The sequence below is a fragment of the Calypte anna genome, chromosome 3 (assembly GCF_003957555.1).
Source record: "Calypte anna isolate BGI_N300 chromosome 3, bCalAnn1_v1.p, whole genome shotgun sequence".
Taxonomy (NCBI): Eukaryota; Metazoa; Chordata; class Aves; order Apodiformes; family Trochilidae; genus Calypte; species Calypte anna.
In genome coordinates, this window is record NC_044246.1 from 8,545,971 (window position 1) to 8,834,328 (window position 288,358).

Below are 288,358 nucleotides of genomic sequence, written 5' to 3' on the forward strand. Positions count from 1 at the left end.
GAATATCAAAACCCACAGTGAATTCTCACATCCATAGCTGAAGAGGTTTTACTGCTCATCTTAAAACAAAAAAACCCCATAATAAAGGTAAGTTTTGTAAGCCTCTGTTTAAAATACCTTTCCTAAATCCTTTTAACTAGAAAAAAAATAATAAATTGAAAAATTAAATGACATTTTTTTCTCATCTAGGCTGTACTTCCTGCACTCATGATACATATATCTAGATGCAATCACATAATTCCAGGAATCTAATAAAGAATAATTATAAATATTTGTATCAATTATAATAAAATTTGAGTAATTGCACATATAGGGATGATGAGACCTTCTGTAAAAGCAGAATGTAAACCAAATATTTCCTTCGTTTTCTTTTATGTGTGTTTTTTGGTTTTTTCATTTTGGTTTTAGGCATTCTATCTACATGCAGCACTGTGATGTGAGTAAGAAGAAATTTACTGTTGTCTTTCCAGATACAGGGGAATTTCCACAATATCCCTAAACAAAACAAACAAAAAAGGAATACCAAGGACAGAAGCTGTTGACACATCTCTCAAAAAACCAGAAAGCTTCAGAAACACAGAGGAACAGAAATTAAAAAGAAAAGAAGAAAGCTTTGTGGTTTTAAGGTAAAGAAATCCCCATTAACTGTGAAACCAACTGAAAATGAGACAAATATAGCTGCAGAAGAGAAAGACTCCTGGATTCTCAGAAGCAGCAACTCCCTACTGTGAAGGCTCTGAATTGCCTGATGCAGTGATAGGGCTCATTGCCAGTCTTCAGTTTTGCTCTCTAGACTCTGATGTGCCATTTAAAGACTTCTTAACTAGCTATCATTGCCAGATAAATCCCACCGAAAGCACAAAAAAAAAAAAAAAAAAAAAAAAAAAAAAAAAAGGCAGCAAACTAAATTTACTTTACAAATCTAACTTATGTGAGGCTGTTGCAGACAATCTCCTGAGTTCAGACTCAAGGTGGCTCACAGTGGAGCCCATCTATGGGCTGCATAGAGCTACAAAACTTCCTCCAGCCCACAGCTTTGGGGACAAACTCTGGCCATCTCAGTAAGGCTGGTGTGGGCTGGGAATAGTAGGAGGCAGTGGGGATTACTTACCATTAGTTAGAGCGCAGGTGCCATGCTGGAGGAGCACCTGTCAGCTGCTGTTCCAACTCCCAACTGTGAAGAACTTTCCAGAAGCAGGGGCCAGGAGTGCTGGCACCAACAGCTGCTGGGCACCATGGAATCAGAACAGTCACTCCAGAACCAGGTTCTCTTGGGCCAGCTGCTGCCCACGGGCACCTGGACTGTACCCTGCATGTCTGCTCTGCTCACCCACCCTTCTTCCCTTCTGTGTCCACCACCTCTGCACGCCCTGGGGCACGGCCTTTAGTGCCATCTGTACCACAGTGCAAATGCTTGTGCCATGGCACCTGGGCTGTACCCTGGGCCGCAGTAGAGGGGTCCCCACTGCCTGGGGCTGGCAGCTTTATCTGTGTCTTCCCAGCCTGGCACACCATGTCCCTGCCCTGCCTGTGGGAGAAGGGGTCCCCTCACCCCCCCCAGCACCCTCCTCCACCTCCCTGCACAGACAGGCTGCGCTTCCCCTCAGGTCCAGGGCTGCCCCCTCAGGACCTCATTCTCCAGCCAAGCCCTGAGCAGATGTGAGCAGACATTACCTGGCCCACACCTCCTTTTCTCAGTGCTGTTTTCTCTCTCGCTGACAGGTGTTTGGCAGGCAGAGGAGAAGCAAGCCCAGCCCTCTGCAGCAGAGCTAAGCACTGAGGCCTGCAGCTGGTCCCTCCATCAAGGCCATGCCAGGGGAGACAGAGGGACAGTCAGCAGCCCACTGCCCTCCCAGCCCCCGCCAACCCTCCCTGCAGCGGGGAAGTGCTCATTGCCACGGTCACTGCTCGCCTCAGATGCTAAGCTCTGGGAGAAGCATCCCTCCCACAGAGGGGACTCAACACACGACAGCCGTGCTGATGAACGCCTTGCCTGAGGGCCCACTGGGCACCACCATAGGGAAACTCCCCCAAGCCACTGCCAAGAGGGACCTGTGGGTGCTCTCTGCTGCTCCACCATGCTGTGAACAGTTCCAGAAAGTGAGTAAGCAGCTGATTTAAACTGAAATACTTTAAAACACGTATTCACAGACTCACAGAATCATTTCGGTTGGTAGAGGCCTCTTGCCGTCATCTCATCCCACCCTGGTACAGCACAGGAGTTTATGAAATGAGTTTTGGCCTGGTCCACCCCCATCACAATGGGGTTTGAAATGGTTTCAGAAAGTGCTGTAAATAAGCAAGCTGCTGTATTGTTCCCATCCTGTTAGCAGCTCGCCTTAGTCAGACATTTTATTTTGTTCTAATGAGTGCAATAAGGATAAGAGAGATATGAAACAGAGATTCAAAGTGGCTAGTGAGATGCACCATGGAGACAGCCAGGTAGTGCTCCAAGTTTGAAAGTGTTACCACCTTGACTCAATTTCTCCAGCAGATATTAGATTTAATTCAACCAGAAACATGAGCTTCCTGGGACTATTCACTGTCAGATGTCTCCTGCAAAGAATTTTTATACTCAGCCATTGGACATGTTTCATACCTGTCCTGTGAGGTGAACACTTGCTGCCTCTGGCTGCCCATAGCTGCAAGGTTGCCAGTGTTCAGAATTTGCACTTTCTTAGTGTCTAAGGATGCCTGAGAAATCAAGGCCACTTCTTCCCAGTCAAACAATAAAAAGATAGTCCTTGCCCCAGAAAGCTTGTGAATCAGAAACTTCAGAAAGATAGTAAGGACTTTTTCCCTCTTCTTGCTGACCTACAGAGTTTTGCTGGAATGGTCTCCTGCTGTGATACAGGCAGGAGGAAGGAACATAAAGTGACATACGTGGATGTAGCACAGATAACTACTTTATTGTGGGCAACCTCAGGAATGACCCTGACCTTCATCACTGCTTCTGAGTGTGGCAGGACATTCAACATTAGCCAGCAGATGAGGGTGAGAAACAGAAGGAGGTAGGAAAGCATAGGCTGAAAGGCAAGGTAGAGAACAAAGTGAATTTCTGACAATTTTGGTCTTCCCTCTCATCTCATCTTTGCCACCATCTTTTTTTTGCATGAGCTGAGAAACACTGAAAGAAAAGGAGGAGAAGCACTCTGGCTGACTGTGATCTGCCCACCTACAGTTTTCAAAGGGTAAGTATTTTAGAGAAGATGGGTGCTGTGGAGAAAAGGATGTTAAATGGGGACCAAAAAGACTGTGGGTGTTCAGACTATGTACATGTATGTGTGTAGGAGGAAGAAATGCAATTTGGGGCAAAATTACCACCACATACTTTATTCTTTAAAGAAAGAATTTCCCTCCACTTTGTCCCTCCACTGTACCAGAACTTCTGCTGCCTCTCAGCTGGTGCATATCCCTCCAGTTTAAGTGGAAACATAGTGCCCTTCCTCTGACATTACCTTTTTTTTACATTTCTCAAAGCTGAATTTTGTCTCTTGGTGCTACTCAGTGCAGACAGTCACAAATCAGAAAGGGAGATGTAGCAAGAGATTGTATGGACATTTTTGAAAATCATTTTGCTATGATGTTTGGAAACTGTTACTTAGTGCAATCCTGGCTCATCATCATAGTTTAACCCCAGCCAGCAACTAAGCACCACACAGCCTCTCACTCAATCCTCCTCACCCTCTTGGGATGGGGGAGAGAATCAGAGGGGTAAAAGTGAGAAAACTCATAGGTTGAGGTAAAGACAGTCTAATAGGTAAAACAAAAGCCACATATGCAAGCCAAGCAAAACAAAGAATTAATTCCTTGAATGCTACTTCCCATTGGCAGTCAGGTGTTCAGCCATCTCCAGGAAAGCAGGGAAAATTCATGATAATGGTTACTTTGCAAAACAAACCCAATCATTCTGCATGTCCTCCCCTCCCCCCCTTCCTTCTTCCTGCAATTTCACAGTGCTGAGCACAATGTCATCTGGTATGGGATGTCCCTTTGTTCTGTTTGGTTTAGCTGTCCCAGATGTGTTCCCTCCCAACCTCTTGTGCACCCTCAGCTCTGTCTGCTCTTGGGCACCTGTAATTTGCGATGCTTGCCAGGAGGTGGCATAAAAGACTTAATGGTTCTGCCCCTGCCTAGCATAAAATGGACTTCTTTCTTAAAATGTCTGGCTAGCTCCTGCTGATGGTAATGCTGCTTTACACACATGCGAACAGGTTTAAATATCAGATTGCTTCTGGGTAGTAAAAGGTGGAAAGAAAAATGAATTGAAATGCCAGCTCTTTGAGAGGAATACAGTGATGGAGGAATTCCTCCTCATGTCTGAAAGAGTAATTACCAGAAATCAGGATTACATGCACAGAAAAGCAATTAAATAGGGAACAATTACTAGCATATTGAATAAGGGCTCTTAAGCATATAAATGTATTAATACAGCTGTGCATACAGTCTAGCAGGGTACCATGCAAAGCAAATGCTGAAGAAGCTCTGTCTGGTGAACCAAAATTAACCTGATCTCATTGTTTCTATACATCTTCCACGGTTAAATGGATTGATTACAATCAAGTATCTTCCATTTTAAGTGGTTCTGCTTATTCTATTTCTTCACTGATGCCTCATCCTTATTGATTTTATCTGGCTACAGTCACTGGGGAGCTGGATGCTTCATGGTCAGCAGCTCTGTAATAAAACTGAGGAAATTACTTCTCACACTGGCAGACCCTTGGGTCTATGTACAGCCCTGAGCTGCTGGATCACAGGAGTTATCAGCAGCTTTTCATAGCAGTAAATCCAGCTTCTTGTGCTTGGGTACAACAGTACAGCATGACTCAGTAGTGTACAAGAGCTAAGGACTGCTGCTGTAACCTCTCCCATAGCCTGGGACACAGCAGGACTTTGTTCCACCTTCATAATATGATTTCTTATCTCAGGAACAAAGCCAGTCATGCAGAAGATCTGAAGACAAAGGAGTGCTGTAGCAGCAGGAGACTGTGGAAAGGGAGGGAAGGGCAGCTGAGAATGGACTGGCTACTAGTGCTAGCAGTTGTGACAGTTCTGTGGCACCTACATCCCCAGCTGTCATTATTTAACAGGTCTGGAAACTTGAAGGGTCTGGGTCTTCTATTCTGGATTATTTCTCACTGAGCTGCAACCAACTGATTTCACATATCTATGCTTAAACCTTTTATGTCTCACTGGCATCTGAATTTCAGCACTGAATTTACTCTTGTCTTTGTGTCTGGCTCCTAGAAAAGACAGACTACCAGCATACCAGGAGAGACAACAGTTATTATCAGTCTGCTGTATACAGTGCCAGTGCTGACAACAAGATTACTCTGGTCTTGGGGAGCACAGAGGTGTAAGGGATTTTGAAACAGAGCTACAAGAATGACAATAAAAGTCACATAAAGCTCTTTCTGGCTTTCTTCCTCCATGCTTCGCCCCAGCTGAAATGTAATGACTGCATGCTAGGCTCAGAAAAAAAAACACAGCAGCAAGATGGTGGCAAGATTATGCCCAAGCAAAAAGCCCGAGACTCCCCTCTGAACTTTTAGAGCTGAGGGGAAGGCAACTGGCACCAGGGTAATGTTTCTTTGTAACATAATGCCATCTGCTGGGACTTGCTATCAGCAGTGAGGTAGTCCAAATGAACTTGGGATAAATGAGTCCAGCAGGGCTAGAAAACACATGCTGCCTCCCAGCTGCCTTAGCACAGACTGAATGCAATCACATTTTCAGTGAGCCACAATGTTTTTATGGTTTAATAGAAGCCATTTTTAGATGGGTCTTTTTGATTGGTTTTTTTGTTATTTTGTTTGTTTATTCCTTACTGCCTAATGCATTGCCATGAATTTTATATAATATATAGAGTGTATATACACAATATATACAGTGTATATATGATTTATGATTTATGTTATATTCAGACTGGCTATTATTGGTCTAAATTTTTCCCTCTGGAGTGAAAAACCAAAGCTATTGAGTCCTGACAGGGCAAATGAAACTTGTGTGTTGATGGCCTTGAAGCACTACAGGTTTCCTAACAACATGCAACCCCCCAAGGACTAACAGAAGAAAAAACAGCACAGCACCTGCTTTCATGATAGTTTCTTGAATACAAAGGCTGTCTGTCATATAGGGACATGAATGGCACATGACTTTGCCATTGCTGGTGCCATCCCAGGATGGGGACAGTGACATATTGCTTTGGTTCCTCCACGATCCTGCTGATGTTGGAAGAGCAGCACAGGCTCTTCAGAGCTGGTAGAAAATTCTTGGGTCTCAGTTATGTCTCATGGGTTGCAAGTGGCACTTGCCCAGTCATTTATTGTGCTGACACTTCCTGCATTTGGCACCTGACTAAGCATATTCAAAGTACTGAAGAAAAGGAATATAAAATGCAAACTGTGAATGTGGCTTCTTTGTAAACAGGGAGCTGTAAGACTACAGAGACCTCAAGTTACATTTGAGTCAGATGTTGGGTTCACTCTGTGTCATTTGCAAGGCAAGGACATGTTGAACAGAGAATTTGTCATTCATGTGTCATCCTATGGAATGGGTGTGGTGAGGATAGATTTGCCCATGAAACTGATGCTCTGACAATCAGGTAGGATTTCCTCACTGATTCACGCAGATCCTGGAGCCAGGTTTGTTTGTGATCCGAATTTGATGGTTTAGTTGAGATCACTTGTATGTTTGGGAGTACAAAATGCTGCTGTCAGTCTTGTCTGGATTTAAATCCTATCCTAACATGGAACTGCAATAAATTGTGGGGACATGTGTGGAGATGGCATTTTCCCTGAGCTGTTCCTGTGACAGGTTTTTCCATTTAGATTGTGTCTGATGACAACAAACTGGGAAGAAACCACCCTGAATGTAGGTGTTGTGGTCTTTTTCGATTTTTAATTCTATCAGTCCTTGGGAAGGCATGGTTTTAGACAGTCTGGATGTTCAGTGTTTTGGGTTGTTTTTTTTTTTTTTTTTATATGTCCAACTAATTCACACTGACTGAGTGGTTTATAGGCTTCTGGTTAAGGCTTTTTTTGCTCTCCATTTCTCATGTGTGGTACTTACACAGTGATGTATGAGCTGAAAATCTGTGCAATAGGCACATTATGCTGGATCTTGTTTGATAACAGCCCTTGGGGAAGGTGAGACTTAAATGTGTCACTAGCCTCTTTTTAATTCCTTTTTATTTGTGCAGATTTCTGTTTCATATGTCTAGGTAAGAGGCACCTTTGCAAACACACATTTGATTCCTACTTTTTTTGGTATCTTCTGTAGTGAGGAATACAAATCTGGCTTGAAACTGTGACAGACATGCTGAGATACATGGGTTTTGACAATGGTCCTTGAAGAAGCAATTGTCTAGCTCTGAATACCTGTGTGATATTTTTCCTATTTTGGTATATCTTTTGACATTGGTGTGACCCTCAAAGGTAGGGCTTTAAATTCTATTCCTGCCATGTACTGTTCACCATCAGGAGATACATATAACACAGGCAGGATTTGTTAGAAAAAAAATTGTTTCACTCCTGCAATGGATGTGCTAACAGTTGATGACTGTTCTTTAAAAAGAAATTTAGATGACTTTGTTTTCAAATTTCTTTGTACCCTGTAAATCCCATGAGAAACATATGCTTTAGTGACTTGTCACACTGAATGCTTCACATTGATGAGATTTGTTGCTTCAGGATGGCTAACAGGTTTATTGATAACAGCCTCATCGAGGTTGAAATCAGTAAGAAAATACTCCTACAGTATCTTATCTGGACCATCTGGATTTCTGTGGCATGGTTACAGTGTTCCTACAGGTGTGCTTTTGAATTCCTCTATCCACACAAATGTTAAATACAGAGATTTGCTAAATTTACTTATGGAGATCTGATGCTGAACTTATCCAAAAAACTAACATGCAACAGCATTCAGTGTAAGAATGTTAGAGGCATGACTACAACAGGGTCATGAGTGAAGGCAATGTAGTTCAGTGAAATGAACAGAGATGTTTCCTCCAAAGCATTTATTCCCCCAGAATGCTGATATCCACCACACATTTTGCCCCTGCCTAGACAAATATTTTTTGAGTATGCTGAGACAAAGAGCAGTGTATTTATTTGGAATACTACTTACTTTTTAGTCAAGGTGCATGGCAGATTAATACCTTGCTTACTTTTCTTTTTTAGCCATGCAGGGACAAAGCAATAAATGACATTTACTTGGACTAAAAGCTAACAGTCAATATTAACATATGACAGTGTGTGAGGCTGCATTGATTAGAGTGCTAATGCGTTTAAGATTTCCAAGCTTCAGCTAAGATTTCTGAGTCACAGCAAAGAATCTCAATTTTTCTTTAAACAATGATGGTTTAGTACTTCTGTCAAGTATGGTGGTTCCACTCCAACACATTTCTCTGGTACCAGAGATCATTATTAAATTCCTTATGTCCTTATGAAAGACACCTCTTCCCAATTTCATCTAGTGGCCATGGGAAATGTGGAAATTATGGGCAGCACGTTGTATGTAGTTTAGGGACTGTCACTCTATGGATTCCAGCCATGGTGACTATATTGGGTCTGAAACAGCACCTGGCACCTCAGTTGTACTGGGCCTGCCTCTGCTGGGAATTCTTCACAAGATCTTTTGGAGTCTTTACTGTGATGCATTTGCTACCTTCTTAGTAATTTCCCCAAAAATATCAGCTTTTGATTGTGTGGTACTTTAGGTATGCTCTGCAAATTGCTCAGATAAAGGGCAGGTGGTTAGCCTTATTTAACTGCAGTATCTGTCACTCTTGGCATTTATTTCCTGCAGTTAACTGTTAAACAACAGCTGTCCCACTCTAATGAGTTTTTTAAAAAAAAAAAGTACAAAAGATCATTATTTCTGTCTCTCCTAACAGGCCCATTTGAAAGGTCCTCACTTAACAGCTCTTGTGATTCATGCCAAATGGAACTCATTTCTATGACTATTAGGATTATTTGTAGAGTGTTACACACAACACAGCACAGGTTTGCAGTGAACCCCCTCAGAAAGCTCATTTTTTGTGGTGGTGATGGTTTGTATCACAGCAGCACTGTGACCATCTGTGGATCTCCCTGCATTTGTGTGAACAGCAGCTCTGTATAAAACCCAAAAGGTTAAATGGAAAGATCTACTGCCAAGAGAAACTTCCTACTTCTTGTGAGCAGCTTTTTTCTTTTTGATGTGTTAACTCCAACTCAAAACTGAATAATGGTAGGAACCTCTGTTTTACCCAATAGAAAACCCACTTCAGATTCTTGAGGACGATGAAATATGAGTCTGCTGGGTGAGTCAGAGAGCATTTTACTCTGAAACTTAAAAATGGCAAAATCTCAACACTATTTCTCCAAATAGCTTAACACATAGTTAGGACTTTTGGGCTTCCCTCTTAGGAAAGCAAAGAAGGCATTCAGCTCAGTGCAGACTCCTCCACATGCCAGAGCTGCCATCAATACTCCTAATCTGTTCCCATACAGCTGGGGTGAATGTGGCAAAGGTTGTATCTAGTCAGTAGTGATGCATGAGGATTCAGAAATTTTGCAGCCCTCATTCCATTGTTTAAGGTATGCATTGTACTGACTGACTTCTCCTAGAGGCAAGGTACTCTGCATTTAAATAAGAAAATCCTCGATTGCAGGTCAACAGAGAGAACAATAAGGAGGTGATGAGCATCATCAATGGGGTTTCCAAACTCAGGCTGAGCTTTCTTCATTACTTAATGAATTGAACTGATCCATTAATTTCACATTTCCACAGTCAAGACTTTGAGGGGTATGAATAGACAGGAATATGTTTGGTTATTTTTGTAGTAAAAGAAGGGTTGGTGAGCTCTAGCCCCACACATGTGAATTAGAAGGACTTACTTTCAACCATTTCTCCTAAGGGAGAAAAGGAAAGTTCTAGATAACCTGTTGAGTGTCCTTCCAAGCTTCTTCTGATATTATCCCCTCTGGTGTCAGGATTGAATACAGGCCACAGACATGGTGGTTTCTTGGCCAACAAAAGATTTTTCCCTTCAGTGTTTTCCCTGTGCTTTTTTTTGCCTTTCACTATATCTCTCCAGAGCCTTTTGCTTGTTTTAAGAGCAATACCAGCTTCTACCAATACCAGCTTTTACACTCTTTCCCATACTCTGTTGCCCAGAGCAATAGGCTGAACAAGTCTGGGAACTAAAAAGAGATCTAAAAATCAAATCCCTGCAGAGACACTGCTTTTGTTCTTTCCCAGAGAAATGAAATACGAGTACAGCCTTACCAGAAACAAAGAAATCTGCCCTGTAGAGAAATGACATTGCAGCTGTCCCTCATCAAGGGGATGACAAGGGAACCAAACTCTGCTGCAAACTGCCAAAGATCCTGGTGTGAAAAGCAAAGTGACTGTGCCTTGCTTGCTGCTTCCTCTGGGGACCCTGGCAGGAGCACAACAGCCGAGTGGCCATCATCCTTATCCTTAAGGTATCAAGCAGAAGGCACGGCTGCCATTTCAAGGTTCGTTTATTTACATTTCTGCTTTCTTTACATTTTATAACTCAGAACAAAAGCTTTTCCAAAGCCTATATTTCTTTACCATAACAATGCTGTGGTGGACTGCACAGACCAGTCTTGCACATAGCAGATAATTGTGATGTGAGAAAAGATATTTATTTTCCACACAACACTTCTGTTAGAAAAGCCATTTTTCAGTAGTTTGGCGGGGGGGGGAGGAAAAGACCAACACAAGGGTGAAACCAGCACATTTTTTCTCATGGCTTGAGAGCTACTTCTACCTGCACTTTTTGACAGAAAATAACCAATAAGCCAAAAGAAGCAATGCTCCCTCCCAGACCTCTGTAACCAGGACTGAAAACACCCAAGTACAGCAAGGTCACAGCCCCCAGACTCACCTTCTGCCATCACATCCATCTGCAGCGGGATGGAGGAGGGGGATGCAGAGTTGGTCTCTTGGCCCTACTCACAGGATCTGGGGTACTGATCTCCTCCCTGGGCTGGCAAAGGGAGCAGAGTTGGAAGGTGCCTGTCTCTTGTTAATGGGTTTCCTCTGGGCTGCCTGGCAGGGGGAGGGGGCAGGAGCAGACACCTTGGGCAGGGCCCTGCCTCTTCTCAGCAGTGCTGCATGTGGAGGAGGGGCAATGATGGGGCTGGAAGTTTTGACTGGGGTGTTGGGTGTTTGTGCTGGTTTTGCACAGGTGCTGGTAATCGAGTGTACCCTAGGAGAGAGGTTGCTTGCCTCCTGAATCTGTGGGTTTAACATTCTCAGTGTGTTTGTTGTGGTAGAGCTGGTGCACTGAAAGCAGATGATACTTTCATGAGCATTGCAGGCTTTTACAAGTCTAATTTGAACTAATCTGAGCAAAAAAATGAGCACTGCTTTAATTAATAATAGTGAACCCCTTGAACTGGACTGTGAAGGTTTCTACTACGAGGGTCCTGTGCTGATTTAACTTGTAATGCTTCTTTGCTTCAATTTACCAGCTCAATGGCTTTCAGCTGAGGAGAACCAATTTAGCAACTCTGTTGTACAGGCAAGGAGCTGGAGTGGTCTTTGTTTTTAAACCTATAACTGACAAGAATATGCTTACGGCTTTGTTTCCAAATTTCAGTTTGGGATTTGTGGTTATTTCTTTGGTCACATTTTTTAGGGACTGTGTGGAAGCAGCAGTACTGTAAAATGTGCACATCTGAGAGGCTTCTTCAGGTAAGGACTCGTGCAGCTCTCTGGGATCCAGGGGTTTGGTTACTGCTAAAACTGTAGGTTTTGGTCATTGTCCAGGAGCAATTTTCACTTTGTCTTTTGCCCTTCTGGTTGTTTCAGAAGAACTGGGAATGTATTGCTGATGTCCAGGAAGCAGTGCATTTAAAATGAAAATACAGTTGTGTGCCTGTGTAGTTTCCCAATCGACCCCCAAGATTTACACAATATTTGACAAGGTAAATTCTGTAGGAGAATCAGGTGTGCCTATGAATCTACAGTGAGTAAACAGTTGTGAATATTGATTATGTTTTCTGCAAAGATAGCAATGAGGTTGCTTTTTAATAGCCCTTTCTTGATGATTACCTTCCTGGAAGTTCAGCTTGTGGTACTAATGTGGCTGCCATGTAGTGGAGATGTTGTCATGTGGTCAGAAATTGAAAATTCCCATTTTTTTCTTATTTGGCTTTATTGCATTATTTCTGGAGTCTCTGATTCTAGATGAAGGGCAGGGAATCATCTTCTCAGTGTCAACTGAAAAGTACTGTTCAGTAGATATTTTACTTTTTACTTTTACTTTGCTTAAGCTTGGACATCATGTAAGACAAAGAACTATGAAAATACATGATGCCATATTTAGGTGTAGTACCATCCTTCTCTAATTGGGGATTGTAATCCAATTTACAGATTCCTTATGTGAGCTTTTGTGAGCTTTTGCTCCTCTAAGCTATGACAGTACTGATCTTTGGCAATCTCTCAAGTGTTATTCTTCAGAGCAAACAATTCCTAATCTAGGGGAATGACTGGGGCTTGGAGTTACCCAACATATTGTTTATATCATTTGGGCAACTGGGACTTGTTTTTGATGGACTGACACTCTAAAGATCTTTGACTTGACTCTAGAGCTGAGCTAAAATGTTACAGAGGTTATTTTTTGTAATAAATTCCTAGTTATCCTGCCAAGTGAAAATTTGCTGGTCCTTGCACAGTCTTTCTTTTGTTTCTGGTAAACATCTATGGGTCCCATGAAAACTCAAATTATTGTCAGGCCTAATCTTAGCACTTCCTCAGGTCTTGGCTTTGTTAGAGCATCTGCTTTATTCTTAAATGGACTTCTGTGTACACAAACAAGCACACACTATGAAGTGGGGAAAAGACCAAGAGGGATCAGTTGGGCAGTATCTTTGTATTAATGCATCTCACTTCCAGATAGGAGCTTCTGGTTCTCTCACCAATTTATTTTCTATTTATATAATTCCTTTTCAATTCCTGTACACATTCCAGCAGTCATAATGATAGCAAACCCCTCTTCCACATAATTTACCTAATCAAATGCAAAACAGGCTAACAAAACTTGGAACTGCAAAAAAGCACCTTTATAGAGTATATAAATAAATAGTTGTGAGAACTGACTTTCAGTCTCTCTCTAATAAAAATGGTAATGGAAGAAGTTCCATATTGTTTGAACTTCTAGTCCTGGCATTTATTATTAACGTGATATGTCTGGCCACAATGTGCCAAATGCAGCAGCGTGCATTCCTGACAAAGTGCTGAAGATTTTATAATTTCTTTCCTTATTATATATTATTTATAGATTATTCTAACACATTTTTTACCCTAGTTTACAGAAAAACCAGACCATTTGCAAATATTTTCCAGTAAAGCATATGTTTTAGTGGTTGTTCTGTTCCTTTCATTTGACTACTTAGAGGTAAATAAGCCAGTGTCTCCTAGTGTTCCATCCATATTAAAATTTTAAGTCTCTACTTCATCTTTTGTTATACAGCAGAAATGCCTATTGTAAAAATAGAAAAGTAATTGCCTTTTGTAGCTTCTTTCTTGGTTTACACCATCAAATGTTTAATTAAAGAGCTTTTAAGAAACTGGGTGAAGTATTGGGGCTCGAAGCACTTTGGGACTTAGACCTAAGGGTGTAGCAAATACCTACTAGTGTTTGCTGAAGTTTGCCAAAGCTACACCACCAGGGCTGGAGTTGCTGCTGTCAGTTCCTTAGGAAAAATATAACTGCTTCTGTTCTGTCACTGTGGGGTCTCATCTTGCAGTGTTTAGTCCTGTGCTTCTATTTCTGCTGTCAGAGTCCCAGTACAGCAATTCATCAAGTAAAGGATTTGAAGAAATCTTTGTCCTTCTAAAGTGTGCCAGGAGACCAGGCAGGCTAGGGCTAGGAATTTTAATGCTGCAGCTTTTCTCTCTGGACTCATTATTTTTTCCACTCTCCCATTTATGCTAGCCTGCCATACCCTTGTCCTCATGGTGCAGCTTGGGATTCAGCTTATTTTCTTGGACTGCTGTCTAAATAAAGTGTAATATATTTGTTGCCCTATAACATACAGGCTTTCATTTAGCCTGTGCAAGTGACTTTCATGAAGTCATCACAAAGATGGATGCATGTCAAATTACCCCTCTACAATATATATATATAAAAAACATTGTGGAGACATGAATTCTGATGAGACTTTGTAACAGTAAAAAATATATGATGGGGAGAAAAATTTTGGCCTTCATTTGTGAAAACTGATTCTGCTGTAGAGACTTAGGTCAGAGTACAGATCAGTGATGGAATTCAGGCTTTTATTCTTTTTGCACCATTACCTTGCAGGCACTGAGATGTAGATCGAAAGAGGTCAGGTAGCAGCATCGAGCAGTTTTGGAGGTTCTACAGCATGGCTGAATAAATTAATTTTATTGATGTAAAACAAACTTTTTCTCCAAGTCAGGTGACTGAGAAAACGATTTTTAAAAATATGATTCTCCTGCCAGCTTGGAGACTTAAAAAAAAATAACTGTGCATGCAACCAAATCAGCATTCCAAGTTGTGGCTACCATAACACCCTGTAAAATATGCTCCTTAGCATTGTTTTTAAGCTAGTCCTACAGCCTTATCCATCTGGGTTTTCTGTGTTTGTAGATCAAATGGCATTTCTGTAAAACTGAAGGAGTTCAGGAGTGTACTCTTGGACTGAAAATCACTAGGTGTAGACTTTGCAGCTTTCCTTGTCTGCATAGTATTTACTCTGCTGCTAATATAAGCACTGTCCTTTCTAAAGGGGCCGTCCCTAAAAGTTTTGAGTGTTTTCAACTCTAAATACTGTACCAAGATGAATGGAAATGAATGTCCTATTTTTCTGGTGTTCCCTCAACTTATCCCATTGAATTAAACATTACTTTTGGTTAGAAATGAATTTTTATGGCCAGTTCTGTAACTTTTAAAAGGTTTTCCTTTTTTCTTTTCCGAGAACCCTGCAGAGGTTCTTGGACTATACTGTTATGATAATTCTGTGTGAGGTATGATTCTTGAAGTATTTGTAAGTCCTTAAAATGAGTTAATTTAGCTGGTTCTGCTACAGGAGACATGACCCTTTTGGTAACTCATAACCCCCTTGGAGATGTGTTAGCATTCTGTTGGCAGGCTGAACATAGTCTTTGGGAATATTATATTTCACCAGCAGTAAAATCCATGTAAGGACTTACTGCCATGCTGGTTTGATACTGGCTACAACCATAAAAAAAAAAAAATCACAATTGCACTGTTCAAGCTTGTGCCATGCCCCTGTTTTCCCTGCTGATATAGTCAGCAAGACATCTTTGTAGCCTGAGACCCTCCTTAATGTGAAGACTCAGGATGGATCCAACCTGAGGGATGTAGAGGCTGATATGGGATTTAAGTGTAGTGGTTCTGAAACTGAAGACAGAGCTGCAGAAGAACTGTGTTCTGATGGCTGTGAAGTCAGCTGGATCCTCACATTCACTCGGTGCCAGTGCTGCTCAGACTAAGCAGAGCCTTTAGCTGGAGCCCCCAGGAGGTCTGTGTTGTCAGCTATGCCTTCCATATGGATATGTAGTGAAGACTGGAAGCTATCCTCATAGAAACAAACATTGGCAGACCAGAAAGAGTAAGGAAAACATGAAATATTGAAACAAGATTATTTTATTTTGGTGCAGTACAAAGAAATAGGAATTACTTTGCTTTGAATGAATGTACTGAAACTAAAAAATTAAAGTGTATGACATACACTTGTGTAATAGTAGGAATCCTTGGATATCAAAGCAGTGAAAACTGATAGCTACAATGCTACAGCATTAAATAAATAGCTGTAAACTAAAGTATTACTGATTTAGTGTTATACCATTGGTAACTTTTTTTCCAGCTGTATAATTGTTTAACACTGACAATGCTGTCATAGCCATCAGTTTTTCAGCCAGTGATTTCCTTATGTTTAATATGCACTGATACCAAGTCACCTCTCCAAAACCTCAGCAAAACCAAAGTCAGCCTTTTTCCTTTTTATTTCCAAAAATATGAATCTGCTTGATTCTGATAATTACATTAAACATTGGTTACATGTAGTAACACTGTAAACAGTGGGCCCAGTTCACAATCAAATAACATGAACTCATTCCATTAAGTCAGAAGAAAGCATTAATAAAAAAAAAAAAATTAAAAAGATTGCTACATTGTCATCCTGCAGCACCAAACACAACAGCTGCTCAGTTTTGAAATCTTTCAATTAGAGAATTATTTTCCAACTTGAATAAGGACCATGTTTTCCTAGCAAATCCAGGTAAGCTACATTTTCAAAGGTATCAAAACATATTGACATAGTGGTTTGCAGCAGACTCAATAGCCCCAGTTACAGACTCAGTGATTTTATTTAAAAAAAAAAAATTAATTACATGGTATTGCTGTGAACCATGCCCATTGTCTAAAGGAAGCACATTTCTTGCCAAATTAATAGTCTTTACTTGGGAACATATTTTTATAGTGGATTTGAAAAGCCACTGTATAAGTTATTAAAGTCATGTGTCTTCCTGCTTGTACTTCGTAGCAATACAAATTATGGATAAACATGCAGTAAAATGTAGCATCATTTAGAAAATAATGTGTAGAAAATCCAAAACATTCAGTATCTCATATTAAAGCATTTACACTGCATAGGCATTCATATAAGGATATAGTATAATAAAACTCATCAAATATACAAGCATGCAGCTGTTGCCTTATAGTCACAGTTCTAGAAATGACCACACATTGATTTCCTCATATATAAATTGGATTATCCAAAATAGATTTTGCAGCCACTCTCATTTCCAGTGGCAAACTATGTTCTGGTGTGCATTGCAGATACTGACCTATATAACAGGCCTAAGCTATGCCACTGTATTGTACACATCTGTGATAAATACTGTGTTTTGAAATAGGTAGGATAATGAGAAGTTATCCATAATTCTCATAGTAGAACTTGGAGACTACGCAATGCTTGAATTGAACAAAAAATATAAGCATATTTATTGTATTCTCCTTAGAGAGTTACACTGCAACCTTGCCACATATCTAGCTACTGCATAAGCTGGCCATGCAGTTTTCAAAATAAGTTTAGACAGATTTTTCTATTTGATATTTTATTCCATTAGAAGAGGTATAGTAGTGACCTTATATAGTACATATCCTTTTTGCTCTGCAAACTTTACAAAGGACTCCTGCTACTTTTAGAATGCGTAGGGAAATACAATGCAGTGCCAAAGACACACCCAGAGGTCTAAAATACGTTTGCAGAGAGGTCTTCCTTCTTCATTTACTGTTTAGAAGATGGTGGTGGTATATCTGATGGTGAGCTTGGACCATCTTAATTGTCACAAGATGACACAACCCAGATCAAATCAGACCTCCTGTGTGACCAAATGCCACCAGGAGGGTAAAGTTGAGGTCTGGTGGCTTGAAGTTGTCTGTGATTATGACTTGCTTGGTGTTACCTAGCTTGGCAGGTTAACCTGGTGTGTGACACCAGGACTACAGTGAACAAAATACCTGGAGGCAAGGCTCATGTTAGTTGCATGAGGTTTGCAAAATTGGGCTCTAAGTCCTGATAGAGGTTTTGGACATGCCAAGGCAAAATTGGGTTGAGGAGTGTGCCTCAAAACCCCATCCAGGTATTTTTCATGTACTGCCTGTGTTCTGCTTTTGCCCTGACTCCCCTTGTCTTCATGTAGAGTAATTTGTGTGTCTTTAAACAACATGTGCATGTACTTCCTTTTTCTGAGCACCTCAGGTAAAGCTAGTGGAAGTAACCTTGTAGATGTTACAGCACCAACGATGCAAGTTGCAGCGGTTCATCCCTCTGTATAAATCAGCAAGGGACTCAGAAACAGCATGTAGAAAATAGCTTGAAAAGGAAAAAGGCAAGAGGCATAGGGGGAGACAACAGAAACATTTGCCTATGAAAAAGGGGAGTAAGAAAAGGGAAGAGAGAGAATTGGGGGCAGTGACTGCAGTTCTCTCTGTTTAAAAAACAAAAAAAACCCCTTACAATTACCATCTGGAAAGTTTAGTTCAGAGAGAAACGTTGCCCTTTGTTGTTTAAAAAGTGAGCTTTGGCACAGGTGTGGGAATGAAAAGGTGAGTAGATGGCTTTGGTATGTGGTATCAGAATCTGTTACATTAATGCACTCTGCTGTGGCCAGGAGATTACTTTTGTAGTTCATTATTCTGATTATCTTTATATGTGCATATTCCTATTTTCTAGTATGGGAGATGTGGCCCTTTCCAGAAAGAGCTGTACTGCTTCCTGTCAGTCTTATTTAACAGTAGGACAGTGGTGGAACAAGTCATTGTACCAGAGATAGCCCAAGCTCCTCTTGCACAGATAGTACTTTTTTTGTCTCCAAGGATGTGTATGTGTGTGGGGAGGCCTCAGCTCTGCAACTGGAATCTGATACAAGGACATTTGGAATCAGATATAAGGGCATCTGAGTGCTTTTGCTGTATCAGCTGGTGCTTGGAAAATGGGCTTGAAGTTTATTTTAGTTGGCTTGCTTGCTGCCACAGATGCTGCTTTTCTGCCTTTCTCCAGATTTGTTCACTAAGACCTCTATATTGACAACACAAACATTGGGAGAAGTGACTTTTTTAATGGGTATTTGCCAGTGGGGTCTGTATAAATATAAACAAAACCCCATTTTTTTTGCCTACCTCTTAAGCAGTATACACCCATAGATGGACATCTATGAATGGTGAAACTCTTGTTCAACATATTAAGGCTGATGGTTCACAGATTCTTCACTGCATCTCTAAAATAAAGAGCAGAAGTTTAGGTGTGGGGATTATCCACAAATATAACAGCATTTTGGCTTATAAATTTCAACTTCATTAATCTGAGGTACTAACTAAGCTTCTCATTCTCCTTCCAGTTCTCATTTATTTCATTAAGTGCTTGCAAAAGTGAGAATGCCTTCTGGTTTTGATCCTGATTTTTCATGCATTTTAATTGTACGAGGATCTTTGGGTTCCTTACTGAACTGACATTCAGGAAAAGTCTTATAATCTATTTTTGAAATCTATTTGAAGAATCTGGAAACTGTTAAAAGCAGATGTCCCAGCTATTATGAATATAGTGAGAAGGAGGCAAACAAGCTCTCCTGAGAAGCCCGATAGTTTGCCACTGAGCTTTGAGCCCCAAGTTGCCACAGGTATGCACCACCTTTTGAGAATTAATAGGAGTTGGATGTGTAAGATCTTTGCTCTATTTCTACAAGCATCCTGAGCTATTCCTTAAAAAGAGGAGGCTATTAATTTTCCATTTTTACCTGTCTCTTCCACCCCTCTTTCAAAGTGAAGAAATTAATTCAGTTCCTGAAGCAAAGGGGTGTTTGACCACTCACCTTTTTATGCCAGAATTAGCTGCACATTTCAGTTCTTACAAATCTGGTTGTATGTTAAACGATGGTTAACACTAAAATAAAATGAGGCCTCCAGAGAGGTATTTTGAATCACTAGAGGAACCTCTACCTTGTTTAAACTTTACCAAACATTCTTCCTGCCCCTACCCTACAATTTCTTCTTCTTTCAGATTTTGCATATGTGTCTCTCCAGGTGAAGAATTACGTGTGACACCTGGAATTATAGGTTTCATCTTTATTACGCTTTCTCTAGTCTCAAATTGGGTGAAGGATCTCTTAAAGACAAAAACGTATTGAGCAGCCAGCAGTTTTCATAAGAAGCAGGAAACTGAAAATGTTTGGGATTTTTTGCAGCTTAGGCAAATGACAAGTGAAAAACCTGGACTGGGTTGCTGAAGAAGCAAGGGGCAAGGAGAGGATAGGTGAGATCAGGAGAACTGCCCTCTGACCTTTAGAAAGAAAGAGCTGTTACTTGCAGAAGCATCCTGCTTTTCTGTCAAATTACATGAAAATCATTAATACAGTTACAGTGTCATCTGAAGACATAGAAATGAGGAATATGGAGTGATTGAATACTGAGCTAATCCACTTGGAAACATTTGTTGCCAAGTCAATTAATAAAATGTTCCACACACTTCCCTTTGAGGAGCTTATAATTTTCTGTGTTAAATGCTGTCTTGCTTAGACAATGCTACATAAAATGGTGCATGCCTTTAATCTCTAACATAAAGATTACTTCCCATTAAAATCCCTGTTAAGTCCCTCAAAAATACATTTGAAAATAATTTTAGCTGCTAAGTCATTTAAGAACTTTATATAGTTTGGCAGGCTTTTTTAATTTTTTCATACGAGTGTGATTGATTTGTCAGATTTGATGGCATGATACTTGTGCTCAGTTTTCATCAGTTACTTTGGAGTTCAAAATGGCAACTTTTTGACTTGCCTGTATTTGTATATTGAGTGAACATACACAAATGCTGGATATGATGGGAAATTTGCAGTTGTGTGCTGTGTTGTCAGTCCTTACATATATAGGAACTTCTGAAGTACAAGAGCCCTATTTCAAATATTGCTTCACTTCTTGATACCCACTACACAGAAATTGATGGGCTTTTATTTATGATGGTTTCTTTCTGTTAAGCATGACTTTGTGATTGCTAAAGGTTCCTCCTCATTCTGAAAACAATCATGGGAGTTGACTTGCATAGGGAAGAGCAAAGTGGATGCATAAGAAATAGAGGATTTTGCAGGGAAATGAGAGCATAGCCCAGAGTTTTTAGGCCAGCACCCAATTTATTAACTCAATCTGACTCAAGTTGGTTTGCCTCTATAGCTACTGCACCCTTTACTTTCTACCCTTATTACATTTTAGGGTGTTGCAGGAGGGACAAATATTACAGTGAGGTGCAATGCCTATTATGAGCTCATGCAAGGCCATCATGATACATACAGTTTGTATTATTCATTTTTGGGGCCAAGCAACATAAAGGAGCACAAAATAATCCCCTTAAAATGCTACAGTTGTGGCCTTTTTATTATGCTCCATTCTATTCTATAGCTTGAATCAGCCATCAACTTGATTTCTTAAAGGGAAACCAATTGTGTTCATTTTAAAGGATTAAAAAAATTTATTGAGTCTTACTGTAAAATTGCACTGTAGACTTTATGGTGAACAAAATAGAGCTGACTCCATTGACTGTCACAGAATAATTTGTAGCCAGAATTGAACTGCACTCTTTAAACCCAATTTTCACAAGTTTTTCAGAAATAGGCCACCATAGCTTGAATTTTGTCTGATGTGTATTTTGAATTTAGGAAAAATATAACCTTGGTGTGCTAATGCAGTTGTAGCATATGGATTTGGAATAGAAATGTGTTTACATTAAAACCCAATTTAAATTGCTGTGTGGCTGGATTCTACATTCAGCTGCTCTATGAATTCCTGATCTAAATAGAATTCAAACACACAGTTCTCACAGACTTTTTTCTTCAAAGCCAATTCAGGGCTAATCCAAACAGGAGGTGCAACGGAAAGCTCCACTCTTACACGACTGGAGTTTTTTTCTACTGAATTCAGCATCCACAGTGTGTAAACCACAAGAGTTCTTCTTTTGTTGTCTAAACCATTTTGAAAAAGGTCTCTTTTACATGCTAGTCTGGCAAGCTTCTAAGGCATCCGTGCAAAGTGATGATGCAAGAGCAACCTGATTCAACACTGAGAAATTCATAAATACCATCCAGCAGTCATTAAAGTGAAAAACTGCAGCTAAGGAAAGCAATCACTCTACAGTATCAGTTGAGCTACCACAGTCTGCAGCATTGAGTGGAAAATGTTTACTGATGCATTCAACTCAGGAGGTATCATTGAGAATTTGAAATATACCAAGGATTCGTTCTGGTTTGTACATAGATCGGATTGGATTAACAGTGATTAAATAAAAACATTAATATATACATATAGAAAGGAGTGGAGGAAAAACACAGTGCCAGAAATTACCGTCTGGAAATATACTGTACACGGAGTCAGTATTTTTGTATTAAAACAAAGGGTTGGTTTTAAGTCTAGAATGGTTTTAAGATAACAGCACTCTCTACAAGATCATTCTCAGGAGGCAAGTGCATGATACTCAGGATGGGAATTTTTATAAAAGACTTAATTTTGAAGAACTGGAATAGCCAGCTGAAGTCTTTACCAGCTTAATGAGAAAGTCAGCGCTATTTTCAGGAAGTACACACTAAAGTCACAAAAAATTTCTATAAATATTTTGTCTGGATTTCTCCTTAGACTGGGTTAAATGGCAGGTAACATTCACACAGAGATTAGTTGCCTGGTTTTTATGTATGTAAAACTCAACAGCAGAACTTAAGTAGCTAGTAAAACAGCAAATAATGGGTAGGTCTAAAAAGTAGCATTCTGAGACTTTTTTCTTCATCTGTTTTCTCTGAACCACCTGCAGAGCCTGGATTTACTGGAAGGAACACTTGGAACACCTCTATAGTGTAAAAATTATTACAACACTGCCCCAAATTCAGTGCAACGATGCATTTTTTTTAATTTTAGTTAATTTTATTTATTTATTTTAGAAAAAGTTGAGCAAAAAAATTGGACAAAAACTTAAATCTGTTCTTGTCAAGGTACAGCTATGGCCATGGTTCTGTATCATGTTTTTCTGCTTGCTAAGAAGATGGTGAGATTAATCTGTGTCAGGCAGAAAAAAAGCAGTAGCTGGCCCAAAGCAATCTGAGAGTTAATGTGGAAGATTTGTAAAGTAGCCACTGTGTGATTCTTAGGACTTCACCCAGTTCATAAAGGAATTTCTGTGGTTATGCTCTTGAGATGAGCCAGGTGTTGGGGGATTTTAGATTGTATTTCTACACCTTGGCAAGAGAGATAATTCAGCTATATTGTGGATTATTTGATAATGAAGACAGAACTAATTTGAGAAATTCAGTTTTAGAACTGGGTTTGAATAAAAATGTTCAGCTTTAGGCATGCCTGTGGGTGAGACCAAGATCTCACAGTCTGTGTTTGTCTTTTTGTGACTCTAGTTTTAGGTACTCACCTGTAAACATCATAATATGAAACCTTTGAAAGTCTGCCTCAGGACAAGATACAAGATCTTTAGCAGGATTTCACGTGAGAAACAGTTAAACAAAAACTTTATGAATAAGGCACTAGTAAATGTTTGCAGCAAACAACAATTACAGTCAATATTCTTTAAGAATAAAGCCGTTCTGTTTAGGAAATTGCCTTTGATATGACAGAGTTACCCATGCCAGTTAGAGGGGGTTAGAGAAAGTGCATCTTTTGGATTATGCCTGTGAGGCCTGTGAAAACTACTGAAGGCAAATCCCTGCTAAGTCTGGAAATAGCTTGTGCAATGGAGATACTCAGGAGAGCTAAAGCAAGAGGAAATTGGTCTAGATTCTGATCCCTGCTAAACCAATGTGAAATTGCTGTAATGGATTTGCTCCAGATTTATTTTCATTGATAGAAGGATCTGAACCCAGAATCAGGGCTGCTGTGGAAAATAAAGTAGATTTTTCTAGATAAACAGAGCTAACCCAAAGCAAATAATTGGCTAGAATCTCCTAAAAAAGCTTCAAAAAGAGTCTGATATTTTTAATTTCCTACTTGCTGAAGTCCAAGGATGCACTTCGTCTTTTGGCTAATGTAACAGACCGAAGCCTTCTGTACTACTTTGGAGATGCTGCCATTCTAAACAGTTATTAAAATATCAGTCCCTACTTTCTAACAAATGAAACTTGAGTCTGCCAGTCCATTTGTAGCATGGCTGACCTCTATTTCACATTAAAACTTGTTAAAAAAAACCCAAACTCTTCCATTTATTAAAACAGAACATACTGCCACTTTCAAAATGTACTTTTACATATCAGCACTTTGAGGGGCAGGGGGAGAGTCACTAAAGCACCAGAATTTATTCATCAGAACAGTAACAATTCATTTGTAAACTAATGGATCTGGTTAATATTCTGGATTGTATTTCCAAGGATCTGTCCAATAAAAATACTGTGTCTGAATCATGCATTTGCAACACTAAATGGAAGGTCAATGGTTTACCCTGCAGTCTGATTTCATCCCTAAATCTAGCTTTGGGAACAGACAGCTTAGCTTTATCTGACAAATTTATATTGCATTCAGATCCTCCATTATTTGCTCAATATGTCATTTAAAAACTTGAAACATTTCTAGTAGCCATAATGCAAGAGGGGAAAAATTACATTGATCCATTCCTGTATTTTATTGAAATCGGGTGCTAAAATTAACAACTCTGAACACTGGGGTTTTTTTTTGTTTGCTTGGGGGTTTTTGCATCTTCTGTAAGGACTCTGTATTAAGTATATCTTGAGCTTTAAAGTCACCCATTCATGGGGACCTCAGAAGCTATATAAATATTTCAACCACATTGGTTGAAATATTGGTGGTAGATTTTTTTTTTTCTCTTTGTTTTGGGTTTTTTTTTTTTTTTGCTTTGACTCGTAAGACTAAATTCATTACTGATATATGTTAGTTGAAAATTTCACTAAAAATTATTCTGGATTGATTTTTTTAAGTTTTATTATTTCTTAAACAAACATAAAAGCCTCAACAAGCACTTTAAATTAAGTGCTGGGGATCTCTCTCCCATCCTTGCTGTAAGTATTCTAAATTTATATGCAGCAGGAAAAAATACAGGAATTTCTCTTCACAAAGATCTTTCCTTCATAGCAACTCAGGAAACTTATTTTTAGGTATTTGTTTCTTATATGAAAGTCAGAATTTTTTTTCCTGTCAGTGTGGGAGGAGGCTAGTAAATGGCATATGTTTATCAGAATATTATAATGCTGTTGAGCATTAGAGCTGTACAGGGCTTTTTCTGTCAGAGTTGACATCTTTACATTTTTTTTTTTAAATGTCATTATTTTCAGTAAGATTTTGTACATCTTGGCAATTGCAAAAGAAACAAACATTCTTTGTCAAAAGTGTGCCTTTTGAAGTCATAACTACTTTTATGGTGTGTCTCTAGCTGGCAATTTGAAGTTGTGCATACCTCACCTTATAAGAATTTCTTAAGCTGTGCTTACTTTAAAATAAATTGGAACTTTTTTTGACCTTGTAAATGAAACCTGTGGTTTTGAAAGTCAAGGTGGGTTTTTAACTTGTTCTTATGATATAAAATAGTACACTGGGACGTGGCTGGTTTTCCTTCTCTTTTTCCCCACTGCTTTGAAAGTGTGCCTTCAGTAACATGCAGCCAGGTGAGAAAATTCTGTATTTTGAAAAGTTTTGAGAATATTTAACAAGAAGCAGAACATAGGTTGCTTTCATGGCTGTATTCCTTCAACATAAGAAGAAGGATACTAATGATACATTTCTATTATGAAACTAAGCTATTACAGCTCTCACTGGAGAAAGATCTGTTGTCAAATATTTCTATGTAATTTTTTTAAGAGTAAGTTCACACTTTTACAGAATGGTTGCTTCTTGGTGCAACTGAGTTTTGTTTGTAGAGGCACACTAGTAACACCAGCTCAAACTGTGGCCTAGCCAAAGGCATCACATTTCTGTTTGTGCTGATGTAGTCACCTATATGGATGACATTTTAACAAAAAAAATGTCATTTCACAATTATTTTTTTAAGTAAAAGTTAAGAAAGAAAAAGCTTCCACACATAGCATCAAATGAAATGACTACATAATAATTTAACTACAATTACAGCATGACTTTGCATAACTCTTGACCTTCCTAAAAAAGCAGTATTTGATTTTTATATATGTATTGGTTTGATAATAATTCATCATGCAACTGCTGATTTGCACTTGATAAATATTTAAATTGGGGAAGAAATTTTCTTGAGAGTTAAAAAAAAAATAAAAAATTAGTCTTAGGTCTTTGCTAATTAATCCAGAGATATTAATTGTTAGATGAAACACAGTATAATTGGAAATAACTGTTACGTGGAAAGGAAACCACATTGCTGTGATAAAAAAATACATTTATCTGAGAGGCTTTAGGGATTACAATGAATTCGATGAGGCCAGTCTCTCAAAACCTTCTTGTACTTTTAGGAGATGAATGAATTACCAGTCATGTAACTGTAATGTATTTTAAGGCTAGTTAGAAGACATGAAAGTGATACCCAAGCTAAATGCTCAGTACTAGGAAGTATTTGCATGACTGGGTATTATGTAAAGGGAATGATTTAAATGGGGGAAAGTTTGCTTATTCCTTTATAAGTTTGCTTTATTCCTTCTAATACAGTAAACCTACAGTCTACTTTTATATCAATAATAACTGATCTTAGTATGCCATATCATAGTCTGAATCTTGGTTTTACCTCAAAGTTCTTTCTAGCCAGGATGGCACTTAAGGAAAGTCCTAAAACTGGAACAGAAAAATTGACACATGCAGTTAAATTCAAACACAGAAGTTTAAAATTGACATGGAAGCAGGAATGACATTCAGTGTCAGAAGTAACAAATTTGAAGGTCTTAAATAACTCGGTATAGACAATATAGTTAGACAGTTTTTATATAAGTGTGCTTTTTCCTAAAAACATCCCCCCCCAAACCAAACTTTTTTTTTTGCTTTTTTTGTTTTTTTTTCCTCTTTGTTTTTTAAGTCTTTTGTCTGTAAATAAGAAAGAGGGCTACACCCCACAGTAACTCTTCATTGCCATACTAAGCAGTAGAATCGTCTTTCTAATTCGCATTGCCCATGGCAGTTTTATTTGATGTTGCTTTATTAAGTTTGTGGTTAAAGCAGTTTGGGATTTTTGTTGGTTGTAAACTTTTGGCATAAGGTGAATACCAGTCCCTTTCAAAAACAGCCTTAAGTTGCTTAATGATGCTTGTGCTGTTCCCCACGTCTGCTTGGTTGATAACAAGGCCAGCTCCAGCATTCTGCGTAAAAGCATTTCCTACCCAATCAAAATTACCTACAAGTAAAGGCAGGAATAGACAATGAGTTTCTAACATTAAAAAAAAATACAACAAACAAACACCAATTGATCTCCCTAAAGGCAATTTGACATAATACAATATCATTTTCCCCACTGCTTACCTGGGCAGAGATAGAAATAAGTTTTCTGTACGACTGGGGAGGACAAAACTCCATTATGAACCAGTGTGTAGTGCAGATCATTTCTGGAAGTTTACCAGCTCTAGTCCTTCATAAGTGAAAGCAGGTTCTTATTCAAAACTAACTCACATTTTTTGCATATATTCTATTACTGCTCCATTTACTTTCCTTATCATCCTTTTCAGTGACAAGAATGAGAATAGTTTTTTGCCTTATAAACAATTTAAAGTAGATGGAATGGAGAGTGGTTGCTCCATAACTCTGAGCCAAACCAATAGATCTTTTACAGTTTACTCATTGGTAAATACTGTTTCAGGAAAGAAAAATAGGTTTTACTCCTTTCTGCCACATATTACCACCTTTGTTGAAATCTAAGGTAATGAATGAGCATTTCAGATCCAAGTGAATAAACCACAGAGATAATTTGATTAATGGAAAACAGATAAACCAAGTGTTTTAGTTATTTCTTTTTTATTTCACTAGATCTAGAACTGTTTAAGTTATACATTTATAACACATGAAGTATTTTGGAGAAAAAATGCTGTTGCTAGAGGTCATCTTTTAAACAAGTATCTGAACATACATAAAACATTAAAGTATCTGAGCAACTTATACCCTTTCTTTCAGCATCACTTCAGCTGCTTCAGGAAATGTTAAGAATTCTGAAGTTGTCAAGTATGGTAAATTGAAGCTCCATCTAAAGGGACATTTCTTCCTATGCTTTCAAGTAAGAGATATATCAGATCCTTAACATACATTTGTATTCCATTCACACAGCTTTGAGTATTTCTTTCTTTTATTTATATATATCTAAGGATGTAAAGACAATGGCAAAGAAAAAGCAGCTTGGCTAAGAATCCATTCAGTGCAGACAATCTACCAGTTACTGAAATTTTATCTGGCTGTAGGGAAGAATTTTAATGGAATAAAAAAGAGAACTGGAGAGGGCTAATAAAATATTTTGGAGATATAAGAGGAATAAGCTGCAGTATTTAAAATGAAAAATAAGATTTGGATAGCTTAAGGAAGGTGTATCTGTTTAAAGCCCATCAAGGTGCACTTTTCAGAATAGCTCTTGGTTGCGTCTCTACACTACTTGGAATTCTCCATTCTCTTACGAGCATGGAAATGCTTCTGGGTTGCAGCCTTTGTCCCCCCTCACTGCCTCTGCATCACTGGCTTTAAGCTGTGGCATCTTGGAATTCATGTTTTGTGTCTTGACTTTTTAAAACCTCATGAGTTACTGCTTAATTCAGTAGCAGTATTCTCATCCTGCAGCTCATGCACAGCTCTACTAGTCATATATTTTTAGATGGCAGTTTTTATCCTGCATTCAATGAGCATTTGACTGGTAATGAACTTTTGCTAGGTGCCACACAAAATACCAATTAGATATGTATCTAATGTTAGGAGAGTGTCTGAAGTGTCATTAGAGTACAATTAACAAGACTTCAGAAGATGAGGAAGAATAGAATTTCTATGGTATTTACAAGGACTGACCACAGCTTTAATTATTATATGGGGAGTGGAGAACAGTCCATCTTCATTGGATTGCAGAAACAAGAAAATTTGTTAATAATCCAGTTAATTTCTACTTCATAAAGTGTGTTGTATTTTCAGTCTGGTTTTAGATAGTGAAAGCAGAACATTGTTTTAGAAACTGATTTTTAGGGAAAAGTAGAGGCTTTATATAAGAAGAGTCTCAAAGCTCATTCCTTATCCCAGTTCCCAAAGAAATGACAATTATTTTAACTTAACAAGCACATCAGCTGCAGAGTCCTCATTTGCAAATTTCAGGCTTTTGGCTACAAACTAGAATTTCTTGAGATGTAGTTACTTACCAATGTATGCAGCTCCATCAGTCACCATGTATTTGTTACGATTTAATTTGGGAAGGGAGGTGTTCTTCTGTTCTTTAAGAAAGCATGCACTCTCTTCCTCAAGGTCAAAGAATTTCTGCATAAAATAGAATGGAGTGCAGGTTAACTAGAAACATTCTCTAATGGACAGAACAAAATGGTCTGTTCTCAGCTCTTATTGTCAATAAAGTTAGTGTACAGAACAGCTTGAGTCTTTATAGCCAAACATTAATTTTAATAAAACACTGCACTTTTTATTTCTTTTTAGATTCTTATAGTTTGTGATACTCACTATGCCCTGGCATTCTGAACTATGTGAATTATATCTCTACCTCATACTAAAAGTGATAACACTGCCAGGTAATGAAGGCTATGAAATGAACAAGAAAAAAGCATCCCTATCTTTGTGTTCTGCATAAAAAGAACCAGGAATGTTTCTTGGCTCATTTCCTCATTCATCAAGGGACACTGGGGTTTGAAGTCTGCTTCAAGTTCCAGATGGGCAGGCACTAACAGCTGAATTAATACCTTTATATTACACATTGCATAGTTTCCAACAGGAAACTTGATGATTTCAGAATATTAGAAACCTCTCAGGATTAAATTCAATATAGAGAGATCAGATTTACCAGACACGAGGAAATGCATCTGTTTTACTCTAAATGGTGAAGTCTGAGGGGGTTTTAGTTTTTTTGTTTTTTGCTTTTTTTCCCTTTGGGTTTTGTTTTGTTTTAATTTTGGAACTCTAGGAACTTCTTGTCCACTACTAGACAAAAATGAGATTTCCAGTACAAATCTAGGTACTGTTTAGGGAACCAATACTAAACACAGATTCCAAAAGCTGAAGTAGAGAATCACATGATGAAGGACAAATTAAATATTTACTGCCTGACTCGGAAACTTTGATTCAGGTGATGGTGGATGTCCTCAGAACAAACCTCATTCACAAGATATTACTGATGATAATAACTGTCTATACATTGTACTCACTTAAGACATAAGAAAATGGTGTTAAAAAAACCCAAACACCACAAAGCTCCTTGATCACTCTTTGGAGTGATCGCTTTGTTTTTCATAATGCAAAATTCACCTCTTGAACCAGTGTTCTTTAGATAGATACTTTGAACAATCCTTCTGATCCTGGAACAATCTTTTAAGTTGTGGAGATTTCTTTCAGAATACTCTTAGTACTTTGAAAACCCAACTGCAAAATACTAAATTCATTATTGATCTATTGATCTATGTTGCAGACTACATCATCAGTTTAATAAATCAAACAGCACACAGGCAGTTGTTTTTATAAACCATTCTTTACCCAGTTGATGTTGTAGGTAGGTTTCAAACTGGTTTGCAGTGAAATGTTCAACTATTGCAAAATGTGTTGTTACTGACCACCAGGAATGCCAGCTTCAGATTTTATACCACTGGTTGCTTCAGAACTGCATATAAATCCTAATTTTTAAAATGTTTCCCCTTGGTCATCAGTCTTGATCATTACAGTTCAGTTTTCCTTGAAGAACTTGCCTCCAAGTTTTAATCAGGCTTCCCTGCAATTAGTATTACCAAAGTTAATTAAAATGGTTTAGCTACAGATAAAAGGTAGAGTATCCCAGAGGCTGCAGTTTATCTAACACTTTATGCAGTGGACTCTGTCAGAATCTCTCTCTTCCCCATTTTAAAATATATTGGAGTGAATTTTATGTTGTCAGAGCTTGCACCAAGATTGCTTGGAATAATTTGTGTGTAAAATATCAAGGCCAGTTCAGTTTCCTGCTGATTCCAGCACTGAGGAGCATCTCTGCTCTTGAACTGACACCCCCCCTCCTTCCTGCAGTGATGAAAGTTAATCAGGGCTGAAGCAGATTTTTAGACCATTAAAAATAAATTTTAGTTTTTTCAGCACAATATACTGGATGGTACACTGCTGCTGTTTCATGATCAGTAACTATCACAAAGTAGTTTCCTTCAACAGTCTGAATTCTGTATGTCAACACATTACTTGTGTGCAAATTCTTTTCAATAATTCAAAATGATTTAGTTTGTACCTTGGTAGCTATTCCTTCTCCATGCCTCCACACCACCCACCCACCCCCTTCCAGTTTTGTTTTATTTTAATCCTGGCTAGGAAAGATGACTACAAAGGAAATGCAATTTTAAAAGAACAGTGCTCATCTGACACATTTTGTGAAGTAAAGGAGTGTGGTGATGAAGCCAAAATCAGATATCAGTAAACTCTGAGCCTTGGGCTGTTACTTGTACCGAGACCAATTTAAGGCAGTGATTACACAGCGTGGTGAACGTGTGGTGCAGAGCATAGAGGTAACTGAGGTGCAGTGCACCTTTAGACATACTTAAATATTGGGTTGTGTAAGTTACTTACTGGAAGCTGGATTTGTATTTTCTATCTGCATATATTCCAGGTAGATTGTCTACCCAGAATACAGAGCTTGAATTTTATTTTTTCCTTTTATCATTTAGTTCTTCACAAGGTAAGTTCTGTACTAAGGACTTCACCTGCTTCAAATAGATGGAAATGGATATGACTATGCAGAAAATTAGATGCCACCTAAATAAAAAATAATTCACAGAAACGGAATATTGATAAGTAAGGAACAAACTAAAAGTTACTTGAAACTGAAGTGCTTTTAGGACTGTCAGCAGTATATGGGCTTTTTGACTTAAAAATGCTCTATGCTGCTTCTTATCTAGAAAATATGTAATAAACATGTACAATAAAAATACCTATTTCTAGACTTGCATAGTACTCAGTGTGTATAACATAGGGCTTAGCACTTAGAGCGTATCACAAAATCAATATTTGCTTTTTACAGTTGCTGGTGACTTATAAAAGTGAAAATTATTCATTGGGTTTTTAATTTCAGAAGTCAAAATAATTTAGCAGATCTTTTAGGACAGTCATCTGGCAGAAAAATATTAAAAACTCATCCAAGATTAATTGATGTAAGATAACTGATTTCCAGTGTGCTTCAATTACATAAAAATGAATTGTATGAAACTGTAAGTAGTACATACCATGGACTCTGTTCTGTAATACAAATGTAACATATGGTATTTCTCACTTTCCTTTATTGAATGTCTAATGTGGTCACAGGGTGGTTATCCTGGTCTTCACAATTCTGAATTTGTAGCCTGAATGTAATGTCAAATCTTCATTATTTTTTCTTGTACTTTGTACTTGATTAAAGGAAAAGCAGATGCTTTCACAGCTGAACAGTCAGATTACATGAATCCAGATGAAAACACATTTTTGTGCTGTCAAATTTACTCTTATCAGCAGTACAAACAAGATATATGACTATGGCTCACTCTGTTAGCTTCACTGGAAAGGACCAGATGTAGTGTTTTATACAAGCTGTGCACCACACAGGCTGCCTTTTTGCATAATTCTATTTTTCTGTCTTAAAGTCTCTGTCTTTTACTACTAGAAATAAATTCAGGTCATTATATTACACTTCCTATGTTATTTAATTTATTAATTAAATTTAAAGACTATCATATTAACAGAAAATACTTCCCAGTTGAGAAGATTTCTTGTGGCTTTTTTTTTTTTTTTTTTTTTTTGAGGGGTTGGAAATACCTTAGATTCAAAGCAAAATGGATTATACTTACAACTTTCAAACTACAGCTTGGAACTTCTGTGCAAATTGCTTTCAGAGATGAAACAAAGTTAAAAGTAAGGGGATCTGTATCTCGTGAGAAACTTATGAGAAGTCGTACTTTAATACTTCGTAAAACTAATGCTTCTCTTATCTTCCCGTCTAAATATGGCCAGTACCTGTTGAGAAAGAATACAATGTATTAGGAGAATTTTTTAAAAGTTTTGGATTCCTGTGCAGCTAAGTCTAGACATCAGAGAGAAAATGGAGCACATGTGAAATTGATTTGCTTTCCACTGAAGGAATGTCATTCTTATTTAAAGGCCTTTTCACTAAAAAGATCTGCCAGAATCCTTTCCTTGTCGTTCTGACCTGCAACAGAAATGTCACTGTGGGAACAATGAGGCTGTGGATGGTTGAGCACATCTTCCAGCTGTGTAGGTGCATGGAGAGCTGCCAAAACCCTTGCCCAAAATAAAAGTACCTTGTCCACTCCTAGCTGGGAGAGTAATTCCTGTGCTAATGCCTGGGGTGAGAGCAGAGGAGCTCTTGCAGTACCAGCTACAGCTAGAGGGTGCTGCTTACCCAGCCCAGACAGGGACAAGAAGAATTTCTGTTGGTTACACAAGTAGGAGCAGTGGATTCCCCCCAGCTGCTCTCCTTTCCCCCTCCTGTACTGAGAACGTACAGGGGATGTGAATCCTCTTCTATAATTCCTTGCTTGGGAGGAGAGCTGCAGCTAAGCAGGGTGCCTGCATCCTTCAGTAGCAGATGAAGGTGGGTCATTTAAGGAGGATGTGACCTTTTTCACTGGTAAGATTTACAGAAATTCTACTGTGAATGGGATGATGGCTTCCATAGCACTGTTTTCAGTCACTAGTTAGCTTTGTGTTACTGACCTTTGGTGAGAACAGGTCAGGACAGAGGGAATAAGAGACATAAAATACAAGTTTTCTTTATTCCAGCAGCACCAAGGCATTCAGCCTAATGAAGTCTGAGATTTGTAGTGCCAGAAAATAACTTAGAAGTGAGAACTGGGAGATGACAAGTACGGTAGCTGTGGCAGTGCCTCAAACACAAAGCCATGCTGTAGGAAAAATGTTAATTCACACAGATGGCTTTCCTGAACCTTCCTAATCCAACAGATTTCTGAATACTTCAGGCATGAGAACAAAGGAATACAGGAGATTACATTAACTGCAACACTTTAACAGTTTTACATACTAAAGTACAGTTCCAACATAAAGAACAAACCTGGGGGGATGACTGTTGTGAAACTGAGGTTCCTACAGCACTACCCATGATTCTTTCATTGTCATAGAGGTTGCACAAAATGAATTTATCTGAAAAAACTTCTTGTGGATTTGAAACAGCCTACACTTAGTAACAGTCACATGATAGTTATTTTTGAAAGATTTGAACAAAATATCTTTAATTATGCAAAAGCTATAAAAAAAGCACTCAACCACATGTTTAATTTGGTTTGAGTGTTTTCACGTAAAGTTCATGGACAGAATGGTGAGCTTTGCCACATGCTCACTTCATTGCAAGTGTTATCAAGAGTAGGAGTGACCACTAGCTACTTGCTTTCTGAGTTGGATGTTTTTATTACAATTGTAGGTCCAGTTATGGTCCATGAGTGCTTTTCAATGGTTCTCCAAACTCTGCTTAAAAATTACTTGGCTTTTTTTGGTTTTAGCAACTCTCAGTTAGCCAAACTGTGATATAATTCAAATTTTATCTGTGCTGAATTTGGAATTTTCATGCATATGTATGTTTCAGTAAAATAGTGACATCTCTGACATTGGATAAGAGGACTCACATTATTTCTCACTTCATGCAAGCACATGTCCTCTCACGTTGAATATCTGTATGATACTTGTAAAATGCCAGTAGCTGTGGTATCAAAACAGTGAATACAATAGTGTAAGAAATAGAATTAATGTATAAGCAGGTTCTTGTGTTTCTCGGTCCCAGTCACTTGCAGGTGGTCAGAATGGGCAATTTCTGATCTCCTTTGACAGACAGATCTAAAGCTTAGGACCCAGAACTGGAAATGTCATCTTAGGTCCCAATTCTGCTCCCATTTAAGTCAATGGCAGAACTCTCACTGATTTCAATAAGAGCAGAATTGGGCCCCAAGAAATTGGTCCACAATAGTCTCCTGTGTGTTTTTTTTCCCCAACAGACATCACTGTCACTATGATACTGTGCCAGCCCTGGTCACACCACTCACCGTTTGGCGTTGGTGTCAATGACGATCGGCAAATAATCCGTGACAGCGATGTACACAAACTGTTTGGCATCATCAATAACACTGTATATAGCTTCAATATCCAGGACTCTGTCCTTTGGGCAGAAGAGTTTAGGTGAATTCTGTGAAGAGAAAAGTTGAAATATGGCATTTATAATACCTGATTTCTTTTCTTCCCCTCATCCTTACTGAGATGTCAATAGTATCCTTTATTTCTGTAGAGGATATTAACTGATACCTTCAGCTGTCCAGCTAGAACACTCAAAGGTATCAAGGAGAAACATTTGCTTAATTTCCCCTTGAAAGTCTCATCATTTGGATGTATCTGTGGGCAAAATGCAGAAGGCACAAACTTTAAAACATCCAGTGCCACCAAGGAAGCTCTAGTTGAAGTTACAGTTTAGAAACTTTTGTTCCAATGAGTCCCAGCACTAGTTACTATTAGATGGAGTAACACCTGTGTTCCTACCACATGAGCTACCAGGAATTGAGTCTATCACATCAGTTTTGTTTAAAGTTCCATGCACAGTCACCATTTGCTGCAGTTTTACAGGAAACTTATCTCTATAACCTCGCTGCAGGTACAAATTAACTCTTTACCTGGTATTGAGCTGCTAAGTGGCAAACCCAGATTTCAGCTTTTCAGGCCTGTATCTAGGGCTGGGAAATGTGTCAGCCAGCAAGATCAAGCCAGCTGGAATCATCCATCTGTGGCACAGAGGCCCAGGATTTTCTGCTCTTCTGATTAGTGGTTGCTAAAGGCACTTCACAGAGCTACAGCAGGTGCCACTTGTCCTTTTCTTAACAGCTGGCCCTGCCAGACTGCTCCCTTCCTCCTACTGTATCATCTTGTCACCTTTGTTATTTGCTTGGGTTGCATCTGACATCTTGATTAATATGTTTCTTTAGGGACAGATCTTGGGGTTTTGATTAGTCTTTTTCTTTCAGTGCAGTGCCTGTCACAGGGTTTTCTTAATCACTGAACGGTGTTCTTATGGATTTACAAGCAAGTTCTCAAAATTAATGGCAGGATTTAAAGATCAGTATTCCAGATCCATTCCTGAACACTAAAAGAAACCCAACCAAAACCTCTTGGGTTTTATCAGCCAGTCTGGAAGACAATGTTGTTGCTAAGCAATATTATAACAATGATTACTGAGTATAATAAAAAAACTTCAATGACTGCAAGCTATGCTTGTTGATTTATACAGTACAAACACCAAAAGTGAGTAAAGAAAAAAAACATAAAGTGAATTTGTTAAACTTGATCTATATCTATTATCTGACACTTTTATGAGGCTGTTGCACTGAGGCTTTATTCTTACTCTCTTACAGCTAAAGAGCAAAATTCTTAAGCATTCTTTTTTCAGATGAGTTCTATATAAAGACCAGAATGTGAAAGATATTCAGAAGGTAATTAGAAGAATAACTTTTGTTGAAGTTCTCAGTGTAACACTAATGCTTGGGCATGCCAGTTGTTACCCTGTGGCACAGCTGACTCAGCATTAGCCGTATAGCATTTGCTATATTTTTTGTATATATTTGCTATATTTGAATACCCATTTGATACTTCTCTTCACCTACCAGAGAGGGCTGGCTCCTCACTGGGCAATATCACCATGCCAGGCTCCTGTGCTGGGGGTTGTGCTGACCCAGACCAAAAGGGAGGAGGTGCAGGACTGGGGACGGAGTGGCACAGCACTGGACAAAGGCAGCACCACTGCCTCTCCCTGCAGACAGGGCAGTGATGGCAATGAGTGAACTGCTTGGCTTGTGGAGACCCCCTTCCTGCTACTAGCTCAGGAGCAGACAGAGATGGCTCCACTGAAACAGTACAGTGCAGCTCCCAAGAATGCTTTTCAGAGGGTTATGCTGGCAAACACTGAGAACTGGTTAGTAGGTGAGAAATTTATTGAAAAGCCTGTTCTCATGGAGGAAGGACTAACCCACCTGCCTTTGGCTACAAATGCAGGTAGCTCTTGGAGTTGGAGTTTGCTGATCTGAGCTTCTGGAGTACCAGTGACCCTTCCCTTTTGTCTTGAAGTGGAATTTCAAGAGAAGAGGCCTTTCTTGCCCAGACAAAAGGAAAATACAAATGACATGGAAGAAGGGAAATTTCTGCAAACTTCAGAAGGACAGTTTTTGTAAATCCTCTTTCTACTTTGTCTAGAATCTCACATTCCTTAAAGTTGGCCTTGACCATCTTTCTTTACTGTGTCTCTTCAGATCTGGCTTTCAGCAGAATTTCTTCATTACTCACAGATTGCTTAGAAATTAGTAGGACTTTATTCCACAGCTCCTTAGCTAACTGTCCAAAAGTCAGTCTCTAATTTAGAGTAGTCCTTAAGACTCTCTAGAATCAATGGAAGCTTACATCTCTTTAGGTGGCTATTAATTCTGGCTGCACTTCCAGATTTTCAACCTAAATAGCTCTTTTTCTCTACACTGATTGGAAGATTGAAAAATCCTGGAGAGCTGAGTATTCTGTGGTTCCCAGCAGGTGAAGGTAGACCCTGCCACTCAGCTGCACCAACACCCTGCACCAGTGGCTGTGCAATTTAATAGTGTGCTACAAGCCTCGTGTTGTTTTAGACATACCTGGCTATAAAGCAATCGGGTTTTGCCTCTTACAGAATGGTAAATAACTCTTAGCAACATCATTATATTCCTCATTTTTAAGGCATGGGTTTTATGCATCTAATTACCTCCAAAATGAAAGACACTCTGCATCTTTCCTCATCTCTATTGCTCTGTGTACTTCCAGTTTTGCTACATCACTGCTGAGATCGAGGACTGCTCCATTTCTTCTCATTAAAACAAAACATAACAAAACACAGACAGTGCTTCCATGGGGATTAGTGCCTGAATTTTAGAAGTTTTAAAATGTCATTTAAGAATAAATCTAAAGCAGATAATGTTGAATGTTTCCAATGGATCAGGGTGAAGAGGAGTAATCCTTATAAATTAAACTGATAACAATGCAAGCTCTGGTATCAAGCTTATTCTGTATCATTTTAGATGTCTGATTAACAGTTAATTTACTCCTGAGTTATTCACTTTCTCTCTATTAGTGTATATAAATAACATAATTTGTAGAGACTCCCTATCATGTTTGGAATGGAAGAGGAAAAGCAGTAACATTACAGAACAAGGGAAAAAGAAAAATGCTCAGATGAAATTTTGCAGCATCATTCTGATTACAGATCAGAATTAAAAAAATACATAAATACATTTTAGTTTGTCTCTTCTACATCATAGGAAGAGGCAAGTAAGTTTTTAAAACCCTTTCAATTAAAGACTTCCCCACAATAGTATGCCTATTGGAATAACCATTTTCCCAGAGAACAGAATTATTTAATTTTTGAGCACTGTGACAGTATCAATCAAGTTCTGTCTTGTGTAGGTGACAGCTGTAGTGGCCTTATCTGTAAGTGTCCAGTCTCAAGTTCAGTATCTGCTTTTGGTTAAAGACATAGCAGTAATGTGAATTTTCTTCAGTTAGGGAAACACTTAAGTCTAGGCTTAATTTATACCATCTATGTTCCTGTTAATGGACATTACCGTTCAGAGTAACTTCTTCCTTATAGGTATTGTCAGGGAGAATGAAGCATTGTGATGGATGTATGGCAAGGAACAGTGAACATCTCTGCATCAGTGAAAAGAAATTTGAGATTCTTGTCACAGTTGCCACCAACACCTAACCTGCTCCTACGACTCCACAGCTCATAAAGGAAAATAGAGAGTAAGCACGTTAGATTTCCAGGTCTTCAGAAAATCTGGTGGGTTAAATAAGTTTTTTCTTTTCCCTCCATCTTTGCAACTCATTTCAGAACTTACCGACACGAAAGCTTCTGATTTTGTCTCGTTCAGCTGCAGCGTCAGTTTATTGTGGGTATCATATACTCCATATAGTCTCTTAGACCAACTTGGAGGTATTTTATTCTTGTATCTTAATGAGCTATACAGGGCAAATATCCTTTGTAAATCCAGGACCAAGCAGCTACAGTTGTAAACGATGATGCCAAGTTCTTTCATCTGTGAAATTAAAGTTTGTATCATTAGTGATATTTTGGCTGATGGGTCTGTAGAAGCAAGCAGAAATAATGTACCAGTGTATGAGGGGTATCTTCTGGAAGCAAGCCTTGGGCTCAGTGGTAGTACTCTCAACTGCAAGAATATTCCTAACAATACTCTTTAAAGGCAAGCACACATGTTAAATCTTCAAAGTTAAAAATGTGCAAAAGCTGTAGCAGGGTTTGTACGTTTGGTGTGTGTCACAGCTGCGTGTCCTGACAGAACACAACCCACCTTCTGCATGGACACAATGTAGGATGGATACTCATTTCTCAAAAGCACCATTTTTGTCATCGTGTAGTAAATGAAAACTACTGTAGCCAAGAGTAGTAAATCCTGGGTAATATCTATTTTATTATTTTGTTTACAGGAAAAAGCATCCTTTCTGATGGATGATGTAGGAGCACATACTGTTTCCAGTGACATTTTCTTCTTTCAGAAAGCTTCTTTAATTTGGAAACAATATGGAATTCCTCCATCAGCCTGCACAAGCTGAAATGTGTAGATAGTTGGAAAATACAGACTACTGCAGCCTTTCATTTATGGATAAGCGGTAACTTCATTTTCAGACATTTCATTAATATGAAATATTGCAAGTTATGCCCAATATCTAGTCAGTTTATTTGTATTAACATTTTTGGGTTTTCCCCTGGGTGCTGCTACCTTTGAGGATGCTCCTGTATTCAGTTCTGTGCTGTCCCTGTACTCCATGCACTGTTTGTCTCCAAACATTTTTATCTGTACATTATCACTGTTTTCACTGTGCTGCCAATACTGTTCCCTTAATTGCCAGGCATGCCACTGAAAAGGACTTCCTAATAGTATTCTGTTACATGTATCTGCATAATGTGGTTAACAGGCTTTTCATGCCTGTTAGTTGATTCTCACATAATTATGTGGTTGCAGTTTTCCTTTCATTTATCTGTCCCATTATTACTATTCCACTTTACCCTTTCTGTTAAAAGTAAAGATAAAATAATGTCCTCCCCAGAAGCAGCCAGGATTGCATCTCTATGAGCAGCTCTCCTCGGAGCAGAAGTGCTTGCAGTGTGTCCCCTCCCTGTCTGGGAATTACAGGATTATCCCTCTGCCTAAGTGCTTCTTCATGTATAGAGAGGACACGGGGGGCACTAATGGCCTTTAAGTGCAATTTTTACAGATGGCCACCCAGCCCAACCCCTGAACAGATGTGCACAGGGACCAGCCTGTTTTGCAGAAGAACTTCACCTCCCCCCTGTGGGGGAGAGGGTGCCTGCTGGAGACTGCCCCAGCTGAGACCCTGCCACTCTCAGCCCTGGCACTCAAATTGGGACTGGAACAAAGCCATTTCAAGAGATGTATTTACAGTACAGTAATGAACTCTGCACCTTCCCCCAGCATTGCATCTTCCAGTTGGCTTCCCTGGAGGCAAGCACTGATCAAAGCTTTTCCTGCTTCTGATGCTGTTAGAAGAGCTCTGCCCCATCGAAATCCCCTGGTACACCATACAGACTGGGCTCCTCCTTTTCCTGTCTGGGAACACAGTTATCATCTCTGATAACCAACTCCAGTGCTTATTTTGCAGATGTCATTTTCTTAGAAAACCAGGCTGGATGTCAGCCTGTCACCTCATGACCCTCTTGGTTTATCCACAGCTCCTTGAAATGAAAACAATAGAAAGAGTGCACATGGGCAGCATCCTGTCTGTCTCCTTTCTTCTTGAGCAGCTCCAGTAGGTTCAGATATTAAAAAAACCCTCTGTTTCAGTAGTGTCTTCCACACAGATCTTATTTTTACTCCCATAATCTAAGGTGAGGAGAGGCTGCTCTTTTTCCAATTAATCACCAAGCCTATCCTGCTAGAGGCATTGAAGTGAGTGGGCAGCAAGGATGTGCTAGTGATAGATTTAATATGAAGTGGTTTGTCAGCTAGATAAGGGAAAAGACTTTCTCTTCAATTTGAGGGCCACTGTTATTAGAGACAGGGTTTTCTTTTTTGTTTGGGTTTGTTTTTTTCTATAGTCTCAGATGAGAAGCAGAAAAACCATTTATAATGGAAGAATAAAAATCTAAGTGTTGCTCTGTGACTTGCAGTGACTTAAACTTGCAGCTGGGCTATCTGTTAAGGTAAAGTCCTTCAGGGCAAGAGGTCTTAAGGCAAGGGAAGAATTTCATCATCCTGAGTTTTAAAAGCAAGTCACACAGTAATGAAAACATCACTGAAAAAATAAAGTGAAGAAGATCTCAAGAAATCAGAACCTTAATAAAACTAAGGTGGATAAATCTGAAATAAAAAAGAAGTCACAAATTTGATTGCCTTAAAATGGAACTACCACAAGTGCTTTTCAAAGAATGAAAAAATAGGAGGTGGTTTTCCTTGTTCCCTGTGCCATTTACGTTTGTGCAGAGCACTATTAAAGGCTTCCAAATAATTGTCTTTCTTGCCTATAAGGGCTTTTTTTGGAGCACCAGAGAAGTCCATGGCTAAACAAGACCCAGGAAATGGTGGCTTACACCCACTGTACAATGATGGTCTAGCTACAGATATCAGGTTAGCTACATAAAGTAACAAATACAGTCTCACTAAAAATATACTGATTTTTGTGATAAGAGGAATTCCTTACTAGGCTGGACAAACCACGTGATTTCACAAATTGCATTTTCTGCTTATTCTGCTTATTATCTTCCCTTGTACATTTGTAGCCATCACACATGAAATCAAAAACATGCTGCAAAAAAACCTAAACAATGCAGGTTGTGGACCCATAACACTATAAGTTTCATAAACTAAGAAACAGAGTTAGCAAGACTTTTCAAATAAATTTGGATCATGGGTTAGACAGGGTGTATGACGTGTCCTTATCCTGCATTCTGCAGAACAGACAGTGTGTTTTATATTTACCTCGAGCTACACTCTAAGAGACAACTCCACTGTGTAGGCAAGGTACTATTTGACCTACATAAGAGTGGCACAATCTGGTCCACAGCTTGTAATATCTGAATAGTGGGAAATGTAGAAGGAGGCTTTAGAAAACATTGATTTCTTTTAAAGAAAGTTTTTAATAATCACTCACATTTGAGCCTGATCCAGAAAAAATACACTGCTCTCCTAAGGCTTTCACATCCATTGCCCCAAAACCCCAGCCACCAAATGTTGAGCATCCCTTGTCTGTGCTATAGAAACTGTGGGTCAGCTACAGGTAATCTACTGCACAGTAAATTTCCCAAGTAGATTTTTTTATATTAAGGACAGTGTGTGCATCTGCCATTTGCCCGTGTTTGAAAAGGTATTTAATTATCCTTTCAAGCCTATGCTTTTTTTAATGAGCAATTTCTAAATTAATGACCATGGAAACCCTGAATCTCAACAGGGTAGAGTAATGGAGTAATGAAGAGCATACTATACTGAGAATTCAATTACCATGGCCTAAAAGGACCTAAGATTTTCAAGTGCTTCTGAAGAAAAATAATATACAGTGTATTCAAGCCTTAGAGCAAATGATAGGTATTTACATTGGTAAAATCATTATGTTTTAATAAAACGTGCTTGAAATATTTGGTTTGCTTATATTCCAAACATATGGTTCCTTTTCACTTGGTTATCAGTCTTATCTGACCTCTACTGAAAACTTTCCTTATGCTTTTTCATCTGGTATCATTTAATGCTCAGTGAATCTTAAGGCTGCCTTCTGTGCAGCAGTTCTTTACCTCTCCTCTCTCAGTACCTGCTGAGTAGATCCTTGTGCCAGACCCATGCCAGGCACAGGTCACAGCCAAGCAGAGGCGGTGGCAGTGCTGGAGGGGAAGGGTGTTCTGATGGGAGCAGCCATCACCAACAGAGAGAGACAGAGATTTGAGAAAGGTAAAAACGTTCCTTTGTGCAGCATTGTTCCATGTGAATGTTGTATCATACTTTGCACTTTGATACAAGGAACAAAAACTGTTTCAAAAGAAAACCAGAATCAAATTGGAATTCACATTAATTAATTAACATACTTTTCCTGCAGCAGGAATAGAGGAGTGGTGCTCATCACAAATTCAGTAAAAGACCCCAGTCAGATGAAAGCCATTTTGATGCAAACAGGCAAGCTGATGATGAAGAGGCTGAAAAGGCTGCAGCACTGCCTGGTTCTTCTCTTACAGGTATTAGAGGCCACCAAAACAGGAAAAGCACTTTCCTCAGCTAACGCTTCACTAGAAATTGCACCCTTGTGCATCCCGAGCCAAAAATCTTCCCTCTGGACAGAAACTTCACAGCTTTGTTTTGTTAAAAGTAATTCAGTGAAACCCCAATCCTCCACAGTCCTGCCTGTGCTCTGAGTTCCATTTTCTCCTTCTGCGTGGGTAAGAACATGGGACCTATGTTGCTGTTGGGAAATATTACAGATAAGATAACTGCAGATGGTAAATCACTGCATTCTCAGGACGTTAGTAAAACTGTCTAGTTTAAGATATCTGAGAGTGAATAAATGCAAAATTAACAGCACCTTTGGATGTCAGAAATCACCTAGGGCACAATAAATGTTCTCAACTGAATTGTCTGTTATTTGAAAACTGCAAACTGCTTTTGAAGAACACTTCAAGAATTCAAAGAGATTAAATATTGAGATTAACTGTTATAATGAAAATAAGGTTCCTTTTTTTCTATAGACACTTTTATCGAATAAAAGGTATTTCAGAATTCCTAGATTCAACTCTTAACTCAGCAGATCACTTTGTGTCTATCTCTTATGCCTGGCCTATGACCCACAGCTGAGTGGAAGTTGTATGGATTTTATGTTGCTGTTGTCTAAGGCCAAAGGTTAATTTTCTGTGTTTTTAAGTAATTTGAAAATAATCAGCAGGAAGAATTTCTACTGAACTAGGAAAAGTCCCTTTCATTTAACATGAGAATGCAGTCAGCCTCAGGTGGGAACTTGAAAATGGAAAACTGTCATTCAAGCCACTGTGCTGGAAATAAATCTGAGCACGTTTCCAAGGAGAGGTGATGCACTCAATGGACAGTGCACCCTTCATAGGCACTGGCTGTCAGTATAAAGCCATGATGTGCTCTCATGAAAAGAAAAGAAGGGAAAGGACTAGGTGGACTTAATGTATCCCATTGGAACTGACAAAGTACTTTTCAATTGGCAACCACTAGCAGTCTGCTGGTCTTCAATTCTCACCTTTAGAAAGTAGATTTGACAGATTTTTGTCTGCGGCTCAGGCTGAATAAAAGTCCTAAGGAAGTTTCAGCCTCATACATTACTTTTATTACCTAATTGCAAAAAGCTGCCATAACGAGGTAGTAGAGATAGTGTAGGAGCTGATAATTTTTTTTGTCCTATCCCTTCTTTTGCTGGTCCACAGGTCAAGAACACAAAACTGTACAGCCATGCTTTACTAATATCCACTTGACCTTACATTCAGTAGATAGTCCCACTGTTATTTTGCATAGCACTCTCATCTTAGGAAAGCCATTCTGAAAACACCCTTAGGTTCAGCATTTAATTTCTGCTGAAAGGTACTGCCACTGAGATGGAAAGCGAGCTGGACATCTGGGCAGAGGAGGGGCTTGCTTTAAAACAATGTGTATAAATAGAACTTTATGTGTAAGAGGTAGCAAAATATCTTCAAAGTAGAACAGAAATCCCCTGTGTCTCTGTCACACTACAAAACAACCCCATCATAATTATTCTTTTTTAGCCATCTGCTCCATTTATATGGAAAACTCAAAAAAAATGCAACTGTCTGGAAAACAATACAAATACAACATGTTTAGACATTGTTGCACTGTCGCAATGTTCACATAGAACCTCATGTAGCACCGAGAGTGCAGGTTTGGTCTTTCTTACTGCTGTTGAGGAACTAACAAACTAATCTTGACATATTGCTACTTGTCAGAGCAAGTCCGAAGGCAGAACACTGAATCTGTTACAAATACTTTGCTACATAGTCTACTGAAATAATTAATATCACTTGGCATAATCACAGCATAATGCATCATTTTCTAATGACTCTTCAGTGTAAGGTTTCATTACCCCCTCAAAGTGAGCACAAGTATTTCTTTGGGGGAAAAGCAAACTTGCAACTGCAAGAAATTATTTTCCAGGATAATGTTTGATTTATTTCTTGGTTTACTGCAGGAAATCTAATTAATGTGAATGCTAATTTAATTCTGTTTCCCTTTTGAAATACAATTTTTGGTCCTTATAGCAAAGAAGTTGCAGTCTGGGAAGAAAAACACCACATTATGCTGACCTCCATTTCACTGCATCCCCTTTCAGTCCTGGTGTCATTCATGTGATATTGAACAAAACACTACCTCAGTGGATCCCCGAAAACATTAACAGGCTAAGTGGAAGCAGCTTCTGGAAAGGCCTGGCCTCTCCTTTACCATGTGCACACATGCATCCATCTCACTACCACTCTCCATCTTTCCTGCCTGTCTTGTCAGCCCTTATCTTACATGCTCCTCACGCAGCTGGAAAACACACCACAAGCTCTCAGTATTTGTTCTCAGCCTGTGTCATGCTGAAAGGGCAGCCTCCATACGTCTTCTGCTGTAGAACACAGAGGGGAGAGTTCAAAGGACTGACCTCAGAATAAAGGGAATATTTGTGTCTAAGCATTTCTCTCAAAATGCAGTTTCTTTGGGGCTTTCTGCGCTTCAGGGAATGAAGCAGCACAGAGTTGACTAATTGGATGCATTATTTACAACATTACTGACACACACTGTGGGTTTTCTTTTTGCAGACTGGATAGGGATTGGTGGCAGGCATGCTGTGGATACAAACTGGGACAATGACATTGCACATGAATTATTGCTGTAACTGTTGAGCCTTCCCAGACTACCTGATTAGAATGAGAAACCTCTTCTCTTGATGTAAGCAGAGGGCTAAAGGCTCTAATTAATTTTTGACTGCACCTTGATTAAATTCAGTCTACAGGACCTTGAGGTAAGCTAGGAATCCAGTTGGTTTAGAGAGATAAAGTAATTTTGTGAAATAGTACATGGGCAGCCCCAGGACACTGGTTGGCCTACAGGCAAAGCTGTTTCAGGAATCCATACTTGGATTTCTATCTTTCTGAGGAGCCACCTTAGGTAGCTGCAGGGTTTCTGGCTGCTTCAACATGGAAAAAACATCTCCTGTAGAGATGTGGTCCTGGTTTTCCTAGGAAGAAAACTTGGAATTAAATTAATAAATGATACTCATGCCTCTTGACCCGACCCTCAGTAAAATTGACGACACGGTGATTTATATTCCCTTATTACCTTCCTGCTAAAGTGCTCTGTTGCATTTACAGCTGAAGATCTTTTGGGCCATCTGAAAAGCCTTTTTGTACTTGGTGAAGCAGTGGATTCAGCTGAGATCATCTGGTTGCTATTACATGAACATGAAGGCTATGGCTACATCATCATGAGAAAGATGAATATTAATCTATCTATTGTATGAAATGGGTGCTTTCTCCTATCTCAAATCACAGCAGATTCTGCCTCTGTGGTTTTAAAAAATTGATTATTTCTAAATAATGTATAACACCCTTTGTGCAAACAACAAGTATTGTGTGCCAAAGGTGTCAGAGACTTAATATGATAATAAAAGTCAGCCTAGCTCTTATGTAAGTTAATATTGAGCAGAACAAGGAGGGAAAAAAACAATGCATAAAGCAAATATGAGATGAGGCTTGATGCCATTTCCAACATCAATATTGGGTAATAATCATGTCATAGGGAAAGAAACACCTGAAAAGATAGCTGAAGACATGTTATTCCAATTCAGCATTATCACCGACTCCTAGTCTTAAAATTGGAATATCTCATTTATATCTCACAAATTCAGTTTAAACTGAGTTCTTTGTTACAGCACATACAGAGTTGAAGGTAATTAAATGTAAATCGCAAAAAACAAAACCAAAACCAAACAAACAAACGAAACCCAAACACCTGGCTGACCAAGAGAGGGATTGTCACAACTTCCACAATTTTCTGAAGACAGACCACATTTCTGCACTTACTGCCCACTCAATGCACCTTCCTCAAGCAGTGATTGATAGTTTGCCCCTGAGCAGTTCCATGCAAATGTCAATGATTTCACTGTTTGGAGACTGCTGTTTACTTAGCAAAGTTGAGAAATGTGACTGCAGGATGACTTCCAAGTTAGGCCTTGATGCTCATGATGACAACAGCAAACTCTGAAAAGGTTTAGTGATGCCATAAATTCTGCATGCTCGTATCGAAGGAACCCTCTGCCAGAATCTGTTTTGTTCTTCTTGATGACTTATGGATATAGAAAGATGAGAATTTATACTGAACTGCAGAACCATTATTCTTTTCATAGAATAACTGCAACGATTGTCCTTCCTTGCTCTGACTCATGGAGATTTATGGTACTCTATTTCAGCCTAATTTATTGTGTCTCTTTTTCACATGGCAGCACTAAATCCAGCTTTACATGTAGGGATTCTGCTCCCAAGGTGGGAGGTGACTGGGCTGCTGTTTTTGGGAACCTTTTGGAGTTGAGGCAGTCCTGGAAAAAGATATTTTTATCTAGAAGTGAACTATTGTCTGTGCAATTTCAAAGTGTGTGTGTGTGGGTGGAACCACATATTGGGAATACACATTCATGATTCCTTTACTGTTATTTTAATTGTTTAGATGAACAAGACTGATGTGATGGGGTGTGCTAATAACCAGATCCCTCTGAGAGGAGTCTGCCTCCATTCATTAACATCACTGACCATGATGAGTTGCCAGCAAGTTCTTGTGGGAGATGACAGAATAGACTGTGGTGCATTAGTTCCCACGCAGAGATGTAGCTGAGTTTTAATGAATAAATTCTCTTTCAGCGCAATATAAATCACTTTTTTTTTTATAAAGTGGGGGATTTACTACCTTTCTCATATCCATAGAAGTTTATTGATCATTTCAGACTCTATCACTAGTTTAACCAGATGCTGGAACCTGTGGATCAGACTGGATGGCCTGAATTGTTGTCTTGGACAAAGTGATTATATAGTTGGACTTAGTGATCTTAATTATCTTTACCAGCCTAATTTGTTCTATGATTGTGAAAGGCCTTATACTTGTAAGGGCAATTGAGTGGAGGATCTAAAAATTCAAGCAGCTCTTCTGCTTCACTGCAGACAGGCCTTACAGAGGTGTGCCTGGAAACCCTTTGACAAAACCCTTTAACAAATGCCTGCTTATAAGGTTATTTTTTTGTAAAGGAAGTCTACTGCCTGGTACACTCCTTGTGCTGCAGTTGCTGGGATATCTTCCCAGTTTTTGCAAATATTGGTAGCTTAACTCTTAGGCTACTGATTCATCTCTAGGCCACAGACTCATGCAAGCACATCTCACCAATGCTGTCTCTTCACTTACACTGCCTGCTTGTTGGCTTCGTGTTACCAGTGGGGTTATTTAAAGCTGTCTCTGGCTTTGCACACATTTGTACAGAGGATTTTCTATCCCCTGTATGGTGCTGTGCAATTTGTCTTCTGCTACCAAAATCCTGCATGCTTCCAGTTCTGGAATCCTTCCAAAACTCGAGTCTGACACTCGTAATGCACTGGTATTTTGTCACATATCTGAGGGATCACTCATAAACCAGAACCACATGATCTCTCTTTTTACTGTTTTTTATGGCTCAGTTATTTTAAAATGTAGTGATGGCATGGCATGTATTAAAAAGCAAGCAAATGATTATGAGTTTAGTTTTATTGTTGAAATAACTTTCTCTTTTCCTCTGGATCACAGAGACCCAACTATCTGAATATCCCATGCTGTTTAGGAAAGAGATGAGTGGAAGTGAGTTTATCTGTTCAAAGTGGATATTTCATCGTCTTGCATGGTGGGTTTATTATTTATTGATTTACAACTTATTTTATTGTTTTTTACTATTGATCACTCCAGTGGAAGGAAAACCCTTTCTACAGAACTTTCATGGCAACTGAAAGAAGAAAAACAATGATAAGAAAATAGATCTCTAATTTCAGAGGTCAGAGAGAGTACAGAGCATACTCTTACAACAGAAATAAAATGCAGCAAGCAGCATTTTGCTTTCTCTTGCACTAAATACAAGCACATAATGTGGAAGATGCATCAGAGAATGAAGCATGAGAGGAATAATAAACAGGAATAACTTTCTAGCACCTCAGAGTTGGAAATAGCTTTGCACCCAGAGCCAGCAGCCAAACTGGGCAGGCAGGAGGAATCTTTTTGGCTCCAAGTGCCAGGTGAATGTACAGTCCATTCCAGTTTGCAGTCATTAGACCACAAAACCAGAAGCCTGCAGGTGTGAGGAGGAACCAAGAGCACTACCAGGCAGTAAGAGAAGCACAAGCACAATCCTGACAGCCACATTACCCATGTTTCTTTCAGTCTGGCTGTTAGCAGGGGACAGCAATGTTAGCAAGGGACAAACAGCCCATTTGCTTTGCTGAGATTCATTTGTAAACACTGGATGCTGAGATAATAAATTTCAAGCAGAGCAAGCTTAATGGGCACTACTGATTTACTGGATGTAACAAAGTGTCCTGCTTCAGTTAAAGAACAAAACAAAACATCAGACTTCCTAAAATATGAACTTTTCCCCATGATAAATGCACACTGTGAGTTCTGCACATTTCCAAAAACATTATCTTCCCCTCTGCCACCAAAGAAAGAGGAAAACAAAACCCAAAACCTGATGTCTTGGAGGTGGGAGGCAGTCATCAAACTGCTCTGAATTTTGTCAACGATGGAAACCCAAGCCAAAAGCTCTAAGTGAAAATAAATGTGATTCCAGACTGCCTTTTGAAGGACAAACTGAAAGAGCATCACTGCAAAGTTTTGACAAGCCACCTAGCTTTCTACAATACAAGAAATAAAATACAAATAAGATATTTAATTCTTAATAGAGCTCTACAGTATCTACTCCAACCTGTTATCTTCATATCTTGTCTCATTCACCTATGCTTGAAAATCTGAGTTGCACTTTTATGTTCTCTTTAGAGAATTAGCTAGTTCTGGAAATAATCCCATTGAAAATAATCAGATTAGCAGCTTGAGTATTTTTAAGGTGTGGGTGACATGGATAACAATATGTAGCATTTTTTTTAGGAGCAGATATTCTCTGTCATATAGAAACGTTATTTAACTCAGATGAATTCAGATAGAATATACTGATGTGCTCTGTGTGCTTTCAGTCTAACATTTATTCATCTGAGTTTGATTGAGTCTTGCTGGATGGTGAAGTTGAACAAGCCTCATTTCCAATTATAGGACACTTGAGATGGTGCTCAATTTGCTAATAATGATATAATACTGAACACTGCTGGGACAGAAAGAAAATTAAGGGAATTATTAGAATAGGATGGCAAGGATTGGCAATGGTCTAAAGTGCACATTAGGGACGTAACTGCAGTTCATACTAGAACAACATTACATCAAATGGAAACTCAATATAACTTTGGCTTGAATGAAAAGATGTAATTCCACTGTCAGAAAAAGTATCTTATCTCCAAAGGACCAGATGCGCCATTACATAACTTCAAGAGACTCATTTAGATAAAAGTCATTAAAAAAAAAAAAAAAAAAAAAAGACTAATTATAGTGTGCTTTTTGCTCTCTGCAGTTCTTCAGAGATAGGATGCAACTCTCCTTAACAGCAATTCCAAACGTGAAGATCCTGTATCAGTGATCAGTTTGGAGACTTGCCTCCACTATCATAAATTTTTTGTGGAAACTGGAAATAAATGAGATCATTATGATGTAGTTTGAAGAATACAGAAGTCCAATATTAGTTGCATATTGTTTTTATGAGAGGAAAATCTTTTGATTACATAAAAAAATACAAACTACAGTGTTCAGGGATGTATTTGGAGAAAATAATTGTTCCCCTTTTCTCGAGATAAATACATAAATAAACCACGGGTCACATTTCCTCCTGGCAGCATTCCAGAGCTTCCTGAATTTTGGGAAAACTTTCATTGGGATCTATATACCCAGAAATGGAGACAAAGAGAAGAAGGAATAATCCCAGAGTGAGTTTTGTCCCTCTCTCAGTGAAGCCTTTGAGCAGATGACTCCTCCACATGAGACTCCTCAATATAATTGGGATGAGATTTTTGAGTAAAGTACCACATGGATTGTTTCCAATAGACTTTACACCCCAAAAGGTTGTTCCTCCATTTTTTCCACAATCTTAAATTACCCAAAACTTCCATTTTAGGTGTAGCTCTCAAGCCCTGAGATATTATATTCACCTCCAAATCTTTGTCATCTCAGAATAGGAAGAAAAAAGAGGTTAGATTTTATCAGTCTTTTAGTCACAGAAGACAAGAGAAGAAAGTGGTAGGCAAGAAGAAGGTAGAGAAGAAGGTAGAAGGCAAGAATTCTACTTGCTGCCTTTGTCTTTTTTCCATGTTACAAGGAGGAAAACCTAAACAGCTAAACTGAAACCCCCAGTATCTCTCTATCCAGTTCTGTCCTGTCTGGTGATAACAGGCAAGACATGCAGCCACATTCCCAGTGCCCCTGGAGCCATCCTGCTGCACGCCTTCCTGCAGCTAAGCCCAAAAATCTAATTCATACAAAAACAAATAAAATATTGACTCATCCTTTTTTACTTAAAATTGACACATACAAAAAGTCTATATTTTGGCTGATTGGGATTTTGGGTTGATGCCTCCTCTTTTCCTTTCCCCCCAAATAACTATAAGGTTCTTAATTTCAGAAAATTCAGAATTCCATATACTTTCACTAGATTATCCATATTTATTATAAAAAGAATAACCTTATCTACTGTAGCCTAATGTAATAATTAATACTCATAGCTCTCAACATCTCACATAGCTAATTTGTTGTTTCAACTGAATTATTGGGAGAATAAATGAATTGAGCAACTTATTTTTTATACTTCAAGTGTAATTGATAACTCATAATTGCTATAACTTTAATGTACTGTAGAAGTCAGTTCTAAAGAGGCAAATACATTTTACACAATAATCATCATAATGACAAAGAAGTCCACAGAGAGCTTCTCATTCACACACTGCTCTATGTCTCACCTTCCAAAGTAGTTCAGCCCTCCTGGATATTAATTCAACATCTTAGGTGCATCAAATAAAAACCCAACTCCTCAGATAAATCAGTTCACCATTTCCATCCTGATAAACAGTGTTAAGATAGCTTATCTAATTTGCTAATTACCTTAAATTATGTAGATGCAATCAGCAGTTTCAAACTTCTAACAACAAGAGAGTAAGAGGAGGGTGGAGAGGAAACTGCCAGACAAGGAAATATTGTTTAGTAGTCCTGTCAGAAGACTCCCCAGCAGTGCTCCCAGGCACTGCTCAGAGTCAGCAGGAACAATGCATTGACTCATTGCAACTCAATGATTAGATAAACTTCTGCTATTCAAAACACTGACAAAACTCATTTTATTAAAGAAGCAAGGTCAAAAAATTCTGCTTCTAAGACCAAGCCTAATTTACCTCCTGCCAGGAACTTCATCTTCTATTCAGGTCCCCTTCTTTTTTCCTAGACTGCTTCTTTCTGACACCCCTTACATTTTTGTATGCCAGGACTCACTTTTTCTCAAATCTAAACAGTTTCCATGCACAAGCCCAAGGTGTGAGCAGCCTCCTAACTTGTTCTGTCTCACGTTTCTTCATAAATAGGGAAACTCTGGATATTCCCCTTTCCTTTAGTCCAGCTGCTTACCAGCAGACTTCTTGAGACCTTGAACATTCAAATTTGGAAGCTAAACCCCCCACATACACCTAGTTACCTGCTACTTATTAGAATTCACAATTTAAGCTACTTTTCTGCCAAAAAGAGTATATAATATTAGCCTGGTCCCACTTCCAGTGAAGAGAATTGAATTAACTTTACATGCTTCATGAATTTTCAGTACTAGAATAAGGGCTGATTATTTGTTGCACAGAAATGTATTTTTCAAGTGGTTCAACTAATCCATTACAGTTGTTTGCCCAGTGGATTCAATTATTGATGCATGAAGAAAACTTTTCCTAAAATGGTGATTCCACAACAAGCTCCAGAAGTGTTTCTTGTCCTGTTTAAAGGTTCTGTCTGGACTACAAACCTCACTGTCCTGAACAGTATTAGGGAGCTAAATGTATTTCCAAGCTTTGCTGTAACTGGTAGAGGGAGTAATGGAACAAAAGAAATATATGACATCTTTGGTTTCCTTTTGCTCTGCATTAACATTATGGATTATGCCAATTTTTATATAAGAAATTTATTTAAGTACATTAATAAGCTACCTGGCCAAGGAACTGGAGAACAGAGTACAGCAACATGGCCACCTCAACTGTTGTTCAAACCACAGCCAAAAATTAATCTGTACTTATAGCTAATTTTAGGAATGTTTGAGTGAACCCTTTTTCAGCCAAACATTTTACACAGATGCACATGTTTTACTGAAAAAAAAGATGTCATTATCATAAATAAATACTTAAGTAGGTTGCAGAGCTATGGCCCAAAGGTATTGTTTGGCTTGTTCATTAATTACAAGGATAACAACTTGGTAGTCAGAGCCTGGGAACTGTGGGAAAGTGTTTTATCAATTGCATCCATTACCAAAGGCATGCCCATGAAATAGAAAGCTTAAGTTGTGGAGCTGATCACATAGATCTCATACCTGAAATAAAAAGTTATAAACATGATTTAGAATTCTATCTTGATAATCATCTTCCCCTCTCTCCCTCCTCAGAATCATATTTTTGAAGGCAGAGTGGCACCAGAAAGAACAAGAGACCTTCTCTCCCGAAGACTTTCATCAACCTGGTAAACCTGAGAGACTTATTTATAATTTATGCACTACTTTATCAGTTTACAGAAATGTACAAGAATGAAACTAGATTGGTAGAAAGATTGTTTCACTGATAAAATTTCAGAGAGCTTGAGATATTTAAGACAGTGGTATTTGTCTAAGTGGTAAAACCCCTGACTGTTCATAATCTGGCATTTTCAATAGGCTGTGTATTGGGCAATATATGTCATGTACTGCTTACAATGGAAGATGCATGTGACACAAAATATAGACCTGTCCAAAGAAAAGAGCTAAATAATTCATTATGAAAAAGAAATATATAATTTTTGTAAAATCCTTTTTTTTGGGTAATTGAAGTAGTTTTCATTTACCTGTGAGGTTTGATTTCAGATTGAAGCAAACAGCAAGCAGAGATGACTTCAGCCAAATTATTAGAGCTTTGTAAAACTTTCAATCTACCTGAAACAAAGTTTTACTTGAAAAGTAATGATCAGACAGTCGCAGACTGTTCTGTCAGCCTTGCCCATAATTTCCAATCAGACTCAGGTAAGTATTAAAACTTTGACAATGAAGGCATGGAGATATATGTGACTATAAAGATTAGTTCCAGAGTAATCTGTGCAACATACAAAAATGTCTCGCTGATGTAGAAAATTTAAAGCAAATATTAGTATTGCTTCTCCTCAGTGCTGGCAAATCAATAAATTGGCAATGAAACTCAATAAGCCTCACAGGAGACTGATTTCTAGTGTCCAGCTTATAAATACAGAGAAGAATTCCCCACTGAGATTGTAAAAACAAAGATGACACCTTTGAACATGTAAGTTCTGGTGGTGTTTTCTAAGGAGCTGCTAAAAGTTAAATTACAATTTCAGCTTTAGAGCCATCCCAAGTGCAGGATGATACTGTCCCCTGCAAAGGGACAAAACCAGCTTTGAAATCCAGTTCTATGTATCACAGTAACCTTGCATCTATCTTCTCTAGTATCCTCAGTGACTGTATATTAAATACTCTGTACTGAGGTGTTACTGAAGCATTTCAACATCTTTAGGCCTTGAGCAAGCAAGAGGCAGGAAAGCTCTGAGACTGTAGCTCAGGATGAAACTTGGTAGAGACCTGATGCAGCTCTAGTGCCACTGCCACTCCATCAGAGGAGATGAAGTTTATGTAAAGGTTCAGTGCAAAGGAAGCAATAAACATGCACATAGAAAATACAGGGGAAAGCACATGAAAAGATGAATACAACACACAGTGAAAGTCTTGAGCTTTTCATTGCATTCTAGAAATAATTAGACATGAAACTGGATCTGGTCACATAATTCACACTGAACTGTGCTGCTGAATAATGAGACACTGTTAGCTACAAGGTGACTGACTCATGCTGGATGTTTTGTTTTGAGTGAGAAGACAACTGCTGTGCTTGATAGGCCAAGGTACCATATGTTCTTTTAATAGCAAAAACCTACTTTATCCTGTGATTTATTGTCAAGGTCTAGTAATACCAGCCAAAAGAGTTTGCTGGTTCAGTAACCACGGTTCTGTTACCCTGAAAGTCGGATGAGCTTTGGAGAGACTGCATGTGAGTAATCAGCAGGTCAGTAACCAGCCTTCTCATGGGCCTTTCACTGCAGGTGAAACAGAACTGAAGAGGAAATGTGCAGTGGCATCTGCAGCAACTTCCCTGCCTCTCAGCAGAACTGCAGAATCCCTCCCTGGCTACCTGAGTGCAAGGGCATGGCCATGCCTGGCACTATCTTCCCCACTGTTTCCCACTCAGACTCAGTCCTTATTCATTTAGGTTGTTCTGATAGAGGAGGAAACTGATTCCTCATTTGCAGCTGGGACACTGATAATGGGAATATGTGGGAGATGTGTGTCCTCAGTCAGGGCTCGGCTCACTGGGGGTTTTAAGATTATGTCCTATGCTTATGCAAAGCATTTTCCTCAAGGAAAGTACTCAGAATAAAATGACAAAGTTCTGTGCTTGCTTTGCCTCTTCTGTGAAAACTTCAAGCCAGATAATTATTTGAGGACTGCATCTCAGATCTCTTTGACAGTTGCTCTTATTTATTAACCTGCAACCCTGGGGTAAGGGAACTGGATACTCCTCTCTGATGTCAACAGGAGCCAAGCATCGAACTGCCTTCAGCTCCTCTGGAACAGCAGCCTACATTTCCCAACTAACTGAAAGCAGATTTTCTTTAACTGCTCTGTACAATTGTTCTTCAGAGATTCCTCTTGTCACTACATATAAAAAAAAAAAATACTGCTTTGTATATATGTAAGTTCCCAAAGGCATGCAGAAAAGAAAGTGATAAAACTAACAGTGAGGGATCATATTTGGAACACTGGCACACAAAGAACTTGAAGCTTAACATAGGTATGGTACAAGAGCTAAGATTTAGCATTCCTGATGAAGGCCATAAACACAGTCATTAAAATATACTTCTTTTCTTCACATTTATTATTCACACTGGTACTCAAAACTCCAATGAGAAGAGTCTTCAAAGCTAAAATATAGCATAAGCCATTTATAAACTAAATAGTTCTGTCAGGAGCTATTTTGTTTATGGCATATGAACAGTTTAGCTCATAAGGCACAGACAATGTATATATTTTACATTTCCAAAATGTTCAAAAGCCCCAACTGCACATTCTTTTAGACTGAAAATGCAACACCCTTTTAGCCAAGACTTTCTCTGGTTTGCCAACAGCATCCTCCCTTCTCCATTTTCCAGATTCCTTTGTAAACATTCAAAAAATTTCCAGTTAAATAAATTAATACCCATAGGAACAGTAAAACTGTATTTACTTCACTCTTTCTTTACTAAAATGGTTGATTTGTTTTTATGCAAACCTTCAGCCTCTTGTCTCAAAACCAACTTTAAAAATTTCAACACAGCCAACACTGCCCTTCTTCTTTACAGAATCTTAAGAACCCGTGTTCAAAATAATTCATCTGCCTCTGAGATTCTGCTATATTTAGAATAATAACTACCTAGGATTCCTTCTTTTCCACCCTCTGGTCTGCAATACAATTGCTGAGATCTAAAATCACAGGTTACACTCCTTAAATATGACTTCACTCCCTAGAGGATGACAAACAGCACTCAGTGGTATGGAGCTAAAACAAACATTACAGCCTTCAATAATCCTGAAACTTCTTGAGAAAGGAAGGTGCTACAGATAACTACAAGAAGACAAGCTGCATTACAAATAAATACCTTCTTCAAAATGGTCAGACATTGTAGAGTGTTCAGCACTGGTTGCTGAGTCCTTAATATTAATTCTTAATTAATATTCATATTAAGAGTCCTTAATATTCATTCTTCAACTCTTGTTTAGGAGGAATCATGACCACATGATTCTATGAAAATAGGTAATTCTCTCTACTATGTACAATCTTATGCTATTTGGCTTCCTGTACCCGTAAATCTCTCCCTCCCCAGAGGTGATGGATATTTCAGGATAATACTCATCCATTTGGAGGTATTTCTGCATTTTGCTTTTCCTTATTGAAATGGCAGATGAGGACTATGTCATGCACACAACATTACCAGGAAGCTTCCATTGGGGTTTGCTTTCTAACAGGTCCACTCCCTTTATTTTTTTCAATAAGTAAACCAGAACTTACAATCTTCAAACAACAAAATCATCACAGAAATCAGTAAAGCAAATAATATATAAATATTTTTTAAAAGTAACCCAAAGTATAACTGCTGAGGATAGCTATTCCAATGACAAGAAGTAAAATTTATAGCAATATGTTTTTGCTAACACAGAAGAGTCATCAAAACTGTGGCAACACAGTTTTTTACTGCTGACACTCCTGACAGCAAACTATCATAAAAAGAAAGCTTTCCATCTTCACTTACTGACCGCAAAACATTACATTTTTTTCTTCTCATTAGACTCTCACAGGATATAGGATTACTTTTTCAGTTTAATTACCTGTCCTAATGACCTCCAGTCTAGGCTGGCACTTCCGATGTACACGTGCTGTTTATCAACAATCCAGAAAGATGACTGCAGGCGACCTTCATTATATGCTGACATGTTCATATACAACACTTCAGCACCTGGAGATTTAACAAAAATATAATAAATAGCATTGTTCCAATTAACATAATTTTCCTTATTAAAAAAATAAAAAAGAAACAACTTCACACTTCAGGAGTTCAGCTTCCAAAATTACTGACAGATGAAATTAAACACACCATTAAGGTTTACAACCAGTATTAAACACTGTTATTGTCCTACTGTTTAAGACTTCAATTAACATACGTTTCAGGAAAGCAGATATTGGGAACATTCCCATCTACTATACTGTTTACTTAATTATCTTCCATTTTAGAACAAAGTAATTACTATATTTTTCCCAGCACTGCACATTAAACCCAGTTAATTTTTTTAAGTCCATTCTGTAAATCAAATCTTTCTAATAATGGCATTTAAATTAGGAACCCAACTACAGCTCCACCCAGAAAAGCAGACTCTGTGCAATGGTTTGGCAGGCAGCCTATGGGGCCCTGTTGCATGGACCAGACCCCAAACAAGAGGAACATGGGCAGAGAGTTAAGAAGTGAATCATAGAATCGTAAAGGTTGGGAGAGACCTTCAAGACCATCAGTCCAACCATAATCCAACTACCACAGCCACTAAACCATGTCCTGAAGTGCCACGTCTAAATGCTTCTTCAACACCTCCAGGGATGGTGACTCTACCACCTCCCTGGGCAGCCCATTCCAACGCCTCACCACTCTTTCAGTATAGAAATTTTTCCTAATATCTAACCTAAACCTCCCTGGCACATTTTAAACCCATTGCCCCTCAACCTATCACTAGTTACTTGGGAGAAGAAGTAAGCTAAGGTCTGAAGTATGCTGAAACTGCACTTAATCCTCCTAATCTGTGGCATTCAACCTACCACTTTTGAACTACATGGCTTTAATAAGGATTATAAACCACTGAAGTCAGAGGAGCTACTAAGTGAGTAAAAGCACATTGTCTTCATCACACCAGCAGGAATGTCTGAATTGGACCCATCGATATATATGCAGGACTATATCCAGAGTATACTTATATTAGGTGATTTTAGGAGATTTCTCACATCATTATTGTTCTTCTTAGTGCTCCAGTGTATGTCAGATTAAGTGATTAATCTGAGTTAATCATTGCTGAAGTTAAAGAAACCCACTCATCCTCACATTTTAGTCATGACAGTAACGGGGGAAGAGAAGTGAACAGCAGCTTGGAGGGCAGGAATGGTACCAGCTGCCTTCCTTCAAACATTCATGGGATCTTCAGTACCAGGAATTCCAGTAATAGTTGGATATGATTCACAACTTCAAAAGAAATCCAGGATACCCAGAGAACTAAAATACATTTCTTTTCATCTAGCTTCCTATTTCTGATCTTCTAATAAACATCTGACTTACAATTTTAAGCAACAGCTACCAGTGCTAAGATTTCTTTTTCTGCTTTTGAAAACTGTAATCTCACTTGAATGAATGACATCAAGAAAAGAAAAATAAAAATCCTGTAAGATGACACTTTTCATGAAGCACCAGACATAAAACACAGGATTTTGAGCAAATGACAGAATTTACTTCTCTGTAAAATTTGCTGCAGCCCAGTTACCAGGTACCAAGATTTTCCAGGTACCCACCCACATTCATCTATGCTTAGAAACAAAGGTATTTTCCCAATATTTCTTGGAATATGTTGTTGCTGACTGTGCTAATTAATGAGATAATGTGTGTGAAGTGCAAAACAAATCAAAAAACATTATAACAGGTGTTAAATACTTCTAAATGTTTTCTGATGAACAAGCAAAATTAAAGCAACTTCCTCTAATAGCCAAGGAAAACAATTCTGTAGGTACTTCTAGCTCCTGATAAAAAAACTGTGGTTAAAACAAGTTTAACATAGCAGTTTGCTTTCATCATATTTTCTTTCCATACATGCAGTTTGCAACATTAAATAAAGTCTGAATTTAAACACACCTGCATAAAATAGTTTATAAATGAAACATTAATGCTTTTGTACAAAAACAGTAAAAAAAAGTCAGGGGCAACAACAAGCTTCCTTCTCATAACGGAGAATCTAAAATAAATTGAGTTTAAAATAATATTTTAAATATTCAATGCTGAACAAAAATGCTAACTGCTGAAGTTACAACAGGAGACTATTTAACCAATAATACTAATATTAGAAATAGCAAACATTGTCAGTAACCTGACAAAAAAAAAAATAAATCAAAAGATGTCAGGATTTGTGGGCAGTTTGGACACAGGGATAAGCAGTGGGGTGAGAGTATCACTCTAAAATATAACCCAGGCTTCAAATACCAAAATAGTGAATCTAGCAGTGCAGGAGATACTGCTATCACACATATTATTAACATTAAAACTTGGAACCCAGTTTCTTTTCCTTATAGAAAAAGCCAACTCATAAGGCTGAGGAAACAGTGTTCCAAGTTAATTAAAAGAAAGTCATGTGTTGCAAGTAGCAGCTGCTGTGCAGCCTATTAAAGAGCCCAGAACTGTTGATAAAAGGAAACATGCTACGGTATTGATAATTGCCTCTGTTCTAGATGCCCTAGAGATGTTTTGCTAAAAAAGGTTTATCAGGCCTTCAACACAATCCATCATCCCTAGCGTGGTCCAGGTCCCATGTGAAAGTTAAATTGGACTGATCAATATGTGAAGTCCTAACAGAACTCTTTATCATGCTGCAGTCTCAATTACACAAAGCTCTTGGTCTACTGAGTTCAACCAGAAGGCACAATTTGTAGTCTTGATTGCTAATATAGATGCCAGGCTCTCAGATAATAAATCTGATAATTTAGTTTCACTGAAGATTAAACTGCGGGGTGAGATCTTATAAAATAGTCCTGTTGCTTAAAACTCAAATGGATTTGCCTGTCCCATAAAATTGTGCTTTCTAAAAGTTGGGCCAGATTGCTCTCTTTCTGCACCAAAAACGAGCACTGTAGGGATCAAAGCATGTCTTAGGTAACAGACATTTCTCTAAGTAATTCTTCTTCTAGGTGGGGATGTTTTGTACACTGTAAAAGAGAGATGATTGATGTGGTCTGGGATGCACAGAGAACTTTGCTCTTGAGACCCCAAACTTTTCCCATGTGTTGGAAACACAGCTCCTGAGCTATACCAGGCTGTTGTCTGTCTCATAAGGGAGGAAGTATACAGAAAGCAGTAGCAGTATTGCAAAAAGACTGTTTTCATCCATTTCCCAAAGAAATCCATCTCTTCAAAGCCATTCCATGCAGAAGAATGGCACAAGCAAGAGGCATTGACCATTTCTAGCCTTGCAACTTCATGTTTGGTTCAGCAGCCTGCTCTCAGGCACTCCACTAATGACCTCAAGAAGGCCACAGGGCAAGCTTAACTTCAAGAATGGGAGCTTATGGCTCAGACCTTTACTATATAGTTGAGTCAAAGCACTCTAAGCAGTTAGCAGGGGACTTTACACATGCACTAATACCAAAAGCTGTCATGGAAAAGTGCATCTCAGTGCAGCTGTGTGCAGCATATGCAAGCTGTGGATTCATGGCTGCTCAAGAAAGGTCACCAGACAGCTACACAAACTGGGAGACGACTTCTTGAGAGACTGCAGGAGGCTGGGGCTCTTGGGGCTACTACTTGGCCTCCAGATCCAGGTTTATGTGACAGTCTGCAGAAGGTGCACCAGGAGGCTTTGGATCCAAAGTCTGCAAGCAGTCTGGGATATCACCAGGTTTCCCTGGTACAGAGGCAACACCACTAAGCCCAGTCACCGATCTGAAAGATAGGAGAAAGTTTTTTTCTAAAGAAGACTCAGAAAGAGCAACTGTTTAGGCTGGGATTATCACAGCTGCCTTGAAAGCAAACATGCAAATTCGGCAACAGTTTTCAAAAGCACCAGTTACAGGCTAAACTCCCTCTGAAGTTAGCAAACATAACGCCCAAGAAACAGAAGCTGCATTTGCTTGTACCACGGCTAAAATTGGCCTTCTGTCTTCACAGCTTTCTTACTTTCACTATAGTGTTTCCAAAACCAGAGAGAAAGGAAAATGGGAAAGGGGAAGGACATAAGGATTGAGAGAGCCAGACAGAGGTACATAGAAAGTTGCAGCAACAGTGATGGATAATTCACAACAGACAAAGCAAGGATGATAGAAACACCAAGAACCCTGCCCTCATTAGCCCTGGCAGTGGGAAACAGTGCTGCAGCAGAAGAGAGCCTGGAGAGAAATGAAGATATATAATCTGATGGGATGTGTTGGGACTGTGCATTGTACAGAGCCCTGGGAGAAAGGGTCATGAGGCCAGGGTGGGCTCTGCTACCACTTGCTAGGAATGGGAGAGTTGCAGAAGTGGGGGAGATAATAAGGAGGTTTTGAATCCTTCCCCTTTTGGGGCAAACAGAGCTTGTCAAGGTATAAAATACAGAGGCAAAGCAGGTGGGGGGAAATGTAGAGAATGTTGGGGTGAGGGGAGCAACACAGAGGTGTTGGTAGAATGGGGGAGTGGGGAAGCTGTAGAGGGATTGTGAAGGAGAAGGGATGTCAGGAAGTATTTGTATCATAAGTAAGTTTGGACGGTGTATATAGGCAGTTCAAACCTGACAAATGCTCCTGCATGACATCCAATCCACTGCACATCTTCCAGCCACCATTGCCCAATGTCACCACCAAGCTGGCCACAGTAAGTACAGCTGCCCTCCTCTGCTTATTCCATTCTTGCTGTCCCTTCACTCTCCTTATCATCACATCTGTACCCTTTGCTTACAGTACTGTTTTTTTCCCTTCTCCTAATTCTCTAAATTCCCAACCAAATACTCCAAGTAATGACACCTTTAAAAATGTGAGCTGTGGCCTCTGCTTCGCCCTGCTGCTGACAGTCACTTGGCACACACAGATTCACCTTTCGATCTATAGCTTTTGGAAGGTGGCCTCAAGCCAGAGCCAAGAGCAGACTTCACTAGTCCATACCGTGAGCCCTGGAGCTCACCAGCACATCTGCACCCAAGCACAGCCCCTCAGGGGGGCTACCCCATGTGCCACAGACCTCCTGTATTTCTTTCAGGTAAAATGAGTTTTCAGTTCCATAGAGATGCAGTTAATCAGGTGCTAACTCACAAAGAATAACAAAAGAGCTTTTATTACCCCAAAGCCTAAAGCTTGTTTTTATAAATCCAAATTGCTCACTAGGATATGGATGCACACTCAGATAGTTACAAAAAGGGAATGTCTCCTTCCCCACAGTTTTGTGACAGACACTTTTATTTTATATATGCTTTCACTAACAGGTCTTAGCTAAAGTACACCCATAAATAAAAACATTTTTTCCTATTGAGACAAATAACCAGAGTTTTCCACACTCCCTTCATCAGTGGCAGAGTAGCTGTCTCATACTGGGCAGACACAAGAGGACCAGGTGGAGGATCAGTTCCCTAGGAATTTTCATGCTTTTTTCTCAACTAATTGCAAAAATCTGGAGTTGTTCCAGAAGCCCCATTAGTGTGACCTGCCAGCACTCAGAGGAGAACAAGTACAAAAGCAGAGGAATGTACAACTTGACAACAAAGTTATTTTTACTATGTCTCTGAATGATTAATAGACCAACTAGACCATTTACTATTTTCTGTGCTCTTTATGGAATATTGGATTTGAAATGCAATTTAAAAGTCTACCAGGAGGATTAATGATTGAGACTTGTTTTGAAGAGAGAACACTCAAGGAGTATTAGGGAAATCTCTACCTTAACTTGGAATCAGCTGTTTTGCCTGCTTTGCCCTCTACTCCTCACACCCCTGCTCCCTTCCTCTTTAAGAATTACAAGGGCTGAACCCTGCCATTCCAGGGTTACATCCTTAGACATTAGTCCAAGCATGTAGTAATTGGGAAAAAAAAAAAAAAGTGTACAATAAAAACCTTTGTCCCTTTTCTTTATCAGCTCCATATACATTGCTCATCTCCATTGGCACACTTCCCAGCTGGCTTATGTGTCCCTGCCTGGCTGGAGCTTGGAGGAAAGGCTGCCATGCCCTGAGCAGTCAAAGATCTCCCTGTGGAGCTGGGATTCTGAGGAGAGGTCTCCGTCACTGCTGGCTGAATTCCCAGCCCCCTCTCCAGGCACCCAGCCAGCTTCTCACCTGGTTCCCTTCCCTCCCTTCCCCAGCAGACTGGAACAGGCTCTGTCAGGCTGTCAGGCTCTGTCCTGCATTGTCAGGGAGAAAAAAAATATCCTCTGTGCTCAACGGTGGGGTTTTTGCTTTGTTTTTCACACATTCAGTGGATTAAAATACTTTTTGTTAGCCAGCACATCCTAAGAAACTGCTTTGTCCACACAAGTGAGGAAGCCAAGAGCTGAGTGAGATGACAGGAGAGAGCAGGAAGGAAAAAGTAGTGAGATAGCAGTGAGAGCTATCCTGAAAACAAAGTATTACAGAATTACAACTGGCATGGTGAAAACAGCAAATAAACCCCCAAAACAAACAAAAAAAAACCTATCCAGTAATACTGGCACAAATAGATCTTATTTCCAGCAACTCATCTTCCCTCCAGCACATTCTCAACTATGCCCAAGGAGCTTTTCCAGATGAAAAATAAATATTAAGAAACCCCAACTTATTAAAAAAAAATGCCACATATTTTAAGCAGAGAACAATTCACTAGTCCAGCTCACCACGTGGCTCCAAACAATTTTTCTGGCACAACTGGGCCAGTGTGGGAATGAGTGGCTTGTGTCTGGGATCAATGAGACTCAGATCTGCTCACGCCAATACTGCCATGTAAAGGTACAGCCACGTAATCACAGCCTCTGCTCCCTCAGAATCAGGTGTCTCAGAAATTCTTTGTTTGCCTTTTATCTTACAGAACCATTTGCTGTGTGCAAACAAAGCAGACAGGAGGGCAATGCTGGTGTTTGCTTGGGATGACATTTCCCACATGCTCACACAGGGGTCTGCAGTGCCACAAAAGACTCATCAGAGCCTCCTCCACTGGGCAGAGTTTGCTCAGTGAATGCAGGATGGAAGATTCTTAAGAACAAGGGAAAGGTCAGAATTAATTTCTTTCAATTGCTTGTTTAACTTCAATGACATCCTGGGAGCTAGTTAGTTCCCAAGGTAACATTTACCTACGTATGCCCTTACAGAAGATGGGCATTGAAGATGTCAGTTCTAGGCCTTTGTTGCTTGTCCAAGTAATCAAAATTCCAATTTCTCAGGTAAATACCTGCTGCACAGAGAGTTCAGCATAAGAGCTTTACGACTCTCACCCACATGAATTCATTTCGTGCTGCCTGCAGGGCCTGTTTGATTTGTTCAGCAGAAAAAAATGGACACATAACCAAAACACTTCCCAGCCTATTTCACAGAAAAGAGAGGGCTGACAACAGTTCTTTGGAACACAATCACCCAGCCAAAAATAATTTCTGATTTACAGACAAGAAGCCAAAAGGTCCATTTTAATGTAGAGTGGGCAAACCATGACAAAAATGGTGGCTTAAGAGATAAGAGGGCTCTTCTTTACCCTCAGAATGGATACAGCACAGGCAAGATCTACTCGAGCTTCCCTGGAGCAGGGAGCTCAGCTGGAGAATCACACATGTGTGTTTAATCTGGGCACAGAATTTTAGACTGCAAACAAGGAAGCAACTCAAATGGTTACAGATTTCAGGTCCTTTCAAAGATAAAAATGTGGTTTCCAGAGCAAACTTGTGGCTTTCTCATTTTCACATATGAGACAGAGTAGTTCCAGAAAGCCATACAGCACTGAGATTGTACAAGAAAAACAAAAAATAAAATGTAGAGCAGTCCATGTTAAAACCACCCAGTATTTAGAAACAGGATTTGAAGCCTGATACCCCTTTTTCTAACAAAGAATACATAAAATGTAAAACTAAATTAACCTTGTTAACACATGATATTTTGTTATTCACACTGCAATAGTTCTTTCCCTGTCTTCCTATTTTTTTTAAAACTTATTCTGTGTACTTGATTTTTCATTTCAGATTTCTATCACTGCAGAAATTTACATTCTACATTTTCCAATAGAAAGCAACTATTCTATCCTTAACAAAGACATATCTATGTTATCACGTCCTTGGAAGGCACATGTTGCCACCCAGAAGATATTTAATAAGCAAGAACCCCACAAATGTAATTGGCCAACACTTCTTTATATGGAACAAGCCAGAAAAGCAGTCATGCTTTGACTTTACACTTTCTCACCTGGTTTTGGTCTCTGAAGACAGTGAATTTTGTGCTACAGCTGCTATAGAAAGCCTCACTTTTTGGCACAAAATTTAGGACTCCCATTTTTTACTATCTTTTAAAAAAAATAATTAAATTGAGTTGATGCATAAAAATCTATTGAAACTTAAAATATAACTCTGACATCAGTATTTTTCAATCAAATTTTTTTGTTTTTTTGAACTATTTGAAGTATTTCATACCAAGAGTAGAAGATTATTTTGAATAAAACTTCAAGTAATGAGAGCACTGATGATCACTTCAATGCTTTCCCCTTAGTAGAACTCAGCTTTACTCTAAATAGCTTTTTTTTTTTTTTTAATTATAAATCCATTTTAGGACTCTGATGATTCAGTAGAGTCTAGAAGATAACTAGTGTACGATGAAGTTTGATAGAAAGGCTTTAAAAAAAAATCCTCTATCTTTTTTTGCCCTTCATTATTGGAGAGTAGGTCGCTCATTTACTAGATGAAGCTATAAAAGTGATTGCTTTAGAGATTGGGAGAAGTAATTTTCTTAGTTGATTCAGGCAACAAAGCATATTACCACTTAAAGAAAGACCATAATATTATAAGTAGAATCATTAGTAAAGTTGGATTGTGGCTTTATTTCTTTGCCTAATTATAATTGCATAAGTTCTTACTGTAGAGGAAAGCTATCTTAAATATAATAGTGTGATTAGGAAACTCACACACTGCTCTACCCCACTCCCCTTCAATTTCTTTACTCATATTAGCATTATAAAGCACTAGATTTGTTTATATTCTTCCTAGATGAAACATCCAAGAATTTAGGCACATTTTTCATCTCAACATAAGATGGAATTCTAATCAAAACCTCCTATGAATGTTGAAGGCTAAACCTCTAAAAAAATTTAAAAATGCAGCATTTATCCCTGTCTTTCTTTTTAACTTATCAACATTATTTCATTGTGATATTTATGTATTTTAAAACCACTGATACTGTTAACAGTCACTTCTAAATGTGCTAGCAATAACAGCACTACTGCAATCATTAAAAAAATGTGGTTCTCAGACATCTGTGGGTCTGCTTTGGGTTCTGTGTTTCCTTCCTGTGAAGGATTTAATTCTGCAAAGTGAGAAAATGCAGGGTGAGCAAAGAGGAGATGCCAGAATGTGCACCTTAATAGGGCAGTATTTTTTGGCCCTAAGCTTCTGCTGCTTTTTAGTTTTACAAAACCTTCATAACAGAATTGATTTCTTTTCCTACACTTTCATTAGCTGACTCTGAGCAGCCCTTTGGGTAATGTCTCCAGGCTCCCAAAAGACACGAGCAGAACCTGACCTGGCCATGGCCATGCAAGGAAAGCAGAGGCACAGCCAGAACTGACCAGGCTCTGTCAGTGGCCCAGCTGTTTCCTTTTATTACTTTCTTCTCACTTATCTCTCCCTACCTCTTTCCTTTGATTCTGTCCAATTATACTACCAGATCAGTTTTGACTTTCCTTTTTATTTCAGATAATTCATACCTCCAGCCCAATTAATTTTCTCTCATCTGTGCTGTCACAAGCCCACCAAGAACACACTTCACCCTTAGCCAACATTCCTTTCTGATGTTTTCCTACATTAATTACTCAGTTATCTGTTTTTGCCTTTCTCATTCATCTGATTAATTCCTCCCTTTTATTTCATTCTCCCCACTTCTTGCCACTCACATCATTTTTCCTCCCTCTCTTTCACACTCTCTCACTTAATCCTCAGTTAATCATTCCACTCTGGCCTTTGCCCACTCATTCATTGTTTAATTTATTAGATATACACATGCACTTATTCATTCACACTCCCACTCCCAATTCCTTCAGGAACATATTTTATTCTCTAACTACACAAACAGAATAATATGTTCTCCAACCCTTTCCAAATACATTTGTGGAAAGGAAAAAAATGTTTTTTCTTAGGAGTTTTAGGGCTAAACACAGTCTTGGGGCACTTAATTTGGTCCTACTTTTATTTAACACATGCTAGAACTTCTACAAGTATTAATTAATGATTCACAACCCAAAGGCAGACAAAGATCACTGGTTGCTGTGGCAAACTGGGTCTCTGGCAATTTCTTATTGACTTCTTAGTCCAAACAACTGAAACTGCTTTTTTTTTCTTATCTTAGGTCTAAGGTTCTTAAAACATGGCACTTGGGCAGTCTCTTCTTTTATAAAAGTAGAGTAGACACCACAGCTCTGCTTTGCCACTGTTCAGACCAGCCTGTCAGATGCAGTTTTAAGCTTCATCATTCTGGTTTGGCCACACAGATACTTCATACAGTAAAATGGAGACATTTCAAAGAGACAAACAATCATGCTTCAATGTCAAAAGCAGAAAAAGTCACACAGAGCACTGAGGAAAAATAAAATGCACAAGAGGAAAAAAAATTCTTTGTCTTTGAGGAAATTCATAGGGGATATAAATCAATAGCTTGTCAGTTAGCACCTTTTAAACACAGATTGACTTTCATCTAAACAGCCTATTTGAAATGCAGAAAGGAAAATAAAAGGGAGCCATAACTCTGTGTTACTAGCTGGGTGAAGGACACACATAATGTTTGGTCAATAAAAGTGACAACTCTCTGAAACCATGGAGAATTTTAGTATCCCAGAGGGCCCAGACCACAAGTATCCTCTTATTTCTCCTGTGTAAATATCAGCAACTGTCTGCAAAGGACAGGAGTAGAGCTCTATCACTGCCTTGTGACATCTTGAACTGGTGGACACCCAGGTGTGTAGGACTGCCTTCTCCAAACCTCACAGGACAGACTGAATGATCTTGAGGACAACAAGAGACAGAGACTGACCAGTTAGGGTTATCTGGGATTGCAGTAGAGTATCAGACAGGGGCTGCCTGTGGCACACCTGCACTGCTTGCAGCAGCACACTGGGATACCTATGAAAGTCAGGCCAGAAGGGAGCATGAGCACTTCTACTCCCAACAATCCCGTCATGGACTTGGTGCCAGTGCCTTCAAGGGACTCATTCTGAGCTGCAGGAGAAACTGCTGCCCTGACATCAGAAGCCCATCTGAACTAGCTGGGAACACAAAGAGGGATAAGAGTGTAGGGCAGCAAGAAAAGAGGAAGAAAGGGGAATCAATTATAAATCACTATAAAATGCATGTAAACTGTAAATTATAATGAGTTAATGGTGAACATGGTTGAATACTGACATGAAGTACAGTGAATCCATAGGCAAGCAGGCAACTCCTGTGTGAAAATAATGAAAGATCATACTGAAAGAGTTACTAGATATCAATAGGGTCATCTGAAGCACAGGAGACTGTTCTGCAGAGGTGAGGGAGGATCAGATTCATGGAAGAAAATCTGCTGCTGTAGGACCTCTACCTTGTGTGTTATAAAAGACAAAATGAATGGAATGAATAAGGTAAGGATTCAAGAGAAAAAGGATTGTTACCTATTTTAAGTTGCTAGAAACTAGCCAGAATATTTGGATCTCACAGCTGATGTTCCACAAAACACAGCACGAAAGAGGGCAGGGCAGGGCTGGCATTCATTTCATTTTCTGAGGACTGAGTTTGAGCCCTTGGGGTTTAATTCTGCTCACACCAACACTGAAACATTAAGTACTACACAGTGATAAATACTCTTTATGCCACAAACTGGCATCAAATAAGTGAATGTTTTGGCTCTTACCTGTGTCTTATGTTTTCATCTATAAAAACAGAAGATATTCTTCTGTTTTCTATGAGCATCATGAATGTTTATTCTTGAATATTTATGAAGCACTCATATTCCAATGTTAACAGCACAGGAAGAAAAGGAAGCAAGTTCTTCCCCAGATGAGGTTTTGACCAGTGTTCAATAAGAGAAAGAAGAGACAACACAATGAAAATGATAGTGAAATAAAATATAGTTGCATTTCACTCTAGATGACAAAAACTTAACTAGGTAAGAGACCAAAGACTCACCATCACCAAGAAGGCTGAACCTGCTCACAAACAGTAACAATCAAATATACATTGCTGTGCCTGACCAGGCACCTTTCTAGGACGACAGTCAGGCTTCCAGCAGAAGGGAAAACAAACAGAGAAGACAAAACTCACTGATGGCAAACTGACCTGCGTTCTTTGGACTGCTACCCAGGGCCATTACCCTTCATCTCTTTTCAGAATGAGATAGTGTGAATGCTTTTGTATACAAGAGAAAGCATGTGGTGCCAAGATTCTGCACAGCTATTTCACAAATGTTTTCTGAGCTCAGACAGCCCTAGCAGCTCTTCCAGCTATTGCTGGTGGGAACTTGCATGCTATCCATATGTCACAACTAATTTCTGCTCACTCCATCGTTTATTGGTACTAAAACATATCAATGACTCAAACCAACCACTGCCACACAGGAAGAATCCATTACAGCATGTAAGCTATCAAGCAAGATTTGGAGATGATTCCTGTGGTACAAACCTGCTATGTGGGACCTGAGTAGTTACTAAAATGACAAAAGTAATTTGGCTGTTTACAAGATGGCTGGATCACCAACACATGGCTGAGCTGGAGCTTATGAAATACAGAAGTGTCCATTTCTGCCAAATTCAGGAATATACACACATTAGTAACAGAATTGAGTGCAAGAACTGAAATTATGTACTAAAATACTGATCAATCTACCATAAATTCAGTTACAAATTTCAAAGCAGAAGAGCTATGACGTTGTTTCTACTGAACACCTAGCATCTGCTTCCAAGTGCCTTACAGTACCTCTTGCCTTAATCGATAAAGAAAAATGTAATGTTATTTACCCAAGGATCTTTGAAGCAAAGGCTACAGATAGTGGAAAGCACGTGACTGATATTTTGCAAAGCAAAAGTACACATTACCAGTGGGAGGGTGCTGTCTTTGGGAACACAACCATTCCTCTCATCAAAAGTAATAATTTCTAAGTAAAGCCCACAGTCCCAGATGCCACAGAGCTTAGAACTGGAATTTATCACTTGCTCTGGTGTGTACAGAGATTTTGGCTTAAATGAATCTTTTTCCCTCCCTCTCTTTGCAAAACAAGACAGTACAACCCAAGGCTCTGGTTGCCTTTATATTATAATGAGGTTTTTTTGTGTGTGTGTTTTTCCACGTGTGTCATCTTCCTTCCCATCCTTCCACAAACTAGACAAAGGGAACATGATCGTGAACAAAAGTAAGAAGATCTAATGTCCCATAAGCACCAAAGTTCTAACACTATGCAGCACCATAAGCATCCTATGAGAAGACAAAAGATGGAACCAAACATATTTCACCTGATATATAAATCACATTAACTATTGCTGTCCATCATGCAATGATTTAATTAAAACAAAAGTTTATCAGATTTCATTCCAACAGTGCTATTACCTCCCTTGCCAACCCATTACATGTTTCCTCTCTGTGTTGTACCCAGACATTGCACCTGAGAGATCATACACTGATGCAGAAATCTAGTGCAAATGACAATTAAGCCAGTCCCCCCCACCCCCCCCCAAAAAAAAAAAAAAAAGCAGTCTGTAGCCCACCCTGAACTGTCTTTCCACATGATCACTGATGCAATGAAGAATGCAGGGACAACATATGGTGGGGAGGGCAAAGAGGGGGCTGGGATCATGCAGCTAGCCAGACTTAGACTGATTTAATTTATGGAAAGATAGCTGCTAGTGTTTGCAACCTAGAGAGCCTGAATCAAAGCAAAAAAAGCTTGTAGAGCTCCTATTTCCACTCAGTTCTTTGTCCTGTTACAATAAAATAACTTTTTAATTTCTCTTTAGTTTCTCAGTAAGGGAGAGTATTACACTGGACGAATGTGAATGAACTGAACTGCTCAGTTAATAACAGCTACACGTGTGATCAGATCCTGCCCTAGCACAAGGAATTTCCATTCCCCAGTTTCATTGGTAACTTTCACCAGCTCTTAGTGGAGTTAGCCAATACATTTTTTAAAATCCCACTGTGACATGGACAGACTTCTCTTTTCACATCTCCCTCAGCTATCACTGACTAAAAAATATTCCTTGCAAATATATGAACAATGATTCATGAAAAGGGAGTATTGGGAAAAAAGCAAATAGAAAAGGAATGAAGCAATGCAAAATGAAGAAAAGGAATCCATTGGCATGTCTTAAAAAGCGTTAAAACTGTCAGTTAAAATAACATTCTAATTAGAAAGGGATTTTGATTCTGTACACGTAAGAAATCTTACAACAACCTGCTACCTGGAGACAATACTAGTCAAATATTACTGAGGAACAAAGAAGACTGGTACATAATTATGTGCAAGGAGGGGGAGGATTACAAGAAATGTTTCAATCTAGTAGACTGAACCACAGCTGAGAAAAGGCTAAAGCAATAACCTGGAAAACAAGCATAATAAGCTACTGTCACAGCACAAGGAGGATAGTGAAGGTTTGTTTACACAGTGAGCCAATTTTTGCCTACAGGCAGACCTACCTTTCACAAAAGAATGGTATACGTGTAGGCACAGTATTTGTATACATATGTGAAAGTGAAATGCAGATTTAAAGTTAACTATAGAGACTCAAGACTTCACACCCTAGGACTGCATATTACAAAAAGGCCTACAGGAATAACATCATCATTTGTGGACTGTTTAGGAGTAATTTTGACAACATGAGCTGGCTGAACTTACATGTTGTCGACTTTTTAAAATTACAAATACACATTTTTTAATTACAGCTATAGAATACAAATGCTCAGATCTGGTTTCCAGTGCTTGTGCTGTCATGAATAATTGCTAGCTGTCCCTGAGAGACAGAACCATCAAGAGACCTCATCTACCAGGGGTGTAAAAAGAAATTCATTAATACTGTATTTGCAGAGTACTCAGATACCACAGTGAGAAGCAGCATGGAAAAACCTATGAAATTAATCACTCTGCATTCCGTACAGGACCTGGCAGATGTGCAATAAAGAAAGCCTAGAGACATACATTAAATATGAAGATAAAAAAAGATTTTGGCCATTACCATCAGAAATAATATCCCCTGAATGGACATAATCTGCCTAAGGCATTGAATGTTTGACATATTCTCATTCAATACAAGCGAAAAAAAATCTGATTAATGTGATGAGATTATAGCAAGTACCAGCCAGATATTCTATGCAAAATATAGAATCTAATCATATAATTTAAGTCTATCATAAATATATCTTCTGTGACTAGTATATCCTCATTTCTGTATGCTTAATTTTGCAACTAAACAACACTGCCACAGTGCAGCAATCACTACCAATTGTACATTATCACAGCACCCTGGGGCTCCTGTTGCCCCAGCTCTAGGTGTGTAACACAGTAAATCAATCCATGTTTCTCACTGCAGCTACTAAACTGCTTCTGTAATCAAGCTGCCTTGTTTTACACCCAGCTCAAGAGAGTCAGGATAACAAAGACATGACCAAAGCAGGCTTAGCAGTGGCAACAAACCTACAGGTTCACAACTAGATATCCTTACTAACAATGCAACTGTAAATTACTAATTTTATTTTACTCTACATCAGTTCAGTTCTCCTCTCCTGTCCACACAGTTATGTTTTATCTTACCCCTCAAATATGAAGTCAGATTTCAACTTTCTCCTCTGTTAATCAGTAGGGACGGCTGCTGGAGAGGAATGATGTGTAGGGAGGACTCTAGGATGCATCCCTGGGTTGGAAAAGGTCTATCAAAGCTGCTTTCTACAGTACTTCAGAAATGGGGAGAAGAGGAAGGGGGCTCCATGCATGCCTGTCTAGAAAAATGAAATAGGTGCTAGAATAATCTGGCTGGCAGAAGCAGACTCAACAGCTGCTGAGAAGGAGCAGTTCTATAACATACCATGATTCCTAGTACAAAACCAAACAAAACAGCCAATAAAACAAAATACTGCATGAGATAATACGGATGACCAAGTAGAGTTCTTCAAGCAACCACATATAAACCCATGTGACTGGGGTAAGACATCAACCTGTGCTGCTCAAGGGGGCACACTACCTGAAGATGCAGAGTGAGGTGAATATCATGGGCTAAGCAAATACAGCATCCTTAAAGGTTCTTGGCCAGTAAATCAACAGGTACATCCTGGGGCTGTCATCTGAATTATCCCTCATCCTGACTCCAGGACCCAGGCTGCACAGCCTGAGGACACAGTTCAGGGGTTCTGATCACTGAAAATAAAAGCAAGGCTTGTCTGTCTTCTCTGTGCCACAGCCCCTGCCCTTCACGGGTCGTAGGACAGCCCCACTGCCTGGCCTCTCACATACAATCTGCCTTGGAAAGAAGAGGTGAGATGATGCTCAATTATCAAAGTGAGGGCAGGTCAGAACCACATAAAAATCCCAGATGCCCACAGGCTATGTATGTGCTTTCTTTCCATGCTACTGCCCATGGCTTGGGTTCCAAGCTTCTTTGCTGCTCAGTTTATTATGTGAGCAGAGTAATGCTTGGACTCCTCTGCCTAATTCTCCCAAGAGGGAGTTTGGGTCTGTTCAGCTAAATGTATTCTGGTTCTCCATCTTGAGAAGTTTGGCTAAACTTCTGATTTATTATCAATTTATTTACCACTTTCCTTTCCCTGAGAGGAACTTTTATATTAAAAAAGGGGGGATGGCATACTTTCTGTGACAAAACTGACTAGATGAAGGGAAAAAAACCAATCAGTTATCTACATGAATAGTGTGTCAATATGGCGACACACAGTGATTATTTAGGGATCAATTCTGACTGATTTCTGAAGGTGCAGGTGGCCAGTGCCTCACAAGCAAGGAGATTAATAATTTTAGTAGAGAGATCTTCTAGAATAGCATAACAAGTCTTTATGATATGTTTACTATCCTCTAAGACAAAACCAGTAGGCAGGAGTAATTTTTTTTTCTCCAGCAGATGTGAAAAAGGCTAACATAGATAATTCTTCCTTTTACTATGTTATTAATATTAACCTAATTTTTTTTTTCTTTTTAAGCTAGCCTACCAGTTTGGCACAAGCAGGATATACCATGAATCTGTTATTCATACAAGGCCCATTCATGTAAATATTTAATTAAGAGAAATAAATCTGATGGAATGTTAAACCTAACTTATCTCTTTTTAGGAATGCAGAAGTTTCCCCTGGCTCTACTGGAGATAAAAAACAAACAACAAAACTAAATGCAGATGAAAGATTTGCAACAAAGTTGTCAATGACCACCATCATAACCAATAATATAAAAAAATATCAGAAGTTGTAGAAATAAGCAAATCAAAAAACGGAGTTACCAAAAAACCCAATCATAATGATAAAATCAAGAAGTTACAATATTGATCTTTGAAAAAGGCCAACAATACACAATGGTATCTACAATTATAGGGTTCAAAGATGGTGACAGGAAAACTCAAAAGGATTACACCTTTCTCCAATTCTTTGCAGCTTGGAACATTCAAAGATACTGATCACTTCATTTGAATACTCTAAGATTTTCCTTATGAGAAATCTGAACAAGGCATAAGGGAAACTGAAGCTAGTAGGATGGTAAAGGCCTGTGTTTTGTTTGTTTGTTTGTTCAAAAAGTTCAAAGGTCTAATTAATTCCCACATAAACTGAAGAAAATGTTAATCACAAATGTGACTCCCTTTTTTTAGCTAAAATCTTTGCACACTTTTTTTTGAAAGAGGATATTTTTTGGTGTTGGGTATTCTAAATAAATGATAGGTAAAATATCAGTTGCCAGGTACATAAAAGTATAAACGTACAGGCTCTACCTCTTATCTCCTCTGACTCATGGGAACCTGGGACATTAGAATCCCAAGGAAAAGAAATCACTTTTTCAAAGACAGTTGATATTAAAATACTTATCTCTTTTTCAAGGCATCAGACAATATAAGTCCTTGTATCAGAGACGTCTGAGAGAGCTGATGCATTCTTAGTGGTTATCAAATGTCTGATAGCACTTTTGGTTATGTAACAGAAATAATCAAAGCCCTGGAACAAGCAGTGTTGTGAAATGACAAAAATCTGTATTTATTCCATTTAAATAAGATATCAGTCTTGATCAAAAGATGGTCTCCTTAAGAGACCAGGACTTCCATTAGTAAATATTCTTTTATTTACCAAGTGAGATTACAAGGAATTTAAACAATCTTGTTGATTTCTGTGGGGAAAGGGTGTTTTTATTCTTTACCATAAACATATTTGTTCCGTTAGAGTGATGCTATGCATAGCAACTGCTTTACTTAATTCGTTTTTCAGAATTCCCTTAGTAAATGTCAAAAAATATCACCATCAAAATAAATGGGCTCTATTTGCCCTTTGAAAAATATATCCTACCGTTAAGATTATACTTTTATCAGATTATATAGATGATTATCATATTATTAATATTAAAAATCTCATACATACTTCTGAAAACTCCTAAGAGATTCTAATTTCTTTCAGCATTTCTTCAACTCTGTGTTCTTTTTTTCCATGCAGTTTTACATAAAGCAAGTTTGGTCATGCAGCCCACCAGCGTGTAATCCCTCTTTGGACAAAGCCTCAAAACAATGATTAGGAAAGCAGGTATCTAAGAAATAAATATAGCACAAAAAACTTGCCTCTTGGCTAAATCTGATTGACAGTCTATTTTCCAGTGCTTTAGAATCATCAGTACCATAGACATGATGTTTTAATAATTTATTTTGTTCAAAAAAAGGTAAGTTATCTGTCCTACAAGGTATGACAGTAGTTTGCCAAGACACAATGCCTACAATTAGAATGGCTCCAGTGAGTTCAAACATTTTTAATCACTTTATCACCTTTTTAACCACTTGCAAAAATGAAAATATCAATTTTATTAACAGACTTTCAGACTTTTGGTAGCTGTGGTACCAGTGCTAAACCAATAATATGCAATTTACATAACATCTGAGTCTGCTTTTTAAGTAAAAAGAGCATTATGTAGCAGTCAATGGCATAACAATGTGAAGATGGTGGTCTTACCCTTTGCTTTCAAGTCGTTTAATACCTTGGATTCTACGGGCAGGATATCACTCACTAGTTTTATCTCAATATTTCGGGATGCCAGTTCAAGCAATTTTTCAAAGAGACGCTGGCCCTGGGGAGAACAAGAAAAGAAAGTAAGAGTGGTGAGACAGAATCATGCAAAGCACATATCAACAAATTAAAGATGCCTGTTGAAAAAAAAACACAAACAAAACATTGTACATCCACATAAATATGTTCCTAGATATGGTTAAGTCATTCTAAAGGTAGCAACTCAAAAAACAGCAAGTCAAGGAGTGTCCATCTCCCACATTCACCATGAAGCCAAAATGATCTTCAATTCTAACATCAGTAATGTTGGTTTTTTGGGGTTTTTTGTTTGGTTGTTTTTTGTTTTATTTTGGGTTGGGTTTTTTTGTTGTGTTTGTTTGGTTTGGGTTTTGAGTGTTTGGTTTTGGTTTTGTCTTTTGTTTTGCTTTAAGGAGAAAGGGGCAGATGTTATCAGAGGTAACAATAATGAGAAAATAGCATGGAGAGGAGGGGTGGTGGGTACAGAGTTACACAGCAGCTCTGGCATCATCCTGAGGGAACAGAGGGGCATTCACCAGGACTCCTGGGTCTCCACAATGTGGTCCCTCCTGCAATAGATGTGGACCAGCACTGTTAGGCTCTAATCAAACCTGGGACCTTCAATCACTGTGTCAACCAAGTTCCACTATGCCCTACCCTGTCCCTGGCATTCAAACACTCACCAAAGCTTAGCCTTGACTTTCTATACAACTATGAAAAATTCACAGCTTGTTTTTAAAAATCTGTAAGTACTAGAGTGAACTAAGGTACTAGGAATTCTTCCTTGATTGCTGGAGAACCTGGCCTTCTTCACCATTAATATTAATCTGAAACTCGGTTTCAATCTGACATATTTACTTGCAATTGTATTATTAGGAAAAGGAAGAAATACAGGACAGAAGGTCTGAAGAGTTTTGTCACTGCTGTCAGAACATTTGAAATGCTTCTGGTAAATATAAAACCTTCATGCTGTCATTCAGACCGTATTCCCTTTGCCAGACAATACCAGGCTGCTGTGAGACTACGTGAGAGTGATCAGAATCATTTCTGTACACCTGGCTTGTCAGGACTGAGAAATAGCAGCCAAGTGTTATGAAACTCCAGTATGCTCCTTCATGTCATATCTGTTTTAATAAATAATAGCACTAGAAATCTGCCTGTCCTGATAAAATATTCTCTTACACTTTTTGCTGAGCTGTTTAAAAAACCTACTGAAAATGGCAAAATAGGAAATAGAGAGTATTTGTCACATGAACAAACTGACATTCTCATGGTGTCTTCAAACTACCATCCATCTGAAACATCAGTTCTAATTGCACCTGACACTGACACCCAGTTAAGAAAAAGGGAAGAGGAGGGAAGAGGAGGGAAGAGGAGGGAAGAGGAGGGAAGAGGAGGGAAGAGGAGGGAAGAGGAGGGAAGAGGAGGGAAGAGGAGGGAAGAGGAGGGAAGAGGAGGGAAGAGGAGGGAAGAGGAGGGAAGAGGAGGGAAGAGGAGGGAAGAGGAGGGAAGAGGAGGGAAGAGGAGCGAAAAAAAAAAAAAAAAAAAAAAGAGGAAAAAGGAAAATAAGGAAAAGGAAAGAAAAAGTTATAACTACAAAAAAGGCCCTGAAATTGCCCCCAGAGCAATTTCTTAGCAGTCACTGGGTAGGCAGATTCTAGCCTGGCTGATTTCCCTTTACTACTGTTGTCTTCATCAGCTTGTATTCCTCATAAAAATAATGGAAACACAAACATGAAAATGCTGTATTTATTGAAGTGCTCTAAAACTGAATTATTGTGCTCTTTTGTAACTTAAATTCCTGCAATTTAGACAATGTTTAACTTTTTATTTTCACAAAAATAAAACTGGTTATGTCCAGAATTTTCTTCTGATTTATTCTACATGATTTTAGTAATATTTTCAACAGCTGTCCTATGATAAAACATTTGGATGTATCCATACAATATCATTGAAACTCATAGCATGTAGGCAGAAAGCAATAGAACAGAAAGAACAAACCCAGAACCTTGAATTAAATTTCTGCCATTTAATGCACAGAAATTCATATGTGCTCCTCAAGTTCTTCTAGCAGAATATCTACTGAGAAGGGAAGGACTAAATTTTTTTAATTTCAGTCAGAGTTAAGAAATTCTTTCACTTTAATAACTCCCTTTTTAAAGGTTATTTTCCCTGCCTCAGTTTGTACTAGTAGTAGGAAATGTCACCACCTGAAGCCATGTTCGTGTGAAGATGAGCTCACAGAGAAACAAATACACTCTACAGCTGGTTGTAGCCATTTTTTGTGGTTTAGGTTTGAAGAACTCTTCATTGTAGTTATTCTCATTTTTTAGTAATTGTCAAAAAAGAGTAATTAAGTCCTGGCACTAACATTTGTTCTAACAAAAATAATCACTGTAGAACCTTGGGCAATACTTGCCTGAGACTGGCACAAGACTCACTGTCAGAAATTACATTTACAAAGCTGTTTTTCTCATGCAAGCCAACTGTCAGGTAATGTGGGAGTCAAACCATCAAGCCATGGGGGAACTGAACAACTTCTGTGTGATCATTGTGACACTCAGGGGCAGGTTTACCCTTCAATCATCCAGCCAGCCAGCCAGCGAGAACCGTGCCATAACTTGCAGCAATACCAGTAAACCATGACAGCATTGATTCTTTGCTAAACTTAAAATGAAATTTTTGAAGCAGGACTTGATGGAATCATAAAAGTTGACTCTGAATTGAAGTTTCTAAATGTGAGATGAGCCAGAGGAAGTGAATTCTGAAAACAATGAAATTGGCATGATCTTTTGTTCATCTCTCCACTGCAAATTTAAGATTCATCCTCAAAAATTGTGTTTTCATTTTCCTCTGATACCTCTAACATCAGATTTCCACAGGAGTCATCACAGGTCCACATTCTGCAAAAAACTCTAAACTGCTGTATGAGAACTACCCTGCTGGCTTGCAAAGGCACAGAGGTGACATCACTAAGTTGTTAAACCACAGGGTTTTCTTTTGAATGAGAGGTGTACAAAGTCTAGTATTTTGCCAAATAAATATTTGTCAACTTGACCACCTAAGCTGTGGAAGCACACAGGACATTGTAGCACCCTGTGTTTGCACTTGGGAGGCTCCAATTTAACAGGACTTGTGAGCTCTGAAGTCTGAGCAGAGCAGCTGTGACCTGGACAGCTCAGTCAGCAGTGGCTTTTGATTTAGATTTACAACAGACAAAAATGAAGCAAAATACACTGGGAAATTTTGCAATTTTATATATCCACATGTGTGTGTATATACGTACAATTTACCTTTGGGCATAATGGATAATATGTATACATATGGCTGATACACATATGTATATATGTATGCACATGTATATATAAAAATATGGAATTTCCTGATGTATTTTTATGCAATATGTATCTTGGACATATAGGAGTGTGTATGTAACTACATGAAAACATATATTCAGAGAATGTAGCTAAATCTTGTAACTAATTAAGAAAAATCAATCTAGCCTACTCAGCTTTTTTTTTTCTTTCAAAAATTCACGCCTGTTGAAGAGCAGTGGGATTTGGATCCATATGGAAAATGGTTATGTCCTTAGGTTCTGGTAAAACAACTACTACTTACCAAGCACCACACAACCTGGAATTCTTGCATCTCATCCCCTTACCTTGCATAATGCTTCTGCTATTTTAGGGCAAATTCACCTGAACCCAAATTTAGAAAGGCTTGAGGACATATGACTAATACTTCTGAAAATTACAATTACTGAAGCTGCTCTGAAATGACACTTTCATTTACAAGTTCTCATATAGATATGAATATTCTCTCTTTCACACAACTAAGTTTTGTGTACATTTTTTAAGACAGTGATTTGCAAAGAAACACTAACTCTTAGTAATTTTTTTTGCCATTAGCCTGGTCAATAACAGTGCAGTGGTTTAGGATGAATAAGCTTGACAGAAAGATCTATCAGCTATTCAACCCACACTGCTGCACAAATGAAGAAATTGCTGGAATATTTATTGCCTTTAAACAGAAGTAATTATTCATTTTTGTAAGACTACTAGTAGGCAGAAGTAGATAATTAGGATAGAATATTATGAAAATGTTTGATTTTATCTGTATTTAACAGTGCATTTGAGGATGAAAGAGCAAATCCACTTCTTAAATTTCTCTTCTACCTTTCCCTGCTCTGACATTTGGCAATATCTTACAGTTTTTACTTTGCGTGACAAGGTGAAACAGTGAATTGTTTTGATACCTAACTACTGAAATCCCAATTTCCAGTCTGCTATTTTTGTTCTCTGTTTGGGGTTTTTAGGCTCAGTTGGTTTTGAAGCAAATGGCATGTTGAATTTTTTCAGACAAAGCATTTTTAAAAGATTCATGCACGTACCAATTCATGCACATCCTAAAGACATCTAAGGCACTATGTCCTTAATTCATCTGTTTGAATGACAGTACATGGGCTTGAAGTTTCTCAGGCAATGAATTTAAATAAAATTCAGCTGCATAATTACATTGTGAAAAATAGTATAAATACTGTTGTATTTAATAAATTTATTCACTAATTAGAGTCCAATATTTCTAATCATTCTTAAAGGAAGGGTGTGCTCTACATTTTACATGTGGTTGCTCACCTCAGAGCTTCACTTTAAATGGAAACAGAGAAGTTTTATTCTGAAGAACAGATAATATATGTATAGTTCCACTATGCTACAGCTTGTTTCAAAAGAAGTAGAATCCAGTTCATTACTTGAAAACACAGGCTTCTTGCTTTACTATCTTTAGTTGCTTGGAATACCAGACTTTGCCTATCATCTCCCAAAAGGCGTTTTTTTTACTGCACGGCATCAACAAAACAAGAGGAAATTGAAGAGTTTGTGAGATAGTATCATAGAGCTGATTCCTCACAATTACCCAACTGTCCTATTAACACCCTTTCATGTCAGCTGGGCAGCTTCTGTCAGCAAAGAATCCATTTGGTGGGAAAGAGGTGGGACTGTGCCTTTCAGTTCTTCCAAATCTTAGTTCCTCACGTAAGTGGAAACTTGCCCTTACCGTATTTCTAAGAGGACTGGTCCGAAGAACAAAGTGGGCACAGCATCATCATACTGCATGTTTATCTCATTTGCTATGATTCCTGACTTTTTCCTGTTGATCTCAGTTGTAGACACTACTCCCTCACAAAATTCACTTTGAAAAGGTACAAGAAATCACCTGCTACTACATTGTTCTTTACAAGCGTAATTCTACTCATTTGCTGCAAAATTAATCCATATGCTTGTTCTTTTACTTCACCAGTTGCACCAAGTAAAAAAAAAAAAAAGTGTATAGACTGATCCATATTCAAAAATTATGGATGTGTTACTATAGGTAGAAATCTGCAGATTCCTCAAGATTACCCAGTGACATCCTTTCCTAAGATGGAAGTGATATGAATAGGTGTTGAATGTGTTATCCAGGCCAAGTGTGCCAGAAACTCTCAGAATATTATTGCACTGGCAGGAAAATCCCCACATGAAAATGGTTTTTTCAGACTTCTCAAACAAATAGGTCTGCTAGAGGGAAGAGTTGTGGCTCTAAAAATTAATGGTGAAACAAGAAAAATGTTCAATTCCCACCCTTTTGTTAGGCTAGAACATACCTGGCATGCTGATGGATGACTGTGATTGAGGTCCCACTGGGAAGATACTATGTCAACAGACTTTTCAGCCATATTAAGTAAATTCATCCAGCCTTGGAAAAGAGACAAATGGGATGGTGCACTGTCTGAATAGTTGATCCCTTCAGGAATATTTTCCACAAGAGCAACCCTGAGAATAGATAAGGAAAAAATAACCACTTAACAAAAACACTTTTATTAAAAAGTTCCAAATTGTAAAGACTGTCAGGGAGCCAAAGCATCTGCTCCCAGAGGCTCTCAGCAGCGTGCCACCCCACAACTCACTCTGAAACTGCTGACTGTCATGGTCCACAAAACAATGAAATGCAGAAATGGCCTACTGGAGATGCAGCTAAGCCAATTAAGCTTTAGAAATCTGCCAAATTAGCTTAAACATGAAAAAGCTTACTTCTTTAAACACAGCAAATGTGAATCGGTCCTTAAGTTAAGACAGAAAGAATGAAACAATTTCTTCTTGCTTTGTTACTCTTTGCATTTAATTTCTTCTTGCCTCTAAGCTACATGACAAAATGTATACTCCCTGGCATTCTCTCAAGTCTGCTTTTACAGCTGATATTACATTGCAGTCTCTATATGTGAAGTCTACCTTTCCAGCTGCACCAAGCTACCTCATTTTTCAGCTTTTGTTTACCTTTGTAAGGCTCTAATTGGGATCCAGTGGTTAAGAAAAGAAGAATTATGCCCTTGTAATTTCCTTTTCTTTTTGGAAGACTCCTTGATCTCATTGTCTATATTCAAATACCTGCAAATTACATATATTCACAGGGATCCAAGAAGCTAAATAAATATTGTAATAAACTGATTAAAGAAATATGTTCAAAATATGCTCCTATGGTTCAGGGAAATTATGTGTTCCATTCAGCATATTTCCTCACCACTAGATTTCCTTAAATTGCAGCAAGTTAAGTTCCAATAGGGGAATCTTTAAAATATCATAGAATCATATCATGGAATGGCTTAATTTGGAAGGGACTTCAGAGATCATCTATTTCAACCTCCCTGCCATGGGCAGGGACACCTCTCATCTAAGACCAGGTTGCTCAAAGCCTCATCCACCTTGAACACTCCCAGCGATGGGGCATCCACATCTCTGGGCAATCTGTTCCAGAGTCTCACCCCCTTGTACTGAAGAATTTCTTCCTAATAAACACAGGTCAAACAGGTTTCTGAATTCTGCCTACATATAAACAGCTGAAATTTTCAAGTTATCCAAGTGGCACTTTTATAAGTCTCCCCTACATCTGCCACTTTTGGGGGGAAATCAAACAAAGGTTGTGTGGCAACAACTTGGAGAATACACCTTTTCCAAGTACATCAAGTATTTTTAGACTGTTTCTGTACTTATTAATGGCACTAATTATCAACTATGACAATATGAATATAAATTGTAAACTTTTATTTAAGTAAATTTTTAATACAAGTCTGACAGAAACAAGAATTGTGCACTTTTTGACTGTCAGAGCTAACAGATCAGTGCAGTATCTTCTATTTATTCAGTTCAAACAGAATATCAAACATATTTGTGAAGTTAGCTCTTTAAAAGACAGAAAATTCATACTAGTAGGAGTGTAATGAAAGCACAGCAGGAATTGTGACAAAGCAAACCTGATTAATATGGTTAAGTCTTCAAAGTATATTTTATTCTAAAACATCCTACATACCTTGTTCACTAACTTTTCAAAATAACTACTGCTCTAAAAGCTTAGTGCCCTCACTAGTCTATTAGCAAAGACAAACTTTAAAAAAATAAATTATTTTACTCAAATACTCAAGGCTTTAGACTTATTTCTGCTACCTCTGATCTTATTAAAGAACTTCATAAAAATTTTCTTATATCCCTTGAAAGACTGGATGGTTCTTTTTCAATAATTAACATTAATAATTATACTGAAGCTTTTATGCCCCCACAGTTGTTTTATGGGGAGCTGTAGGATGGGCACATTCACAGAGGAAGGCTGGATGCTGTCCAGTAAGGTTTTGAATATCTCCAACACCCCCAGGTCCAAGAAGTTTAACACATTATATTGCAGATGAAAGCCATGATCCAGCCAACACATACATGCTTATTTCTGATTAATTGACTTGCAGATATTTAGGCTGGCATTGAAAAAAATGCTTTATATGTATTACAAAATCAGATTTCAGATGTCACTGGAAACTACACCTTAAAAGTGTAATGTAGAAAGAGCTGGGGATGTGGGTCATTTCTCTATAGATACATTTGTGTACAGATGCTATCAGAAATATAAAAAAGTTGGGGTCTTCCTCCTGCTCCACAGGTTAAAACCAATTATTTCAAAGAAAGAAGCAAGGCAAATTTGATGGGCAAAAATAAATTGATCTAAGTCTTAAAAGGGCCTCTGTCAGGGACAAGGTGCCTTTTAGTAAGGAAGCTTGTCCTGACTGTTGGGCTGAGCTTGTTCTTCACCAGCAGATCAGCTCCAGCTTTTCAGTCTGCAGAATAATCAGTAGGCTACAGCTCTAGCACTGAATTAGGGATGTGACTATGCAGTTCCTGCCATTTTATAACCTGGGTTTGATAATGTAACAGAAGCCAAATTCTTTCCAGTTAGTGAAACTGCCATTCAGAACAGATATTACCTCTTAATGCATTCCCTAGTCTTTTGTTTAACCAAGTAGTGAGTTCTTTGTATTCTTTAGCAGACAAAGTTAGCTTTCACCTAACTAGGGCACTAGTTAAAATGGTTTCAGAGTTTAGACTTCCCTTTAATAATGATATGTATTTGCCACCCCCCCCAGTATACACCCTTACACACTGAAAAATTCAACACCAAGTTCAGAGGTTAAAAAAAAAAAAACCACACAAAAAAATCAACCAACAAGTTTCTGAACTAAGTGATTTTGCTTTCATAATCTTCCCTCTTCCCTTGGCAGAACAGCAGAGTTCCAGCTTAGTGAAGAAGAGTTTTGTTAAACCTGTGCAAAAGTTTGAGTTTGCCAGCCCCAGTTCCATCAATAAAAGCTAAATTTAGCACTCATTTTTGTTCCAATATGACACACAAAGAGGTTTTTTAAATATGATTTAACAAAAGACTTCCAGGAAAGAAGGTCACTCACAGGCCTTGAGGAAGATCAGACATCATGACATAATGTATTCTGCAAAAATGTGATATTAACTAAGCAAATCAGAACAAATATAACAGAATGATTAAAACAGACTTCCTATGTTCAAGACCACTAGCATATAACCTTACACCTGTTGGATGTGATGTCTTTCCCTTCCCTGATTTCCTGGTGCTCTAAGTATTTCATCTGATTAATGCCAGCATAGACTGGCCTGTTCAGTTATATAGCTAAAGGTTCTCAAAACTGCTTCATACAGACTGAGAAACCTGAAAGTAACTCTATATGACTTCTGTGAAGTTAGAGACGTGGGTCCGTGCTGAGCTTAAAGATCCTCTATACTAAGAGAAATGTGGTAAGCAGTATAATGGTATTTGATGACTACCAGAGAATAGACCTTGACCTCAATAAGACCCTTCTGAGTTCAGCTACATGACTTTCATTTAGCAATTCAAAATGAATTCTGTCCCACACCAAAGAGTCATCATCTTTGACAGTTCTTTGGTCAGTGACTGAGATGGTTTGTTTCTGATCTTACACAATTATTTTCATCTGAGGGAAACAGAGATACTCTTTAAATTAGCATCTGAGTTAATTAGAATAGAAAGAGGAATAGCGAGTGAAAATAGGCAAATAGACATTTGTCTCTGTCTGTTGAAAAGTATAAAAGGAAAATTCTTTTGAATGCTATCGAAACTGTAAGCTGTAGAACATCATTCACTTTAGTTTGTCTTAATTCAGGCACACACCAATCCTTGGCTTCTTCTCTTCCTCAGAGAAGTCATTCAGTGACTCCTCAGTCACACTGATCACCTGAGTCAGCGTGGATGCCACCAGGGCACTCTGACACAAGAAAGGACCACAGCATTTGACATTAAAAATTGAAGATATGCAGAGAGTTGGCTAAGTAACATAGCTAGAGCGGGTTAGAGCCATCCTGCACCTACTACAAAAGTTTGACAGAACTCCTAACCAATGGTCTAAATTCTGTCAAGATTGTCTGTGACTGGTCTCAGAAGACAAATGTCCCTTCAGCCAAGTGAGTGGCCTGGTCCTATTTCACGTGCAGCTACAGGAGGTGGCTGTAGCACCAGAGTTGGAATAAACAGCCCTGCCAGCTTCAGGTGTTCACTGAACTCCAGCCCAAAGCACTTCAGCTACTGCATAAAATTAAAGTTGCCCTTTCCCCTTCTATAGCTGCCCTTTCTTTGCACTTTGTCTCCTTTCAATTTTTCCTACCAGTCCACAGAGGAAATGGAAGTATGCTAACTATATACCAACATATATTTTAACTCCTCAGAACTTAGACATTTTTATACTTTCCATAATCAACTTGGAGATCACTTTGTTATTGCTGTTCCCACATAATTGCTTTTGTGCCCACTCATCACAATGTCTACAAGCCAAGTATAGTGTGCAGAAATGCACAATATATCCATCAAACTTGGAAAATCTTACATGCCAGATTGTTGCCTGGTACAATATAAAAAATAAGAATTTCAGTCAGTGATTATGTCACTGGAACAGTATTATTTCTTACCAGCTGAAGATTAGACTCAGTTCTCTGAGACAATAAAATACAGAACTACAAGCACTCCAGGAATACCTCTTCCCTTTGGACTATTCCATGCACCATTATGTAAAAAAAATATTCCCTCCCTCCCATACCATCATCTTTGGAATCACTAAAATCCCAATGTTTCCACTTCACACAAGTGATGAACAACACAACATTTGTGTTGTGTTACAACATGCCATAGATACAGAAGTTTCAAGAAAAGGACCTGCTATACCAAAACTTAGGACCTTTCATATGCTTGATGCAGGACTGGATATTTTCTTGAATCATGCAAGTCAGTCCAGCTCATTAATAGCCTCCACTTTTACATACCCAGGCTCATACCAAAATAATCCTTATCAACTGCCCCTTGCAGTGCTGAAAAGAAAGTTGTTGATTCCATTGTACAAAACTTGTTAGCATCATTAGGACTCAAAACCAAATCCTTTGTAACAGAAGAAAAAAAAATTAGAATGCAACGGAAGGAGACAGATAAAATATATGTAAATAGCCATCTGGAATAAAAATAATGTAGTTTTGCTCCAGGTGTTTTGATTCAATTGCTAATAGGTAATATCAGCTGAGACCCTGAGATTGTTCTGTGACAGGTACAACGCAGAGTACCAAAGAAACCTTTAATTTTCTAAATTGACTGTTAATTTACTCAAGAGATAGGATGTGGAGCTTGGTCCTCTAGACTTCCAGCTGGCATTTCTCAGCAATTCAGCAAAGATATTTAACAGGTTCTGGACATACAAACCTAATTTTTCATTGGTAAATGTAAACATTGAGTGTAAGCCAAATGCAAACTTTATGAAAACCATTTATAAAGCCCAGCATAATCAAAATTCCAAGTTTCTCCTCTATTTTTACCTTCTGCAACCATTTATATATATTTATAGACCAAACAAATAAAACCCTATGTGTTAAAACTGGTCTGTGTTTTACAGAATAATTATAGGAATTTCTCATGGCTTCTGATTGGTAAAGGAGTTCATTAGCCTGTATGATAGAGGTCTTGTGCTGCTCGTGATTTCATTTTTTGAAAACATTAATTTGGCCCATGAAGAGAAAAGAACCCAACTTAATACCAGAAACTAACAATAGATTAACCACAGATTAAATTAAGTCTGATTTGACCAGAAAACCAATACACTATCCAGGTGAAAATCCAGTGCTTTATGGTACCAGCTCTCTTATCTTCGTCCATGACAGCTGGTACCTTATCCCATATCAAAAGACTTATTTGCCAGGGGGAAAGGCTGCAATAGCAACCCCTATATCTGAGTTTCCAAGAGAGAGTACAAAATTTCATTTTAGGAAACATTCAAGTGTGTTACCTCATCATTTTGCTTCATGTGAAGTCTTACATGATCTGATGAGCACCAGATAATCAGAATCTAAATCCAGCTTGTGTCAGTAGCTCTTGAAGTCCCCCTATCTTGTCTAAACAGGAATCAGAACTGCAGCATATCCTAACTTTCATACTAACCTAAAAGTTCACCACTCAGATAAATATATTTACTATTTAATGGAATGCAAAAATGTGCTTGGATTGTTTGATAAGGCCACTAGGGATGTCAAAAAGACAGTATTTGAACCCCATCAGCACAGCAGTCAGCTCACTCTCCCTGTGTTCTGATGGGAACTGACATTTCAAAATTAATAATCAATAGATAAAAATCATCATAATGATGGTTCCTTTCTGAGTGTACTGTAGCTGAATTCTGTATTCAAGGAGGTACAAGAATACAGAGGTCAAACCTTGCACAGTTCTGCTCATGGTTCTCTTTATTCATGACAAACATAGGCCTTGGGGATATGTGTGAATTTTATTTAATGGACACAGACCAAGAATGGAAATTGCCATCTGTTTCTTGCATATATTTGGGCTTTCTTTAAGACACTTCATTAGGCTATTTGTAGGGTGTGATGAGCCGTGACAAGGAGCTCTAAAATTTGTCTCTGACGTTCTTCTGTCCTCATCACCTCCAAAAAATGTTACAAAAATGTTCAGCACCTTGTCACGTGCCAGAATAACTTCCTTTTATACTTATTTCACAAGAGTGGTTAAAAGCAAAGGAGTTAAAACAACTTACATTATGAGCTTATTAAAAAAATACACTGATGGAGATGGATGCCATTTCAAAGTTTCTGTACAGCTGAAGTTTATTCTGGGTGAAAATGGTGCTTCAGGAACCCACATCTGCTCTGCCAAATATCAGGTACCATAAAAAATTTCCCCCAAAGCTTCTCTATGACAACCACAACTTCATTCTTTATTTCCATTTATTTCTCATCATCTCCCTGTCTGATATACCCAGACATTCTTTCCAACTCACTATGGAGGACTTTGTGACAGGGAGCAAAGAGAATTTCTCTCAGTTACCCTTCATTTGATGATGTTTTATACAGTAGAAGTTAAACTTTGGTGGTAAATGCTCAAAATGCATAATTCTGATTGAACTGTTCATTCAAGGCAGATTTTGCTTTCCTTGCTCTTGAGAAAACAAATGCAACAGAGAAGCCCAAGAACGGAGTCAGCACAGTCCTTCTGTGGGGATCATTAGGTTTTTAAAGACAATATGTTGATTTCTGTAACTTTTTCCTGGGCATCATCTGCATCAGAATACCCTGCTACAACCATGTGCCACATCTTTTTTTTTTTTTCCTCCATCTTTTGCTCTAGTTATTCTCTAATTTGAATTTTTCTATTCCCCTGGCTCCTTTTCTGAGTATTACAGCCTAGATGACCTCCTCTGCTCCTTCCAGTTAGTCTTCTACTCCTTAAATCTCTTCTAAATGAATTCACTGGTAGAAAACACAGTATTGCTGTTAAATCTGCAAGACACAGCTCTGTCCTCTTCCTCCATCAAATTTGATTTGTCTAACTAGACTGAAAGCTCTTCATTAGTAGGAATTGTTAGTATTCTAATAGTAGGGACAAACAGTGGGATCCATCCTCAGTAAATTCCTAGGAATAACCACATTAGGAAGCAGCAGTATGGGCTTCTATAAATCTCCATTATCATTATACAATATTCTGATTTTTAAGCACTGCTTCCCAAACTGTCAACATTCATACTCTACACTGCAGGCATGAGGCAAGTCTAATTGGACTTACTGTTTTGGGTGAGCTTTTTTCTTTTGGGTACTTTGTTAATATAGGGGTTTTTTGTTTGTTTTTCAGGGTGGTTTTTTTTGGTTGTTGTTTGGGGGTTTTTTTGGCTTTTGGCTTTGTTTGTTTGTTTGTTTAAGGGGATTTATAGGCATCCTGGCAGCTTCCCAATAACAACAAGCACAGCAGCAACAATCAACACTTCTAATTAGTATTTCAATAATTATTTGAAAGTCTGGTGCAGCTTACCTTCAGCTGCAGTAAGCAGAAAGATACATTGGTTTAAAATGTGGTTACCCTGCCTAAAAGCAGCTTACATAGTAACAGAGTAATCCATGGACTGTTTATAGGAACCTAGGTAGAAGTTTCAGACTCAAATGGAAAAGGTTTCTTGGGTGATCAAGTCCTTGTCCTTGCTACTTCAGGTTATGTTTCATACACTCTTGAATTATGCAGGTGAGGAAAAGCAGTTTTGACACCACTTGCTTGGAATATTTTTTATCTTGCCTTTTGTAGGCAGAAACCTGCTTCATTTTATATTCTTTTACCAGCTGTATCCTTTATCCTCAGTAACCCAGATGCCACCCTAGAATTTCTCTATCCTTATTTTTATGGATGACAATAATTTCCCTTCCTAGCTTTCACCCTACACAGCCAAGAGCTTTGTGTCTCCCTTATTAAACAGACCCTTCATTCCTAGAACCTCCTCCTACACAGCATGAGTTCAGCTTTTTTGATTATTGGTAGACGGTCACACCTGGTGTTGCCCATTTAAACTTACCAATGCCTTTCAAAATGGCATTTACCCTGCCTGTGCACTTCTGCTTACACCTTGCCTGATGTAAACAGAATTGTTCCTATCTTTAAGCAACTCATTTCTTTTATTACAGTTTCCCTAAGGAGCTTCTTCCCTTAAATTATGCAAATATGGAAAATATAGTTAATTTACAGTTTGACTATTGCTTAAGAGTGACTAAAATCAAAGTGTTAGCTAAAATGCATATTTAAGATCCATTATAACCTTGTAATTTTGATAAAGGGTTTCCTCATTCTCAATCTGAGGCAAGGGCATTTTGTGATCACTTTCTGCTTCAGATCACATATTTCCTCATTCAAATTTAATTCTAATGATGTCTGTGGAAAAGGCTCTACATTAAGCTGTTAATTTATTCACTTATTTACCTCAGAAAACTGTCTAAACCAGACCTCTGTCATTCTCTCCTTCTGCATGACTGCTGTAATTTCTGCAGTTCAAAGAGTGAAAGGAAAAAGGTACCAGGATTAAAGAAACAGAAAAATTAAAAGCCAGACAACTGCAGATATGTGCAACAGTCGAGAGATCTTTTTCCAACCCTTTTCTGAAAGTTCAAGCAAGATGATCCAGCAAAACACCTGACAGTTGAGGAAGCTTTATTTCTCTCAAAGCTGTTTCTGAGCCTGTCTTATTATTTTCAACCAATTCAAGGACAGACCAACCAAAGAACCTGAGAAGTGATGAACTCCATAAAATACAAAACATGAGAAATGTTGTGAAGCAGGGAGAAATAAAAATAGAAAGTGTGCAAAAAGCAACTTTGAGGCATTATCCTAATTCCTGATAAGAAACTGTATCATGATTTCATGTCTGGAATCTGCAGCAAAGAAAACCTTCAGGAATGAAGCCTTGGCAAAGACGATAGATTGTGAGAATCACCTCTAGGGAAGGCAGACACACCCCTCTTGAGAAGTAGGTGTAAAAAGCTTGTATAACTACAAGGGAGAACACAACTGCAGAGGAGAATCAGTAATTCCAATAGTCATTCCAGAAAAAAACAAACAAACAAAAAACTCAGAAGACTCTATCATCAAATTATTCAGATTAGAAGATATCCCTGGACATCCTCTATTCTCCTGTTCCAAACAGGCCCACTTAGATCAGGTTTCTTAGAACATCATCTGAAGTAAAATCATTTGGTAACGCGTTGGATATCTCCAAGGTTGCAGACTACTCTGCTTTCTCCCTTATGGCAATTTCTCATCCACCAAGTGATACTGATATTGATTCTAAGTAGATCCACTGTTTTGTCTGGTAAAGAAGTCAGTAACCTTATCACTGGAAAGATATTAGTCTGATCCAACCTATCTTCCAAAATAAAGGGAAATTTCTATCTTTCTTTACAACATCTCTGTGCTAAAATATTACACTGAAGCTGAATACACTGAATTTATAGGTTAAGATAATTTATTTACTTTTTAATAGTAGAGGATCAACAACAAACCCCATTACTGATGCTCCAAAGACAGAAATGGTGACAAAGCTACAGAAAACAAGAGACTCTAAAAAAGGCTTATATTACTGGTGAAGGTAGAGGGAAAGGCAGAAACAAAATACCAGTTCTCTCTCTCTCCTGTTTGTACATTGGCAAGAAAAGGCTTCTCACAGAATTAATGGGTTTCCTCTTTCCCTCCCCAGGAGCAAGCCAACTGTTTAAGGAAACTGTATCCTTCCATGGAACCCCATGTATCCCTCACCAGAGGAAGCAGATGGTGGATTGTGGTGAAGCAAGGCAAATTAAAAACTGACCTTCCTAAAGTGAAAAACAAAATTCCTCTAAGTTCAGATAGAACAGAACTTAGCTCTAATTTAATCATTCTCTAGTAACTTCCAAAAAAGCCTATACATAAGGGATTCTAGAGCAGTTCACTTCTCAAACCCATTAACTGTTGGTTTGATCTCATTAAGACTCAATGTTAGTTAATTTTGGCCCAGCAATTTTTTGTGCCTCATGAGTTTATGAATATCAAAAAGAATAAGTTATTAGTATGTAAAAGATTCAAAAATGTTTCAATTTGCAAGGCATGAAAATTGCAAATCAACTTTTTTAACAGCCAAGTTTAAATGGTTATTGATGTTCAAAACTACTGCAGAAAAAAAACATTCAGGTCTATTTAATATCTCCTTTAAGAGGCCTGGATCCACAGGGAGTACCCTCATCAGTGGATATACACAGATTTTCAAAAAAGCACATGCTTTCTCTTCACATGGTTGCTCATTTTATGGGCCCTATGAACTATGCATTAATTTAGTTTTCACAGCCAGCACAAAGCACACCACAAAGTAAATACCTGGCCATGTCCCTGATCTGATGATAAAGACTCTTCTGAAATGGAAGATGCAAAGAACAGCCAAAAGAAAAAAAAAGCCCAAAGAAAAGTTCTGCTTTCCAGCTACTGCTCACTCTATGAAAGCAAACACCAACCTCCTGGCATGGTTATAAGCTCAGTTGTGTCACTTATGCTCAGACTGGACCAAGCAGATCTCCTAGATCTGTAATTACCCAGAGGAACATTTTAATTCTAAAACCCAAGTTGGCTGAAGAGATGGCTCCTAATATAAAACAGTAATTTTCAGTATCACCTGAAAATTCATAATACTATTTTACTTTTATGGATTCTGTGTACTCTCCTAGACAGCCTTTCTTCCTTATCTCCATTATTGCTGAATTTAAATTTGGTATTTAATAAGCACACTGCATCCTAATTTTGAGAGCTTTGGTGGAAAATGACACACATTTGCTGTTTCAAATAACTATGTATTTTTCATATGTAATAATTTGGAGGTAAGTTCTAATCAAGTTTCCAGCCCTAGTGTCTGTGAACTGGAATACTGAAATACCTATGAATCACATCATCTGGGTACATTCATCTCTGTTAAAACATGGGAAAATGAAAAATTTACCCCTTCTTATATTCTCTAATTTCAGTTATTGAAAACAAGAAGGAATAGGCACATAACTCATGCTGTAGTTATACATCAGTGAGCTGTAACAATATGATCTCATGAAAAAGAAATTACTACTGCTTCAAAGCATATGAAAGCTGAAAAAATGTATTGCTGTCTTCTGCTCAGCACATAAATAGACTGCTTGATGGGGGTGGGACTGTTGATGAAAATCAATTTCTGTGATTGCAAGCTTTCTGTTATAATTAAGAGACAGAGTTAACTGAAGTTTAGAACAATAAAGTCACTTGCTGTAAAAACCACTAAGGAGCTTTGCTGACATAATAATCTATACTGAACACTCCCTTACTTGCCCACCTCTCAAAACAACAAGCTTTCTACAAAACTAAGGACTGGGGACTGTTTTTCAATCTTTAGTTCTGTAGTTGGTGAGATGTCAAGACAGTATTGGGCTATACTTGGTTCACTGACAGATCCAGATTTTTTCAGTACCTTTACTTACAACCATTCCAGAAAGAAATAATTTATTTTCTTAACTAAACTGTAGTCAGTAGAAGACATCAGCTATTGTATGAAAAACTGTCAAGGCTCTAAGCCCAAAACCCACATACACAAAGCAGCTTCTTGTACAAGCTAAAAGAACTGACTAGTTAAATTATGAACTACTTGAAATTTGGGCTATTGTGCTATAAGAAGCAACAAGAACATGAATTAATCTGCTTCATTAAAGAAAATTACTGTAAGTTTTCAGCAATATATTGCTGAGCATTAGCAAAAATATTTGCTAATTTGTTTCTAGTTTCTAACCATACACAAAATAAGTGACTTTGTAATGAAAATTACTACAAAATTGAAGGCAACATTGGGAAAAGATTTTACCAGCTTGAAAATGCTTTCTGTTGCTTCAAATTAGTTCTTTTTCACTGGGAACAGTTACTGTTTTAAAACCTCAGTGAGTGGTTAAGGCAGTGGGATCTATTGTGTTACTGTCACACTCCTTCAGTGCCATGTCTCAATGCAGACTTCCAAGTTGTCTTCAAATTATTACAAACACTTTTCATACAAACTGCATTTCAGATGAAACCTAACTTTGTTCTTAATGAGACAAATGCTGTTACTAAAAATCTCTTTTTTCACTGTGTATTATTTTAAAAAGCAGTTACTCTATCCTTTCCACTTACATCCAATACCAACATGGGACCAACTTCACACCAAGACAGAGTGGTGCTTTGCCTTAAAAACTGCTCACTTGCAGCTGTTTAAGCTAAAGAAAAAAGCATTTCTGAATTAAAAAAACAAACAAAAAACCTAAACATATAAAAAGAAAGCCTGCTGGAAATACACTTCTCAGAAAATAAGCAAATATCATTTCTTTATCTTTTCTTCTTTCTGATGTAGAGATGGGCAATTTTCATTTACACTACATCTCATGCAATCAGGTATTCTGTATAAAAACTATTAAGGCTGTCCATGTGCAGGCAATGTGATAACCTTCTAGCATGCATTATCTTTCTAGAATGTTGACACTGAACAACAGAACAATATTTACAACATGCAATGTAATAAAAAAAAAAGTGTTGCATAGGGGAGCTAAAAATTTTGCTACTACTTTCGACCTTGAACAAAGACAAACAGAATGTTTCCAGGAGCCTGAGGAACAATAGCCAAAGGTTAGTTGTTTTTCCACTCTTTCTCCAGCTTTCTTTTGCTCTTAACCTGTCACTTACTTCCAGGAGGAGTGTCCCACACATGTCATTATTAATAATAGATCAACTGGCATTCTTGACTTGCTAAATGGTGAGAGGCACGGGGAGTCCATTAAGCCTGAAATACCATGTCAAGCAAATGTCCCTCTTCAATGCCACATTATTAGTTACAGTACCAGTTCAATGAATTCACATCACTTGAAACCTGGAAGAGGGAAAGAAAGTTATGTGCCATCATCATGATGGATTGCTGGAGCTAGAGAGCAAAGGAGAGGAAAAGAGGAGGTGCCACAAAGAATTGATTGTTACAAAGACCCCTTACATTCAGTATGAAGCAAGGTAGCTATAAGCAAAAGTGAGCATTTAGAAAATGGATGTTTAGTCTTTGATTTCTTTCCCCACTGATCAGACATTCCATCTATGAACCTCTCAAAGAAATCAAAATCAAACTTGTTATTATTTGTGGATAAATTTATTAACTGGATCCACAGCTTTTATTAACTCCAGTGGATCTGTCAGCTGATCTTGGTTATAGATAAAAGCAACAAAGTAGAAACTATAAGTCAAGACTCTAGAGATGAGAGTTCCAGTTTATTTCCTGATGAAAGACAGGATAAAAACAACTAAAATACAGGTTTTCAAGTAATGTATCTACAACCACCTTTTTCTTTGAAATGCTACAAATGGATTAGTTATCTAATAGCATACCAAGTTAATTTAATTAGGTCAAGTATAAAAATAATACACATAACTTTAATACAATAATTCACTTAACTAATCTAAAGTAAGCTACACCGATGACCTCTTTATCTTCCTGTATGGTTTCTCAGATACAACTTGAGGATGAATAAATTTGGTTCAGTGACACATTATCTAGCTGATAGGCCTTTGATTACCACAGGATTACAAGACAGCAAAGTCTGTGGTTGCTGGGATCTTAAAATGCAAACCTACTCCTTTCTAATTTGTGCACACCTTCAGGGGACATTTGTGCCAACACCACTGAGCTTCTCAAACAGTGTTAAATGTCCCATTGAAATTGTTTGGCTTCTTTCCCCTGTGGGAGGGTATGATTTCTTCTGCCTTCTTTCCATTTTGCTCCTATTAACGGGGCTTTCACACATTGCATTGAACACTGCAGACAGCTCTGTGTGACCCAGATTTTTCTCAGAATAAGTTGTGAGAATCTTCAAATACATTTGTACGCCCCTTAGGTGGCTGCTCAGACTAAAATCAGACAATATTGAAGTGTATGTATTAATTCTGCATTTGTGGATCACTACAGAAATTTGACTACAAAGAGCTAATGTTTCCTGATACTGCTGAACCAACCAACACTCATGACACACTCACTATGGACTTTACTAGTGTTATGAGAAAGTACCTGAAAAAGATGTTATTTTGGCTTATAATTTATGTGAACTTTCTGAAGATGGTAGTGACAATCCTCAGACAAAGTAATTTGCTGCAAAGGGTTAATTCCACCTGTCCTCATTATGTAGTATCCAATGGAAAACTGAAAGCTGAGATGAAATACAATAACACAAATACAGGAGTTCAATAGAGGTGACTGTACTTTGGAGAATGCTTCATGCACATTATGCCTGAACAGCCCAAAAGGGGCAATGGCAGACTAAAAGGATGGAATTATTGCATTGTTGATATAGGAAGTACATTTCTGAAGCAGGAAAAAGTAGAAATATAATCAGCTTCTCTTTTTTTTTCAGCCTCTTGCTAAGGGGAGAAAATAATACCTTCCAAAACAGAATATCAGCTGTCATGCACTCACTATATTATTTCGGCTGGGAGATACAAGAAAAATGTTTTCTTAATTCTATGATCAAGGGTCACATCCTGTTTCGAATTCCAAACAAAACACTCACCATCTATTCGTCTTGTAGCAGAAAACACTATTATTTACATTAAATGTTCTTGCTGGAAAGAAAAAAAAAAAACTATCTCTGTCTCAATAGTCCACTGTCAGCCAAGAGTGTAGCTCTGTCCATTTCACTTGGCCACAATTCTACAGAGCATCAATGTGCACACAAACTTAAAATATCTGATGAATGAAAGCTGACTCTTCCCTCCTGACCTTTCTATGGAATCCTAAGTATAATATTTAGGCAGGTGAAGACAGTGCCATTTTGAATCCTATGAAGCACTCCTTCCTTTGTGTTCCAACAGAGCAGAACATCATATCTTAGCCCATTAGTCTCTATTAAAAAAAAGAAAAAATACAGAAAGCAAACTGTGCCAAAATTCTATAGTAACTAAAGAACCTAAATACCAGTGATCTTATTGACTGTATAAGCTTCTCTCCCATTGCTTTAAACTGCCTTCCAGCCCTATCAACTCCCTAAAGCCTTATTCAGCAGTGAAATATTTTAAAAAGCATTTCTTGGCATCTTGCCCTTCAGCAGAAGAAAATTTGCATTTTTTCACACTTTTTTGCCTGTCAGCACTAAAACATTCTAGTGGGTTTTGCAGCTGTGTGGGGAGAATTGAGAGCTGGTCAGCGGATTCTGCTGGCAGATTGCTGGGAGCCAAGAGCCTGAGGGTGCTGAGGCAGGAGAAAGCAGCTGACCTGACCAGTCCACAGCAGATGCAAAGAGCAGCTCTCACCTGCAATGACCATGCCTAAAGAAAGCCCTCTGTGATCCAGGGGCTCTGTGAAGGTTGGGAACAGCAGTGTTAGGTGCTGAACTGCACCTAAAGGTGCTTCTTCAAAGGGCCTCACCTAAATGTACAAGGAAGGGGCAGGGGGAGAGGTAGCAGTAATGCCAAGAGCTGGTCAGTGCTTGCATGCAAAAAGGAAGGGCTTAAATGGATTTTCCCCTGTGCTAAAAGCAGAATATAAGTCCTTCTTCATAATGTCTCCTGGTTAAACACTAACCCTTCACATTTCCCCCCAAAAAGACATCCTTTGGACAGCCCAAAAAGAGCCTGTTTTGCTGTTTTAGTGTACCATGTCAAAGCCTACCATTTGCAGTCAGAAGAAAATTAACCCTCACAGGAGTAGAATAGCTGATATATTTTGATAATAAAACTTAGATCACATAGGCATATATACTGGATTAATGATTTTATTAGAAAATCTTCTAATAAATACACCATATTTCTTAACAAATAAGCCAAATTCTTCTCTTCGCTATACTAATACATAAAATTGTGGACTTGTTTGATATTTGCAGCACTGTGACCAAAACAGATTTATCCTTGAGACACTCTGTCTCCAAATATAAACTCGAGATAGTTCATCTAAGCAGGGAACATGCATGTGGGTAGGAGGGAGTCTGAAAATGTTCCAAGAAATGGAGTTCATGCCACTTCCTAAACCACTGGGGGTTACAGAAAGACCACAAAAAGCCTGTGAGGAAAAATCCAAGGGGAGAGCAAGTAAAATATACTGTCAGAACCTCACAAAGCCAAATCAAAATGACAAGGTAAAGAAAGAAAGGAGGAAAACACAGTTACAGATGTCTGTCACGGGGAAGGAAAGGTAAGTTAAAATCATAAAAATAAGGAAGCAATGAGAAAACCTCTTTATATGACAAAATCTTTCCACAGTGTAAGCCAAGAGAAACTAAGTCAGCACCAGCAGCAACACCACCCACTATGTCAGACTTTGTTGGTAAAGTATTAAAAATTTAATATACCAATGTTCATTATTCAAAACGTTCACACTTGCCCTGAAACTTAATTAATGCCCTTCCTACCCAACAAGAACAAAATTACTTTGCCAAACAATGAAGGAAAGCCCAAGGTAAAACTTTTAGTCAGCAATTATTTGAAATCAGCACTGCAAATTCAGCAGATATAGTCAAGGTAGGAATGGTGATAAAAATCCACAGATGAAAACAAAGTACCCAAAGTATGCAATCCCAGAGGACATATCTAGGCCTCAATTTACAGAGGAAAGATTCTATGGAAATGTTGCAGGACACCTTAGCATCACCAAGGTAGGTTTGACTGCTTGACTATTTGTTGCTCTTAGGTATCTATTTGTGTTTCTGGGTGAGGTTTTTGTTGTTTGGATAGGGTTTTGTTTTATTTTGTTTTTTTAAGGTGTTATTATTTAAGTCCACATAGAATCTGTTTAACATTTCATCTGTTAAAATTTGTTGCATCTCTGTTAAAATTCTGTGGGGAAAAAAAAATATAATAATTTCTGGAAAAGATAAGGAAAGTGATGAGACCTCTTTCCAAAACAGACACAAACTACATAGTTTGATAAAGTAGTATTTATATTTCCATTGAAAATCTTTTCACCTGATGCAATGAGAGGAAAACCAAAACCAAACCAAACCAAAACAAAACCAAACAAAACCCCCCCCCCTCCTTTCAGGAAAGCATTACCTGAGTTATTGGTAATTACTCTGTATAGAGAACTCTAAGTAATATATATTAATAGCAACATCTTGACTGTGAAAAAAAGCCCTGAAAACTTCAAAATATCCTCAATTAGAAGTACATTTCTAGCTGGAACACTACCACGTGTCCAGACAAGTATCTCTGACACAGAATCACTTGGCTGCTCATGTATCAGACAAACCTTTCTTGGGGCACGGCACTTCAAAGTCAAGCAGGTGCTCTTGCCAAGGTGCACAAACAATGCTCTGATCTTGCTGCCTTCAGACTTGGCTGGCCTTGTTCAGTGCTTCTGCTCCCGACTCAGCTCACCTCCCCCTCTGGCTGCTCCAGAGTGAGCTGAGCATGCATTCAGAAGTTCCCCTTTTATTGGTCCCCAATTCTGCCCATGCGCAGCTGGGGTCAGCCCTAATGGGGCACAGGTGGGCTTAACACAAGCTCATGCCTCCCACCTGTAATTAGCAACACCTGATTGCCTCCTTTCACTACGTGCTCATCTCAGATATCTGTGTGACTCTTCTCAAGGGCAGCTTTAGCCAGCTCACTGTTTACTCCTTTCAATCCTGAACAAATCTTTTCCCATGCCAACAGGTGAGTCACTAGGAAAAAGAAAAGTTTATCTGATGTCCTAGAGTTAAACCCTTACTGCTTTCCCCTGCCATTCCCCAAAGCTGCTGCAGTCATGGAGTGGCTCCAGGCTCTGACAGTCTTTCTTTGCTCAAAACTTGAAGTTGTTTAGGCTCACATACATCTATAAACCATGGTAGATGGGGCAGATCTGGGAGACTGTCATCACCCCAGTAACACTGGCTGCTTGCTTGAGAAGACATGGTGCTACTGGTCCAGCACTTCAGCCCCTGTTGCCGAAAACCTGTCACCCCTAGCATCCCCCAATGCCTCTTATTAAGCAATTTTTGGCTGCTTTACACCAGCATTTGTAACAAACTGCAAAACACACACTACCAATATGTTACAAGTGACCGAAAAATTAGAAAAAAAAAGGACAACGGTGAGATTTTTTTCCATGTTAGAATAACAATAAAATTGTGGCTCCCCTCCTCATGCTGAGGACACATTCATTCTGTCCTTAATGTTTCATGATTAGTTATGGAGCTTATGCATATTTGTATTTTGCACTTAGAATCATAGAATCATAGAATTGGCTGGGTTGGAAGGGACCTCAGAGATCTATCACCATATCCTATTACTTATTCCCTACGATAGGAAAAGTCCTCACTTTGCTGCCCTGTGTTCATTTATATCTTACTTGCCAGATTTAATAACAATGAACTCATGTAACATCCATTTTATAAGTTTAGTGATTATGTTCATTGTAGCTTTTTAATTTTTCCCATAAAAGTGCTCCTTAAGAGTCTTTGTTCTGAAAACCAGAATCACAGTGCTTTGGATTAAATAAACCAGACCTTCAGCTACAGAAGGATAAAGTTTTCTTTTAAATGGAAAACTGCATTTTTCTCCAATACCCAGCCAGCAGATGATGAGCTCTAAAATTTATTATTTTAGAGACTGATCCAAGTTCAGCTGACTTGAGGAGGTATTTAATAAATGACAGCCAAAACATACAATAAATGACAATGAAAACTAAAACCTCATTTTCCCAAGAGGATTTTAGATAAATATTTTGGGAGATCAGTGAAGATCAATTAGCTATATACCCACCAAATTGATCAAAGCTATCAGATTACCATCTGTGGTCATATGTATGCACACAATGTATTTATTCTGACATACTAGAAAGCAGATCTAGAAAAACAGTAAAAAGCCAAAGCCAACACTTTTAATTTGCCATTAGATATCCATCAGTTTAGTTTGAGACAAGATGAATCCTCCCCCTCATATCAGAAGGCATGCAAATCACTGATGGCTCTTAGAAGAGCATTTCAACACTTAGTATGTGAAGAAGCCAAATTTAAATGTACCGAATTATGGTGCTGTCAGTCATGAAACTCCTTTTGAACCACATGATAATTTTGCAATGGTCTTGACTGGAAAGGACTGGCCATTAAATGGAGAATAAATGACAGATAAGGAAATGCATGTGGTAGATGCCAAGGCTGATATTTGTATGTTATTCTTCTGTTTCCCATTCTGGTTGACAGGAAGAAAATTCATCATGGCAAAAACCTAAAATGTAAAGAACAGTAATGATAATAAAATGGATCAAGACCTCCAGTGCATTTTTCACCTTGGTCAAGCCAATGTTGGAAAAAGGAAACAAAGGAAACAAACTCACACTTTCCTGATTAGCAAAGGTCAAACAGAGAGATTAAGCTGCCCAACACACATGAGCATTTTGTAACTAAAGTATTACTCACAGACAATGATGACTAACTAGAGATCTGTAGACATACAGAGACCATTTCAGAGACCATAGGGAGGAGTCTGTATCAGAACCTGTGTGTTAATATGAGGAAAACCTAATCAGGACAAAATGTTCAGAATAACAAAGAAAATCTGGAATGTTTCCAACTACATCTTCCTAAAACACATGCAGAACAGTCAATAAAACTTAACCATCAGTTCTCCTCCATGCCTCCCAGAGGGGCATTAATGCCAAGAACCACTGTTGCCTGTAGCGATCTCAGTGCTACAACTGGCAAAATGTGTTGTATGTGGCTGAAAAAGTTTGGCTCACCCAGCCAACCTGTGCCAACAGCTCTGGCATAGTGCTTGGGCTTCAGTGGCTCTGGAGGCAGAGCCAGCCCTGTACTCAGCAGGTCACCTAAGGCAATGTTAAGCATGTTACACTTATTCTCTTGAGCAGTATCAAATCACGTTGAGAGGACACTCACAGTACCATCATAGGCTGAGACACAGAACTCAACACATCTCTAAGCTGACAAGGTAACAAGTACCTTTTTCTATATACTGCTATGAGGGTGGAGAAGCAATTTAAAATAAATAGTGGCACTGGAAGAGGTGTTCACAAGGCTCTGATGAAAAATCAGCCCTGGCTGAAGGAAGAGGTTGCTCTTAGATGGAACATGAGATCAGGCAGCTTTGACTTCAAATTCTTGCCACTTTTAATGCCTCTCCAACAGAGGAAAGGAAGAACAATTTATCAGGGAGTTTTATTAAGCTGGATTGGTATTCTCACTGGGAAGAATAAAAACCTCTCTGAAATGTCACAAATCAGTCTCCAAGATCACAAGAATGACCAGTACTTTCAGATTTAATAACTCTGTTTAGAGTAGTCTCACAATCCAGTAAAGAAGATTACCTTGGCGATCTTATGAGTCCTGCTGGGATAAAGTAATTTCAGTTATCTGAACACACTAAGTTAGAAAGGAAGGGGAAAAAAAAAAAGATCCAATCACAGAGAAACCACAGAAAACTACATAGGAGAAAGGCTACTATAGTACATTAGTTTTCCTTTATCTCACCTACATTACTCAGGAACTTTAAGCAATTTGATTTCTATTAAGGTTGGAACATTGTCTCCCGTGTGTGTTCACAAATTCTAACTCAAAGACAAAAAGCTACATCCTTGTATATATAACTTCCAAGTATACAAAATATGTCAGTATTTGTATTACATGCTAAACAATGCTTAGCATGGCAGGAAAAGGTGACTTAATAATATTCCAAAGCACTCTATCCTAAACTCCAGAGAAAACCTTTGGATTTAGCTGAACAAAGAGTAGAAGAAAATTAATGGTTTGTGCATTTAAATGAAATGAGTTGAAGCCCAGATCTATTTGATACTATGTAACTAATAATGAATTATCTACTCTCAGTAATGCAAACAGACTAGGATCTGAACAGATGATGAGGTTTTGACACTACTTTTTTAATCTCTGAAGACATTCCTCATAGCTGGAAGTAAATGCAAAACAAACAAAAGACCCTTTTTTGTAACAGTGCAGAAATAGAAGGAAAAAATATTACTCTGTACAGATACCAAGGAACTTGTATTTGTCATTAAAATATATTCTTATAAATGGAAAGTAAGAGGTAGAAAATGTAGAGCTTCTTGTACAAGCTTACTGAATTACTGATTTCCCTCCCTGGCTCAGGGTGTTGAATGCGTTTGCAGGAGCTCTGCCCACCCCTCTGCCACAGAAACTTAAGCTTTGAGGATATTGCTTCTTTTGTTGCAAAAATAAAATTACTGCAATTAGGGATCATCTTAAAAATTAAGTGGGCTTATAGCTTATTCTCTCCATCACCCCAATGCAAGAGCATTGTCACTATTGTTACAGTAGTCACAGAATCACAGAATCATATAGGTTGGAAAAGACTTTTAAGATCATCAACTCCAACCATTAAACACAGCACTGCCAAATCCACCACTAAACCATGTCCCTGAGCACAACATCTGCATGTCTTTTAAGTACCTCCAAGGAAGATGACTCCACCACTCCCCAGGGCAGCCTGTTCTGAAAGTCTTTCAGTGAAGAATTTTTTCCTTATATCCAATTTAAACTTCCCCTGGTGCAACTTGAGACCATATCTTCTTGTCCTGTCACTTTTTTCTTGGGAGAAGAGACCAACACCCACCTTGCTACAACCTCCTTTCAAGTAGCTGAAGAGTGCAGTAAGGTCTCTCCTCAGACTCCTTTTGTCTCAACTAAACAATCTCAGTCCCCCCAACCTATCTTCATAAGACTTGTGTTTTAGATGCTTGACCAACATTGTTGCCCTTCTTTGGACCTGCTCCATCACCTCAATGTCCTTCTTGTAGTGAGGGGCCCAAAGCTCAGCACAGTATTTGAGGTGCCAAGCACCAAACAGGGGAACAATCACTTCCCTCAGTCCTGCTGGCGACACTATTCCTGATAGTAGCCATTATGTTGCTAGCCACCTTGGCCACCTGGGAATACTACTGGCTCGTGTTCATTCAGCTGCCAGTCAACAGTCCCAGGTCCTTTTCTGCTGAGCAGTTTTCCAGTCACTCTTCCCCAGCACTGTAGCATTGCATGGAATTGTTGTCAGCTAAGTGCAGGACCAGGCACTTGGCCTTGTTGAGCCTCATACATTGGCTTAAGATCATCAATCCAGCCTGTCCAAACCCCTCTGCTGAGCTTTCTTACCCTCAAGCACATCAACACCCTTGCTTAACTTGATGTCATCTGCAAATGTACTGAGGGTGCACATGATCCCCTCATCCTTCATGTTGACAGAAGGCATTTTTGCCAAGTGATGCCACTTGGTAAGTAGAAATCTTCAGTTGCTCTTTACCAGGCTTGTTTTCAAAATCTGAACATCTTGTTCTGTTTAGACATGTAATTATTATGCCTGTCATAGTCTGTTTATTAAATAGAAATCAGTCAATATAAACCTTGCTATGTTCAGAACCCACACAGTGCAGAGAAAATCTCCCACTCATCCAGCCTAGGGCAAAGCACTTCCAAGGTAAAGCAACATAACCATGTGCTGCAGTGCTTATTTCAGAGCTGCAGAACCCTACTGGGTAAAACAGCAGAGAGGAGCTGAACTAAAGATTTATAAAGCAATAGAAAAAATCAATTGTGGGGCCTCCCCCACAGCCCGAGAAAAAGAAACAGCTAACAAAATTGAAAGCAGTGCACGCCACACATAACTGAATAATATCAATAATTATTATATATGACTGGATTTAACCTCTGGAACTCACTGCTGCAGGGTACTGTTGTGATGCAAAACTTATCATTTCAACAGGACAATTCAGCTTCTCCGCAGCATACTGAAATTACAGATGATAAAAACCCTCATCCAAAACAATCCAAACTATTTCCAAAGCAAACAGAAACATTGACTAAGCACCACCACCTACTTGCTACAGCAAAGAATTGGTCAAACTCTCCCTGCAGTCACCAAGTGAACTGATTAGCTTTGCCACTCACGTCACATGGAAAAGCAGATTCTTCTATCACAATTCCAAAGACAAAAAAACCCAAGTGCCTTCATTATATATTACTCTGAGAACAAGAGAAATTGTCAAAATAGCAAAACTACATCATTGGAATAGAAGACAGAATCTGCCTTGAAACTCAAACACAAACCAAGAAAACCTCACGCTATCAGAGACAGACAAAAAGTGAAATAAAAAATTATTGTGACAATGGTTTCAATATACTCTAAATGTGGGACCTGTTGAAAGCAGCACATCGTTTCCATTTCCATTTTGCTGCTCCTTAGCCACTCTTAAAAGAGAGGGCCAAACCACTCCCAGGAGCAGGAAGCTATGCCAGTTGCAAATACCTGGATATATGAATTATATATTTATATTTTTTAATTATATATTTAGTTATCTATTGAGATGAGGATAATTAAAGGCATGTGCCAACTTTGTAGGCCCTAGCATGACTATCAGCAGTAAGAAGCAGGAGAAGAGGTATATACTGAACATCTGAAGCTACTGGCAATAAATCTAAGTGACCTTGGTTCAAACACTTTAGGTAATAGAATCCATTTCCTTAAAAGCTGTAATTTCTTCTGTTTCCAGATTGCCATTTTTGTAATTTACCATCCAGTTTCAACAAGGCCAGGTAAATCTTGACTGGCATCACTTCAGAGGCTATCCAAGATTTATTCACAATAAATCAGCCATTAAAAAGTATTATTTTCAAATTACAATAACCTGATTTTATAGATGAAGAGTATAATGGACCCATGGCAAGACAGGCAAAATTCCCAGACTGCTAAGCATGTCCTCTAAACCAATCTCATCCATCAGGACTGCCTGACAACATTCATGGGGATGTCTCAAGAGATTTACTTGTAACCCATGCAGGCAAAAACTCAATTTTTCACTTGCCTCCTGCCCTTAAATATCAGAGAGTAAATACATACAAGCAGAATTATTATATCTAAACTAATACAGTTTTCCAGTCAGTAAAGCTCAGATTCTAATTTCAATTCTGAAGCCAAAACTTTTCCTCCTGATAAATTTCACAGAACTTCCTCTATATCCCACCAGCTCTTTTTTTGAACTGCAACATATGTACCACATTTTTACAGTTTTTACATTTTTACAGCTTGGTAGTTATTATGTACATTTACTTGCCTTAATATTTGCCCACAACTATTAGGACAGGGTTGCAAATTCTTTTACATTACCCATTCATATTTTTAGATAACAACATGCAAAGTAGACTAAAAAAATGTTTCTGTAGCTACTCTTCAAAAGACAAAAAAATAATTAATTTCAGCTATTTCTTAGGTAGAACTCAAAGTTCCTCTTGAATGTTCTACTCATTATTATTGAATATCAAATTCCTCTGTGTAACAAAAAAAAAAAAAAATGGTTTGCAGCCTACAGCTACCTAACTTCACATTGCAGCAGTCAGAAATAACTGTAAGGCAAGATGCATTTCAGTTCTCAACCACAGGCTGAGTTTTTCAGCAAGAAGCTCAAATTCTACAAATCACAATTTTTTTTTTTTTTTTCAAGGATATATTTTTTATTCATTCATGAAATGCCATTTCCTATGCACCCTTCTAGATGGGTGGCAACAATCCCTTCAGCAATTGGTGTAGACATGCAAAGAAGCCTGGCTTCCCACTTCCCTGAGTAGTTTTTGTCACAAAGCCCTTAAGAGAAATAAATACATCAGTATAGGGGAAGGTCTGTTTGATAACATACACAGTAAGAATTCATTATTTAGTAAGAGCTTAAAGAATTATCAACAGAAGAGGAACCTCATGTTGAATTAGAACAAGATGATCAGAAAGGCTGAATGAACAATAATACTATGGCAGTAACAAAAATAGATGTGGGCTCTACTAGAAAATACTGTTTGCAACATACCACAATGATTCCTCTACCAGGCTAAAAAAATGCTCTCAGCTTCGAAACATGTCTTCCTTTTATTTTTTCTTTTTCTTTCCCTCTCTCTTAAATAATTCTCAGGTGCTACTTTTTTGCACAAGCTCCAAAATTTTCTATCCAAAGACCTATTCTAGACTACAGCTCTATTTCAGACATATTTTCTTTAGTATCAGACATGAATTAAATCAATTTTCCGAAGAGGAAAGCCTTTTACAAGCCATGAATGAAGTTCTCAGATCAATAGCATCCTGTCACATCAACCTTTTTCATAAATTTGATCAGGCAAAAACTAAAAAGAATTAGAATTCTAGGATCATATATGTAAACTTATATTTGACATTTACTTCACCTAAAAAAAAGGACCATCTATTACCATTCTGTCAAAACACATCCTTCAAATGTAAGTGCCTGTTCCCGTATTTCACTCACGCAGCAGAAATATAAGAATTCAATCATTCTTGTCTTACATATTAAAAGCATTTACTCCATGTGATAAATATATGCCACAGGCAGCAATTATCTTACAGCACTTCAGCTAATTCTACAATGTATTTAACACAGAGGAGCCCAGTTTACTCACATAGACAAGGATTCAATATTTAGCAGGTAATAGCTGTCAGATTTGGATACTGTTATGGGAAATGGTTTAGCCAGGTTGCATGCACAGCATTGAGGTGCCTCCTGGTTCAGCCATTAGAAGCTGGATCATGAGCTTGAACAGCTCTGTGAAAGGCACCTTAAAATAGAGCTGGGGTCTGAGGTTGCTATAACCATTAGATGCAGAGCAGTTTCGTTGACTCTTATGTTTAAAGTCAACGTGCAAGATTTACTCTCAGGGTCCTCTAACACCAGTCTGGGAGAGACAAGAATGACACACTGATCACCAAAAACTGTGAAAGGTGAGTATTCTTTAGAAAGCCAGATTGGTGTAAACCACACAAAGAGAAGCAATTAACCTTACACATGGTAAATACAATATCCCATTTTTCTATAGCACTGGACATAGCTCTCACTCTGAATTTTATTCCATGTGAAGCACACAAAGTGAAGAAGATTAAGCTCTTCCTTGACAAAGCCTATGCAGCATCCAGAAAATGGGTGCCATTAGTTGATACAACTAAGAGGAGAATCTGGTGTAATAATTGTTGTGTGTGTTGAAGTCATGTGCAGGCAATGAGCAGTAAGACTTTCATCTGACCTGGTTCTGTCAGAGATTCACACATGGATATAGTGGGTGTAGAGATGACACATGCAGTATCTTTAAAAGTTTGGAACCAACAACTCTCAGTGAAGAATACCTAAGACCCTGATGGGGAAGGGGAAGATAGCTGAACTCCAGAAAATTCAGACTAAGTAGTAGAAAGCTGCCCAGAATTCCAAGCATACAAGAAAGTCAGGGCCAAGCCATTTTACTAAATAAATAAAGCTGGGAAAAAGCTCCAGAAGGCTGGTTGGTTGCAAAGCAAAGCTACCTGATGCTGCTGGTGTGACCTGTTTGAAAGGAGCTACAAAATAAAAGAATCTTTTTCCCTCTTCTCCCCTCACCCCTTTTCTTTCTTTTTTTTTTTTTCAGCATCTAAATAATATTGTAAGAATCCAGTATAATTGCAAAAACATAATATATAGCAGAAATATAATAGCAGAAATAAGGACAAAAGGGCTCAAAGAAACATTAATTTTTCATTCGGCTATTCTGAAAAATAAATGTCTGAAAAGGTTCTCCAGGAAGTCTGTGGAGCCCATCCTTGGAGCTATGCAAAGCCTGACTGTGCATGGCCCTGAGCAACCTGCTCCGAGTAGGGCAATGGATGCCCAGAGGCCCCTTCCCGCTCCAGCAATTCCCTGCTCGGATTAGAATGGATTTACAATAAATTATTTAAAGATTACTCTTTTTCCACAAAATTAATCTGAGAAGGTGCTCTCTATAAAAGTTAAAGCCTTAAAAAAAAAAAAATAGCAGAGTACAATTGTGAATGAAATCTACAGAAGTTTCTTAAATCAGCTTTGCTGGTGGACAGAAGAGGATCTTGGACAGTGAAAAGAGCACTGGTCATCTCTGATAAACTGATTCTTGGAGAAACCTGACAGTGAGAGACAACAAAATGAAACTTAGTCTGGAAATGAAAGGCAAAAAAAAAATCTAGTCACTTGCTTAAATATAAAATTAAAATATAAACACAATCACGGCAGGTGTCTGAGGCAAATCCTAAACATAATCAGTACTCCAGGTTTTCTGACTGTATCAGTTATTTTCTTCACAATTCCTAGGCAAGCCACTCTGTCTATCAGGGGAGTGCAACAGATATGGATCTAAAAATGTTCCCCTTTATAAAAGGAGCAGCAGACTTAGGTCAGTGACAAGTCACCTTCCTGAAATAAACCTCTTGATTAAAGACATGACAGAATAGGGAACTATGTAAACAACCTCAGTACTCACTGAAATTAAATGGGCTTTGACTCTGGCTTACAAAATATTTCAACTAATGCAAGATTCTTGCTCAAAACATAAAACAAAAAAATAACTTCAAAAATTGTCCTTTCTTTTTTCAAACCAACCTCTAAATTCAGGAACCACTTCTACTTCTGTTACCTACTCTTACAGTTATACCACAGGACTATGGTAAGGACTACATGCTATAATATAAGACATGTATTTTCTCGTACACCCCAAAAGAGAAGTTTTGTTTGTTACCTCTTACCGACACTTATTTTGACAGTTCTTTTCTGAGAGTCCATCCTCATCTTCTCCCATAATATCCACTGCCGAAAATATCAGTGCAACCAGAATTGCAAAGCAGCATACCAGTGCAAAGATCACAATGCATCTTTGCTGGGACTGAAAGAGATTAAGATTAAAAAAGTTTTAATGGCATGAGCATATTCTAGTCAATGACCTGAGACTCAAACTTTTACATAAGATCTAAAACTCTTTGAAGATCTTACTGGCATAGCTGTTAACATAAAACACACCTCAAGATGAGAACACTCTCAAAGCTGTCCTTCAGGTAGCACCTTGAGATGCATTTCAAATCTCTCAGATATTGTTAAATAATTCATGTAACAAATAATAGTCATAATTTGACCTGTTTTCTGTCTGTACCAGAAGGAAAACATTATGCATCAAAATAACTGTTTCCACATTAACTACGCATTTTCTGATTGTGCCCCGCAGGTAAAGTACAACTTAGGGTGGCAATAAAGACTTGAGAATCCTCTTGGGTTTGGCTGAAGTAAAACATGTCATTGCAAGTAGGCTGAAGAGCAAAGTTGGGGTTTTTGTTGCTACACAAATTAAGTGACATTGTTAGTGTGATTGTCACAGCAACTGAGACCCTATGGCAACTCCTTGCCCCACAGTACTTTATAGTATAAAGGCAAACAGACTCACTGGTGATAGATGGGGTTCAAGGAAACAGTGGGAGACTGCTGCTCAGTGTGATAGGCAATGCTCTCCTCATCTCAGATTTAATATTAAAACATTGCATAGCCCTACCTTATGGTACAATATGAAATCCTGCAGTACTAAGTCAGATGCAAATGATGCGTGCAGCCCTAGAAATGTGAAAACTCCTAAAGGCAAACTCCTGACATGCAGTTTACATAGCTGCATAAATGTAAAGTATATTTTATTCTAAAACCAAATGTTCAAACAAATGTGTTTTGCTACTGAAGTAAGATTCACACAAAACCACACGTCAGAAGCTTAACATTTGTTGCTGTAGCTATTTTCTTAATTTTCATTATTGTCCTGTAATTAAAATGTCTCATAGAGAAAGAAGCTTTATGAAGGAATGGTAAAGTGGGAAATTATATGGGAAAGCAGAAAAAAATGTAAGGGAAATGAAACATACTTGCAGCTAAAACCAATTTCATAGTATTTCCATTGTTCCTGACATTTTAAGTGGTAATAAGTTTCAGAGTAATAAGTTTTTCCTGTATGCATAAAGAAAAAAGCTTGACTTAGTTAAAAAAAAAAAGTTTCCAAAATTTCCAAAGTGCAGCATAACCCAAAAGAAAAATGTTCAAGCCTTTCAGAAAAATAAAGAAAAAAAAAAAAAAGATATAGGAATTTAATTCCAGTCTGTGAACATCTGAAACACAATCATTTATCCTTTTACATAATGGTAACACTGAATATGCTTAGGTTACATGCATATTCTAAGTATAATTCATATTAGACATTTGTATACATTTGAAATATTTTATATTACCTAAAACCTTACAAGAATGCAGAGCATATGAAGCCTACTTTTGAAATAAATAAAATTCAGACCTTTTTTTCTTGCTGCTATGTATAATCTTGGCATTGTATGAAAAGAATTAGAAATTACTGCATTTGGTGTCCTCAACTGAGGCTGCAAAGTGGGACTAAAGAGAAACATGGTAAAACACTGTCTTTTACCATTGTGTCTACTGGCAAGTAAAACTAAGATGTGCCAAACATAAAGAGGGATACAGATTTGGGACACTGCTTTATGTCATTTCTTCAGCAGGACTGATCACACTCTTGCTGAGACCAATGTCTCAAGCAGTTTTTTACAGCTGTGTAAGTGTAGTTGCAGAAACTGATGCAGCTTCTTCCAGGCACTAAGCATATCACCATGGTAGCAAGATAGCAAAACTACTCCCATACCAGCAAGCCAAAAAGAATCTCTATCCCCTAAGAGCAGAGGATATGACCCAATACAGCTCAAAACACTCAGAAGTGTTCTGTTTCCTCTCAAACCAGATTATCCGCAGCTGGGAAGAGTCCCAAGTCCAAAATTTTGGCAAATTTGTAGCAACAAGCATCCTACCTGGCACATGGTATAAATTCTTTATTCCATTTCCCCATGGAATAACTCCATCTTCTTGCTGCATCTCTGTGCAAGCAGCAGAACTACAGAGAGCTGCAGGGTCACTGGACCACCAAGGATCACAGTAGCCCTCAAGTGGCCCTCAAGGCTGGGCCAGCACACATGGAAGGAGCAAGACATTGTTCATTAGAAGTCTGCAATACCTCTATCATAGATATCATAAGTCATACAACAGCCCTAAAAAACTTTTAGCCTGTTGCAAATTTAAAGCCCAAAAGCTATACATAATCTACAGGAAGGGGGTTAATGGTTTTAAGCTGGAAAAGGGTAGAGTTAGGTTAGATATAAGGACAGAATTCTTTAGTGTGAGGGAGTTGGGACAGTTGCAGCGAACTGGTCTAGTGGACAATGTTCCTGTCCGTGGCAGGGTGGGTGGAACTGGGTGATCTTTAAGGTTCCTTCCAAGCCAAACCATTCTATGATTCTATGCATTTGTTTTTGACAGTTATAACACATTGCATATTTCACATTTTCTTAAGTAACAGCTTAACAGTATTGCTACCTATGGTGCAGGGGACCTGTTAATTCCAAACACACACACAGGAACCACCTTATCAAACTGTGACAATGGTATTTTTTCTTTCAGCTAAGGATAGCACAAATTAATAGAACAGAGCAAAAGTTCCAAGCTTGTAATTCTTCTAACCTTATGTTTTTAGTCACAGGTCTGAATTGTTGAGTAAAGACCTTTTTATAATTTTCAAATGGTTTTACAGTTCACCTCAAAATAACTCCTGCTGTGTGGGGATTTTTAATTGCTTTTAAATCTAAACATTCCACTGAAATGTATATTTAAATATTGCTTAGATTCAAATTTATCTTTGTATTAGAAAACAAAGAATAAAATTAGCCACAGACACCAATCAAGTCTTCCAGGTCTCTCTTTTGACAAAGGCAGTAAATATCAATTTTCATGCTCCAACACTATGCTGTGGGCAATTCTCTAATAGAGTTTTCCTAACAAAACCCGATACGAATAGACCACATCACTCTTCTGCTACTCCATCCACATATGCCTATGTGTGTGTGTGTCTGCACATGCAAATAATAGTAGGCTTCTAGAAAGTATTTAAAATACCAAAGCTCACACCGTAGACAAACAAAAGGAATCTTTTAAATTTACTCTTCAATCTCTTGAGCTATTTAGCTGTTTAGGCAAACTGTTTTCTTGATGCTATGTTACTGTGTAACCCTTTTGTAACTGGGATTCCTCAGAGCTTAACAGACCTTTCCACCTGCTTCCTACAGTAAATGCCTAAAATCTCTCTGTGTTTAAGTTTTCAGACTTCAACATTTAATTAGGGTCAGGAGAGATCTCTAAAGCTTATGTAGCCCATCTGCCCATGAATATGATTAATTCATACAAATTTAATTTACACAAATATAACTTCTAGCAGACATTTGTGTAGTCTGTCTCTGAAAATCTCCAGTTTTCAGGCAACCCATCCCACATGTCAGTGCCTTATTGAAGCCTAACTTATGTCTTTTATGCTGCAGTGCATTTTTTCTTTCCCATACTTGCTGAAAAGAGAGAAATTCATTCCTGCTCCAGCCTCTTACATATTGGAAGACTGCTGGAGGTGCAAAGAGACCTGGGCCCAGAGCACTTCCTAGTTTGACTGCACCTCTCAGAGGGCAACAGTGACTGACTTCGCACTCTTAACAGTGTGGAGATATATCTTCTCTAAGCCCAGAGATTCTGTTGCATGATTCTGTTTGATTAAGAAAAAGGATGATTGTCTGTCAGTTAAGGTTGCATCAGACCTGTGGTACTCAAGCAGAACTGAAAATGGGAGAAAGAAAAAGGCTTCTATCTTGACTGCATTCCCACTGACCAAAAGCTGTTAAGAAAACTTTGATGCCCCATAAAGCTTTTAGTTTCTTCACAAACAATAGGTACCTGTGTTAAACACTAAATTTAATCAGGAATTTACTTTTCCCCCAATACAGTACAAAAATGTCCTTCTCTCCCCAAACAGGAGCCATGAAATTGCAATGCTGCATCTACTGAGAAAACTGAGCACATTACAAAATATGCCATGACTTTCACCTAGTGTTTCATTTCTCTATTTAAAGAATAAATTTATACAGCATATTAATATGAAGTTTGCATTTGCTTGTCAGAACCACAAAGGCTCTAAAAAGTAGATTATCCCATCTTCTGTCATATCAGTAGTCTTTTCTTTGCTTCATCATGTCTGAACACCAGTGTAAGAAATAAAGTACTCATCTTCAACACTACTAACCTGTTCAACAGCTCTTAAAATTCAGCTTATGAGGGGGGTTTTATAGTATGCTACAGTAGACTTGCCAAAGGTAGCAAGGAATTGGATTTTAAGAATTACCAGTCACATTGGGATTAATTTCCCTTCTTAAAAACATTATGTGTATTTATCAGAGAAAAACATTATTATAAAAGACTGTTTTCCATTAATCTGGAATTCATGCACAGGATAATCTCCATTGCAGCTTTAAATCTCCCAGCTTGTGTCATTAATATCAATCAACGCTAAGGTTCCTATTAAACAAAAATGAGGGGGAACTGATCCCAGAGTCCTAAAATAAATTGAATATTTTCAAATTGTCTCAGCCTAGTGACCTTCATCCTTGGATATTGAAGGTACTGGCTGAGACTAACAGAGAACTTTTAGCACTTACCTCTGAAAACTCATAAGCACAAATGAAGTATCTGAAGACTGGCAAAAGCAAACCCATATTTAAGAACAAAAGGTGGGCAAGCAATAGAAGTTGGGAAATAATAAACTCATTATTTTAACTTCAATTTCTAGAAAATACTTGAACAAGTATGTAAGGAAGCTATTGTACATTCACACCTAGAAGATAAGAAATTTTGTCAAGAAAAAGTCACATCAATCAATTTTGATTTCCATCTTTCCTAGTCAGGAGCGTTGGTATGCTGCTGGAGAAGCTGAAAACGTCATGCACTTTGGTCTTTAATAAAAACTTTCCTACAAACCAAAGAAATTCTGTCCAGATTATTACAGGAGAGGTATAAGGATGCTCACTGAAAAAAATGGGAGGATGTCTTAGGGAAAATTCACAGGATTCTGCTACATATCTGTTTTTGTTCATGTCTTCATTAACAATCTAAATTATGGACTAGAAATGAAATGCATTTATTGAGTTTTCAATCAAACCAAAGCAGGGAAATTGAGAGCATGATGGAAGACTAGATTAAAATTTAAAGATGTTACTGACAATTTAGGGACTATGTTGAGAAAAATAGGTTTAAATTCAATCAGGGAAGAGAAAAGAGCTACCAGGAGGTAGGAACAGTCAATTGCAGAGACACAGGAACTGAGAAAATGTTAAGGAAAAGGGTATTCAAAATGATTAAGAGGCTGGAGCAGATGCTTTAGGAAGACAGACCAAAAAGGGATAGTATTCAGTAGTTTGGAGAGGAGAAGAAATATGACCAAGAGGTAAAAAATCATAACAATAGCATCAGGTGTACTGAAGACAAAGTAATTATTCACCATGTACCCCAATACCAGAAATAGGAGAAGTTTATTGAAATGTGTAGGATTTAAATTTTAAAAAGATTAAGTACTTTTTAATGAAGTAGATATTGAGCATTTGGAATCTGTTGCCACATGAGGCTGTGATAGCAAACAGCAGCAGGGTTAAAAACAGATTAGACAAAGCCTTCAAAAACGTGTCCAGAGTAGATACTACAGAAAACAGGCAGGGATGTGCCCTCTCCTAGAGATGCTGGGGGACGTGCTGCTGCCACTGTTACACTCACAGCACAGGTTTAGACATACTATGGGTCTGAGCAGTAGAATACATTTGCTACACTCTCACTTTGCTTTTTCCACAGAAAGACCCACACATTATAGCTGACTACAACCTGGACAAGAATTAATGCTGTTACACTGTTGTGTTGACTTATATCTCTACATCCCAACATAGTAATGCATGTACTGCACGAGGCAAAATAATCCTTATCCTCTAATTCAATCAAGTTAGCATATTGCATCCACTTTTCATGACTGGAGGGAGACAGTTTAAAGAAAAAAATAAAAAATAAATATTTAGTCGTATGGTCACCCACAGAAAGTAGAGAATCATTAGCTAATTCTAGCAATATTCTTTAATTGCCCAGTCACTTCTTAATCTGTATTTGAAAGAAAGATTTATGGAAATATATTTATCTCAGACATTTCACAAAATCCACAATTTAAGTAGACTTGGCTCAGAAAGACCCAAATCAGTGTTCCTACTGAGGGTAAGATGAACCAAAGTTTTTCTCTCCAGCAAGAGGCAGCTCAGTGGTACAAAGAGGAGCTGTGGGCCCTGAGCCTGTTCCTGCAGGGAAGCAGCTGCGTTGGTTCCACCGCTCTCCAAACACAGCGTTGGTTCCACTGCTCTCCAAACACAGCTTTGATCCAACAGGTCAGGCATGTAACACAGGGCAGACTGGTTACTATAAATAGAAAACTAATAAACTACTTTGGAAGAAACCCAAGGCTTTAGGAGTTACTTAATCTGAACCTCCTCTGCACAAAGGGTGACGCTACAGAAAGCTGTTAACAAGTCAGAATATGAGCATTATAAGGAAAAAAAAAGGGGCTTCCAGCACATGACCAACTAATTTCTAATGCATTTTGTTTACCAGAATTGGCACAAGAGATGGAGTGGAATGCCTGAATACATTCAAGTGTTTATGTGACATTCTCCCAAAATTGAACCCTAACTGATCAACACAATATATTGACTCAGTCTTCAGCATAAGGTGGGGTAGTATTATGGTTTGAAAATGCCAAAAAAAGATGCTGTCTACCCTGTAAGTCTGCTCAAATCCAGCATCTTCTGCAAAGAAAAAAAAAAAGAAAACAAGAAAGAAAAAAAAAGAAGAAGTCTTGAACAATCTGAACTTGGCCTGGACGATCAATGCAGAATACTATTAATACCTCATTATTAAAACCCACTCTAAATAGGATTTCTATATCCCATTGTATCTTTGCACCTCTTCATATATGGGCCATCGAGGTAAGGAGTCTTACCATAGCTAGCAGAAGCAAAAGCAAGCAAAAGCAAGCAAAAATCAAAAAAACCCTGTACCTATTGGCACAAAAATGACATCAGAGAGGCTGTTAGACACACATTTGAGCAGCTAAAGTGCAGTTCTCCAGAAGAAACTTCTCATTCTACCTGGATTGTGTTTTTCTTTACCAGATTAACAAGGCAAAATAAGTTACCTCAGACTTTTTCCACTGAGGTTTAAGCTTTTCATCCTGCAATTGGGAGAGGCTAAGAGTGCATATCCCATCAATCACAGCAAAATCACATTAAATCCCCTTAAAGCAATCAAAAACTAGGTGGTGGAACTGAACCCAAAGGTTCTAACGTAGTTCATTAGATGAATCATAAATTGCCAGTTTCCCTTTCATGAAGAATAAAAACCAAATTAAGATTTCAAATTATATTTTCCAAGAGTTTGCTTTTACTCATTCTGATGAGACATAGTTAAGGAAAAAGTTTGATTAACTCTATTATAAATTGACTCAAGGTCATGAAATGTAATTCTCATATAAGAATCATTTATTTTTTACTCATTCTGAAAATCGAGTTACACTGTGAGTACATGTTGAAATAATAGATTTGCCATTCATCCAAGCAAGTTAATTCCATTGTCACAGAGAACACAACCAATGTGACATTCACAATAGGAATTATAGTCCACTTAAAAGAGAGATAAAGGAAAATAAAGAGAAGTTGAGATGATCCACAGCTAATCAGACCTATAAATGTAAATGAGTTAATTATTGTGTTTAGGTGTCTATGCTTGCTTTTTTATGACAGACTTGAGAGGTAACTTGGTTATATTTTTTATCCTATAAAATTCTGTATTTTAATTAAATGACTATTTATAACTTTTACATTTCTATACTTTAAGTAGTTCTGCTTGATGGATAATTGCTTTACTGCCTGGAAAATATCTAAGTTACAAGATGTGAATTCTGTATTGACTCTGGCTTTGGCAACACAAAATGGTTTACACAAACCTGATCCCTAATATCATTTCTGGAAAAAAAAATAAAATTGGCCCAGATAATTCCTTCCCTGCTAAATACCTTGGAGACATCCTTTGTGTCAAGATCCCTAAATTTCTGCAAAAAAGGAGAAATATACAAAAACCTCCCTCCTTGAAATCTGACAGTTGTCTATGATTTCAAATTACATTTTTAATGGTGAACAGTGGACATGAGGGTGAGATGTCACCAAGTGCAGCACCATCCCCTATCCTGCTTGCAAAACTCCAATCTGAATAAAGCCAGGCTACAAGAGCCCCTTTCATATGCATCCCTTCAAGGCAGGGAACCCTCCTTGGAGGAAGCCTCAGGGGCTCTGCTTTGTGCCCTTTTCTCTGACCAAGAGGCACATTGCAGTTCTTCTGGGTTTTGTTTTGTGTGTAGAGGGGTTTAGGGTTTTCTGTTTTATTTTTAAATGAAAGAAGCAGAAGCTCAGTGCCTGGAAATGTTCAAGGCGAGGCTGGATGGGGCTCTGAGCAACCTGGTCAGAGGAAGGGGTCCCAGCCCACACAGGAGAATTGAAACTGGATGATCTCTAAGGTCCCTTCCAACCCAAACCATTCTATGATTCTGCAAGTCTATGAAAATGATAATTTCTACAATATTATGCATCAGAAAAACCTATCAACATCATAACTGACTGTACAAGCATTCAGAAAGTTAACTTGGTTTCCTGCATTTCCTGTTCTTTGATTGTTCTTTGGACTTCAGTCACTGAAAAGCCAGATAAAACAGAGCCCAGTTATACAAAATACTTCATTTTACTAAGTGACAGAACATCTGCTCTTGCCCTGACCCCATCAGCAGTTTGCATGAAACCTGACTTGAAAATCTCTTATAGATCTCTACCTGTCAATTACATATTGCTTAAGTCAATCAGTCCATTTAGAAGGTACTGAGAAGGAAAAAGATGTATGGATGTGAATATAAATATTTATACACATACTCTTAACCCCACAATCACAGTTTAATACTCAATCTTTAAGACTGTTTCCTATTATATCGAATATATATATAGAAATATAAATATAGATGATATAGATATATAGATAATATAGATATAGATATGTAAATGATAGATATAGATAGATGATTTACATATATGGATATAGATATGGATATAGATATAGATATAGATATAGATATAGATATAGATATAGATATAGATATAGATATAGATATAGATATATGACAGGTATGGTTAACAAAAATATATATCAATCCATACAGGTACATGCCTGTTGCCAAGCAAACTATCTGGTATTCTGGCCTAAGTTTGTGTCTAGTTTTATTGCTGTTTTAATTAGTTAATCACCACAGATTTTTTTATTCACTCCTAATTTAGAATTTTAATCATGCTGCAAAATAAAACATGGAAAGAAGCTACTGTGAAGTTCTGACATCCTATTCTCATTTCTGTACCAAGATAATCCCAATAAGTAAAAAAAAACCTGAGAGATGAAGATAAGCCCTGAATACAAAATAGCCACACAATGACCTGGCATAGTGAGGTTCATGTCATCACTGATGCTTCAATGTTCCAGAGAGAGGAGGTGTATTGCACCTCACCAACAGAAGTGATGATGTATCAGAGAATGTTCCAAGAAAGAGAAACTGAATGCCAATGAATGTCAGTAAACATTATCACCTTTCATCCTGCTGTGAAGTCCAGAGTATTTTTGGGGGAGCCTTTCCCCCCACCCCCCCTTTTTCTTTTCAGGAGCAAACTTCATTGGGAACAGTCTCTTTGAAGGAAAATTATTTGGAATAAAAGTCCCTCATGGCTGACTAACAACTGAGGAAAATTTCTTTGCACACAGGTTTGTGCTCACAGTACCACCCAAGGCCTTTTCTAAACTGCAAATAAAGCACAGCTTGTTTTCAGTTGAACATCAAGGCCCCAAAAGAGCAAAACCTTATAAAGTTACAGAGATTTATCTGGAAAAATCTCAGTCTCAGAATTAGTGTCACATGCCCAGCCTAAAAATAACAAAAAGTCATTAAATTCATTAGAAGCTCTTTCTCCAAAAAGTAGTCATTTTGTTACTTCTGTAAAATTCACACAGACATCCACATTTTATCTGTCACAGGAATTTTCATACAATCAGGTTCTTCTTTGGTCATTTATCAGAAAGCAGCAAAATGCTACTTACTTCTAGCATTCTGGAAGTTACTTGAGATAAGTAGATTTCACACTGTCATATAAATTTGCATTTTAAGTTTTCTCCTGAAAGCAACAGCTGTAGAACACATGCACCTGCACTTATGAATACAAGATTACAGTCTAAATAATTTTGTATGTCCCACTGAAGGCTGAAGTGAATTTCACATTAATAAAAACCAATACAGTATTTATCTGTGTTCTGGTAAAATTATAAATGAAATTCAATTAAAATTAGGTACACGTTTGCTTTCTGGATGTATAACACTCTATCAAGCATGATTTTATGCAAGTTATGTGGATACTGCTTACAAATGACAAAGTCCAATAACAAAAGGTGAAAATGTTTCCAGATTTCACTGTGTCACCATGAGTCCCTGTACATGCTGAGACAGCAGTGGTTCTCAGTTCTTAGAGTCCCTCTGTATAGGAAATATAAGCCTAATGTCATCAGGTTTGCTTTTCTTAGTTTCCTAGCTATTTACAAAGAAAATTAATTAAATGTGTATTGGTATTTGGAGCACATTCAAACCAAACCATTTTTATTATTTCTAAGACAACATACAATACCAGAATGAGACAGACTTCCTGCAAAAGCTACACAAAAGTCTGTGTAAGGCTCACACTACCACCTGATTGAAACTCAATCTTCATGCCCACATAGATTATTTTTAATTGAAGATATTTATCCCCATATTAATCTGTTAAGAGATTTCCACAAAAACTTTTACTGAAAGAATTACTCCACAAATTTAATAATAATAATAATAAAAATTGTTAATTAACATGTAATGAATTAATGGTAGCCAAGAAAATTAATAGGTATCTTTGCTGGCATTTGTAAGAAATATGCACATAGATACATGTATGCTCTACAAAACTTACTCATGGGTAAATGCCATTGTATATCCAAAGAACAGAATAGTAGTTTCTGAATTTTTTGGGTCACTGCAACACTGCCAGACCTCAAGAGCTGTAATAGAAAACCATACCTATTTAACAACAAATTGCAGGTACAATAAAAGTCAAGCTAAGAGTAATATTTAACATATTGCAGTGGGTTAGCTACAGTTAATATGTTCTGTCTGGACTACACCCTATAAAATTTCACAGACAAGGTCAAAATTTAAGTCAAAGTTACCTTTTCCTATGGTGGGGAGATACAGGGAAGATGCACAGATCCCACTCAAATCTAGATGTCCAAATGTACAGCAGAGGTGTTTGAAATATTTCTTCTTAATATATAGTAAAGGAGAACATTTTGTAGCAGCACTGAGCTAAAGATGTGCATATGCATGCATTACAGACATAAATGTCCACAAACACACCAAGATATTAAATCACTAAAAAAGGGCAAATGTCTTGCAGTGAGCTTACCAAGAGTCCCACTTGACAGTGTTCAGTAGGGAGTGAGTGGAGACAGGATTGCACTGAAATTCTGTCCTTAGCCACTGCAGAGCCACCAAGCTTGCTATTGCTAGCACAGTCCCAGTGCAGATTTAAGACAAAATACAAGCCATGATTTCTCTGGTGTTTCTCATGTTCTCCATTTTCCCATCTGCTCCTGCCTTTCTCTACTTTCCACCTGTCTCTCATATTGAATTTGCTGTTGGTTTTGACCAAGGTGCTGTGTACAACAGCAATTTTGCCACTGTTTTTAAAAGGAACAAGGCTTAACTCAATTTTCCAAAAGTATATATAATTATATTGCAAAATCCAAAAATCCACTTTGAATAAAATACATGATAAATTTCTTTCAAATACAAAACTGTAACCTTTCTCTTTTCAAGGGGTTGTTAAATTGCACTAGAAGCACTAAAAAGTTACTCGTTTAAAACCACATTTTTCAGGGAAATATGCAGTTCATTATTTAAAAATTTTGCCCTTTCTTCAGTTCATGCTGTCTGGCTCAGAAGACTCCAGTTCCCTATGGACCTAAAGGCATAATCAGATGTATGTCTAAGCCAAGACTCATCTCCTTCACTGAGCTCAAATTCAGATTTTGCCAAGGACATAAAACTGCAGCTATAACCTACCACATTCATTTTGCTGTGTTCAGAATGTACAGCCAGGTAGCAACTTGATTGCTCATGCATTTCTCATGGTTCTCTGCTAGACAAATCTCTTGATTTCATTTTGAGATTACACTAAATAAAGAAACACTACCCATACATTAGATGTGGTGTAAATTCATAAACTTGATTTATACTTTGAATATAGAAGCCTTGGTCAAAATGTAGTAGATGATTCAGAGCATCTGGCACCTCATTAAATAGTCTCATATTACCCTATTGCTTATCACTAAGAAGAGATGGAATTTTGATTTGCCTTTGTTGTTGAGAATTTTTGACAGATTCATAATTTCCTTTGTCCCTTTCTCCTGAGCCCTTCCTTCAAGGCCCTTCCACAACAGGCAACAGTTCTAGATTTTGTTCCTCTTATCACAATTTTGCTTCACATTCTGATTTTTCTCTTTCTTCCATGGCTTTCAGATTTGTCCTCACGTAAAAAAACCCCAAAGGGTGTGCTGGAAGCTAACTGAGCTTTCTATCTCAACAACATACTAATAATTTTCTAATAAACTGAGATACTTTACAAAAAATTATTATAGAGCTTAATAGTTTTTCCTGAGAAGCACAGAAAGTAAATTTCTAAAAACGAGGGAAAAAGTTACTAGTTTTCATCTAAGTCATGATGGACCAAGCTGAAGGAAATTACTTAGCATTTTATAAACTCAAGATTGCACTTATCCAGATATCCTTCCAAGGACAGTGGGTTTATTTGCTGTATCAGCAGAAATTAATATATTCCCTTTCTGATGTTTTGTAGTTGTGCAAATTACTTTGTAGATGGCAACTTTGGCAATTCATCTCTGCACAGTCACAGAGACTGTAAATGACCATTTGACAAAAAGCATCTCAAGTTTTTTGGCTCAATGCAAGAATTTTCCAGTGCTTTGTTCCCTGCTAGACAATCACAACTCTTCCTGTAGAAAGCTGAAAGATAATACCCAGACAGACTCCTTGACTGAAATTAAATCTACAGCAGGTTTGAGAGAAAAGGAATTATGTGAGGTTGGGGGAAAAAAAAAAATAAGCACAGGGCAGAACACTATGTGATCTAAGAGTTGTTTAAAATGTTGAAACTAATGTTTTAGATGGTATCCTTTTTGAAAAACAAGGCTTATCTCCTCTTCTCTCCAGCCTCTATGCTGCCATCCTTTAGCTGAGCTGCCATGAAGCTCCTGCCAGGAGGGTACCTAATATGTAGGTAGAAGATGGGAAGGGAATAGCCTTGTCCCATCATTCTAAAGGGCTACAGGGAAACACCAGTGCCATCAAAATTAATGCTCACTAGATGATGGCCTTTTAAAGTCAACTGAGGATAATGAGATGGCATAAATTGTTTAATGCCACTTTTCTCAACAACAGTCTTGGCATACTGTGCAAGGTGATTAAAATGAGTTGATAGATTGTGGGCTGCCTGTAACAGCCAGGGATGCTAATATTAATTCCTTAAAATCTTTATGTATTTCTCCAACACAAACAACCAGAAACATCAGCATTGTGGTTCTGTTAATGTAGTATACCAGGAGCCAAACAGCACTTTTCAGCTTCTCTGATGGAAGAGAGCCTGGTGGACTAGAATGAGGCAGAGCTATGGGATGAAGGAGGACAGAAAAAGAAGACTAAAGTTGGAGTTTACCAGAGTGCTAAGACAGAGAAATTTAAAGGACTCCTTTTAGAAATATGAAAACACTATTAATCCTGATATTTGATGCTGGATTGCACTAAAAATGATACATTGGCTCACAGGCAAATCTAGGAAAAGCCCTGGAGTCATATTTGCATCCATAACACCATCCAGGGTGAATGCTCCACCAACATCAAAGCAATTTCAGTAATTGTGCTTACCCTCTGTGACCTTAATATTGGAGCAGAGAGCATAAAATGAAAAAGAAAGTCCTACCCTTGTATTCAGAGACCCCTTCCATAAGGAAGCTACGCTGAAATTCCTTTTATCTTGTTTTCTCTTTATCATCTAAGAATCTGGTATACCCAAGGAATAAAAAATTAATCTTTTCATAAAAGAGGCAGCATATTTTGGTTTCTCTTTTGTAAGAATTTTACTTTATTGCTCTCATTCACCCATTCTCAATTTCAGCAAGTTTACTGTCTCATCTTTGAAAAGACATCTTTGCACTAGAGAACAAAAATTCACTTAGACTTTGTAAAGTCCCAAAACCTTCTCTCAAAAAGCTAGGGAGGCTTCAGTATGTTCTACAAAAATCTTTTGACTGCTGTCAGGAGTGTCACAGAAAACAACATCAAAGTCCCCTGTGAATATGAGAGGCTGCCAAAATCAGGAGCATCAAAAGAAGGAATTTACATCTACATTTTAGATCATGTTAATTTTCAGTATGTGGCCAGAAACTTTCAATAATTTCAGCTTGTCCAACCCACAGCCCCTGACCGTAGCAAGTAGAACTATAGAATGGATTGAGGTTGGAAGGTTTCTTAAAGATCACCTAGTTCCAACCCCCCTGCATGGACAGGGACACTTCCTGCTATAGCAGGTTGATCAAGACCCTATCCAACCTGTCACTGAGCACTTCCATGTAACAAGACAAACCTCTTTTAGGGAACGGTGCTTCAAGGTCCAACCAGGTGTTCCAGCAGAGACTCACGAGTAGTGCTCTAAGCCTATAGCCCTCAGGGTTGACTCACCTGGATCGGTGCTGTTGCTCCAAGAGCGACTGACCTCTCTGCTGGCTACCTCAGGACTGAGCTGAGCTTGTGTCTCAGGCCTCATCTTTTATTGGCCCCCTAATCCTGCTCATGCGCAGTGGGGGCCCACCCTAATCAGGCACAGGTGGGCTTAACACAAGCTCATGCCCACTGCCTGGCAATTAGTGGCACCTGGTTGCCTCATTTCACTACACTTCCAGATATGAGGTACCCAAACCTCCTTGGGCAGCCTATGCCATTCATCATAGTGAAGAACTTCTTCCTAACGTCCAACCTAAATCTACCCTCTTCCACTTTAAAGTCATGTTGCTCATGTCCTGTTGCTAAATGCTTTTTACAAAAATCCTTCCCTGGCTTTCTTGTAGGCTCGCTCAGGTACTGAAATGCCACTCTCTGGTCCCCCTAGAGCCTCCTACAGGCTAAATGACCCCACATCTGGGGTCCCTCCGGTTATCTTTGTGGCCTTCCTTTAGCTTTCCTCCTACAGCTCCTTGTCCTTCCTTTGTTGGGGCTCCAGAACTTAACACAGTACCCCAGTAATAAGCTGGGGGTCTCATGAGAACAGAGGAGATGGGGAGAATCACCTCCCTTGACCTGTTTGACCATTCTTCTTTTGATGTGGCCCAGGATACAGTTGGTTTTCTGGGCTGCAAGTGCACATTGCAAGCTCATATTGAGCTTTCCAACAACCAGCACTCCCGGGTCCTTCTCCTCAGTGCAGTTCTAAACCCATTCAACCTGTATTTCTGCTTGGGATTGCCCAGACCCCTTTGCAGGACCTTGCACTTGTCCTTGTTGGATTTCATGCAGTTTGCACAGGCCCTCCTCTCAAACCTGTCAAGATGCCTCTGGATGGCCTCCTTTTCCTCCAGCTTATTGACCACACCACAAAGCTTCGTGTTGTCACCAAACCTGATGAGAGTGCACTCAATTCTACTGTCTGTGTCACTGACAAAGATGTTAAACAGCACCAGTCCCAGTACTGACCCCTGAGAAATGCCCCTTGCCACTTGTCTCCATTTGGACATTGAGCTGTTGACCACAGCTTTGAGTGCAAAAATCCAGCCAATTCCTTTTCCACTGAGTGTTCCATCATGTGGAACAGTGTTGAAAGCTTTGCTCAAGTCCAGGTAGATGATGGTTCAAGGGTTGGACTCGATGATCTCTGCGGTCCCTTCCAACCCAGCCAATTCTAAGATTCTATGATATCATTTGCTCTCCCTTTGTCCACCAGCACTGTGACTCCGTTGTATAAGTCCATGAGATTTTTCAGGCACAATTTGCCCTTGGTGGAGCCATGCTGGTTGCCATCAACCACCTCCATGTTTTCCATGTGCCTCAGCAGAGCCTGCAGGAGGATCTGTTCCATGATCGTGCTGGGCACAGAGGTGAGACTGATTGTCCTGTAGTTTCCTGGCTCTTTCTTTTTCTGTTTTTGAAAACAGGGGTTATGTTTCCCCTTTTTAAGTCGGTGGGCATTTCACAAGACTACCAAGAACTCCCAAATATGATGAAAAGTAACTTTGCAATTTCCTCTACCAGTTCTCTCAGGAATGGATCTCATCAGGTCCCATGAACTTGTTCATTTTCAGGTTCTCAAGATGGTCTTGAACCTGCTCTTCTCCTGCAGTGGGTTTATTTTCCTTCTCCCAGGCCTGGCCTTTGCCTTCTGCAGCTTTGGAGGTGCAGGATAAGACAAAGGCAAACAGCTTACTATGGCTCTTATTGTGGCTTTTTACACCTATAATACCATATAAAATTCTATGCACCTCTGACATCTCATACTAAAATGCCAGCCCAGTATTCAAACACTACCTGCTGAATTTTTTCTATCTGAAATATTTTTCTGTCTCTCCTTATGAAGGTACAGAGAGTTACATCCTCTTTGAATGCCACACTGGGTCCTACCTCTGTAGTAAGAGTCTTCTTAAACCACCAGGTACATTTAAACACTTTTAACTACTATTTTAGATAAACCTAAAATTGCAAATACACACAGAAAGTATAGAGACTTTTCACACCAGGACCACAGAGGAATCCCCTCTTTCACTTTAGCTTCCTAGCACCAACCTTTATAATTTCTGTTCTTAATCTCTCTATAAAAAAATGCATGTAGATTTAAGGATTTTTATAAGAGTGGTTTTTAATTCAGGGAGTTTTGAAGATTGTAAGCTAACAAGGGCACCACTAAGCTAAACATTGAAAAAGTGATACTGAGCTAAACCCTTTTCTATATTTCTCATCTTTAATAAAAGATCAGAAATAATCTGTAAAATCACATCAATGCATCACTGAAGAGTTTAATAGAGTAGCAATTTATTAAAGTTAAGATTTCCTCCCCCAACACTAGCAATGAATAAGCATTATTAATGTATAAGCATTATTAATGTTTTAATTGTTCATATTCTTAGTTACATGACAATTTTTTTTCCTAGTGGGCAATCAGATGATGACACAAAGTTGGTCACAGATCATTAATGAAGGCAGCAAAGACAAGAACTGGTACTAACATCCCCCTGTTGCTGAGTGAGTGGGTGGTACCATAAAATTTTAAAGCTGCATACAACAGTGCATGTGACATTTCTAACTTTATTTGCCTCAAAATCAGTTTTAAACTGAGTGTTACCATTTGTAAGAAAAATCAGAGCTATAGTACGTGACCTTAAGGAAACATTAACTTACCATCTGGAAGTCAGAGTCAAACTGACAAGAAAGGGAACAGAACATCAAAGAAAATTTCATTGCATTATGTATTTTTACACATTTTTTTTAACCACCACCTGAAAGCTGCATGCAGGTCCAGTCCACTCATTTCAAAAGATCACAGAACAAGTGGAAGAGGTATGTAAAGGTAAAAAGAAGAACTAAAGTGTAGAATGTTTCTGTATAAATAAATAAATAAATTAATGGACAGGTAGCTTTCAGTTTGGAAAAGGATCAGACAGAGAGGGATGTGACTGAACTATAAGTTTATAATCAGCCTGGAAAACATGACTATGAAACAGTTATTCACTGTCTCTTCTAATAAAAATATTAGAAGGTAACAAATCATGTTGGCAAGTTCAATAAGAACAGAAAAAGGTATTCTTCCACTCAAGGCACTGCTAAGCTGTAGAATCCCTTGCCATGGGACAACATAGTTGATAAAAGCTTACTTAGATTTGAAAACTGATTTCTTTGAATTTTCTTCATGAATGAAGAAAAGCCCTGGGAGCTAGACAAGACAGATGCCAACACCAGTAACCGGAGATTACAATGATCATGTCTGTTTGCTTCCCTCATTGCCAGGCTCCCAGCAGGCTGGATGGGTGTTCAGTCTGAACAATACAGCTGCTGTTGTGTTCTTGGTACACCTTTCCTGGAGAAGAACACTGGCTAAACACTCTAGGACTATATTTCAGGGCATCACTGTTGCAAGACACACTGCCTGCTCAACATTACTATTATATTTTAAGAAAACACAGCAATAATGAATATTCACCACTTGTATTTTCTTTTGAGTCCAATGGCTTCAAGGGACATAATAGATAACACACACAGCACTAACAAAATACCCACAGAGCACAGGTGAGAGCAGGGTCTCAAGGGCACCAACTGGCCTTACAGGTCCTGGCCCTGTGCCTCTCCTTACCTGCCCAGAATGATAGGTCAGCTCCCAGGGCCATTGGCTCCTGCCTCAGTGATGCTGCAGCAGGGCTGACCTCCAGCTCCCCACAATCCTGCCCTGACACAGACCCTGCTGAGCCAGGGCCACCTGAGTCCAATGTCTGGCATCAAGGGTTCCTCTCTCCCTGGCTGGGGTGCTGAGACAGTCCCTGGCCACCAGGCCCTCCACTGACATCCACCACTGGGAGCTCCTGCTCCTACCAAACACAGTTTCCCAGGGGAGCCTCTGGTCCACACAGCACTCAGGACAACAGTGCTCACCATGCAAAGGTGCATTCATCTATAGTGAGACAAACACCTTCTTGGAGAAGGAGGAAAGAAATTTATTGCAGCTGTTGTCCCCTAAAAATCTACATCAAAGTACAGCCTCACCAATCACAATTTTTAAAGGTCCACCTGGTAGATACAAGGAGATTACTGCATTACACTGGGGCTGTCACCTGTGACAGAGGGGTCTCAGCAGCTTCTATTTAGGGACCCAGAGCTGTCACTTATGAACGATGGTATGTAAACACACTTAATATTTTAAGTGAAGACTGATCATACAATCTGATACCGTAACTATTCCATTTAAGAAACAACAAAGACACACTATTTTTATACACTTAGCTCAAAATAAACTACATGTTTCATTGAAGTACCTTGCATTTACCATAATTTCAGAGTGTGCTGTCAAGCTTTTTATGAGCCTGAACTCTCAGCATCCAGGAGACTTTCACTGGAGTATCTGTTCTGAAGGACTTTTTCAAGGTTTCTTTTTGCGTATCACTGTAGAGTGAACATTGACATTCATCTGTCAGCTTTATTTAGTCACCTTTACAAAACAGATGTATTACTTGAAAAATGTTCAGTAAGCTTCATTTGTGGAGTAGGAAGAGGAGGGAGACTGAGACTCTCCTTTACACAGACCTTTAAAAAAGTAAGGCCATTTGTATGTGAATTTATGACAGTAATAACCTACTTGCATTGCTTGGGTTTATTAAAATTAATGACTTCAATAAAAACAACAACAATAGCTACATAGAAACAACAGCAACATGAATTCAGAAAACTCACTTCAATGTTGAAAGATAACTTAGTATTATCACCATCTAATTGGATGCAAACAGCATCCAGTTCAATCTATCAAAAAAGTAATGCTAATATTCTAAGCCCTTCTAGGACCATATTAATCCTAGCCTTTAGAGGCAATTTTTCTTTATTATCATATGAGATCTGGGAGCTCCCCAGCCCCACACACCACCACATATTCTTCACCAAAGCACAGCTGCCAGGTGGCAAGTGGACTAGATTCATGGAGAGAGTAATTTGATTTTGACTGGCTTTTTAAGAATTAACTTTATTTTTATAAGTACTGCTTGTCTGGTGTAAGATCAGCACTTATATCTGTGGGTTGATGGTTTTTTCTATGTATGTATTTTATATAAAGCCAAGCAGCAATGTAAATGAGTCTTCATCACTGCATACACAGTGGTGCTCTGTACTTTGTTATATGGGCTGCTCCTCTTTCCCAAATAACAATGGAAGATAAATTAATCCTGGCAGTACCTCACAGCCAGCTCAGAAGTTTAGTCCTCAGAATTCTCTGTTTTGCCTTTAACAAAGATTTTAATAAGTTGGGTTTAGCTTGTGTTGAATAGACTTATAACAAAAGGTAGAGATAGTCATTGCCACCAAAAAAAAAATTTAAAAAAAATTAAAAAAAAAAATAGATTTCAAGCTTCCTGAGTTGGTAAAATTATGAAAGATTTCTATGACTCTTAGTAAATAGAGCAGAAACAGACTCCGTGTCAGTGAGTGAAGCACGATTCATGAACTTTAATGGAACTGGCACAAAATTAAGTATATTGATATCAAAAAGGTGAATGAAAAAATTCTGCTAGTTCCCCTGGAGACTTGACAAGGCTGTAAGCTGAGAAAGGCTACTACTGAACAGAATTAGCAACTAAAAAATTACATGGGGAAGATGACCATTCTCACCATCTTATAGTTAGGCTAAATATGTCTGTGGTTGACCCACACAGATAAGAAAAAAATCCACTGCATCTGGGAAATTCCTGGCTACTTCTTTTGCCAGTCTCAAAAAGTAAACAAGAAACTGGTCACTTCTGCAATTTGGTGGCAGATTTGGCAGCTCATGCTCTAAATTTAGTTCCCTTCTTCCCTATTCAGGGGGCAGGGGTGGAAGAGTTTTTGCAGTAGACAAACCACTCAGCAGTAAAAAGACATGATCTACATCAATTATGTGAAGACTCTGCTTACCAGGACATGATTCTAGGAACACAAAACTACCTATGTAAAAACTGAAGCAGAAACAAACAGAAAGAAAAAACAAAATTTTAAAAAATACATATTAAAAAAAAATCACTTGGCACCATCAAAATAAGGTCCACTGGGTCTCAAAAGAGAAATATTTTTACAGTGTTATGAAGCAGGATCTCACTCTTTATAAATACCTTCTAACATCTCCATAATAAATCTGCATTCCTTATACCTACAAATCCAAATCCACCATGGAACTCCTTTCTGTATGACTGGCTTCTAAAATATTGATTCTTCAGGTAGGAAGAATATATTCTAATTCAGACAACAAATGAGATATTTTCCATTTTCTCCTATACACTGTTCCTTGTCTTCATTTAAAGAAGATGCAACATCTATGAGATCAATGCTAATACCACAAAGTCTATATTAATGCACCAATAATATCTTAGAATAATATTAAAAGCATCACTGCGTCGTGAATTTAGATGCTAAAAATTTCATAAGTTTAGAGCATCAGTAATATAAACACCTTTGTACTATACAGTCAACAGGAGGAAAACCAGTAGAAATTACAGCTCTTTCTCAGAACTGAAGTAACTGACTCAAAAGTGTAACCTTATAGAGAAGGCTGTGAAAAATTCTTTGGTAGTTCAAAACAGTATTCAAAGAACAAGAGTCCTCTGAGTGACTTTCACAACCAAAGAGTGAATTCTAGTGTTTTCTTTTGTGCTCTCACACTCCTAACATAAGTTCATTTCATTTATGCTTAGCAATACTCTTGCCTTTTACGAGCCAAATCACAGATTCTTTGCCAAATCAAGGATGCAAAACTCTCCCCAGCAGTAGACAACATCTTCCACCCCACGAGTTCAAAACTCTCAGTTTTAAAGCAAGCTCCAGGAACTGATTTATTACAAGTGATAGTACTTGTCAGAGTAAAAGGATGAGCCTGCACAGCAGAAGGCTGAGCAACATTACTCAGACTGCACAATTTTTTGCCAAAAAAACATTGCTTTCTGGATTCTTTTGCTAGGGATGCTGGGTGATTTGTAGCTATCAGGATTCCTCTTATACATCTATCTCAACAGAATATTTTATTTAATGTTTTAGAGGAAATTCTCAGATTTCCCACTTCTACCTCTAATTTGCATATATGATTACAGAACTTTTCTGAAGGCTGCAGCACAAAAACTCTTTGAAAGTTTCTTTTGCCTCAGCACTGAGCAGGAAAAACCATCTGTCATCAGTCCCAACTGCAACATAGCAGCAAAATCAAGGTTGTGATCTTGCCAATTGTTTGCAGACTGGGGACAGATTTCCAGAGTTTAAGTTCATCTGGTTTTTAGCTGCACTGTTTTTTATGCTGCAAGGAAAACGCAGGTAATTTTTCCTGACAAAGCTTACACATTTTGGTGGCAAAGATTTGATGGTACAAGAACCTTGTCTCCTCCTTCAACCCTTCCCTTCTTTTCCCCCCTTCCAAGAACAGTTGTGGCACACTGAAAAAACAGCATAAGGAAGTTTGGACTGCCACTGTCTAGGAAGCACATACTCTGTGGGCAGGCAGACTATTTCATTTGCCAGAGCTGTCAAGTTAGTCCTTTCTACAAACACTAGCTTAAGACAAAATAAAAGAAAAATTATAATAAATATAATAAAAAAGCTGCATGCAGAGTGCTGGAGCAAATGCATAATAATTAACTGGTTTCCTGGGTAACCAAAGGCAAATTATAAAATATGCCTGCTTAAAACTAGGTTCTTAAATTTCCATTCAGGCATTTAAGAGCTGCACAACTTCCAGGGGTTTTGAGCTGCAGCTGTTTTGATTGACTGCACCTCTAGAGAAGTATGCAATAGTCAGCCAACAGTTTTGAGAACATAAGTCAGTAAGATTCCTCTTTTCCAGCTGTGACCTCAGTATAAGTTATAGAAAGGGCTTGATCTGCCCACATGTCAGGCCCATAACCTGTCAAACTTAATCAGAAGTGACCTTTTAAAAATCTGAAGGTAAGATCCTAAATTTAAGCCTTAAGACTAGACATGTCTGGCTACACAGATATGAATCCAGTCCCCTGTAATAGAGTGCATAACATGAAAGGACAGCCTAAAATCAGATCGCCTGATTTAGAAGGAAAATTAAGGGCACAAACTCAACAAGAAAGCTTGGAAAACTCTTTTCCATCCCCTCCTCAGTAGGTATCTGCATTGCTTGAAAGGGGCAATAGGGAAATAAAACACAAGTGGTTAGTATCCTGCATAAAACCACTGAACTATTCACCTTCTCTATGATGGACTTCCTGCCTTGCAAATGTAGTATGGGCACTCTGCAGGCTTTGTCAGTCTTTTTGCCTTAAGTGTTAGCATGAGATCTCTGTAACGAGTTGTGCAGCAATGATTTTAAGAATCACTTCAGAATTTTATTTACCACATGGAAAATGAAATGCACATCCTGGCAGATGGGCAATCAAAGATGTTTTGCTCTATCTCAGTTATTTTTACTTCAGGTATATCTTGTGAACTTTTCTAAGCCAAAGGATCAGACATCTGGAAACCTAATTGTCTTTAAACTTTTTTTTTTTTTCATCTTTCTGAGCATGAAATGCTATGTATATGGGAAAAATATTGTGCGTTAACTGGCTAATCCTTGATTTCACATTACAAACAAAACCTATAACAAATGATTTTTTCTGGTTTGTACAACAGTGCCAGCCAATTTCTGGAGTAACTTAATGAAACAACGGGACTTCCACTAGGAATGCATTTGTCCAGATGGGTTACAACACTATAATAGAAGTACTATGTGCATGTAGTTCATTAAATAGGATTCAGAAAACAACCTGCAGGGTAAAAAAAGAAATAAGAGCTTCTCTGTGCAGTTCACTCCTTTTACTTATTTAGAGAGAAAATATTTGCTCTAAAAACACACACACAAAAAAAAAAATAGTGACAGGTGGTAAAGAAGCATCTGAATTATGTTTCAACTCCTTAAGGTCTTGAGTCATGGAAATTGTCATATTTCAAAATAATTTGAAATCTTCAGAATGTTATTCTCCATGGTGTTTCCTAGAAGCCTTTCTTCACTAATTTAAGCAAGAACAAACAACACTGAATTTTAATTAACTGTCAGGTACATCAGTTTATATTCCAAGCCTCCTCCAGGAAACAACTATTTTAGAATTTAAGATGGAACAGCTTTTATAACACAATAAATTATCTGCTTCTCACTGCAGCCTAGTGTCAAGCCTTAAAAGACAGCAAAAGTCCTGAACTAAGAATGGTCTTCTGTGTCCTGTATCCATTTCTGCAGAGTACAATGTCCATTCAGAAATTTTGCTTTTGATTTAAAAAAAATATAAATACACATTTATATATTTGTGTATTTAGATCAGAGACTCAGCAGAAAATATCATGCCAGTACTGAAAATACAAGAAACCTATGTAAACTAAAGATAGGAGATCCATATCTAGAATCTGCAAGTTTGCCAAGTTCAGCTGTGGGTCTCTCTTTGACCATTAAAACCATCAGCAGCTACTTTTTTTTTTAATTCCAAGTCAGGCAGTTTATAGGCTTAGCTTATGAAACCTCTCATATCTGTCAGAGTTTCAGCTTAATGGTTCTTGTTGGGATTTCTCTTTGAAATTAACAGTGACTGAATGCACCATCTTCACCTCAATTGCCAAGATGCAGCCTGGGTCAAACTCTCTGCTTTGTTTTTTGTGAAAAACTTAATACCAAAATTTAAGGCAGAACTGGCAAGAATGCTCAGCCCCAGCTATATCTCAGTGTAGGACAGACTGTTGCAAGATCCTAATCCCTACTCAGTAGGAAAATTTGAAGTAGAGCAAACTGGGAAGAGCCTGTCTTTAGAACAGGCAACAAAGGGGTAATACCCATTTTTCAGTTTTGAACTGCACTGGGGTTTGTTTCCTAAAATACAGTTGAGGGAAGTTATTAGATAGCTTCAATGAACCTCCTCTTCCCCCAAAAAGTAAACTGCAGTGACAATTCCTTTTCACCAATTACTTTTTACTGCACCTCTTCAGTCAGGCCTGGAAACAAAGAGCTACACAGCAACCTCTTAGCAAAGCAAAGTGTTCACCAGGCGTGGGCAGAGGCAGGGGCAGGGCCATGAGCACCAGATGTGGCTCTGGGGTCAGAGCTCCTGGCTGAGGGCAAATGCACAGAGCATCCTTGGGAGACTCCAGCTCCTCCTGTTCAAGGTTGCTTTGGGCTACACTAAGAGCTTAGGGCACAAAGTGCATTTTTGACCCAGAGTTTCCAGGTGTATCTAAGCTGTCCATTCTTGCAACCAACACACCACTTACAGCTTTGTTGGCAGACACCTGAAACAAAATCCACTGAAGACTTAAGACTTTTTGTTTTCGCAGAAAACAGGAATAGTGAGAAGGAGGAAGGGAGAACTGGATTTTATTTTATTTTTGTCTGTTTGGGATGTGATTAATCCCCAGAAAGTCACAACACACCATAGCCAGTAGTAAGCACTTGCAAAATTTAGCCCTAAGCAACTGACTGTTTTCATTTCTGATCTCTGAGTCACTTCTTAACTACTTTCTAAATAGGATAGTATTTAGCAGCAGGTGAATTGATATCACAGCTTCTGGATACTTTTAAAGGAATATGGGTGTGATCCACAATGGTGTCAACCATGCACACAATTTAGACTGTAGTAAAACACAGGAAAAGCTGTGAATTCAGTAAGTTTTCATAGGCCCCATAGTTCTGCAAGAGCAAAAAAATTTTAAGCTCTGAAACAAGCATTTACAAGGGTGGCTGTGTCAATTCTGTAACAAAACTCCAGTGTAATACACCCAACAAAACATTTTGATCTAAAATTCCCTTCCAAAGACACAAAGATTATTAGAAAAAAATACTATGTTCCAACTAGGAAACAAACTACTTGGAAAATCTTTTCACCACTGCTAAATTACTAACATACTATTATTCCAAAGAAGTAATTTCTTCTGTATAATTATCTATTTCTATAAAGTACCTTCTCAAGCAGCATCTTGCAGGTATCTTTTACATACAGTCATTAAATTATATTGTTCCTGAAAAATCCTCCTACTCTCCACCACTGACTAAAAGCAGATATTATATGTGCTTCCCCACCACCACTGACAGAGATCAGAGAGAATATTTCACAGGTTTTGGACCATATAAAATGATCCACAGCAAATGCACTACCTTCCCTCAGCTTGCACTACAGAATCCATAAGGCTGCAACTGCAAGCACTATTAAGTCATTCTACATCAAAGTTAGCAGGTTTTTAATCTTTTTTCACCTTTCAGATTCTTCTAGAAATATGTTTCCCTTTACTAAAAAATAGACCCGAATCAACATTGAAGTCAGCTTCATTCAGTCAGTTTATGAAAGAGGCACAGCATTTTAGGGACTTATGATATGCTAACATAGAAAAAATTACTACAGATGTTGACATAACACAAAGTCATAGAAATTTGATGTCTTGTATTATAAACTTCCTTATGTAATACAGTTAAGAAACTCCATGTTCTCTCTTATGATGCATAGCATCAAAAATAATTTCTTCTGTTAGATTGTTTGCACTTGCCATGACTTCAAGGAGTTCTAAAATTGATAAGGTAGGAAGATTCATGTTTATCCTGGTACACACTTTGATTTGTTTAATTTTTCCAAGCACTTAATAGGACGTGCACGTGCCCCATTTGATTGCAGTGCTGCTCCCTATACAAAGCAAAATACCCAAACAAACATTTGGCAAAAGGTGTTAGTCTTAACCCTCTGGAGGTCTTTTTCTTCTTCAAAGGAAAGAACAAACCAGGGGCTGAGGAATGGCACACACTATATAATCTGTTATTGTCAGCATCAGAGGAATAACATGCTGTCACCCTAAAGCATGTCTTGTCAATCCATCCATAATAGTTTCCAAGTATTTTTTTTCCTCCCAGCAAGCTTTTAACACAAAATTATGACTGATTGCTTTCTCCAAACTTCACAATAAAGCAATTATCTGCTAACTCCAAACCCATCAAATTCACCAGGATCACTAAGCCAAAGATTCTTTCAGGCTTTCCTGCAACTTCCTAGGAGCCCAACCAGAGCAATTAGCTTTAGATGATGAATACCTGGATGCCCTTGCAACAGAAGTTATACATAACATGCAGCTGGAGATGAGGAAATTCTCCATTACTCACTGGCTACAGGACCACACCAGAATTTAGCAACAGAGGAAATATAATTCACAACAAAGATGAAGCAACTGACTACAAGCATCACTTAATTATGACCTCTCCAGCAAGCACATGCCAGCAAAAATCTTAATATATTCTTCCTATAGCATTCCTAGTGTACTGTATTCATCCCCTCACACTGACCTCATTTTCTCTGTACCTGTGTTGTAGCTGAAGAATGATTTAGGTTTAACAGGCCTATCACTTTTGACAAACCTAGTAAGAGAAAAGTAGGAAAATTAACAGTAGTGTATACAGCCAATCTAGTAGAGTCAGAAAAGAATCTAAGTTTAATTGAGTTACAGTACCTTCTCATTAATAAATTGTTCAGCACTCTCTAAAATTAGTCCCATCTCTCCAATGAAAAGAAAAAAACAGAAATTTTGTAGGCTATTTTTAGCCAAAAGATGAGCCTTCATTCTCACACAGAAGAGGAAGAGGTCTGCCAAGTATAAGCTCTCTGATTACTCTAGAACTTAGGGCTCATGTTCTGTGTTTGGGCCAAATCAAGCACATATTCTTCCAAAACACAGATTTTTCCTTTCTGAACAGGAAGTATGACAACAAAAACTATTAAGAGTATTGGTGAAAAAAGTTAAATCAGAAGTGTAGTCCTTCTGCATTCTCCTTCTTGCTATTTCCCCAAATGAATATCCAGTCTCAGTCATCAACTGGACAAATAAAGAGCCATTATACCACCAAAACAGAGTTTTCCTTTTTACTGGAGATGTGTATGTCCAGAGGAGGGAACATGTCAGCAGCCTCCAGCACAGTAGCCTGACACACATGAGTTACCTCTTCTCCTTTAACAGGGAGGATGCACACAAGTCAGGTGATGTAAGCCATAACCCATCAGATCCAAGGAGAAGAGGCTGCAACACGTGGCCTGAGAACATCTTTGAGCTATCCAAAAGCACTATTGAGTGAAAGCCATGACTGCTAAGGAAAATCATCCTACTATCGCAATGGAGGCAGAAATGCTCTGGGTTTCAACACAATTTATCTACTTCTCAAGTCAACCAGAGATTGCCAACTTTCTGCTGAACTTGCCAAAATCTTCAGTCATGTATCTGAGGTGTATCTTGGTGAGCAGAGGGGAAGTGCAGCCTCTGGCACAGTTCCAGGGCAGTTGACAACACTCACCTCCAAGTTCATTATCAGATAATAGAACAGGGCTGACTATACAGCTGTATCCCTATGTCACAGAGCAACAACAGGAAAAGTATTTAAACAAAATGTCCTTAACAACAGGCTTACAGTAGATCGAAAACTCAAGTGCAAGATCTAGAGAATTCCTTTAGGTATGGGCAGCCTCCCATCATCACTCCAGAGAAAAAATGCACTGTGTCTCCCACCACTGCACATTGTTCAGCCACAGTTCTAACTGGTGCACTCCCCTTATACAAGACATGGAAACATATCCATGGAAACATGGGCACAATGTCATAACCAGCTCCTCTTACATCTGCACACTTCCAAGAGGCTATAAAGTTGTCAATATCCTTTTATCTTCTCCAAAACTTTTTCAATGTAAAAGGTAAGTCAAATATTCTCAATAAGGTCATGAAGTAGAACTATTATATTCAGCAAAACATCACGTTGCTACAAGAGTCATAAGATATATGGACAGGAAAATTTTATCTTGATTTTTCAAAACACTGCAAATGCTGCAATATGAACACTGACCAGATGAAGAAACATATATTATCCAACCATCTTCTCACTTTAGCTCTGTCCTTTAGGAAGCTTCTCCCATCAATTATAACACCTAAATACCAGACTGACCTTTTCCTCTGACTTCATTTTCCCAGTAAAAATACAGAATAAAAGCCAGAAGGACAGACTAATGCTAAAAGCACTCCTTTTTAAGAGTTTATTTGTATATGACATGGATGAAGTAACTGAACATGCTATGACCACAGATGCAGCTGACATGCTAATACATTATGTAAAGTGCAGCAAATAATTTATAGCTTCCTGCAAGCATCTCATTTGCAGTTATACTACCCCTAGTAATGGCACAATTTAAAAAATGGATTTCAGTGAGCAAAACCTTATCTACAAAGTATATTGATAATGAATCAAAAGGAAAATGGCTTAAAAATTTTTAGAATTAAAAATGGTGGGGTTTTATTCTAGTTTAGGAATCCTTGCAGACACCTTGCTTGCAGTCATATTTTGTTCTCTCAAAGTATCCAGGCTACATAAACATGGATACTGATACTTCAAAGCAGAAGCTTATTTTATTAAGAATAAACTCTTATATATACCCAGATATCTTTCAGCATTACATTTCAACTCAGGGTCAGAGTGGTTTTCTTTATATATTTATGGAGGATGCAACTGTGCATTTCACTTTAGAATGGTGCACAGACTTATTTGTATGGTAAGTATCCCATCACACATCACCTGAACCTAACTCTGCTAAAAGTTATATAAATAGGCAATATAAATTAGTTCTAAACAAAAATACAAGACTGATTTCACCAAAGCTGTGCTGCATCAGATTTCTTCAGACGAAATCCTTCATAACTTTTTCAGCAGAAGTATTATGAGAGCCAGAGTGACAACTCTGAATGAACAAATTATTTTTTTGCCAAAATATTGGCAGGAGGACAAAGGAACAAGATAAAACAGTAAGACTTTAGAATACTATTAATTCTTGAATCAAACTAATAGTGGTTGAAAAGCTTTTTTTCCTTTCCCTAAATATACTTTGTATTACAGATAAATTACATTGCTTACAAATTTATAAAATGCCCCTTTAAAAAAATATTTCATTTTCAGTCAGATTATGAAACTCTTGTTTTCTCACTAGTATTAAAAAAGAGTATTTAACCTAAATCATTTGGATGAATCATGAATCCAAATGTTGAGTAGGCTTTTTGAAATTTTCCACCAAAAACACTTAAACTTTGCTGTAAACAGCATCTCTTGCACTAATCCTAGATGAACCTTTATTATAATTTAGCACTGCAACATTCATGCAACTTTTTAATTATGTCTGGTACATTATTTATCATTTTACTTGTGTTCCTTAAACTTAACAGAAAGAAACATTTTGAATGTTTATGCTTTGGTACCTAAAGCACTTGACAGCTTGCATTTCTGATGTCTTTAAGAACATTTAGTATTTAGCTGTGCCATTAGTTATGTAGCTGATAACTACTAAGTGTTCATCTTTTGGAGTGGAGGGGGAGATTATGGCTTTTTTCCCCCCCATTCAAAAACATATGCAGGACCCTTGTCTAGGCAATCCAAATCCAATGAAGCAGATCCCTTGAGAACTGCCTGCACTTGTTCCCTAACTGATCCATATCAAGAAGGACACAATGTAAGTTCACCTGGGCTTAAACTTTATCAAGATTAAGTATGTGGCAATATGTCAGTAGTATGTTTCCAGAGGAAATGTTTTCTCTAGTTTGGTGTTACTGAAGCATAACTGCATTCAACTTATATAGAAACCATGGAATCAAACACCAGAAATATATATAACCTCATTCATCATTAATAATCCTATATTTATAATAGGGAAAAGCAGCCAGATCTTCTGTATCCAAAGTGTTCTGTACCAAAATTTAGATACAGAACAATATTGATCATACAATTTTCTGACAAGAAACAGTGTCTTAAAGCCTCTACACTACCACAGTAGCAGTTAATGAATGCTCAACATTGGGCATTTTTGTCAAGAAAGTACTAATAAATAATGTATTTAATAATAACAATTAATACTACTACTAATAAATAATAACACATATCAGTAATATATATTACTAATAGATATAAAAATAACAACTACCACCATGCCTAAATTTACACTAAAAACATTTCCAGGGAGAGCCTGGTTGCCATTCAGTTATTGATTTTTGCATTCTGTGGTGCATTTTGAGAAAGAAAACAAAAATCCTTAATATGCCAAAGCATGTTTACAGTCATAACCTGGAATATCTATGCCAAAGTAGTAAATCTCATTTTCTACTATAAATCAGTATTTTAAAAATTTTTTTTCTGACACTCAGTGAAGTCACTTAGGAAGGGAGGAGATGAGAAATCATGCAGTTATAGTTTTAGTTCTTGCATTCTAATTTTCACACAGCTGAGCAACAACAAATAAACAAGCAAGATAGAAAATACCAAATCAGACAGTTTCACATCTGCTGTACACTTTTCAAACTCACGTAGTTGGTCTTTTTAAAATCTCCTCTTCCATTTGAATGACAAAGAGACTAATTTCCCACACATCCGCTGGGCTGTCAAGTAAGCACATTTCAGTACTCCTCAGACTTATTTAGTAATGTTTTCCTTTCACCCTGATGTACTATAATTCCATAATCAATGTATTCCTTTACTTCATATGCACTTAAAATGAATGGTTGAGTTGCCAGACAGGATATTGGGCTTGAAGCAAATTTCAATTAAAAAAAAAATAACAACAAAACCAAAAAAACCCAATTTTGACAATGAGTCTCAGGACTAAACACATGATTTGCATCGAGCCCCTCCAATTGCTTAACATGTAGAAAACTGCGAAGAATAATATTTTTAATGTAACCTCAGGCTTTGTTTAAACTACTAATAGCATTTATATAAATTTAAAATAATTTCTTATTTTGTATTTATGTGTTTCTCTTTCTATTCTATTGTTTTACTATCTAGGTTACACTAAATTGCTGTAAATAATAAAATATCTCAAAAAGTTTTCCCTGGTTATTTTTCCCAAACAATTACTCAAGAGAAACACAATGTGATTAACAGGTCTTCCAAGGTTGAAAATCTAGAAAAATAGAAACTTCATAGCTCCCTAGAAGTCAAAAGGCATGTACTGAACAACACTGCTTTTTCAAACAAAAACCAGAGATTTATTTATACTTGATATGTATAAAGTCTGTCTCAGTATATATCAACGTAGTATTATTTTAAAAGCACATGCAGCTGTCTTTCTGCACTAAAACAAGTAGGCAGGTATAAATTTTACATCAAATTCTAGTCAGTACTGTTTTCCACTTTAAAAAAGATTTTATATAAGCTGCTCAACATACTCAGTGCCAAAGATATTTGTCACCAACTTGCTTTGCTGATCTCTTCCAGCAAAACATCAATAATGCTACTGGATCTTATATGCTGTTTTCTTGGGTTAAATGCTGAAATCTTTCATCACTACCTCTTAAACATTCTTTTTAAAGTAGTAATCTATATCTGGTGAAAAGTAAAGGGCTTCTTACCATTCTGATCCAATATTTTCCCCGTCTCCGGAGTCCAGCAGCAGGGAGCTGTTGCTGATGCACTGCTTACTAGAGACACCGGAGGCTTTGGAAGCAGAGAATGTTTTATGTGGTTAAAATGTATCACCACTGATTATATTTCAGTCTCTCAATTCCTAGCCTTGATGCTCTGGAAATCAGCCAATCCAAGTGATAAAGACATTTGCAACAAGAAGTTACAGATTTTTCACAGTGAATGCTTCATGGAAATGTTTTGAATCTTGGTAATATTAGATACATATATATATATATCTCCACTAAATGTTAAAATAAATCTGGGCTCCTTCTTCCCTCCTCCTCTTTTTCTTTTCCAAAATGAGATTCATATATTGTTCACAAGGGACTTTAGCACTTGCTACAGCTAGGCACAGTGCAGAAAGGCATCATGCCAGGTTATGCATATATCTCTGCCAAGATACCTGAATGTTGACTTGCAACATACCCTGTTATTCCAAACATAGATCTTCTTAAGCCAAAGCTCCTAACTTTGCCAAAATACACATTGTATTTGTGAGGCAGCCAAATGTCCTGTCAGAGCATCTAAGAGCATCTTTTGTTTGCAATGTGGTTGGTTTTTTGTGGTTTTCTTTCTTTTCTGGCAAAAAAAAAAAAAAAAAAAAAAAAAAAAGCAACCTGTTTTTTTTCATCATGAAATCAAAATAGTGAGTTCCAAAGGGATTAAAATATCATTTGGCACTTCTGTTACCCCCTTCTAACCTCACCCCTCTCAAGAATAGGCACCATGGAAAGTCTCTGTGCTAAGTAACTATAACTTAGTTAATATTATAACCATCTTAATCTTCTCAGTGATCCAGGATGTTGCTGTGCTGGGTATGATATAAAATCAAACAACAAAGACAGCCCTGTCAGCATGGACCTTGTCCTCAAAGAGCACAGTAAGGAATGACAACGGAGGAGGCATAAAGAACCAAATCAGACAATTCCGGTTAGTTTGATAGGTACTTAAGGTAATATCCCAACAACCTGACAATTTCCAAGCTTTTTGTACACCGCAACAAAGGTGTTTAAGAAAGAGTCAGCAGGAGGCTATGGAGGGTACTTTGGACATGCTCTCAAGGAGAAAGCATAATGCTGTACTAAGAGTGCACAAGACAAACTCTGAAGTTTCAACGAATGGATGAAAGAGGACGGAGTGATGCTTCTGCGATGACAGAGTTTATAAAGGTGTATAAAAGTTAAGACCGTGCCCTGCGCAGGGAAAGAAAAGAAATTAAGAAGATATACTCTTTTCTCTTTGCAACAGGATACAATAATGAATCAGCTTGGATGGGTATCAGAGTGCAGGATTGACCTGAAAAAAAAGGAGGAGAAAGGATGCTGGACTGATTGGCATGCTGGTAAGAAGGTGAAGAAGAGCTGGATGGAAGTTTTGATTGTTGAAGCATCAATGAACTTACTTTAAGAAATTACATAGAGAAGATTTAGTCATCAGTAACAGTGACCATGTTGGTTCTAACTTAGAAAGAACAAAAAAAATACAAGCCAACATGAAAAAGATGAATTTTATTTGTATTTACAGATGACTTTATATGTAAATAAAAGAGAGACCATGGTTCAGCCTAATAAGAAGCATAGGAGGATAGAGTTGAAAGAGGCAATAAAAGTCTAATTTAGAAGGTAGGAAGGAAAAACTAGGCAAAACAGGTTCCACAAAGCCAAGAGAGACCAGATTTCAGGAAGGAAATACACAACAGTATACAAGGTAGGGTACAGGATAAAGAAAATTAGTACAGAGCACTGCTTTCACTGTTGGGCAAGCCTACAGAGGCTTTGCCTTGAGTGATTTCAGCAGCATGGACAGAGCAGGAGATGCACTGCAAAGTGCCCATTGCCACACCAGACCTTGGGCAATGACAGCAAACAGCTCCTACAGCCACGCTGCTGAATCTGCTTATGGGAGTGACACCAGAGAGGCCCCACTTGTAACATTTCTGTGATCCAACAGACAATTCTGTGAAAAAATTCAATTGCAATGAATCAGGCTACAGAGGGCTTGCTCTTTTTAGAAATAAAAACTTTTCCATCAGGATGCTTCAGCCATCTTGCTACTCTGTGCAAACCTTTCCTGCAATCCATGGAAATTCTGAAACCCTCATATTCACAAAATGCATCCATAGGGAGAGTGATCAGTTGCCAAATATGAAGAAATGCAGCCAAATCTTGCTCCTGCAGGTTTCTACACAAAATGTAAACGGAACAAGGTGATATGGGCTCTATGCACATATGTAATTTTCAACCCTGCCTTTCAATGAAGTCAGGATGGCCCCATTTTATACTGCACAGTTAAGAATTGAATGCATCCAGACTTCAGAGTGAATTCTAGCATGGTCTTATCATATTTTAAAAATGCAGACCCCAAATTCAAGGGTAAATACCACCTCTTAAATTCAACTGAAAGACATTTCTTCACAGAACAAACACTGTTAAGACAACTGGTTAGTGACAAGTTAGTGAGTGACTAGTACTCTGGCTTTTAAAGAAGGCCACATCTTCCATTCACTTTAAGCCCCTTACGACAAACACACACACACACACACAGAAAAAGTAGGGCCCAACAAGGGAAATAATTTTGTACTGGAATAATTGCAATAGTTTATATGTGATCCTCAACTTTTACATCTACATAAGCCTTAAAGATTAAATTCTCCTTAAATATTAAGTTTTCTTATTTTTTTTTCTTTCAGTTGCTACAGGATCCAGAAGCAAAGGGACCTTACATTTTCTGGACACCTCCTGAATTTCTTCTCTATTTAAGAAGAAACCATCTTCCTCCAAAGTTTAAACTCAGGCAAGTATGTATTTCCAGAATTTACTCCTCTCAGCAGATTAACTGTCATCAGGGCCCCATGCTTCTGAGGCTATTTGAAAAATAAAAATAAAGCTCTCTAAAAAGAGTCACACACAAATATAGATGTCAGTATTAGATTTTTCACTGCCCATCGGTTTCATTTTTGACATGGGAAAGCAACAGAATTTGCAGGAAAAAGGAAACTGGTGTAAGGAAAGAAAGAAAGAAAGAAGAAAGAGAGAAAGGAGAAGAGGTGAGGACGAGGTTAAAAAAACCAAACAAACAAATGGTCAGAAAAGCAAGGTAGCTGAGTCTAGTCCTGCATAAAGACTTGCTGAATCTAGAAATCATTAACCAGCACACAAAACACAAAAAACACCATCCAAACTAAAGACATCACCACCTAGTCTGCTCCTCTTCCACACAGATAGCAGTATTTCAACTTTTAAGAAGCTTTACCAAAATCTAACATACTCTCCATCCTGAAATGACCTCACTCATACAATTCACACAATTCATACATTAAGATCCTAGAGATTTTCCAGAGGAAAGTCCTGTTCTCAAAGAGGATGGATAAAAAACACAGCCACAAAAACTTCAAATTATGTTCTAAAGCAAAACCAGGTAATTAATAAGTATTATTGGCCTTCCATGAAAGAAAATTTTCAGGAAAATTCGACTTGTAGAGATTATGACCTCACATTTGATGGAATGTAATTTACAATTTAAAATCAATGTAAATACACTCAGATATTATAAAACTGATACAACACCCAGACAACAGCAGAGGATACTTACTAAGATGTTAGTCAGCAATAGCCAAAGGATGAAACATGGCCCTAAATGTTTAGCTTTCTTATAAAGTCTACGCGCACTTTACTCAGTCCTAAGCTGATGTGCCAGTGTAGGTGTGTGGCATTTAAATGGGAAGCATCAGCATCCAGTGAGGATGATGGGTTTTCGCTGCCATTAAGAGCAAACATAAGTTACAAGTTTAAAAAAATATTTTTCTCTTATTTTTTGAAGAGCTGAAAGCATGACCTGAAGGTAAGAACAACTACAAAAGAAATACCACTACATTCAAAACATTTTATTTAAAAGAAAAAAAAAAGTGCTAAAGCCACCTTATCTATCAGATGCAGCTGAAAAAACATATGAGTGCTGCCTCCTAGAGTCCAGCTGCTTAGAAACATCTCTTTCTATTTTCTGTTGCACATTGACTCAGTGCCCAAGGAAACAATTTGCAAGGACTGTGAGACAAGAACTAATTTCTAGATTCTCAGTTTCCACCAACCACTGTACCAAGGGGACTATACTGAATGACCCCAGCTTTAGCTATGCACAGACCTAAGCCCAAACAGCGCAGGCAGGTGACAGCTTCAGAAAAGAGCTGAAGCCATCTCTCTCTCATATGCACATGAATTCCTGCCTGCACAACCTGATAAAGGAAAACAGCATCAATAGACTCTTACTACCTTCAGGCCCCAAGACTGATGCACAGAGCCAGTGTCTGTCACCACTCCTCCACCAGAAGCAGCCAGGTGGGCTACAAGAACCTCTTCAGCACCCTTGGGAGATGGCTGGTGCAGGAGAAGCAGAAGGAGGGCAATGCTGTGTGGCACTGAGGGGGTGGGCAATTCCACCTCCTACCATCAATAATGACAGAGACAGTGACACTGCTTCTATGCAGGCTGCAGCCAAACAACTAAGGCCAGCACAACATTCCTTTGAAACTAGCACACAACTGGAATCATATTCTAAAGCAAGAAGCTGATGTTCAAAGAGTCACATTTAAAGAAGTTTAGGGTTTTGTCTATTGTTTTTGTCTATTGTATTTTGAGCACAGATTATTATTACAGATTATTTTGCAAGTGCACAGAATACACACACCAAGCATCCTCGCCATCATAGAGTAACTGAAGAGATGTTTCTAAAAAAGCCTTATAAGAGGGCAATCCTAATTTTTTAGCCAAAAGAAAAAAGATTTCCTCTTGTTATATATGTTAGTGAAAATGAGACACAGCCTTTAAATACTGAAATTGCTATCACTGTAATACTCCATTAGCAAGCAAACAGCTTCTGTCACCGAGATATATGGTTAACAGTATTTTTCCCAGTAGCTTCCACTCCTAAAGAAACATTTGTCCATATTCAAAATGGGAAGAAAGCATAGAGTTTCAAAGACATGAGTTAGCAGATCTCTTTTTTTGCATTACTCTCAGTGTGGTGCCTGCCAGGCATTTTTGCTTTCCTCTCCCTCTCACCACGAGAGGGAGGTGCAGCATTGCTCGGGTCCCATTCTCCTGCAACGGAATAAATAAACGCAGAGCTGTATTATCCTACAACAACCACTTGAATTAGCTTAATTAAGCTAAGCAAGAATTATCACAATATATGCTATTGAGCACTTAAAACAGATTTTTATACAAAAAGCCTATGTACACACTGAAAAACAGCCAGCTTTTTGAACAGCTCACCATTACTCATACTCCAGTGTTTTGCCTCCTACATAGCAGCATTAACTGTGTTGATGTAATTCAATTTTGTTTCCATGTGAAATTAAACGTAATATAATTTTCCTAGATTATAAAAGACATTTAATTCTGCTGCAGTAACTGCCTAATGCCAGTCTCAAACTTGGGTAGAAGAGGAAAGAAATAGCAGAAACATCAAAGCTTCTGCCACTAAGTTGAGAATAACTTCAGACAGAAGCAGAGAAAGGAAGCAGCACCCAAACTGATCCTCAGGGCCTGATGCGACCTCAGAGCTGCAAAAGATAAGTGTGGGCTACATCTGTTGAACTTCCTTGAACTTCCCTTCCAAAGCCATCCTCAGAAAGCCAACGCCTAATACATACTTGAGAAGGATGGCTCTGGAAAACTGCAGACAAAACACAGAGGCACAGCATGAGTACTATTGCAAGAAAATGCTCAGAAAGGTACTGCATGGCCAAGGCTCATATTCCTGGGGTACAGAGTACCTGACAGACATGGGGCCACAATCCCAACCAACAGAGCCAGGAGAGTGAAAAACTGTTCCAAGTCAGCTAGCTCAATGACAAATACAAACTATTTTAAAAACCCACACATGAACCTCACTAACTGGTTCTCAGGTAAAAGATAGATCCTGAGAACTGAAAAGTAGCTGAAAAGCACCAGCATTTTTTCAGGTAACATTTAAACACCCAATGAAGTAGGTGGCACTGATGAAACCCACCTCCAAATGAAAAGAGCCATAAGAGATAAAGCAGGCAAATGACTGCCACAGATCTGTGAAAACATGAGATGTGTAGGTGTACATGATATGCATCTCCAGAACATGCTGAGCAAGAAACTGACCTGCACAGTGCTGGAAGACATATGCAAGATCTGGATTCCCTTCACCATGAAACAGGAACAGCAGCAAGGAAAACCTTAATAACACATACTTGGTCTCCTAGCTTCATGAGCTACCATTCTACTCACTCCAAGCTCTGTGAGAAAGATGAACTATGAAGATACAACGTGGAGACAGTGATAGTCTTAGAAGAATACAGAAATAAAATGCTGTGAGATTTGGCCCAGGAATTAATCCTGAGGAACAATTGTCTGATGTGCACTAGGGACTTATAAAAGAAGCCCTAGATCACATCCAGTCTCCATCCATCCAAAGTGAAAACAAAAGAGCAACAGCAAATAGATTTCCCATATACTATCATTCAAATCATACCATATCAAATTGCCATATACTGTCATGCAGGTATACTACAGACATTGCAAAAAGTTCAGCAAGTGAGCAGTACACAGAAAGAACAGCCTCAAAACCAACACCCAGCAACAAAAACAAAGAGCCCTCCAAATTTTAGCAGTATTAGAGCAGAGAGCTACAAAAACACTCAAAATAGTAAAGATAGGAGGGATAAACACTCCCATACTCCAAGGGCTTTCCTGACACAGAGAAAACTACTTTCTGAACAAGTGATTGAAGGATTACCAGAACATTCACCAAACCAAGACCTTATAGCATCTTGTGAAGAGACACAGCAAGTGATCAGACAGCTGAAAAGAAAAAAACAAAAAAACCCAGAAAACAACACCAAAACATTTCTGGAAAAGACAGAACATCTGAAACAAGATGATAGCAGCAGATGATAATCTGGCTCACTTGTCACTAAGCATACAAGACCAAAGCATATGGAAGAACTGACTTCAGCAAAAAGATCTTTGAAAGGCTTCTCAATAAAACCGCACAAGGTTCTGAGATAAATTCTTTAACCAAAATCCCATCCATATTGGAGAAAGAAGAATTATTTGGTGAATGGTCTGTTTCCTTAAAAGAAAAAGGGCAATGCAGCTGAGGCTTTGCCCTAATTAATTGTGGGCAAATAGAGTGAGATCAATAGAAAAAAAGTCTTTCATTTTATCAAGCTTTTAAAAAAATTCCATTTAACAACAGATCACAAGATCAGCTATTCTTTGTCCTGAGTGGTACAATGCTCCTGCCTATGAAAAAGTGAAGTCAATAAACTCTGCGAAGTCTGCAAATCGATTTTAAAATAAAGAAAGTTGCTCAGAAAGAATTGGTTATCTCACTCTGGAGACTGATGGACAGAACTTCCAGTCCAATGGCCATAAGCTTCAAAGCAAATACACGTGTAAATCAGATTAGCATTCTGCTTTTATACAGCCAATTTTGACCAAACAGGAACACAAAACAGGTATCTGGACAGCAACATTAGTTCTCACTGCAGCTCTGCAAATGATTTGTACTTACATGAACTCTTATAGTAGGATGACTCCAGCCAGAAGACAAACACCTATACAGCCAGCTCACCCCCCCCTCACTGGAACATAAGAGAGAATAGGAAGAACAAAGCAAGAAAACTTGTGGAACAAATAAAGACAACTTAATGGGTGAAGCTAAACCCATTTGGGTCATCCCAGTGAGTCAAAGGAAATCACTCACTACTTTCCAGAAGCAGACAGATGCCCAGTCTTTGAGCAATCACCACCACAGGAGTCATCTGCACAGATCCACCCCCTTCTTCCTCCATATCCAGTTTTTATTATCAATAATACCAACAATTACTAATAATGTCATATGGTAAACACCTCTCTTGTCAATTTGAGTAAGCCATGTCAGCTACATCCCCTCCCAACCTCTTCACACCCTAGACTGCTCCCTCTGAGAGGCAAATGAGAACCAGAGAAGGCCTTTGTGCTGTGCTAACACTTCTAGGAACTATGGAGAAGTAAATTATTAAAATCAGATATAACTTAACACATGAATAGTCTTTGCTGTACACTTCGTAGCCAACACATTGCTTGCTTTTGAAATGAAAGGTTTCTAATGGTGGCATGGAGTCAGATGGTAAGATGGCATCAGTAGCTGTAGTTAGGAAACAAGTGAGAAAGTTTATCAACAAAGTAGCAAAAACCGCATATCAAAACCAACACAGCTTGACACCTCTGGATACATCTTCCAGGTGAAAGATGATCATCTCCTTAAGGCTGTGTTTTTCAGGCCAGCAGGAAGTGACTGTACTGTGGAACAGTGGTTGAGTAGCAAATTTAAAACCACTGTATGCTGAAGCATGAGACAGAACAGGAATACACCATGTGCCTGTTATATACAGTCATTATACTACACTGCCAGAGGAAGAAAGGAATTACAGGCATTTATAGATTAATACCCACATTTTTGCAGGGAAGCTGAAAGTTACTGCTCAGAAATTTAATGTTGGGTAATGAATAACTTAATGAACATATTACCAATCAAGCTGAACTGAAGACACAGCTTAAGTTCATTAATGATTAATCACCTAATGATTTTAAGGCATCAAGTTAGTTCCAAGAGGTAATTAAGACCTGAGTAGCTCTCCTGGCCAAATCCTTTGCTGCTGTAGCACACAGACAGCATCAGTAGTTTCTGCTGTGCAACTTGTTGCGTTCCACTTGTTTAGACAACTGAAAAATGTGGCCTTGAGGAGACTGCAGAGTGACTTCAGCTTGACCTGCCAGGAAAACAAATCACTTCTGAAAAACTAAGGGCTGAGGAATATATATAGAGAATACTGCATTAGAGAATGAAGTCTTAACCCAGCTCCCTTTCTTCCTTTGGGTAATGGCTCTCTAGATGACAAAGCCAGTATCTCCAGCATTAGAGAAGCCATTTTGGTATTTTCTTACCTGCAAAAGACCATCCTTTCCCTCATGATGCACAAACCTCTGCAAAGCAGTGAGCAACTTCACTCTCTGAACCTTTACAGCTACATCACAGTAATGCTGCTCCCCACTATTGACTCATAAACCTAGTTCATTACTGAAGAGACAGTTTAACTACAGGATTTCAAAATGCAGAGAAAGGAAAACCATATCTGGAGACAAAGAAGAATGATTTGCAAAATATTATATACCAAATGTATATCAACCCTGTCTAATGCTTATCTTTGCCAGATCAAAAGTTTTGAGTGGAGTGGAAACAATTTTCACCTGTACAGAAAACAGAGGCCACAATGTACCTCTAAAACAGACACTTCACTGCGAACAAAAAGCAGATTAAGCATTGGAATATTCTGCCCTAACAAGGTGCAAAATCTGTGACTACTGAACACAGAAGTAAACTAAGCAGCAAGAATAGTATCCAGCAGTGCTCTCCAGATTATACTTGTTGAGTACTGTGATCTTCCTTTCAGACTCCTCTGGGTAAGTTTCAGTAGGAACAAACTCAGGAAACTCACACAAGGAGTTAAAGAATGTGTACATCTGACACTGATAGTGAGAACTTAGTTGGAGCAACCTCCACATTGCATCTGGTTGCTTCAGACTCATTGTTTTACAGGGTGCAGAAGTTTGTTCCAAAAATCATCATCATGTCCTCAGACATACACCACTTCTTGACTGAAGTGTCTGAAAGAGCCAATGCTCAGCTTTAATTGTTAAACCAATTAAAGTCTTTTGTATATTATAAACAAATAAAGATTAAAAAAAAACAAAAACAAAAAACCCAAACTTTCTACCTTGATAATTTTATTTTGGGAGAAAGCGTGGGAAATTAAACTACTTCCACTATTTAAAGGGATAACACATAACATTTCTGCAGCCAATAGAATAAAACCTCCAGAATATATAAATTTCCTTACAACAAATGCAGTCTTTGAATCTGCTATAAATAATTTGGCCCCTAATTGAAAGCAAAACCACAGCATGTACACACAGTTGCTGTAATTTACAGGAACTATTAAAAAACATTAACTGACCTAGACTGAGTTGAAAGTTCCTTTCCATAGTTTAGTATTCCAATCAAAAAAGTCACATTTGGATTCTATTCTGATTTCTTAACATTTGGAAGTAGTTGTTCACATCTTTTTTACATTCTGTCTTCATCTTTCTTTAGGGCAACATTATCCTGGCTTTCAGAAATTAGTGCTTTCACAGATAACAGATTACAAATATGAGGAGTGCATCTTTTCATTTCCCTTCCAAGGTCCCCAATACTTCCACAGTACATGCAATATACCACATGTGTAACAGCACTGGATGGACCTCTGGTCAGGGCATGGCACTGATCTCCATGGTGACCAGTTCTGCATTGACTTGGCATTCTCATAGGGTCTTGCTTGCACTCATCTATCACTGATAGCAATCAAGTCTGGAATATGGGCTTAGCTTTGAAGAGCATCCTGGCAGTAGACTCTAATATTCTTATCTCATTAATTAACCAACAGTTCCTGGGAACACATACGTCTAAATATTTACATGTTGATTAAAAGTACATCTCTTAAGTAACCAGTAGTCATACTGTATTTGTGATAGGGAGGTTACACCAAGATTTACTGTTATATAGATTCCTAACTCCTTTTACAACAGGCTTCTGGGCCAGACCCCATAATCCTCACTTAAGTTTGTTTCACAGAGTTACCTGGGAATATGCAGCTGCATTTACCTGGATTAAACACAGGTATTTCAGGAGTGCAACTAACACTCAAAAACTGCTATTAGATATTCAGTCAATGGAACCACAATAGACCTACTCCTGTTTAAGTGTCCTAAATGTGTGCAGCATAGACATTCAGCCTCAGCACCAAATATTTTGCTTTAAATCCCTGCTTATCTTGCTCTGTGCTCTTTGACAGTGTAGACATAGTCTGTGCAAGTGCCACAGCCAAGTGAAAACTGAGGCCAGGGTGTTTCATCTTACAGACACTGCAATTAAAAAAAGACAAGCCAGAAAATGAACTATAGGGACTAGGACACTGATCTATGAGTTACAGAATTAATTTTAATCTAAAACTAACAAAATAAATAAATTGCCATTCTCTGCCTTTAGTTCACCTCCTTAGCCTTCATGACAATACCCGTCCCTCACTGCATTTGTGCACGGCCCCAAAGGCCCTAATTTTGGTAGAGAACAGTAATACCTGTTAAATGGAATGCTGTTTAAAACATAGAAGTGACTTCCAGCTTTCCCTGTATGCTCTCAGGAAAGTAATTTAATTTCTGTAGTATTAGGATGCATACATATTGCATGTATGAAGTATGACTGTATCACACAGCAAGCCTGGACCAGATTTGTCCCTATGACCTGTGAGGCCAATCCAAGTCTCTGACTGCTCACTCACAAGGTAACCCCACAGCCAAGTTTCTGCATCTTCCCAGCTACAAGAACTGCAAAATTGATAATAGACACATGTCCTCAAGGGCAGAGTGAGTTCACCACATTGCATACCAAGTTTGAACCAAAACAACTTTTTCAGTTGAATTAAAAGAACAAAATATCTTCAAGAGAATAAGCAGGTGCTCCAATGTTATACTTCACATTTTCCAAACACTGAATAAATGTTAAATATTACATAAAGTGGTTATTAAGCATTTCCTGGGCCAAAGGGATTTTCTTGGGTTGGAGATAAAGTAAATACTGGAAAGTGGTTGTTTGGCTTCTCCTTTTCTCCTTCTATCTAAAGTAAAGACATGGTTTGCAAACTTTTCTACATATATGTGTAAAATTATCCTTTCAACATATTTCATAGCATAGCCAAATCTGTAACAATTTATGAGACTCTTGAACTCTATATTATAGATACGGATACTTTACATGCATTAAAAAAAAAACCCAACCTAAAATTGCCCCACACAAGGGGAAGAAAGAGGTAGACTAACCTGAAGCAGTCTGAAGGCTTTACTAAATGAGAAAAGAACAGCTGCTTTTCTTTCAACATGAACTTGTGCCTGCACACAGGTGGAAATCAAATAGTTATTCTTCAAGGAAAAATATCAAAACAAAAGTTGAACTGCAATAAAAATTAAAACCAAACCTTTTGGTAATAAAATTCTGATGAGCACAAACGTAAAATAGGTGTTGTCTAATATGCTTTGTAAGCAGAGACCACTTGTGATACTATCACCCAAGACAGCCAATCAATCTGTCTATGAGTCACAGAATTGTTCTGCAAATGCATCTCAATTATGTGAGGTTTCAGGTTTACAGCCCTACGTAAAACACAGGTCTCTGTTATAGCAGAGTTTTTCCTTTTAGTAAGCCAAGGAAGCCCTCACACCCAAAACCTCAACCCCTCAAAACCAGCTGTTATAAAAGACACTTAAAAAGAAAAGGTCTCTATTTAAAACTATGCCAGGCTAAAGGACTTAAAAACAAGTCAGTATCCATGCTGAATAGACTCTTAAAAACAAAGCACAGACTAAAGCCTTTAACACAGTAATCAGCACTACATAAGCTATCAACATTTCTTCCTGCAGAGATTAAAATTGAGAATTTTAAAGCCTTGAGAGCAAGTTCACTGGAATTAACAGACTTTTCAATGGCTTTGGATTATATCCCAGAGAAATAGACAGACAGAAAGGTAAGGCAAGCTAGCAGAAAAACACATTAAGAGTAAGGGTGAGCTTACTTTATCTTCTCAGAAACAATTTGCACACCTGCTCTATTTCAAAATCCCAATACAATTATACTGCAGGCTACATTCACAGAGGAGAGGCTGTGCTTTCTTTGAATTGAATCTCTTTAGCTCGTTTCATGATAAAATAGTAAAATCAAATATGAAAGATTAAAAGGGTATTAATAACCTACAGGGTAAATTTGTAAGCAAAGAAAATTATTTCATCATTTTTACATTAACTATAATGAAAAAGACTATATGCATCAGTCAGTGCTGAAAAGCAAAAATACAAGAATAGTAAGCTCTAAATAATTTTTTACCAGTAGCCACTATTTGTATTCTTTATCATGATGCTTATATAACTTTGTCCACAATTAAGTATTACACCTGGTGACCAGAGACATTAAGCATAGACTACATGACTCTTACTGTTCCTTCCAGTCTTGGTTTTGGTGATTTGCTTGAGAGGACATATTTCATGGATGTGCTTTCAGAGATCCAGTTATGATACATATACTTTTGTAAGAGTTGACACCAGGTATATACACTATGTAATACAATCACATTTAAGCTTCCACCTGTCAAAAACACAATAATGATTCAGTTTTCTCTTAGGCCCATGTTCGGCAAGGCAATGAGGACACAGCATCTGAATTCAAGAACGTCCAAGCAATTCAGAGCCCTACCTTGGAAGCAGGAAGCCATTTCTACAGATAGAATCTGTTCTTGTCATTTTGGGAGATTTTATCTGTGATGCTTTGGATTTAAGAAATTAGAATTTTACCTTCCTAAGGTGTTCAAGGCCAGGCTGGTTGGGGCCTTGAGCAACCTGATCTAGTGGTAGTTATCCCTTCCCATGGCAGGAGGGTTGGAACTAGATGATCCTTTAGGTCTCTTCCAACCCAAATCATTCTATGATTCTATGAAAGCTACCTGAATAGTGGTTAATGTTGGTACTGACAAGGAACAAATTGAAGTAATCTGTCCTCCAATATCATTGTGTACTGCAATAGCCTGAAACCTTGGGTGACAGCTGTCTAGATTCCTCCTCTTACAGAGACAGAAACCTGTGACAAATACCCTGTAAGAATCCCTGGTGAAATCAGATCCCTAAAGATGCTATTTTGCTTTTCATTTCAACCAACCCCAGCATAGCCCATCAAAATGGAGGTTTCTGATCAGCTCCCCTCCTCTTCTCACATTCCTGATCCTTCCACTGCATCGAATTTGACTCATCCTGCAGCAACATCATTGCTAGATTAGCTCACCTATCTGAAAGAAAGTTAAGCACTTTCAGTTGGGAAGAAATGTATGCAAATTTTCTGCAAAAATCAGCAAGCTGATCAGCTTAACCTCTGGCCACAGGATCAGTAGCAGAAACGCCAGGACAATAAGCAGACTCTGCAACTCAGGATCATTTGTCAGTATCTGCCTGCCACTGGACCAGATGAAGACATGCATAGAATTGCATCTAGAATTGCCAGTGTACCATTTAATCCAGAGACCTGAAATGAAAAGTGTTACAATTTATCTAAACTATTTATACGGCTCACAACTTACCCACATGTGCTTTTGATCATCTGTACTGGATTTATCCTCACAACTCATATAACCCATAGTGCTGTTAGCCTATAATACATGCAAAGTTAACATGGAAAACACAAAGCTTCTTTCCTCTCTCTCTTTTAAGAGGTAATAAATCAAACACTATCCTGAGGTTGTATTTCCTGTCTACATCCAAAACATTTCTTTAGCTTAGGTCAAATTTATAGTACTCAGTATAGAAGCAGAATATAAACTCATTATGAAGTGAAAATACAACTTTTCCTCCACTCAGCTCTATTGCTCTTTGAAGGAGTAGCCTAGAGCTGAGCAAATTTCAAGGAATTAAACCTTAATTAACTTTGCAACAGAAGAAACCACAGGCAGAAGTTAGACTTGGCCAACATCTTCAGTATCAAAGTAATACTGTTAGATACTCCTTTCTCTCTTACAAAAAAAAAAAAGTCACAAATACAGTCACAAGTCTCCTTAATCAGCGTAACAGGCAGTCTAACTGCAGACAGCTTGTCTTGGGAGTTATGCTGTGAAGATAATAGCCAGGTGCACTAAAGAGAAGGTACAGGGGAGGAATTTCCATGCAGTTTTTACTTGGAGTTGAAAATGACAAAAATTTCCAACAGCCAAACAAGACCGAGCTCAGGAATCAGCCACCAAGAGGCCAAATGGTCAGAATTCTCATATTTCAAGAAGGAAGGCAGAAAGTGAGGAACATGGATTTATATTGCAAACTGAATTTGACAACCTTGGATGCCTTCTGTGTGAGATGACTGAGGAATACAGGAAAGCAGAAGGTATTGCACATCTGAACATCTGCCTCAGACAGTCTCCCATTTAATCCTTAAAGAGAAATCTGCAACATCTGCACTGAAAAACCATATAAAATGGGTTGGAAACAGGATGACCTATATGGCTAAAAGGTTTGTGGTCAGTATATAGAGTCAAACTCTATATATCTGACTCTGGTCAGATACTACATGAGTAGTATCAGGGATCTACCAGGGTCAGTACTGCTTCATGTCTCACTGATGACTTGGACAATTGGCCAGAGTGACTTCCAGCACATTCCTGGGCAACACAAGGGTAGATTATTCAGACAGATTTCAGCAGTCTCAAGAAACAGGCTCGCAGGAACCCTGCAGAGGTCAACAGCGAATGCAAAGCCCCATACTGGGTCAGGGATCAATATAAGTACTGAAGAATGAGCTTTCTTTTGAAGAAGAAACCAAAATCAATCCACAAAAAAGTCAAATGGATTAATTAGCTGGCATTGATGAAGGGTTACATGCACACAGTCACGCTGAAGATGATGTTATGTAGTCTAGAAATCCAGAGCAATAAAAAACCCACAATTTTTCAGATAAATCCTTAGCTAAAGAATATTGGGATTTTAGTTTTCCACCAATTAAGGGTAGAAAAGGATGTAGTGCTGAAAAAGTTAAAAATAACAGCACATCAAATAAAATCAACTAAAAAAAAAAAGCAGCAGCTAAAAACCAGTTTTTTTAACAGATATATAACTTCTTTTGAGTTCTGGGAGGACAATGTATCTGTCATTGGCTCTAAAAAAGCAAAATAAAACTAGCCCTATGTTTGAGATGCCAAAAAAAATGAAAAGGCAGGGTAAACTCAACACCTCCACACCCTCAAAACTGAATACACAGAGAAAAATGAGCTTTGTAAGACTGTTACAGAACGTCCTGGAGACTGGTTCAGCTTTCAGTAACACCTTGTCCTCCCCTTGAGATTAGTCCATATTGGGTTTTCCATTAGAATGTATATATGGTCATGAATTTAGAACTGTGAAACTGAAAGACTTAGTATTATTTATTATAGAATGTTCCCACCACCCTAATGCTTTTTATCTGCAACTGGAAATTAGATTTAACAACAAGGAAAATACAGTGAATGTAGTTTAAGAATTTAAACTGCTGCTATTGCAACAGTGAATACTACTAATAATTAATAGTGTACTTGGAGGCAACTCCAGGTAATAAATCTCCTGTCCCCATTGGGCCTGATGATCTTACTCATACTTTTTATGTCTTCCTGTACCAAAACATAAGGGAGAGAAAAGAAGAAGAAAAAGCTTCCTTATTATCTGGACTACTCACATCACCTTGAGCTTCCCATATCAAATGAAATTGTTCAGGAAACAGTGTGGAAATGAAAGAATTTTAGCTCTCTATAGAAAACAATGCTGGCACTCAAGTGACAAATGGAGATTAGTCATGGCATGCAATGAGTGTTCACACAGATAAAAATATGTTTGAGGTGACTGTGTTGTTCTCCCTATATGCTTCAAGTAATACAACAACCTCACAGATTATATGATAGCTTATAACTAAAAAAAAAACATTATTTCATTTCTGCAGTCTTGGTTTAAGATCTTCAGGAAGGGATCCTACTTTTAATGCAGTTTTTCTTTGCAAAGTGGTATGAATACTGGTTCAATCTTTGCATAAATCATTGTTCATTTACCTAACATAAAGACCGCAGAAAGAAACTGAAAACGTTGCATCTCAGATCATTAAGTATGGAAACCAACATTTGAAAAAAAAAAAAAGCCTATTTTTATTTTACCTCTATATCAGATGACATCCATACATGCAGACATTCGGAGTGGGTTTTTCTGGGGCTGAAAAAAGCCCAAGTCAGAAATACTGGTGCAAGCATACATTTGCACAGCCTTATGTCAAAACTGTTAGCACAGCCACCCAGAAATTACTTATGTGCCTTCTCTGCAGAGAGCAAACAAGAAGGGAAAAAAAAGAAAGCAACCTGAATACAGCTTTGTCTATGTCCAGTCATACACTGTGAATCTTGAATAAATTAAAAAATTTAAACCAATAAAAAATAGCAAAGAATTTGTTGGATGCATTGGTGGACTTTGATAAAATTCATTCACAATTAGAATCCATCCAGCTTTTGGAAAGCAAGTGTGGACTCTCTTAAGTTCTAATATTTTGTATTCCCCTTTTTGGTGGTCTGTATAGCTTCCATGTCAAAGATGGGCACTGGAGCCTGTGGTTCAAATATACATTCTCTTATTACACTATAAAAAAAGAAAATAAATTAAAGTAAGGAAAACCAGAACATAGTCTTAAAGAAATCTCCACATCAACATTCATGTATATTTTCAGAGCTCTCTATTACAGGGAGTCAACCACAAAAGTGGTGGGTTTTGTCCCACTATAACATTTGGCCAGTTTGTATACAGACATTCATGATGCAGCTTCATCTCAGCCAGAGTCTTCAGCTGAGATCATTGAGTATGCAAAAACCAACCAAAACCAAAGCAACAACAAAACACCAAAAAAATAAAACCCAGACAAAACCAAACAGAAAAAGCAAAGCAACAAAAAAAAAACCAACAAAAAAAGATACCAACAACCAAATAAAGAACATAAAAAAGCTATCAACAACCCACACACACTTCCCTATTTGTAATTACTAGCACAAGCACAAAACTAAAAACCTAGTAATAGAGAATCCAGAACTCAAACCTGCTGCATGGAAAAGCCTAAAAAAATCATTTTGGCCATAACATCTCACAGAGCAAGCCTTTTAATCTAATTTCTCTATCTGATCCAAAAGCTTTCAAAGGCTGATTGAACAATTTTCATGTTTTCACCTCTAGAGCCCTAGAAGAGCTTCTATCTTTCTGTCACCATCCTGCTACAACTGAGTTCTTTTTAGGAAGCTTCCAGCCTACAGTTCCCTTCAAGCTCTGCAGTTTCTCTCCTTCTCCAGGCCTCATGGCTCTCAAAAATCACTCCTTGATCCCTTCCTGCAAAGCACAGCAGCCAGCTATGTTTTATAACAAAAAACCTGTCAGTTAAAACAGTTAAACAGTTAAAAGCTCACACATATATAAACAGGTAATTTACTGTAATTAAGTAAAGCTAAAAGAAGCTACCATAAATCTACTATAAGTCACAGAACAGAGGTCACTACCACCAGATCTGTTGTTTCCAGGTTACATCATCATGATGTCCCTAATTAGCCACGCAATTATTAATTAGAATGGTATTTTGAGAAGGTGTTTCCATCATGGTGGTAAAAATCAGACACCCATCAGTAGGTGTAGACCCACCAGTAGGATCAGAATCATAAATAAAATAAACAAAGCAACAAGTGTTTGCAAAGGTACCTATAAAATTTTAAATATTCTAAACACTGTAGAAACAAGCATTAAAATAAAAAGATAACAAAAAACCAAACTAATATTTGCTGGGTAGAGACTTAAAAAAATAAATACTAGAAAGCAACAGCTCAGATACAGTCACCAGGTTAATCCAAACAGAAAGGGATTTTACAGGCATTCAAAAATCCCACCATCGTTTAAGCAATGTATTGAAAAAACCTAAACACAAACACAGGGTACAGCTAAAACATATGGAAATTTCAAATACTTCATGTATATCCTATCTACAGTTGCCTGTAAATCAGAAATTATTGTGATGCAGAGAAGCTCCTATAATAATTTCTATATCTGCTGCACATTTCCCCCTAGATCAGAGAAAATCCTCCTCACTACCTGTGCAAATTAACTTCAAAAGATGCACTCTCCCAGTTGTCTATTTCTGAAAATGAAAAATAAATGTGCAATCTCTTGGAAAAGAGATTCCGTAACACCAAAAAAAGTTTTTTCAATCATTTCAGGGCACAATGGTCCAGGTGCTTAATTTTCTATACTGAAAACATCTGAGCTCTCATGTAATTACAAGAGAAGATTCTGAAAGAAAACTCTATTGGTTGATAAAACAAAGTCACACCAGTGGCAGAAACAAATCTTGTTTTCCTAGTGTAATCATTACCTTTTATATTATTAGATCTCTAGGTGGTACTTGCAAGGCTGTTACCAGCTCAGCCAACAACACAACTCAGAAATCTTCCCTTTTAACTTTGGGGTTTTCAAAAAGGACATACTCAGAGCTTCAAAGTTTAAATAAATTAAGAACTGCAGAAAGCACTACCCTGCCAGTACAAAAATTGTATTTAAATCTTGTAAGACAACTGTATTTTTGCAAATTCTACATTTATTTCACATGCAATATTTTCCTTAGGAGCTCCACATAAGGTGCACTGCAGAAGGTGGCATTACAATATCAAAATAGAGAAGTGGATTTGACAAAGATTTTCAGGGGGACAAGGAAGCAGGCTGGGGACAAGGAAATAAAGTCATTTAAAAATTAAGTGTCATAAAAGAAGTGATGGGCTGAAATTACAGAAAAAAGGAAAAATCAAAGACCTTGGTAAATCCAACCTAAGAGAAGCAAAGAAGAAGACAGTGGTGCAATACAGTAGCTTTTAAAAATTGGACATGGAGCAACAGTTATTTAAAGCCAAACAGAATGCTTGGAACAGCCCCAGCACAGACAGACTGGGGGAACAAAGTGCACAAACTGAAGTTTTTTGTTTTGTTTTTTTAATTGAAATTTTCAGCAGTCTATGGTTTCAGCTGTCATATGGCTGCAGAAACAAATTGATTTAGGCTGCTGTGCATTAAGGCATATACCACACAGCCAGACAACACAGGCTGGCATATTCCAGCTTTCCACAGCAGGAGTTTGATGCAACTAAACCATGACAACAGAGCTCAGAGAGAACAATACTGCATAAAATGGGATAAAATAACACAGAAAGGGTTAGGTGCTATCTGCCTGCCACAAGCCCAATAGGGAATTAAAAGAAAAGTCAACAGCAGCTCACATTGACAAAGGGAATTGCTTTGTTCAAAAGGGTACAGTTTTCCAAACCATTTAAGGGACTTTGTTTTATGCTAGACCCAAAGGAATTGTTCAGTTCAACAATAAATCACACTGACTGTAAGGGCCTGAAACAGCATTTGGAGCATTGATGATTTTTTGATGTTCCCAGCATCCCAAGTGAACACCACTCAGTCTTCATCATCATCAATTCAATGTCAAATTGTACAAACAAATCACTTGAAAAATATTTTCAAATATCAAATAATTTCAAAAGTGTTGATCTTTCATTCAGCAGTGTTCTTTTTTTTTTTTTTTTTTTGCCTGTTTTAAGCCATTAATTTTCAAGAAGTTGCGTTTCATCAGAACCATCCTATCAGCTGCATCAACCTGTGTGATCTTTATTGATGTAACAGGACTTACTGAAAGATTCATCTTCCAAAGGATCTAAAAATCACAGATCCAATAGAGGCAGCACTGGATATACCTCATACCATATTGTTTTAAGCAGCCCTTAGATATACATGGCACCATATTACTTTTTTTCAAGAAAATACCAAAAGTCAGCTCCTCATGTAACCTGGTGTCTTTCCATGAAGACACATGGAGAAACAGCACGGTTTAGCAAACACTTCAAACTGGGATTGAAGCCACTTTTTAATAATGTGAAGGACATCCCCACTTACCTACCAGGACTTACCCTGTTGAAAACTTAGGAAGACTACTTTTCTATAAGGCATCAAAGACCATAGAGGTCAGTAGACAGTTAAAAACATTCAGTATTTGAGTTTACAGGACTAAACACACCACTGCAGAACATAAGACAATTCTTTAATGCAAGAAATTTACCAATTTAGGGGAAGAAAGGAAAAAGCATAAGCACTGCCTCAGCCAAGCCATCAGTTTGAAACCTCTCAACCACTTCATTCCAGAATGTGAATGGGCAGCACAGGCCTACAAACACACATCAGCTTCTATCTACAGACAGAGACTCTCCACCCATCATACCACACAGGTTCTTAAAAGTGTTCAGGTCCTAAAGCAACTGACAGACCTTTAGCCCCAACATTCCATTCCACTCATCTTCCCAATCTAATTTATCCTGGCTATTTTATCATGGCCCACAAAGAGGCTGAACAGGCCAATTTCTGTCAGTAGCTGCCAGAAAAAACACAAGAAAGATGAGGTTTTTTCAGCATTTCTCTACATTCTCTAATAGCATGAGGTTTTGATAGTGTTCCAGACACACAAGCTTTTCTGGATGCTGATGGGTCCTCCTCAATAAACAACTATGAGGAAATAACAGAACTTGGCAAGAGTCTCCATCTTTATTACAGCCAGCAGTCACATCCATGCACACCCAATTAATTTTCCACAAGATGCAGCAAGTTTTATTTTTTCAAATATTATCATTAAAGCAGGTACCTATTTCCACTTAAGCAGAAAACAAGAAAACAGGCAATGCCTTCTATTGTCTCAGATTAAACTGAGATAATATTCCAGTTTAGGTTTGATTTGGGTTTTTTTAGCATGATGGGCATTTTTGCCCCTATAATTTCCAATGAGGAAGAGAAGTATTCTAACTGGGAGCAAAGAAGCAATTTCACAGGTTGTTTTTCTGAGTTTTCTTCAAGTACCCATTCACCAGTCCTAGCAGATAATTGAAGTTTCTAATGCACCCACCTCCCTTCCTTCTGTATTCTGCATTCTGAAACACCTTAAGGTAGACTTAAATGGTAGGCAACTAGATCTGTATCATTTCTTTGCATGTTCACATAGACCTTACAGTTTCTTATATCCCATCTGTTACATTAGAATGCCTTCTGTTCTCATAGCCTGCCTAGGATTTTCCCCTGTGCTAGCTGCTAAGTGTTCTCACATAATGTATCCAGCAACTAGACCAATGATCCAGAAAGTTCAAGCTCAAGAATGGCTGAAGACTCTAGAAACAGATTTTTTCCTTCTGCTGCTTAGCATGATACATTGAACTTTTTGCTTCAAACCCATGACAGCTTAGCTGACCCACAGACTTCTCTCAGAGAGCTCATACACAACTTAAAACTGTAGTAGTGAAGGCAATGGAAGTTTTCTAACAGCTTTAGAACAAGGTGAAAGAAAATTGCATAAACTGCATTGAGGAAGTAGGGTTCAAATCACAGTCACCTTTATTACCAGTCCCACAGGTAAGCAGGTAGCCTCCAGTTAAGGTAATGCCTGAAGTTTGTTGAGAACACAGAGGGCATATTCCCTTATCAAAAACCTCATGCCTAGAAAGGATCAGCCATGGAACTTAATGGGCAGCAGTAAAATATCTGTAACACAAGCAGCACAAGTGAGAAATGCCACATTTACTGTGGCTGGAAGGGCTGGTGATGGGTATTAACTTTACTCACTCAGGCATTTCAAAACTAATACACATTTGCTCATTATCATAGGCTATCTGCAACACATACTAGCTTTTACAGATTCAGGTTAGACTATAACCTCAAATAAAAATGCCTTAATTTCAGCAACAACAGGATCAGGGAAGTTAAACTGGCTACACTTGCCAGCAATGCACCACATTTGGTTCTGCTCCATAGAGTTTAAAATGCCTTGGGGAAGATCAGGCTATTTCACTATCAGAATGGAAGAATTATCTGAATTATTGGTTTTATTAGTAGTAATTCTCAAATATTTTAACTTTTTTAATCTGTTACACATTTCGACTGTAAATAGTGAAATAATAACAAAATTAGAATGCAATGATTACTATTTGACCTGCAACAACTACATAAGCTGTAAAACAAGCTGCTGATTATGTTGACATCATGCAGTCAGATATAGAATTAAGTTTTTACAAGATTTTGGTTTAGTAAGAAAAATCAATAAAGTATTCACCTACAGATAGTAAATGTAGAAAAGAGGGTTTGCAGGCTGTGCAAAAGTGTGAAAAATAGGTAAAAGTCTCTATCTTCAGAGAACATAGCAAAGAAGCATTTCTGAAAATGCCATTCTGATATTTCTTTGTGCAGGGCTAGATATTATCTACACAGTCAAATTACACAATGCATTGATCGGAGCAAAATAAGCCAAAGCCTTATAAAAACATTCGAATTCTGTGTTATATTTGGAAAGCCTTTATAAAAAGTGAAAGAATCCTGACATTAAAGCCTTTTAAGAATTAAAAAAATAAAAAATAAAAAATTAAAAACCAGACAGTTGCTTTTTGATGGAAAACCAACAACAAAAAGTTCATAACCTAACAAAAACTAATTTCTGAATAAATTAATCCATTTCACTGCCACCAGTATGTCATTTATTCCCTCTATTCCTCCTTCTCCTGAGGTTTGTTAATCTTTGGCATGAGTTGGTCTCGTTTCCATCTTCAGATAGTCTGGGAGAAGATGGCTTTCACTGCAGTATTTTAGCATTCCTTGTTCTGAAATGGAAAGAAGGCCTAAGCTAGACGTACATTCAGCTACACTGGATATCCTCTACAGACTGTGGAGTCATTGCATTTGTGAGGAGATATTCCCTAAGGATGGTTTTCCTAGTGTCTTAAGTATTTCTGCTATCTTTAAAAGTGTTAGTGCTGATGGTCTGCTATAATACAAAAGCAGGGCTGACTGCAGAGTGTTTGCATAACAGAAACAGAGATAAAGTTGCAAGTTTCTGAAGCTGCTGTTTCAAAATTCTTAAGCAAGGATGGTCAATGCTGACAAAAAGAAAGATGACAGTAACAAAAAATAATTTGGATTTTCATTAAGGCTGTAAAGGCACAGAAGTGAAAACCACTCTTTCTATATCTTCACTGAAGTAGCATCTGGAACAAACATAACCTAAGTTATGTTCAGAAATAGAACATAACTTTTGTTCAGAAAATAGAAAAAAAGTTGTGGATGTCTTGAATTAAATTTATACATGCATATATGAAACAATTTTAAATGCAGCTTTGAAACTTCAAGTTGTTTTGTGGTTTTGTGCAACATGAAGCCAGACACTAGAAATGAAGTGTGTTACAGTGGTGTGACTCTCAAATATTTTAATTCTAGCTCAAAGTGACTGGTGTTGAAACCATCAGAACAGATGCATTAGAATAATGCAAGGTTGAAAGATTTTTTTGTATGTCAGAGAAAGAAGAGTAGCTTCTTAGACAGTATAATGGGCTTACATGGCTAAGTTTTGATAGAGGTGGAGGCTGCAGGACTGGCCTTTGTGAGACCAGGGGCTGCCCCCATGTTGGACATAGCTAATTCCAGCTGGCTCCAAGACAGATTCACCACTTCCAAAGCTGGGAACATCAACAGTGATGATGGCACCTCTGTCAAGAACATACTTAATAAAGGGCAAAAACTTGGGATAGCAGCTGCATGAGAGGGGTGAGAAAAATGGAGACAAACAGCCCTGTAGACACCAAAGCCAGTGAAGGAGAAGGGGAAGAAGGTGTTCCAGAGCAGAGATTCCCCTGATGCCAGTGAAGAGCATGTGGAAGTAGAATGTCCCCCTGTAGCCCACAGAAGATCTCACCAGAGCAGATACCCACACTTCAGCCCAGAACCTCACCCTGGAGCATGGGGATAGGAGGATGCACCCTGAAAGAAGCTGCAGTCTGTGTTGTTTCTATATGTGAGAAAGGTTCTGGTAGGACCTCTGGTCTGGGGTGAGGAGCCCATGCAGGAACTGCAGCCCATGGGGGACCCACACTGGAGCCGTCCATACCTGAAGGACTGTCCCCCATGGAAAGGACTCATACCAGGGAAGTTCTTGAAAAGCTGCAGCCTGCAGGAAGGACCCACATTGCAAGTTTGACAAAGGTTGAATCCCATGGGAATGACCTTACACCAGGGAAACAACATGAGAAGGAAAGAGAGACAGAGGCAAAGTGTTATGAACTGATTGCAACCTGCATTCCAAATACTCTGTGCTACTCAAGGGATTGGGGGAAGGGTGGGAGAAAAGCCAGGAATGAAAGACTGGAATTCAGCCTGGAAAAAAGTGAGGAGATTTAGTCTTGTCTGTTTCTCACTATTTTATCCTATTTTGAATTTGCAACAAATGAAATTAATTTCCCTGAGCCCATTTTGCCTATGACAGTAATTGCTGAGTGATCTTCCTATCTTTATCTCAAGCTACAAGATGTTTTATCTCGTTTTCTTCCCCTGCCTGTTGAGAAGGGGAAGTGAGAGAGTGGCTTAGCGGGCAGCTGGCAGACAACCAAAGTTTGCCCACCACAGAGACAGAAAAAAATGGACTATTAGTTATCATATTATCACTGCTTTGCAATACAAAAATTACTTTTATGTGTGGTAACAACTGATATTGATTATTCTTTACCCCTCCAACTGTCAAGATTTTAAATTCACCATAAGATTTACAAAATAAACTGGTTTTGATTTTCTGCCCTAAAATGCTATTCAGTATTTTCTCAACACCGTTCAATTATTTTGGTCACATTTTCCACTTAATTTTTATTTTCTCTAATTATGTATGTCTACTGAACTGTCCTAGAGAAAGACACCTTCAAGGTAAAGAGCATTTCAGCAGAAGAATCCCTCCTCACAGTCTGTCAGCAGATAAGCAAACAGCAGGCTACTACTTCAGCCAGAACCTTGTTGTACCACAGCTGTGGGTAGGCAAACACAAATATCAGTCTTCTGCTGAGAAAAAGCAGAAGACCCTCTACTTAATGGAGATTGTTCCTTTCATTTTAATGATGAAATCTAAATATAGATAGCTATCTCCAGGACCAGAGAAACATTTAGAGCTGTAATCTCTAACCATGCCATCAAAAAGCTACAAATCCTGGAAAACAACTCTTTGGAATCCTCCAGTTTTTCCTCACTTCTCAACCTTACATTGTACACTCCACTCTTTTTGGTAACTGTCATTATTCCAGATGACAAATTATCTGTATCTGCTTAATGCAAAAGGCTGTCAGTTCATTTAACTCAAAAGAGCCATGTATTTACATTTACTGCAAGACAGGGGCTGCTTTGGGGATGTGTGTAATGACTTTTTGTATTCTGGTTTACATCCTTTTACCGTTCTCTCTTAAGTTAAAGTTCTTGGCTCTGTCCAGCAAGTGATTTGGCTTGACTGATTTCTCTTGTCACTTGCTTTACATCATACTGTGTTCACACCTCCTTTGTTTATGTGTTACAGGTTATAGCTATGTACATGGTGTCTTCCACCATCTTTAGGATGTAAAATGCTGAAACCTATAAATCTGTCCTCTGCTGTTTACCAACTGTGCTAATTTAAGCACAAGAGTAGAAATACAATTTTAAACTGTTGCACATTGTAGTGAAATGAGGCAACCAGGTGCCACTAATTGCCAGGTAGGGCCCACCCTAATCAGGCACAGGTGGGCTTAACACAAGCTCACGCCCACTACCTGGCAATTAGTGGCACCTGGTTGCCTCATTTCACTACAGGACATTGTTGGGGTTTTTTTAAGAATTTCTGTATTGTAAGAAATAGAACTATTAGTTTCTGAATAATTAACTGGCAGAATTGGATTTGGGATTTCAACTTTTATAAAGAATAAATAAAATAATGAATAAAAGTTATATTTTATTTCTGATTTGGTCATGAAACACTGAGAAATGCCACAGCCATGCTTGTAGGGCAGCACTGTAAATGGGATTAGGCCTAATATTTGCATGTTAGATATCTGCCTCTGTTGCAATGTGACATTGCCCTCCCTCTACCTCATAGCCTCTTTTCTCTCTGGATAGAAAAGGGACAGAAATATGCAGATCAGCTGCATAACATCAACTGGTCAAGTCAACTCTCATAACAGCAAGAGCACTTAAAATCTGAAAATCCCAATGTTGCCTTCACTACCAGTCTGAACTTCAGTAAAAATAAGAGGAATTATCAGTAACTTCTCCCAGTTATGATAATACTAAAGCTACTAAAGCTACAGAAAATGACACTGTTCTGGTACTAGGTCTCCCAAAAAGTTAAAATCATCAAATGATAGAATGGTTTGGGTTAAAAGGGACCTTAAAGATCATCAAGATCCAACCCCCCTGCATGGGCAGGGACACCTCCCACTAGATCAGGTTGCTCAAGGTCCCATCCAGTCTGGCCTTGAACATGTTCAGGGAGAGTGCCCTAAAGCAGTTTCTTAAAAAAAATTTTTGAAATGTTGTAACATGATAAAGTAAACAATTAAATTTAAAAGTTATTAAAGAAAGACCACCATTTCTTCTTCAAGAAGGAATACCTGTATTCTTCATAAAAATAATATATGCTTGATGTGTATCTGTTGTAGCTGAAAAAGGATATCTGTTCTGCTTTTGGCCTAAATTTTGACTATTTAAAATTAAGTTCCCTAGAATTCTTTGCTGAGGTAGGAGGAAAGCAGTTATAGAGTACTCCTCATTACTGATGGATAAAAAGACATGATGGAGAGCTGCTGTAAATTGAACCAGACATTTGTTAACTCCCACCAGCTAAAGGCTCTTTCTCCTCATCAATACCCCCTTCTTTTCCTCTGAACCAATTCATGTATCATTCAAAAAGGCAACACCAGGCATATAAACAACAAAAAAAAACACCCCACTGTACAAAAGGGGATAAAGAATATTTCACACAACAGTTTTCACTCCAACACAACAGGAAGACAAAAGCAACCAGCTGAAGAAGATGCTTAGAATCTGAACAGTCTCAGTTTTGCAGGAATTTCATCCAGAGGTTTGCAACATTGCTGCTGTCATACCTACAATGTCAAAGTTCCTCACACCTCTAGTAATTGCCTCTATTAAAAGTATGGCTCTTTGACCTGTTACTTACAGCACACATGTACACTGAGGTCTCATTGCAGCAGAAATCCCTCACTGACCTATCTTTAAACACGTAAATTTAATCCATTTAATCTTAAATAAAAGCTTGAGTTCACAAAAAACACAAACAAAACCAAAAAACAAACAAAAACCAACCAACCAAACAAAAACAAAACAGGGGAAACAAAAGTGAGTTGTGTTCAGATCTTGTATGGCATAAATTGTATTACTGGCACTTGGCAAAAGATACCCCACAGAAACAATGAGCTAGTGAGGAGACACTGCATTAAGAACCACTTGAAGATCAATCAATTAGTAAGACTCCAGAAATATGTTCCAGATTTTTACTTCCTCTATGGTCAGTCAACAATTAAGTATTGAACGATTTTAAAGAAACTGTATCTGTGCAACCAAACTAGTTCTGTTCCCTTAGAAGAAATATGGTAACATTTGAATTTTTAACCTCTTCACCACACTTTTCAAACTGAGATCTGTTGAAAAACAAAAGGAAACAAAAAACAAATCCACACCAAACTCCACAACTTTTTAACAATTTTGAAATCTAGAAACAAACTGCATGTAAGAACTTTGCAGTCTGTCCATGCATACCTTGACTGACACTATAACCCTCTTCTGCCTATATCTGTCATTACATAGCATCAAATTTATGACCACATACGTTCAAAATGAGCACCTACATGAATGCTCACTGGGTATTTTGATTTTCTTTGTAGGTATTAAGTAACATGATTATCTCAGAGGGAGCTGCAGTGAAATGCTGTTCATGTCCCCCATCCACCTCATGAAGTTTGTATCCAGTTGCCCAATACTGGCCATAAGCTATCATATGTCAATGACTATACCATTCAAAATTATGCATCTCAAATTGATCTGTTTGTTTTGTGGAGTGAAAGACTCCACAAAAGAAATAACTTATTTGGCAAGAAAACACTCAAGACCCTCACTGCAAATAGAAAATAACCTTTCTCTAAAAATTGTATAAGCAAAATATAATCTAGAAAATAACAGGTATTTTATTTATATCCATTAAGGGGAACTGTGCAATAGCCTGTCTGTTATAACACTCGTGAGTAATGCAGTTACCTTAAACCATAAAAACACAATATTTTCATATAGATACTGTTGGCATATTTAATGTACTGCAGGGCATTCACAATAAATGTCAATGAAATAAACACCTCATGGGAAGCAAGCAATATCAGTGTTCCAATTTTTTTCTTTACATTGTTCATATAAGCTCTGGGAATAAAAATAACCAGATCAAATGAGAGGGAAACCCCCAGAAGAACATGCACTCATCCCAAACTGATTACAGAAAAAGCTTTTCATACTAATGCTGCAGAGTTATTGAAGATTACTATTGTAGCAAACTACTGACTTCATAAAAAAAAAATGAACAAACAAAACAATGAAAACCAACAAAACCACACACAAAATAAAGGGTTTGCACTTGTAACCTTCAAAGAGATTAATGGCTGTTTTCCTTGTCCATGCTAATATTGTGGTTTGATGTAAAATACAGATATCTGAATATGCTAATAGCCACCAGAATGTTAGTTATCTATCAAAATACTGACAGATTATTTCCCCTGACATGAACAATCATTCATTTGATGACATTTGAGCACATGTAGCAAAAACCTGTTACAAAAGCCAGAGCTCAGATTCCTGTGTTTCTATGTTTTAGCCATCAGCTGTACTGAGGTAGGGAGCTGACCTTTCTTCTTGATTCACAATAGTAGAATTCTGACAAGCTTACCACTGGGAAGCCTTGTTGTTAGTGTGAAGAATCACAAAAACATGTGTAAGAAGACAGACAGGTCTGAATGCCTTTCTCAACATTTGAAACGTGGTATTCCCAACAGTTCATCAGTTCTTGTCATTTCCCATTAGTGTAAACAACTCAAGTTTAAGATTTCACTAACAGGGATAAAATACTGTGCAGACTAGTGGGAAGGGAGGGTAATACCCCATGAAATAGTTGACAGAGGAGCTGTTTTGTTTTCACCTTTAAAGAATTCTACTGTGCCATCTAGGATTTTAATGTAATAAAGGTGATCTACCCTTGTAATGTGACTATTTCTACCCAAAGGGACTTCAGGTGGTTACACCACAAGATATATTTTTCTGTCCATCTCCAAGCCAAAGTAACTGTGATTGCAAATTACTCACTAATGTGAAGAATGGCAGACTTGCATTATGCAAACCCATCCATATTCTTCTGCATTCCTGTAAATGCAGCTGCTTCCCAGTTTTGATTGGACAGTAAGTGGGTTTTGCCTGATTAGCTGTTCTGAAAACTCTTATACAGTATGCAGGTCATCTCAGCTAATTTCCTTGCTGTTAGAAGTAACATGAAAAATGCTTTCAAACATCATCTGAGACAGGAATACTTAGAAGCACCTTAAATTCTCATAAAATATTCACTAGAGCTATCCACAGTATTGGTACTGTTGTAGTCCCAAACACACTTAGTTAAGTCATGTACTACTGCTGCAGGAAGAGCTGTCTTGAGGGAAATCTCCTCTGCCCCACAAAGACTGAGTATTTTCAAAGTCCCATGCACACAGAAGAAGAAAAAGAAGGGGGGGAGGGAGATCAAAGCTAAAATTGTAAAAAGCTATTTTCTTTTAGCTATTCTAGAACTACATTATAATCACAGTGAGATAAATGCTCTAACCTCCATCTGCACCACCCCAATCTTTCTCCTCCCACATCAGGGCTGAATTTGCAGGAACAGAAGAATCCATAAGTAAGAACATTAAAAAATATTTCCAGTTAGGAAAAGACTTGTATGTGGTTTGGAAACAGTACTGACATCCTATTAACCTCAGATTTGACCAGTCTGGGACCGCTAGGTAGCTCCTTTCTCTACTATTTGGGAAATGCCATGCCCAATTATTGGAGCATCACTTTTCTTCTGGAGTCCAAGCTGGTAGGGAGGTAGCCTAACATAGCACCTAGACGGAGGTCGAGAAAGAATTTTTATTTTTATTTTTTTTTAAAGAAGGGGGAAATAGAAGCTGGCTTACGTGCTCCAGTTTGTCTTTCCTCCTCAGCCAGACACTGGCACTGTAGTCCTGCTGCTTGACAGTGCTGTAGAAGTTCGCACCTACTCTGGTGAGGCTTGGGGAAGGCTCCCTGGGTCTGCTCTTCAGTCTCATCTGCTCGAAGCCCTCATGGGGGGATGAGGAGAGCCAGTCATGCCTGACTTCCATCTTGACATGACAAGGCAAAGTCCAAGGAAAAGATCAGAGGAAATTAAGAGGCACTAGACAAAGAGGATCCAGAAGAGAACAGGATGGAGGAAGGAGAGAGGAAAAAATAATAATTAAAAAAAAAAAATTGAAAATAGGAAACGGGACAAAAAGGAGAAATAAAAACGCAGGAGGAGTGGAGGGACAAGGAGAGGCTGCAGGTATGAGTGAGGAGCGGACTGGGAGACATGAAAGGGCACTCGAGAAAGAAGCCACTCCAAGATGCCGCTGCTTGTTGCCCTCGCCGCCAGCAAGCTGCAGTCCAGGACCGGCGCAGCGGGAAGCGGCTGCTGGAGGCTCTGCCGGGACGGAGGAGCAGGGGGCAGAGGGAGCTCGGGTGGGGCCGCTGCCTCCCGCCCGCCTGCAGGTTGGCGCAGTGGAGGGGCCGCCGCCCACCGGGGGATGAAGCCGGCTCCTCCTCCTCCTCCCCCGCCTCCCACTCCCCGGCAGCCACCTTCGGGGAAGCAGAAAGCCGCACGGCAGAGCCCAGCTTTGGCCTCTAGGAAAGCTGCTGCCTCCTCCCGGGGTGTCAGGCGGCTCCCCGCGCCCCTGGTGAAGTTCATTCGTCCCCACTCCCCCTCATCCCGGTGGACGCCGACTCGTTTTCCCGGACCATCCTCGGGGCTCGGCAGCCAGTTGCCACTCCCTCTCCTGGAAGCCTTTGTCCGAGCTCCCAACCGGGGGGCTCCTGGGGTGCCGCCTCCCCGCTCTGCCCAGGGTGGGATGCGCCCTGGCCCCGCCGCGCTGAGCGGGACCTGCGGGCATGGGGGGCACCGCTGTCACCCCTTGTCGCCACCCTGTCGAGGGCAGGGGCTCTTGGTGCTCTGAAGCGTAACCTGGCCAAACTGCTGGTCCTTTCCCCGGGGCAGGTAGGAGCTCGCCTCCTCTGATCGGGGAGCGGGCAGGAGCCCCGGGTCGGGTCCCGCCTGAAAAGCTTCACCCGGGCAGCTGCTCACCCAGCGCCTGACCTCAGAAGTCGCATCCCTGCACAATATCGCTCTACAGCTGTCTCAGATGGAAAATATCACTGGAGTACCCGCACCATTAGCTATCTTACACTCCAGTATTTGTTTCATAGAATAAAAGCTGTTTTGGGTTGGTTTCTGTAGTCCACTGATGATCTCTTTTAGTAGAAGTTATGTGTTGCTATTTAGTTCCAACTTGTTTCAGTAGAAAAAAGGAGTTTCCTTCTTCACACTGTGAAAAGCCACCTCACGCACTGCCCACACACTCTGCAAAGCTATATTAGGCATAGATAAGAAAACTTTCTCACACAACACCAAGAAATAATTATTGGAGCTCAGAACAGCATTTCAGTTTCTGGTGAATATTTTCTGGCAGAGAATTTGTAATTTGCCAGAGAGCTAAACCAGTGCAGTTACTGAGACAAAGTGATACTGCACCAAAAATCTCCACTTGAATCCAATTAACTGAAAACATCCTTTGAACTGTAAAACAGCTCGTTCAGACTAGTTGTAGAGAGCATTGTATAAGAGCTCTCTGCTAACCACTTGGTCTGGTGTGAATTCTACTGCCACCTGATAAAAAGGCAGGTTTAAAATATCCCTCTGTTTGGGCTCAAGATGCATTACTGCAAAATATACAGAAACCAGACAAATAACAACATTTTTAATTTCAAATGTCTAAGTATAAAGGCAAAACTCATATCACACCTCAAAATTCGGGATTATTATTAACAGGTAGTAAGAAGTACTTTCCTGAAATTCTGGAAAATAAACTGAAAAGTAGCAGGAGTTTGGTAGGAACAGCAAATAAAGCATTTTTCTCAAAAATGGAAAAGGCAATTTTGTAATAGCTACCTAAATACTACCAAAAAAAAAAAAAAAGCTAACCAACCAACCAAACAAAAAAACATAGCAATTAATAAAAAGGACTTTCAGATTTATTTTTAAGAATTTTTGCTCTAATTTCTTCAATTACTGGAGTACATCTGGGCGTTTCCAATGTTGCTCATACACACTCACAATACATGAAGCAAAAATTTGACCATTTGACTCTACTCCATGCAGTATGCACCTGAAGGCACTGAAATTCAAGGTATGGCACATCACAGCTGCAGTAGTTTTAAGCTCATCAGTATAACTTGATTAAAAGCCTATTGAACTGAACTTTAGCTGTAGATGCCCATTTATGACTGGTATATGCTCATAGATGCACTTTATACCAAAGGACTGAAATACATGCAAACATTCAGTCCAAAAAACAAACAAAAAGCAACCAAACAACAGCAAAACAAAACAAACAAACCTGACCACCAAATGAAAAGGCTTCTGAGTTTCTTCAAATATGCTATCAGGACGCTGTTATTAGAAAAAGCCTATGTGTGCTGTAAATAAGGATATCCTATGTGTGTGTTTTGCATAAGAAGTTTCATATAGTTTCTTTATTAGCCTATAAAGCACTTCAACCATTTCCTTATTCCTCTGGATTTCTTGCTTATGCTTCTTGCAGATTTTAAAGAAGTTTTAGCAGCACTCTGCAGTTGCCACCTGCTTTCCTCCCAATCCCTGAACACTATGGCAGACCAGAATCAATATGACACTGTACTCTAATAATATACATTGTCCCTTCCCTCCATATATGTTGTTTTGATTTTTTTAAACTTATCTTTTTTGTAAAGTTAGTTGATCTTACTTTCCCTACCTATGCTATCAGAAGCCTTTGCATCTATCCAAAAGAGTCACACATTGAAATACTGAAGTTTCTTTTCATTCCTAGGCTGTAAAGTGAGTTTGCTCATCTTTCCAAACACCTTCCTGTTTAGCACCTAAGTGTGCTGCATGTGCCTTTCTACTAGCACTGCTGCCAACATTAGTATTACCCCAGCCCTATTCTAATTAGGAAAGAGAGAGAAAAGGAAAAAAGAAGCATGGATAAGTCTATTAACCCTATAAGTAAGCTATGCTTACTCAGCCTTTGCTGCTTCCTAACTCCAATCAGGAAAGAAGATCTAGAGTGGGAAAACAGTCTGATAACTAGGAATGTTTGTTTTCATAAAAATTTTACTCAGGCAAAGTAACAAGCTAAGAATACAATGTCAGTCCTTAGTGAATACATGGTCAGTGATCTATTTTGAAAAGAGTTAAACATTTGTTCCCAGATTTTCTCTTAAAGTTTATTTCCAGATTGGACCTATGAGAAAAAATGGAGTTTGTTCAAGCCACAAGCACAAGTATATCGACCAGCTTAATTCAGAGTTAATTTAACTTCGTAAAATCCAGTTAGTTTTGTAATAGGTCAGGAATTCCAACTGGCTGTATGAACTGGATTAAACCACTGTCTCTTTCATGCAGTTTTCAGCATTAACAAAAAACCTGTTGGTGTGAAGTCCCATTGCTTCCACAGCCAGGTGACTGTGGCATCAAGGAGCACATATTACAAACATCCTGCTTACATCATTAGCAATAAATGAAAGTCCTGTGTATCACAGCATGATTTTACTTAACCATGCACAGTTTTCTCTTAGTCATTGCCCATCTATCTCGTCTACCCAAGACTCAGAGAAACTTTGTACAGGAAATCTACAAAACTTCTCCTTTTCTATATCAACAGGATGAATGCTGCCAGGAGCAGAGTAAACTCAGGCCACTGCCAAGAGAATAATCAGGATGCAAGTGGAAACTTTTGTTAGGCAAGTGTAGGTACGACTACAATAATTCATTTTGTTTTAAAGACAGCTGTTCCTAATTTCTTTACACTTTTTCTTTTTAATTGGTGAAGGATTCTAGCCATACAACACATATACAAGAGTGTTAGATCTTTTGTCAACGATTGCCATATACCTAGAAATAAAAAAAACAGCCTCCTATAGCAAAACTTCATTATGGACAGCTAATAAACATGCATGCACCTGTAATACATTCAAGGCCTTCTTACAAGGCACTAATTTATGCTACAGAGCTGGACTGAACACAAGCCCTGGCCCATTTTTCAGAATTTACTACACCTGATCAAACCAGCAGGCAGCAATTGCCTGCAGGCTTCAGCTGGTGTGCAGTTGGAGGGCTCAGACTGCCACCAGCTTCAATAGCAGCACTGCTCCTGGCAGCCAGGCAGAAAGGTGACTGCCACCTTCTTACCCAGCTCAGCTGAACTTGCTTTCTCCTCTAGGAATTGCCAACAAAACTCAGCTGGGGAGATCTTTGCAGTCTCCCAATGACACTGTCACCTCCCAGATTAAATTACCAGTCTTTCAAACAGCTTTAGAATTACCAAACCATCAGATCCTGTCTCCTAGAAGCATCTTCCAGTCACTGAAATATGAGTTCACCATAGGGAAGGACCAGAGAGGGGAAAAAGCAGGAAACACAAACCAAACCCCAGAAAATAAAAATAAAGAGATATTTCCTATAGTGTGATCTCCTACAGTGCACAAGGTCAGAATAGTAAAACTTACTAGATGAGAAGTAGGAGAACAGTAACTAGAGTGCTGCAAGGAGAGCTATTAATACATTTTGCATTGTTTTCTCCCATCATATTCAATGCAATTTTTGTATAGAATATCTGTATCTTTGGTTTACAGGCAGGAATTGTAGTCACAAGTATCTAATAGTAGGACTGAAGCTAAGATGTACCTATGGATTTGAAGTTGGAGGTACTTTAGATTTCACATTATTGACATATCAGACACCTACCTCAGAAATAACACAGAAACATTGTCCAATACTGACAATGTTCCTTGCATTACTCTCCCTAAATCTTTCTGGATGCAGCTATTAACCAGACTCTGTGTCTCTTATCTCAAATTTTACCCCTTAACTCTTTTTCTTAGCATAACTGCTGAAGTTAAAAATAAAAACCAAGACCACACACAAAACAGCCACCTGTTAGGAACATGATTGCTCAAAACATCTTCCCTCTGTCAGATCTGGTTAAAATCAGCCACACTTTTCAGAACATATCAGTCTGAGACTGACAGAAAAATAGGATTATTATATTTTTCCTTTAGAAAAAATACCCAATAGATTAACTAATCCTCTCAAAGTAAAAGATTAACCTGCAAATATCATCAACATTTCCAAAAACGCTGAACTCCAGGGCTAGAATTTTTTCCTGTGGTATCCTTTGCACCTCCATATAATATAAGAAGCCACTGAGCTGGCCCCTTGGGTCAGTCACATGCTGGATGCATACCAGTGTGGACTGGGATGCTCTCACTTTCACCAGGGATGTGACAGAGTATATGATATCTTTCACCTCACAGCCAACTCTCTATGAACTGGATGTTCTTCTGTATGTACTTCTCTCCCTTTCTTCTCTCTTTGATCCCTCCCTCCCTCCACATCCATCTACATCGTGCCAAAGAACTTTTTCAACTCTGGGCCTCAAAAATTTTGTACAGACAAGTTTTTATCCTGCATCTTAAAATAACATTCATTAGGGGCACATACTAATGGGGCCAGATTCTGTCCTCCATTACACCTAGCTGTCCTCACTGGAGTCACAAGACAAAAATAATTGAATAAAGAAGGTGTAACCAGGGGGCAAAATTTGGCCTACATTTATTTAAAATAAATCTACAGCAAGCAGTTCCTGTCCCCCTCCCCTGGGAATTAAACCCTTTACATTTGTGTGAAGGGCATTATCTTTTTTTTTGGTTATTTATTGAGTAGGTTCACATGCACCTCAGCTTGGGTTCTCCATGCTGAGTTTGTCTGGTTGGTGTAGCTAAGTACAATAGGCTGACTGCTGACAAGATCTAAGCTCTTGAGTGCATTTGCCTGAAATGAGTACTTACAAGTGTTCCAGAAGACTGATAGTCAGCAGAGGAAGAATACTGTAAGGGACATTTCTTCCAGTGAACTGGAACTGAAAGAACAGCAGGTGAGGGATCAATGCCAACAGAAGGAGGGATCTCCAGGGACATAGGAAAGCTATTTCACTATTATTTTCAACATATCCATGAATTATGGTTGGTAACAAGGGATATCTTGTCTACATCTGCACAATATAAGGTGTTGGGAGGGAGGAGAGAGAAAAAGTGATTAACCTTTTGTGAATGCTACTACATAAACACCAAAGAAAGTAAAGAAACTCCAATTAGAGTGTTGGGGAGGGAAAACAAAGAAAAAAATGTTTGAGATGGGGGTTTTTGTGTGTGGCTTTATTGGTAGGGCTAGATAGGGAGGAAAGAACAGGCTCTAACACTGATACTTCCCCCAAGGATATTCTCACAATGCATTAATATAGGAAAAAGGAAGAAATGTGTTCTAAAAAGGATAAAACAGAATGGAGACTTTTCTTTTTAAAATAACAAAGTACTCTGTAGTGTACATTGTACTTGCTCAGGAAAATATTCAATAATAATAAGCACTGCATCAGGAAGTATTCAAAGATTTCTCTTACATAGAAAACTCTTTTTTCCCCTATTAAATCTTCTTTGCATGAAATGAGAGAATATACTTTTAAATAATTTAAATTTTTTTATGCAGAAATTTGTGTGCCTCAAAATTATTCATCAACATGTTCTACCTAATTTCATAACACATAAATTTTGAGAAACTATTTCTCTGATGCAAAGAAAAAGGCCCTAACTTATAACTTCCCCTTGGAAATTAGCACAACACTTCCTGCTCAATAATGATAAGCTGTAAGCTTGAGAGGCTTTAACAGAAACTCCTTCCTAACTGCAAGAGAACTTGGAAGTAAAAATAATTAATCTTTATATGTACTAATCTATGTTTTATAGATGCAGTAGATATAAAACAATTTGCACCTAAGTGTTTTAAAGCATTTGGATACTGGCTTCCAGTGAAGGACAGGTGAAAGGGTCATTATTTACTGCAGACTTTCTCACTGAGAGCAGGAAAAAAGTTATGTCACAAACCTCATAACTTTTCCCTCAAAAGAGACATGTCCTATTACATCAGAAATCAGACTTGTGCAACCAGAAAGGAGTATATTGATGTAACAGAACCTAAAAGAAGTTTAAATTAGATTCATAAGACAATATGACATGAGTTCCTTAGCTTCATACTTATCTTTGTACTCTGATACAGCTGATCAGAATTAGGGTGATTGTCTGTCAGTCAGAGCAGCTGTATACAGAGGGGCAGAGTGAGAGGACAAGGTTCACACATGTTGCAGGAGAGAGTAAGGGAAGGGGCAGCAGCCTGGATTTAGAGTGGTTTAACTTATGGGGAACCATCTCTTTAGAAATATATGTACCTTATGTAAAGCTTTACTGACCTATAAGGTTTAGCTTTCTGATTAGCATTTCAGGAAAAGCTTTTTAAAGGTTAGTATTCAACAGTGGCTGGCATACATATAGCATAAGTACAATGTAAATAAATTGCAGGCACTTTCACGTTCAGTTTTGCTGGCACAGAGACCTTGGGACTTTCTGCCTCTCGAGTTCTCTATCTAAATAGACAAGACAGAGATTGGAAAAAGAAAGGAAGCAATAATATTCCAATTTAGTGGGTACAATTTGAGATAAAAAGAATGTGACAAGCCAGAAGTTATAAGTAGCCTATAACAGGCCTAAAGATTGAGATAAAATCTCCTGGAATGCATTCCACTATTTAGCCAGAGGGTGAACCATGCTTTTGTGTTAGTCATTAAACACTAAAAATGAAATTTCAACCCACTGGTTGTGTAGTAAAAGATTTTATTATTTTTCTGCTAGGGCTTTACTACCACACCAGTGAGGCACTTAAAATACCACAGACATGCTGCCAGACTACTGTGTATTCAACTGGACTTGATGATGTTCATTATGTGATTTTGACAGCTGCATTACAGACTTCCTCACACTCTTGTATGTTTTACAGTCATGATACTATTTCAAAAAGAAGTCTGAAAAAAACACAGAATGAAGGAGCAGTAATGTACAAAAAAACCAAGTGTTATTTGTAAGGAAAGGAAGAGGTAAGAAGTCATAATTATCAGTGCCAAATGGTAACAGGAAAAAAATATATTATAATAAAATGGTGATAAGAAGCAGGCAATATGGACCTGCCTGTGAGATGTAACACCAGGCAAAGGTGAAAATGGTGCTCAGGTACTAGGAAGGTGCATCTATCTTGACAGTCTGAAAACAATATAACTGAGGCACATCCTAGATTAAAACTTTATTTCAAAGTGGAATACTGATCATCATCAAGGCCTAGGAATTATTATGAATGTTTAAGATATACTGCATTACCCTTTCCTGAAAACTGGTGGTGGTGCATATGACTCCTTTGCACAAAAAGAATTACATTAAGCCTTGAGATGTTCAGCAAGTGCTTCCCTGACACATTGCCTCATTTCAAAGATAAGTATGAGACAGACATCTGATCTACTTATTTTGCTTTCCTCTGTCAATATAAACTTTTTCATGCAGAGAACATTTGCAATTCTGATAGTCCTGAGGAAAAGGTAGGCAAGACTGATGCAGTATCTTAGTGTTTAGTAGGTATACTGGGTTATTTTTCTTTGTTTCATTTCCAGTGAATTTTCAGTTACTTCCCTTTTATAAAATATTGAATTGTACTCATAAAATGAAAAATATGCTACTATAGCTATGTTCAGCATATATAAAAAAAGAAGCTAAAAAACCAGAAGCAGTTACAGCCCTTCCACTGAGTTTATCATGAGTTCACATTTTGCCAAATTGTGTGCTAACATAACTGCACAATGGTAATTAAATACCAGTTTTACATCTGGGTCACAAAAATCTCATTTCCTTTAGAGGCACAGTAGAAAGATAACATAACCCAAATCTGCAACTAATCACCAGTGGCTCCAGTGAAACTTCCACAGAATCATTAAAGTACTGAGCAAGGAAGACCTTAAGTCTCCTTAAGATCATCTCTGTCTTCCACAGTAATGATACCAGAAAATTGCCTCAGATTCTCTTTAATGTAGAGTTTCATGGCCTTGCCTTCATGTAAGGAGATTCTATAGCATCCCTCAGTTGCCTTTGCCAGTGCCTATACTTTGAAAGAGCTTATTAGTATTTAAGCCTGAATCTGATTTGCTATGAATTCTCTTTTTTTTTTTCAGCAAGTGCATACCATGTCTCCTGATGACTTCACTCAGCTCTCCCTTTTAAACAAAACTGCTTTTACTTTTTTTCTCTCAAGGTAGATGTATTCTAAATCTCTTTTTCTTAATTAGTGTTCTCTTTTTTTAGTTACTTCAGTTGGTTTATATCTTCTCTAACATGGTGTCAAAGACCTTATGTGGTGCTTCAGCTCAGACCTTGTATCCTATCACTGGCCACCTGAGAGAGGGGAGATCAGTACCTCCCCTGCTATGCCCCTCTGGAGGATGGATCTTACCTAAAGTAAGCATGAAGCCTTTATCAGTTCATACCCTATTAATGACTGTGGGACCACAGGCTGAGAATGGCAGACAAAGAGGAGAGACTGTCTTGACAAGGACTGAGCAACATTACGGAACCAAATGATTAGAATCAAGGCAAAAGGGAGTGAACAAAGCTTGGGGGGAAGAATGTAGCATTTAGCTGTGTGCCTGCTGGGCAGAGACCTTCCTAAGTAGAGTTTCTGTATTCAAAGTATAATTTATATTTTTCAGTCTGATGTGAGGGATCTGCAATTCAGAATGAGAATGTCAGTACTTACATTTGATTGTAGAGTGGAGTTGTATCCTTCAACACTATTTCAATACACTTTTGTTTCATCATCTGAAAAGCAAGGGGGAAAAAATCCTGTAAGAATTATATATATAGTTCTCTGTATCAGTAGCATAGTGAAACCAACTTTAATATTTATAAATATGTTAAGGGAATCATCTTTGAACAATTCTTCACAGAATTTCTTCAAAGATGAGGTTATTAATAATTAATGTGTTCTGTGTCAAGTCAGTAAAGCCGTCAACCTACATAATTTCTTCTGATAACAATCTATAAACAGATCAAAATTAAAATGAGAAAATCATGCTTAACAGCTAAAAATTATGACAGCTCTACAGTTTACAGTTCAGCTCTAGCACTTAATCATAGCATTTTTATATTAATATATTATATTTTGGGTGGGGAACTCAGCATATTTTCAAAATTTTATACAATTGTTTAAAATTCTTCACCTTGTTATTCTGTTATTCTTGTAACTGCTCACTTTACCTGGACATTTCCTGATATTCTCTCTGTCTTCTCACACTCTCATAGGCATATCCAAGACCATTCTAGTAGAGTGAAATGGCCTTTCAGATCATTATGTATTTCAAGCATACTTATATTGCTCTTAGCCTAATCTTAGCTGTAATGAGTTACTTCTCCACAAAAGAGAATGTGGTAGGGGGGGCAGGGACTCAAATAGGAGCATGAATTCTCCATGATATCTTCCTTAACTACTCACCAAGTTAGAAAAAACCAAAACATTGAAATGTTTAGGGGGAAGAGGCAACAGAGTTGAGCAGAGAGAAGTAGCTAGCTCAGGCAATGTACAGAAGCATATAGAAGAAACAGCATCCTGAAGAATTTGAAAAGGAGGAAGATATCCAGAGTTGAGGGATGAGGTATCTAAAAAGTTATGAAAATTATAATGTATGCAGAAAAATTCCTTATATATTAAAGGGATGCTTGGATGAAGTAAGTTTTGGGATCATTACTATTTAAGACTGGTCACTAGAGCCAAACAAACTTCCAGGCTTGCTTTATCAGAAGAATAACAATTGCTAAGGTAGCAATTAATAATTAAATTGATGTCCTCTATTTCACTAAAAATCAAACTCTGGTACCCTGCCACAAGCTTCTGGCAAAATGGTTGAATATTAAAAGATCTAAAGTGCCCTTGAGTGGCAGACCCTAACAACAAATTCTATAAACAGTGAACAGAGAAAGTCCTGCAGATATAAAGATGTATTTGTTTGTCTTTCTGAAAAGGGAGAATTGAGAAAATGGATCCAAAAAGCACTTGCTGAGCTGCATGTAAGTACATCCATTTCTGATCTGTTAATACCTGTTGCTGGCCAGGATGTTGCTTGCTTTTCTCACAGTGCCCAACTGACTCCCTACATAAGAAAAGTAAGATCTGGAACACTTTCCATTTTCTTTGGACCAAATTATACAACAACGTCGAGATCTAATGCATAACTTCTGGGTCTGAATTGCAAGATGCCAGATTACCTCTTTACCTTGTGACAAAAGCATTCTACCCAGCTCTCTTTTTAGAGCCATCCTTCATTATGTAGTTTAGAAAATCAAATATAAACCATCAAAAATTATATAAAAAAACAACCCCCCCCCCAAAATACAACAACAAAAAACAACCTACAGGCCAGAATATCTTGTTCTTCATCTCTAGAGTGTACTACAGGGGACACTATCTCATACAAGCATATGCCATAGACATGTTCTGTCATTTCTTCATTACCCAGCCTAAGGAGGTTGATCACTGAATAGCTCACTGACCCCATAGCATTCAAATTACTCACTAAAGAAGAACAACCAAGTAAATAATTTAATAAAAAATAATTTCTGCAAACAAACAAGAATTTTCTGTGCTGCATACTGAGAGGGGAGTAAGAGAAACCCTGACAACATGACCCAGTTGTACTTCACAACTTTAAAAAACATAAAGCAAATACAAAAGGTCAAAATTATGGAGAATTTTGGTGTTTTGGGATATGATTCTGCCTTTTTAAATTATTGGATTCATCAATAATATTACACAAGATATATTTTTTTCTGGACAGCACACAGATGTCTTAAGCTGCTTGCTTTTGTCTTACTAATTAAGCTATTGACAGCAGTTCTACCAGGGATTTGTGGTTTCCTGCAGCGTCTGTTTTGGAGTGAGAAACAATGCTGTTACTTTTGTAGTTAATAAAATGTTTGTTACCAGGGCTTGGAAATCAGCTGAAATATTTATGGCTGCAGCACATGCCTATGGTTTCTGTAGTTTTGTACAGTTCAAGCATTTGCCAATCTCCTGCTTGGCATTAATTCGACATATATTATCAGAGAGGAAAAAACCAGTATACTGAAAACCTAAGAGAAAATCTGAAAATAAAGAAGAAAATGGGCAGATATTGATATTGATAGCAAATTGCTCTCTGGTACAGCAATAACTTTAAGTATATCTCCCATACTTCTATATTTTACAATTCATTCTGTACGATACAGAGAGGAAGGGAAAGGAGAGGAGGGAAGGAGAAAGCAGTGGAGGGGAAAAACAGGGGAGGAGAGGCAAAGCAGAAAAGCATGGATTTGATGGACTCTTCTGGTTCTAGGCAAGCATGAAGAGCAGAGTGGATTTCTTAATAGCCCAGAGGATAACGGTAACTTGATTGTGTGCCCATTTCTCCTCAGTATAGAAAAATTGCACTATATATTGTAAGGGTTTTTTTACCTTCCGTATTGCCAGTAAGAAAGTGACACAAATGTGGAAACAAATACAAGGAGCTTAAGTGATTTATTTATGTGGTATTGAAGGGAAAAGTCTGTGAGAGTGTGTGTAATCACAAATAGTTTAGCTGAAGGGCATGGATGTGCGTTATATTGTACACTGGGTACCTCAGTGGTGCTGGTACCTCATGAAGTGCAGAATGGTCATGTGAAATAATGGTTGGTGCATGGGATTTTGTTGAATTGCAAAAGGATATTTTTGTCATTACTTTGCTAGAAATTTCCCCAGATAACAACTGCCCGGTGGTCAGTAATTCAGGTGTAGTTACCTCCAGGCTTTAGTTTCTTTGGGGGTACCTTTTAGGAGGTAAATCATATCCTATTGTGCACTCTCATGATTACCGAGTTAAGCTATGTTTCAGATTTGTTGTTTTCCTTTTCTCTTTTTCCTGACCTAAGTAAACAGACGTGGCTTAGTTAAAGGAGGCATTTTTGTAGCAGTCACTGGAGAGGAATATTCTTCAGCAGCAGTGGGGGAGGGAAGCCACCTGCAACAACTCCTTGCAGTAATGTAGATGGGCTCTCAACTATTCATGGACTGAACTTTCTCCTTGAACTCCTGGTGTATCTCCTGTGCTTTGGACCAACATTCTGGCTATTGTTCATTGGGCCTCCCAAGCAGGAGAGGTACCAAGAAAAGAGAAAGAAGGATATAAAGAAAAGGAACAGCTAAATTTTTTTTTATGCTGCTGAGCTTTTCTTCCTGCAAAAGGAAAGCAAATGGCCTTTTATTCTCACTGCTGCCTATGGCACTTTGCTCTCTGTGGAGCCCATTAATTTTAACACACTACTCATACCATGTACATCCAAGCTTCCATCTCATTTTTGGTGACCTTTGGTGCCCTTAAAACTCAAAAGAGGAAGTAGGACATAGTTTCATAGGCCAAAAGAGGGCAAAAGCTCAGTGAGAATTTTCTGCAGAAATTATAGATTGCTGAAAATCTTGCGAAGCAAGGTGATACTTTCCCCTTCCTTTCATCATTCATCTCCATTCAACTTACAATCAGAAAGGGGAAAGGTTTTTCTGCAGAAGTTGAGGTGCTGTATAGTTCCTAATTAGCAAGATCTTGTAAATGATGTAAGTGATTATTTCTGGACTAAAGCAAATGAAACTCCTATTCATGCAATGAAAATGCAATTCACAATCATAATTTAAAAAAAAATTAAAATGTTCAGATCTTTCTTTGCAGTTTGCTTCAGTAACTTTCTGATGTTAGAAAAGTTATTCTTGCCATGCTGAATACACTTATAAAATTATAATCAACTTATAAAATTATAATTAAGTAGATGATCTCATAGCTGATGTAGATCAATTAGTAATGATCACACTACTCTGTAGTTCAAGAAATACCTATATAGTTTTACAACACAAGTGGAAAGGACCATTTCCTAAGCAATCCCTTTTTCTGGGTGAAAAGTCTGTCTATTCCTGCTTCCTGATATACAAATTAAAATTACATTTTCAATAACAGTAACTTTGAGCAGCTGAGATTTTAACCTCAGATTTTCTTAATTGTATTTTCCTGAGATTGAGTACTATAAATTATTTTGGATAGGGAAAAAAACCATGGGAGAAAACAATGCAACCTTATATTGCATCAAGCTCCAGATATTTTTTTTCATATATGAAAATTTTTATATTTTCTTTCTTTTCATATGATTAACCATATTCTTTCCAAGTTCACAAAGGAAAGACCTCCTGTACAGAATGAAGCACAATTCTATTTTTATGGAGATTGGTACAAACAAGCTTACTGACTTTCTGTATTTTCCTTGAAGCCTTTGAATATGTGATTTTTGAATGTCTAATACTTTTCAGAACATCAAAAAATGATATATGCAATAAAAATTGACAGAAGTGTTCATTATTTAAACTGAAGGTAGTTTAACATTCTATGAATTCTTGCATTCTGCTATGAACATAAATTAATTTTCCTATATATGCCTGTATTTTTATTAATTTCTGGACAGCATCACGATTTAGTGCATTACAAAAAATTTAAAAAAGCCTCCCCCAAGATTAATCAACAGGGAAGAAAGTTAACTCTCTTCTCTCTGTTGTTCCTGCCATTTTCCATCCAGCACAGTTGATTTAACACCTGAGGAAGTGAGGACATTCTAAAGGGAAAGAGTAGTTGTGAGAGAACCACAAAAACTGCAATTGCTCCATCTCGTCCTCTGATGGACAAAGTATAGCTCTAACTCACAGTGGTGTTTCTAAATCCATAAAAAATTAACATTTCTCACACTTGCAGAAGATGTGCTGAAGATGTGATGGAAGCAGGGATTGCTGACATGTCCATAGCCTCCACATTGCAATGGTCCCATACAGTACATGTGTTCATATGTTTCTGGTCCCAGAGCAGCAAAAGTTTTAGACAGTCCCTTATGTTTCCCTCTGTCACCATTACAACATGCATGCTGTAGCTGTACCCACTATTGCATAGGCAACAGTTTTAGCCTCCCAGTCAAAAAAAAAACAACCAAAAACCCCCAAACCAAACCATAACTGATTGTGGAAAAGTAATTTGCAAAGGTAGCCTTTTTTTTATATTCTATATGGGACTGTGTAAAGCCCAATATCCACTCCAACCAACTAAAAAAATATTAGTGAGCTATCTTCTAGTTAATCATTTAGTATTTCTAGCCTCATAAACATTGTTGAATTCAAATGCCAATGAATGTGTCATTGGTATTTCTTTCATTCGTGGTATAGCACATTCTGCACTTTTCCTGCCAGATGAAAACATTCCCTAAGGTAGTGTGTTAGTCAGTTTAGGAAGCTGACAGAACTGAGGTTCTTCACTTTTTTATTCACTTGCACTTTACCATCAATTTGTAATAAACCTGATTTCATTGCTGAATTATGAGGCTTATGAGGAATTAACAGAAAATGAAAAGCTGGAATTCTTGTGATGTGACACAACAGCCTGTACATGATATTAAAGCTGAGTGCACTTCACTGAACTGCAACCTTATAAATTCTTGTATATTAGAAATTATGCAGTTCCCAAGTATTTCCTATTTACCCTAAGAACATAATGCTAAACAATTTCTCCTTTCTCCTTAGTGATTGTTATGCAGTTTCTATAAAACACACTCAAAATGTTGGTTTCTCCCAGTCAGTAGAAATGCTGAGGGTTCTTCCACACCAGGTGACTCAAGCACAGAAAATACCAACATTAGAAAAGTCCTTGAATTTCTCCCCCACAAGTTCCAGGTTTCATGACCAAGGCACCAATTGAAATTCTAACAACTGGTCTAAAAGAATCACTTTGATGAAACAGAGGCTTTTTATATGTTTCATTTTTCCACTCAGAAATAACAGCCAAAAGGTATTACATCACTTTTTTTATCCATAGTACAGTTTCCTTTATTTTGATGTGGCTATAACAAACATATGTACCATACTTAAGCTGCAAGTACTAAGCTGCTATCATTAATGTCTTACACAGTATTATTATTATATCTTTCCTTGCCTAGAGCAGATTAATATAGAAATGTTCTTTACTATGATTAAAGATGTCCCACATGTAATGCATTTTGATTTTTTGCCCAGTATTTTCTGAGCATGCAAAATAATTAATATACCTGAGTCAACATAATCTGGTCTGCTCTCTGAGAAAGGAAAGATTTTAGTGTTTTTTTCTTTCCATTATGTGAAGAAAAACCTGAATTTACTTTGTATATCCATCTGAGCTGACCACAAGAAGTAGTGTACAGAAACAGAAATGAGACAAAAATTTATACTTCATACTCTTCTAATGGCACAGGTTGCATTTACAGTCAGTGTGTTTCATTTATCGGTAGGAAATCCTTCCACTGCAGTAACTTCAGCATGCATGTTAATCTGGGATAAAATACCACAAATTAATAATTTGGATTTTGTATTTTAGGATCTGATTTTGTACATTTGTGCATCCACAATAGAAGCTGTTGCTATTTTTGTTAGTCTAATTCCTTTAAGTAATGTTTTTGTGGCAGAGAATAAGTTTCACTTGATATTGTAGCTATCTCCATGAGACAAACAATTTAAAGGCAATGGAATAAATTATTTTCCACAGCCTCAGATCTGCACAAATACCTGGGGCAAAAGAGTTGGGCTTGACAAGATAGTGAGCTATAAACACTCCTAGTGGGAGTTCCTAGTGGGAAAAGGAAGGGTTTTAATTTTCACTGGAACCAGCTCTCAGAAGAGGGATATCTAGGAATGTAGACACTATTAGGCTTCAAAAGCCTTCTCTTCCCTTCAAGTGCTCTTTCATTAAGAAAAAAAGTGTCAAGCTCATGAGGCTGAGGGGTGGGTTAAGGGATAACCGGAATTTGAACCAACAACTGAAATCTAAAGCTAGAAGTGTTCAAACTGGAAGAACATCATATTTAATAGTGAGACAGTGAGGGTAATCACTAAGAACACAATAAATTCCTCATTACCTACAGATAGGATTGATGTGTTTCTAAAATCTCCACTCAGATGGATCTTGAGAAATCAGATGTAACAATCAAGTTCAGGAATTATATATATATATAAAATATTATCCAAGAAGTCAAAAGGACATTTCAAATATTTATCTAATTTGAAATTCTATGAATATTACAAATGCATATATAGCAGAAAAATCTGATCTGTCTAATAGGATAATTACGAATGAGTAAAAAGATAAATCGATTTCTACTCTAAAAAACATTTTTTATACTTGTCCTTGAAAATAAAAAATGAGATAATTATATAGGATAGTTGCAATTAGTTGTAATTAATCCTTTAAAATAGGTATATGCTAAAAATCTCTATACAAATCTAATTGCAATGAACACATTTTGGAGGGTAACAAAAGTGTCTGTTGATTCAAAAGCCTGTTGAATCACTTTTTAGAAAATACAGAGAGAACAGCTGCTATCTTCTCACTGGAAAATGCTGAGGGATAGGCAACCTCTTCAGGTGCCAGAGGTCACAGAAGCCACCCACTCTGAGCTGGAAGGCTCCTTAAAAAACTCTTTGGATCAAGCTTTAGGAAAAGGCAGCAGCTGTGGGACACTCTCCATTCTGGAGGGTGTGATCAAAATGAGTCCATCAAAAAGTAGCTGCTCCCTGTAACTTCTTTCACCGTGGTCACAGCTGGAAGCTGAGCTATGGATTTGTAGGTCAAGCTTTTACACTGCTGCTGATAACTATCAGAAGCTGTGTGAAGTGCTGACAGATTCTTTTCAGGCACTGACCTAGATTTAGCCTGACTCAGTTCAAAGGCAGGGAGAAAACCCTGTCCTTATATTCCGTCTAATTTATGCAACTCATTTAAGCTAGAAGTCTCCACAGCCAGTAGAATAAGAAGACAACTCAAAGCATCAAGGGAATACACTAAATATGAACATACCCTAGTTTCATCACCTCTGCATAGCTGGCTGCAACAAAGATTATTCTATAATTTATAAAATCATGATTCCTGTGAGCTATTCCTGAAGGACATCAGTCAGACTTTCAATCTCATTATAGACTTGAGAGCCTTTATCCTCTCTGATGAGTTCAAGTTCAGGAGGATGACTTTGACCTTCCCAGAGCACCTCTAAATCCACAAAAATGGGGCTCTTATCATGGGCACTTACTTCTGTATATGCAACAGAGCAGCTTAAAGAAATTTTCTACTGTATTCACCCTAAATTTAGATTTTTTTTTGATAGTGCTCCTTATGAAATACCTTTTCACATCCAGAATCTCATATAGAGGTAGGACATTTACCACTTCTCTCATATTAATTTTTTGCTATCCTGTAAATCAGAATCTACTGATTCCAAAGATATCAATATCACATTCTGATGAGTACCTTTCTACACAAATCCTTTCATAGGAAAAAAAAACAAACCTGCTTTTCTTATTAAAATTCTTTGCACAGCCTTAGCTGACCTTAAGGATGAAATGTTCCTAGCTACACAGGGAGTTTGTGACATTCTGTTCATTGCTGTACTTTCACTCTGAACTCTTCCCAAAAAATAAAGGATTTTCTGAAATTCAAGTTTGCTGATATGTTGGTGTTCTTACCTCTAAAATCTCTTAGCATCTATCTCACAGAATACACCATCAGAGGCAAACAGATTAATTTTCAAGTCTGAAAATGACCAAGTGCATGCATAATTTTTAAAAATCAGAGTAATACAGGTTTCTAAACTATCACAGTGCAGTAGGACAACTTCCCAGAATAACTGCCAAGCACAAAATTTTAAATTTCCTGTTCTTTCTGTAATAACACTTCCTTTACAGAATGAAACACTGATTTCTGTGCCAAGATGTATCCTATTTTTCAACAAGGTACAGTGGTGTACCCACTGCAGACTTGTTTGCTCATCTTCACATTGAAGAATCACTGCTGATCTCCAGAGTACATTACATCTTGCACTAATTCATCTGGGATGTTTAATAGTGCTGGAAGCCATCAAAAGGGCTTTCAAATGTCTTCTCCAGAATCTTTTCAGGAGAGTCTATGCTTGCTTTGTATTACATCTAGGAACCAGCAAGTATACACAGAAAAATAAATCAGTTGGTCTCTGGTTTTGACTCTTTTGGAAGGTACTTGCACTAGAACTGGAAGGTTGCTCCAATTACTAGGGTCAGTCAAGAAATCCTTAGATTTGTAACATCTGAGTTTTAAATACACATTTCAGCTACATTGCTATTTTTCATGTTTAAAATCTTGTTCTTTCTTATTTTGGGGCATTGACTTCCATTGACTTCACCAGTGTATGTAACAATTTCAAGCCAATCTCCACCTGAAATTGAGTTCACCCTTAAATCACATATGAACCATAACAAAAGAAACTTTTTTTTCCAGTTCTACTATACTTTTTTTTACATTTCTAAAGCTATATACGATCATATAACCTTTTTATTTTTTCTCTTTAAATGAACTCTTACCTACTACTTATCTGCACTGGGGGAGGGAATATATGTGTGTATATATATATACACACACATACACATGCTGTATTTGTCCTAAAATGTTGCATTGATTTTCTTATGGGTAACACCACTGAAGATGGGGTTTTTTTCCTTTTAGGAATAACATGATGTGCATCCTAAGACGTTAACTGAAACATGTAGGAGTTCCTTCACTGTGGAACTGGAATTAATTTTACCTATTTAAAGAAAAAACAGAATAAATAAAAAAAATGCCTAAGTCATTGTTCTGCTCATTCCTAAGTTATTAATATACTTTAAAAAAATCTATATTTCTTTTTGCTAATCTTCAAACTATACAGATTTCCCTTTCCTTGAACTCTGCTTGTCACCCTGCCAATTTAAATTGCTTATTTAAGTTTCTTAACTCCAGTTCTTCCTACTTATAAGTAATATAAATGCCATCTATGTGTTCAACCAATTAATTAGTATGCAATACATTTTAGTTTGTCACTAATGTTTACAGTGAAAATGAGGGCTAAGGGATTCACTATGTATAATTTGTAAATATCTAACAGCCATGGTTAATCTTGTCTTTTTTGGTTTGCTTTTGTGGTCACTAGTGAGGCAGAGGACAGTTCAAAGTGTCTGAAGTAGGCTGTTTCTTTGACTTGCCTAGTGAAGGTTATCTATGTAGTGAGCCAAAAGGTGAGATTTGTCTGACCAAAACCAGATAGAAAGAGCTGAGTTGGTTGCTTGAGACTTCTTTTCAAGGGCGGTGTGAGAAAGAGGGAGTAAATTTTCTCTAAATCTAAACTGCCTGCCTATAATAGCCCTCATGAATCTGTTTCTCCCACTGACCTTAAGGAGAAGCCTCAAGTGACTTGCTTCAGCATGTATTCCTACAGCACATGCTGTAAAGTCTGAAGCTGTGTGAGATGAATTCCACACTAACCTCCTAATTTAGATTATTAAATTTAGCCAGCAATTTAATGCATGGCTCCAGGATAACCAGTCATTAATCTTTTGTTCTATGTGTTGCAAATGTACTCTTTTATTTGTTACCTTCCAGTTTTCAAAGTACAGTTCTTATTTAGCAAAAATAATTTAGCAGATACATTTTACCTCAAAATTCATACCACCTACTCCTTCCAGACCTGTAGCTCCCACTCCATATCCACATCAGATAGTCATCCAGATTCATGTAGCTACGTGTCTTTAACTATCAAAGAGCCTGCAGCTTCTATTTAATGCTTGAATAAGATTCACCTGTCAGGCCTACCTGACAACACAGATGCATAGCTCTTGTTCAAAGGTTGCAGCCAATCATCTTAATCTCACCTCACCATCAAGAAATATTTTAATTCTATCAAGCCTTGAATTCTAATGATTCAAAGAGGCAGTTTAGAAGTGAGGTTCTCAAGCTAACAACATAGCATTCTGTTATAAGAGCCATCTGGGTTATGCTAGAGGTAATATATTGGGACCAAGAGGGAGACGATAAGCAGGGCTCAGTGGGGAAATTAGCAGGAAGACAGAAACAAAACTAAGGACAACACAGGCAGGAAAACAAAGATCACACAAAGAATGCTTAGGCCAGGCTCAAAGAATAAGAACAGTGTTATAGAGATGCTACAACCTGAAGCCTGGAAGGTCAGGGATCTGGTTATGCTCCAGATTCTTGAGGTGCAGCCACAGCCTGATGGCTGCATGGCTCACTTGCAATTCAAGTTGCATAAATGCTACCACTATACATTGCTTTGGCTGAAAAATGGAATATCCATGGAGACACTTGGCTGAGACAGCTGCCAAAGAGTGTTCACAATACTTTAGGAAATTGGATGATCACCCCAATGTGGCAAACAAAACAGGAACAAATATAGAGGGGTGTTTGACCTGGACATTGGGAAGGAATGAGTTATCCTTTTCTGGTAGAGTTCTGTCTCAGGTCAGAATCTGTAAATTTTGGCTTGAATCTCCTTCCTGTGTACAGCTGGGATCACAGCATATAACAAAATGAAATCAAAATTTGAAAAAAGCAAATTACATTTTTGTTGTCTTATAATAACACATATTTCAAGATTATCAAAGAATTCCTATAATTCCTATAGGAATATAGAACATAGAATTCCTATATTCTTTTTATAGAACCACCTCTTAAAAAAGCAAGACGGGAATCAAAATATATACATGACTCATATGTTTAATGTTTCTAGTAGTAATGCAAGATTTTGTCTGATTAGAATTTCACATAAGAAAATGAGGCACAATTAAAATAATGTGAATTTCAAACAATTTTTTCATCTGTCTGAAGGAACCAAATTTCCCTAAGTAGCTGGTAGAATATTTGGAAGCAAGGCACACTTAGCTCATGTGTCTGCAAAAGGGGAAAATGAAAATGTGGCTTCTACTGCTATGTAAGAGCAATCATGGCAGAGTTGGTCAAGCAAGTGGAGCACAATCCACAGGTGTGCACCAAAGTACCTTGTAGGGATGTAATTTCTAAAGGCATTGTGGCTGAAATTCCACCTATTTCCCACCCAAATCAACAGCAAACCACTTCCAGAGAGAAGCAGGAATGGCTGAAAACCCGCAGCTTCTCTGTATATAAAGCTCCCACCTAGTAATGACCCACATCTTATTGATATAAGTCCAACTGTTTGCTTATTTCACTGCATAAGAAATACAGTGCATGGATGATGTAAGAATCAGTCCCTGCAAGGACCAGAAGTTTCAAACTGTTTTTAATTGCAGTGATAACTACAGCTGTTGCTCTAGGCCACCCCTTTCAGAGCTGGAGTGTTTGCTTCTGCAATAAAATGAGCAGCTCAGATGCTGCCTTGCTGGTTCAACATGTAGGAAGAGGGTAAGGGGGATGTGCCTGAAGCAGCTGAAGCATTTGGTGTGCAGATCTCAGTGTGGGGAAGGGGAGCAGGGATGTACAATAGGAGTATAGGAAAATACCAGTGACTAGGGGGTATGGATTGGAAATGCTGACATTGTAGGAAAATTGGTAAGCAGATAGAAAGTAGTATGCTGGGGTAACAGGCAGAGTCTGCACTAGGGCTAGAGGATATATACATCTAGATACATACATTTTGGTCTGTTGTGGGTTTTTTTAAAAATTTTTGTTATAGAATATTGTCTTTGACTAGATTTGTCAATAGCTGTTAGAACCATTTAGCAATATAAATATATCCCTACTTCCATTCAAGCTTATTTATCAGAGATTAAATATATTACCATTCTCCTTTTAATTACTGCCACTACTGAGAACTGCTGGCCTGATGTACAGAACCACACAGCAAACACAAGGCTACAAATGCCTCATTAGGAGCTGTAAGCACCTGTGAAAAGAAGGCCAACTTTGTACTTGGGTATTGCACAACACAGAGCTAATGAACCAGCCAGAGTGCTGAACATCCCCTGTATAAAACATTCATGATGAAAGCTACACACTGGAGTGCAGTAGCTGATATGTTGAGTGGTGTTTTGTTGGGTTTTTTTTCCCTGAACTTCGCAATATCAAGGGGCACAGAAAAATGGCAGAAGAAAATTACTTTGATTTTTGGTGACTGGAAGCATGAGATTATTTTAAATGGTCTTTAATATATCCATTTAGTTTAGTACCAAACTATTGGCACAATTTGCTAAAAGACAATAGGTGGAGACAGAAAGATTTCTAAATACAGACACACTAAACCTAAATAAAAAACAAAATGTGTTTGACAAGAAAGTTTTCTGTTTTAAGGGTTTTTTTACTTTGACTTTTCAGGGTGAAAAAATGCTCACTTATATTTTCCAAATTCCTTAACTTTAGATGTCATAATGAAGTCTGCTCTGCTGACCTCTGAAGTCACACTGTGGCTTACCTTGTGAACCTTGCCAACCTGCCATTTCATCTGCTTAAATTCCTGTAGGTCTTGCACAGCTTCAGCAAAACTTTTTCAAACTGCAGCTATTAAAAATGCTGCAAGTATTTCTAAAGCTAACACCTTAGTAGAGGTAGGAAAAATATCAGTTTGTACAACATACAGCTCTAGTCTAAAATACCTGAGTTCTTCAGAAGTGGTAAAGTTCAGACTATACTCATTTGGCCCATTATTTTTCTTTTATAGAAACAGATGATTTAGGTGACAAATGTATTAGAAGTTATTCAGAGCTTATAATTGTGCTTTAGTTTTTGGAAAGATTAATATCATGGTTGTTGCTTGACAATGAGGAAGTACAAAATTTAGAGTAAAAACTGCCAGATATTGTGTTGTAGTATTTGTAGAACAGTATTTTTTTTCCACAATCTAATGCAATGCTGCTTGCAGGATACTTGATAACTGCACCAAGGGATTATAAATGCAGCAGCAGTTCATACATGCCCAGGAGAACTTAGTGCTGAGCAATGATTAGAGACTATTCCTGTAATCTGATGACCACCCTGACACTGACCATGAATGTATTAATAGTGGCAATGTTAATTGTGTGTAATGGACTGAACCTCCTCTTTGCTAAATTAAAAACATTACAAAGCACTGATATATGAAAAAGGGTTAGGAAGTAATTAATCCATAATTGCATGATGGAAAATAACTAATAGAAATCGTGAAGGAAAGGGTAACCCTGCTGGAATATTAATGCTTTGCTTTTAAAAGATAATACTTCTTTAATCGACTGGACTATAACATCTTTGCTGGCATCAGTGGGAATTTACAGTAGATTTCAATTAACAAGAGACTTTTTTTTACCAGCATTGCCAATTAAATTACAAGAAGTACATTTAAAATAGCCTAAAACCACAGGACTTCAGAGTTGAAATGAACTCCATCTCCTTCATTCACATCACTACCTTGATTTGCTGCAGTATCTTATTTCAATCAGGCTGTTTCTACATCATCAAAAAGCCAAAAATTAGACTAGGCTTCAACCTTAATTGGTTGCAATAAAAGATCTAATTATGTAAAGACTGCAGCATAATGTACAGCAGCCTGGGAAAGGGCACTCAACCTGCACCCAGCTGTCAAAACATAAAAGCAAGGCATAATCTGCATTGTGATTATTTAGAGTATCTGTAGAAAAATATGCTTAAAAATATTCTGCTTTAAAAGATTATCAAGACTTGTGCTTCTTTTGAGGAAATCTCAGCCTCTTTTTAACCTCAAACTACTGGCATAATTCAACACTTGTCCTTCATCAGAAATGACCCAATTATCTTAAGTACTTTTAATTTGAAGATTACTCTTACAGAAAAGATCAAGCTGAAGTGTTTTAATAGAATCAATTATCTTAAGTAATTCATTAAAATGTCACAAAACTGGGAGATTATGCTCTCCGGAATTCATGTCATCTTGGTAGCTGTAATGTTTATTTTGTATCATCCATAATCATTTTACTGAGCTAATATACCTCTGTGTATATGTAAGAACAATAAAAAATTAATTGTTTCAGGGCACACAGAATCTGAAGAACTTGTGTACAGACCTAGAGCCATATTTTTCTCCTTCTTTTCATTTTTATGAGAATAAAAATCTCCTGAACGAATCTCTAAGAAGCCATGAATTTTATAATAGTGTGATCTCTTGCTCTGCTGCATATTTATCAATATTACTAAAAACGTGTTTTAACTGATTATTCTGTGTTCCATTAATGATTTCAGATTACAAAGTTTAGCTTGTTTGAGGTTTAGAGGATATAAGGGGAAAAAAATGGCATCTTGATTTCTTGATCGTCTCACAAAAAAAGTAAGACATTTGTTAATTAATTTTCTTATTGCCTACAAAGAGTGTAAAAAAATAATAATTTAAAAAAAGCTTCCTGAGAGATCGTTACATCAAAGCCATTCTTATTATGCAGGTTAGAAGACGTAACCTCAGTTAAAATAAACAGACATCTTGTTCACTGGTAGGGTCACAAGGTTAGCAGATGGAGGTAAGGTTAATAAACTAAATCAATACAATATTAACACTACATATGCTAAGCAGATTGAAACCCAGTGATAGGTTTTGAAATGTAGTGCTAATTTAGACACAAAAATAATCAGACACAATTCCTATGGGTCCTGTGAAAAATTACGCAAATTGATTTGATTTCAATTCCTCCCTGCAGAAATCAAGTCTTACTCTCAGATTACTTCACATTTTTACTATTGACCTCTTTTCCAATGATAAGAAAATGAACAAAGTGGCTCAAATTGAGGTTATTCTGCTGGTGTAGTGACGCTCATTTGTTTAAGAAGCCACAACTCTTACTCATCTCTACATATAAAATTTCATGCCTAAGATGAGTGAAGGGAGCCTCTTACTGGAGAGATATCTCTATCTTTGGAAGAAATAACTAGAAAAGTTTCCTATGAGGAGTGGATGTTCCCATAGTCTTGTTTTACTCAATAATCAAGAGAATTGTAATACAAATACCAATAGCTTATGCAAAAAAGGAAAACACGTAAGAGGGAAAGAAGAATAGAGAGATTACATTGGTGCAGCTAAGGTTAGAATAAAATTCTGTAGAATCATAGAATGATTTGGGTTGGAAGGGATTTTAAGGATCATCTAGTCCAACTCCCCAGCAATGAGCAGGGGCACCTTGAAATAGATTGTGTTTTGCTCAGAGCCCCCCACCCAATCTGACCTTGAGCACTTCCAGCGATGGGCCTTCCATCACCTCTCTGAGCCACCCATTCCAGTGTTTCACCACCTTCATTATAAAAAGGTTCCCCACTAAGGCTGAATTTACCCCTCTTTTACTTCAATACTATTACCCCTTGTGCTATCATTATAGACCCTACTAAAAAGTCTGTCCCTATCTTTCTTATAAGACCTTAGAATATTGAGAGACCACAGTACATTTTCCCAAAGTCTTCTCTTCCCTAGGATGAGCAACCCCAACTCTCCCAGCCTTTCTTCATAGGAAAGGTATAGCAAGACAAACCTCTTTTAGGGTACGACGTTCCAAGGTCCAACCAGGTGTTCCAGCAGAGACTCACGAACAGTGGTCCAAGCCTATAGCCCACAGGGTTGACTCGCCTGGATTGGTGCTGTTGCTCCAAGAGTGACTGATCTCCCTGCTGGCTACCTCAGGACTGAGCTGAGCCTGTGCCTCAGGCCTCACCTTTTATTGGCCCCCTAATCCTGCTCATGCGCAGTGGGGGCCCACCCTAATCAGGCACAGGTGGGCTTAACACAAGCTCATGCCCACTACCTGGCAATTAGTGGCACCTGGTTGCCTCATTTCACTACAGAAAGGTGTTCCATGCCCTTGATCATTTTTGTGGCCCTCCTCTGGACCCACTGACAGGTCCATGTCTTCCTTGTACTGAGGACTCCAGAGCTGGATGCAGTACTCCAGGTGGGGTCTCACCAGAGTAAGAGTAGAGGAAAAGAATCTCCTCCCTTGACCTGCTGGTTACACTTCTTTTGATACTCCCCAGGGGATGGTTGGCCTTGTGGGCTTCAAGCACAGTTTGCCTGCTCATGTCCAGCTTTTCATCCACTAGTGAATCATGATTCAGGGCTCACAGTCAAGATATATTATGTAGAAATGAATTTTGTAGAATGTAGGGCCATTAAAACACAAAAAGACAGAAGAGAAACAAATGCCAATGCATACAAAGACTCTGAGGATGAATCGGAAAGCTGAGAGGTAGTTCAGAACAATCCTTAACCTGTGAGATTACATTGAGTTTAAAAGATATGAGGAAGAAAAAACACACCTAAGAAAATTCTTCTCTCTTTTCAGAGCAGAACAGAGATCTGTGTATAAGAGATAGAAAAGGGTCAAGAAAAATGAATAAAGTAGGAAAATATCAAGCTCACAGCTGCAGCATTTCAGTGCAAATCAGTGATTCATTCCTAATCATAAATGAAACTTGAAGAGACTGATATGAGATTGAGACATTTTACTTTCTAGACTTGTAATCTTTGCACTCAGCAAAAATAAAATTTAATTATTTTGTGACAATATTTTCAGAAGAACTGACATCAATATCAGATACTTTGCTCCAAAGATGTAACTTCTGCATCTCAGTCCTCAAAAATGACTATCAAAAGATGGTATCATTGTCTAGGAACAAGCCCAAGGCTAACTGAAAACATCTCTTCCTATTTTGCTGCTCCTAAACGTGCCACTTTCCCTCTATCCTCATGCTACTGTGGATTGAATCCTCCAGCTGTCTGCAGCTCTCTTGGCAGAGACTCATCTTCCTCCTTTAAATGTCATCCAGTCACATGGCTATGCCTTGCTGTGACCTTTTACAGATAGTTTCCACTTTGCTCCCATCTTGATTAATTTTGTCTGGTTTACCTTCTCCAGCTCTTATTAGTACATAATTCTACTTATACAATCTGCTTGGCCTTGTCCTCTACTTGCCCTTGTCTCCCTCTCCAGTTCTCTGCATCTCTGCTTCTATTTACACTTTCACAAGAATAGGGCTTTCCTTCTTGTGATCCAAACATTCTTTCTTCCTTCTAACACAACCCTCTGACTGTCCTCTCATGCAAAGCCTTGCTATAATAGGAAGTTCCACTGCTGTTCCTGACCATTTGTTTTCTGAACAATTTGTCTGTAAAATTGCTTAGCAGAGGAACTTCAAGGATGTCTGCAGTGGTAAAATGAAAAGAATCAAAATCAAGTGCTTGGCCCCTGACTGTGTATAACACTTAGCTGTTCCTTCTCCCACAGGCTTTGTCTGGACTTTTCAGACCAGTTTTGTTCAGAGAATCATCACTTGGGTGTAATTCACATCAGATATTGCTCTGAAAAAAGTGTGAGCATAAGACTGCATCAGTTTTATCTCTCTTCACCCTATCTAATTCTCTACCATCCCATCCTCATCAAGCAGGGCACCTCAGGACCTCTCATAAACAACTATATGAAGCAACAAAACCAACATTTTGGTGGAATATAGAACATCCCTTGCATTATTTCACGCACTTTGAACAAAAAAGTAATTGTGTTTTAGGGCTACAGCAGTACCAGGTGGGCAAAATGCTAAATAGCTGTTGGGCTCTGGAAGGAAGCAGCCTGAAGCAACGTAGACATAGGCCCATCCACACAATTTGGCTTTAGGGACAGGGACCTTTTCCTGCTCCTTCTTTTGTCACTGTATAGATCTCTATATCTAGTCTTTTTTATATTACACATATCACTCCCAATGCTTTATACACAATCCAATCCTCCACCTCAGAACTACGATTACTGCTCAAGACAGACACTTTACTCTTTTCTCCAACACTCTTGCTGTTAAGGTAGGCCATGCTATATTCACACTCAAAAATAAATGCATAGCAAGCAGGTTAAAACAGGAGTTTTCCAGCTTCCTATTTACCAGTTAAGTTTCCTTCCACAATTAAAAAAAGTAATAGCTGAATGCTGCTGCTTCATCCCAGTGCAGTAACTTCACAAGGTTCCTCTCTCCAGTTTTTGTCAGATTGTGGTCTTACTCTAGGATTTATTACAAACTGGATGTCAAATTGTATTATATTAGTTTAGTAATTGGCCAGGTAGAAAATAAATATTTAGAGGCTATATACAAGTACTGGAAGAAGAGAGACCAGATGGAATTGTCTTGCTGGTCTCCAATTGAAGAGTCCTGGTTTATACAGTCATAGCTAGATTAGGATTAAAGAAAACAAACAAACAAACAAAAACCCAAAAACCCCACACAACTTCATTTTAACCCCAGTGAAGGTCTCTCTATTAGGAGAAATCATAAAGTGGTCGTAGTGTGAATGAAGAACTGGATTTTTTTAGACCATCTGATATAGATTGAAAAAATGAGCATTTTTTGCAAAGATTTAAGGTTAGAAAACAGAAATAATGAACTTCAAATAGCTTGTGAAAAATTGATGGGACTTTAACTTCATTACATTCTGCAGTCTGAAAAAAAAAAAAAAAGAGGTAGGTGTTAGTGATTGTAAGATAAGGTGATATCCCAGCAAAAGAGAGAGACAAGTTCCTTAGCTCCTGTGAGCATATAGAAAATGAAGTAATTATCAGCTATGGAGCAGAGAGGCGTGAATGATGCTTGGTCCAAGGGAAATGCTAGAACCTTGATCTAAATATATGATTCTTTGTGTTTGAAAATTATAGACTTACATTCTTAGGCTTGCCTTTGAAGTATATTTTGAAAGTCTCCCTTAACTAAGGTCAAAAATTTAACTGTTGTTTTGTGAATGCTTTACCACTGGTAACAGAGCCCCTCTCAAAGATGTATGCATGAGCTTTACACAAAGTCTGTTTGAAGATTCATAACTTCCACCTACCTGGAAGCTAAGAAGCTGTATATATGTTGAATATTCTGCTGGATAGATTAAGTTTATTGCACATTCCTAGGGTGATAAACAAGATAAAATGTTAACAAACAAAGGAATATTAAGAAAGGCAAAGAAAGAGAGGGACAAACTAAGGGAAAAGATGAGATAATCAATCTCTTGATCCATAAATGATAATTGATTTATGTTAAAAGTACTCTGATGGTAAGCCTAGGACTTTGCAAAGTGAAAAGCTGCTCTTAAGGAAAGAAATTCTAATGGGCAGTCATCAATTGCTCCTTTCCAACAGGCAGTAGAGGATTGTAAAGCAGCATATAACTTGGAAAGTGCATCCCAGTACCACATGAGGACAGAGAAAAAACACTAGAAATTTTCTTATTTTACCAAGACTGGACAGTTTGTAAAAGTTGCTGAGAATTTGTCCATTTGAAAGAGTATGTATGCAGCACATGCAGATAAATGGAACTGTAAATAAGAATTTTTCATTCCTTAGTAGAAACTATTTCATTGAAAGTCTGCATTAAGCACTGGATATTGCTCACTTATGTTCTTGTAGATTACTACTTTTTACTTGCAGCTTATATCAGTAGTACAGGAATGATGAGGATGTGAATTTATGTGGGGGAAAAAAAAATAAATTACATGGTGGGCTTAGTTTGCAGCAGCCTCTGGAGTTTAAATTTGCTGCCAACATAGTGCCCCTAATACACAGGGAAGCAGGTCCTTCCTCTCTGATTTCTCTCCTCACCAGAACTGAAGTTTGATACAGCTTAGGCAGGTTTCCTTTCAAATATTGCTTATGAGGGAATTTTTGAGGATAGAAACACAAGGAAGCGCTGGCTACTTAGAGAGAATGTTCCAAAAGGTTATGAGAGACAAACTGAGCTGGATGCAATATTCAACATAAAAGATGGGAGAAGTGGGCCTTTGATAATACTCCCAAGAAGAAGAAACCTGGATATCACAGAGTATGGAGAAATCCAATTGCTGTACTGATTTAAAGAGTGCTTACTTGAACCCTGATGTTCTTATTCTCTTTGAAATTGTCCACAAGCAATTTTTACTCTTTCATCAAGTATGATACTGAACTGAGTAATAAAATGAGAGTGCAGCATTAGACTAATCAAAATAACGTACTTATTATGATGAGCTTAATAAGACAGAAACTCATCTTAATTAATTAGCTTTAAATCAGATTCTAAAAAAAGGATCTTGGTTTTAAGTGGGACCTCAGATTAACTAATTAGTTAATGTTTGCAAAGTGTGGTGAATATGTGGAGAGGGAATTTGTTCTATAGTGCAGGCTTTGTGTGTACTGAGTCTGAGTGCATTCTCAGCTGAGGTCATGTTTGTGGTCTCAGTTTGGGTGTATGGGAGAATATAACCTGATGGTTATAGAGAGCTTTTGCCAGAACATCTTTCCAAGGTGATCTATGCTACTGATGCATGGGAGAATCAATTTTCTTCCTCTAAGAAAAACAAGGGATAGTCAAAACACTAAACTTTGTTTCGTAGGGCAGTAGGGTTCAGTTAGTTGATGTGTGTGATGCTCTTGGAAGGCCATGGAGGGATAATGTGAACTGAACCTCCCTGTAGCAGTTGCAACTAAATGGAGTCCTAAGGACTGTGCTGGTATGGGAGTGAGAGTAACAAGAATTCTCCATGGCTTTCAGAATGCCATATGCATGGATAAATACAGTTATGTCTTTGTTTTATTAGGATGCCAAACTGCTTTGATTTGTAGACATACAACTGTGCTGAAGTGACCACATTACACAGGGCAGGATAGAAAAGATTAAAAGCAGAAGAGATTGAGGGAGCAGCTCTCAGTGAGAGCCAAGAAGCCCAACAGATTGAAAAATGAAGGAAATAAACAAAGAAAAATAAGGGAGGGACAGTGACATGGGAAAGGCCAAAGTGCAGGACAGGTATTTAAATTTAGAATAATAATCAATTTTGGCTTCCTCATCCTTGGTGACACCCATGTGTCAGGATCCACAGTTTCTGCCTCAGAGTTTGTGTCTCTGGGGAGAACCTGTTCTTTATTAGCTTTATCTATGAAGTTGGAAACTAAATAGGTCTCGGGCTCCTTCATGAAATTAAGAAGTATAACATGAAATATAAGTGCCAAACCAGCATTCTGTGATGTCTTACTGACAGTAGCTTGAATCAAAGAACCCAAGCCACCACTCCTTTCCATATCCATTCACTCTGTTCTTCATATGCAATATCATGCATTTCTAATCATGAATCTTATTTTCTACAATGAGTTTAATTATAATTATTGCCCAGTTTCATTAAAATGAAGAAAAATTTCATTTCCTCTCTACAGAATACTGTTCTGCAATGTCCCTTATCTGAAATTCTTATGGTGCATTTCCTTTATTAATCATTCCTTCAGACTAAACAGCTCCAATTTTTTGTCCCAGTACAAAAATGAAATTTGTTACATTTTGCCTACTTCTTAAAACTTCATACAATATAATAGATGTCAGTGCACACAACTTATTAAGCACAATTACTAATTAATTAATTTCAGGATTATTTCTGTTTCATTCCTAGTAGCTACCTTTGTCTCAGTAAGTACTAATGCATAAAAATATTATTTCCTTGTAAAGTGGCAACCAGGTGCCACTAATTGCTAGGGAGTGAGCATGAGCTTGTGTCAAGCCCACCTGTGCCCAATTAGGGTGGGCCCCCACTGAGCATGAGCAGGACCAGGGGGCCAATAAAAGGTGAGGCCTGAGACACAGCTGGGGCTCACTCCTGAGCTACCCAGCAGAGAGGTCAGTCTCTCTCAGAGCAACAGCACCGATCCAGGCGAGTCAACCCTGTGGGCTATAGGCTCGGACCACTGTTCGTGAGTCTCTGCTGGAAGACCTGGTTGGACCTTGGAGCATCGTACCCTAAAAGAGGTTTGTCTTGCTACATTTCCTTGAAATTCTCTTTCTTAAATTTTTGTTTTGTATTTTAGCTACATCTGGCATATACTCAAAAAAGGAAGATTGTCAGTTTCACAAAAGGTAATAGTTTAGACTTTATCATTTATAACCATGATGATTCACACTAGAAAAATCAGGCAATTAGAGCTACGAGAAATCACAGCAACATCAGGGATCTTTATTCTTCCATGACTTAAAAATGAAACATATGGTGGTTTTTACTGTTTTGACATGGGAATGACATTAGAGTTGGCAGTGTTTTTGTGTAGCTAGAGACAAGGCTGAGAACTTCTTTTACTTGTCCAGCCTTCTTATTATAGTGGAGGTAAACTTGAAATGGGTATCCTTCAGAGTGAAGGACTCAGACTATAATAAAGGTCACACATCCCCAGATTTTAAGTTCTATATGTCCAGAGAAGTTCAAATATTCACATAAGGTCAAAACTCAATCCCCAGAGTTCCCACCACAGATGCAGGAAAGGGACCAAATTTATGGCCCCACCCCTATTACTCTTTTCATCCCCTTTTAGCCTCCTTATTTTCCTCCTAGATTAAGCTACTCAGTGTCTACCCATTTGCTGTCCATATCTCCATTTATTTCTTTGCCTCAGCATTTGTAACCCTGTTTATATTGTCTTTTTTCTCAGTTCACCATGAAGATATTTGCACTTCATTTTCTGCAAAAGGTACACTTCCCTATTTATCCCTTAATGAGTGTATCACTCCTTTGGTTTTGTGTGGCCTCCAATAACACCTGGGAGGTGCAAAGAATCTGGTCAACATGAAGTCAAGCACAGTACATATAACTGCCAGATTCTTTTGGTTCTCTCCTTTTCAACAATATTAGACATTATTTCAAACTAAGAGTAATTTCACAAATTGAGAAAACACTTTTTTAAATTGGTATTGCCCCTTTAAGTGATTCCTTTAAAAGATAGTAAAAATCTGATAGAATGCTGCTGTATGTGAGGTGAGTTGTCAGGGGACATGACAGTGATAACTTTTGAAGAGAAAGCTCAGATAAAGAGATTTGATAGAATAGAGCACATTTTCTTTGTTTCTGCTTTATTTGATTCAGCAGGGGATATGAATATGATTTGGTATCTGTGTTCAGAGAAAAAGAGCATAGCAATCTCATATTTCACAAAATAAAACTGAGCTGAGTACTTCCAAACAGATCTCCAAGTTCTGATAACTGCCTACTTTTTATCCAAGGCGTGCTTGCCAACCCCAGATTTAGAGCAAGTTCATCCCATTTTAGTTTAATGTGATAAGCAAGAGATGTTCTTTAGAAGAAGTAGAAATCAAGTGCAAAGCAGTCCTGCTTTTTATCACAGCTGGGCAGTTGGTAGCTAATCTCCCATTTTGTCCACAGTACAACCATACATTTTCTTTTAAGTGCCTCATCAGGACAGAGCCAAGGATTGAAGGAGGGAGCAGTAAGTCAATAAACATGTTCAGTGCTGCCAGATGCATAGTAAAGAAGACTTGTGCAGGCTGGAGGTGGTTGAACTGTTTTTGCCTGACACAGAAATGTGATGATATTTCCTGTCTACCATGATACGAGGTTGGTTTAGGGAGTTAAGAACTCATTCTTACAAGCTATCATGTTGAGGAGAAGATTCTCAAAAAGTCTCAAGACAATGTCAAGGCAAGAGTAACAACGTTGTGAGTTCATATCTGTACTCCAGATGATGCAATTTAAAAAGCAGAGTGTAAGAGTTTAAGGAGGTTAAGAAAAAAGAAGATGCAATAGATGATTTTTTTTAATCTGCTGAAAATATCCACTGCACCTTCAGAGGAGCTGACAAAAAAATACCTGTCATTGTTTATTACCAATGTGACTAATTAACTATTGACTAAAATTTTGTGTCGAGGAAAAACAATGCACTTAGCAGACCTGTCTGTTATTATAAACAAGAAAAAAGTAGTTGCAACTATCTTAGCCACATAGTTTTGTCTGCACGATCCGTTTTTTTTCCTATATACTATTTGTGGAAATAACTAAATGAGCAGGAAAATGAAAACTACAAAAACAGACTAAATTTAATCTTCAAATATAGTTGGTCTATATGATCTTTATGCTTCTCAGTGTTTGCTTCATTTTGTTCTTTTTCTTCATTGTAGGATTTTACAAACTTTCTGAGCCAATGACATGCCTGACTTTTTAAAAAAGTCCCTTTTCAGTTCTCAGCCAGAAGCTGACTGTCAATATTCTGATTCTTTTCTCATGTTGTTTCCAGGGAATCAATGTGTTCAAACACTACAAGGTTTGAGATGAAGTTTTGTTTCTCTATCAGACAGTTGGTCTAGATGATCTTTGTAGGTCCTTCCCAACTGAAGTAGGCTGGTCTAGTCTGTTCTGTTCTACCTCAAACCAGATGTCTGCTCCCCTCCCTTTTCAAATGGAAAAATATGAGTGAGTAGGCTCTCAAGTGAACAAACCCATCCTCATTCAGGTGGGGTGATGAGAAACTGAGTAAGTTGAAAAGCTTAGGACTCTGGAAAGAAAATGCAATTTTGCCATTCCTCTTAGTTGTGTGTCAAAAGATAAGAGATGCTATGCTCCCCCCAGCTTTTGGAGGATGATAGGAGAATGTTCATTGTCTATTGAGAGCCAAGATGTGGCTTGTTAATATTTATATTTGGAAATAAAACACTGGTAGACACTGAAGATCTTAAACGCATAGAGGTTGGTTCCACTCTACCCTAAATGTATCAGTCTCTGATGTGTCCAGGCTCATCTAGCTATCCAGGTTTCTTAAAAAGTAAATTAAGAGAGAAACACCTTCAGCAAGTAACTTATCTCCTTCTAAAATAATGGAGACAGATGTGATAATCACTTTCTGGGGCAATTTTCTTCCTTCACTGATTTTAGAAGTCTATTTGGGGAGTTTAAATTGCTTTAGATGGTAACAATAGGGCAATATTAATCTTGTCCACCAGGCCTGTGCTTTTGAAAGACGTGCTATTCATTGAGTACACTGTGTCTACTTTGAGCTTCTCAACAACCAGAAAAAAAAGAAAAACTAGAAATAATGCAGTGGATTGCTGCCATGGGGCTGAGGTACATGACATGAGTCCATGACAATATGATATATGGGAAGAACCAAAGGGAGTGACATCCATTCAGACTGAAGAAGAGAAGGTTGAGGAGGGGATTTAACTGCAGTATCAATTACTGAGTGTATGGCTTGGAGAAAAAGCATAGAAAACCCATTATCTTCTTCAAGTGCACAGTGAAAGGAGTAGAAGCAACAGTCACAAGCTGCAGAAAGGGAAATTCCAAATAGAACAAAAAATGAGGAGTGTCCATGAGGACATGAGGAGTGTCCATAAACACTAGACCTGGCTGCCAAGAGAGGTTGTGGAATCCCTATCCCTTTGCATAGGAATCCCTTTGCAAAAGGCCCAGAGCTGCTCTGACTGAGCAGTTAGCTGTGCTGTAAGCAGGAAGAAGGCTTATGATACCTTCCAAAAGTCCCTTCCAAGAAAGTCTCTAAATGGCATTTAAAATAACTCTATAGTAGCTGAATGTCATAGTAAGTATAGGTGAAACAGCTGTGTTAATGAAAACCAAAGTCAAGAGGTACTACAAACACAGAGCTATGTAATCACAAACTCTGTCATTTCAGCATGAAAAATTAATTGAATTTACTTTGAAAACTGGGTCAGAGAAAAATTGCTTCATGAATTCCTTCTTTACCATATCAGAATCAGAAGCTTAGTTTATATAAAAATAGTTCAGAAAAAAAAATTGCGCAAACACAATGGACAAAGCTTAATGTTCTAGAAAACAAAGAAATTCTCTGACAGGTACTTACACATAAGAACATTTACTGAACTGATAAAATATTGATTCAGCCTATGACAGTGCTCAGCTTCAAATGCTCTGCTTCAAAGATGTGATGGCTACCAGGAAAGTTTAAAAATCCAGAAGGGTGAAGACTGATCAGTCATTAAGAAGAGATAGCAAATAGGCCAACAACTTGAAACCCAGAATTTTTTGCTTGCTGCAGTGCAATCAGTGTTCACTAGAACCACGCAAATCATTTGCAGTAGTACTTTTCATTTGCATTGCACTTATATATATTTACATTCACCATAAATTGAAAAAGAAAAGAAATGTAGTCCATGTTACAAGAGCAGTGATGCCACCCTACTGGAAATCAGAAATGTGGTTTTACTCTAAAAATAAACACCATTCAAAACACTCCTTTTCATAGGTTAATCCTCTCATTTAAAGGGTATTTAAATCAGTTCATCTCAATTTAAGGATGTTTCAGCACTGTTTACAGTGAGGCTCTGCAATTAAAATAAAAATAATAATAATTAAAAATTACTGCTTAATGACCTGAATGTACATAATTCATAAGACTAAGAATTCAGTAAAAGAATACAATAAAAATTAACATGCATGAGCAACAACAGCAATAGAATTGAATTCAATTTCTGTCTTTTAAACCATAGTGCTTACTAAAGAACTGGCTCACTGAAGAAACACTACAATCAATCGTTATATATATGTATATATATGTACATATATATTTAATGATTGATTATAGTGCTTCAGGTCTTCATATATGTATATCTATATCTAGATATAGATCTAGATGGATATGGATATATAGAGATCTATATAGATAGATAAACATATATATGTATGTATATCTATATATATTTAGTGTACCTATGTTTATCATTCTTTATGTATATATATGGCCTAAATATGGTTCAGGTGTATTTCTAATATAGTTGCTGTAGTGCACCTTCATTTAAGGTAACATGAGCATAATCACATAGGTAACTTCTATAGAGTATGAATTATTTTTCAATATCCAGTTCTGTGACAAAGCACAATTCTAGGTGACTCCAGTGGCATCAGAATCTGGTTCCACAAGTTTCTGAACACTTGCTGAGCTCCATGGTTCATTTGCTCTTGACCACCTGTACCCTTTTCTCTTGAAACTCCAGAAACACAGCATTCCACAGTGTTATTGTGCCACTTTTGCCTGTCTCCCTTTTAGGATAATTTCACTGAGTACCTTATATTTTTCTGCAAAGCTCTTTCTGTGTCACAGCTTCTGTTCTTGATGAATCTTTTCTGCAACATTCATTCCCATTCAAAATCATCTACTTGCCTCTTACAGGTCCTTTTCCCTTTGTAATCACCATATTTCATGCTAAATAGAAAACCACATTAATTATTTATCCCCTGATTTCATTCCTTGCTGTATAAAGAAGTGCCAAACAGCTACAGCTTAGATTTTGCACCACAGAAAACACAAAATGAGGAATCTTTCCAGCCACTGGTTCTCCAATGTGAATTCTCCATAGCAGCTGCATTAAACATTATATCTAACCTTTGTTTTGCACCAATTTTTTCCAGAGATAAATTTAAGACAAAAAGAAAAGAAACACAGTTTGAGCAAGATGAGAGTTGGATTGATCTTACTTAATTGGGTTTCTTACTCTAAAAGCAATGTATTTTAAGGAGAAAAAATTACCTAAAACATTAATAACAAGTAGGAACATCTTGGCAAGTAGTTTTTACTTTGTACTAAAGAACAAATGATATGCTTGCAACAGTGTAAGATAAGTAAATCATAGATTATACTCCTTTAGATAATTAAAGGGCATAGAGCTAGCTTTCAACCTTAAAGTGTTTCAGATTTTTAATATTTAAAAGCTGTTTTAATCTTAGAAGGAATCATATTCTACACAGGAGGAATAAGAGAGCCCTCCCTAGGCAGCACAGAAACACTCAAACACAACCCATGGTCAGCCTAGAAAGGAAAACAGGGAAAAGTAGAAACAAGTGCCCAAAAAAAAGTTCATGAAAAGTTGAAAAAAAATCTTTTTGATTTTCTGTGATAAACACACCTTTCACTGTACTGAATTAAGTCATAGAACCTTATGTCATAAGTGTCAATAACAGTTTGTGTCTTAAGAGAAAAAATGGAATTCCTTGGCCATCCTGTTCTCAGAAACAATTCTGTAATTAATTCTATATCCTCTAAAGCTGCATTGCTCTGACTTAATCAGCTGTAAAGACCAAGACTGTCAGCCTTAATCTATATAGCCTGGGAATTTTGGATGTCATGCGTTAGAATTTTTAGATTATCTGTTTGGCAGCCTTAAACACTTAAATATGAATGAGATTGTCACTAATTCACTTAATTTAAAAACTAACAGCCTTTCAATTACTTGAAGTTTTCTGAGGGTAAGAAACTGAAGCAGTCAATAGGAAAATGCAAAACTTGTTTCAAGCAGCTCATTTATTATAGTAAACATCATGATTATTATTCCCACTCCAAAGAGTTCTCAAAATGGCAGCTTATATTACATTCAGGTTGGTATTTACAGAAGAAATATCACATAATGTAGAGAAAAGGTTGGGGAAGAAGCAAGCATTTCAGTCAGTTGTTCTCCTCTGAGAAACTTACTACTCTTGCCTGACTGCAAAAAATGTCAAAACTTCCAGTAGACTTCAGCCAGAATTTCTCACACTTAGCAGCCATTTGCAAAGTGAAAAGGTAGCATAGCAACTATTTGTAGTCATGTTTCTGAAAATATTTAGACAGATGGTATGGTGACAAGATGTTGGTAGCTGCAGGTTTGAAAGAAAGCATACTTTCAAAATCATCTTAGTCCACCCATTTACAACAGCAGCTTTGGCATAAACAATTTTACAGAAATATATATGAAAACTGCAGAAAAAAAATAACTTTAAAAGCAACTTCAGAAATTTCTCTGGCATAGCTGAGAGCAGACATTGTTAGGCAGTTAAATTAGCCACAACAATAACTAATAGATAATTAAACTAGACAAAATATCCACAAGATACACATATTTTTCTAAAAATAGATCAATATATCAACAGCGTATAATCCTTACATTGTAAAAATCTAATATTTATGTAGTATTTAACAATATTGAATTTAATGTTACACATTTTTATCAATTTCATAGATATTAAAAGATAACATTCTATCCCAATCAAAATCTATAAAACTTCCCAAGGTCATTGGAGAAGACAGAATTTCAATAAACTGTGTTTGAGTTAGGTTCACTGCTGGAAGCCAAAAGTACTCAAAAAATATGAGAGATTAAATAAAGGTATATTCTCATGGAACAGCAAACATGACCTGTGGAAAGCAAAGTGAAGTGAGCTCAATAGAAGTTTCAGTTCAAAACATTTGTAAAAGCCCCATGCTTGGAAGAAAATATCTGTAGTATAAATGGGAAATTTTTGCTGATGTACTAACTTAATTCTAAATGTATTTCTTCTCATCTTTATTTATCACTTGAAGCTATTTTATAATGTCAGTATACGTATGCTGCTATATCAGCAATTCCATATGCACAGTAAAAAAAATATTTGAACTTAATAACTCCAAAGTGATACATATTTCATAAGCAGAGTTCCAGCAGAGGAGCTCACAGATTTGAATTGAAGTTCTGTAAATTGGATACGAGATCAGTCAGCCCATGTTTGCTCAGTCACATGGTTCAAATATATTACTGAAAATGTCTGGAATTTTATGAAAAAACTATGCAGTAACTACATCACTCTGTGTAGCTCTGAGTTTACTGCAAAGACTGTAATGAAATAATTGTAAAAACAAAAAAAGAAACTAGTAAATAATTCATACTAAAGTAAGCATGGTTATATAGAATTCTACTCATAATATCACATCATGTTTCATAGAAGTTACATTTTAAATTTATTTTATTCATGTTACTGCGTTTCTGAGAATAACATGAACTTGCCAATTTAAAGCAAAAAAGGTACCAAGTAGATGGAATCACATTGAATGAATCTGCAGGTCAATGAGTACAAATGAAACAGATACTCCTGGAGACAGAAGTTCTGTCCAGAGCACCACGATTCAATTTGGAAGTGACAACTCCTTGCTCCAGGCCATGAATGTACCTGTGCCATCATCAGTTTCAGTGATAAGAAAATTACATTTCTGTATCTACTAATTCCTCCACTTTTTTTGCTGCTGCCAGAATTTGTTTTATACCTGACATGCAGGTGAGAGAGCTTTAGTGACAGCAGCAGTAAGGAAATTAATGCTGTAGATTCTGGCACAGTAGGAATTTCAACTGCTTTTCTTTAGACATCCAAACAAAATAAAAAGTATCCTCTAGACTGCAGGTGGAATTTGTAGGCACGAGGGGTCATCCACACAGTGTAGACCCTGCTATGAACAATTTAATTTAGGGGTCAAGAGCACAAATAGACATGATCTCAAAGAAGGGCCAACCAAAGAAAAATATTATTTGAAAACATTTTATGCTACTCACAAATAAGCTTTGCATGTTGGAAGAAGTTAAAAATCATTAACCAGCTTCAATATGAATCTTAAGACTGATTTCTGTTTTTTGAAGCTCTGACAAATTTTTTTCCTTTTTCACTTGTTTATCAATTCCTAGTGAAATTCCTCCTACTTTGAGTCCCCTAAAATCTCAGCAGGCCTGCAACATCATCTTCACCCAGCACACTTCAGTTACATAGAGCTCATCACTGTGTTGTGAATAGATATGCAGCATACTAAGAAGCAGAAGAAGAAGGCTTCTCAATTCACTGTCTGCTCAGTTGGAAAACACTCTCAGTCTCAACTTTACACCAGGGAAGATGTGCCAGATACAGCAGAGGAGCCATTTCAGTCTCACAAAACGGTTTGGTACAGAGTGCTGACTTAATAGCATCTAAAAGTGGAAAGTACAGTGCCAGCAGGGATGGAAAAGTAAACAGGTGTTGTCACTGCAGGAAGGAGTGATATAAAATTCTATCAGTATTCCTACTGCCTCCATTTCAGGTGGTACAAACCGACTTATGAAAATCCTGGGTAAGGAAGAAAACCAGAAAGTCAGGAGGTAGAAAGACCTGCTACTGCCTGTAAGGGCTGAATATTAAGATATATCCACTGTGTCACTATTAGCAAAGTGAGACAAGTGTCAAGGTCAGACAGGTGAAAGAGCCAGAATTGCTGGAATGGAGTGTGGAAATCAGTTTAGGAAGGATATTGAGGTCCTGGAGCAGGTCCAAAGGAGGGCAACTAGGCTGGTGAAGGGACTCGAGCACAGACCCTATGAGGAGAGGCTGAGGGAGCTGGGGCTGTTCAGCCTGGAGAAGAGGAGGCTCAGAGGAGACCTCATCACTCTCTACAACTCCCTGAAAGGAGGTTGGAGCCAGGGGGCTGTTGGTCTCTTTTCCCAGACAACATTCAACAAGACAAGAGGGCATGGTCTTAAGTTGTGCCGGGGGAGGTTTAGGTTGGACATTAGAAAGAATTTCTTTATGGAGAGGGTGATCAGACATTGGAATGGGCTGCCCAGGGAAGTAGTGGATTCTCCGTCCCTGGAGATATTTCAAAAGAGACTGGATGTGGCACTCAGTGCCATGGTCTGGTAACTGCAGCAGTAGTGGACCAAGGGTTGGACTTGGTGATCTCTGAGGTCCCTTCCAACCCAGTCGATTCTATGAAATCAAAATGCCTGTGCACGAGGTCAGGTAATCTATATCCTTATATTAAAACTCATAAAGGCTGGATTTTGAATCTGGTTTTGGATGGTTTGTTTTTCTAATATCATCTGTGTTATTTTGCCAAGTTAGAAGTTATTCATTTTGTCGAATTAGAAGCAATTTGTTTTCCTTCTTGAATTCTAAAAAGAATGAGTTTACTTTTTATCAAGTTGGGAGCACCAAGTTGTGCAACAAGAAGAGATAGAATAATTGCCTCATGTGACTACAGTCTAGCATGACATAACTGGCTGTATTTCAAAGATGTGCCTATTCAGCTGTTTAGATAATAGATTGCCTATGATTTTTTCCAGCTAAGCTATTCCTTCCAAACATACATAATAAATTCAATTAAGAACTGCCTATTATTCCAAAACTTTTCTAGGTTGGGAACTATCAGCACTTACAGCAGTAGAAAGTACAATGGTGCTTTAAATCCATGCACGATTTCATATTCATCTATACATGGAGTCATTGATTATAATTTTTCAGCTTGCATGAGTTTGCATCAAATTAATCAGCACAGATTATTCTGTTCCAAACACTTTCCTGAGCAGGCAGTGTTTTGCTCTCTTCTAAGGACACTTCATTTTCTGTACTAACCACTAGTTATATATCCTTTTAGATACTTTGCATAGGGAAAAAAAAAACAACTTAACTTTTCTATCGCTTTCAAGTTGCCTTTATTCAAAGCTCTGACTGAGGCCTTCAGGTGAAATTCTAACAATAAGAAGTTGTATTAAAGTCATAACTACAAAGTTCTTTAAAGTAAATACTCAATATTAGGAACAGGCAAAAGGGAAGAACAGGAAGAAAAGCTGAGAGACCAATATTCAGAAGACTTCCAAAGACACAGACACCCTGACCTTGAGCAAAGTAACAATGCAAGGGATTATCAGTGCAGAAATGAAAATATATAGTGCAGCTGAGGCCATACAGTCCACTAAATTCCTCCTTCACTGATTAGTTGAATGTTATTCCACAGGTTTAGAAGAAGGAAAACCACATAAAAAAAGACCAAACATTCCTTGAAGAATAGGTTATGACATAGTTCTGAAACTGAACGTGTCAACAACAAGGAGATAGTGTGGAAAACTGCCCACAATTATTTCCAGTTATTGTCTATAGCACTTATAAATCACTTCTTTCACTCTACTTAATGCTGGCAAAACCCCACCTGAATTATGAGGCTGACTGGGGAGAATTATAATGCAGAAAAAATGCAAAACAACTGAAAAGACTGCAGAGAAGAAAACATCATCTGGGGGTCACAAAATGATTTACTACTGTAGTGAAAACAAATTAGTCTGTTTGCTCTACAGAGAGAAAAAGAAAGAACAAACATTTATCAAATACTTAGTGGTTTGGAACAGAAGGGAACAAACATTCTGCAAGTTTACTATGAATATGATTTTCAGAAATAATAAGTTTAAATTAAAACAAAACATATTCAGAACAGGTGTTAGAAAACACCTTCTAGTAGGAGTGGTGGGGTCTAAACAATTGCCTGGTTCAGGAATCCCTGTAACTTTGAAAATGGTTGTATAATCATTTGGGAATTATGTCAGGCTAGGAAAGGTCAATAAGATGGTATCTTAATGCTCTTCCAGCCTTTTTTATATCATCCAATTACTATATATGTGTGCATAGATACAACTACACATTTCTTATTCACATTTTCATGAGGTCTTTCTTATTCAAAGAATAAAATAGCAAAAGTAGGAATACAGGCATAACTGTGCAAAAACCTAAAGTCTCAATTCCTGACTTTCTCTGGTTAGTACATTTTATAAATTTTACAACCATGACCTGAAACAGCCACTTTCTAATTGCTTTTCACAATACAGATATAAAGCTTGAATTATTTCTTTCATTATTCACATTCATGTCCCAGTACCTTTAACAATTGCAATACCAACATAAAACTAATCCTGCCTACTTATGATGTGCTGTGATGGAAGTTTTTTGTTGATTTTATTTTTGCTTCTGAAATCTCAGAAAATATAAAAGCTTCATAGAGTGTAAAAATCAACCCTTGTGTTTCAGTAATGTTGAGAATTCGATTTGTCTTTATGAGAATGATAACTTAGCCCACACAAACATCCATTATAGAACACTGTCCACCCTCTCCTAAACTTTTAAAGAAATCATTTTTCAAGGTAAAATATACAAAATAAATAAGGAAACTGGGCATACCTTTAGATAGGAGAATTCCACCTACTAGGAAATTCAAACTGGAAATTTGAAACTCATTTAACAACAAATTACCAACTGTGATCCCTTTGAGGATGCTTTGAGGAATAGAAGGTAATAGTGCTTTAAACTTTAGTTGCACCACTAACATTTTGCTGTTAAACATAGTGGTTCTCATAGCCATTCCTGTGATTCTTTTGTTCTGGGGCTACTTTTGTTCCTAGTAACCAAGTTATTACCCAGCCAGGTTTTTTAAGGTCTGATTTATCCCTGCAAGTCTAGAGGATTTGGTATGAGGAAACTTCAAGGACAGCCAGGCCTAATTGAGCACAGGTGGAGTTACAAAATGCGTAATGTACCACCAGGGATGGTAGTCCTGAAAAGTGCAAGCTGATTGGTAATTAAACACAAGTGTGTGTCAGCTTTTTGCTGAGGGTTGTGAGGTAATAGTCACAGCTCTTGTTTTATCTAACTCATTCCTGCTATCACTCTGCTATGCAGTACTGAAAGAGCAGGCACCTTGAAGTCACCTAACTGAGAAACTATGTATTTTATATTGTTAACGTGTATTTCTGAAGCATGCATATATCTTGGCTTTTAGAGGAGTGAATCTGTACAGAATTGTCTCTGAAAAGACTTCACATCAATATCCACTAAAAGAAACATATTTCTCTAACATGCTTATGTGAGCTGATAGAAACCCACCCTACTTCCATGATTTATTGTCTATAAAGATTTGCAGACAGGACAAGCCAAACAGAAAACACCATTCCTTCACAGGACATGTAAATATCTATAGGCATTAAACAATATCATGAGTGCTAGCAACAAAGTATCAAAGATAACATAGATACCTATTTTTTTCAGTTTGTTTTACACTAATCAGCAATGCTATTAATTTCCCAAAGCACCCAAATGTGTAAGGTAGAAAATAATTAAGTAAATCATCATGATTAATTATAAAGATACTTCTCAAGCTGTTTTTTGTCTGACCTTCATGAGTTGTCAGTGCTGTAGAGTATCCAGTGTCAGATACAGAACTGGTTGAACTGTTGACTGCAAGTGTTGGATGAACTTTTAAAATGTATGTAGTTGAGAATCACACATATAGAACCACACCTCTAACATTAGTGTCATATATTTTAGTTCTCAAACATGTATTTTGATGCTTTCATTTAGAAACCAAGATATTAAAGTTGTACTAATATTTTCTTTTTGGAATTTTTGTATTTCTCTTCTAGAATGTATTTTCTTTCGTGTAATCAGAGCTCTAGCTAGCAAACAGGTTGCACCAATCTGACTTACTGAGTTGGTATCAAGGATGTATTTAATGTGCTCCCCAGCAGATGCTGGTACTTCTCATTACAATACTACAATCATCTTAGAAAAGCTCATCTGGCTTTTAAGAGCATAAATTACTGCTGTAATTGAGTTAAAGCCAAAAGTGGTATCTGGTTTGTGATGAGATGGGGAGAGAGGGGCAAATATATCAAACTGCTACAGACAAAAAAACACCCAGATAAAGAGGTCAGTGAGAATTATGCAGATCTACAAATTTATTTTGTCCTTTGTGTTTCATTTTTAGTAATAACCATTCCAACACACATAGAAAAATGTCAAGTAACAGTGCCACGATGAGTAACTGTAGCTTTTGTAACTACAAATAGCCAACATTTATGTAGTAAATTAGGCACATTAAAATACTAACTGTCAAAAAACCAGAAAAAAAAGTAAAAATTAAAAAAATCCCAGAAGCCTCTGGTGAAGTTCCTGAATAACCCTGAGGCTATTGTGAGGCCACAAATCTCTAAAGAAAATTTATTCTTCTCTTGAAGAACAGTTATCTGAAAAAAAAAAAAAAAAAAAATATAGCACTGTTCTGAAGATGACCTGTCAAGGATACATTCAGAAAGTTTTCTATAGCTGCCTGTAAGGTAAGGGGCAGGAAGAATAAAGTCTTTCACTTTTCAAAAGCCATATAGAGCACTTTAGATGATCTATCACTTCAGAGAGTGAGACACAATTCCAACTTAAAAATTCCCTTCCACAGCTCAAAAGAGACCATGCTCCTGGTTTGTTCTCCACTCTCCCACCCAACACTTTCTTTGCCTCAGTAAACTGGCCAATTATTTTATTTTTTTACTTTCTTGACTTTCTATCCAAAGAGAGGGGGGAAAAAAAGAAACAAAACAGCAGAAGAGTGATCCCAGGAAAGAAAGACCTCATACTAAATAGTTTGCTTTGGTTACTGGTGAGAGAAAGGGAGATTGGAAATGTCAGACAAGATCTTACCATCATTCTCTAGACAATTGAAGGTGGACGCCTGAACATGACATCCAATTGATGTATGAATGTATCTGTGTTTTTTTACTCCTGAAATCACAGGGTAAGGCATTCTACCACAATTTCAACCCTGTGTATATTGGAATTAGGAATGGCAATGCATTGTGCACAAGACTTCCAAACTAATTCCTATTTGTGAAAAAGAGGCAGACTTTTGTGTTTCTCAGCACTTTGGTTGAAGTGATACATATGTAACAGCAGTTCTTCAACAGAGAGGAAAAATACTGCAATGAGTAAAAAATAAAAGACAGAACTAGATTTTGAAAGAGAAATGGAACTGGGACAAAAAGTTATCTGTTTTATTACAGAACTTATTTTCAGTTAGGAATAATAGAAAAAAAATTCCAACAATTAGAGGGGAAAAACCAGGCTTCGTCAACACAGCCAGTGACTCTGCACTGGGTTCCATTTATCTAGAAACTGTAAGATGCAGAGACAGTAACTGTGCAGGAAGCTGTGCAAAGTAGGCAGTAGGTTCTTCAGTATAATATCTGCTACATGTGAAGACAGTGTAGTTCTATCTAGTTGGTTCTCTGGGGAAGTAAAATTCATTGGTGCTAATTAAAGAAAGTAGAATTTGTAAATGTATGCCACATCAAAATAGTATTGTGAGAGTAGGAGTTTTTGTGGACTTCTAGTAGAATTATTTCTTTTTAAGAAGGATGTAGCTTTCCATATGAAGACTTTAGGATTCTAACAATAAAAACCTACAAAAGAAAGATTTTTCCTTTTGCTGCTTTCATATTATAAAATAGTATATTTCAAAGGCATACGTGACCTAGTCATGCAAATGGAAAATGTAACCAGAGCTGCTGTAGAAACCTATGTAACTTTTAAAAACTAAATTATGTCATTTAGACGAAATCAATAGCTTCCAGAATAGATGTTTTCAAGTGCTTAAGTTGCAGGTAATTAAAACTTCAAACTGCTAACAGCTTCTCCCAGAAGGTACCATAAATAGAACGATACACTGAGTTTACACAACAAACCTTCGGTTTTATTTACTTGCACGCATAAAAACCACCATATATTGTACATAACTGTTTGACTGATACAACCTAATCCACTACTATCATACTCCAAAGATGAAAAGGCAGTAGCAACTATGTCATGCTTTCCTCCCAGCAGCCTGTTTCAGATGAGTGTTATTTATCTTGTCAGGGTATCTGCAAAGGGAATAGAAGTGAGCATGGAATATATGTCTGATGTGTGACTTACCTGGTATTAATGCTCTTTACTTGGTGAGGAAAACCAAGCTGGTTTATGCTTAGCTCCAGGGCTCAACAGGAAACATAAAGGTTGACTGAGTGGGATAATGAATGCTACCTGGGGGAGAGGCTGGGGCTACTTTTAAGCAATTGTGGACTCAGTCAGCAGAGAGTGGTGGAACAGTAAAATGGATGATTTTATGGCAGCAGTGGGTGCCCAGTCTGTTTTATTCAGAAGGAAAAATTGGGCTCACTGAGCCATTCACAATGAGAAAAGAGCACAGATGGTTTATTGACACATTTATCAGGCACTCCAGTGAAAGGGTAGCAGCTTTTATGCAACAAGATCTGTTTCTGAAAAGCATTTCAGTAAGAATCTATTAATTTTTACCGAATTCTACCACAAATGTGTGCATACAAGTCTCACTTCCTTCAGTTAACATAACTGAAGGCAGATGAGGACCTCTAAGCCATACTCTGCTAAATACTGAAATATTAATGAAAAACTCTTATTGCTTCTCACCATCACTGTAAATCTCACTGTCATTACTGAGAGTCTGTGAATAAAGAATAGAAGAGAATATGACAACCAGAAATTCTTTCCTTATTCCATCTCTTTGCAGTACACAAAGAATAAGATAAGTTGGCAAATGTCATCCCAGTTTGGATGAAATAGTAAAGAAAAAGTATGTTTGTCACAAAAACAGGTAACATAATGCTGGATAAACTGATCAAAATGCTTTGTGTGACATAACAGATAGCATGTCCTTTTTAAACAGTAGTCATCATCTGTACTTAGGCAGCATCTTCTCAGCTCTGATGCTGCAAATTCTTTATAATGACGCTTGAGTATGCATTGAGAAAATGAAGGAAAATCAGCTTTCTGGAAGATATCAACTCTGGAATAAGTTGTGGTTTAACTGAAACCAGTGATTATGCAAAGTGATTTCTTTTTCATTCTTAATCAAATGGACAAAAAATTTTGCACTGCAATATTGAAGAGAGTAGCACAAGAGAAGACTGAAACAAGAGGAGAATGACAAAGAGCTCTGCTGTACTGCAGCACCTCGCTGATCAGTTCATACTCAGACTTTTTCTGACAGAAAATGACAATCCATCCTTCTGTTAATTCCAGAAATCCACAAAGTTTTACCAAATAAAATGGCCTTTGGAGAAGAGATTTGCTTCTTTTACTGTGTGAGCGGAAAGACTAATTTGCAAGATACAGATTTTTTTTCTCTTATTTCCATATTCTTCAGAACTGATCACATTTTTTTCATGTTCAGTATTTGTCTGAATACTCTTCCCACAGGGAACTGGTTACAAATATTTAAAGCTTGTAATATATTGCATAAATATCAGTAGTACTCTGTTTCTCAAACGAATGTTTGAAGGAGCAAAACATCTTTTTCTAAATGAAACATTCTGCAAATATTTCTCTATGCAGCATTAGCATTTAGTTCCTGTGAATGTTTCTGCCAGCAAAATCCTATTGTTCAATTGCCAGTAGAAACTAAATGCAAATAAAGTGCAAGCTCAGCTTAAAGTAGCTTGCCATAAACATGCTAATGAGGGCTAAAAAGAGTGTAATTTAAAATTTTTCGACTTTGTCTATTGATACAGCTTCTGGTAGCATCAGTGAGATATAAATGGATAAACCAACAGAAGACTGTATGCAGGATATGTGATGCATGGAAAGAAACTTTTTTTCAATAAGAATAGGGAAGAAGATGTCAAATAGGAATAATGTATTTGGAGCTGCTGATTAAAGCAAGAGAATGTGCTTGATAAAATAGACTGTATGTTAGTACAGCTAATACATGATGCCAGGAGGCTGGATTTCTCATTTTTAGATTTTATCCCATCTAAGATACAAAAAGTGTTTTGGTAAACTGAAATAAAAGACATACAATCTTCCCAGGTAAAATACTAATCCTCTTCTATAAACTTTAAATCCACAGCAATTACTGTTTAAATGCTGTTCCCTAGATCAGATGGACCAACTAAGATTAGGTGCAGAATTCTCTTCCTTATCCTCAGTCCTGTATCGTGACTGTCTTAATTAATTGGACTCACAGAAAATATCTACTTTTAATACTGTTTTTCTGTTTTGTTTTGTTTTTATTTAATATGAGTCCTACACAGGTAACTGTTCAGTTTTTAAAGAAAAAAATGAGCATCTTTATAGGCCTTGCTCTTTTAGGAATAAATTGCCAGTACCTATCAGAAACAATTTTGACTATAGAGAGAAAATTGCCTGTTTTCAGCATATGGACCTCTAGGACTCGTCAAGATATAAAGTGTTGCCAACATTCTGTCTCTTTTAAGAAAGGCATCATACTCTGTGAGTTGATGTATAGCACTTAAAGCACATATGATAAACTTGAGACACCATAACTCCTTGGAAGACAATAATCAATTTTAACTGGTTTTCAAGAGCCATTTGCCAGAAGCTAGGAAAATCCAAGGACTAGTAACTGACACATAGATCTTCTATGACACCACATGAAGTTGGCAGTTTTTTATCAAAACTATGGCTGCAGTCGTAGACTGATTTCTGGTCAGCAGACATACCCCTGTCCAAGACAGGAATTGAATTTCTCACCAAAGCATCCTGGCGTGTTAACTCTTAAACAAGCATAGCTAAAAACATCTATTCTGCTCATCTGAATGGGAACGAGGAGAATTATCATTACCCTGCAGTGACTATACTGCTAAATGAGTTAAATAATCATAACAACAACTTTCTTCCATTCCTACAGAAATCATGACAAAACATGACTGATATTTAAAATATGGGATATCTTCCCATGGTCTGGCCCATGCTGAGACAATATATTCTGCTCCCATTGTCTTTGCTTAGTACACAATACAGTGAAATGGTGACATACGGTACCTTTGCTAAAAATTTGCATTCACTTAAAATCAGGAATTAAATGCTAAAAGAAAGGAAAAATGGCTTTGGGACTAGAGGGGATGCCAAACTCATAGAGTCTGCTTTCACAGAGAATTATATCATGTAGTGTTTCTCATGGGGTGATGGCATACAACTTCAGAGTAGCTGCAGCTTTCCACCACTGCTCTACTTAATGTTGGGAAATGGTTTCCAACTCTTGCTACTCTGTTAGAGAGCTGAAGTGCACTCATGGCTCTTTTGAGTTCAGTTTTCCTAGTACTAAGAATGACTTGTAATTTCAGTATTTAATTTTGCTTCCTGGAACCACACTTTTAAGAAATCCTCCCTATTTCCTCTAATATTATGGTAGACATCTTAAGGTAGCCACTTAGGTTTTCTTAACAAAATGTTTAGAGTTAGTTTATCATAGGAATGAGTATTCTGTGAACTTAATGTTCTGCAAAAGGCATTTGCTGAATGGTTGTACTCAAAGGGTTGCAGTAAACAGCTTGAGGTACAAGTGGAGATCAGTGGTGGGTGTTGCTCTTCAAGGGCTGGTACTGGGACCAGCGCTGTTTAACAGCTTTGTCAGTGACGTGGATTGTGGGATTAGAGTGCTCCCTCAGCAAGTTCACTGATGACTTTAAACTATGTGGAGCAATAGACACATTGGAGGAAAGGAATGCATCCAGAGGGACCTTGACAGGCTTGAGAGGGGGGCCCATGCAAACCACATGAAGTTCAACAAAACAGGGTGCAAGGTACTGCACCTGGGTCATGGCAATCCCAAGAGCAAATAAAGGTTGGGTGGAAATTGACTGAGAAAGCTCTGAAAAAAAAGACCTGTGGGTGCTGGTTATTGAGAAGCTCAACATGGGCCATCAATGTACAATCCATTTTAAAATCCAGAAAGGCAATTTTATTCTGAGTTTTATCAAAAGAAGCATGGCCAAGGGAAGTGAATCTACCCCTCTGCACTGCTCTCATGAAACCCACACTGGAGTATGGTGTCCTGTTCTGGGTCCTCCAACAAAAGAAGGACATAGATCTGTTGGATCAAGTCCAGAGGAGAGCTACAAATATGATCAGAGAGTGGAGCAACTCTCCCATGAAGACAAGTTGAGAGAGTCGGGGGTGTTCAGCCTGGAGAAGAGAAGCCTCCAGGGAGACCTAATAGAGACCTTCCAGTATCTGAAGGGAGACTGCAGAAAAGCTGGAGAGGGACATTCTACAAGTGCATGTAGTGATAGGACAAAGGGTAGTGGTTTTAAGCTAGAAAAGGTGAGATTTAGGCTTGAAATAAGGAAGAACTTCTTTAATATGATGGTGGAGAGAAACTGGAACAGGTTGCCTGGAGAAATGTGGATGCCTCATCCATGGAAGTGTTCATGACCAGGCTGGACGGGGCCTTGAGCATCTAGTGGAAGATGTCCCTGTCCATGCAGGGATGTTGGAACTAGATGATCTTTAAGGTCTTTGCCAACCCAAACCACTTCATGATTCTATCTTACTTTCAATTCCAAAATAATTTCATTTTTCTAGTATTTTTCAACCACAGAACCAAGTTACATGCATAGATCCAAGGAATTACTGTGAAACAGCATTTGCTATGATAGGTAACATTCAAATAGTCCTACAATATACATTGTCTGACTGGAGATACACATTTTCTTAGTTAACATGGCAGTAGCACACTCATAATAAAAGTGGTTTTTTAGCAACAATCTGGTACAGTTTAAAAGAGATACAGCTTATGGAATGTGCCCAGCTTATTCAGTGCAATGCAACGATACTGTCTATGTAGCATTCAGTTATAAATAGAATTCATAATTCTCTATTAAGTAATATGCAAGAAGCAATAAAATATTCCTGAAACACCTTCCATTTTAATGTCACTAGTTTTGTTCAAACGCTGAAAGAAATGGGAAAGCAGCAGAAATTCCTGGGCAATCCTGCTGACTGCTGTAGTGAAAACAACATATCCTCTTATATTCAACTTTACTAAATCTTTTTATGGTAACAGCAACTTATATATCAAGGGACTTATTAGAGTTTTACTCTTTGAAGGTGCCTGAAGGACCTTGGATTTTAAGCTCTAAAGCTTCAAAGACAGCTTAAAAATTTCCTTCTAAGTTCATAAGGGCAGTGATGTATGTACAAATCCTCCACTCTGAGTTTGTTGTGTGCATCAGAAACACCTCTCAGAAAAATATGGAAAAAACTTCCAAAGCTCAGGTACAGTTATAGGTGTTAGAAGAAAATACAGCTGTTTAATTGTTTGCTTGTGAGATATCAGCAGGCTGAGGAGCTATGGTTACCTAGTAACATCTCTAGATTAATGGATTCTTCACTTGATACAGCCACAAAGAAACCTTGGCTGTTTTTTCCTGTAATTCCATTCATATCCCATCATTTTCATTCTCCCATTGGATTAATGAAAAGGCTAAAACAACAGCTTTCTCAAGAGGTGGAACAGGGAAATGTGCTAAGTAAGCATAAGCCATTATTTTTAAGGTCTCCTTTCTATCTTGAGAATAAATTGCCATAATAGATTACCTTGATATACTTCAATTGGAGCTTCTAGCATTCTAATGAAACTACAGCTGTAGGTAAATAAGTATCTCCTAAGTGACCTTAATAGCTTTTTCCCTTGTGTATACTATGCCAGTTTAGTCTGAGACAGAGCAAGAGCACATTTAGGATGAAAGCAGTTATTTCTTCCTCTGAGCAGAGCTTCTATCATTTTACAGTTTGATTGTTCCAAGCTGAAGTCCTTATTCCTCATATTGCTTCTACTGTGTCTATCCCTTTGCAAAAAACTTGCAGCACAAGCAAAAACCTGAAAGTTAATATCCAAATTTTGAAAAAATAGTGATAAGGTGTTCAGCACCACAGTTATGGAATGTCTGTCTTAAGACTCTCATCATCTGAAAGCCCACGGATTTTGACTGGAGTTATAGATTTCAGTGTCTCTGGAGAATTTGGCAGAAAGTATCTTGAGCCAAATATACAAAAAATTAGGCATCTCAAATCTGTGACCTAAAAGAAAGTGATAAGGTACAATAAGATTTTTAGAGGAAAATTATATTACTCTTGAACTGTAAAATATGGGATCCAGGTAAGACTATTGAATTCAATGACATTATATCAGCTCTGAAATTGAAAAGTAGCCTCATACGTCTCTTAGAAAAGCAAAATTTAAGTATTGGAGTCTTTGCAATGAATGATGACTCAGCTGTTCACTGAAAACATGAACTATGTGTAGTAAGATTTCTCTTTAAACCAAGTGATGTTTTGAAATGGAACACAGCAAAGCCAACGTCTTTATAATGGAAATAGTGACTAAGTATCATAACAAAATAGCATTTTACCAAAAAAGAAAAGGAAAATAAATCCTAGAGAGAAAGAAAAGAAATGTTAAAGAAAATACTTAATAATCTTAAGAATGGCTGAATTATTTGGTCCACTATTGTATTAAGTTGCACTTCTATACAGACAAAAGTTCTTTGCAAACAGAACTACTTCAGGAGGGAATTTTACAGAGGAAGAAGTGTGATCATGAATAAACATTATCTAAATTTCTCTCTTTTTAAAAAGTCTGAAATGCTCATTTTGTCTAAGAACTACTGAATGACCATAAGGAGGTAAAGATATGAGGGTCAAACAGATTTTTTTCATGTCACAGATTTATACAAGGTTAGCTCATTTACCTCATTTCAACATAAACAATATGGTGTACTTTGTGTCCTAAAGCTAAATATTCTTGTTGATATTGATTTTAATGCAGGTATTCAGATTAAAACTGACTCGATAAAATCAGTGGGTGGGTGTGTTTCACATCATGTAAACTGCATTATAAAGAGACAGATTCAGTAGCAATTCCTCTATTAAAATGGATTTCATTCTTTACTTAAATGACAACTATATCATCCTTTTGGTGTGAAGAATTTATTGTATCCTTTTCCTGTGAGTAGAAATGTAATTTCTTGGAGATCATGAAGTAAGTCTGCTACAGTTTCTAAGTCATTATTATTATAAATACTTTCTTGAAGTATAACCTCAGCATAAGCCTGTTTTTCTTGTCATTATTTTTCCATATTGTATTAATGTTTTGATTGCTCAAAATTACTGCTATTGTTCACTACATAGATTATGGTATGATTGCACAATAGGACTTAGCTTCTTTTGTCCTCTATAAACACAATGGTAAAATCCCAGTCTTGACATTAATGGAATTTTTGCTTCTTTAAGAGGGCTGATTGGTAAGTTCCCATCTCTGGTGATAAAGAAGACAGATTTCTCTTTTGTCAGTAAGAGTCTGTCAGCACTTAAAAACAATTCTTTGCTGCCACACCTCAGCCTCTGCTAAAATATGAATTTCCCATCCACTGCTTAGTTCATCATCATGGATTACACTAATTTCTCATATATAGAAAGAAAGATCTCAATGTTATTGTTTCTTTGTCCTCAATATTAAAATCATAGAAAACCCCAGGAACTAAAAAACAGGCAAATGTGAAGTCCTGTCCAACTCCTGAATTTTTGTCCTGTGCAGATATGAAACCATTCCCAGTAAGGCAGTAGCCATGGGTTAGACATCTGAAAGAGTGTTATATTTTTGTCTAACTCATGGGTTAAGACACCTTATAGCAACCTTCCAGTACCTGGACGGGTCCTACAGGAAAGATGGGGAGGGACTTTCCACAAGGGCACCGTAGTATTAGGGCAAGGGACAATGTTTTAACTGAAAAGGATAGATTGAAATTAGAAATTAGGAAGCAATTCTTTAGTGTGAGGGTGGTGAGACAGGAAAAGTTGCCCAGGGAAGTTGTGGATGCCCCCTCCCTGGAAGTATTCAAGGCCAGGTTGGATGAGACTTTGAGCAACCTGGTCTTGTCAAAGGGGTCCGTGTCCATGAAAGGGGGGGTGGAACTAGATGATCTTTAAGAACCCTTCCAACCAAAATCATTCTGTGATATGATAAAATACTATTGTACATTTGGAGTCTGCAGGCAAAGGCTCCACTGCTGACAGTACACAGCTGGTACTCAAAGGTGTGATGAGATTACTGTATCTGTGGTAAATACATCAGGGGTTTTAAGAGACTAATTGGATCTGCTGCAATTCAGAAATTCCTGTATGACTGGGAAGATGCAATGAATTATGCTCACCCTTCTCTGCTGTTAGCACTCAGAAGGAATATTTATGACAGCAGATAGAAGTAAAAGGACTTGCCATGCTGTGGTCCTACCCCTGCATGATATATGAGTACACATACTGGGAATGTAATCCAGTAATGTGTTTATCACCTGCCGTGGTTTTGCATGGGCTCTTGTCACTTCTAAAAGTAATAAAAATCGATGTACATATTTAAATAAGGCTTCCTGCAAGTTTTCAGTCACATAAAAAATGGTGCAATTAGGCAACTAGATTTATATAATGCTCAGTGCATATGTTGAAGTGATTTTAGCACAGAATTTTTAATGATTTTTTTAAGAGTTCATTTTCCTTTCCCTGTTGTTTTATTAAGCCAAAGATTCAGTATATTTTTATTTGTGCTGTAATGGAAAACTTACCCAGCAAACAGTGGGTTCTGTCTTGATGGTAATTTTTAATTGAAAGGTTAAAAACCTGCTGCCAGTAGTTCCAGCTTGCAGTAGCTAGGTTTACTGTCTTCCACTACCCCCAAGAAGTGAAGATCATTACTCAATTTCCAGACATGCCTTTTGTTTTCCACAGGCTTTGCCTCTTCCTATAATTGGAAGCTTTGTTATTACAACATGACTGGTATTGGAATCAGGCCTGTAAGAACACTGTCACAATTTAACATTGGCCCAGCAATTATACCGAATGACAGACCCCTTCCTGATAAAGAAAGGAGAGAAAATAAGGGAGAGAGACTTAGGGGTTGGAAAATAAACTACAGAGCTTTAATGAAACAGTAATGATAAAAAGGAAAAATTACTAAATCTATACAAATATACAGGACAATTGATCCCACGTTCTTCCCCCTTTCCCCCCAGTAACTCTCACATCACCACCACAGCCCTGGGAAAGTCCAGGCTGGACTCCTGGAATCAGCAGCAGTTGGGAGCTGGAGGCAGGAACACACAGACTCAGGTGGCATGGATCAGGACCACAGGCAGAGGAATGGATGGAATCCTCTCAGGATGCCAAATTAAACAGGGACAGGTGGAGAAGGAAGAAGGGGTTTGACCCTCGTGATCCCTCACATTTATACTGAGTATGATGTGTATGGGATGGAATACTCTGTTTAGTCAATTTTGGTCATTTATCTTGTCCATTTCTCCCTAAGGGAGGGTTTGCAGTGTGACCTCTTAACTCCTTATCTCCTTCCAGAGGGCAAAATGTTCCTCAGAACTGAGCAGTGCCCTTGGCTCTGCAGACCATTCACCAGCTCTAACTATAAACACTGAGTGTTATCAGTCCCAGATGCAGACACTGACTGAGAAACTTGCTGTCAATTTCAGCAAGTACCAATGCTTACAAGAGACTTAGCTGAAAGCTAAAGTAAAAGACAGAAAATTACCTTTATCCTGGCCCAAACCAGGACAAACACAGAAGGATTTTTCTTGTGATGACTGTTCACTCCAGGCCAAATTCTTGAATTAGGGGAAAAAAAGGTGTTTATTCTGCATATTTTTACCAATGAATTCTCTTCAGGACTTCAGGCACTATAAAGAAGGTGAGGGAGAGAGCAATGAGAGAACACTGTAGTGGGAGTAAAGGGGGCCCCTGGCCAGAATCTGAGCCTCCTAATTGAAGATGCTTGCTGCAGGCTCCTCAAAAAATCAAAGATCTGCAAATATTCTCAGATTACCTTAATTATCCTCTAGAGTTATCTCTTTCTCTAGTGACTAAACAGAGGAGAGATCAAGCTGATTAAGCTGACAGTCTTAAGTCTAGCATCTCTATTTGGCCAGGTTTCTTCATTAGAGTTATGTCACTGTCCAAAAACAATGGCTGCAGACAGAAAGGTTGGCAAACTTCCAGACTGAGCTGACAAATACTTTTCAAGCAGACAGGTCAGGAGCAGGAGATATTTAAAACTACTACTCAAATTCAATTTATTAAGCTTAATGAAAGAAACTCAGACTAAAGTATGAGCTTCCAGTCATCATGTGTACAAAACTCCAATCACATTCCTATTTGCTCATGTGCCAAGAGATCTCTTTGGAAATGAGTAAGCAGGAGGCATAACTGAAATCACAGATGTGATGTGATTGTTTTTTACATGACAGCAACCTTTAATATGGTACTTATTTTTCTTTTAAAATGAAAATTAGAAAAAAAAGCCAGGTACAGAAAGGGTGAAAAAGAGACAATCCAAAGGACTGCAGTGTCAAATTTCTGGGTTTGGGGAGCTAAGGCTATTTTCTTCTTTTTTTCCTCTAATTTTCCCTCCATTTTAGAGTTGCTAATAGTTTTCCTAGGCTCATGGTGAATGAGAGAGACACATTCTTAGCATCCTAAGTTACAGCTGTAGGTACTGAAGCCTCACATACCAGCTGAGCCTATACAGTCCAAATTGCACTTTCTTTGCCACCACATTGTTTCCATGAGGTATCCACAGAAACATCTTCGCATATTAGCAATTACAAAGTATAAAATGGGGGAATACAGGGCTGTTGTTGAAGACATAGCTGCAAATAAGACCCCTTCTTCACAGGTGACAGCATTTGAAATAAAAAATCATCTGCAAAAATGGTCTCCAATAATAAAGTAATAGTAGAAGAAGTCATCACACTTAATAAGGCCATGATTCTGCCAACCTCACACATGCTGAGAAATACCTTTCTCTTTATACTGTCCTTTATGAACAGGTCATCTTACAAATTAAGGTACAGTGAAAATCTTGAATCATTCCCTAAATAGAGAGAATAACTCAATACATAATAGAAGCCAGACAGTCTTTTCATCTTACTGGTAAAAAAATAGTTTTGTTGTTTAGACAAAAAAAGTTATTTATTCTTATCAGAATTCACTTACCAATAGGAACCCACAAAATCTTGCAGAGTTACAAATAAGATACCAACCACTTACAGCAATATGTTTCATTACTCCAGAAATACTTTGGAAGTTCTCAGCTTTGTCTCAATTTTATTTTGATTTTTTTTCCCCCTCTTTATGTCAACCTTCCCCGAGCACACTTTCATTATTAATTTCTCAGCTTGACTATTCTCCACTGAAAGTAGGGCAAATGCTGCATGTCTTCTGTGACTTGCTGTGTCTACAGTCTGGGACAAAGAGATCTTTCTGAAGGACAGATGAGTACCTATCCTCATATTTGAAAGTTCTTTATTTACTATTACTATCCTGTTGATAACTGTGGAGAGACATCTTCAGATACTTTGAAGACTGTCATCCATCCTCTTTACAATGAGTACAAATCTATCCTGTTCTAACAGGAGTTGTATTAGCATTTTAATGTTGCCTTCTGCAGAAGAAGCATTCAAAGGTAAATTAACAAAAGCACACAGTTACCATGCATGAAATACGGGTTGCATCTTAAATTAAAACTAAAGTGTAATAGTGTTTATAGTCCTCATTTTTGAACATGAACTTCATTAGCAAGGGAAGGCAGACAGATTCTGGGTCAGTCCTTACAGAGAAATTGTTGCTTATCTGATTGGAGGCTTTCCCAGAAAAGCAAATTCTAAATGATAGATTATTATTTAAATATGAAATTGAATTCTATGTTTTGTGGAGATGTAAAAAAAAAAAAAAGATAAAATCAACATTATTTAATATTTTCCATGTTTCTATATAATCCTATTGGTCAGCACAGTGCATCAACTGGTCAATACAAATGCATGCCAATTCTATGATTCTATGATTCTATGCTTTGGGGCAGTGAATTGAGATGGCACGTTTGCTTTTCTGGAGTAATTGCCCTCTTGCCTTGACAATATATTTAGCTGTCAATTGTACTTGCAGAGGTGTTCTTTCCTTTAGGGAGAATAAGACTGGATGATCTAATAGATCATTTTATATTCCTAACTTCTATAGCTCAATGAGCTATAAATAATACCACTGTGTACATGTAATGTCTTGTTCCAGCAATAAAATATTGCCCACAAGACACAAACATTACTGAGATTGTGATATAATGCCTCAAATGCCCAGATGTAAGATGGATATATCAAGCACAGTAGAATTTTCCTATACTGTAGACAAATTTAACATTGCTTTTCAAGAAATCAATTTGCTCTTCCCCACAAATTTAAAAAAAAAAAAAAAAAAAATAGTGGGGGGAGGGGGGAAACACAAGAGTCATAAATCCTACAGAGAATCCTATGAACTAAGACACTTTATTATCTCTTTTCCATCAAAAAAACCCCACATTACAGAAAAGCATCTGCAACAATCTCTGTTCTATACCAAAGAAAATAATTTAGTCTTAGCATATATACAGTATTGAGGACTGGATTTTTCCTCACAGTTCTCCAGAATGTAACTAAAATTTTATCTCTTATATTCCACAATTGCAGCCTGAGTTTGGAAAGGAGCCTAGGGATACTATGTGTTTTCCCTAGTGCAGATAAAACTGGAGCAGAAGCAAAGAATAAAAATTATGCATTTGAGTACAGCAGAGAGCTAATGAGATGGTCAGATATGTCTTTATGAGGACGCTGAGCTTTTGTTCTCAACTGCCCTACCTAACAGCCCCTCAGATAAATCAGAAATTTAATATGCAGAGTCCTTTAGAGAACAAAAAGAACAACAATCCCTGCAATTCATACATTTTAGTGGTTAATTCAAGACTGCTGGTCATGAAGCAAATAAAATATTATCTGTTTTTAATGATACAGCAAAAATAAGAGGTTATATGTTTTCCACTATTATTACAGTCACTAAAGCCTTTTTACTAATTTCTGGGTGAAGTCCGAGGAAAATCTGTACTATGTATTCCACCTCAATGCACTAGACTAAAATGTATAGCTAGCATCCTACCAGCCATGTAACAAAAGGAAGTATTGTAGCAGAAGCTCTTCACAGCATCAGGTGGAAAAGAAAAATGTAAATTAGTTTCCAGCTCTCAAAAGGGTCAAGAGTCCCAGACAAAAAAACCTTCATTTTTTATGAAATATACAATAGAAAAAGCTTCAAGTCACAGATAGCAACATACAAATATTGCCAGTGAAATGTCAAGATTTCTTCCTGCCACAGCTGGGAGAAAATAGCTACTTGTAGAGCTGGACAGGCAATTTTCACAGGATATAATTAGAAAACATTACTTTTTCCTGTATAAGTCTCCCTGTAATGAAGCCATTTCAGCCAACTGATTTATTTGTTTTCGCAAAAGAATTTCAGCCCCTGGGTTGCAATACACAGGGTGTTCTGCATATTGCCATAAATGTGTGCTTCTTGAAAATCAAGCTATGTAATTATCTGTCTAAATTACATGATGTTTCTATATTTTGAATAGAAAATGGTTTAATCATCCTTCCCCAAGAAAATCTAAATCAAAGACATTTCATTTAATGATTAATCAAGTATCAATGAGCTGAGATATGAAAAACAACAAAAATCACATTAATTTGCATTAAAAAGAGTGAAAAAGGGAGAAAAAATTAAAGTGTAATTTTTTAGCAATTACTCAATTTTTAATTCACCTCTAAGAATTTTCCAGTTGAAAAGGAATAAAATACTGTTTCAAATGGCATAACTGTTGATATGTGTTACTTTTTTTGCATGTGCTGAAAATGGTGTTTTAACCTCTACGTCCCACAATATTTTTGCACATCATAGGTTTTTAATATTTCTAAATGATGATATCTTTTAAATATTCCTCCCTTTGAATAATGAAATAAAGATCACGATCATATGTAGTAGCTGTGCCAAACCAGAGCTCAAAATCTTATTCTCAGATTGAGAATTGGACTTCAAATGGTCTTCAGATTGAGAGCACAACAGTTTAGATAGACACACTCTTGATTCCCTACCTCTAGAATAGAGTAATATCATGGCCTCATTTCTAGTTTCCACAATTTTATTTTTCTGCCCCTGTACTCAGCCCTGGTGAGGCCACACCTCGAGTACTGTGTCCAGTTCTGGGCCCCTCAGTTTAGGAAGGATATCGAGGTCCTGGAGCAGGTCCAAAGGAGGGCAACCAGGCTGGTGAAGGGACTCGAGCACAGACCCTATGAGGAGAGGCTGAGGGAGCTGGGGCTGTTCAGCCTAAAGAAGAGGCAGCTCAGGGGAGACCTCATCACTCTCTACAACTCCCTGAAAGGAGGGTATAGCCAGGGGGTGGTTGGTCTCTTTTCCCAGACAACATTCAACAAGACAAGAGGGCACGGTCTTAAGCTGTGCCAGGGGAGGTTTAGGTTAGATATTAGAAAGAATTTCTTTAGGGAGAGAGTGATCCGGCATTGGAATGGGCTGCCCAGGGAAGTAGTGGATTCTCCGTCCCTGGAGATATTTAAAAAGAGACTGGATGTGGCACTCAGTGCCATGGTCTAGCAACCACAACAGTGGACCAAGGGTTGGACTTGGTGATCTCTGAGGTCCCTTCCAACCCAGCCAATTCTATGATTCTATGATTTAGATTCTAAGCTCTTCCACGCAGGGAATTTTTTAATATGTATTTCTCATTATACTCTAATGTAGACCCAAATTCATTTGTAGCTTCCATAATTAAAAAATTGTTGGATTCAATCCACCTTAAGACTCACCTAGGCTTGGACTTTGTCAGCCACAAACTATGGAAACCTAACACAATCCTGCTTTCTTAGTTGTGGAGCCCACCTATGCCAAAATTCAATATAACACTACACAGCCTATGAGTGCCACCAGTAAGTGAGTTGACCAGAAGTTCTTTTGCTGTGTGGATATAACTGCTTATCTCCCATGTAAAACACCCTAATAATCCTAATATAACTACTAATAAAATGGAAAAGGTTAAAAAAATCTATATGAATAGAAATATTGAATACCTATAAAGGCAGGATAAATTTCTGACTTAAGGATGACAAAAATATACAATTACTTCTTCTACATTTACTTATATTGATTTTAAATTTCATTGTCTGGTTATTTAAAATTGAATGTCAGTCTTATTGAGAAAATTATAAAGATTATACCAGTTTTCAGCATGCATACACCACTAATAAATTACACTGGTGGCTTTGGTGAATCAAGCCAGACAGCTTCATTCTTAATAATGTCCTTGTCTTCAAGCCAAGGGGTTTTCCCTCAAATTTTTGTAGGAGTTCATAATTGAAATTAATCTTACAGCATCTGTTCCAGTATTTTATTCTGAGCTGTAAAGATGCCAATATCCCTCAGTGACAGTATACTGACAGGCAATACTATATCAAATATATTTTATAGTACACACAGAACCAAACACAGCAGGCTGAATAAAATTTGACAGAAAATCAAGGGATATGAATGGCAATACAAACCTAGTATGGAAAGAATTATATTGGGAAAGTGGAGAGATGGAAAGTTCCTTCCCTGATAACAAGTTAACAAAGATAAATTGAGACAACTTGTAAAAAACCATCTGCAAATAACAGGTTAGTGAAAAAAAAAAAAAAAAAAGCAGAAGTTATTCTTAGATTTGATTGTCAAATGTAACAATTCAAATGCTCCTATTTTCTCTTTAAACTTCATCTGGGCATTTATTTGGCTAAATTAGCAGAAATAGTTGAGGTAGCTGGCAATATAACTATGTGAAAATACTAATAGCAAAGAGAATATTGCATAGGGGTTCATAAAAACCTGCATTTTACAGCTACAAAAAAAAACAAAAACCAAAAAACCAAAACAAAAAAAAACACAAACAAAACCACAAAAAACAACCAACCAACCACACAAACAAAAGGACCCCTGACTCCTACTACAGGGACTCCTTACCAAAGATGCAAACCCTTCCAGGCAAACACACTAAACCAACAGGGTAACTCTGCAGAAATAAATATTTGCTCGTAGAACTTACCAAAAGGCTCACATCTAAAATCAAAATACAATATGACAAACAAAATAACTTGTATCAGGCTTCATTTAGAAGCAAGACATTTCCATTTTAGTCTTGTCTTGGCCTATAGTATTGATTTCTTTATTTCTTTTCCAAAACTTCTGTGGAGGCTCAGGTAAGAAAAACAAAAAAATTAGTGATTAAACAGTGATTAAATTCTTCTCTTGCTGTACATTTTAGGGTTCATTCCAATCCTGTGTGCCATGCAGCATGATTACCAGATTTCTTTCAGGGAAAATTTAAGAACTCCAGAGTTGTGATGGAGTTTTGGTTGCACTTTGAAAGGGAAATCTTTAGTTGGGGGTGTTTTCTCCCAGAGATACCACTTGCTGTTCCTCTCCTTTGGAGAAAACAATATCAAAGTAACATCTTTACATCTGATGCAGAAGCTAATGAGATTTTTTCAGAATCTCAGTACCTGGAAGGCATTTCATTCAACTGCCAAAGACCAGCTTCTGCTTGAATTCTCTCTCTAAAAGAGGCAATTTTTCACACCTGCGGCTCTACCCTTGCTGCAAAGATAGTCAAGGGCACAGAGACAGAAAGAAATTACCACTGGCAGTTGCCATCCAAATCCCAGGCACTAATTTGAAGATAAGAACTGAGAGAGTTTAATTTTAAATTCTATGGGAAATCAGAGGCAATAGAAGCAACTACTGCTGTAATGTGCTTTCAGAAATGAGCAGAGTTCCCTCACTGTTAGAGGCTTGGGTTCAGAGACAGAATAGAAGGCAGGGGCAGGGATCACTGGGAAGCAGCAGAGCATGGGGAGCCAAAGGGTCACACCAGAACCCAACAGGTAGGGTTCAGTGTTCAGGTCAGGTATCAGTTGTCCATCAACAGAGAGCATCTTGCAAAGGGGCACAAACTGAGTGGCCCCACCAGCTCCTCTGCCTCTGTAAGATTTGATATCAGGAAGGCCCCCATAAGTCCTCTTTAAATATAAACTTCTTGGTAGATATGTGCCTTCAAGAAAAAACTGTGCTGTTGCTACAGATTTTCAGTACTTCATCTGACTGTACTTCACCAAGGAACAGAGCTCTGAGTAAGTGCTCCAAGCACTGAACCACTCCCAAAGTGAAAGTGATAGCAATGAGTATGGCACCTGAGCCCTGATCATCTGCACAGCTTACCTAAAAAATAGAAGTGCTTATTGAAAATATTACAGCAACCAGGATTCTACCACAAGTTAGGGTCTTGTTTCCCATCATTGCTTCCTGACTCCCCCTCCTTGCAGAATGAGTCAGACTTCACTACACACTCCCAGACTCCTTCCATTTCTCCAATGTAAGAACAGCATGTCCTGGGCAGGGCTGGAAGTGCAGTGGTCCTCAAGATTTATGACAGTGAATACCTGCCCACGGAGCACTGACAGGAAGAGATGATTCATCAGTGCCACTGACATCTACAGCCTGGCTTCTATTCAAATTCCTCACCCAAGTTTATATGAGTTCAGCCCAGGACCTGAGCAGAAATATACGAAAGGAAATAAAAGAAATAACCTCTGCTGTCATTGTGCAAGTAAAAAATTTACACTGATTAAAGGTATAGTATCCACAGTATAGCTCTGGTAAAACAAGCCAAGCCCACCAAACAAGCAACAGCAACAAATTAAAACAAAACAAAACAAAATAAAATAAAATAAATATAAAATAAAAGCAAAACCCCAACGAAACAAAAAATGAACAATAATGAAAGCAACAAAGCAACAGAAAAAAAGAAGACTTAAAAGACTCAACAAGCTCTTTCCCAGGACAATGCTTGACTTCAGTTTGGGGAAATCCTCTTCCTAAAAAGCTCCATAGGCTTCAAAGTTTTGTTGTAAATACCGTCTACAGCTCATGGAATAAGTGCTTTTCCCAGTATCCCAGCTGTATTAATATTATTTGCAATCACAGATCACTGTTTTTTTTCTGTTTATTGTCAACATTTGCCTGCCCAGGATGATGTTTAGAGAGCAGGATACATTGTCATATGTGATATTGCAAATTCTGAATTAGGACAGAAACTCATTACAACAAAGCCAGGAAGAGTTACTTGTCTTTCTATTTCTATTTGTATAAAACTCTTCCTTCTTGGGATTTAAGCTAACCTGTTTCTTACATTTTTCTGAAACATGGGAAATATCATGGAAAATGAGCATCTGTCATGGAACCAATTTAAGAAAAGCCATGCTATAGAGATTATAGCTGTTATAAATTAAACTAGGTAAGGAAAGATTTTTTTGTGTTTATTTGTACTGTACACAGTGACATCCAGCTAGAGGATCTGTGATGAAAAATATTAAAAAAAAACCAAACAAACAAATACCCAAACAGATTGCCTTCCCTTTTTAAAAGGTCATCCATGGGAACTGATGGCCACTAGGGCAAAGAGCTCAAACAAAGAGATGTTCTAAGGAGCTGGTTTGCAGATTGGTTTTTACCTCCTGGAATTATCATAACACTTTGATATAAAAGCTGAATTCTGCTGCTGAGATAAAATGAAATTGTCTAGATGCCTCAAGGGAGGAGATTTGTTCTTTGAAATCAAACTAACAATGGTAATAGCTACCCATTATTCCAAACATAATAAAAAGGTTATGCAACTATTTTACTTAAGATTTCAGTCAGTCTCTCATATTCATTGAATATCCCACAGAAATTACTAGCAGATGCAAGGCTGCTAACTCTGGGGATTTCCACCACAATAGCTAGTCCAGATTAAGTTCTGTGCTGTATATGAATAAAATCTGTACATAAAGAAGACTGAATTTTTAACTCTGCAGGTAAAGCTGTCAATTATCTTTAACTGATTTAGAAAACAATGAAACAGTGGAATGGCAGGTAGGCAAGTTGAGCTGCAGATGCCCCCGTAGATATAAATTCTGTGAAGTTCCTGTTGATATCTCCAAGTTCCAGAATCTCCTTAACAAGCTGACTCACTCCCCTTGAAAACAGAATTGAAATGTTGCCAAATATTTGGTCACTAAATTCAAACTCTAATTTAAACAAATTGGCCAGTTTTTCACAAGCTCCAGTAGAAAAACAATGAAAGCTTTCTGCCAAAACTAAAAAGCAACCAAAAAAGAAAACATTTTGCTACAGTTCAGCTTTACCTTCTTAGCTTGATGTAGGTAAGCCTGTAATATTTGTTTCAGATTTGTCTTCCTCAGGCATTGAAGCCTGATGTGAATAACATTGTAACTTCACTGCTCTAAGATCTTTCCTAAGCTAAACAGACCCATGAGAAGCTATGTCATGGACTGGAAACTACCAAACTACCAACTACCAAGATGTTCAGTGCATAAAGTAAAGTTCCAACTCTCCAGTGTTAAATTAATCAGAGCCTAATCCCAAAGGCTAATGAATTCTTACTTGCCAAGAGCTAGCTGGGTATTTAATTCTGGAACAGCTAGTGGTGAATAAGGAATGAGGCTGTTGCAAAAATAGTTTAGTTGTATGAGTAGATTGTTTCATCTTCATCAGCATTTTTCAGATGGATTCACTTTGAGAACTGAGTCATTATACTACATTCCCTTATTAATCACAGAAGATTTTTGTGCCTTATCAGACATCTCTTAAATTTTCTGTATTTAAAAGCACCACTCAGCTCCAGCCACTTCAGCTTTCTCAGAATTTTAGATTTTATCAGAAATAGGATTACTGCCCTACCAAGAGAGTAAACTTGTCTGCAAAAAAAAAAAAAACAAAAACAAAAACAAAAATCTAGCTCCAAGAAATTTTTCTGTTTTGGGTTTTTGTTTGTTTGTTTGTTTGGGGTTTTTTTTTCCATGTATAAAACAGAAATTAAAACTCTGGCAAAATACTGATGTCAGGAGAGACATTAAAAATTAAATCAGCATTTCTGAGTTTATTGTCTCACTCAAATGTCTTTATTTCAGCTGTCTATGATGCAAATGGTGGAACTTAAAATGTCACATTTTCCCACTCTAGGTAGGCCCTCTGGAGTTCAGGATGAAAATGAAGACACTTTATAGCCAAAATTCTCTTATGCATTATTTTGTTCTAGTTAACACCCCGTGAATAATTTTAAAAGGCAGAATTTCAATCATGACTGTGTTAGGTTTTACCCATCTGGTATCACAGTAGTGGAAGCATGATTAAAACAATTAACTTGGTCTTCATATGGAGCTATTTCCCAGACCTTTAAAGATAGTTTTAACAAACCTAGAGGGTAAAGGCACTGTTTCCAGATTAAAAATTTGTCTGTAATTTCATGCATGACTTTAGTGGTTTATTTAGTGTTACAGATTTGCAAAAGCAACCTGAGATCTTCATATAAATGCAGTGAGATGCAATAGCAAGTTCTCACCACTGGCTTTTGCCATTTTCTAATATAGCATCATCAGTAGTCTTCCCACTTGCTCTACAAATCAGAAGAACTGATAATGACTTTTCACTCACATGAATAATATTAACTATTGTGTAAATTAAGAATTGGATTGTTTTTCTCAAAGTTTTTCTGTTGATTTAACCATATGAGTTGGTCAAATGGAAGGTATTCTTTCTATTCAATATATACATACAAACCTTCCCTGCTTATATTTCAAAAAAATAGCTACATCCATGTTACAAAAATAAATATTTATATCATTAATACAGAAATTTCCTATTTAATTTTGCAGCTACTGTACTGCTAGGATGTGTTTAGCACTCAGGCTGGAGGACTTAATGAAAACGAAGTTTGGGTATCTCTCTTCTAGACTTACAAAATTCAGAGCTGTTCCCAGAGAGAATACTGCCTTTTGAAACTGAAATTAACAGCTGTTGAGATCTAACCTGCCCTTATTGGTAAAGGGAGGGAGGAATTTCACTGACTGCAATTATCTACAGAACACTGAATTACTTAGTGGAGAAATAATTTGGTGGTCATAGGTTGAGAAGGAAGAAGACAGAGAGTTTATTTCTGATCAGGGAGTTTGGACATTTCTGGGGAGCAAGCCAAGCCATGGAACAGGGCCTTGGCTCAATGACTAAAAAGAAGAGTTTCACATTTTTCTTTGGATGCAGAATCCTCCTGAAGGAACACATGCTCCAACCTGAGCGGGGCCTCACCAACCTAACTGAGGAGGCAGAAAGCTGCATAAGCAGCTGGGTTCCCTGCCCTGCCACTGAGAGGTTGACAACACCACACCAGGACTGGATGAGGAGCAGCAGAGAGTAAATTTCATGCAAAATACACAAAAATGTAGCAGATGTGCATTTCACATGAGTCAGTGTTGACACATCTGTTCTTTCCCAGACAAATTATAATTTAGGAGTAAATTACAAGCCTTTTGAAAACAGGGACTAAGAGAATATTTGCAATGAAAGAATGAATTCTACATTTGCACATAGGCTTTAAAAATCATACTTCTACAGTGTAAAGCAATAATCTTCCTGAAAAAGTGAAATTTCATTTTCTATCCAAGAGACCTTAAAGACTATTTACACATAGAACCAAATGAAAATCCACACATAAGCATGGTTTTACTATTCTGGAGCTGGTGAAACTACTTTGACCTGAAAGGTTTCTTACTATACTCAAGATTCTACCACAGAGATTTGTCAACATTTTGCATATGTCCACAAAATCAGTGGACAAGTATGTTAACTTGTCTAGAAGTCTTTAAGATTGTAATTTTTAAGATTGTAATTACACTAGACAGTGTCTAGTGTAATGAATGAAGACTAGAATAATGTGTATTCAGTTTGCATTTGTTTATTGAGCCTGTCAGCCTAGTTTGGGTCCACTTAATGGTAAAGAACTCTTTACAGGGAGATCTCTCTATTGATATCCCTGTAGTTTCTTTCAAGTTTAGCTTTCCACTGCTTCACACTCTTTAGACACAATATTTGTTGCAGTACTTGACTAATAACTGAAGTATTTTTCTTTCTGTCATTATTCTATCTAAATAAATATCTGGCATAATTTCAGAGTGCCATGCATTAGATTAATCATAGTCTTATATGCAAGACTGTTTTCTCCTCACAGTAATTTAATACCTTCACTAAGTTTAAGCACAAAACATCGGCCCACTGATACTAAAACTTGGTTTGAACAACAAACTTACCAAGTTCGTCAGTATCTGAGAAAACCTGGGAGAACTGGTTTTTGTTTTTCACTCCAATAAATACATCAATACTTATTGCATAACCAGAAATTCCACTAAAAATGAAATGTATTACCACTTTGTCCTTTGAACATGGACCAAATCTCACTGAAGTCAAGAGAGAGCTTCTATGAAAGCTTTGAATCATTCTCCTGAACTTTGAGTTTGTAGAGATTCATTTGGTGGTTACAGAGATAGAAATCTATCACTCCTGCTCTAAAATATTTTGCGTCCCTAGAGCAAAACAAATTTTCTGCACGTTCACAGTTCTGGTCTTCCAGACAAATATCATACTGTCTGGCAGTTTTTTATTTATAGACATAAAGGAGCAGAGACAGTTTTATTGCCTGGATAACCTTATAGACGAGCCTAAGAAGGGACCACGACTGTTCCCTTCTCAGTAAATACTTCCACAACTGAACATCCAGCAGCTCCATACTTGCATGCATTGATAAGGATTCTGCTTTGTAGCAATTTAAGAAGCACCTATCTAAATTAAAAACAAACAAACCAACAAAAAAAGAGTATCCTTTGCTTAAAAAACTTTGGTAATTGTTTAATTACTGGTTTTGACAAGCTTTGGTTGATATAAATGAGTGGGAATATTTGATTCATATTCATATGTAAATCATATTATACTTAAATCAATGATTGATATTTCTAGACAAGAGTCTAGATTATCAGTCTTTATTATTTCTAACAATGTAAAGCATCTGGATGTCTAGGTTATACTCATATCTACAGAAGCAATCACCTTCCTTTTAGCATGGATTACAAAGCACATGGATTAAGTGCCTCCTTCAAATTTCTCACTTTGCCCTTTGTGCACTCCTGTATCACCAGTTTCATCCACTAGAACAGCATCCTGGAATGCTTGGAGGTTCAGGTTATTCACAGCCTTCTTTCATATGATGAAGGGAGTGAAGTTTCTAACAAAGTTTCACCTCTCACACTCCTAAGCAGAGCTGCAGAATATCACAGTTTTCATTCATGGACAAGTATAAAAGAAAAAATTTCAGCCCTGACACAGAGGAGTTATTAGATCAAAATTCATAACAGAAAGGAACTAAGTGTGTATGCACATAACAGTTCCTCATCATGAAAGACTGTGGACATAAAAAGAAGAAGAAATAGAAAGATATTCAACTAATTAAGACAGATTCAACATTTGAAAAATATTTACATGATGGCTAAAATGTGAGGCTTCATACAAAATGATTAAAATTAGGGGGGAGTTTTCTCTCACCTTGCAGGAGCTCTGACTCAAGAGCCTGTGCACCTTACAGAATGTTTTCTGCAACCCTGCTACGAGACACAAAAAAAGGCAGCCATAAACCACAAACCTTTTTGCTCATTACTGTAACATGGAACAGTGATTTTCTGCTGAAACAATCTTTGTCTGTTCCATCTGCTCTGTTATACCTGCAAAGATGGAATCAGCATAGGGAGAAAGGCTTGCTCAGTCTCCAAAACAGCAAGAGAAGAAATACATGCAAGATTTATGCAGGAATAATAATTATAAGCATGTAGCATTGATCCACAATAGTCCTGGACAGCAAAAGAATTTCCAGAAGACCTGAGTGCAGCTGGTGATGGTGATATCTTCAGCAAGTCATAAACTGACCAAACTCAGAGCCTGCTGATCCTTACACAATTTGTACCATCAATCACTAACCTTAAAGCCCTACTTGTAAAAGATTACATCCAAAAATAAGTATGATGTTATAGGTTGTTTTGTTTGCTTGTGAAACTTTGGGGTTTAAATAACAAAATATCACGTCAGAGAAGTAAAATCAAATATCCTACTTTATAAAAAAAGTGATGCTGAAAATCCCATTATAGAAGAAAATTCCATTGTTTTATCATAGTGTATAATGTGCAATGCAAAAAACCCCAAACAAACCCTATTACTTTGAGCAGGATTTGGAGGTGACCAAACAGGTAGAATTGGAGCATAAAGAGAACAAGTTCATCCTGCCAGTTACAGACACTGGCAAAGAGTATCTCTGATCATTCATAATCTTCCCTTCTATCTCTTGCATTTACTTCTAGTGATGTGGCTAAATTGGGACAGACCAACTCGATCACATAAAAAACAGTGACAACTTATTTGCATAGCTGTGAAAATAATTGTTAAAATGAGGTTCCTCACACTTGTCATTGCAGGAGTTCCTAGGAATCAACAGGAGTACACTTCTCCTTAGTACTTAGTATGGAGTGCCAGACAAAAGGCAAAAGGCATGGACTTACCCATACTTGCATAATTTATCAAAAGAGTATTTGTTATAAAGAGTAAGGTGAAAAGAGAATATGTGAGAAGGACTATGAATCCCATCTCAACCTTGAGGCATGAGCAGGATGGAGTCAGTATGATAAAAGTGAATAGAAGAAAAGGACTGATTTTGTACATCACACCATCTAGTTTTTATTTTTCTGAGTGTTAGGAAGTGCCACCTGTTCTGTCAAAGACAATAAATCATTATCTAGAATTTGAAACAGGAGCTTCAAAAAAGTACTATCTGAGAGAATAAAACTGTTCCATTTCCACAGAAAGAAGCTCACAGACTAGTTTAATAATAAACTTTCAGCACAGCAGGTAGGTTCCCTGGCAAATAAATATAGAGGTTACATATTTTGGAGACATTGTTCCTGTTTCTTTTTCCTTTTGGGAGAGTACAGGTTCTTTTGACTTCATTCTTAGAATATTCATGTCAGAGGCACCTGACCTTTTCTCAAGGTGAAGCAACCCAGTTCTCCCTCTTGTTCCTGACCCAGGGAAAAAATGAGGCCAGCAACTCACTGGAAACAGGATTCTGAGTTTGCAGAATATTTCCTCTGTCTAGCACACATTAAAAAACAATAATAAAAAAAGGTCTGAAAGGGTAGATGAGGCATGACTCCTTTCACTGCCTATTTCTCTTCTTACTCTGTCACAGCAAGCAAACAACTATTTTTACAAATAAATGCCTGAATTGCAATTTGTTGTCCTGATCTTACAGACATTTCAAATGTCTGAAATTAATTTTCACCTGATACCATCCTACAAGGTTGATGAGACTATCCATGAGGATAAGAAGCTGCCCTTAACAACTCATCTGTAAGTCACACATGCATTTGGAAAGAGCTGAAACCAAACAGAAGGAATTGTAGTACTAAAGATTTTCTCCGTTTTCTTCCTATCTCCTCATAACAGCATGGCAAATCATGCTAAGCACCTTCAAATTCTATTGATACAGAGGAGAAATCTGTGCAGAAATCTTTGAGCATTCAGTTTAAAAATGGGGATTATGTTGGAAGAGGATAATCCTCAGGAAAGAATCTGTAAAATCTAGTTTTAAAAAATTACTGAAAAGCACAAGAAGCTGATCATCAAAGGTTCTATAATTAAACAGGAGTCTGCAAATCAAATTTTTGTCTCATTTCCACTGCAGGTGAACTAGCTGAGCAGCAGAGATGGACAATTACTGCTCGTACACCTTCCTTAATAATCTTAATTCCCCTCAATTCCCTGATTAGAAACAAATAATCATACAATGTTTAGCCATTTTAATTGTTTTTTCTTCTTGATTGCAAGATATGTTACTGAAGAAAAATTCCAATCATTTATGTCAAGGTCACCCAAACAAGAAGGCCAAGAAATGCATAAGTAGGGCTTGGGATGATGCAGATTTTCACAAGAAAAATGCAGCTCCTGCTATGTCCTTTTTAATGTTATAATTTGTAATAGAATGTATCATTGAGCACAGTGCTTCTAATGAACCCTTTTATTCTTTCAGAGGCTGAGGTGTTTTCTCAATAATAAATTAAATGCTCCTGACAGACGTGTGTGCTAATTACAGCAGATTTCTTCAAACCAGAGAACCACTGTCAACAGCAGAGGCTTCATCTCACTGAGCATGCAATCTGCAAGTGTGGAGAATTAATTACAACACACAGAAAAGAAATTATCATGGACAATAGATGTTAGAATAACAGTTCCATCAACACTGGAACCAAGATGGCATTAACATTCTTATCAAAACAACAGACAAAGTTTACTGAAGATGTCTTTTTATGACACCTGGAACAAATCCATCCTTTAGATCTTACAAATTTAGGAGTTATTCATATCGGAATATAAAAGAACAGATAAAGTACAGGCACACAAAAGGCTACAGTACAGAAAGAGGTCAGTCTTGGAGAAGGAAGTTTGCTGTTAAGATAGCAGTGCTAAAGGGACAATTAAAATAAACTTCATAATGTATCACCTGGCAAAATTAGGTGACAGCAACATATATATTCCAAAGACAGCAAGATTAGCAGTCAGCAAAGACAAATAAAGGGAAAGGTCAGAACAGAATAAGATTCTAAGTCAGGCTACCTACACAAGTGACTCATTGCAGTTTCCACTGGTTTTAAAATTAGAATTGAAATATCTAACACCCAGCATTGAACTGCTGCCAGCATTGAACTGTCCTCTGCTGCAGGGGGCTGTGGGGCTGCAATCTGCAGCAGCCTCTCAGCAGCTGGCTGGAGTCACAGTGTAAAACATGAGTAGAGTCTCAGGGAACTCTGCAAAATAACCAGGCTCATGGAGTGCATGGTAAGAGCCACAGATATGAAATCTGGCACTTGGTTCACTATCACTGCATGTTTCTGATATTCCCAGAAAAGAAAAATTCCAAGAACAGCCTCTCTGTTTTTTTCTGGGAGAGCAAGACATTCTTGTCTTACGTCTTTCCAATCAACAGTTGTAAACTGACTAGAGGGGAAAAATGCCAGCTTCATATCATTCCACAGAAACATTCAGATGTCTTTCCACACAGTTGTCCTTACAGCACTTACACCTGGAAAAGCTGTGCTCCATGCAATTCACCCTCAGGTTCCACCAGAGAGATCACAACCAAGACAGATTCTATTAAGGGTAATAAAAAACCAAACTACACATATATTTCTTTGTCCAGCAGGTCCCTATCTATACTACCAAATGCATCTGTTAGATTAGCTAGTAAGAAATACTATCTGTTGGCAGTCAGAGAGTGTTTTGATACCCTACCCCTTCTGGCCAGTTACTGAGAAAGGGAGCAAGCTATTACACTGTACAGGGACTCTCTATCTGCCACAGACAAACGTTCTCTAAGAATAAAACTTCAGGAAATCTAAAATTAGAATGGGGAAAAATGATTAAAATATGGTAAAGAAGAAACTAGTTAGGAAGCAAAAAAAAAGTGAAGAGAGGAAGGAACACTAAGGGAAATAAGTACCAGATTCTAAAAGGAAACAATTTTGGAATACAGAAATGAATGTGGCTGAATCCATCTGCCACCAACAGTGTTCCCCAGTTCTCCCTGTCACTGCCTCATACCATCCCAGACCTGGTTTGCAGTATTTATAGCTGGAAATTTTAAATAACAAATACAAATGTTGTTCATGCATTTGTAGTGAGAAATTACTATTGCCCAGGTCATGATAAAAGAGGAGAACATCATGCCAATGAAAATGATTCTGAGGAAATAAGGTCTCAGTGTGCCTTACACTTTAAACACTCTTCTATACTTCATGTAGCAGGGGTCAAAAATGGCCTGGTTTTGGAAAAAATGTCCCCATAGGGCTTAAATAACAAGTTCAGGGAAGCTGAATACAGTTCCACAGCTGTAAGAAAAGAAGCCTATCTGGTTTTCTGATCTCCTCTGGGTACACTGTTACTCACAGTCATATTTATTTAATGTACAAATAAAATATTACTGAAGAAAATCTAGAGGAAAGTCCAGAGAGAGGGAAGGAGGGGGTAAGAGAGAGTAAAATTGTCACAGAGATTTGCTAGAGGTCATGATCACATTTTGTAGCTTTGTATTACTAACATCCATATGGGATATATACAATATTGATTTGACTCCTTCAGCTGCCTGCTTCAGAAAGCTATGAGATGAAGGAATCTGCCTGAAGTAAAGTGAAACTTTAATATAAGTTTTTCTGCCTCTCACAAACACATGAACACACACAATTAAAATCCACACATACATAATCATTTATTCCAGGGCACAATAAATATTACCATATGTACAGGCATCAGACTGGTTTTTGTATAAATGACTATGTGTAGTGCAGATCTGTCCAAATGTCATATTTCACTGAAGAATCCAAAAAAGCCCCAGCCCCTGTGTCTTCCACAGGTTTTGAGCTTTGCCTCTCACCTTCGAGAGGGTCCAAACTGTTATGCAGAACCGGAGCATTCTGATCTTATTCTACATTTGAGTCTGTAAAACAATGGGCTCCAAAATACTCTGAGTCTTCCCAATATAAATCCCCAGTCTAGGAAGGCAAAATAATTCACCATTTGGATCCCATTTGTAGTCACTGTTGTGAATTATCGTACCAAAAATAAACACAGTTTGTGATGATACTCATCATAATAAATTAGTTATTACAATTGTTGTGAGGTAACAAAGTACTTTAATTAAGTATTTTTAAGGAGAATAGTATATGCTAAATCCAAATGACTCAAAAATGTTGAGACATAAGAAGTATATTTGATATATGATTTATAGTACCACAATAAAAAGGATGATATATATTAACTATCCCAGAATAAAACATTACAGCAAGTCTGAGAGAATTGAAAGAGAAAAGTTTAATAAAACAAAACTCTTGTACTCTGTTTTGATGGAAAACACAAAGGAATAGGAAAATAAATCACTAGCTTATCAGGAAAAATCTTTAGGAAAAATCTTACTCCAAATATTACAGTCTTTGTCCTCTGTTTTCATATGAAACCTTGAATTCTATGAAATTTCTATGCACATGCATGTGCACTGTGAACTATTTTTGTTAAAGCTGTGTAACACCCCAGCCACTTTACTAATGAGTGTGATGTAACTGCTGGCAAAATTTGTTCTGGGCATTTAACTTTGGCACTTTTTCTAACTGGAAACAAGGAAGCTGCTTCTTTCTCAAATCTAAACAGAGTTAGAAGAATGACAGTATATCAAAAAGAAAATGTAAGGCTATGATAAAATTGTTTTGGTTGGAAAAGACCTTCAAGTCCAACCATTAACTTACCTCTAAGAGTCCAGCACTAAAACATGTCCCTGAGCACCATACCTGCACATCTTTCAAAAGAAAAATCCCTAGGAATACCCTCTTTCCCTTAAAGTGGTGGTAGGGGGCATCTCAGGGTCATAAATAAATCTTTTGTAATCCTACCCTTTTGTCCCTTTCCTCCTCTGCTAACAAATTGCAACAATGTATCAAACAATTTTTAAAAAGTGTATATTCTGTAACCCCTTTTCAGGCTGCAGTGACTGCTGTAGCTCCAAGTGTAAGAAGTAATTTCCATTTGTAAGTAGATGGCACATTATCACAGCCTGTTTATAACAAGACATAATTGAACTGCATGACTCAGGCAGTAAGAAGCCTGAGATCCTTCTTTACTGCAAATTAACTATAGCTCAGTGTTAACAAAGACAAGATACTTTTTAAATGTGGTAGCAGTTACTAGTAGAGTAGTTATGCCTGGTGTAGTTAGTTCTATACTAACTAACTAGTTCTATACTAACTATGATTAGTTCCATTACACATCTCTTCCTCAGAATTTCACAAATGACACCACTTGGGCACTGAGCTGAAAGTCAGTGGACACTGCCTCCTTTTACACTCTAAATTAAAATCAGAATTATCTTCATTAAGATCAGAATTTTCAGGAATGGCATAACAAAAGATCTTACTCCCTACCGCAATGTTTTAACTCCTACAAAGATTTCAAAATGCTCACACTGTAACATCCATTACACTTCAGTTATACGAGCTTAAAACATTGGATTTTTTTTTCTAAGAAGACACCAATCAATGTGTGCAATAACCACTGAAAAGGTTGTTTCATCAATTATTTGAAACAAAAGAAAGCAACTGGAAGGAGAAAATACAACCAAAACTAAAAATACCAAAGAACAGTCTTATTTGCAGAATGGACTTGTAGAATAATATATAGTTTAGGTTGGAAAAGGCCTTTAAGATCATCAAGTTGAAACATTAATTTAACACTGCCAGGACCACCATAAAGATAAAAATCACCAGTTCATTTATAGCAGTGGATGTTATAGTCTTTCCAAATGTTTTGCTACAGCTCTTCTGAGTGGGAATATCCTTCAGTATGATATAATTTTAACTTTGACTTAAGCTGATTCTTGTAGATTTAGTTTTCTTCACCTCTCAGGAATCACATAAAGGCATAACTCTCTCCCTTCAGGAATGCATATGAGCATATGGACATATGAGAGAGCTCAGAGAGCTGTTTGCTCCTTTTGCATTCATAGACCCTTTCACAGTCACAATTTCACTGTGCATCATGTAGAATTTCATACTACAAAACCAAGTCTCTTTAGGTGGTATCTGATTGAAAAGCTCCAGACTGGTGTTTTTAAGAAGAAATATAGTATAATAGAAGAAGTAATATAGATATTTTTTCTTCCCTCTATCATTACCAAAAAGGTTTCATTGCCAACCATTATCCTATTTCCATTACTGTTTTCTTGTGCCTCCTTTGCTCCCGTTGTAGCTAGCTCCACTGAGAAAATTTTGTACAATCAGAATCTTGTCAAAGGGGTGCATAGCTTTTCTCTTGCACCATGAGAAGAACACACGCAGTTCCAGATGGTGCTAACAAGAAGGATCTTTGGGCTACAGCTCTGTAAATCCCTCTACCCACTCTAACAAACACATACCTGTTTTAACAGCTGATGCACAGTTCCTTATAAAAATAAACAACTGGGGAAATTTGAGCAAGAGATAAATTCAGTGAGTCATCTACAATCACAAATGATGCTTCACTGAAGATTAAACATAACACTGCAGAACAATTAGTTATATTATGTAATCCTAATGCTTTGCATCATAAACAGCATTTGTGTGTTATTGTAGGACAGAGGGAACACCATATAAATCAGATGTCATGATCTTCACCCAGCCATTTGTACAGGATTACTGAATCAGTAAAGAGCATATCTTTCTAAGTTGCCAGAACAGATTTCTTTTAGTCTACTTCACCTTTAATGAATGTATATATATTCTAGAATGGAGTAGTTCAGCAGTTTCCCTTGGGCTTTTGTTTTATGGCCTAACTCTTCTCAGAAGTTTAAGATACAAATGAGCATTTCAATGCAGTTATTCTGCCTGATAGAAGATAGCATTGTAAGCCAGAGATTTGATATTTCCAGTTAGAATCTTCCAGTAAATCAGTTTTATTATAAGGGAGAATGACACACTACTGGTTTATTACCAACAGCATTGATGATTAAAAAGGTTGTTCTGCCTGCTTCTACCTTATTCTGTAGAAAAGAGAACTAAAACTCTTTCATACATCAGTTTAGTCTGCCTTTAAAAGGATGTCAGTGATGCTTATCAACTTTGTTCTTTCAGATCTGTTATGGAAAACACATTTGTAAAAACCCGAAGCATTGCTACATCCTAATGGGATTCTGTCTATTGCACAATGAAACCCTGTCTATCATTTCAGAAATCACCTCAGCTTGAACAAAACAGTTTCTGTACTCCAAAGTGGAACTAAAAAAATAGCCAGTGCTGAAAACAGGATTTACCAAACAAACAGCTAATGAAATATAGTTTGGTGAAGTATTTAAGAGTCTGTTTACTTTAAGAGAGTGTTTCAGTGATTTATTTAAGTGTTAAGGAACCAGGACCAATGTTACCATATATTCCCAAGGCTAAGTAAAAAGAGACAAAGATAATTTTTAGATGCATCTTGTGATTTCTGCTTTTTTTGTATTGACATATGGTGATGATTGCTTACTACTCCTTACTACTGGCTTGAAGTGTTTGATTGCCCTCTGTCATATCTTCCAATGTTTAATGTTAAATAGGTTCTTTTTCTAACACTGAGCAAATTCTCCTGACTGTATTTGAAACAGTAGCGAAATGAAAAGTCCTTTCACTTCAGAGATAATAAGTGTTTGGAGCAGGGGAATTTTTTTATACTAGCAGTTTTTCACAAACATCTCTCAGGATGATGTCCTGGTTTTATCTGGAAGAGAGTGTATTTCTTCCCAGTAGCTGGTAGAGTGCTGTTTTGGTTGTGTATGAGAACAGTGTTGCTATTCCACTGATGTTTCACTTGCTGCTACATAGCACTTGCCCTAGTGAAGGACTTCTCAGCCCCTCATGCCCTGCCATCAAGAAGCTGGGAGGGGACACAGCCAGGACAGATGATCCAAACTGACCAAAGGGATATTCCATACCATATGATGCCATGTTCAGTATATAAACCAGGAGCAGTTGCTGCAGCCTGGGGACTAGCTAGGCACAGGTCAGCAAATGGTGAGCAATTGTGCATCATTTGTTCTGTATATTCTATTAGCACCAGTACTAGTATTAGTATTAGTATTAGTATTAGTATTAGTATTAGTATTAGCATTAGCATTAGTATTAGTATAATATTTTTTCTGTCCTACTAAATTGTCATTATCTCAACCCAAGAGTTTTAGACGCAATGTGTGAATGGCTGTGTGGTTGTTTCAGCTGCCTGCTGGACAACAGATAATATCTCAGAATTCTGTGTTTGGGATGGATAAAAATGAGATACTCTGATTAAGGCAAAAAGGCAATAAACTAGGGAACAAAGAAATGCACAGAATAGGACAGATTCCTGAAAGTACTGGGTGGTTAACACCATCAAAAGCTAGAGGAGTGCCAAAATCTTCCTAAATGTATGTGTCCTGGTTTGGGCCAGGATAAAGGTGATTTTCTGTCTTGTACTTTTGCTTTTAGCTAAGTCTCTTGTAAGTAGTTGCACTTGCTGAAATTAACAGCAAGTTTCTCAGACAGTGTGTGCTTCTAGGATTGATAACACTTGATGTTTATAGTTACTGCTAAAGACTGGTATGCAGAGCCAAGGACACTGCTCAGCTCTGAGGAAAACATTTTACCATCCAGGAGGATACAGAGGTCCCACCTGAGCCCTCCTTTAGGGAGGAACAGACAAGATAGATGCCAGAATTGACCAAACAGAGTATTCCATCCCATATATGTCACACTCAGTATAAATTTGAGACATCACGAGGGCCAAGCCGGATTTCTGGATTTCCTGCTTTCCTGCTTCCCTTCCTTCTCGGCATCCTGGAAGGATCCCATCCGTTTGTTTGCCTGTGGTCCTGATCCGTGCCAGCCCATATCTGTGTGTTCCTGCCTCCAGTTCCCGACTGCTGCCGCCAGGAGTCCAGCCTGGACTTTCCCAGTGCTGCCCTGCAGCCTCGGTGGTGACGTGAGAGTTATTGGGGGAGAGGGGGGAGGAATGTGGTATCCATTTTCCTGTATATTTATATATATTTAGTAATTTTACCTATTTATCATTACTGTTTCATTAAAGTTGTGTAGTTTAGTTTCCAACCCATAAGTCTCTCTCCCTTATTCTCTCTCCTTTCTCTATCAAGGAGAGACAGATTAATAGAGAGCGTCTGTTATTCGGTTTAATTGCCGGGTCAGTGTTAAACCGTGACAGATTTATTGGTGCCCAACGTGGGGCATGAGCTAATTGGCTCGAGTCCAGTTCAAATTTTTACTAAATTGCCTGAACAGTTTGAATTCCAGCTACAGTGAAAGAATGGCTTTCCTGAGCTGGAATCAGACCTTGTTCTTTGGAAATTTCACAGGGTTGGAGATTAAACCAATTGTGCCGTACCTTTGGTATTTAGGGTATGCAATCTGTCTTTTCGCAGCTGGAATTGCTGCTGCTATGTGGGTTTTCTTTCGTAAGAGTTGCTTAAGAACCATCGTTGCAATATCGTCCTCAATACTGGTGTATATCATGGTGCATGGTGCAGTAGTGTTTCATACAGGGATAAAAAACTTGGTTGGTAATTACACTCCCAGTTTTAATTTGGAAAATTATACCATTCCATCGTATTTTGGGCTGACTCCACCAGATTTTGGTGGCAATAGCATTTCATTTCTCAATCTTCTGGTGGGTGTTGTTAATTTCTCTCATATATTGGTGAGGAGTAACACAAAAACCACAGTAATGAGATTGAGTATGCCTTTTCGGAGGCCGAGAGTTGCTGTTCGGAGAGTGAGAGCTGCTCCTCGTACAGAGAGCACCCCCACTCCTGCCTCTGCAGCCGCTTCTCGCCCCCCCTCACGCAAGGGCACAACTCAGATAAGGCCGGCAAGCATTGCCAGCATATCTGCTACAGCTCCAGTTGCTGTGTCTACTCCCACAGACACTGCTGCTGCTCAGAAAGCAAGCCCTGCTGCTGCCACTGCTGCAGATGCCTCAGCCTCTCCCCCTCAGCCCACACAGTTACTTGTTCACCCTGTAACTAGGAGAAAAGGAAAACAAGGGAAATCAGAAACGAGCCGTAACCCTTCCAAGTCTGAACAAGATGACCAGGTGATAGAGGAAATAGAGGATACTGCCTCTCCTCGTAGAGCATTCCCTAAAGCAGAATCAGATGAGGACTCAGACTCAGAATCTTCTCAGCCCTATTCCATGAGAGACTTGCGTACTCTGAGAAAAGATTACAGCAGTTTTTCAGGTGAACCACTTCTCTCTTGGTTACTCCGATGCTGGAATGAGGGGGCTGCTACCATAGCATTAACTCAGAAGGAAGCCAGGCAGTTGGGATCCCTGGCCAAAGATGCAGGTATTGATCGGGCATTTGGGGAAAAGGCTGGAACTACCAGCCTGTGGAAACGACTCTTGTCAGCTGTAAGGGAGAGATATCCCTATAAAGAGGAAATAGACTGCCCACAGATCAAAGCAGCCAGACTTGGAAAAGCTATCAGGTATCTCGAAGAATTGGCCGTGCGAGATGTGATCTATAATAATGATGACATTGAAGATCCCTATCACGTACCATGCCCTAAACCTATGATGCAAAGGTTTGTGCATGCTGCACCACCACCTTTTAATCATACACTATCAGTAATGCTATGGGTTCCTGCAGAGGTAGATGCAACTGTGGGTGATGTGATTAAAACTGTACGAGAGTGTGAAGATGCTGTCATAGCCCCTTGTCGGGCCTGGATCTCAGCTATCAAGAGAGCATCTGAGGAATGGCATTCACCCCTTTCTCCTCAGACAGACGGAGGACGCCCCATTGCAGCCATTAAGAGGAGACGCCCTCCTATGAGACAGAATCGAGAGAAACAGAAATCAGCAAGAGGGACCCTATGGGCGATCCTGTGTGAGTGTGGAGAGGACATGAAAAAGTGGGACAAGAAACCTACTGCTGCCCTACAGGACCGAGTGTTTGAGTTGATAAGTAAGCCGAAGGCAAAAGGAGGTCCTTCTAAAAAGATGGCTGCTCAAGTCTCCAGTGTGGAGTTACCCAATCCAAATATGCTGGTGACTCAAGATCCCTGCACATCAGGTGTGAGTACTGGGGATGCAAGCTCCAGTAGTGCACATACTGACAATGCTGTATGTGCTCAAGCTTAGAGGTGCCCTGCCTCCAGCCAGGTGGAGGAGAGGGACAACCGAATCTATTGGATTGTGTGGATTCGATGGCCTGGCACATTAGAGCCACAAAAGTATAAAGCCCTGGTGGACACTGGTGCACAGTGCACCCTAATGCCATCAAATCAAAAAGGCACAGACTCCGTCACTATTTCTGGAGTGACAGGGGGATCTAAAGAACTGACTATTGTGAAGGCTGATGTGAGCCTCACTGGAATAAAGTGGCATAAACACACAATAGTGACTGGTCCAGATGCTCCGTGCATCCTTGGCATAGACTACCTCAAGGGAGGTGATTTTGAGGACCCGAAAGGGTACCGCTGGTCCTTTGGTACTGCAGCTATTAAGACTGAGAATGCAGAATGGCTGCATGCTTTGTTTGGCCTTTCAGATAAATCCTTTGTAGTGGGATTGCTGAGAACTACAAACCAGCGGCTACCAACTGCTACTTCAGTAGTGCATCGTAGACAATATCGTGTCAACAGAGATGCTGTGATCCCCATTCACAAGCTGATCCGGCAACTAGAGAGCCAAGGAGTGATCAGCAAGACTCATTCACCCTTCAACAGTCCTGTATGGCCAGTGAAAAAGCCAAATGGAGAGTGGAGGCTGACAGTGGACTATAGTGCCCTGAATGAGGTTACACCGCCACTAAGTGCTGCTGTGCCGGACATATTAGAACTTCAGTATGAGCTGGAGTCAAAGGCAGCCAGGTGGTATGCTACTATTGATATTGCTAATGCATTTTTTGCTATTCCTATAGCACCAGAATGCAGAGCACAATTTGCCTTCACCTGGAGAGGTGTCCAGTACACCTGGAATCGACTGCCCCAGGGGTGGAAACACAGTCCTACCATCTGCCATGGACTGATCCATGACACCTTGGAAAAGGGTGGAGCTCCAGAACATCTACAATACATCGATGACATCATTGTGTGGGGTGACACAGAAAAGGAAGTCTACGAGAAAGGTAAGAAGATAATTGAAATCCTCCTAGAGGCTGGTTTTGCTATTAAAAGGAGCAAGGTCAAGGGACCTGCACAAGAGATAGAGTTTCTGGGAGTTAAGTGGCAAGATGGACGTCGCCACATCCCAATGGACATGATTAACAAAATAACAGCTATGGCCCCACCAACTACCAAAAAGGAAACACAGTCCTTTTTAGGAACTGTTGGTTTCTGGAGAATGCATATTCCTTTTTATAATCAGATTGTGAAACCTCTCTATGAGGTTACTCGGAAGAAGAAAGACTTTAAATGGGGCTCAGAACAACAAGCTGCTTTTGAGGGTATTAAACAGGAGATTGTGCAGGCAATGGCCCTTGGACCAATTCAAACAGGGCCAGACATCAAAAATATTCTTTACACCGGAGATGGAGATGATGGTCCTTCATGGAGCCTCTGGCAGAAAGCTCCAGGAGAGACTCGAGGCCGACCTCTAGGATTTTGGGGTCGAAACTACAAAGGCTCCGAAGCCAACTACACAGCCGCTGAAAAAGAGATACTGGCTGCATACGAAGGAGTTAGAGCTGCTTCAGAAGTGATTGGTACTGAAGCACAGCTCCTCCTAGTGCCACGATTACCTGTACTGGGTTTTATGTACACAGGTAGAGAATCTTCCCATCATGCTACCGATGCTACCTGGAGTAAATGGATTGCTTTACTCTCACAGAGAGCTAGGATAGGAAGACTCAATCGTCCAGGAATTGTAGAAGCAATAACAAATTGGCCAGAAGGCAAACACTTTGGAATGCCACCAGGAAAAGTGGTAAAACGGGCTGAAGAAGCCCCACCATATGACCAACTACCAGAGAGTGAGAAACAATATGCTCTTTTCACTGATGGATCCTGTCGTCTGGTAGGAGGCCATCGAAGGTGGAAAGCTGCCGTATGGAATCCTACACGACTAGTTGCAAAAACAGATGAAGGAGATGGTGAATCAAGTCAATTTGCAGAGGTAAAAGCCATCCAATTGGCTTTGGACATTGCTGAACAAGAAAAGTGGCCGAGACTTTATCTCTATACTGACTCATGGATGGTAGCAAATGCCTTATGGGGTTGGTTAAAGCAGTGGAAACAAAACAACTGGCAACGTAGAGATAAACCTATCTGGGCTGCTGAACTCTGGAAAGACATTGCTGCTAAGTTAGAGAAACTTGATGTAAAAGTGCGTCACGTAGATGCCCACATACCTTCATATCGAGCTACTGAGGAACATCAAAACAACCAACGAGCAGATGAGGCTGCTCAAGTGTTCCAAATAGATCTGGACTGGGACCATAAAGGTGAACTGTTTTTGGCCAAATGGGCCCACAATGCTTCAGGTCATCAAGGCAGGGATGGGACATATCGATGGGCTCGTGACCGAGGGGTGGATTTATCTTTGGACGCTATTGCGCAGGTTATCCACGACTGTGATATATGTGCTGCAATTAAGCAAGCTAAAAGGTTGAAACCTTTATGGTATGAAGGGAGATGGTCAAAATATAGGTATGGGGAGGCCTGGCAAGTCGACTACATCACACTGCCTCAAACTCGCCAGGGTAAGCGCTATGTGCTTACAATGGTGGAGGCAAGTACAGGATGGCTGGAAACATATCCTGTGCCTCATGCCACAGCCCGGAACACCATTCTGGGCCTAGAGAAACAAGTCTTGTGGAGACATGGTACACCAGAGAGAATTGAGTCAGATAATGGAACTCATTTCAAAAATAGTCTCATAAATAACTGGGCCAAAGAACATGGTATTGAGTGGATATACCATATCCCCTATCATGCACCAGCCTCAGGTAAAATTGAAAGGTACAATGGACTGTTAAAAACTACCTCAAAAGCAATGGGTGGTGGAACTTTCAAAAACTGGGACAAGCACTTGGCAAAAGCTACCTGGTTAGTTAATACCAGGGGTTCCATCAATCGAGCTGGTCCTGCTCAGTCAGATCTTCTACACACAGTAGATGGGGACAAAGTGCCTGTGGTGCATGAGAAGAATCTGCTAGGGAAAACAGTTTGGATTTATCCTGCCTCGGGCAAAGGCAAACCCATTCGTGGGGTTGCTTACGCTCAAGGGCCTGGACACACTTGGTGGGTGATGATGAAAGATGGAGAAGTACAATGTGTACCACAAGGGAATCTAACACTAGGTGAGAATTCCTAATTTCTGCTTGTCTAGCTTAATCAGTAATGCATGGACTCTTTGGGAGTCATGAACTTGTATCCCACCTTAACTACTGTTATGTGAACTGTTGCATAAACTAACAGTGTTCTATGAGTGTTTTTCAGGATGATTTTGTGGTGATGAAACCAGAACTAGGTTCATCGGCTGGCATCCAGTAACTTCCTTGAAATTACCATCTGCAACCTGCAACTTGTGGACCATGGACATGAACTGTGAAGACTGGTCCTTCTTTTGAGAATCTGCTACAATAGATGAACATCTGCAATTATAGACTGAATTACTTAGTGAATTTTAGCACTGAGAGATAGTAATAATTTTTGTATAATATGTTTAAGGATAAAAGATAGTAATGATTGGAGCATGACGCAAATGGTATGGAATAAGGGGTGGAATGTCCTGGTTTGGGCCAGGATAAAGGTGATTTTCTGTCTTGTACTTTTGCTTTTAGCTAAGTCTCTTGTAAGTAGTTGCACTTGCTGAAATTAACAGCAAGTTTCTCAGACAGTGTGTGCTTCTAGGATTGATAACACTTGTTATTTATAGTTACTGCTAAAGACTGGTATGCAGAGCCAAGGACACTGCTCAGCTCTGAGGAAAACATTTTACCGTCCAGGAGGATACAGAGGTCCCACCTGAGCCCTCCTTTAGGGAGGAACGGACAAGATAGATGCCAGAATTGACCAAACAGAGTATTCCATCCCATATACATCACACTCAGTATAAATTTGAGACATCACGAGGGCCAAGCTGGATTTCTGGATTTCCTGCTTTCCTGCTTCCCTTCCTTCTCGGCATCCTGGAAGGATCCCGTCTGTTCGTTTGCCTGTGGTCCTGATCCGTGCCAGCCCATATCTGTGTGTTCCTGCCTCCAGTTCCCGACTGCTGCCGACTCCAGGAGTCCAGCCTGGACTTTCCCAGTGCTGCCCTGCAGCCTCGGTGGTGACGTGAGAGTTATTGGGGGAGAGGGGGGAGGAATGTGGTATCCATTTTCCTGTATATTTGTATATATTTAGTGATTTTACCTATTTATCATTACTGTTTCATTAAAGTTGTGTAGTTTAGTTTCCAACCCATAAGTCTCTCTCCCTTATTCTCTCTCCTTTCTCTATCAAGGAGAGAGAGATTAATAGAGAGCGTCTGTTATTCGGTTTAATTGCCGGGTCAGTGTTAAACCGTGACAGTATGGTTTAAGACAGACTCAGACTAAAAATTTTAACAGTCTTGGTTATACCGTGTATAATTTTGTTTACCAGAAAAAAATCCTGGTTTAGGTTGGAAAGAATTTATGCAACCAGGAGTCCCAGTACTGTGATTGTCATCTCTGGTGACCTGTAAGCAGCTAGAAATGGAACGTTTTACTTCATGGAATGACTACAAAGTAGATGTCTGAGCTGATATTCTGAAAACCTCAAATACAGGTTTTATAATTGGGCTCATAAAGTTGCCATTTAGGAAACTAAAATTTCTAGAAACAAACTTTTAAAACAATCTCACCAAATAATATAAAATAAAGCAAGTAATATATAACAAATCCCAAACTTTCTTACACAAAGAAAACTCGTGTAGTGGAGACTGTCACTACAAATGCAGTTGGTAATAGTAAACATATGCAGGGTCTCACTGTTAGAGATTAATAAAGATACCTGCACTGAAATTGTCATTAGTCAGCAATGACAGTAAAGGAGAAAAAGTTGGCTGCAATAGTCAACCACAGCATGAACTGAGTGAGATAGAAGATGCACAGTTTAATGTGAACAAAGGCTGTTTATGGAATGGTCTTTACAGTAAAAACCTAAAGTATTAATGTTATATCGTATAAGGTGCCCCACCACAGGCTCCTCCCTGTCATGGGGGAGGAGCTTGCATGCCCTTATGAGGTTGGGAGCTGTGCTGGCAGTGCCATATGATTCCAGTAGGGTCTCCCATGCCAGACAGGTCACATCTGAAGGGTCAGACAAAGTGTGTCCATGGCCAGGATGGGCTCAGTAGCCTTCTGGCAACCATCCTAGGAGGACAACTCTTAACTCCAAACCCGGGGAGATGGAGCTTGTTTAGCCCTGTAAGACCATCCATCTAAGAGAAGGATACTCTTACTAAACCTGTGTCCTGACGACTTTGCTGTCACTGTCCAAGCTTGCTAGGCCATGGCAGGTGAACCATAACATCCTTCTTTGCAGAGGATGCAGATCATTTTGGGCTGGAAGTCAACTTGAAGAAGACAGAAGTTCTCTACCAGCCTGCACCACAGGAAGACTTCCATCATCCCCACATACCCATAGGTGAATCAGAGCTTAAGTCAGTCCAGCAGTTCAGCTCTCTGGGATGCATTGTTTCCTCAGACACCAAAATCGACAGAGAGATAGACACCAGATTAGCAAAGGCACACAGAGCATTCAGAAGACTTCATAAGAGAGTCTGGAGCAATAAACATCTAAAGAAAAGTACAAAGATTGATGTCTACAGAGCCATTGTACTGTCTACTCTTCTATATGGGTCTGAATCATGGGGCATCTACTGCCACCACCTGTGACTCCTTGAATGCTTCCATCAGTGCTGCCTCCGTACAACCCTAAACATCCACAGGTGACTGTGTGACCAATGTCACTGTCCTTGAACAGGCAGGGGTCACCAGTACTGAGGCCTTGGTACTGAGGACACAGCTGTGCTGGGCAGGGCATGTCTCCAGGATGGAGGATCACCACCTCCCTAAGATCCTGCTCTATGGTGAACGTCCCACAGAGGAGCCCCAATGAGGAGACACAAGGGCTCCCTAACCAATCCCTCAGCTCTGGCCATACTGACTGCCATCAGTGATCCACTCTGGCCTCCAGTCAGGAGACAACACCATCCATAACACTGCTGCCTCCTTTGAGAACACCCAGAAAATCAGTTTGGAGGAGAAAAGGCAGCACAGGAAGAACGGTGCCTTGGCTGTCCCCTCACAGGACACTTTCTGCTGGGCCTTTTGCAGCCGCACTGCCTGTTCCACATCAGCCTTATCAGCCCTCAGTGTGCTGGCAGCAAGCCTGGGGGGAGCCCTGCTGAAATCTGTATGCTCAAAGCCAAGCCATGATAAGGTGCAGGTTTAAGTACACCTGTGTATAATTCTGGCTACTCTCCAAAGCAGACGAAATCTAAACAAAAGTGGCACAAAGGAAAGCCATTACTTTAAGTCAAAGGATTTGAAATTCTGTAAGTAAAGGCAGAAAGAGCCTGGGCATAAAGTTAGCTATGGTAGCACCTGTATATACTCATAAAGATCAAAAAGTGAGGAAACTTTTAGGATAAAGAGTGCAAGAAAAAAAGCCAGGTGTTTATTGCTTAACACCTAAACCAGGTTAACACCTACACCAGAAATTGGTAAGGTTCTTACCATCCAGGAGGGGAGTTCTAGCACAGAATATATCCACTGCTCGGAAAAAAGGAAAAAAAACAGGAAAAGGGAAGAGATAACTGACCAGTTTTAAGATGGAGGTCAATTCTTTTATGAAACAGATTGCATAATGAGATAATCGACTGTACAGGAATGCTTTGATCACCTGAGATTCTTTTCACTTGTAAATCTTAAGAAAGGAGGGTGTGCCTAATGCACTAGTGAGAAAGCTCAGTCTTATCCTAAACTTTCTATATAATATTGCTCAACTCAGAACACAAAGGATTTTATTTCAACTTCAGAACTTAAAACTATAGAAAGAGGAACAGGAGGTACTTTAAAATTTCTCAGGTTGCATAAGCACAAGAAAAATAAGCAATTTTATGTCTCTTTAAGTCCTTGTCTGTTTTAGAGATGTGTTGTAAAGCATTGATATGTTTGATGATTAATTATCATTGCAATTAATTTTAGCTGAAAATGCAGTCCTTTAACAATGTTAATATGTCTGCAACCAAAAGAAAATTTTACATTAATTATTGCTCACCAGGAAAGAAAATCCAAAGCAAAACCCAGCCAGGTGACAGGCTGGGTGTCCTGACATGACAGGACAGCAGGACACCAAGATCCTCCTATGTGACACAGAACTCAGTCAGAACAAGCCTTGACCTGTGTAAATTAACTGGTAACTTAAAACACTCAAAGCTATAGGCCCAACCACATACTTTAGAGAATCACTTGCTCTAAATTGGCTTTTTTTCCTCTGAGCTTCTGTGCCAAAGCAAACAATTACGATTGCTACCCTAATTTCCCCATTGAGTTAAATTAGTAAATATTTGCCAGATGATTCAGAAAGAAATGTACCACAAAGAGAGTACTCACTTATCTTGTTTCCATCTTGTTTATGTGAACAAACAGTCCTAGGTATGCTGTTTGTGAGGCTGCACAGTGTAGCCCATTACCAATAGAAGGCAAATGTGCTCCTTGGCTTCCCAAAGCTTAGAGGAGTTTTATTCTCAGTGCTTACACCTGCTTCTGGTTCAGATATCTGCATCAGTTAATCTCCTGACTTCCAAGAGGGGAGGTTAAGGGTGGAGGTACTACTACAATTCTGCATACCTGGCTCAAAGGTAAATCAGTATTTCAAATAATTAGGGGCTGGACAGTCTTTAAATATAATCCACATGGAAAATATGAGTTTGAAACTTTTAAATTTTACTCTTGAAAGAGAAGGTCTGATTTTTTCCCCCATTTTTTCACATTTTCCTGGATTTTCCATTAGCTTTCTCCTTTGTTGCTTTGCTTTCCTTTTTGTGTTTTACCACTGTAACTTTCCTAGAGAACTTCTTCTATGTCTCCAGAAGAAATTGGTCCATAGTCTCTTCTTCCAGAGAAAATAGGTCATACAGCTGGACAGTGGTAGAGGTAGAAGTAGAATCCATATTTCCTGAGTCACAGATTGCTTCTCCATGTGGACTTTTAAAATATTACACAGTAGGAAAATACAAACACAACCACCAGGAAAATCATCTGGGCCCCTAATTCTCAAAGAGAAAGAAAAAAACATGTAGCAAGAGACTTAAAAGCTGACAGAAAATTTAACACGAGCAGGCAAGAATATATGAAACACAGATTTTATCTGATTTCATGCTGAAACCAATCTCAGTGACAAGGCCTTTGTCTTTTGTTACTATGGATCTCTTGCAACTGCAGATAGAAAAATAAGAGATGTTGGGAATATGAAGATGATAATGTTTTATAGACACAGAATTCAGCAACACATAAGTGAAATTATCACATATCTGAAGCTCAGATATGTGAAATACTAAAAAGACTAAAAATTCTTAGATTAAATGAATAATTAAAATTAAGCATAATGACTGTGCAAAAACTACTATAAAAATGTTATGAAGGAGGAACATTATCAGTATCATACAAAGAAGAATGTGTCTAGGAATAAAAGGATTAAATAAGATAAAGAATATTTAAGTACTCATGACAGAAACAGATTTCTAGTGTTCAGAACTCTAAGGGAGTGTAAGTCTCCCAAAGGAAGGAGTAGAGTTTCACTGCATGAGTCTTTTACCTTGAATATTAAATTAATTTTTAAATGGTCTTCCAAAATAACCTAGTATATATACTCCATTTTTGCTGTCCCCTTGGGAAACATTTGCTACAGTAGCATTTATATTTTCTTGCAAAATACATTCTGCAGATACATCAAGGAGATTTTTTTCTCTTCACTGAGTAAGGGTATTAAATTACAGAACTAAAGTCCACAATCTTTTACATTATAAGACAGCAAAATAATAGTGAATGGGAAATAAACTCCAACCCATCATACTAGTGTTTTCTACCTTAGGCAGAAGCCCCTCAATATGGCTGTTTCTAGACACTAAGGTGCCATGGGGATATAGCAGGATTTCCCTGTAGTAACACAACTAGCTTTTGGCAATCTGAGAGTTGTAAATACAACAGATCTTTTTCAGCAACTACCTTATGGCTTCTAGCTTCACTAAGACTCAGACGGTTGCCAGATGGGCTTTTAGCACAAAAGCACACCAGCTGAACACTTGACTCTATATTTCTGGTTCTAATCTCAAAGTGGATGGTACAGTTCCTCAAAAAGTAAACAATAAATACAAAATAGATGATACTATCTTTAACATTTTAGGCATTCAAATATTTTAAATAATATACAGCTCCATTTTCTTAGCAATCATTTAATAAATATGTTCATGTGTGGGTTTCTAGTTCACAAGTCTTTCTGAGCACCAGCTACATAGCTTGCATGTTATCACAAGGGATAATAAAATAACTCTGTTTGAAACACAGGTTTAAGGAAATATTCAAGATCTGGGGGTAGTTATTATGTTGAGATTAAACTGAGGCATGATGGAGGAACAGTTAATGCACAATATATTAGCACCTGTAAGGGAATCAATGGAGCAAGATGAGGAAGCTGAGTAACCTCTTCCCAGGCAGTGCGTTCCCTATTTAGCCGCAACCTTATGTTACTCTTTATTCCCATTTCATTTGTATCCCATAAAAAATATACTTGACTTTGTGGAAACAGTTTTAAGAAGGAATTCAGTGGATCTCACACCAAATTTTCCAGTGTGAAACCCCTGCTTGGATTACTGGACCAACTATATGCTTTAATTATTTCTCTACTCATTGAGGATGAGGGTTCATAAACTGACCCCACAAAGTAAGAAAACTCAAATCCTCTCACAGTATCAATAATTCCTGTAGGTCATCAGTTCTAGTCTTACCCAAGACCATTTCAGAGATTAAGATTACCTCAATTAAATGGAGAGATTTAGGGTCCTATTTACTTCATTTCTTGTAAAACTAAATAGAATTTCACTGCTATGGTAGCTGCACCTTTGTGTCCCCTGTCTGACTTGAACTTTCATATCCCACGTGATTCATCTTTGGCTACCCAAACCTAAAGCTCCTTTGGAAAGCTTTCTAATGCATTTCACTCTCATCATTAAATTAAAGAACATATTTGTGCCCTCATACTCAGGTAGTGAAAGATTAGTAACAACTTCATCTGAGGATTAAAAATTAATTGAAATATAATGATCTTTTTAAAAAATTTCTCTTTCTTGACACATATTTAATGCACCTTCTGAAAGAAACAATCACTAGAATAATTACTTTAAATATTCCATTACTCATAAAATTTATTATTCAAGAGCTATGAGATAGCAGAATCACTTACAGAAGATCAGTTAGCTAAAATGCTCCTTTTAGAAAACTGCTTCCAACTCATGGGCAGCTACTCAGAATAGAAATATTTATTTTAAGTTTTCATTCAATTATATAATACTGGAAAGGCAGATAGAGGTGGCAGTTTGCCGTGGAGAAATATTACTCCATTAGTTGTTTAGCTAACACACTTAAAGAGATTTATCAGTGTAACTCAAGGTACATGCATAGCTAAACTTTACTGATGGTGTTTTGAACCCTTGATACCCTTGGCATTCCAGGTACTTCTAGGCATGGCTTGCTGTTATTTTTGTCACATCTTGCATCAGGCCCATCTTAAGCAGGAATCCACGAGTTTGATTTTACTTGCAGGTATTAATGGAAAAATCTAGTGATTGACCTTACCAACCCTTTTTCTATAGTAGCTTGTCTTAAAAACACCTATACTTGTAGTTATTACTAATACCTATTCTTATTCCTAGTGGTCTTCTTTCTGGCTTCTACCAGGAGATAAACTCAGACTGAATAGCTAAGAAGATGAGTCAGGAGATACAGAGGTTTTTACCAGGAAGACCCTGGGTTCTTCCTATTCAGTGACCCACATAAAATAAGTTTGTCTCAGTTCAGACACCAGGGACAAGCACTCTCACTGCAAAAAAACCAAACATGCTACAATTGTTTTTTATTTGCCTCCTTGCAGGTTTTGGAGAGCGTGAGTTTTAGAAGAACACAGGCACTGAGCTAACTTCTTCAACCCCTAAAGGTCTAAGACATGAGAAATTATTGGTGCATCTTCAAAGGAAGGTTGAATTACACTTGCCTTAACTGTCCTTTTTCTTTACAGTATCCATGAGTACTAGTTTTGTCAGTCATTTTTAATAATGTAGAATTAACAATGCAGTTTTCAAAGAGATACCATAAGAATTGGCATGAACACTGTGTATAAGAAGTGACTATAAACCTGGCTGATAATCCATACAATCAGCTGTTTTATCCTTCTACAGATCAAAATGTAGAACTACAGATGTAACAGTGACTACACAGTGATAAGCTGGCAGCCTCCTCCTAGATTCTCATGGAAAACAAACATTTCTTGTTTTGTTTTGACTTTTTTCTTTCTTTTCTTTTCAAGTTAATCAAGTTGAAAATATTTCATGAGAAAGCAGTACATTTCTTTTAGTATATGAGCAGTCCACTCAGCCACATATACATTTGAATCCCGGAACAGGAAAGCAAACAAGTTCTTTGCTGTGGCTCAGGGTTTATACTGAAAGGGTGAATAGTATCTCTGTGACAGAGCAGGAAGGGGACAGTAGTTGTCGAGGCAACTGTTTATATTCTGTTATGAACAAATGCAGCCACTGTTTTTTAAAAACTGCAAGTGTGCAACCCATCCCTGCTTGCACTAAAGCTTGCCAAAGCTGCCAGGCCTTTTGGAGACATTGCTAAAAATTATGGAATGGTGTCTGGAGGCAGTAACCCCTCATTTCCCACTGCAGTTTAAAATATTTTTTTTTTTTAAACAAGCAACAATTGAAAAAAAATCACGTAGCTGCCTTTTGTCAGTTTTTGAATGTTAGCTGAAGCCAAGCATACTTTATCAGAGGTGAGAGAGAGAAGAGAGGTCACGGGTCCTTCCTGTTTTGGGGGCTTCCCTTCACAGTTTTTTTCTCAGTATGGTAACTTAATATTATCATAACAATATTTGCTTTTCAGCTGCCTCAAGCAAGTCCCAGACTTGTTCTGCAGGGACTCTCCCAATAGGCTTTTCATGCAGAAATCTGTTGTTAAACAAAAGACATTTTACAAGGACTAAGAGAAGGGCAGCACTTAAAGAAATATTCCCAGGAAAAATGAGAATTTATAAAAGTTTTTCTAAAAAATACAGCAGAGTAATATGACATGCAAAGAGTACTAACTGCACAACTACTCTTCATCTCTTCTTGTATCTCAGGAGACAGCAGACAAATGCATTCAGTCATCACTGAACAAGTATTGTAGATATGGTTTTGGGTATGAAATCCCCAGAGAAGGTTGCAGTTTCTGTTCACTGACTGAAGACATCATGCTGCAAGCAAACAAACAGCCTGCAATTCACAGCCAGAATTCAAACCAGCTGGTAAAATTCCACATAGCCACATTCTGCTGAAGGTGAAGGCTATGTTGTTTCAGGATTTATTTTTATTCTGTTCTGCATACCATAACCTCTCAGTGAAAATGTCGTGATGTCTGAGGAAAAAATTAAAATTAAAAAAAATAATAATAAAAAAAAGATTACCTAAAGTAACAGCAACTATTCAGCACTAAAAATTACAGGAAATTACAGGAAAACTTAAATAAGCAGTGGTAATTTTAGATCCTCTACTGCATTCCAGCTATTCTGCGTGCTATTCCTTCAGAATTCTGAAATACCAACATACTTCACAGTTGACTGCTGCTGTGGTCTGTAAACCTCCTGCAATGAGCAAGGAATATTTGTGCAACAGACACTGACAGTAAGAACAAGAGCCTTGTGAGGTCCTGTGCACAGAGCCCTCTAAGCAACAGGAAACAAAAAGCTATTCCAAGGCCCTGAAGAGCAACTGTGAGCACATACAGCAATCTTCATGGCTCATTCATGACAAGGACCAAGGACCAGGTTCAACTTTGGTTTTTTAGGTCTGAAAACTGCTGTGCCATTTATCCTGTTTTAAGCTAGAAGAAATTTAAACATGCTAACATGAGCACTCCTGAGTGCCAAGATGTCATCTGTGGCCTGAATGTTTTCTCATTGATTAGATGTACATACTGAACTGCAGCATCAGTGTATTGTTATATCACAACTGCTAGGAGAAATAGTGGCTGTACCAAGGCTAAGCCTACCACCAGAAGAAAAAGAAAAGCTTTAAAAAATTAATTAAATTTTTAAAGCTGCTAAGTTTTCCACAGGGTAATGACTTTGGTGTTTATAGAACAAGTCGTTTTATTTTGAGAGGCTGAAATCCACCAGAGCTCTGTGTTCAACCACTGCCAGTAGTTTTTAAAACTTCCTCTGGAATATACACTTTATGTTACACAACAGCATGAAAATACATAGTTGTAGATATGGCATTCTGTGTCTCATCCATATAATGAAGCCAAACATTCATTATTCTCTATTTTTTCACAGGAGCCAATACTAACTATAAAGCACTTTCTTAATTTCAAGTTAAAAGCAGAAAGTCTGAATTTCTCATTTTGAAACTGTGCATGCATTCAACATATTTGACATATCTTGTAAGAATAAATTCTGCTGCAGTTACCAGTTGTTTAAATCTGTGTTTTAGATCTCAAGAGTGCAGGTTAATACAAGGTCATAGTCTAGTCACAGAGTTTATGACCAGAATTCCTTATTCCAGGGAGAATTTTTTTTCAATAAACATGTACTTCTGCTTTTTTTTTCTGATTATGTTGCATGTTCTAAGTCCTGTGGTTTGAGTTTAGAGGCTGCCAGGGCTTATTGCAATTTTTTGCTTTGCTTTTCTCAGAGATGGCCTTTTCAATTATGGTATGGAGATTTAAGATCCTATACATTTTGTCTAACTAGATTTTTAAGATGGACAATACAACAGTATAACATTACTATGAATTATTACCAACTGCAAATTGTTACAACTAGTATGTTTAAAATTAAACAAAGCTGGGAAAAATAACTTGATTTAGTACTTAGTGGACTACCATAGAAAGCTACCATAAAAATAGAACTGCTGTTTATAAAAGCACAAAAAACCATGTAACCTTAAAACCAACTACATTTTTATTCTTGTTGAAAGTGAGTTCTGTCACGTGTGTAGAGAAACTGTCCTATAAACCTAGAGGCATATAGGAAAAATTCAATAGCATGAGTAACTAATGTAGTGAAGCATCAATATGAGAAGCAGCATTTAGAGTATTATCCAAGTTCCTCTCTCCTCTGAAGAGCCTAAGTGGCTGCTGACTGTTGCCAATTAGTATCCATTCATCCCCCTAAAAACCATTCACACTCCCTGAGTTAACTCACTGTGTGAAGAGCTTATTTGTCATAGTAAGGAGTAAAGTCTTGAGTCTGCTTTGTGGAGAAGTCTGAGGATCTTTCTATGTCAAGCTTCTTAGCAGTAATATTTGATATAATTTTTTAGAAAACATTCTTATGTTGGCCCTAGTTATAATGTGACTCCTTTTGCATCTAATTCTGCTGAGATAACAACCTTATTCTTCTCAGAGAAAATTTCTCTGGGGCTTTCTGACAATGCAAGAATCTGCTTTAAAGAAGCAGCTCATAGTTAAGAAACTGCTTCACAATCTGAAGAGTCCAATGAAATATTAGCTTTACTATCTAAAGACAGCAAAGGAAACAAACTATTTAAAAGCAAGTCACACAGATGTCCTTGATGCTGCAGTCAGGCAGAACATAAAGTCACTGATGAAATGTAGAGGTAGGTATCACATTCAAGGGAGGTGCCTCTTCAGAATGGATTATTGTTACTCCACCTTTTTAATAACTAAAAAGATACCTTAGGCTATAGGAGGAATAAGATTCTGCTCCATCATACAATATTTTGATTTCAGTAACAACAGGGCCTGAAAATTCACTTTTAATAATTCATCCATCTTCTGCCCTCCAAATCGAGTGGCTGTATTTGCTATAAAAAATTCCTAATAAATTATCTTTTCAGACTTTTCTCTAATACTTTATAATTTCATACTAAAAACTACTTAACGATAGTTTACTAGGACCTAATAAAAGGCACTACCTATTAAGCATATGATAGTATCATAAGTTAACATTTTTTTCACAAGCCAGAAAATAATGAAACCTTCATCTTTCACCTTTAAAAGCTGTTTCAACAGAGTCTGTCTTATCTCAATGGATGAAAAACTCTTCATACAAGAATTTTCCAGCTTAAACACCCAAACTGCTATTGAAACTCTCTTTACTTGCACATCCTCACAGGTGCTATCTTACTGGTGCACTTTGAACAACAGAGCTGTACACCCATACATGTACAAACCAGCCTACTTTTGCATCGGTTCAGCCATGAGGATAACTTGAAAATAAAGATGTCAACAGAGTTAAAATTGGACTGTAAACAGAGTTTACTGCAAAATCTTTTAGGGAAAATTAAAAACAGAGAAACAAAAAGGTAGAAAATAATTTAGATGAGTGCTGCTGACAAAGAAAGAACTGACATGATGAGTCTTTCCTCATAATTTCACCTATTCTTGATGGGAAGTTTATCCTCTGCTTCCCAAAACAAACATATTGTCCAGCAGGAACAAGTGCTGCTTTCACTCCCATGGGTCCTGCCTAGTACAGCACATGCTCCCATATTATGAGACTTGTTTTTAACACTACAGCTGCACAATACATCTTTTTTTCTTTATTATTATTACTCCCTAGATTGTTGCTGAAACCTCCATTTAGTCATATACCTTATGCTTCAGACAGACTGTGGCTTAGTATAAAATATAAAACAGCACAATACCCTTCAGGTTCATGGTAGCTGCAGTATAATTCACATCCTTTTTAATATGGCATGCACCATACATTTTAGCTTCTGGAGTGCCATTCCCAAATCTTAGCAACTCACAAAGCATCCTTCTCAGACAGAGATCTTTGTTTCACATGACCTGGTGACTCCTGTTGTTTTGCTTGTCATCTACTGCCAGATTTTACACGTAATTTCTTATAAATGGCTGTGCCAAAAGGTTAATTTGTCTTCTTTTCTGTACTTTTGTAAATAAAAATCTGTGCAACAACAGAGAGCAGAATAGACTATTTTTTTTCAGTGAAAAGTAACCGAGCAAGAACTGTAAACTTTTCTAGAACCATAAAAAGGAAATACTAGGAATATCTGAGTATAAAGGCTGTAGTCCTGAAGAGAAAAGACTGTGTGCATAGATATTTATATTTCTTCCTTTGTTGTGCATAAGAACTAAAATTGTGTTAATTCAGAATAAAGAAATAAATTCTCAGAGATACTGTAAGTCAAATCTTCCAAGACTGCTTGGTTTCATAAGTTAATAATTATTCTACTATTTATTATAGTTACAGCTGTTTGCTCAATATGAAGCTTTCACAGGTATAGATTGTATAAATTTTCAAGACCTAGCATGCCACAGAAATTTTAGTACCAGTATATCTTATATCTTCTTGTTTAAAGAACATATGGAGGAGCTTCAATGAACTCTATTTCATCACTTTCTTATTATTAAATTAAAATATCTATATGAAGCACCATAGGGCACACTTCAGCTCACATCAGAGATAATGTACTCTAGTAAATTTGTAGTGATTTTTCCATAGTTTCCAAAAAACCCAGTATCTGAATACTTTTCTGTACAAGTTAGAAAAATGACTTCACTGCCCATGGACAATTTTGCTTTAGCATTGTGCCACACTTTTTTTTCAATAAAAAGCTCAAAATAGTATGTGAAAAAACAGTAGCTCACTGCATAAAGGTCAAAGTGAGCAATATCAGAGATATGAAAGATAAGGGAAAACCATGTTAATATTGCTATATAAGTTGTTTTTAAAGCTAGGTGAAGAAAAGAACTCTCCCTTTTAAGTGTTTTCCATTCCAAAATCCTTACTGTTACAGTTCAGAAAACTAAAATTCCATTAGAACTGGTATGTTCATGTCATCTTCCATGTCAACAAGCAAATGAATAGTACCCTAAAATGAACTGACTGGACAAAAATAATAAATCCCAAATAAATAATTTCAGAAAAAAACATTTGTTCTAGAGTTGTCAAGAGTTTGGAGAAATCTCTAATACAGATATGTCTGGTAACATGCCTGTAATGATTGGCAATTTTTTCACTTCTAATAAAAATATATGGAGAAAGAATCCAGGTCTATACATTTTGGTACATAGATATAGCAGTATAGACCTTAGCAAGGATGAAGGTCCCTTGTGTAAAGATGCCTGTACTAGTGTGGATCAATCCTTTTCTAACAGCACAAAGCACTGAGATCTGCCAGCACTGTGACCACAGCAAGGAGAAATACATAGTGAAAACAAGTGAATTTGCCTGGGTTTCCTTAAGCAGGCAATATAAATTACAATGAAATAACCTGTGTCTGAAGGCAAAGCCTTACATTTCTTGTGAATATAATGCCCATCTTTCCTCTTCCAGTTTAGCCATCTAGTCTCTCCCTCAAATCTTCTCAGTTGTTGAGCTAGAAAATGTATTCAGAAACTTAACTGAAGATGCAAGATAACTGAGGACTATTCTTCTAACTCTCTGTCTGCCTTCTATAAAACTAATCCAATATGCTTTGTTTTTTCATTTCTTATCAGAACTTTGTCATTTCATATCAAACAGAAATTATTGAAGCTTTTGATACCCAAAAAGACTACCTTGAGTTGAACACTTTTGTGTTGAGACTCTACACACTACAATACTAAAATCCCTGCCAGTGACAGAGGCAGAAGTAGTACATGGAAGTCATCATCTCAATCTTCCTGTATAAAGCACTCAGCTTCTATACTTAATTTATGTTCTAAGTAGGGAATAAATATTCAGGATTTAGACAGAAAAGCACTGAGAGCAAATGTTGAAGTTGAGACATATCTTAGTATCACCAACCACATGCTTAAAATCAAATATTTGTTAAAGCAGGTGTTGAAAAGCTTTGCCTACAGAGGTCATCAATGGAAAAATGCAATAAAAACCCTCAGTCACTGAGCTAGGGAAGAAAGGTCCAAGATAGACCAAAAACCTGCATGTTCTTGAGAAACAAGTCGAATCAAATGATTCTTTAAATTACGATTTCATTCAATATTCCAACTTTCCACAGGTTTTTAATGGTGAAAAAAAATCAATGTCTTGATTGATTTTCCAATCATCTTTCATTTTCATCTCTAGGAAAATGCCCTTAACTGCACTGCTCTGTAGAAAGGCTGATTTATTAGTGTGCTACATTGTTGTACAATTAGAGGCTTCCTCATTCTCCCCTTAATTTCATAACCTGTTTTATTCTGGACAGTTAAGAATGTCTAGTTTTCCAGAGATGCAATGAGATTTTTCTTTTAAATAAGGGTCATGCACATTTCATACTTGTATCATACTAATGTAATTTTTACTTATTTTTATATTTCTGCCTAATTGCATTTTAGAAGATGGAGCAAGTTAAGATCTGAGTCTAAGGGAAACAAGATCACAATGAATGACCTCACTTTCTGACCTCTCTATTTATTATTTCCATGGGCTAAACTATAAATTAGCCTTCTTTATAAGAGCAAGGAAATAAAACATGATTGCAGGTTGGTGAAGTTGAAAGACACGGTGTTGAATTCTTTCACCTCACAAGCACTAGAGTCAGGTGAAGACATAGCAAAAGGAAAGTATCCAGAAGTACTCTCTCTCTCCTAAACAGGTCTGTGCTGCTTTTGATCCCAGTGTATCTTAACCAATCCTACAGCAGTCTAAATAGTGCTGAACAATGTACTGAAAGCCCCCTCAGCAGTGAAATACCTTTTTTACTGTGCTGTAAAAGTTCAAAAGCATTGAGCAGCCTAGGGATTCTCTACACTGAAGGGCTGTCTTACTGAACTGCTATTTTTAAAATATTCTATTAGAAAAAAATGCACAAATTTGGAAGCTGAATGGCTCATTTGGAACTATTTGTTGATAAGCAACGTGCATATCTCTCAGCTAATGCTCTCTCAACATTATACTGCATATACTCCTGTATTACACTTTAAATTGCACTTTATTACCAACTCTTTAGAATCTTATCAAGCTCTTTTCATTCTTTGAAACTATAGTTGCATAAGTGTGAGGAAAAGGTGTGAAAATCAAGATAGCAAAAGAACGAACTTGGCCTTACGCATCCTTAAGCATCCTACCTCAGGCAGTGTATGTCAGAGCAAGGTTAGTTATATGATTGATTTCTTTAAACACTGTGAAGTACCAGACATGTGCAGACACTGCTGATGTAGTATTTTTGTGAAGCTTGTCCTCTTGTAGCAAGATAAAGTGTGCCAACGTTATGAAAATATTCATGCATACATTGGTACTGTATACTTCTCAATTAAAAGAAATAAAAGAAACTCTAAAAGAATGAATGAAAGATCCCAGAATAAAGAAGAGAACAGCCTTACCATGTTTTTAAATGAGGTCATCAATTATTTTTTTCTTCAGGTATGTCTTATATAGATTTTCACAAAGCACACTAATATTCCAAAGGTAAATACATTATATTTTTTAAAATATAGTATTGACAATAGAGTATAGTGTCACTTCTCACCTTTTAATACCATTCCTTTTGTACAGATAGAGGGCTTTTTGGAATCACAGATGTGCTTGAAATGTTTTATTTTTTCTAGAGCTTTTACATAATTGGGGGTTTTCTCATGGGTCAGTCTACATGACAGCAGGCCTGCTGGTGACAGACAGGATACACCCATCTCAAAAGTGAAAAATGGATCTTTGCTCAGGAGTTAGATGTCTTAAAAAGACCTTAAAACCAATGTTTGAGGGATGGTGTGCTGGCAAGGTCCTTTGATCTGATGTCAGAATGGACCTAGAGGTCCCACATGATGACCCACATGGCAACAAATACACATGGGTTATTGTTGTGTCACAAAAGCACCTGAGAGTTGTCACTAAGGAATGAGGACATCTTCCCCCAAACAGGTGTCAGGATCAACAGCCCAACTGAAGTTCATCTACACCAATGCACACATCATGGGCAGCAGACAGGAGGAGATGGAAGCCACTGTGCAATGGGAAAACTATGATATAGCTGCAATCACAGAAACATTGTGGAATGACTGACACAACTGGAGTGTTGGAATTGAAAGGCTGCAAACTCTTCAGAAGGAATAGGCAAGGCAGGAGGGGCAGCGAGGTGGCCCTGTATGTTTGGGAAAGATTTGACCATCTACGACCTGCTGATTGTGATGATAGGGTTCAGTGTTCATGGGTGAGAATCAGGGGGAGGGCCAAAAAGGCAGGTAGGTTTAGTGGTGGACTTGGCAGTGTTAGGTTAATAATTGGACTTAATTATCTTTAACATCCTTTCCAAACAAAACAATTATTTGGTTCTGGGATAATGGGATTCTTTAGCTGTCTGAGCATCAAGCTTATTTGTGCAGGATCAGGTTAGGCACCTAGATAAAAAGCAGGGGAAATTACTCCTTTTCTTATTTTCTCCTTAGTCAAAATATCTTACTAATCATTCCCTGGTTAATCTTCTCTTCTGTCCTCTCCCCTTCAGTATGCTTTCTTGTTTGGTTGATTGGTTTGGGGTTTTTTTGGGTTTTGGTTTTTTTGTTTGTTTGTTTGTTTTTGTTTTGTTTTGATTTGTTTGTTTGTTTTATTTTTTATCCATTCTGTTACTCCTTAGACCACCTATTACCAGTTGGAATAAATTCCAAGGAAAAATACAACATCCCACTTATATTCCTTCTTCAATAACTCCTTACAAAACACATATATTTCATATAGCTCCAGTATTGCTCACAATACAGAAGGTTTCACTGGCATATATGGTTTTATATATGGTAGAAGTAACTACAAAGACTTTGTGGGAAGCAGGGAAGGAGTTTCATTTTAAGGCATTACAGTGGAAACATTGATGAAATCCCCCAGTTAGTATAAGGGGGTCTAGATTAAACATGACCAATAGCAATGATTATCCATGCTAAAAGAAGGAAGAGTCCAAGTGCTGGACAGAAGTCATTCTCATTCCTTGCATGCTGGGCACAAGATGATGTAGGACAGCAGGAATACAGAGCAAAAAGACAGAAAATAGGAGAGAAAATAGAAGGTAGAAATAGATGACACAGCAAAAGAAGATAAATGAGAGAGGAAAGAGAACAGAAAAGCAGATAAAAGCTGAGAGATTATTTTGCACATCAAAATAATGGAACATGACAGGTAAATTTATTTGCATTTGGTGGAGTATGGAGTACGTGCTCCCCAAGTATCTGATACTCAGCAACCATCTAGTAACCTGGCACTGTGCCCCATCTGCAGAACCAAAGCAGCTCCTGTATCCTGACTGCTGAAAGCCACAGCTACTGTCACAGCTACAGATTCCTTAGGGGATTAAGCTCAACGAAGACAATATTCAATTCTCTCTTTTATTGAACTTAAAAAAAAAAAGGTCTAGTTGTGCAGTCAGGAAGGGAGCCATAGCCTTTTTCAATAGGTGTTCCCAATCATCCAGGCCTGTGGAGTGTGCCTCTTTCAAATGATAAAAAGAGTTCTTATGAGTAATGCAGTATATTAACATAAAAGTAGAGTATAGATAATGAAAAGAAGAAGTCCTCTATGATGCCCTGCAGATGTATTTCCTTTTCACATGGTGACAAGCCTAAAGGGTCAACAGGAAAACAGAAATTTATTCCCACTCAGGTTTTGACCTGGCTCTACCAAACACCAGTGAAGCTTAGTGTTTAGCTGACCTAGGAGGTAAAGGTCCTAAGAGAACACTAACATAAAACCAGTTCCACTTCTTAAATGAGTAATTATTAACATTTTTAAAGGAGCTGTTGGGAAAAATTACTGTAATGATTTCTTTTCTACATTCAGGTCCTCTTTCTGTAACAAACATGAACATGTTCTTATGTCAGAAAGTAACCTCTGACTGGTAGATTCTTGAAGAACAAGTCCCCTTTCAAATTTTAGATGAGAGTGAACCCATGCTTCTAGCTCTGAATGTATCTATGCCTGTAGCTGGCAGGAAGGGATGGAGGAGTTGTACCTCTGAGATCTGCAGATACCACATGGTAGTACTCACTTGCCTCAGAAGGTTGTTGACAGGTTATGTTCATTAATTTTTGTATGAGTCACACTGTTACTAAATTGATAGAGCTACATAAAAGCCTACCAGGGAACAAAAATAAATAAGAACATTTCTTCTCCCTTACTCACCATCTGCCACAAGCTTGTGATACCTTCAGATTACTGCAGGTAGTTAAGAAATATTTCTGTAGACTAGACTCACATTTTGAATGGATTTTCCTCAGAAAGTGCAAGGAATAAGCACTCCATTAATACAGCCCCAGAGCACCTTACTGTATTTGGTCCGGATAACAACTTCTGGGGGGTTTTCTAATTGCATTCCAAAGAATTCAACAGCTCCACAGAACTCCTATAAAGTGTGACTTTGAGCTGAGCATTATTAGTAGGCATTTTCTGAGCTGGTACTTAGTGTGAATAGTGTAACTACATCAAGTCAGACCAAACCCAGGATTAGCTCCAAAGAGACCAAGAGCTGGTGTGTCAGGAGCAGTAGGAGAATAAGTCAAGCCAATATGCTGTTTCACTGCAATGATTCGCAGCCCTCCAGACACTTTCAGCTCAGAAACTACATTAATGTTTTCAGGAACCATCAACAGATCCACATAGACTTTTAGCACCAAATTGCCTCTAACTCAACAGTCACCTTTTGTGTTGGGAAAAGAGCTTATGTAAGTTTCATGTCCTTACTTTTTGTACACAAGTATAAATATCTATATAATGTTTCCACATTGCTCATTATTTTACACTTGTATTATTTAGTCATTTCTAATACATAGCTCTTCCATATGTTATTCTTTCTGGTTGCTCTTTTTTAGGTCTCTGCTATTGCATCCTTTCTGAGCTGGGAGAGAGAGGAATGCCTTACAGCATTAGATATGCAAGCATACCATGGGTGTACACAACGTAAGACACATTACTAAAACTTCCTAATGACTGATTTGCTCTTTGTCTGATAAAAGCACTGATCAGCCCATTTTATAAATAAAAATTAAAATGGTGATGCTGTATTCTCTTACTTCTGAAGTGCTGATTTAGGCTTTACATTCCAAATGCAGTAACACCCCATAACTGAGGTGCTTTGTTCAGACCAACCATTCTTCCTGACACAATAGGGATACACAGAGTCCTCACACTGGTTTCCTAACTATGCTATTTTATTTATAGTTACAGGAAAAATTGTGCTACATTTTTATTTCATGCATGAACTGAGAACTGAGACTTATGCAACAGCAAATACTAGATTTATACTTGGAGTCTGTGGATTTTTTTTATAACAGTATAAAGCCACTACCAGTAGAGTATATAAATAAAAGTTTTTATAGTTTTTTATTTTATTTAAATGCAAATAAAACACAATATTTCATGCTCAGCCCAGATTTCCCAACCTTGTCAAGCTGGGGCATGTGTGAGAAACATTACAAGAGATAAGGCTCAACAATTGAATAGCCCAGTGTGGGGAAATACACTATTGATGAGTTGACAGTAAAAAAAATTTAAAAAATTGCAAACTGCAGAATTTATGTGAACTCCTATCTGTCTGAAGCCTGCATTCTGTTGATTAGATTTGTTCTGACATAAATAAAGAGGTTCCATCACTTTTCTCTGGTATTAACTAAGATTTTAAATTGCTTTTATTGAAATATTTAATCAGTTGGATATTTGTGGATTTGCTGAGGATTATGGAAGTTTCCATGAATGAAATACTTAATATTTTTGCATATTAGCTTTTATCCTTTTCAGAGTTGCAGTAGATTCATAATACATTTGGCCCAGGCTTACCTACTTTATTTCATTGTTTTCATTATAGCTTTTTCAGCTTTTATGTTCCTTGTCCTCATGAGTTTCAACATGAGCAGTCCATTTTATGGCAGCTTCCCTTTTTAGCAGTCAGTTACAGTAAATGAGACAGCTAATCTTTTAGAATTATAGTTGCTCTAAGCAAAATGCTTTCTTCCAATTCTACTGTGTCAGCTAAATTTGGACCCCAAAAATTTGCAGCGTTTGGATATACAGAATGAAAGATATACTTGGATTTGACTAGGTGTTGAAACAGATTGTTATCTTTTACTCCATTCTGAAGATATTGCTTATTGTGTAGTTATAAAAAAATACATGTAAAAATCTTTGCACTTTTACAAAAAAGAAAAAGCAAGAAAAAAAATCCCATTGAAGATATTCAATGTTATTTTAAAAATTATTGTTTTTTCACTCTATAGAAATACTATCAATTGGAATAGACAGCTGAATAGCTGAACCAATATTACCATTGCTTTATGGATTTCCATATTAAATAAATTATGAGAGATGTCATAGAATCATAGAATCATAGAATTGGCTGGGTTGGAAGGGACCTCAGAGATCATCGAGTCCAACCCTTGAACCACCGTTGCGGTTGCTAGACCATGGCACTGAGTGCCACATCCAGTCTTTTTTTAAATATCTCCAGGGACGGAGAATCCACTACTTCCCTGGGCAGCCCATTCCAATGACGGATCACTCTTTCCGTAAAGAAATTCTTTCTAATATCTAACCTAAACTTCCCCTGGCACAACTTAAGTCCATGCCCTCTTGTCTTGTTGAAAGTCGTTTGGTAAAAGAGCCCAACCCCCACCTGGCTACACCCTCCTTTCAGGTAGTTGTAGAGAGCGATGAGGTCTCCCCTGAGCCGCCTCTTCTTTAGGCTGAACAACCCCAGTTCTCTCAGCCTCTCCTCGTAGGGTCTATGCTCGAGTCCCTTCACTAGCCTGGTTGCCCTCCTTTGGACCTGCTCCAGGACCTCGATATCCTTCCTGAACTGGGGGGCCCAGTCATTCAGTGTTATCTGATTCCTGTATCCAGACTTATCTCAGCAGAACCTAACCCAGTTTGTTCCACCTTTATAGTACTAACACTCATATTGATGTATTGAATTGCTGGGTTATGTGAGACTCACTGTAGGACATAAACTGGTAATGGCTTTGGCATGCAATCTGAAATGAGCAATTGCACTGATACCAGTTGTTGGATAAAGGGCAAGGTGGTGCCAAGGTTCAGAATTAGGCATAGTTAGAAAATTGTTTATTGGTGGCTTTCAGAAGCAGGTGGGAAAATGATATGACATGAACAAATTGCTTCTGATTAGCTGTAGGCTCTTACAGTTCACTGCACTTTGGCTACATCCGTGCCTGCACATAGGACTGCAGCTAATAATATTAAGGCTAATGTAAGATTTCAAAACAGAACAGGACAAAGAACTTGCTTTAGTTCTGGTTCCTAAGAGGCCGGATACTCTCTTCTGTCAAATGATTTTAGGTTAGTCACCAAATAGAAACTTGCCAGTGGCCTATGTTAGGATTTGAATTTGGATCCTGCAACAGAAAAAGGCTGACATAGGGACTGGTTCTAGGAATGGTATTAGGAATCATCATAGGCTGGCAGTAGGAATTCATAGCTAATCTTCATTTCATAGAATGCCCTAAAAAAACAAGAGGTTTAGTCCTTTTTGCCTAACCCCATCTGCGGTTATCATCAGAGGGAATGGCTCAGATGAGCATGGCAACTGGAATGACCAAGTAACAGGTTGCTGTTTGTGAAGCACTGCTCAGCTGCCCTTCAAGTAGAGTTTGGACTTACTTGGGGTTAGTACAAACATGATAAAGATTTGGCTTATTATTAGGTGAACACAGACAATGAAGTGGTGGATGCCCACTTGGGCAACTTTTTTGTGGATATTTCTGGAGCAGATAAGGGATATTAGTCTACAGCTGGAAGGTAGGTTAACAGCTAGAATTTGTGTAGCAGGCAATGAAAGGTGAAACTGTTGCTGTATCTTGCAGTATTTGTGAAGCAAGATGTAGACTTCAGAAATGCAGGGTTGTGGCTCATTATTTGTTAAAGGACTGGGTTCATCTAGACCTCAATTTTCACTGACACATGTACTCATGATGCCATAGAGAGGACCCATGATCCCATTATTTACTTATTCTGCAACTGACTCCCTCTTATCAAAGCACTTGGGTGTTTTGCAGAAGACAGAAGAGCAATCTTTTTGCCTCTGCTGTTGTGAGTACCAAATCAAACCATGCAACTGAGTCTGTATGCTAGTCCAGTAATATATATTCACTCTGCAGTTAGACATAGAACCCATTGGCTGTTTTGTCATAAACCTTATCCTACTGATGGGTATTTTGCATGACCTAAAATGTCATTCATTCATGCTCCCACACATAACAAAATTTTAATATTTTAATATAACATCCAGCTCTAAACGCAGATATGATTTGTACCTTAGCATGCTACTCGTAGTAAATTTACCCATTCTATCACTGCAGACAACACCAAGCTGGGTAGAAGAGTTGATCTGCTTGAGGGTCGGAAGGATTTGCAGAGGGATCTGGACAAGTTGAATGGATGGGTTGAGGCCAATTGTATGAGATGAACAATGCCAGGTGCCAGGTCCTGTACTCCAGTCACAACAGCCCCATGCAACCCATGCTTGACACCCAGCTGAATGTGAGCTCACCATGTTTAAAGAAACATGACTTTGTGCAAGTAAACAAGATTAGACCAGAGTCTATTCCAGATTTGAGAGTCTGCTTTTTAATTCTAGTGGAACACCTCAATAGGTTTGAACCATATACTAAAAGCAGGTACTATATGGAAGTATTTTCCAGATTTATGATCTCTACTTTTTAAATGAGGAGCCACATTAGTCAAAGCACTGAAAGAACTGAGGAGAAAAATCAGTGACTGACTGCATGTCTCCATTTCTTGTCCATCCATAACAGCTCTGAAGCTTGTGGCCTAGATACTACAAACATTACACCCAATCATAGGTTTATGCACATTAGTCATGCTGAAGGCAATTGAATTTCATCTGAGTAGTTCCTGTACTATTTAAGAGACCAATGTGTAAAAATTAGTGCAATGCCACAGTCGGGGGAAGCAATTTATTTTCATACATGTATCTTCCCCCACAAAGAAAACAAAAATACACAAGGCAGATGAGAATTTAACTCGGGAAAAGAGGCTTTTCAGTTTTAGCAACCATTTAGTTGAAATAATCATGGCAAGTTTCAAGTTGTTAATGCAGATATCCAAAAGCAAATTATATTATTTTGTCCCTGATGTTAGGTTAAAAATAACTGAGCTCTGAGTGAACACAAATGCATTTCTCTTAATAGTGATTTTCCAAAAGATTAACACAGAGCTTTTGATTCTACAAGGACCTGTATCTTTTTCACTTATGAGAACAAACAGTTGAAGTAAATCTACTGAAATGAGATGCAATATTTACTTAGAACTTTTCCTTGTTTGATAGAGACTTGATACATTCATCATAAAGAGCTTTAAATCAAAGGAATGGGAAGATATCTTTTAACCGGATACATAGCAAATGGAATAACATTATGAAATAAGGATATCACTGAGTGATGTTATGTGAGTAATGAATATAAAAATGGTTTATCAGCACCAGACAGTAGAAATCTCTCCATTATATCTTAACATCTTGCAAAGAAACAAGATATGTACTGGACCTGTTGACGCTTTTCTCCACTTAGCAGAATAAGTGACTTAAATATAGTTTTAGGTTTTTTTCATTTCAGAATGGAAAAGATAAAGAATCAGTCTCCCTTGATTCTGGAATATTGTGTTTCAAAAATATTCAGATGTGCATACTGGGAGAGGTTAATAAGTCACATTGTTTATGAATCTAGAGGGTTATCCCCCAAAATTGTGCTCAGTCAAAACAAGTTCCATCAAAGTGACAATAAAGGTGTCAGAACTACTAGTACAGAGGGCAAAAATCAATTTACAGGGTAACACAAAACAATAAGATGGGCAACAAGGATTCTGTTGGTTAATTTGGATATGAGACTTCAAAAAGATCCTACTCTTACTGAAGATTTCTACTTCATTTCCACTACTAATCTGAATGAAAAATTAAGGATATTCTGTCTTTGCTAGGCAAATGGAATTCTGTAAAAATGTAAAAAACCCATGCCTTTGATAGAAAGCAGCATCCATTGAGATTGTGATGAGAAAAACAACCTCTTCCCAGTTTTTGACCTATGTTGAGAGACCTGTGGACCCAGAAGACATGGAACAAAATAGGGACAATGCAAACTTGAATTCTGTTCCAAGCTCTCACATAAATCTTCTGAATTACTTTGTACAGCTCACACAACATGCCTGTCATTCCTTTAGGAATATCTTGCTTGTTGTATGTAGTTAGATGGCAGTCCCTGTGAGACAAAGGCTTTTATTATGTGTTTGTACAGCACTCTGTGCTGTAAGCATCAAGGCTTAAATTCAAGTCTCTAGGTACAATAAATAAACATAGGTGTGATCAGTCGAAATAAGATAAACAGCAAATGAGATTGCATATGACAGTATAATCAAACAAAATGAACTGTTCAGATTTGGCACTATCTGGTTCTTTAATGTAATACTGGATAGAGTTACACAGCATATTTTTAATTCTTGCTATTGACACAAAATGAAGCTAGAGGGCAAGTTCAGGATTTTTGTGTTCTATTTTGCAAAACATAATTGAATCTGTTGTAGCAATTACTCTTAAATGGAGAGTAACAATTTTCCCTTTGTCAATTAGATTGCAAGGTTGGAAAGAGATTTGAATAACAATGCACCTAATTGTCCTTTCATGCAGGTCAAAGTTCCCTGTAAAGCCAATCGAGTTATGTGAATGAAAGCTGGAAAAACTCAGGGCATGTAAGATAAGGCAGTTAAAACTATTCCCAGCTACTCCTCCTTTTAGACTTGCCTGGTTTATTACAATGTCCTTTAAAAAAAAAAACGGGGAGATCACTCCTCCCACAGCATAAGAATAAACTTTTACTTTTTGAAAGAGAGCTTCATTCCATCAAAGGAGTAAAATTCTCAGACTTGTTTTTCATCATTGTTAGTTGAGCTCTGAGATTTCCCGGGCTCTAGTTAGCAAGCACTTGGAGATAAGAATCTTATCTTGATGAGTATTTTCCCCTTGGAGAGAAATCTACATAATGAATAAAAGATCTGAAAAATTTGGGTAAGGCAGTGGTGCTGAAGAGAAAGAGTGCACGATTCTACAACAGATAGAGTTTCCAGAGTACTTAAGGATTCTTGCTCACTTATTGTTTTCTTACTCCTCAGAATACATACCAAAGATGTGATTAAATGAAGCCAGGTTATTACTTCAGAGTGAGAAAAGTCTCATAGCCCACAAGAATATCCAGGAAGTGTTATTTACCACTTCCCAGGGTTCCAGATGCTAAAGGAATTGTTCAAGTGTGGGTGTATACCTTTAACCAAAGCAGACTGCATTGCAGCTTCTCTAAAATGAACTCCTGCAAATTGCATCATCCTCTTTCTTTTGCTCTGATTTGCAATAAGGTATTTGTCCTATAAAGGCAGACCTTTTTCAAACACAAAGCCATCCCAATAATGGTACTGTGTATATATGTGATTTAAAACAGGAAACATAGCAGTGAAACTCTTGCTTACTGACGTTGTTCAGGATCGTAGGACCTCTTTAATTTGCTGGATTCATGTAGATGTTGCCTAGGACCAGGCACTAAGTGATCATTTTGAGATTTCATAACAAAAATATCTGTTAAGTAGTTTCTCGTTATTCTTCGGATATGACCATCCAGTTACTGAGTACATCCAACTCACACTAAAACATAAGGATCTTTTAAATGATAATTACATACTTTCAGTTCTGTCTGTTAATAATTCAGGAAAAAAAGTCAGCAGTTGGTACCGCATTTAAGGATTTTCCCACATCTGGCTAATGCCTGGCTAGGAACTCTGTGAGTTCCACTGAGATTAGAGGGAAGCTGCTTTACAGAAAAGAGCTGTGAGTCCTGGTGAGCACCAAGATGAATGTGAGTCAGCAGTGTACCCTTGTGGTAAGTAGTCAACAGTGTCCTGGGCTAGAAGGAGCATTGCCAGCAGGTCAGGAGAAGATGATCTTTCCTGTCTATTCAGCCCTGGTGTAGCCACACCTGCAGTACTGTGTCTGATCTGTGCTCCTCAGCACAAGAAAGCTATGGAGCTACTGGGAAGATGGTTAAGGTACTGGATGAAGCATCTCTGCTATGAGGAAAGGCTGAGAGAGCTGGGACTGTTCAGCATGAAGAGCAAGTTTAAGGGAAGGTGGGGAGGAGGGAAAGCAGAGAGGGGGGCTGCTCATCAGTGTGTACAAATATCTGAAGGGAGGATGTCAAGAAGATATAGACACTCTTCTCAGTGGTGTCCAGTGACAGGCCAAGAGGCAATGAGCACAAACTGAAACCCAGGAGGTTCCATCTGAACATCAGGAAACACTTTTTTATTTTGAGGGTGAGTGAGCACTTGCACAGGTTGCATAGAAAAGTGGTGGGGTCACCATTCTTGGAGATAGTCAAAAGCTCTCTGGACATGGTTCTGGACAGCCTTTTCTCTAGGTGGTCCCACTTGAGCATCTGAGCTGGACAAAGTTCCCTTATAGCCTCAACCATTCAGTGATTCTGTTATTCTGTGAGTGCCCTGAATCCTTAATGCTGATGTTTAGTAACTTTTGGAACACTGGCAAAATTTTATATAATGGAAGAAAATTTATGCTATGACAATATTAAAAACACCTTTTAGAGACTACCAGGCTGGCACCAGTCTTGGCCAAGAGACTAAAAAGGCTGGAAAGAACTCTTAGTGAGCAGATAAAGATGGCAATGTAATTAAAGCTAAGCAGTATGGGTACAAACAATGGATATTTTCATTAATTTGGTTCTCTAATGGCATTACAATTTTGAGTGCAACCTCTCCTCCCTCCCTAAAAAATAGTAGATTTAGTAAATTGCTTTGTGACAGTTTTTAATGTATAAAATCTTCAACATCTAAGTCAGGATACACCAGTAACACTTATAATTACTTTCTTCACATTTTCATCCCTCACTCTGAAGTATAAACTCTGAATATAAAATAAAATAGAAAACCAATAATAATATTTTCAAGTGAGGCTAGAGGGTAATTAGAAGGGCAGATTCCTGACAAAAGCCAGACCAGGTTGTTGGGTAAACTGCCCATAAGTAGGGAAAAGAAAGTAAGAAATCAAATAAAGAGCCCATACTCACCAAGACAATATGGAGT

General features: G+C 38.0%; 1 protein-coding gene across 1 annotated transcript; it reads right to left on the reverse strand.

The window, feature by feature from the left end:
* Positions 1–26,604: 26,604 nt before the first annotated feature.
* Positions 26,605–174,010, reverse strand: PLD5 (phospholipase D family member 5). The gene is given in 12 exon segments (XM_030447941.1): positions 26,605–26,840; positions 28,825–28,939; positions 32,473–32,638; positions 34,696–34,835; positions 38,551–38,748; positions 57,476–57,603; positions 76,717–76,831; positions 82,430–82,598; positions 110,497–110,633; positions 143,007–143,036; positions 143,038–143,091; positions 173,825–174,010. Coding segments are annotated over 12 exon segments (1,674 nt in total).
* Between the last annotated feature and the right edge of the window lie 114,348 nt (positions 174,011–288,358).